The sequence below is a fragment of the Oncorhynchus kisutch genome, linkage group LG25 (genome assembly GCF_002021735.2).
Source record: "Oncorhynchus kisutch isolate 150728-3 linkage group LG25, Okis_V2, whole genome shotgun sequence".
In the NCBI taxonomy this organism is placed as follows: domain Eukaryota; kingdom Metazoa; phylum Chordata; class Actinopteri; order Salmoniformes; family Salmonidae; genus Oncorhynchus; species Oncorhynchus kisutch.
In genome coordinates, this window is record NC_034198.2 from 14,537,580 (window position 1) to 14,825,937 (window position 288,358).

Genomic DNA, 288,358 nt, shown 5'->3' on the forward strand with positions numbered 1-288,358 from the left:
GTGTGAGGCCATTCATGGTCTACCTACATAAAATTATTGATACAGTAATACAAAATTGGGAAAAAGGAAACTTGCCCTGCCAACTACAGTATTACCCCTCTCAACAACACCGCCCCACCCCATTCCACTATTAAACCCTATCTAATCCTATTCCAGACCAACGATCTGAGAGGACGGTACACTACCACTCAAGACCCCTTACTGTTCTGCAGTAACTGTTCTGCAGTAAATCCTCACAATCACAAGTACTTCTCTGCCACTGCCAACTCTATTTTCAGTGACTTCTGATCCATTTCTGCAGGACAATTGACAACCATGACTATAAATACAAAAAAGCCCACCTTATACTGAAGCACATACTCTTCCCATCACACTCTCTTGGTTTCTGCCTACTCAAAGGAATCCTCTCAGTATCCCTCACCCTGTAACCATCTTCCTCTACCACTCTCTTCACTGCTTCGGCATACGACACTTTCTGTACTACTCTAACCCTGGCAACCTTAACCTGCCTGTCTCTCACCGGACACCTCCGATCCCCACAGCTAACACACACAGCTTTCTCCACCGATACTACACATTCCTTCGTCTCATGCCATCTTTCCGGGCTCTCTAGCTTCCACCTATTCCTTCTCACAATTCGTTGAGATCGTCATGACATTTGTAGTTCTTTATGATAGCCACATTAGCAGCTAATTAGCATTTCTTTTTTGGGGGGGTAAATACAGGCAAATATATTGATAAGTCACCTTGTCCTAGAGAGATTTACACGGTTCTCAAAACGTCACGCCGGGGTACGCCTACATGAAATACAGCCCTTATTTTAAGTGTTTCTAAAATCCCCCTGGAACTCCCATCTCATATTGCTCAAATGAACAGCAAACCTGTTTTTTCTTAAATTATAAAAATGTATGTAGTTCGGGCCACTGCATCGCAGTGCTAGCTGTGCCACCAGAGACTCTGGGTTTGAGCTCTGTCGCAGCCGTCCGCGTTGACCGATAGGGATATCCTTGTCTCATCGGGCACTAGTGACTCCTGTGGCAGGCCAGGCGCAGGTGCACAGTGTTTCCTCTGACACATTGGCTTCCGGGTTGGATGCACGCTGTGTTAAGAAGCAGTGGTTGGGTTGTGTTTCGGAGGACGCATGGCTTTCGACCATACGGGAGTTGTAGCGATGAGACAAGATAGTAATTACTAAACAATTGGATACCATGAAATTGGGGAGAAAAGGGGGTAAAATTCAAAATAAAAAATGTATGTAGTTCTGCCCTTGTCTATTAATGTTCTGTATTATGTCATGTTTCATGTTTTGTGTGGACTCTAGGAAGAGTAGCTAATGTTTTCTCAACAGCTAATGGGGATCCTAATAAAATACCAAATAACCTACGGGAAAAATGAATGGTGGAAAAACGATTAGGTCCACTTCCATGTTTGATCACTAGGTTTTATGGGTCAAAACAAAAATTCGGGAGAGAAGACCAGACTTGGATGCAACACTTTAACTAGTTGCCTTGAATGCAGCTCCACAACAAGCATCAACTGCAACTCATTGCTAATCAGCCTCCACACCTGTCCTCACGCTTCTTAATCACCACTGTCACCTTACTTAAACCTGACCAAACTAACACTTCTCCTCTTTCGTTCTCCCCTTTTTGATTCTGTGTATTACTAGCCTTATCAAGTTTTGTGGCTCCCATCTGGTATCACTTAGGTTCTTCCAAGGACCTCCTTGGAGGAATGCCATCACCACAGCAGCCTAACTATCATGGCCTGACAATGAGGTCTACCTGGGACTCCAAACCAAACTCCACAGAGTCCACCCCCCTGGATCCTTCATCTGCAGCCCTTGGCTTCAACTGGTCCCTTCTTATTCCCTTCCTGAATCTTCATTCTCACACCAGTTACATTTCCTCAATGAATATTCTAAACTCATTTCAATGTCTGGTCCTTAAAACTCGAGAACTCAGGATTAAGACATCTGATAGCCCTGTTCTTGCCACTCAATAGGGGCACAGTCCAAGAGGATTGAGAACTCAAAAGCGTCTTTCTCAAAAGAATACTCTGTCGACATAGCCCCGACATATGCCTCGGACATGCGTTGTTGCACCCTGGAGTGCACATGACACGCATGCACCAGCATTTTTCACCTCTAAAGCACGCTTTCGTGTCTATCCAGACTGACTCCCAGGCTGGTAGAAGGGACAACCCTTTGGAAGTTTTTGAAAAACACACTACTAGGGGTGGAAGTGCTAGAATCTATGCCTGACACTCCATCCCTTATCTTAAAGCCTCTCGATGGGCAGGGAAGGAGATCACTCTCCTGCTTTTACAACCAGCCCCGGCAACTACTGTCATGTAAGGGATCTTTTGAGGCTAGCAAACAAGGAGATTTCCCACCCTCACCCAGGTACCGTGGGACTGGCCTTGAGAGGATGAACTTGACAGGTCTGCCACTCAAGGTCATTTAGACTATCCAAAGTGCCAGAGCCCCTTCTACACGCTCACTCTATGAAGAAGCAGAGAGTTTTTTTTTTTTAGAAGTGTTGTGACCTAAGGCAGATCATTCCTTACCTATTGCACGCGTTGCATCTGAGGTTCTATGCTTTTTTTTTTTTTGCAGGATCTTTTGGATAGAGGGAAGGTTTTCTCCACTGTAAAGGTCTATTTGGCCTCTATCTCAACCTGTCATATAGGTTTTGACAATACACAGTATTGTCTTTAGCCCTGTCTTGGGACCTGTCTATTGTGCTTGAGGCTTTTCAGCCTTTTGAGCTGCTGGAAAGCGTGGAGATGATATCTCTCTCCCTCAAAACAGCTTTATTTTTTGCCTGCAAAGCAAGTGAGCGACCTGCACGCACTGTCAGTCCACCATTTGCGCTCACAGTTTCCCCCCCGGGGTTACTGAGATCCCACTGTTACCTTTCCACCTTCTTTTAGCCTAAGGTCAGTGATAATTATCATTGCCTTGCCTTAGTTTGTGGCTTTCCACCCTCCGCCCTTCACTTCTACAGAAGAAGAGTGTCTCCATCGTTTATGTCCAGTATGCGCTTTGCACATTTACTTAGAACGAGAGCATTACGTAAGAGTGACCAACTCTTTGTACCTTGGGCACCTCGGCTGCTAGGGTAGACCACTCTCTTGTTTACACTTATCCCATTGGATATTGGAGGCTATTATATTGTCTTTAAATAGCAAGGATTTACAGCCCCCGGAGGGCATGAGGGGCTCTTTCCAGCAGAGGTATGGCCACCTATTCAAAGGCATCTCTTTGTTGAGATTTGGGATGCAGCGTGTTGGGCCACCCCTCAAACATTTGAGGTTTTTACCAACTTTCGCTGGAGCGTACTGCCTGTCCTCAGTGTGGGAGCCTCTGAGGGGTGATGCTGTTGGGACTATCCTGGGTTCAGAGAGTATGTCTGCTATACTAGAGTTGGCCATATCCCACTGTGATACATCAAGTATTTGAAAGAGAACTCAGTTACTTCCGTAACCCTGGATCTCTGATAATACGACTGAGTTGTGTCACCACATTTCCCCTGCTCGCAAGAGCACAAGGTAGGCATGCTTGAGAATAACCAGAGGGTGAGCGAGTGGCACCTTTTATAAAGAGGAGCTCGCTTAATTCGCCAGTCAACCTGTCTGTCTCTGACAGACGCTGTGGGTTTGATTCTTCCTAGTAGGGATCTGCCTGGAGCGAATCCCATAGTGATGCAATCGCGATTATTTTACCAGAGAACCGGGGGTTAGGAAAGTAACATCAAGTTCTCTGTTGGTGTGGCGAAGACAGGTAGTCTACAATGTTGTTTTCACCTGTGGGAAAACAGCATGTTTAAAACAGTATTTTCATTGTGTAAAGAGGACATTATTTGACCCAATGAGTGTAATTCTAATGTCTGAGCAGGAGACATGCATAAAGCACCCCCTCATTATCTTGGCCCGACTGTGCCGAGCTTATATTTTCCTATAGGCCTTGCGTTTTGAGATATAATAAAAATGCCTGGGTGTGATGCCATCCACATGATTTACTCTGGGTATGTTTGTGGGAGAAGGGAGATCAAGAACATCTCTCAAATGCTAACTTAGACTGCACACACAATACATCAATTATAAAGCAAGAAGAATCTACACTATATAGTTTAGAAAAATTCTATACTCGGTACAAAAAAATTGGCTCTATCGCGGGTGTCAATTTTCACATAGTCCTGCCATCATACAGTGTGACAGAAATTTGGAAAAATATGGGGATGAAATTGGGAAAATATACAAACTGTTAGATGTGGTTCATCTCTAGTGAGTTTAAACAAGTGAAACAGTAGAATATGCCCACGAGCTATTATCCACCTGCAGTCAACATCTCTGAAGCTACTGTGTGCTGTGTTTTGTCCGGTGTGTGTGTGTGTGTGTGTGTGTGCATGAGCGTGCATGCATCCTATTGCATGCATGAGTTCCAGTCAACACCAGCTCCCACTTCTGTATTGAACTTTACCGTAGCTCCAGGTTCTGTATTCTGACACTCGGAGCGTCTCCCTCTGATCTTCCTGCTAATTATAGAATTTAAAGGGACCATGATGATCTGTTATTCCAAATCTGCAAGCTTGTAATTATTCACTTCATTATTTATTTTGGATGTTTGTTTGAAATATTTCAATGGGGATCCATCATGTGAAGATCAAAGGGGATAATGTCATTAAAGTCATGAGGTAGGCAATCTTGTAATCATTTTTAAGTGTTAATTAGACTGCCTCTCCTTGTAAGTTCTCTCTCTCTCTCTCTCTCTCTCTTGGCGGGGGTTCAAGAGCAGTAATTCACTTGTTTTCTCCCACGACTGCACTTATGTGGAAGAAAACACACCGCTCAGTGTGAGAGCTTTGTCAGTGTGACGAAGCCTGCTGGTGAAAAGTCATCTTCAAGTAGATCAGGGCACGTTGAGAACAGTATGGCACTCTACCTGTGAAGTTAAGTGTTAATTAACAAAGATCTACACAAGTCATTCCTATGCAGAGGTGAACTGTTTTTTGTTGTTGTTGCAGGACGTGACTGTCATTATATCATGCAATTAAAAACAATTGTTATAATTGGCACTTAATTAAACATGTTTACTGCCTGTAATCAAACCAATTGATTCAACACCAGGGGTTGATGTAATGCAAACGTCATCACCTCCATCTACTGGTGAACAGCAGTTACTACAGTTACTTCACCAGCAGCATACCACCCTGCATACCACTGCTGGCTGGCTTCTGAAACTAAGCAGGGTTGGTCCTGATCAGTTCTTGGATGGGAGACCAGATGCTGCTGGAAGTGGTGTTGGAGGGCCACTAGGAGGCACTCTTTCCTCTGGTCTAAAAAAATATCCCAATGCCCCAGGTCAGTGATTGGGGACACTACCCTGTGTAGGGTGCCGTCTTTCAGATGGGATGTTAAACGGGTGTCCTGACTCTCTGAGGTCATTAAAGATCCCACTGCACTTTTTGTAAGAGTAGGGGTGTTAACCCCGGTGTCCTGGCTAAATTCCCAATCTGGCCCTCAAAACCATCACGGTCACCTAATAATCCCCAGTTTCCAATTGGCTCATTCATCCCCCTCCTCTCCCTTATAACTATTCCCCAGGTCATTGCTGCAAATGTGTTCTCAGTCAACTTACCTGGTAAAATAACGAATAAAAATACAGAAATCAGTATCACGACACATTAGTCCTTTCAATTCCTTTCTCTCTCAGGGCTCTCTCCACATAACCTAACATAGCAGGTGTAAAAGAAACACCTTTCTTTCTGGTCCTGCCGAGAGAGAAAAAAAACTTCTGCACAGTTCAACCAATACATTAAATGTGAAGGAGGAGTCAAAATGGAGTGTCGCTTCGTTAAAGTCCAAAAGCAGAAGTCAGTTCATGAGGAAATCAGTCAATTGAAATGTATTCATTAGGCACTAATCTATGGACTTCACATGAATTGGAATACAGATATGCATCTGTTGGTCACAGATACCTTTAAAAAAAAGAAAAGAAAAGCTAAGGTTGTGGATCAGAAAACCCGTCAGTATCTGTGGTGACCATCCTTTGGCTCATGCAGAGTGACAAACCTCCTTCGCATCGAGTTGATCAGGATGATGATTGTGGCCTGTGGAATGTTGTCCCATTCCTCTTCAATCGCTGTGCGAAGTTGCTGGATATTGGCCCCCTGTCGTGCATCAAAGCTGGGACCGAAAAACAGCTTCTATCTCAAGGCCATCAGACTGTTAAACAGCAGTCACTAACATTGAGTGGCTGCTGCCAACATACTGACTCAAATCTCTAGCCACTATAAACAATGCCACTTTATATAATGTTTATATACCCTACATTACTCATCTCATATGTATATACTGTACTCTATACCATCTACTGCATCTTGCCTATGCCGTATGGCCATGGTTCATCCATATATTTGTATGTACATATTCTTATTCATTCCTTTAGACTTGTGTGTTTAACGTAGTTGTTGTGAAATTGATAGATTACTTGTTAGATATTACTGCATGGTCGGAACTAGAAGCACAAGCATTTCGCTACACTTGCATTAACATCTGCTAACCATCTGTATGTGACAAATAAAATAAAATTGGATTTGATTGGATTTTTTGTCGTACATGTCGATCCAGAGCATCCCAAACATTCTCAATGGGTGACATGTCTGTTGAGTATGTAGGCCATGGAAGAACTGGGACATTTTCAGCTTCCAGGAATTGTGTACAGATCCATGCGACAATGGGGCTGTGCATTATCAAGCTGAAACATGAGGTGATGGCGGTGGATGAACGGCTCGACAATGGGCCTCATGTTATCGTCACTGTATCTCTGTGCATTAAAATTGCCATTGATAAAATGCAATTGTGTTTGTTGTCCGTAGCTTATGCCTGCCCATACCATAACCCCACTGCCACCATGGGGCACTCTGGTCACAACGATGACATCAGCAAACCGCTCACCCACACAACACCATACACGCTGTCTGCCATCTGCCTGGTACAGTTGAAACCAGGATTCATCCGGAAAGAGCACACTTCTCCAGCGTGCCAGTGCACATCGAAGGTGGGCATTTGCCCACTGAAGTTGGTTACAACGCAGAATCGCAGTCAGGTCAAGGCCCTGGTGAGCACGACGAGCATGTAGATAGATGAGCTTCCCTTAGACGGTTTCTGACAGTTTGTGCAGAGATTTTTTGGTTGTGCAAACCCACAGTTTCATCAGCTGTCCGGGTGGCTGGTCTCAGACGATCTCGCAGGTGAAGGAGCTGGATGAGGAGGTCCTGGGCTAGTATGGTTACACGTGGTCTGCGGCTGTGAGACCGGTTGGACGTACTGCCAAATTCTCTAAAAAGGATGTTGGAGGCGGTGTAGTAGTCAAAATGATCACTATTTAATGAAATATCTAGATTTGTAGCTAACTTTAAAATAATTCACCATGGGGAACGATTTTGATCATAATAAACACATTTCTGAGCCCAAAACAGCCATCTAAAATGTTTTTGGGGCCATTCTGCCCATTGTAATTGACTTTCTAAGGCAAACCAGGGCTTTTGGCACCGCTAGGTTGCTACGCAGTAGCTGACCAACAGAGCTTATAACTTCACATTCCAGACCGGACATTTGGGCCTGTGAAAACCAATTGCATCCAGTTGTTTCCGACCCGTTGAGGGTGCTCGCTACAAGTTGATCAAGTTAAATGTACAGTGTCAGATGCCATTTAGTGGATCACTTGAGAACACTGTGATTCTTCAAAAAGCCTGAAATAAACGGCTTAAACTGTCCAATGGTGTTGCTTAAAAATAACTGGTTTGAGGTTTCATGTTAGGTGTCAACACAACACAATTCAGTCAGATCCGTTTTAAGGCTTCAGCATGCATCAGTTCGGCTGGCGAACGAGTGTGCTGCATACTCCCTTAAAATAACTGTTTCGCATTTGGACGCCTTTAGCCAACTTCTGCATAGGGGTTGTTTTGACGTGTTGGAAGTGGAACTGCACTACCTCTGTCAAATCCACAAGTGGCTCCTTATATCTTAAAAGCGGACATTGCCATTGGCTGCACAGAGTCGCATGAACAGAAATCCCACGCAGCGTTGTTTACAAGTTGGAACAGTGGAATGTGAGATGTAATCTACACCTCCATTAGGATGATAGAAACACTCATTATTTAGTTGAGTCATTTTTCATTTTGAGTGCTATAGCACCCCCTGATAAATCGAAATGAAAGAAATAATAATAATTGCCTTACTCCTGTATGAACCTGAAACATTTGCATAATATTGCATCAGCCTGAAGTAAAAAGTGACTTAAATAAAAATAAAAGAGTTCACATACTCTCTGGCAAGAAGACTTAACATGAATCTATGGTAAACTCAGGAAAACTGTGAGATTCTCCCCTAGTATTTCTCACATTCAGGAGAATGTTGAAATGTTGAAATGGATTGGGCCTGAAAGCCTCCCTGGTTGTCAAGGAAACAAATTTGTCAACAAGCCAGAGAAAGAGAGAAGCGGTGATGGTGCTGGAGCAAAGAGCAGAGTCAATTTTGGAGATTGGTTTTTCTCTCCCCGTGGCTGGAAATCATAATCAGATGGGAGGACTCCGGCACCCAGAAGGCTTTGCCCTGCAGGAAAAATGCTCAACACCCCATTAGCATCATCAGCCCGTGGGAGCAAAGAGCACAGTGAGTCTGGTAGCAGCAGTTGGGATGTGTGTGTTGCATGAGTGTGTTTGTTTGTGTGTGTGTGTGTATGTCTGTGTGGGTGTATGTGTGAGTGAGTGCATGTGTTCTAAGGTGCAGAGAATCAGATTGAATGTTTAGCAGTATTTTAGATAGAAACTGTCTCTGAGCCTGTTGGTATCAGACCTCATGCTCCAATACCGTCTGCCCCGACAGTAAGGGAGTAAACAACTCATGGCTGGGGTGTGTGGGGCCTTTGATAATGCTACAGGCTTTGCTCAGGGCACCGAGTAGATATCCTGGATAGGTGGTTGCATGGTCCCAGTGATGTACTGGGCCATCTTCACCACCCGCCGGACGGCCTTACGGTTATTGACGGAGCAATTCCCGTACCAGGCCGTGACGCAATCGGTCAGGATGCAGTCGATGGTGCAGTGGTAGTGTTTGGAGATGTCTTCAGCCGCTTTAGGAAGTAGAGACGCTATTGTGCCCTCTTGACTAGAGTGGTGGTGTTGTTGGTCCATGACAAGTCCTCTGTGATGTAGACGCAGAGGAACTTAACTACTGACTCTCTTTACTGCAGTCCCATTGATGTGGATTGGGGCATGTTCCCTCTTTTGCTTCCTGAAGTCAACAATCAGCTCCTTTGTTTTGCTGACGTTGAGGGAGAGGTTGTTGTCCTGGCACAATGCCAGTTCACTTACCTCCTCCCTATAGGCTGACTCATCATTGTTGGTTAGCAGGCAGGGGGCTGAGGATACACCCCTGGGGGGGCCCTGTGTTAAGAGTCAGTTTGGAGGAGGTGTGGTTGCCAATCCTCACAGCCTGTGGTCTGCCTGTGAGGTAATCCAGGATCCAGTTGCATGGGCTGGTGTCCAGACCCAGATGCCTGAGAAGATGCCCGCTAGCTGGTCAGCACACACTCTGAGAACGCGGCCAGGGAGTCCATCTGTGCCGACGGCTTTGTGAGAGTATTCCCTCTTTTGAGAGTTTTCCTCAAGTCAGCCTTGGAGAGCGAAAGCACCTGGTCGTCCAGAACAGCGAAAGTCTTGCTGGATGGCTCGGAATTGTCTGCCTCAAAGATAGCATAGAATGTGTGAAGCTCGTCTGGGAGGGAGGCTTCGATGGGTACCACACAGCTGGAGTTCAAGTTTGGATTTGTAGAGCTCATACCTGCTTGCCCTGTGCGCGTCGCACACCCTCAAGTCATCAGGGTTCCTTCTGCTGACAGTGAATGCTTCAGTATGGGCTTTAAGCATGGTATGGATATCTCCGTTCTTCCTGGGTTTTTGGTTGGGGTATGTCCGGATTGTTATTGTAGGTACATCATCAACACATTCCTAAAGAGGCCTGTGACTGACAATGTACAGTCTTGGCCAAAGGTTTTGAGAATGTCTTTAGATATTATGGAATACTATGGATACTATGGAATACTGAAGTATAATTACAAGCCTTTCATAAGTGTCTAAGGCTTTTATTGACAATTACATGAAGTTGATGCAAAGAGTCAATATTTGCAGTGTTGACCCTTCTTTTTCAAGACCTCTGTAATCCGCCCTGGCATGCTGTCAATTAACTTCTGGGCCACATTGAAGGCAGTCCATTCTTGCATAATCAATGCTTGGAGTTTGTCATAATTTGTGGGTTTTTGTTTGTCCACCCACCTTTTGAGGATTGACCACAAGTTCTCAATGGGATTAAGGTCTGGGGAGTTTCCTGGCCATGGACCAAAAATATCGATGTTTTGTTCCCCGAGCCACTTAGTTATCACTTTTGCCTTATGGCAAGGTGCTCCATCATGCTGGAAAAGGCATTGTTCATCACCAAACTGTTCCTGGATGGTTGGGAGAAGTTGCTCTCGGAGGATGTGTTGGTACCATTCTTTATTCATGTTGTTGGTCCATGTGTTCCATTGGCTGAGAAGCAACCCCACACATGAATGGTCTCAGGAATCCTTACTGTTGACATGACACAGAACTGATGGTAGTGCTCACCTTGTCTTCTCTGGACAAGCATTTTTCCGAATGCCCCAAACAATCGGAAAGGGGATTCAATCGGAAAGAATATCAGTCTGTCCCTGATGTTTTTCCTGGAGAGAAGTGGCTTCTTTGCTGCCCTTCTTGACACCAGGCCATCCCTCCAAAAGTCTTTGCCTCACTGTGCGTGCAGATGCACTCACACCTGCCTGCTGCCATTCCAGAGCAAGCTCTGTACTGGTGGTGCCCCGATCCTGCAGCTGAATCAACTTTAGGAGACGGTCCTGGCGCTTGCTGGACTTTCTTGGGCGCCCTGAAGCCTGATTCACAACAATTGAACCGCTCTCCTTGAAGTTCTTGATGATTTAGGTGCAATTTTACTGGCAGCAATATCCTTGCCTGTGAAGCCCTTTTTTGTGCAAAGCAATGATGATGGCACGTGTTTCCTTGCAGGTAACCGTGTTTGACAGAGGAAGAACAGTGATTCCAAGCACCACCCTCCTTTTGAAGCTTCCAGTCTGTTATTCGAACTCAATCAGCATGACAGAGTGATCTCCAGCCTTGTCCTCGTCAACACTCACACCTGTGTTAATGAGAGAATCACTGACATGATGTCAGCTGGTCCTTTTTTGGCAGGGCTGAAATGCAGTGGAAATGTTTTTTGGGATTCAGTTCATTTGCATGGCAAAGAGGGACTCTGCAAGTTCATCTGATCTGCAGTTCATCTTCATAACATTCTGGAGTATATGCAAATTGCCATCATACAAACTGAGGCAGCAGACTTTGTGAAAATTAATATTTGTGTCATTCTCAAAACTTTTGGCCACGACTGTATATTCCTCAATGCTGATGGATGAGTCCTGACTGGATGAATCTTTGAACATTATCCAATCAGTATTCTCAAAACAATCCTACAGCATTGTCTGCCTCCTCTGTCCAGTGCATCACTATTCTCTGAGTTGGTCGCTCCCTTCTGAGTTGCTGCTTGTAGGCGGGGAGTAGGAACAGAGAGCCGTGATCTGATTGGCCAATGTGGGGGTGGGGGATGGCTTTGTAAGCGTCACGGATGTTTGTATATACAAGATCCTGCATGTAGGCTTCCGAGCAGGAACCGGCAAGACTACGAACCGCTATCTCTTTATCAATAGAGTTAAAGCAGCTGATTCAGACAGCACATTTCACAGGTTTGACACTTTGAACAATACTGTTACGGGATATTTCTGTTGCTATTGGCTAGGATTACACGTATGGTGAAATTAAATCACAATACAAACCAAATAGTATAACATGTTAGAAATATTGGCATTATTGATATGTGACAACAAGTCTGAGCTTTGAACAGACTTGATTCAATTCAAAGTTGACCATGTAGAAATAGATAAGCTTTGAGTATGTAGACATGATTCCAGAGCCAAAGCACACTACTTCTCAGTTTATATAATTCTCCTCCGGATTAATGAGGTGAACCATCCTCTGACTAACGCAGAGATAATAAGCCCAAATGAATTCACTGTGTACGCACTGGCATCGCCATAATCAGGCAATTTATTTAAATCAATAAAAATGGATGTTTGATATATTCTCCTTCCCGAAACGATTAAAAAGAAACACTTTCTTCTTAAGTTCTCTAGCTCTAGTGAATAGCAACCAAAGTACTTGAAATGTAATCGATATCACACTGCTGATTCTCAGAGCAAAAGCAAACACATGGAAATTTAACTGACTGCAATATCAAATTTTAACTATGCATAGAGTAGACTGGGTTTTTGAACTTGGCATACTTCTCGCTGCAAACAAATATGTTTGATTATTTCAGAGAGGGGGGAAAGGACTAGATGAATAAAACTAGCATCATTTTGGTGCGAAATGTTTATTTCTGTATCCATCATCAGGTCGGTAGCCAGACAGATGAAGATGTGTTTGACATATCAGCACTAGAACGAAGATTACTGCATTGCTTTATGTGCTTATAAACGTCACATGGCCAGTACGAATACCGATTCAAAACAAAGACCACAACCAGAATTGTTATTTCAAGACGTGTCAAATATGCAGTATGCAGCAAACAAGATAGTATTTCAATTCTCCCTAAAAAAATTTAACAGTCTGTATAAAAATGAAAAACAAACAAACAATGGATTCAAGTCTAAGTGACTTTTATGATTGGGGTGTCTCCAAAGCACACCTATAGGCCCAGGTGGACAGCAAGTGCATCCCTAATCAATACATCTTCATGTTTCCCAGCTAAATTGATCCAGTCTTCTATGGAACATTCTAGAAGTGGCTATATTAGGAAAATAGCATATAAACTCAACATTTTGAAGAACCTGTATTTAAAAGAAACATCATAACTTGCTGGTTGCAAAAACTCTTAAATGAATGTATCTACATTTAGATGTAGCATATTTTATAAGATTACGCCAATTACTTTGTACTGTAAAAGCAAACCAGTGGATTACTGATAAAGAAAGACATTATATTGAAATGAAGTGCAATTCAATTTAGCTTTATGCCATATAATTGGGGACAATACTAAAAAGTCCAATTTGTCACATACTGTAGCAAAGTGGAAATACAAAAGTCACAGTTTTGTCATTGGTATGTGCAGATTGTTCCAAGGCCCCATCCATAGCTCCTCCTCATCGGACTGTGTGCGATCGCTCTGAGATTCTAAAGGTTCTCTCACTTCCTCATTGTCCACTGGTGATTCCTGCTCCTCAGCGTTCCGGCTTCTCTCGCTCCTGGCCTTGGCGATGTTGGACTTTGACGCTATGCTCTCTGGGCCACTGGTGCTGGAGGCCAGGGAGCCGCTGGAGGGCTGGGTGTTGAGGGTCTTGTCGACCGAGGATGTGGTCGCCACGGGGCTGTTGAGGGGCAGTCTCTCCTCGTGAGTCACGGCCAGTTTGTCCAGTTTCTTAAAGTGCTTGCCCAGCCGCACTGGGGAGTTGACCTTGATGTTGTTTGAGTGGACACACCGGCGGGTGCGTATGACCGAGCCGTTCTGCGCCAGGTACACGCTGCCATTGATGTTGCTGTGGTTGGTCAGGTTAGACAGACGGTTTCTTTGGGGCTCCGGAGCGCTGTCCTCCCCCGTGGAACTAGTCTCATACTCCCTGTCCACCACCAGCTTAATCCGCTTCTTCCTCCCGTACTGAACAACACAAACAAACAAATAAACAGAAGGCAGATATGAGAGACATGAAGCCTAACATCACGACATCATTAGAGATGGGTTCACACCATTTGACGGGCAAGGCGAAGAGATGCCAGCAGCAAACACAATGTCACACTGTCATGCCGGAGAAGGAGCTGTTGAAGGAAATGATTATGTCTTCTGATGTGAATTAACCACAATCTGTTATGCTTCTTGACACAGACAGATGAGAAGCAATCATTAACCATTTACTACAGAGCCCTAAGAGCTTTAGAAGGAAGAATACGATTATCCCACCAAAGGACAATGCTTTCAGTATTCATGAAAGCAATGTAGAAAAGGGAGCGGCAGCGGCAGCTAGAGATTGGACCAAAAAGAGAACAAAGCAAGGAAGGGCATGCATTTTAGACTCTCTGTAATTTAAAAGCTTCCTAAAATGGCTTATATGACAATAATAAATTCCACTCAGATAATTGCACACGCAATCCAAGGCATTCAGTGATCTTACTTAATGGGATCGGAATTCACTTTAAGATGTTACGGCTTCATCAGCATCGGAATCAGCTGGTTTGTCATCTTCCGATTCCCCGTCTTCCTCCTCCTCTTCCTCTGTGCTCGGCTTCAAGCCTTTTCCATAAATGGCGCTGGACGGTCTCTTCATCGTGGCTTCCTCCTCCTCGTCCTCGGTGACAGGGGAATGGTCATCTGAGGTGTCCATCATGCCACCGCTGACCTCTGTAGAGTAGGACACGGCGGTCGGTCCTCGGCCATTTCCTGTTGAGGCTGTTGTCCGACTCCCACTGGACTTCCTGGACGACGACCCTTCACTATGCTCCTCTGGTGATTCACCGCTCTCAGCCTCCACTTCCTCCCCCCCCGAAGACTCCTCCTCTTCCTCGCTCTCCTCATCGATGGTGTCCTCGGACCCTAGAGTGTGGGAGGAGGACCTGGATCTAGCGCTTCTTGTCCTGGTAAATCTAGAGATCCTGGAGCTTGGGTCAGAGACACTTCCACTGTTGTCAGAGGATGCTCTCCTACTGGCTCTGCTACGGGCTCTGCTACTGGCTCTCCTACTGGGGCTCTGTGACCTGTCTGTGCCACCGCCACTGTCTCTGTCACTGCTCTGGCTGGTGACCACAGAGGATCTTCTACTGGATGGTGGCCTGGGTGAGGACTTCTCAGTCCCTGGTGCTGTGTCCTCAGTTTCTGCAGATGTCACACTCCTCTTGTTGTCCTCAGTCTCTGATCCCAAATCTTTATCTGTGTCTGAGTCTCTCTCTGTCTGCGACTCCTCCTCTGTCTCCAAATCCTTCTCTGTGTCCCCATCGGAGTCTCGCTCTGACATCCTTTCCTCCTCCTCAGAATCTCCCTGGCACTCCTCCTGCTCCTCGTCTGAATCTACAGCCCTCCCCTGGTCATCCTCTCCACCTATGTCTCCTCCAGGGTAGCCCGCGGTACCCAGTGTGGAGGATGAAGCAGCACTGCTCCTACTACTCCTGTCGGAGTAAGCCTCTTTACTAATGCTTTCTGCCTCAGAGCTGCTGCCCTCCTCTTGCTCTCTAATGTCCCAAGCCAGGGAGGCCTGCCACCTCCTCCTCTCCTCCCTCTTAGTGTCATTGGAGCTTTGGGACCCAGACCCAGACATCCTCTGCTCAGCTAGAGAGCTCACACTGAGGATTTCCATAGGGGATATCCTCCGCTCTTGAAGCCTGCTGGAGATGTTTATACAGCTCAGCGCTTTCCCCAACTGCTGTTTGACCGAGGGCTTGGCATCATCTGAAGCCTGGAAGTAGCTCCCATCTATGACCATGCCACTGTCCATGATCGACATGCTGTCGGACCGGTGGGCCTTAGTTAGTGTCAGGAAGTCCCCACCATCTCCTCCGTCCCTCCGATCCTTGGAGGAGAACTTCATGGGGAATATCCTGGCTTTGTTCCATGGGGGGTGGAGCGAGGGGGGGTTACCAGGTTCTTTGCTAACCGAGACAGGGAACTTGCAGAGTTTCATGACTGCCTTTAGTTTCTGCATGACCGTGGAGGAGTGGTGGGGCTTGGAGTCTGATGCAGCAGTGCCCTCTTCTGGCGGTGGCCGGTCCTGCTCTGTTCTAGAATAGGGGGGCTGCTGGTCTCTAAAGGCCTGTCTGGGGGGGCCACTGGGTGGGCCGTGAAGGGGTCCTTTGCCTTGCATAGGGGGTCTCCTCCCACCCCGCATGGCCACCTGTTACAGTCACATCAGCCCAAGCTACCATTAAAGACACTGTTAACCATTACTGAGCCATTCAACACGCAGTGTTTCCTCCAGGCACATAGTGTACTTTCCATTGAATTCAAAGTTGCATCATTTTGTATCATACATGTAGCTATTGAACAACGTAACAGTTGTAGATAAAATCAGCTACCTCTCCCTCCGACTCCTGCGGGCTGTAGTAATAGCTCCCATCGTCGTCAACGATCACCTCTCCGTACTCATCATACAGGCCTGTCGGAGATATCAACTTCCTGCGACTGCCATACTGAGGCAGTTCATACCTGGAGGGGAGATGGAACAGGTTAGTTACACACTGTACTGACACACACAGACAACACAAACCTAGCACACGCACACACTCACTAGCAGCCATCACTACATTTATTCAACCTAATTTCTCAGTAGAATTCTGTCTTTTTTTTTCCAGAAGTGAGTGTAAAACAGAATATGTGAATAAGCCCGGGTCCCCAGTGCCTCCAAACTGTGTATGGATATGTGAGTGAGTGAGTGAGTGAGTGAGTGAGTGAGTGAGTGAGTGAGTGAGTGAGTGAGTGAGTGAGTGAGTGAGTGAGTGAGTGAGTGAGTGAGTGAGTGAGAGAGAGAGAGAGAGAGAGAGAGAGAGAGAGAGAGCAAAGGAGCCTCTTTATTTAGGCGAAGGCCTCCTTATGAGATTTTACAGTCATTACCCCAAGGCAGTGTTTCCTTATCTTTGTTCAGCTGATCTTTAGTGCCAGAGGGGGGGCAGCCAAAGCGTACCATAAGGTCCAGGGCCCACTCACTACAGAGCGTAGAAGTAAGGTCACTATGCGCCCATATTAAAGGCTTTTAGTGCTCCCAGGGAGAAAGCGTCTTTTAAAATAGAAACAGACAGATCAGCTTAACAGGGCGCACTCTGCCATCACTGGATGGACCAACAGTACATGGTGTCAGTAATGGTTAAATAGCTCAAGCCTCCAGCCAGAAGACTATTACCCCACATCTCAACCCCACGGGAGCCAAACTCTAATTGTATTAATGGCGGTCGGTGTGACGGGAAACATGAGCATTTTGAGAGAGAGGCTACATAAGCAGAGAGAAAAATAACAGCCGGTATGGCTGGAATGAGAGCCCGGACGTTCTAATTAAAAGTTGAACATCTGTGTAGAGAGAGAGAGAGAGAGACTAGGAGGCAGGGAAAGGTAAATGTGCTGTATCTGCTGCTGTAGTGTCTGTAGAACCAAGTCTTTCATCCTCTAAAACTAATCGCCCTCTCACTTTGGTGCTGCAGGGAGAAAGTCTTAAGAGCCTAATTCCGTGCACAACATTCAATCTTAATCCACGCTCCATTCTGCTCTGTTATAAGACACCACATGGATGGTGCTCATTGGAACAGGTTAGGTGAGTGATTAGACTCGCTAATTATGGAATTCATCGCAGGTGGCAACACGTGACAATATGAGCCGTTTCGTCTGAAGCCATCGTTATGTATTCCGACCTGTATGCTCCACTTCAAGGCTGTTCGAAAAACTAATTCTGATGTTTCAGCGGGAGGGGAGGCAGTCTGGAGGCCTGTCGTGACGAGAGCCGTTTGGTATTGAACACTGAAGGAGTCTCTGGACTCTGCAGACTGACTGAGCTTCCCTGGTGTGAGGCAAGCTGTCGGCCCTTGTGTACACGCAGGATCAGAAAGGCCTCAGTAACACAAACACGCACATGCATGCACACAAACACACTACACACACACTGTGCACTGACACACCGTGCACACACACACTCTCTCTCTCTCTCCCTCTCTTACCCGTGGTCATAATTATAATAATCCTGGGTGTAATAGTCCTGGCCTGGGTCGATGCCAGACTCCATGGAGAGCTCCTGTCGTGGATAAAACAAAGCATTACTCAAAGACAATGAAGTTGAAGGAAAACATGAGAAGGCCAACAAATAGGCCTCTGTGCTTTATTAAAGACAAATATTTCACTACTTAGCCGAAGCCCAAAGGGGGGAAAGAGATTGTGTTCTGTACCTCTGGTCTCAGAAGAGAGGGCCTAAGCAACTGTTGTTGCTGCCAGAGAGAGCGCAAAGACAGAGGAGGAAAATACAGAAACAAGACGGAGAGAGAGAAATATACGGTTTCATTAAAGAGATTGTGGCTCAACGTAAATATGGATGGGGAAGGGGTAGCAAGCAAGGTCAGAGGGAGTTTGACGGGAAATAGAGAGAGAAAAAAACAGCCTGTGTCAGTGAAGTATAATAAGAGAATTTCATAACCAAAACCCAAGGTATATAATACCAAGGGATGACAGCTTCCGCCATCTGCAGAACTTTTCCAATATCTGTTCATCACATCGCCTCCCCCAAATATAAGGCGGGCGGCGCATTGGAACTTTTATTTCCTCATTCCCATTTTGTCATTCTATCAAGGCGGTGTCTATAGATAACATTATGTTAAATAAACTGACAAGTAGGACGACCATTCAAAAGCAGCAATGTCAATTTTAGGCGAGTGGAAACGCCAACGTACCTCATGATGTCCGTACCCACGCCTGTAGGGGAAGAAACATTGTGGAAATCAGTAAACAAGATTGTCAAGATAACGATTGCTTGAGCTTTCAGATATGAACATTGTTTTACTTACTGTAGCTGAATTTGGCTGCTTAAATCAAACGCCGAGAGTGGTCTCCCTTCACACATTTGAATTGTAAAGCATTTGTTCATTTCCTTTGGAAGGCAATAATCTGAAACATTCTTCAGTTCTCTTAAATCTATTCTACCCCCTGTCCCTTAACGAGAGAGAGAGAGAGAGAGAGAGAGAGAGAGAGAGAGAGAGAGAGAGAGAGAGAGAGAGAGAGAGAGAGAGAGAGAGAGAGAGAGAGAGAGAGAGAGAGAGAGAGAGCGAGAGAGAGAGAGAGAGAGAGAATTTCAAGACTTTCATAACTTTTAAAATAGCATATTCTAATATGATATATAGCCATGGCCGGATTTTTTTTTTTTTTAAGGTAGTGCTGCTGTTCATAAAAAAATGGAAGTTGTTGAGAAACTGTTTCTATTGGTTCTACAGACAGATTTGTTTTCTCTTTAAAACAGTAGGCATTTGTTTTCCAAACTACGTTTTCCCCTGCAATTAGATAATTTGCGAAAGGCAAACCAAGAGTCGCAACCAAGCATATAAATATAATCCATAGATGACAGTCAGGACTGGCAGCCATTGCTAGTGAACCCATGAGTTTAATAGTTAGACATTTTTGCTAATTTATAAAAAAATAAAAACAGAAATACCTTATTTACATAAATATTCAGACCCTTTGTTATGAGACTCGAAATTGAGCTCAGGTGCATCCTGTTCACATTGCTCAACCTTGAGATGTTTCTGCAACTTGATTGGAGTCCATGTGGTAAATTCAATTGATTGGACATGATTTGGAAAGGCACACACCTGTCAATATGAGGTCCCACAGTTGACAGTGCGTGTCAGAGCAAAAACCAAGCCATGAGGCCGAAGGAATTGTCCGTAGAGCTCCGAGCCAGGATTGTGTCGAAGCACAGATCTGGGGAAGGCTACCAAAACATGTCTGCAGCATTGAAGGTCCCCAAGAACACAGTGACCTCCATCATTCTTAAATGGAAGAAGTTTGGAACCACCAAGACTCTTCCTAGAGCTGGCAATCTGATCAAACTGAGAATTCGGGGGAGAAGGTCCTTGGTCAGAGAGGTGACCAAGAACCCGATGGTCACTCTGACAGAGCTCCAGAGTTCCTCTGAGGAGATGGGAGAACCTTCTAGAAGGACAACCATATCTGCAACACTCCACCAATCAGGCCTTTATGTAGGAGTGACCAGATGGAAGCCACTCCTCAGTAAAAGGCACATGACAGCCCGCTTGGAGTTTGCCAAAAGGCACCTAAAAGACTCTCAGACCATGAGAAACAACATTCTCTAGTCTGATGAAACCAAGATTGAACTCTTTGGCCTGAATGCCAAGCGTCACGTCTGGAGGAAACCAGACATGACTAATCACCTGGCCAACATCATCCCTATGGTTAAGCATCCTTGATGAAAACTTGCTTCAGAGTGCTCAGGGCCTCAGGCTGGAGCGAACGTTCACCTTCCAACAGGACAACGACCCTATGCACACACAGCAAAACAATGCAGGAGTACTTGAGCCCAATCGAACATCTCTGGAGAGACCTGAAAATAGCTGTGCAGTGAAGCTTGAGAGGATCTGCAGAGAAGAAGAGAAACTCCCCATATACAGGTGTGCCAAGCTTGTAGCGTCATACCCAAGAAGACTCGAGGCTGTAATTGCTACCAAAGGTGCTTCAACAAAGTAAAGGGTCTGAATACTTAAAAATGTGTCATCAGATTTCAATTTTTAGTACATTTGCAAAAATGTTTAAAAAAAATGTTTTTGCTTTGTAATTATTGGGTACTGTGTGTTAATTGATGAGGGTAAAAAATAAGGCTGTAACGTAACAAAATGTGGAAAAAGAAAAAGGGGTCTGAATACTTTCTGAATGCACCCTAAAACAATTTGGGAAATTTGATTTTTTTATACTAATACTCAGAGAAAGAGATTTTTAAAAATAATAAGTAATAAAAAGTAATAAAACAATTCAGAAAAAAGGTAGGGGGGGGGTCAACATTATTAACACGTCTGTATTCAATACAGATCTATTGACTGTCCTCTTCTATTCAAACCACAATGGATTTCCAATGGATGAGACTGAGATGGCCATTGCAGAATGTTGATTTTGTGGCCAATTAATCATTTATTTTAGTGGGCTTTTGATGTGTTCTTGGGGTTATTGTCTAGTTGGAAGATCCACTTGCACCCATGTTTCAGACTCCTGACAGAGGAAACCAGGTTTTTGGAAAAAATATCCTGGTACTGGGTAAAGTTCATGACTCCGTTGACCTTAACAAAGCCCCCCAGGACCAGTGGAAGCAAAATGGCTCCATAACATCAATGATCCAACACCATATATTACTGTAGGTGTGTTATTTTCCACTCATGCAACCCTCATTTCCGCTCCAAACACAGCACTGGTGTGCTCGGCCATCTGACCAAAGCACTGGTTCCAATCCAAGTGCCAATGTCGTTTAGCTAACTTGATGACCTGATAATAGAGCTCTTAGGCCACACACACACACCAGTGTTGTGTTTGGAGTTGAAATGAGAATGCATGAGCGGATGATAACCCAATACTTACTGTAAAATATGGTGGTGGACCGTTGATGTTATGGAGCCATTTTGTTTCCACTGGTCCCGGGGGGCCCTTGTTAAAGGTCAACGGCATCTCAGCGTATGAGTTCATATGAAAAGACAGGGAGTCTTCTCATTCACACTTTACACAGACTAGACTAACGACAGTTTGTTGACACTACACTAACCATTGACACTACAATAATCATCCAGAGACACTGGACAAAAGGGAAACGTTTAATTACACCGAGGATGGGAAAAAAAAGGATCGGGAGGAGAGCATCTCCATTCGTCAGCTGAACCACTTTGCGTTCAACACTAGTGATTAGAATTCAGCCCAGGACGCTGATCATCTGAAGCAAATGATTGCAATTGTTCCCCGATGAGAACGTAATGAGGAATCCCAAATGAACATTTCACGGCTAAACAATCATTGGTGACTTTGAGAGAGGAATTTCTCAGCCCCACTGCGCTGGTGATGTGGTGAGGCGGCTAATGTGCCCTGTGTGGTGGAGCTTGTCCAGTAGAAATACCCTTGCTCTTGTGTCGGGCTACAAAGGTCATGCCTCGTCCCCAGAGGAGGGTGTGTGGGACTGGTCCGGGTAGTGGATGCCTATGCTCCTTGGTCTAGGCCTGGATGTCATCACTGGCAGAGTTGATAAGCAGTTTGTGGTACTGGGTGGGAAAATAAGTCTCGCTAGTCAAGCTTATCATGGGTCACAATCAGGGTTAACACTCCCATAGACACAGTACTTTATTAGGTGACTCTGGCAGAAATCAGAGTCAAAGTGTATACAGTACATATAGAGTATGTACTATACATCTGTGATTGTGGAATACATCTGTAAAGTGTCCGGGTTGTCAGAAATGAGATTGTATAAACGTGTTAGCGCGATACTGTGAAACATTGTGGATGCTTACTTTGATCTCAGCACTAAATCTAGTGTCTTGACTTCATAGTGTGACTCGCCTGGCTTCATAGTGTGACTCGCCTGGCTTCATAGTGTGACTCGCCTGGCTTCATCTGCCTTCACAGAAAGGCAGTGTCCTAATCCTAGACAGGAAATCATGAACATTTCCCTAGGATTAACAGATTCTGGAGAACAGTGCGTCATCTGAGAGGTGCTACTACCTCCGTCTTCCTGCTGATTAACAACACCTAGTGTAACTAGGAGAAAACAGCCATGAGCACAGCATGAGTTAAGGATGAAAGGGAGGCATGACATGATACAGGGGGATGCTGAGGAATGATGTGTGGAGGAGAGGATACTCTTCCAAGGCAAGTAGTGGAAAGAAATTGTAATAGAGTGAGAAAGGGGTAGAACGAGAGAGGTAGAGAGAGGGGTTATAGAAAGAGAGAGAGAGGGAGGGAGAGAGAGCGGTGCAAAATCAAGAATCAAGGCTATAGAGAGATGACAGGCCAACCTTGAGTTTCTCTCTGCCAATTAAACTGCTATTTCTTCTACCGCTGACTACCTGAGGTCCTACGATCAAACTCACACTGGCGAACAGGACACAACAAGGAGAGCCGCAGCAGTGGATATTGATGAAAGTGAGTGAGAACCACATGTAATGACGCAGGATACAGTCTCCATTAGTTGCCAGCCTAATGAAAAGTGGGATTATGGAGGGAGTCGGAGGGACGTCGGGCTGAATAAATGTGGAAGAGTTACCGCCGGGGTACAGGCGGGAGGTGACAGGAGGCCGACCAGAAACACGATGGATTGGTTAGGTAATTAAAAGCACATGCATCCCAATTTGACAAGCAAGTTGTTCCACCCGCGCTCAGCTAAGATGTGCAGAGACACAGAAAAAGCCAAGTACCATAGAGAGGTACTCAGATCACTGACTGAGTCTCCGTGTCTGTATTTCATTCCACTGGCTGGCGTGTCTCCTCTTCAGATGAATAGTGATCCCTCTAGTGCTTTAGTTCTAGTAGGCTGGCCTTGCCTCTCTGTGTGAGACAGACTATCTTTCCAAAAGTATACTTGAATTCCATTCAATGAAACTGGTGGGTTTGTATTACACGATGTGTATAACACCACTATTGAAATAGAGAGTGTACACCTAACACGAGTGACAAATAGAAATGATTCTACAAGCCAAGACATGGCAGCCCCTCACACCTCAATCACTATCAAAGAGCAGAGCAGAGAACTCAAAGTTTCCCTCTGATTTCATACATGGTGTAACTTTATTTGAAAGTCATTTACGTAACGCAGTAGACTTCAAACCTGCAGAGTGTGTCTGCGTGTGTGTTTGTGTGTATGTGTGTGACTGCATGAGGGAAGATCTAGGCTAGTCAATAAGATGTAGAAGAAGGAGAAATGAGAGAGAGAGAGAGAACATGTGGTGTGCAAGCGAACAAAGCTTTATAGAACACATATACAGTGCATTCTGAAAGTATTCAGACCCCTTGACTACTCCACACTGTGTTACGTTACAGCCTTAACCTAAAATGGATTAAATAAATACAACTATTAAATAAAAATGAAAATCAGAAACAACTTATTTACATAAGTATTCAGACCCTTTGCTATGAGACTCGAATTTGAGCTCAGGTGCATCCTGTTTCCATTGTTCATCCTTGATGTTTCTGCAACTTGATTGGAGTCCACATGTGGTCAATTCAATTGATTGGACATGATTTCGAAAGGCACACACCTGTCAATGTAAGGTCCCACAGTTGACAGTGCATGTCAGAGCAAAAACCAAGCCATGAGTTCGAAGGAATTGTCTGTAGAGCTCAGAGACAGGATTGTGTCAAGGCACAGATCTGGGGGAAGGCTAAGTTCTGCAGCATTGAAGGCCCCCAGAACACAGTGGCCTCCATCATTCTTAAATGGAAGAAGTTTGGAACTACCAAGACTCTTCCTAGAGCTGTCCGCCTGGCTAAACTGCACATTTGGGGGAGAAGGGCCTTGGTCAGGGAGGTGACCAAGAACCCGATGGTCACCCTGACAGAGCTCCAGAGTTCCTCTGTGGAGATGGGAAAACCAGCCAGAAGGACAACCATCTCTGCAGCACTCCACCAATCAGGCCTTTATGGTAGAGTGGCCAGACGGAAGCCACTCCTCAGTAAAAGGCACATGACAGCCCACTTGGCGTTTGCCAAAAGGCACCTAAAGGACTCTCAGACCATGAGAAACAAGATTCTCTGGTCTGATGAAACCAAGATTGAACTCTTTGGCCTGAATGCCAAGAGTCACATCCGGAGGAAACCTGCCTCCATCCCTACGGTGAAGCATAGTGGTGGCAGCATCATGTTGTTTTTCAGCAGCAGGGACTGGGAGACTCGTTAGGATCGAGGGGAAGGTTAAAGGAGCAAATTACAGAGATCCGTGATGAAAATCTGCTTCAGAGCGCTCAGGACCACAGACTGGGGCGAAGGTCCACCTTCCAACAGGACAATGACCCTAAGCACACATTTAAGACAACTTAGCAGTGGCTTCGGGACAAGTCTCTGAATGTCCTTGAATGGCCCAGCCAGAGCCCAGACTTGAACCTGATCTAACATCTCTGGAGAGACCTGAAAATAGCTGTGCAGAAACACTCCCCAATCCAACCTGACAGAGCTTGAGAGGATCTGCAGAGAAGAACTGGAGAAACTTCCCAAATACAGGTCTGCCAAGCTTGTAGCGTCTTATCCAAAAACACTCAAGACTGAAATTGCTTCCAAAGGTACATCAACAAAGTACTGAGTAAAGGGTCTGAATACTTACGTAAATGTAATTTTTCAGTTTTGTATTTTGAATAAATTTGCAACAAAATCTGAACCTGTTTTTGCTGTGTCATTATGGGGTATTGTGTGTAGATTTATGAGGAAAATGGAATCCATTTTAGAATATGCCTGTAATGTAACAAAATGTGGAAAAAGTCAAGGGGTCTGAATACTTTCCGAATGCACTGTAGTTACTCTGTGGAGTCCCACCACAGAGTGGTGGTTTGGTGAAAGTTCCCGGAACATTCATTAGGTCGCTGCAAATGTTTTCATAACACAAAAACTGTTCAGTCAGGCTTATGATTATAGAATGTTTGTATAAAACATTAGCCTGATGTTGCAAGAACGTTCCTAGAAAACATTGAATCTGTTCTTCAAAAGGTTCCCAGAATGTTTCATTAGGTTGTGGGAACAGTCTGGAGAGAACATTGTGGGGACATAAAGATGATATATTTTCAAAACACAAAAACTGTCCAGTTGTGTTGATGATAATAAAAATTGTATTTTAGGGTCCAAAAAACCTTCACCAGATGCTGCAAGAACGTTCCTAGAACGTCGGTCCTTTAAAGGCTCTCAGAATGTTTCATGAGGTTGTGGGAACAGTCTGGTGGGAAAATTGATGGGACATCACAAAAGATATGTTCCCAAAACACAAAAACTTAATGTTCTGGCTACAGAGTTGAAGATTGCAGGTCCAATCCCACACTTTCTTAAACCACATTTCTTTAAAAAATAAAAATAAATGAAAAGAAATGTGAAATTGAGGCTCATATATAATCTACGAAAAGAGAGGATGTGTTTATTTCATCCAGATGTATAAATCTAGTAAGAAATGCAGAATTTAGCCTAACTGTAAAAAATAAAATGTGTAAAAATTGAATGTTCAACTTTTTTTTAAACGCACCTGATAAAATTCTACTACTACTTTGACATGCTTGACATGGTCCCCCATGTCTTATTTTTCATGATCTGAAAAGCAGAAGTGATCCGAGATCAGCACTCAGTCTTGGATACCTTGTAAATATGGGCCCAGAAGTATGCAACACATAAAGAGGATTGGTGAAGTAATGGTGAACAACCCAGTGACCAGTATATCCCTGGGTTAGTTACATCTAATAATGCTAAAAAGGAATTTAATTCCTGATTAACCTGGCTTGGGAACCAAACATTTCAGGTTCAAACCCCACATGTGCAGACTTTCAACATATAAAGTGTAAAAAATATGGTTGTGTTTTTATTATTAATTGAGATAGGGGGCAGCATTTTCACTTTTGGATAAATAGCATTTCCAATTTCAACTTCCTGCTACTCATGCAAAGAATATAAGATATGCATATCATTATTGATTTGGATAGAAAACACTCTGTGAGTATAACAGAACTTATGTAGCAGGCAAAACCCCGAGGACTAACCATTCAGAAAATAAAAAAAATTGAGGTCACTGTCTGTTCAGTGAGTTCTCATTGGGAAACTATATTTCTTAGGCACTTGTTTGCAGTTCCTACCGCTTCCACTGGATGTCACCAGTCTTTGGAATTTGGTTGAGGTTATTCCTTTGTGCAATGAAGAAGTACGGCCATCTTGGAACTGGGTAACGTTATGTGTACTGTTGAGAGTTGCGTAAGACTTGAAAAGTAGCGTTGGTTTGTGATCCTCCTGTAAACAGATAGACCCGTCTTCAATTTGATCGATTATTAACGTTTAAAAATACCTAAAATTGTATTACAAAAGAAGTTTGAAATGTTTTGGCAAAGTTTACAGGTAACTTTTGAGATATTTTGTAGTTGCGCAAATTGGTCAGTTTTTTTCTGGATCAAACGCGCCAAATAAATGGATATTTTGGATATATATAGATGGAATTAATCGAACAAAAGGACCATTTATGATGTTTTTGGGACATATTGAAGTGCCAACAAAAGAAGCTCGTCAAAGGTAAGGCATGATTTATATTTAATGTCTGCGTTGTTTGGTGCCTGCAGGGTTGAAATATGCTATCGTCTCTTTGTTTACTGTTGTGCTATCATCAGATAATATCTGACATTTTGGCTGGATTCACAACAAGTGTAGCTTTAATTTGGTATCATAAATATGTGATTTAATGAAAGTTTGAATTTTAGAGAATTTTTTATTTATTCTGCATTTTTCCTGGCAATTGGTCAGGTGAGACATTTGCGTCCCGCCTATCCCAGAGAGGTTAAATACTGTTCAAATGTCCTATAAATGTCTCTATATCACATACAATACAGTCCCTTAAATCGACTCGTCATTAAATCTGGAGAGAAACATAGCGGGAATGTATTCGAATCTGCTTTAAGGAGATACAAATTTGCAAGCTGAGAATGTTGTGGTAATATTAGGTAAAACTTAAAAATAAATTACCTCCAAGACAAGGTAGAATGTATATTGCGTGAACATCAATGGAATATTATGTTAAACCTAAAACAAATAGGCTATGAACGTGATAAAAATGGACATATTTGGAAATTGTGGAACATTGTGCAACAGTGTGGGAATGTTCTGTGCAACCTATGTGAATATCACAAGAATATTCTTGCAACATTCCAGACAACTCCCATAACTTCATAACATGTTATGGGAACCATTAAAGAACTTAGACCAGGTTTTCTGTCAACATTCTTACAACATTAGAGGAATGTCCTGTGCAACCTAATTTAAACATTATCTGAATGTCAGCACAACTGGACAGTCTTTGTGTCTTGACGAAACATTCTGGGAACCTTTTAAAGATCAGATGAAATGTGTTCTGGGAACGTTCTTGCAACATCAGGTGAATGTTTTTTTTGCACCCTAAAATAAACATTGTACAATCATCCACACAAATGTACAGTTTTTTGTGTTTTGGGAACATATCTGTTGTGGTGTCACCACAATGTTCCTACCAGACCGTTACCACAACCTAATGAAACATTCTGGGAACCTTAAAATAATCAATTAAATGTGTTCTGGGAAAACATTACTGGTAGATTGTGTTACTACATTACCTGGAAACCTAATGAGAACTTTTGGGGAATGTTCTGTGGTGGTTGTTGCAGATGTTAAGCACAATATTATAGTGAATGTTAGGAGAACATTTTAAGGATATTTCATTTACAACATAAAATAAGAAGAATACTTTGTTATCATCCTAACATTAGATAAAACCCTAACTAGAACTTATTGGGAATCTTAGCTAATGTTCTGGGAATGTTCACGTTTTGCTGGGGTGTGGCTTCAAGGTAATCCAATGTACTGGAGCACTTTTGTTATATATCTTTCAGGTTGGGAAAATTCTCATTTTGGGATTTTGACCATGAGACTCAAAATGGTTAAAATGACTTGAGTGCAATGAATATGATTTTTCCTTTTTATGAGACTGATGGGTAGAATTCTCTAGACTCTTTAATCTTTAGGTGACCATAGATTTAAACAGTTATAGGCTAACTATAGGCAAAACAACAAAACATCACTAACAATACGTATATCAATAAATAAATATTGATGTCTGATCGAGAACAACTCCCTTGAAAAAAAATACATAGATGACACACAAACAAAGAAAGAACACAAATGAAAACAAAGATAAAGAATGGAATTTCAAAATGAACAAAAAAATGAAGAAACAGTCAATGAAGAAAGAAAGAGAAGAAAGAAAGAGAGAGAAGAAAGAGAGAGTCACATTGCAGTGGACTGAGAAGGGAAGCGTTTCTCCAGCTCTTCCACTATAGAGTTCATGTTAACGTTTGGTTGGACCTGCACCTGATGTGGCTGTTCTGCAACCAGAGCCTCTGCCTGTACCTCTGGTATGGTGGGGGCTACAATCTCTGCAGTGTCTAGTATGCCATTTAAAGAGTCCATGGAATCCACAGACCCTCGTGGCCTCAGGGCGCTCCGTGGAAGCATCTGTTTTTTGTCTATTTGACTGTACATATTAGCGACAGATTTCTCGATGTCGGCGATGTTCTGTATGTTCTTCAGGATCCCCTTCAACTCCTTCCTGGGGGGCTGGGGATCGGTGGGGAGGGGCGGCGGGGGAGGGCGCAGGGACACGGGTCTCAGGGTGGTCACAGCGGGCAGTGGGGGGAGCACAAACGTAGATGGACGATTGAGGGAAGGGGACAGAGGAGGAGGGAGAGGCGGAGGAGGGGGCGGGGCAGGGTTTTTGCCGTAGTTAAGTGGGGGGGACGGATGGGAGGTGGGAGGAGGAGGCGTGGAGGGGGGAAGAGGGGAGTTGGGTGGGGGTGGAGGGGGCACGTCAGGGGGGTCAGGGATGACCTCCAGGTTGACCTCGTAGGGTTCGGCGGAGGCTGAGTTGTAGCTGGAGAAGCTGGAGCTGAACCTGCGCCGGACAGGTGGAGTGGGCTTGTGGGTGGGGGGTGGAGTTCCATCGCTCTGGGTGATAATGATGCAGGGTGGGCCCTCTCTGTCTTGGCCCAGGTGGCGTTCCTCTCTACCCAGGATGGAGCTCACAGAGTGGCGGTGGCGCTGGGGGCTGTCGCTACCCAGGATGGAGCCCAGAGACTGTCGGTCCTCTCTGGCCCGGTGCTGGGGGCTGTCGAACCCCAACCCCATCAGGAAGTCTGGAGAGAGAGACCCCCGGGAGTCCCGACTCTGCCTCTGCTTCATCTCCCTCATGGCCTGCTGCTCAAACTGCCTGGCCTGCTCCTTCACCGACAGGGGCTTGGGCTCCATGTAGGTGCCGCGCCCCAGGTTTCCCCAGTCCAGGCCGTCCAGCATGTCCTTACTGTCCTTCAGCTCAGTCTTCAGAATCTCCAGCTCCCATTGCACTGGGTCCATCACCACCTGTCTCCTCAGAGCATCATACATCTCCTTCCTGTGGAGTCTGGAAGGTAGGGTCCAGGAGTGGCCCGAGCCACCAGAGTTGAATCTCAGGAAGGAGTGTCTCAGGCCTCGAGGGGCCTGAGGAGGGGAGTAGGCCCCCAGGAGGTCCATCCTCCTCTGGTGCTTCCCCAGGGTCTCTGGGCTGCTGAGCGTGCCCGTGCCTTCGTCAAACAGGGGGTTCTTGGTGGTTAGGGGGTTCTCGTCCGAGAATAATGTGATGTTGCTCTCGGACTTGGGCATATTGTTGAGGAGGATCCCATTGGCACTGGACTGCTTGTGGGCAGTGATGGCCCGTGCGGCAAATGTGCTTATGAGCCTCTGGCGGTCACCTTCCTCTAGCACACAACGCTTACTCCTGCTTTCATGGAGACGGCAGAAAAGAAAAATACTTGAAATAAAAGAGGGAGATCAGGTGTGATGAGACAGAATGAGGGGATGCAAGAGGAAAGTCATCTATGGGATTCTAGCTAGACAAAATAAGGGCTAATTTCCAAAGAAAAAGGTTGTTTATCTGAGGCTACCATTTATACCTTATTGCCACCAAATAACGAAGCCAAATGAGACCACAACTGCCAGACTGACACAATCTACACTGACCAAAAATATAAATGCAACATGTAAAGTGTTTCATGAGCTGAAACAAAAGATCCCAGACATTTTCCATATGCACAAAAAGCTTATTTCTCTCAAATCTAGTGCACTATTTTTTTTACATCCCTGTTATTGGGCATTTTATCCATTGTCAAGATAATCAATCCACCTGACAGGTGTGGCAGATCAAGAATCTGATTAAACAGCATGACCATCACACATACGCAATTTGTGCTGGGGACAATTAAAGCCCACTTTAAGTTTTGTTATAAAATACAATGCCACAGATGTCTCAAGTTGCGGGAACATGTAATGTTCACCAGAGCTGTTGCCAGAGATTTGAATGTACATTTCTCTACCATAAGCCACCTTCAACATTGTTTTATAGAATTTGGCAGTACGTACAACCGGCCTCACAACCGCCGACCATGTATAACCACGCTAGCATCCAGCTTCTTCTCCCACATCCAGCTTCTTCACCTGCTGGATCATCAGAAAGAGGGGAGGGGGGGTTGTGGCGGGGGGTGGTGAAGAGTATTTCTGTCCATAATAATACCCGTTTGTAGGGAAAAACTCATTCTGATTGGCTGGGCCAGGCTCCTATGCCCTCTCAGGCCCACCAATGGCTGTGCCACCTGCCCAGTCATGTGAAATCCATAGATTAGGGCCTAAGGAATTTATTTTAATAGACTGATTTCCTTCCATGAACTGTAACTACAAAATCTTTGAAATTGTTGCATGTTGTGTTTATATTTTTGACAGTAACTGACGAGCAAAACATAGGGAATAGTTCACTCTGGGAAACTATCTACAAACAACTAAAGTCGGAAGTTTACATACACCTAGCCAAATACATTTAAACTCAGTTTTTCACAATTCCTGACATTTAATCCTAGTAAAACTTCCCTGTTTTAGGTCAGTTAAGATCACCACTTTATTTTAAGAATGTGAAATGTCAGAATAATAGTAGAGAGAATGATTTATTTCAGCTTTTATTTCTTTCATCACATTCCCAGTGGGTCAGAAGTTCACATACGCTCAATTAGTATTTGGTAGCATTGCCTTTAAATTGTTTAACTTGGGTCAAACATTTTGGGTAGCCTCCCACAAGCTTACCACAATAAGTTGAGTGAATTTTGGCCCATTCCTCCTGACAGAGCTGGTATAACTGAGTTAGGTTTGTAGGCCTCCTTGCTCGCGTACGCTTTTTCTGTTCTGCCCACACATTTTCTATGGGATTGAGGTCAGGGCTTTGTGATGGCCACTCTAATACCTTGACTTTGTTGTCCTTAAGCCATTTTGCCACAACTTTGGAAGTATGCTTGGGGTCATTGTCCCTTTGTAAGACCCATTTGCAACCAAGCTTTAACTTCCTGACTGATGTCTTGAGATCAATATATCCACCAAATTTTCTTTCCTCATGAAACCATCTATAAATGCACCAGCTCCTCCTGCAGCAAAGCACCCCCACAACATGATGCTGCCACCCCCGTGCTTCACGGTTGGGATGGTGTTCTTCAGCTTGCAAGCCTCCCCCTTTTTCCTCTAAACATAATGATGGTCATTATGGTCAAACGGTTCTATTTTTGTTTCATCAGACCAGAGGACATTTCTCCAAAAAGTACGACATTTGTCCCCGTGTGCAGTTGCAAACCGTAGTCTGGCTTTTTTATGGCGGTTTTGGAGCAGTGGCTTCTTCCTTGCTGAGCGGCCTTTCAGGTTATGTCGATATAGGACTTGTTTTACTGTGGATATAGATACTTTTGTACTCATTTCCTCCAGCGTCTTCACAAGGTCCTTTGCTGTTGTTCTGGGATTGATTTGCACTTTTCGCACCAAAGTACATTCATCTCCAGGAGACAGAACGCCTCTCCTTCCTGAGCGGTATGACAGCTGCGTGGTCCCATCATGTTTATACTTGCGTACTATTGTTTGTACAGATGAACGTGGTACCTTCAGGCGTTTGGAAATTGCTCCCAAGGATGAACCAGGTCTACAATTTTTTTTCCTGAGGTCTTGGCTGATTTCTTTTGATTTTCCCATGATGTCAAGCAAAGAGGCACTGAGTTTGAAGGTAGGCCTTGAAATACATCCACAGGTATCTCCAATTGACTCAAATGATGTCAATTAGCCTATCAGAAGCTTCTAGCCATGACATAATTTTCTGGATTTTTCCAAGCTGCTTAAAGGTACAGTCAACTTAGTGTATGTACATTTCTGACACACTGGAATTGTGATACAGTGAATTATAAGTGAAATAATCTGTCTGTAAACAATTGCTGGAAAAATGACTTGTGTCATGCACAAAGTAGATGTGCTAACCAACATGCCAAACCTATAGTTTGTTAACTAGAAATGTGTGGAGTGGTTGAAAAACGAGTTGTAATGACTCCAACCTTAGGGTATGTAAACTTCCGACTTCAACTGTACAAAACTTAAAAAGGGCCTCCTACATAAATAATAGCCAAAAGACACGAAGCGGAAACTAATACTCTAATAAGCAACTGTACAACTTTCACAGCTCACAGATTTTACCCCCCATTTACAACCTAGCGATACAACAGAAGTACTCACTTTAGTCTGGAGGCCAATGAAGGGAAAATGAGGGAATAAGATAGACAGATGAGTATAGCAGGAAATGCAGGGTGAATCAACTAAATGCTATAGGCTGTACAACCAATAATTGCAGAATTCATTATCTGGTAGATGGCTGACCATATCAAAAACAATTTGCCCTGCCATTGCATTGGTTTTGATCGGATAAGGAGGAAGCTACAACCCAAGAAAACAAAGTGAGCACTGAGGGCAACTTGAGCAGCGTACCACCCTCATAACCCTAGAATCCAGCCTATGCTCCATGTACTCAACAGCCTTAGCGATAAAATTAATTATGTTTCACCAAGGCCCATATAAATAGTGGCTGCATTTACTTTAATTATCTTAAATTGACATTCATTTCCCCCTATTTTTCAAAGAGTTACCCAGTCTGGTTGGATTTTCTTTACTGTCCATCTTGAACAGTAAAAAAATCTCAAATAATAAAGATTCCAGATTGTATTCTCCTTGCATATAAAATGATATCATGTTAATGGCAGCGAGCATATCTGGAAGGCAGGAAACTGCTGAGCCATGGAACCGTGATAACAGCTCTGCCCCAAATTACACTGAAACGCAGCATGTCTTTAACCTCCCAGATAAACTTAAAACAATGTCTACAGTAGTGCCTGTTTGACCAGGGAACCCAATTATGTCCAGGGAAATTGGTCCGATTCTAAATCAAAAAGAGAATTTGCAAGAACACTACAGGCCAGTCTAGGCCGCTCTGCCGCTCTAGGAGAGGCACACAAAAAATGCCACCATCATATACTCGCAAATCTAGAATAGTCCCAGTAAGCATAATTAAGTTTAAAGATACCTAGAATACATATTTTCCAGACGTTGAAGTTATGTACATTTTAGGTTCTGAAGGAAGGTGAAAATGCATATTTTCCAGATGTAATTATTATTTTTTTTTCTGGACATTGAAATCCGGTAAATTTTTGGTTCATAAAGAAAGTCATTTACAAAGGTCTATTTTTGGACCAAATCAAGGCCGGTCCAGACAGGACCAAATCTGAAATCAAACATAGACGTCTATGATTGGTTCAAGGCCCAACCTCCCCAAAAGAAAGATGCCCAAAAGAGTGGCGCAGCAGTCTAAGGCACTGCATCACCGTGTTAGAGGCATCACTACAGATCCGGGTTCGATCCCGCACATTGGTGCGGCTGGCTTCCGGGTTAAGTGAGCAGTGTGTCAAGAAGCAGTGTGGCTTGGCAGGGCCGTGTTTCGGAGTGACGAATGGCTCTCGATCTTAGCCTCTCCCGAGTCTGTACGGGAGTTGCAGCGATGGGACAAGACTGTAACTACCAATTGGGGAGAAAAAGGGGGAGGGGGCTGTAGCCCAAAATAAATTCTGATACAAACTGAAGACCACTGCCACTGATCATGACAATTTAGCCCATGGGGTGAAATAGACATCAGATGTGAGTAGCCTGATTGTCTATTTGTTGTATGGTGTTTGTTCAAATGTCAGCGCATTTTTTTAGATTTTTTTATTGGGACCCATTTTAGGTTGGGCTATTTAATCGGAGTATTGTGCATGATGTAAGAATTGTCCATCTCGTTGCATTGCACACGTTTTATCTTCAGCCTGTAGGCTACAGCAAAGGCTACATACTATTTCTACCATATTATATATCTGCTACATGATTTGTAAGATGATTTTTTGACGGAATGTTGATGGAGCACAGCAGTGATGAGACCAGCCACACATACAGCTGATGAAACTGTGGGTTTGCACAACCGAATCATTTCTGCAACAAACTGTCAGAAAGCATCTCAGGGAAGCTCATCTGCATGCTCGTCATCCTCATCAGGGTCTTGACCTGACTGCATTTTGGCGTCGCCACCGACTTCAGTGGACAAATGCTCACCTTCGATGGCAACTGGTATGCTGGAGTAGTATCCTCTTCACGGACCCCGGTTTCAACTGTACCGGGCAGATGGCAGAGAGCGTGTATGGGGTCATGTGGGAGAGCGGTTTGCTGATGTCAACCTTATGATGTCATTTACAAAATAGCCTCCAATACCGTACTCAATAAATTGGATGCAGTCTATCACAGTGCCATCCATTTTGTCACCAAAGCCCCATATACTACCTGCCACTGCGACCTGTACGCTCTCGTTGGCTGGCCCTCGCTTCATACTCGTCGCCAAACCCACTGGCTCCAGGTCATCTACAAGACCCTGCTAGGTAAAGTTCCCCCTTATCTCAGCTCGCTGGTCACCATAGCAGCACCCACCTGTAGCACGCGCTCCAGCAGGTATATCTTTGGTCACCCCCAAAACCAATTCCTCTTTGGCTGCCTCTCCTTCCAGTTCTCTGCTGCCAATGACTGGAACAAACTACAAAAAACTCTGAAACTGGAAACACTTATCTCCCTCACTAGCTTTAAGCACTAGCTGTCAGAGCAGCTCACAGAATACTGCACCTGTACATAGCCCATCTATAATTTAGCCCAAACAACTACCTCTTCCCCTACTGTATTTATTTATTTATTTTGCTCCTTTGCACCCCATTATTTATATTTCTACTTTGCACATTCTTCCACTGCAAATCTACCCTTCCAGTGTTTTGCTTGCTATTTGTATTTACTTCGCCACCATGGCCTTTTTTTGCCTTTACCTCCCTTATCGCACCTCATTTGCTCACATTGTATATAGAATAATTTTTCTATTGTATTATGGACTGTATGTTTGTTTTACTCCATGTGTAACTCTGTGTCGTTGTATGTGTCGAACTGCTTTGCTTCATCTCGGCCAGGTGATATATATATATTTTTAAATGAACAGCGTGCCCCATGGTAGTAGTGGAGTTAGGTATAAGCTACGGACATAATTGCATTTTATTGATTTTATTCATTGCATTTTAGTGATACAGTGACAAGATCCTGAGGCCCATTGTCGTGCCATTCATCCGCCGCCATCATCCAGTTTCAACATGATAATGAACGGCCCCATGTCACGAGGATCTGTACACAATTCCTGGAAGCTTCCATGGCCTGTATACTCATCAGACATGTCACCCATTGAGCACGTAAGGGATGCTCTGGATCAACGTGTATGACAGCGTGTTCCAGTTCACGACAATATCCAGCAACTTTGCACAGCCATTGAAGAGGAGCGAGAAAACATCCCACAGGCCACAATCAATCGCCTGATCAACTCTATCAGTAGGAGATGTGTCGCGCTGTATGAGGCAAATGGTGGTCACACCAGATACTGACTGGTTTTCTGATCCACGCCCCTACCTTTTTTAAGGTCTTTGTGACCAACAGATGCATATCTGTATCCCTGTCATGTTAAATCCATAGATTAGGGCCTATTGAATTTATTGAAAATGACTGATTTCCTTTTATGAACTGTAACTCAGTAAAATCTTCGAAATTGTTGCATGTCACGTAAAAAAAATTCTACAGTGTATGTTGTTGGAGGTGCGTCTTGGAAAATGCCTCCCTTGTCAATCTTCCGCCATAGGCTAACCGCATAATCCTGCCTGATGGGCGGGGCCCTGAGGACACACATGACGGAATTGGTTGGGATATATCATAACACTTACATGGCACTGTCCCCAAGCTCTTCGTAAAGGTTGTTGGTGGCGGCGCCCACTGATTTGCCTGTAGGGAGGGCCATTTGGATCCGGGCAGTTTTAGCACACTCTGCTTGTCTCCTTTAGTAGTACCATGGAGAGAAAGTCAACCAAGTTACGTTAAGTTACAGCATCAGCATATTCGAACAGGACACTGCTACATTATACATGCACATCACTTGGTAAGCAGTGTCACCATAATATGCTCAAATGAAATGTGCCGGCAAAATTGGTTTATTTATAGGCCTCTCCGACTGCAATTTAAGGGAGTGTATAAAAACAGGTTATGCACAATTTATTTGTTTTAGATTTCACTGACTTCCCTGGTCCCAAACATTTACTTAGAAAACAGTGGAATGTGAATGCAGGTGTGCAAATAAAAGGCCATAGAAATAAGTAATAACGACAATAATACTCACTCTTTGAATCTGTTGATAATGAAAGGAAATGAGAGAGAGAGAGGAAGAAAGAGAAGGGTGTTAGTAACGACGAAGGGCAAATTACAGAAAAAATGCTTCTTATAAATCATTGTCTTGATTACAAAAATAAAGAGAGAGAAAGAATTCACTGTAGGTTAAGCCAATCTCCTGAACTCCTGAGGATTCTCTTCTCATCTGTTTAACATCCATCCATCCCTTGAATTTGTGACAGCCTTCAGTCTAGCCTTCCCGGCTTAGTTCGCAGGCTCAGGGAGGGGGGAGAAAAACCTCCCCAAACGGCAACAATCAGTCTGCGGTGTTTGTCTGCTCTGACATTAATTCATGTGCTTTTACGCTGTATAAATAAACAATTATGCCGGCTCTCAAAGGCGTTTCCATGGTAAATTGTGGAGTGAACGCTAGCTTCCTCCTAAAATGATGGGTATTAAGGGAGAGCCTCTGGGGGCTGGAGAGCAGGTAGCTTGCTGTCTAAACCCTTGTGTCTACACTAATGTCTCTATCTGTACCAGTACTTGTGCCTGACGACCTATTCCCTATGTCCTGCCCTGTGTCCTAGTCATACTCAACTTTCTCACGACCAATTTCCATTTGACACAATGTACTTCCAATAAAGCAACTGAACTTCGAACTGTTCTTTTTACTCACTGCCTGTAGGTGATGATGACGATGAGGATGGCAGGGATGCAGCAGAGGATGATGATGATGGCTAGGGCGAGCAGCGCCCCCTCTGTGTAGCCCACGGTCTGCACGGCCTTCTTCACACTGGTCACCACATCCGGTGTGCGGATCTCTAGGATCCTCCCGCCTCGGCCCAGGTACGGCTGGAACTCCTTGTTGATGTCCAGCAGCTTCCCATCCAGAAACCTTGGATGTAAACAGACAATATATACAGTACAGTTACACACACACACACGGTCATCATCATCTTTATCACTACCCATCATCCTCATCGTCAGTCAAAGACGGCCTGGAGTTTTTCCTGATCACCTCATCTGAGCTGACCGGGCCTTCGTCAGGAAAGGTCTCATTGCAAAATGAAGCCCTTTGCCGAAACAAAGACACTTCTGACAAGTTATTCGCGGAAGGAAAGACAGGATTGCTTCTCATCACTCTTCACATCACTCTCTCACCTATATAATCTTACCTATATAATCGCAACATGTAAAGTGTTGGTCCCATGGTCTCATGAGATTAAATAAAAGATCCCAGAAATGTTCCATACGCACAAAAATCGTATTTCTGTCAAATGTGCACAAATTTGTTTACGTGGCTGTTAGTTAGCGTTTATCCTTTGCCAAGATAATCTATCCACCTGACAGGTGTGGAATAACAAGAAGCTGATTAAGCAGCATGATCATTACACAGGTGCTGGGGACGATAAAAGGCCACTCTAAAATGTGCAGTTTTGTCACAAAATACAATAACACAGATGTCTCAAGTTTTGAGGGAGCATGCAATTGGCATGCTGACTGCAGGAATATCCCCCCAGAGCTGTTGCCAGAGAACTGAATGTTCCATTTCTCTAACATTTCAAACATCGTTTTAGATCATTTGGTAGTACGTCCAACCGGACTCACAACCACAGACCACGTGTAACCACTCCAGCCCAGGACCTCCACATACAGCTTCTTCACCTGCGGATTCGTCTGAGACCAGCCACCCGGACAGATGATGAAACTGAGGAGGTATTTCTCTCTGTAATAAAGCCTTTTGTTGGGAAAAACTAATTTTGATTGGCTGGGCCAGGCTCCCCAGTGGGTGGGCCAGGCTCCCCAGTGGGTGGATCTGGCTCCCAAGGCCCACCCATGGCTGCGCCCCTGCATTTCATGTTAAATCCATAGATTAGGGCCTAATGAATTTATTTCAATTGACTGATTTCCTTATATGAACTGTAACTCCTTAAAATGGTTGAAATTATTGCATGTTGCGTTTATATTTTTGTTCAGTATATTTATTGTCAGATCTCATTTGGCTCTTTTGTAGCTTTGGCAACTCTGTGTTTTATATCCCAGTTCGCTCCTGTCACTGTAGGCTGTACAGACAATCCCCACCCCTTGGCTGCAACCCTTTTAATTTAGTGGACCATGAGCACACAACCCATGTGGAATTCCTGATCTCTGGCAGCGTTTGGAACTGGCGATCTATGGTGAAGAACACAGAGTTCATCTCAGCCTATGCTGCCCTTCAGTCCCCTTGACTTTTTGGCCCTGAGCCAAGTAAACCCCCCCGGTCAAACCCTCCCCTAACCTGCACGATGCTGGGCCAGTTGTGCGCCACCCTATGGGACTCCCGATCAAGGCCAGTAATGACGCAGCCTGGGACCGACCACCAGGCTGTAGTGATGCTGCAACACTGATATGCAGTGCCTTAGACTGGCAGTCTATCTCCTTGCCTCTTTTGACCTCACCCTTCCCCTGTCCCCTCCCACTCCCAAGGCTGACAATAAGCTTGACCTCATCTTTACTAGAGGCTGTTTGCCTACTAATCTCACTGCATCCCCCTCCAGCTCTTATTTGTTCCTCTTCTGTATCCCTTTCCTCCAACCCTAGCCACTCAGACCCTACCCAGATTGTCATGCGCTGTCGCAATCTTCGTTCTCTCTCTCCCCCACTACTCTCTTTTCATCTCTCCCTTCTGCTAAATCCTTTAACCCTACTCTCCTCCCTTTCTGCATACTACGACTCACACTGTCCCCATTCCACCTGGCCAGTCTCGGCTCTTACCTCCTGCTCTGTGGCTGAATAGCTCATTGCGAGCTTACAGAACAGGGCTGCGGGCAGTGAAAATGGAGGAAAACTAAACAATCATCCTTCCACTCCCTCCTCTCTACCTCTTTCTCTGTATGCGCTGCTAAAGCCACTTTCGATCACTCTAAAATAACCCCAGGAAACTCTTTTCCACCTTCTCCACCCTCCTTAATCCACCCCTCCCCCCTCCTCCCTCTCTGCGGACGACTTTGTCAGCCACTTTGAAAAGAAGGTTAACGACATCCGCTCCTCATTCACTCAGCCTATTGAGTCCACTGCTCCCACTCACACAGAGCTACCCTACTCCTTGACCTCTTTCTCCCCTCTCTCTCCAGACGAAATCCTGTGACTAGTGAGTTCCGGCCACCCGACAACATTCCCGCTCAATCCCATCCCCTCCACCAGACCATCTCTGACCAGACCTCGCATTCCTTACTTCCTCAACTCATCCCTGACCAGCCGCTGAGTCCCCACTAACTTCAAAATGTCAAAATGGCCAGAGTCGCTCCCGCCTCAAGAAACCAACACTCGACTCCTCTAACATCAAAACCTACAGACCAGTAATCCCTTCTTTCTTTTCTTTCCAAAACACTTGAGTGTGCTGCCTCTGACCAACTTTCCTGCCATCTCTCTCAGAACGATCTTATTGACCCTAACCAGTCAGGCTTCAAGACGGGTCACACCGTCTGGTGTTTCAACCTTCCCAAGTTCTCCCAAGTCACCCCACTCCTCTGCACACTTCACCTGTTTCCAGTCGAAGCTCGCATCCACTACAAGACCATGGTGCTTGCCTACGGAACAGTAAGAGGAGCTGGCCCTCCCTACCTTCAGGCTATGCTCAAACCCTACACCACAACCCGAGCACTCTGGTGTGCCATCTCTGGTCTCTTGGCCGTGGAGCTCCCGGTCAGGCCAGTCCAAGCCCTTCTCTGTTCTGGCACTCTGATCAGTTTCCCCCTGAAGCTAGAACAACATAGTCCCTGCCCATCTTCCGAAAACATCTGAAACCCTACCTCCTCAAAGAGGATCTTAAATAATCCCACAGCACCCCCCCCCCCCCCTGCAAAAAATATATTGCACTTTACTTTTCTGATAGCTACTTTAATGTAAGTCACTCTGGATAAGCACGTCTGCTAAATTACTAAAACGCAAAATGTAAAAACTAATGGCTCTAGTCATAACAATATGTATGAGAACAGCAGTAGTTGTGCATATCTGAATGTTGTTATATTTATTATCCGGGTCATTGAAATTACCGAATCGATAGAACATGGCTCAGAGATAAATATACAGTGGGGAGTACAAGTATTTGATACACTGCCGATTTTGCAAAGCATGTAGAGGTCTGTAATTTTTTTTCTTAGGTACACTTCAACTGTGAGAGGCGGAATCTAAAACATAAATCCAGAAAATCACATTGTATGATTTTTAAGTAATTCATTTGCATTTTATTGCATGACATAAGTATTTGATACATCAGAACAGCAGAACTTAATATTTGGTACAGATACCTTTGTTTGCAATTACAGAGATCATACATTTCCTGTAGTTCTTGACCAGGTTTGCACACACTGCAGCAGGGATTTTGGCCCACTCCTCCATACAGACCTTCTCCAGATCCTTCAGGATTCGTGGCTGTCGCTGGGCAATACGGACTTTCAGCTCCCTCCAAAGATTTTCTATTGGGTTCAGGTTTGGAGACTGGTTAGGCCACTCCAGGACCTTGAGATGCTTCTTATGGAGCCACTCCTTAGTTGCCCTGGCTGTGTGTTTTGGGTCGTTGTCATGCTGGAAGACCCAGCCACGACCCATCTTCAATGCTCTTACTGAGGGAAGGAGGTTGTTGGCCAAGATCTCGCGATACATGGCCCCATCCATCATCCCCTCAATACGGTGCAGTCGTCCTGTCCCCTTTGCAGAAAAGCATCCCCAAAGAATGATGTTTCCACCTCCATGCTTCACAGTTGGGATGGTGTTCTTGGGGTTGTACTCATCCTTCTGCTTCCTCCAAACACGGTGGGTGGAGTTTAGACCAAAAAGCTCTATTTTTGTCTCATCAGACCACATGACCTTCTCCTATTCCTCCTCTGGATCATCCAGATGGTCATTGGCAAACTTCAGACGGGCCTGGACATGCGCTGGCTTGAGCAGGGGGACCTTGCGTGCGCTGCACGATTTTAATCCATGATGGCGTAGTGTGTTACTAATGGTTTTCTTTGAGACTGTGGTCCCAGCTCTCGTCAAGTCATTGACCAGGTCCTGCCGTGTAGTTCTGGGCTGATCCCTCACCTTCCTCATGATCATTGATGCCCCACGAGGTGAGATCGTGCATGGAGCCCCAGACCGAGAGTGATTTACCATCATCTTGAACTTCTTCCATTTTCTAATATTTGCGCCAACAGTTGTTGCCTTCTCACCAATCTGCTTGCCTATTGTCCTGTAACCCATCCCAGCCTTGTGCAGGTCTACAATTTTATCCCTGATGTCCTTACACAGCTCTCTGGTCTTGGCCATTGTGGAGAGTTTGGAGTCTGTTTGATTGAGTGTGTGGACAGGTGTCTTTTATACAGGTAATGAGTTCAAACATGTGCAGTTAATACAGGTAATGAGTGGAGAACAGGAGGGCTTCTTAAAGAAAAACGAACAGGTCTGTGAGAGCTGGAATTCAAATACTTATGTCATGCAATAAAATGCAAATGAATTACTTAAAAATCATACAATGTGATTTTCTGGATTTTTGTTTTAGATTCAGTCTCTCACAGTTGAAGTGTACCTATGATAAAAATTACAGACCTCTACATGCTTTGTAAGTAGGGAAAACCTGCAAAATCGGCAGTGTATCAAATACTTGTTCTCCCCACTGTATATAACAATGGAACACTACAGAGTGTGCAACACCTTACTCCCTATAATGCCTGGAATCATAAATGACAGGTGTGGGGGGCACACTGCAACACAATCCTGTTGCCGTTGTTCACTAGGTCTATTAGACATGATCCCGAGCTGCAAGAGGCAGAGGGGTGGTTAGATGAACACTGAGCCTGCTGTGTAGAGTTGGTAGGAAGCAGTAGCGGGTTGACAGCCAGTTGAATGGCAGAACTAGAGCTGCTGTCGTACGAGGGCATGAGGAGGTTGGCACTCTAATGAGGGCCTGACTGCAGGGTGACGGGAAACAAAAGAACCCTGGTGAGTGGTGACATCCCCCCCTGCCACACACACACCTCTTGTCTGCCACTGGGTAAACACCTGCTCCACGGGGGAATGGTGTATCTAGATACTACAAGGGGTGGCTCTGTCTGCCACTGAGTAAACACCTGCTCCACGGGGGAATGGTGTATCTAGATACTACAAGGGGTGGCTCTGTCTGCCACTGGGTAAACACCTGCTCCACGGGGGAATGGTGTATCTAGATACTACAAGGGGTGGCTCTGTCTGCCACTGGGTAAACACCTGCTCCACGGTGGAATGGTGTATCTAGATACTACAAGGGGTGGCTCTGTCTGCCACTGGGTAAACACCTGCTCCACGGGGGAATGGTGTATCTAGATACTACAAGGGGTGGCCCTAAGGGGCAATCCCTTGTATTGTGACCTACTTTGTCCCTCAGGGCCACTGTAAGTGACCGGCTACTACTCACTTGAATAGCTCCTGGCGTGAGATGGCCCGGTTGGTCAGAGGGTCGATGGCGTAAACCATCAGGTCCGACTTAGAGTAGTCCTCCTGCTCGAAGCCGTCGCCGAACCGCTGTGGCCCGATGGATTCCACCACCACTTTGGCCCCGGGAATCTGGTCCTGCACATAGCGCTCCAGGATCCTGCAGAGGGAGTGGAAGGAATAATCAAGTGCTTTGTATAAGAACAAGGTGACAGCAGGATCTCTGGGAAAACGGTGATATGATATGTTAAACCCAAATGGTAAGAACGTACTGCAATTCATAGTTGCTACACCGACCTGTAGCTGTATTCTATTTCCCCACTTGACCCTGAGCTAACGCTGCCTCAACGGTTTAAAAAGAAGAGGCCTTGACTGAATGGATTCAGGCTCACTGAAAGGATTTCTCAGTCAGAGGATACGTCCTTGATCAGTACATGAATTAGGACAGTGGTTAGAATGAGGCTGTGCATTGCATTTGCAATGGAAAAACATGACAACCTATATCCTCCTTGGGACCGTCAGCAATTATAAAAGAGTCAATTCCCACACGTTTCCATGACCCTGTCAAAAATCACCTCTCGCTCCAAAATTCTTAATTGAAGCATCTACAATAGAATCAGTTCAAGGCGAATGCATCTTAAATGGCACGCTGTTCACTATAAAGTGCACGACCCACTGTACCAGCATAGGGCTCTGGTCAAAGGTAGTTCACTATATAGGAAAGAGTGGCCAGTTCAGACACAACCCTTGTTTGGTGGTGGGCGTCTGCAGCCGGGAGCTCTGATCTGAGCGGGACGGCAACGGCAAAATAGGTGTTGAAACAATTACCTGCTGTGCCCTGGATGTTCCCGCTCCCCTGGGAAACTCCGAAAAGAGGATGGCAGGACAGAATAGTAACCAGATGGATGTATTTCTGCTTGGGTGGGGAGAGCACTAATAAACTAGGTGGCTCCACAGCTGGGGCCAGAGCCCTTGGAGCTAAAGTGGAGACCTGGGATGAGACCAAGTCAGAGGAAGTCCATCATGGAGGACTGGTACTTTATGACTGTTTGTCAGTAAGAGGATAGGTTGAGTGATGGATAGGTGTACAGAAGCAATACAGCCAATACACACAAGCTCACAATACACGCAAGCTCACAGCTAATACACGCAAGCTCACAGCTAATACACGCAAGCTCACAGCTAATACACGCAAGCTCACAGCTAATACACGCAAGCTCACAGCTAATACACGCAAGCTGACAGCTAATACACGCAAGCTGACAGCTAATACACGCAAGCTGACAGCTAATACACGCAAGCTCACCCCCACCTCAAAGAAACAGACAGCCAGGGAGCCACTGACACTTTCTCTCTCTCCCTCATTTGCAACTTAGCTTCAGAGAGAAGCTGGACGCCTTTCTGATCACAATGCTAATAGCTAAGCAGTAAGCTCAAGACAAGGATGGAACCAGTGGCTGTGTGAAGTGTATGACAGAGCTTCTGACAGAGCTGTGGAGACAGGTGGTGAGCGGCTCTAACGGAAACTGAAGGAAGGCTCTAACGGAAACTGAAGGAAGGCTCTAACGGAAACTGAAGGAAGGCTCTAACGGAAACTGAAGGAAGGCTCTAACGGAAACTGAAGGAAGGCTCCTACAACATTAATTTGAGCAGACGTCAAACAGCGGGACGCCGTTTCATCTCGACAGAAGGCAGCGATAAAACCAACACTGCACACTGATTCATACAGCTCCCCCCTCCCCCCCCAAACACCTGCATGTCTGGGAAAGGGCCAAAGGTAAGTGTCTACATATCAAGTATAGGAGACGGCTATAAGCACAGTTGCGACTTGACTGTTAAAATATGGATTATAAGATCTCTTAGATATCTTCTACGTTACCCGAGGAGCTTGTCCTTGTTCTGTTCCACCACTGTAGGAGCAACGTTGGAGACCACCACCTGCATATCCAGCAGATTCACCACAGATACCTGGGAAACAGAGGTCAATCAAAAGGATCAATGGTACAGACACAAAACAAGCATCTATTTCCCTCCCCAACTTCTACAAACAAGCTTTAATGCTGGACAGCAGGCTAAATCACATGGAAAATCTCCCTGTAGTTTGTGCAGTGCCCATGAAATGAAGCTTCCCATTGGAATTAGATGACCTTAGCCACAGCGTGGTTCCTCTCGTTCAGGCAAGGCTCTGGCCCAGCCAGCCTCTTATTTCATTAAGAGCAAAGGGAGTCAAATAGGCTGCAATGTATAATCAATGGTCCCCATCTGCCCTGGGACAGTTCAATTTGCAACAAACTGGGAAGAGGCCAGCACAGAAGGAACACACATTCATCCTATCTACCACAAGGCTGGTGCAGGACATGGACCATTGATTAGCTGGAGTATCAACACCATGCTTTTTTTTACAAATGCAATTCCTATGGGAAGCTTTTGAGTGTGTATTTTGGGATGGCTGGGGTGTTTAGTGCCAATATACACCTGGGGAATGGAGATATTGATATTGTGGATATCGACACACTTAATGTTGGTCCCTCAGTTATTTTTAAAAGAGCCATAAGCTGGAATTGATCAAGGCTGGCAAGGCGGCTATGAACATTTAACTGGCACCGATAGTACCGATAGCATTGAACAAATAGAAATAGAACGGCTAGAACAGACATTCCCTTTCAATACTCTGGGAGCAGGACGAACTCACCACCACCTCTGCCTTGCTGCTCAGCCCCCCCTCGCCGTAATTGTCAGTGGCGACCACTTCAAACTTGAAGTAGGACCGTCGCATGTTCCTGTACATAATGGCAGTCTTGATGACGCCGGTGTAGGGCTCGATGACAAAGCCGTCCTTGCCGTCGGTGGTGGGGGGGATAATAATCCTGTATTGCATGGAGCTGTAATTCCCTGTGTCCTTGTCCAGGGCCTGAGACAGACAAAACACAGACAAACACAGACACAAAGGATTCAAGAGGTTCAGACACAGCAGCATCATCAACAACAACACAACATCAAGATACAGATCAACTCATCTGTCGAAAATGAAAGGGCACAGATAGATTTTTGGGGCAGTTGTAGTTCTCAATTCTTGCTGTAGGGGGAGTCTTTGAGCTGCGAGCCACTCTCTAACAGAGAAACTCCTGTCAATCTGCCCAGCTGATTTCACCATTTGCCACGTTGCTCTGCAGTGACATTGATTTATAATACCTTTCGACGACTGGGACTGAGTGTGACAGCACTGTGCCCTGCCCCGCCGGAGTCATTAATACAAATTAGATATTTTCTATATTCCGCAAGATTCATTCAACTCAAATCGTACACCACAGGCTAACACTATATATCTAAAGGTTCTTTGGTAACAGATTCCACCACCTGGGTTAGTTATTGGTGATACCAGACCAGACCAGACCAGGAAAGAACACATCAGTCTATGAATGCAGAGTGAAAATGTGGCACAGAGACAGCGCAAGCGGAGAAAGGAGAGCCTTTGACTGTGTTCTGAAAGAAATCCCAACCTGTTTGAAACTGTGGATCAGATTTGAGGCTGATTTGCTGTGAAACCCTCATGACATTGGATTTGTTCTTTGCAGAGATTCCTCTTTGTTCTCCTATATTTACAGAGACACAAATGCATTCCTCCAAAACGACTTATACTAACGATCAGATCAATGTGTCCTTCACAGACAACATGTGTCGCTCAGACGACGAGTCCTTATTTTTTTCTACATTGCCACTTCTCACTTCTGTCTCTCGCTCTCTCCCCACATGAAAAAAATACTATAATATACACTGTGGTGTTTTTGTGGACTTTACTGTAGTATTTACTGAAGTGTTTTTGCAGACATTACTGTAGTTTTTACTGAAGTGTTTTTGCAGACATTACTGTAGTTTTTACTGAAGTGTTTTTTCAGACATTACTGTAGTACTTACTGAAGTGTTTTTGCAGACATTACTGTAGTATTTACTGAAGTGTTTTTGCAGACATTACTGTAGTTTTTACTGAAGTGTTTTTGCAGACATTACTGTAGTACTTACTGAAGTGTTTTTGCAGACATTACTGTAGTACTTACTGAAGTGTTTTTGCAGACATTACTGTAGTTCTTACTATGGTGCTTTTGTTTTATTATCTTTGACATAGAAGTGGAGGCTTTTTTGTCTTTCAGGAAGCCTGTAGGAAAAATAGGAAGAGCAACATTTCCATAACCTGTAGGTTGGTCGTACTAAAGACTGTTCAGAGCTTCTGTTCTTTTCTATAAACTTTAGATCATTTGGTTTATACTTGGCATGTAGGTTTCTCACTTATGGGTGGCACAAAATGTGACATGCGGGAGGGGAATGGGCAGGGTACATGCAAATTAAATACTGTAATATTTACTATAGTTTTTTTTTAAAGTGTCGTGTTTTTGCGGACGTTACTGTAGTATTTACTACAGTGTTTTTTTTGTAGATAATACTGTAGCATGTACTGTGGTATTTACTGTAGTATTGTACAGTATACTGCAACATTCTATAGTAAGTACTACACATGATTGAGGGATACTACAGTGTATAGTATAGCATTCTACAGTATACTACAGTTTACTACATAATTATGTAGTAAGTACTGTAGTATTCCATAGTAAACTGTAGTATTTTTTCATGTGTGTCTATCTATCCCTTCTTCAGGTTATACACCACTCCACAGGGGGTTTAGATTCCTTCTTTCTCCCTAAAAAACTATTTAAAGAAGGATTTCAAAGTAGATTAGTCTAATCTTAGGGATACTGAGCGGCTTTTACAGAAATCTATATTCAGATCTGCTATGAATTTACGATTAGTTAAGCAACAGGGAATAGGTATGAATACTAAAGAGGAAGATATTGACCCGGACGATGAGTGAAACACCTGAGAAGTTGAATGATACCGTTAGGAGATGGAACCAGTGGGAGTCTCAGCTCAGTAAATCTTTGACCCAGTAATTCCATTACCTCCTGGTCGAAAGGATTATCTCTCTTTAGAGGCTCCTGGCAAACCCGTTTGCAACTGTGTGCTCTGCACTAACAGTCTTGCTGCCTACTCCAGTTGCACACAGACATGGTAGAGGCCGAGACAGACAGACAGACAGACAGACAGACGTCTACGGCTCATCATTCTGCAACAGAGCATGAGATGCAAATGACCATCCAGCGGGTAGTGATTAGGATTATAATGAAAGGTGCCCTTGTGTGGGCGCTGTATAGTCTGCCCTCATCACGCACGCGCACACACACACACACACACACACACACACACACACACACACACACACACACACACACACACACACACACACACACACACACACAAACAGGTGTCACAGTGGCTTTAGCTACAAAAGGTGCGAAAGATAAACACAAAAATAACACATTGGAAAATGTGAATGCACCCGCCCTGGTGCACACACAGAGAATAATTCCCTTTCACACAGGATGGTGCGGCATGCAATTGACAGGTGTGTGGACATTTGTATGTGAGAGCCTCTACGGTCTTAGCATTGTAAGTATTGCCAGGGGTGTCGGAAAGTCTCAGATGTTAGAGCCTCCAGCTGGTAATGCATTGTCAACACGGGCCAAAGATACCGGCAGGGAGAATAACAGTTATCCCAGGATTACAACTACAAAACTCTGCATTTCAAATGCAAGCACAGATAATCACTCAACCAGACACATTTTTTGGCTGGTTTCATTGTGAGGAGGAGTGATCGTGAAATGCGTCACGTATATTTGAGGATGTTTTGAAAGTTCCATTTGAGAAAATAATGGGTTGTTCTTTTAAGACACCAATTGCACTATCTAGAAGTGGTACACTTAGGCTGCGTTCAGACAGGCGGCCCAATTCTGAACTTTTTTTTCACTAATTGGTCTTTTGACCAATCAAATCAGCGCTGAAAAAGCTTTGGAAAAATAAAACAGAATTGGGCTGCCTGTCTAAACGCAGCCTTTGTGTTTGAAAAGAGCTGGTTGTACCTGAACTTGTAGTACAGAAGTGAATGTTTTGGCGTCCTCTGCCACTCCTCCCAGGTACAAGGGTTTGGTAAAGACAGGAGGGTGATCATTCTCATCCCAAACATCAATGAACACCCTCGCTGTGTTAGCTGCAAACAGAGGAGAAAGAAACAAAGGATTCAAAATGAACCCCCAGAGGAAAGGTGAATCTCATTTAGATTAAATAGAAATGTAAAAAACAAGAGGGCATGTCTAAACAGCCTAAATGTGCATCATATACAAAATAGGAGTCTACAATTCACTGCCAACACACTGATTTAGACGTTTGACTAATATAATACAACACTGCATTGCGGTTTGTCATTTCTCATAGTAAAAAGCCAAGCCACATCCTGAAGGGTTACAACTGCGCCGAGGGACCTTGCCAAATAAAATGCCATACATCATCTGACAAAACGCTCTGGGACCGACCAAGGGGACAGTAGAGTCGGCACATTTCTCGTTTATCCCTGCCAGGATGTCCAATGTTACAGCGGATGACAACAGTAAACGGACGACAACAGGAGAGTACTTGCTACTGCAATGCAACACATACAGACACACGCACGCGCGCAAATGTACTCACGCAGGCACACCAGCCACACACACACACACACACACGCCCCTGTTGAATCAGTGATGTGGCTCTAATCACTTGAACAAAGTGTCTTCATTATACAGTTGATGGTGGCCACCTTCATAGCCAAACGCAATGGGGAGTACCCATCCACACGCCGCTCGAGAGCAGCCATTTAACACTCCACCTCCTCCAGTGGAATGAATCAAACAACATCAATAGCCCCCCCCCCCCTCCCCCCCATGATGATACTCCCACCGCATCTCAACTCTAGCTGCCATGCCTGCTTCAGTGGAACGAGGTACTAATCTATTGCCATTGGGTGTCCTCGATCATGTTTACTGCTGCCCCCTCTCAGCTTGAATGACACATAGTGAGTGGCCGGGGTATATTAGTTAAACCATTACAAGAGGGGGAAATGCAACAATTCTCAGTCAATTGAGTTCGAGTAAAGAGAAACCTGCAAAATCTATTACAAAGCGCAATACAAAAATGATCTCTGTGTATAACATACAGCAGTGACTATATCCACAAGTGTTTCCTTGATTCTAGATGTAAAGTGGTTAACAAGCGCCATTGGAATCAAATTGATTTGAGTGATTGTTTCTGCATATTGAGGAGACATGATAAGATTGGCAAGAAATGAATGACTTGTTTAATCTGCCACACGAACCAGTAACTGCTTAATTAAAATGTATCCTCCGCAGCAACTCAGCATGATGTTGACTAATTAGAAAACTAAATAACGTGAAAGGACGAGGCGTGCTTTTAGTCTTTTGGAAAAAGCAAAGATGGGAAATCATTTATAGCCAAATGCCAGGCACATTTCTGTTACCAGAGAGAGAAAGACGGTAGAAACAAACATTCGAATTACTCAAATTAAGGCCGTAAGAAGCTATTTGGCCGACTATTGCCTTCAGTTTTTAAACCTCTCTGAAGCAAATACCCCACAAAAGGCTTTTACTACTATGGCTGACTGTGTAAAACAACACATTTCACTGCACCTATCCGGTATATGTGACAATAAAACATACAAAGAGAAGAAGACTTTTAGCCCTGGGCAAAAGCCGTGCACTATATCGGAAACAGGGTGCAATTTCCCAAGTGACAGTTTAAATGGCAGGCAGGCTTACTCTTGGAGGGCGCTCTGAGATTGGAACCGACCACTTCCATGGAGTCAGCCTCCACTTTGAGGATGTAGCTGGCATTGGTCTCGTAGTCCAGCTGCTTGGCCGTAGAGAACACCCCGGTGCTGTTGTTGAGCCTAAATACGCCTGGGAGATACATTCAGATCAACAGAGTAGCGCTAGAGTCCGCACCATATCATATCAGTCCCGGGGAGAGAGGGGGGAGACACGCATATGTACAGAGCAGAGCAGAGCTAGCACCATATCATACTGTATCCGTCCCCTAGGTAGAATGACAAGGGCATTCACCTCCCCAAATCCCACTGTGTGTGGTGTCAAGTGTTGAGGCACGACACCAGAGAGATCACACTGCCCTGGAGAATCACTGAGTCACTGATTGTTTTGTTGTGTAAGGCATAATTGATGACTTACACTGAAACGCATAGCTAGTACTCACTTTTCAGACCTAAAAATGAATTCCCCCAGCACGCCATAAACTTTGAAAGCCACAACGACGAAGGACACTGTCATTATCTTCCCGAGCTTCTTCATTGAATCTAATGAGAGTTAAAAGTGAAACCAATTCCATTTGTTTCCAAATGAATAAATGGTTCAGATGCAAGTTTAGTGCAAGGTTCAATATGGGGATGCAATTTCATATTTTCCCACTCTGAAAAGCATGAGCCCCGGTTTTAATCACGGTGAGGAATAGTGGGAGGACGGTAGGGTCTAATCATCCCTCAGGTACTTTTACATGGCAGAAACTGTCAGCAACAGGGGACACTGACTAGTGCACACAAACACACACACACACTTTTGGTAGACTTAGGGGCAAAAAAAAGAGTGCAGTCTCAGGACAGGTACTCTTTTAGGTCCTTTAGACCATGACTATGACGGTGTATAACTTACATTGAACATATTTTACATTACCCCTCGCTCAAGGCAAATGGTGAAATCATTCTGAGGTGCGGAGGATTCATAACTAAATGATGTGAAAGTAAGTGACTGACTAGAGCCACAGGTCCTAGGCCGTCATTGTAAATAAGAATGTTCTTAACTGACTTGCCTAGTTAAATAGAAATAGAGCTGTATAGAGCCATATAGAGCTGTAAAGAGCCACATAGAGCTGTATAGAGCCATATAGAGCTGTAAAGAGCCACATAGAGCTGTAAAGAGCCACATAGAGCTGTATAGAGCCATATAGAGCTGTATAGAGCCATATAGAGCTGTATAGAGCCACAGAGCTATACACAATCATATAGAGCTGTATAGAGCCACATCGAGCTGTAAAGAGCCATATAGAGCCATATAGAGCTGTATAGAGCCACATAGAGCTGTATAGTCACAGAGCTATACAGAATCATATAGAGCTGTATAGAGCTATATAGAGCAATATAGAGCTGTATAGAGCCATATAGAGCTGTATAGAGCCATATAGAGCTGTATAGTCACAGTGCTATATTGAGCTGTATAGAGCCACATAGAGCTGTATAGAGCCACATAGAGCTCCATGCATGGCTCTGTGAGTGACCTCATCACTACTTCATGTTGTTTATAGTGTGTCAGAATAAATGAGTGGTACTATCACTGCTGTATAGAAAATGATAACATGGCCTCTGGAACTAGGTCAAAGGTATAGTGTAGGTTACAGTATGCGACTCACCTTCCTCATTGCCCTCCACTATAGAGTAAATGATTGTTTGATTGATAGCAGCAGCCAGGATGACCCCGACCACCTTCCCCACCGTAGCCATCTCACTCACCGGGGGAAACCTGGAAGAAAACACACACACACACACACACACACACACACACACACACACACACACACACACACACACCAATGGGAACACAAATGGATAGTGAATAGAGCTCCCTTCCAACGGAATACAGAAATTACCCCATTTTTCCAGGCCACATGTTAGCTATTGATCTCTGCCAGCGCTATAATCTGCATTCCAATACCGCACTGCTGTTCATACTAATACCATAGTCACAACATCTTTAGGTCCTAAAGGGTATTTTTCATATTTGCCATTTAATCAGCGACTGACTTTCTGGACTAATTAGAGCTGTTAATTGACCAAAAAAGTGCCAGAGAGGAATAAGCAACTGCAGGACTACGGTCCTTGAGGCATAGAGGTGGGCACCCTTGCCCTAGGGCATGGGTTTTAGCCCACTTCCTCAGACCTAAAACTCTATGTGACGTACTGTAGTTGGAAAAGACAAGCCGCAAAAACACCCACTTATATACAGAGGAAAAGTAGACAAACTACCCACTTACTTTTACACAGAAGTGTCCTGCTAACCCAGGATATGACTGACTGTGGAGCAATCTTGTTTACAAATCGTTTCTGCATGATATGGCGTAATGACAACATTAATGGAAACACTGGCAGAGACACTGTAATTGCTTTGCCAAATAGCTTGATTATACATACTCCTACTTGGCACTGTGAAATCTCCCAGGTCAATTTCATTTAATTAAATAAACTCAATTCATGTGGTCTCTGATCACAGCTGGTTCACCTCGAAAATATTGGTAATTAAACTAGGTAAGTTATCACAATGTCATGAACGTTCCGTTGATTTGACTCATATCACAAACAAAATGTGCATGTTAAAAGCAACTGAATGGCAGATTAAATGGGCATAAGGAAAATTAAGGCAAACGTCAAAAAGCTGTGGTTGGACGCAGACACTCTACAGAGGGTCTTGAATGTCTCAATGAAAGACAGGGAAGGTTGTCCCAGTCTGTAATCCCAACATATTTCAAACTGACCACCATTGTCCCTGTTCCCAAGAAATGTACGGTAACCTGCCTTAGTGACTATCACCCTGTAGCAATCAGATCTGTAATTATGAAGTGTTTTGATAGGCTGGTCATGACACACATCAACATCATCATCCCAGATATCCTAGACCCACTCCAATTCATATACCGTACCAACAGATATACAGAGGACGCAATCTCAACTGCACTTCATACGCCATCTCCCACCTGCACAAGAGGGGAAATGTGAGAATGCTGAACATAAGACTACAGCTCAGCATTCAACACCATAGTCCCCAACAAGCTCATCAGCAAGCTGGAGACCCTGGGACTGAACAACTCCCTCTGCAACTGTATCCTGGACTTCCTGAGGGGCCGGCCCCAGGTGGTGAGGGTAGGCAACAACACCTCTGCTACACTGAGATGGTGAGGGGGTGTGTACTTAGTCCCCTCCTGGATTCCCTGTTCACCCACGGCCGCATGGCCACGTACAACTCCAACACCATCATCAGGTTTGCTGACGACATGACGGCGTTAGGCCTGATCACCGACGGCGATCAGACAGCCTACAGGAGGAGGTCAGAGACTTGGCAGTGTGTTGCCAGGACAACAACCTCTGCCTTAATGTCAGTAAGACCAAGGACCTGATCGTGGACTACAGAAGGGAGAGCGGGGCTGTAGTGGAGTGGGTCTAGTTCCTTGGCGCCCACATCACTAAGGACTTAACATGGTCCACACACACCAGCACAGTCATAAAGAGGGCACGACAGCACCTCTTCCCCCATAGGAAGCTGAAAAGATTAGATATTGGCCCTCAGACCCTCAAAAGGTTGTACAGCTGCACCATTGAGAGCCTCTTGACTGGCTGCGTCACCGCTTAGTATGGCAAATGACCGCAAAGCGCTACAGAGGGTGGTGCGGACAGCCCAATACATCACCGGGGCCGAGCTCCCTGCCGTCAAGGACCTTTATATCAGGCAGTGTCAGAAGAAGGCCTGGAAAATTGACATAGATTCCAGCCAAGTCATAGACTGTTCACTCTGCTACCGCCCGGCAAACAGTACCGGAGCATCGGCTCTCGGACCAACAGGTTCCAAAACAGCTTCTATCCCCAAGCCATAAGAGTGTTAACTAGCCATAAGGCTGTTAAATACTTAAATGGTTACCCTGATGATCTGCACTGACCCCATCTTGCACTGACTCTATGCACACTCCCAAGACTATATATAAACACTAGTACACTGACACTCTCACACAAACTCAACACACATTCACTACATACATACACCTGTACGTACACACATACACACACACACATCGATTAAACAAACACACAAAAACACTTTTACACTCATCATATGCTGCTGCTACTCTGTTCTTATTTTACATTCATTACTTTCTATCCTGATGCCTAGTCACTTTACACTGCCTTCCTGTACATATCTACCTCAAATACCTTTTTATTATTATTATTATTTATCCTGATGCCTAGTCACTTTACACTGCCTTCCTGTACATATCTACCTCAAATACCTTTTTATTATTATTATTATTATTATTATTATTATTTATCCTGATGCCTAGTCACTTTCCACTGGCTTCATGTACATACAGTGCATCATGTACATACAGACTCCTTCACTTTTTCCACATTTTGGTACGTTACAGCCTTATTCTAAAATTGATTCACTTGTTGAATTTTTCTCAATCTACACACAATACCCCATAATGACAAAGCACAAACAGGTTTTTGGCAGTGATTACAGCCTCAAGTCTTCTTGGGTATGACGCTACAAGCTTGGCACACCTGTATTTGGAGAGTTTTTCCCATTCTTCTCTGCGGATCCTCTCAAGCTCTGTCAGGTTGGATGGGGAGTGTCGCTGCACAACTATTTTCAGGTCTCTCCTGAGATGTTAGATCGGGTTCAAGTCCGGGCTCTGGCTGGGCCACTCAAGGACATTCCCAAAGCCACTCCTGCGTTGTCTTGGCTTTGTGCTTAGGGTCGTTGTCCTGTTAGAAGATAAACCTTCACCCCATTCTTAGGTCCTGAGTGCTCTGGAGCAGGATTTCATCATGGATCTCTCTGTACTTTGCTCCGTTAATCTTTCCCTCCATCCTGACTAGTCAGCTGAAAAACATCCCCACAGCATGATGCTGCCACCACCATGCTTCACCGTAGGGATGGTGCCAGGTTTCCTCCAGACTTGATGCTTGGCATTCAGGCCAAAGAGTTCAATCTTGGTTTCATCAGACCAGATAATCTTGTTTCTCATGGTCTGAGTCCTTCAGGTGCCTTTTGTCAAACTCCAAGTGGGCTGTCATGTGCCTTTTACTGAGGAGTGGCTTCCGTTTGGCCACTCTACCATAAAGGCCTGATTGGTGGAGTGCTGCAGAAATGGTTGTCCTTCTGGAAGGTATTCCCATCTCCACAGAGGAACTCTGGAGCTCTGTCAGAGTGACCATCGGGTTCTTGCTCACCTCCCTGACCAATGCCCTTATCCGCAGATTGCTCAGTTTGGACAAGCAGTCAGCTCTAGGAAGAGTCTTGGTGGTTCCAAACTTCTTCCATTTAAGATTGATGGAGGCCACTGTGTTCTTGGGGACCTTCAATGCTGCAGAAATGGTTGGTCCCCCTCCCCAGATCTGTGCTTCGATACAATCCTGTCTCTGAGCTCTACGGACAATTCCTTTGACCTCATGGCTTGGTTTTTCCTCTGACATGCACTGTCAACTGTGGGACCTTATATTGCCAGGTATGTGCCTTTCCAAATCATGTCCAATTAATTTAATTTACCACAGGTGGAAACAGGATGCACCTGAGCTCAATTTCAAGTCTCATAAGCAAAGCATCTGAATTCTTTTTTTAGATTCTACAAACCTGTTTTTGATTTTTCCTTATGGGTTATTGTGTGTAGATTGAAGAGGATATTTTTTTCATCCATTTGAGAATGAAGTTGTAACATCACACAATGTGGAAAAGGGGAAGAGGTCTGAATAATTTCCGAATGCACTGTATCTACCTCAAATACCTTGTACCCCTGCACATTGACTTGCCACTGGGAGACTTAGTATGAGAGGACAGTGTTTTGTCCTACAAGGTGAATGGTGTTACCTAAGGACATCTATGTAACCTGTTGTGGCATTTCATTGACAATGAAGAATATGACAAGAGATAGGAATATTCATGTGAATCTTCTTGCTTCATTGTGTACTGTTTTCACAAGCTATATTATCAATTGCAATACCATATGGAATTTACAAATTGCCATGCAATCTTAACCCTTGGAGACCCCAACCTAACAATATAAAATATGTTTTTATTAACACAATGGCAAACCACATCACCCAAGGACAGTTTATCACTGTATTTCTGTGGTTCTTTATTGGTAAGATGTAATGGCCTGAGATCCCCCTTCTGTGAATCTGAATCATTTCGTCAAGGCTTGGAATGTCATCAATTGCCAGAGTGACAATTACGCCTCTTGCACTTAATGGTATTCATAAAAAAAAAAAACTATCTTCTGTTTCTCTGGTCTCTTTGCTAACCACAAGCCGCATGATAAGAGTAACAATGTGTCAGAAGAACACAAACACCTCCTGCATGGTAATATGGCTGGGCTCAGGAATATTACTCTACCTGCATGCTAACCAATACCTTTCTATAGTCAGAAGCTGAGATTGTATTTCTGATGGGTTGTTGTTCTTAACTTTGGTAGCTGGGCTGACCGTTGGTTCACAGTGATACTGCCTCATCTCTACTCCCCACCCATCCCCATCCTCACACCTTCCTGTGTCTGCCTCCCTCAAGGTCTCCACAACAACACGGGAGCTTCCTGCCGGGAATCAGTCGCCACATATTTCATGACACGGTGGGCATGTCACAAACTCCCACCCACCCTTCCCTTACACAAACACTTATGACACACCAACACACACACACAAACTTCTATCACCCACACACCCTCCTGCAGCATGCGTGGAGGGAGAGTGCTCCACCTCACACATCCCCAAATCATTCCCACAGCACCAGCCTCTCTTGGAAGGAAGGAGGATATTACTGAGAGTTGAGCTGTAATGCCTTTCTCCTCCAGTTATGATGCAATTGGATGGCAGTGTGCGAGACGAGTCGCACTTAGACGACACACACACACACACAGACTCACGTTTTTTGTTATGCAAGACCATGCTGAGGCAATGGGCTCTCAGTAGCTCATTCGCCCCCAGTAATCCCCCCTGACATTTCCCAATCAGCCGCTCCTAGCTGCCAAGTGAGTGGCGAGTGCTGCTCTGTTTGCACAGATAACACAAGAGGATGCTCATCTCTTCCCCTGGCTCTGACACAGCTCTAATGGCCACTCCACATAAGCAGACGGTTAAGTGTGAGAGACTAATGAGGTCCACAGAGCAATGCCCATATCACAGCTAACCCTGTTCCCCCATCTCTGTATCGCCATGCTGTACCTACAATCTGGAGCATGGACTGCAGGCTATGGCACCTCGTAATAACTGGAAGGAAAGTTAAGCCTCCAAGCTTATGTAGCTTTCTGGAGGAATTTTAATGGAATGTTTGTGTTTTGAGTTGTTTTCCTCAGAGTGCTGTTAGTCGGTCTAGGAAATATGTAATAATGAATAAAAAAAATCTGCTTCACATTCACACCCCTTGACTTTTTCCAAATGTGTTGTGTTGCAGCCTGCATTTAAAATGGATTCAATGTAGATGTGTTTGTCACTGGCCTACACACAATACCCCATAATGTCAAACACAGACTCAACCACAATGACCGGGGATGTTTTCCAATGGCTCACAAAGAAGGGCACCTATTGGTAGGTGGGTCAAAATAAAAATAAAGACATTGACATTCAATATCCATTTGAGCAAATTTAAGTGATTAATTACACTTTGGATGGTGTATCAATACACCCAGTCACTACAAAGATACAGGCACCTTTCCTAACTCAGTTACCGAAGAGGAAGGAAATCGCTCAGGGATTTCATCGTGAGCCTTTAAAACAGTTAGTTTTTCCCTATCACAGCCATTAAACTCTAAGGTTGATCAACAACATTGTAGTTATTCTACAATATTAACCTAATTGACAGTGTGAAAAGGAAGACTGTGCAGAATGTTTGCAACAAGGCACTAAAGTAATACTGCAAAAAATGTGGCAAAGAAATTTACTTTTTGTCCTGAATACAAAGTGTTATGTTTGGATATCCAATACAACACGAGTACCACTCTCCATATTTTCAAGCACAGTGGTGGCTGTATAATGTATCCTGTATCATGTGTTGTGTATGCTGAGGCTGAATTTATTGTAGCTGGGGATTTTAACAAAGCAAATGAGAAAAACGCTCCCGAAATTCTATAAACATATTGATTGTTGTACTTGCGCTGCTAAAAATCTCGACCATTGTTATACTACCTTGCAGAATGCACATAAGCACCTCCCCCGCCATCCATTCGGCAAATCGGACCACGATTCCATCTTGCTCCTCCCCTCCTATAGGCTGGGCCTCAAACAGGAAGCACCCGTGGTGAGGACTTTTCAACGCTGGTCTGACCAATCGGAATCCACACTTCAAGATTGTTTTGATCACGCGGACTGGGATATGTTCAGAGTAGCTTCAGGAAATAATATCTACACATATACCGATACGGTGAATGAGTTAATCAGGAAGTGCGTATGAGAAGTTGTACCCACTGTGACTATTAAAACCTACCCCAACCAGAAACCGTGGATAGATGGGAGCATATGTGCAAAACTGAAAGTGCAAACCACTGCATTTAACCAGTGCAAAAAGACTGGGAATATGGAAAAATACAAACAGTGTAGTTATCCCCTCAGCATAGCAATCAAACAGGCTAAACGTCAGTATAGACACAGTTGAGTCCCAGTTAAACAAGACGTATGTGGCAGGGTCTACAGACAATCACGGACTATAAAAGAAAAACCAGCCACGTCGCGGACACAGACGTCTTGCTTCCAGACAGGCTGAACACCTTCTTAGCTCGCTTTGAGGATAATACTATCAGGAACCAAGGTAAGACCCAGACGCAGACTGTGTGAAGTAACAATGTTTATTGTAACAACAGGGGCAAGAAAACGACACGTCAAGGCAGGCAGGGGGCGATAATCCAGAGTAGGAGCAAAGGTACAGGATGGCAGGCAAGCTCAGGGACAGGCAGAGTTCAGTAATCCAAAGGTGGAGCAAAGGTACAGGATGGCAGGTAGGGTCAGGGAGAGTGGTCAGGCGGGCAGGTACAGGGTCTGGACAGGCAAGGGTCAAAAAACAGGGGGACAAGAAAAAGAAAGCCTGAGAAAAGACAGGAGGTGACAGGATAAACACAGGTAAGCTTGACAAACAAGACGAACTGGCACAGACAGAGAGAAAACCCAGGTAAACCCAGAGGATTAGTGGGAAAGATGGGCGACACCTAAAGGGAGTGGAGACAAGCACAGGTGAAACAGATCAGGGCGTGACAGTACCCCCCACCCCATGGGACCTAGAAACAGAAGACAAGGGGCAGTCAGAAATAGTTTTGACTCTAGACACAGAAAAGGTAGGAAAAATATGGAGGACAGAGGACAAACAGCAGAGGGGCTAATGATCTTGGAGCGGGGGGGAATGGTCTCGGCTTCTGGGGTGTAGCAGCGGTACTATAGCGGCGTGCCAGCGCCTCAGGCTTGACCTCCTTGGATACCGGTCGGTGCTGCAGAAGCGAAGTAGCCCGGGCCTTACTGAAGCCCTCCCGGAGGTTCTAGTACTCTGGGGAGCTGGCAGAGAGGTCCAGGGCAATTTCCAAGCCCCCAGGAAGATGTCCCGGGGCAGGCAGAGCTGAGTTCCGGCAATGAGTGTTGTGGGACGGGCTCCAACCCACAATGGCACCAGTAGCCCAGTCAATGGAGGGATTGTGTAGCTGGAGACAAGAGAACTCCAATACCACGGGGACCTGCGGAGACTCAACCAGCAGGAATTGGATCATCTCGCTGTGGTTCCCCGACACTCGTAGGGGGGTGGTATGGTGGGTGACCCTGCCTATAGAGCACCCCGTCCAGCGCTCTAACACCCGTGGGAATGGAGAGGGGTTGAGTGGGGATTCCCAGCTCGGACGCCAGGGTAACGTCCATGAGACTCACATCGGCCCCAGAGTCGATGAGTACCTGGAGAGATTTGGACTGGTCGCCCCACAGCAATGTGGCATGGAGAGGGGGGGTGAGTAAGTGGAGAAGAACAATTATCTTTAAGACCCACCAGTGTACTGACTCCAACAAATGAGCTACGTCTCTTGAAGGGACAGGTAGACACAAAATGACCGGCAGTACAGCAATACAGACAACTCAGGGTCTCAAGTCTGCGTACGCGTTTGCCTGGAGACAGCCTAGCCCTGCAGAGCTGCATCGGCTCGGGAAGAGTCGGACATCAGCGTAATAATGTACGCTATCTTCGAGTGGTCCGAGGAGAACTAAGAATACTGCAGCTCAAAAATGAGGGAGCACTGGGAGAGAAAGGCCCGGGCAGGTTCTGGAATCTCCATTGTAGCGCTCTGGGGGAGGTAAGTGGGGTTCCCGGGAGACCAGGGTGACGGCGCTGCTACCAGCCGGGTTACAGAGGGGCTGGGAGGTTACCGTTGTGGTAAACTGCCTAGTAGGCAACCCACAGAATTGCTCCCGCAATGCGTCCAAGGCTAGGTCATGACGTTCGGCCACGGCCTGGAACCCTTCCATCAGACCGCGAAGCAACTCCTCATGACTACTTGGGAGGAGATGGCGTTGCGGAGCTGGTCTAAGTCTGCTGGGTCAGTCATGGCCAGTTTGTACTATCAGGAACCAAGGTAAGACCCATATGCAGACTGTGTGACGTAACAATATTTATTGTAACAGGGGCAGGCAAATGACAGGTCAAGGCAGGCAGGGGTCAATAATCCAGAGTAGGCCTCATGGGTGGCGCAGTGGTCTAGGGCATTGCATCGCAGTGCCACCAGAGACTCTGGGTTCGAGCCCAGGCTCCGTCACAGCCGGCCGCGACCGGGAGGTCCATGGGGCGACACACAATTGGCCTAGCGTCGTCCGGGTTAGGGAGGGTTTGGCCGGTAGGGATATCCTTGTCTCATCGCGCACTAGCAGCTACTAAACCATTTGGGGAGAAAAGGGGGTAAAATTCCCAAAAATTTAAATTAATAATAATAATCCAGAGTAGGTACAGGATGGCAGGCAGGTTCAGGTTCAGGGACAAGCAGAGTTTAGTAATCCAGAGGTGGAGCAAGGGTATAGGACGGCAGGCAGGTTCAGGGACAAGCAGAGTTTAGTAATCCAGAGGTGGAGCAAGGGTATAGGACGGCGGGTAGGTTCAGGGTTGGGTGGGCGAGTACAGGGTCAGGACAGGGAAGGGTCAAAAACCAGGAGGCCGAGAAAAAGAGAGGCTGGGTAAAGACAGGCGCTGACAGGACAAACGTAAGCTTGACAAACAAGACGGAAGCTTGGCCCAAACAGACAGAAAACACATGTATAACTAGCCAGAGGATAAGTGGGAAAGATGGCCAACACCTGGAGGGGGTGGAGACAAGCACAAGGACAGGTGAAACAGATCAGGGTGAGAAATACAGTGCCACCGACAAGGCCCGCTATCAAGGACTGTGTGCTCTCCTTCTCCATGGCCGACGTGAGTAAGACGTTTAAGCGTGTTAACCCTAGAGAACTTTTAATTGATATATTTTTTTAAATAAAAAAATTAAAATAAAGCCTCACAAGGCTGCCGGCCCAGATGGTATCCCTAGCCGCGTCCTCAAAGCATGCGCAGACCAGCTGGCTGGTGTGTTTACAGATATATTCAATCTCTCCCTATCCCAAGGATTAAATCACCTCCACCTTACCTGCCACCCTAGACCCACTTCAATTTGCTTACCACCCTAATAGATCCACAGACGCCACCACACTGCCCTGTCCCATCTGGACAAGAGGAATACCTATGTAAGAATGCTGTTCATTGACTACAGATCAGCATTCAACACCATAGTACCCTGCAAGCTCATCATCAAGCTCAAGGCCCTGGGTCTGAACCCTGCCCTGTGCAACTGGGTCCTTGACTTCCGGACGGGCCACCACCAGGTGGTGAAGGTAGGAAACAACCTCTTTGCTGATCCTCAACACTGGGGTCAGCCCCCTCCTGTACTCCCTGTTCAACCATGACTGTGTGGCCAAGCATGCCGCCAACCCAATCATCAAGTTTGCAGACGACACAGTAGTGAGCTTGATTACCAACAACGATGAGACAGCCTACAGGGAGGAGTGGAGGGCTCTGGGAGTCTGGTGCCAGGAAAATAACCTCTCACTCAATGTCAACAAAACTAAGGAGATGATAGTGGACTTCAGGAAACAGCAGATGGGGCACCCCCCTATCTACATCGATGGGATCGCAGTGGAGAAGGTGGAAAGCTTCAAGTTCCTCAGCATACACATCACTGACAAACTGAAATGGTCCACCCACACAGACAGTGTGGTGAAAAAGGTGCAACAGCGCCTCTTCAACCTCAGGAGGCTAAAGAAAATTGGCTTAACACCTAAAACTCTCAAACTTTTACAGATGCACAATTGAGAGCATCCTGTAGGGGTGTCTCACTGCCTGGTACGGAAACTGCACCGCCCACAACCGCAAAGCTCTCCAAAGTGTGGTGCAGTCTTCCCGCCTTTCTGGACACCTACAGCACCTGATGCCATAGGAAGGCCAAAAAGATCATTAAGGACATCAACCACCCGAGCCACTGCCAGTTCACCCCGCTATCATTCAGAAGGCGAGGTCAGTACAGGTGCATCAAAGCTGGGACGAGAGACTGAAACACAGCTTCTATCTCAAGGTCATCAGACTGCTAAACAGCCATCACTAGCACATCAAAGGCGGCTGCCTATAGACACACGTAGATTAGGAATCACTGACCACTATTAGAAATGGATCACGAGCCACTTTAATAATGTTTCCGTATCTACAAAAAATATTAAATGCATGTGGCAGAGTGGCTACCTTTGGTTCATATATGATGTTACAGGGCCTGACTAACAAAAATGCAACAAATCGAGGCAAAGTTTAAAAAAAAAATATATATATATATATACTAACAATGTAACTGTTGTCATCTCTTAATCTGATCTTCGTAGCCTACTGTATCTCCTCCTTTGATCTTCTGGAGTGCAGTGGGAAGATAACATGGGGGGTGGAAGCACATCTGCCACACTGATTTGACAATTGTTCAAAACCCACTGCAAATATTGAACGGATGATAAAACTCACATTTAATCCAGGTCTTGAATAAAACATGTGGCTTTGTTTTTCAGGATAATCATATTAATCCACTTGAATACAAAATGAATCGGCGCAGTCTTTAAATCATCACAAAGCCAGGGTCAAGTGTGCTAAGACCATGTTGTACATCTACAAATGCAGTAAATACCTTCAGTGTGCTATTAGTAGGAAGAAAACTCATTTACTATGGTCCGAGTTATGCGTTTGTGTAAGGTCATGAACCCTGTTTCCGTTTTGTGTTCAAATCAAATGTATTTATATAGCCCTTTCGTACATCAGATGATATCTCAAAGTGCTGTACAGAAGCCCAGCCTAAAACCCCAAACAGCAAGCAATGCAGGTATAGAAACACGTGTTGAAGTGAGAGACAAATGCTCATAGGTTACCCATGCCGAGCTCTCTAGCAGACCATGTGAGAGTGTGAGTAGCGCAGTAAAGCATGCTGTCTGATGTGGACTATACACAGCATCAATCCCCCCCTGGAAAACAGCTGACCACGCCAATACACACCATGGCTTCATTCACTGCACACAACAGGACTCTCACTGACTCCCATTACTCAGAGCGGTATCAACACTCAACGAAGCCGAGTTAAACTAAAAACATTCATGTTTACTATTTGGCTATTTTCGACAAAGATACTTTTTATTTTTGCGACTGTTTTGCTATCTTGAGTGTTAGGCGCTCACCTTTTCAAAGAATAGGATCAGTGCAGTTAGGGACCAGTTGTCATACCACGGCTGTCCTTTTGCAAACAAGAGGTAAAAGGTCAACTCTTAGTCCTGCAAACTTTGGTGAAATATCAAGTCCATAAATACCAGTTAGCATGAGCACTTCAGTAGTGTTGTGAACTTGGGGAAAATATCTTTAGCCTTTCAAAACAAACCCATTCCTTCCCATTCAGATGGAATACATAAATATAAAGCAAGATTTATGGAAAATGAGTGGTTTTTTGCAAATGGAAATACTGTAGTGACAATGATCCATAAATACCAGTTAGCATTAGCAATTTAGTAGCTATGATAACTATTTGAGCAGTTCTCCGTTCAAGACTTAGACTAGGGATATATAATAATATTATTGGATAATATTATTAAGAGTCTTTAATGGGAAAAGGGGAAGAAAAGAGACGAGCATCAAGGAAACTCTTAAGTATCATATAAAGTTCTTAAATGTACTTTTAATTAAGCTGTAAAACATTTGAAAAAAAACATTTCTGGTTTCTAAACATCCGTCTCTGATGCTAGCTAGCTGTCTAGCCTAATACCAAGACTGGTAGCTAGCACATGAAACCCTGAGGCTGTTTCATCTAAAACACATTTGCATGATTCACCCATAGTGCAGCTTCACATTTTCCAATCATGCTCAGGAGAGTTAAAAAAAAAAATAAGATAAGCCGATACATGTGATAAATAATTTAACACCACAATGAATATTTAAACGATAGGCCCTTGTTGTACGGCTGCCAACAAAAGAGGGAGCAGATAAGGGCTCATGCTTGATTGAGACATTGTGGGATAAAAATGAAAAGGGCTCCATCGAGATGACTCATCAACGACAACCATTTGATTTCCTTATTCTCTGCGGGCCATTTGGCAAAGCTGTTAATCCATCTATCCAAATAAAGACACAAGAAACACACACACACACACACACACACACACACACACACACACACACACACACACACACACACACACACATATATTAATGAGCCCGGTAATGATCCAATAATATCACCGATATGCAACGCACACAGGTGACCCAAGAGAGTCCTGACGACATCTCAATGAACGCGTATCAAATCCCACTGTTCATCGGGATGTCTGTTGTTGCTAGGTTTACATGTTCGTTTCAGTGTCATTGCCTCTATGATACTCGGCTGCTAACACTATCTATAAATAAAACAACACATGATTTCAGTGCGATCAACACATAAAGTTGCCTGTAGCACTTCATGCTCTCTCGCTGTGATGCGGCAGCGAAGGTAACCTTGGATGTACTGTAAGTTGCTAGTCATATTTTTAGAACAATTGTTTCGGCACTTTTTACGACAGCACATTTATATCTTTGGCAATACTTGAGAGCTTCTGTGAGTCATGTGTTTGTTAGAGGCACATTTTTTTTTTATAGCTGGGTAGACTTCATAAAAGTCATAAAAGTCAAAAGAAAAATGTTTTGAGTACGGAGGACAGACGGGTGTAGAATTATTAAATATGTCAGACAATTTTGCAAACCACACACATGTACTGTACCAGATGGCAGTCACATTAAATATGGAGCAACTACCTCCAACTACCCCCAAGCCATAAGACTGCTAAATAGTTGGTTAAATAGTTAGTCCCTGTAGCTATTGGTTATCTGCATTGATCCTTTTTGCACACTTGACTCATCACCGCCACTGCTGCTACTGTTTATTATCGATCCCAGGGATGGGCAACTTTGATGGGGGTGGGGGACACAAAAGACCAGAACTCATTATGGGCCGCAGCGGCTGGTGGGGCTGCGTACCCACATCCCCCCCAACCCCACCTTGCGAGCTAAACATTTTAGCAGCTCCCCTCGTGACAGCGAAGAGGAAAAATGTACATTTTGAAGTAAATGTTCTGCAATTCTACACATTTTGCCATGGGTGGAGAGAACATTTAGCAATTAACTAATTTCATGCAATTTTACTCAATTGGCCATGTGGTGGAGGCAAATGTTTGCAGTTTTTAAACATGATAACTGATGATCAATGGGCCCAATCCCGGTCGATCATGCTTACTACAAGTTTAGATAGCAAGTAGAGAATAATTTACCAATCTAAAAATGTTTTGCTGACCTGGGCTAATTGAGTGACTACTGATGCACAACCACATTTCGAAATTGCATTTTGTGTATTATATTATTCTTTCTCTCAACAGTAAGTTGAGACCCAGACTGAGTTAAAAAAAATATATATATATACTTTTTTTGTTGTAGACCTGATCTTACCTGTTGCCTAATCACTTTATCCTTACCTATATGTACATATCTACCTCAATTACCTTGAACCCCTGCACATCGACTCAGTACTGGTACCCCGTGTATTTTAGCAGAAGCAAGTGCTTTGCTCAAGTGCACATCGAAAGATTTTTCACCTAGTCAGTCCGGAGAGTCGAACCGGCGACTTGTCGGTTACTGGCCCAATGCTCTCAACCGCTAGGCTACCTGTCGCCCTTATCTCGCTTTCAATGCACTGATGCAACTCACCTTAAAAAACATCTTAATTCTGTACTCTCTACTTTTAATTACATTCATTAACAAGGCAGTTGTCCATAGCGCCATGTCTATTTGACAGTGCACGGTGGTTAACTGAGCTGCTATCATTAGGACATGTTAATAAGCTATGTTATGCTAATGCAGTGTTTGTTTTTCTGCCCCCATGCTGGTAGTGGTGCGTGGTGACTGCCAACGGCTGCATGTTTATACTGCAGGTGCTGTCCTCCAAAGGAGGGAGGGAGGGAGTCCCACTACCCTAATCATGAGAGAGAGGGAGGGAGAGAGCGAGAAATATAAATTGTGTGAGAGAGAGAGAGGGAGGCGCGAGTGGAGAAATTAGGGCATGCCAGAGGGAGGGGGGGGGGAGGGGGGGTGGAGAGAGGGAGGGTGCGGAAGGAGGAGAAGAGGCTGGACTAAACAGCAGGACTCTGCCAGGCAGTTAATTGGACCTGACCGTTAGGAATGCATACACCCATGACAGATGACATTTAAAAGCACGCACCGCTCCACTACACACTGGAGTGTGACTCTGCACAACCCCCGTCTGTAGTATGAACACTCCAAATAATAGGACAGGCTGGCGACTGGTGGCCGCGAACCTACCCTGCTCTGCAGCTCTAAACACACACATTTAAGGGTGTTAACACTCTGAACCCGGTTAAACGCAGCATTGCAAAACAGAGTGTCAACCAACTCCAAATAGATCCTTCAGAGGGAGTTGTGCGCAGTCTAACGTGCGTGTGGGGTGGGCACATTTCATCTGACAGTGTTTATTATTCACCCACCCCCCCCCCCCACACACAGAGAGACTAATCACACGGCTGTGATGAGCTCCGGGGGGGTTAGGCTGGTCCAACCCATCCTTCCAGCCCTGCCTAGGACACAAGCACACACAGTCAGGCAGGCAGCACTCTGTCTCTCCCCTGCTGCAACCCAATGAGGGCCATGGAGAAAATAGAGCGTCCTCACTCTCTTACTGCGACTCACGGCGTGATTACCGTTCCGTACATAGCAGCTAGTTACACTCCTTGTCTTGTCTGGCGCTCCGTCTCAATAACCTGTATGTTAGGGACGGAGCACGGCGATTGCTTTCAACACCGCCACAGCTTAACAGGCAGACGGTGGCACAATTTTCGCAATCGTTAAGTCATCCTATTAAGATCTTTCAATCATCTACCTCTGCAGGTAATCTAATTATCATGATTCACAGGTACTGGCATGCAACTCCACAGCTGTTCTTGTTCTCAATCCTGTTGGTTCACTGTTCTTATTCACGAGGTGTATACACAAAGGTATCCCTGGTGTAAAAGTAAGCAAATGACATGTTTTTTCAATGCAATAGCCTTGTGTGTGTGTGTGTACTGCGTAATGACGAATAAACAATCAAATGCAGGGTTTTTCCGGTTTCAATTGGTTGCAGGGCGCAAGGGCGCTTACTTCAAAGCCATAGTGTAATAGCCCATGTTTCCAAGCTCCCCTCATACAATCTTGTCTTGGATGATATGTTTTCCCTCATGTTTATTCATGTCGTAGTCTTACTCAGGTGAAGGAGATGGGGGAAAAAAAGCTAATTCACACATCTACGGAGGTAAGCAGAAAATGAGACAGTGATTGCAGTGATCGTCAAAATGACAAACTCAGAAGTGGCAAGGTGGTGACGGTGGTGGGTGATTTAGTGAAACCCACTGCGGCTTCATTACGTGTTTCTATGAGATAACCGGTGTGGAAAACGCACAGGCGGCAGATTTGGGTGGCAAACTTCACAGTCAGTTCCACTCGGGGAGGGGGAATCTACTGGTGCCACTTGCCAGACAGCGCTTCTGCCAGCCAACCTGACATCACCTCACACACACTAAATCAAATCTCGGAAACAACACCAAACTCTTCGTCGGCCCTATGCAAATTTCGTGATCATTGATGTTCAAAATCAACCAACTTCACACACTAATTAAAATCTCCACAGATTCCAAATGTTCTTGGCCTATTAAGTTCAAAGACTGGGCTACAGATATCAGACAAAGGCTTCTATCATCCAATTAGGTGATCCAATAAACTTTCAACCCAGCTCAAGGATTTCAGACTCTTACATTGTAACACCATTAAACATTAGGCCACATCATATGCCAAGTTCTAAACTGAACCATTGATAAAATGCTGAATATACAGAACATCATATAAAAACACATACAATAAACAAACTCGTCTGCAACTCAAAAGTTTGGTTGAAATGGACATTATAACAGTTTGTGAATAGACAGTGTATTATTGATGTACATTGATTGGCATTGCACAAGGACTGCTGGCACTGAGTTAAAGGGCTTATTGGTTCCTGAGAGGCCCACAGACGGAAGAGGGAGGGAAGGGGGAGGGAGAGAAGGAGGGGGTCGACGGAGGAAGGGGGTGGCGTTATCCTGTGGACTGTAACTCGACTAGGGGAGTAGAGGGAGGGATGGATGAGAGATGGAGGGAAGCGGTATCCTCTGGACTGTAACTCGACTAGGTGAGTAGAGGGAGGGATGGATGAGAGATGGAGGGAAGCGGTATCCTCTGGACTGTAACTCGACTAGGGGAGTAGAGGGAGGGATGGATGAGAGATGGAGGGAAGCGGTATCCTCTGGACTGCTCAACTAGGGGAGCAGATGGAGGGAGGGAGGGATTTGAGGGAGAGATAGAGAATAGAGAAACAGATTGTGGAGGCCCTGGCTGTGGAGGGGGACATAACACCTGGCTAATGTCTCCACAGGCTCTAATTAACAACTGATCCAGGCAATGCTGCCTGCTAGGTGGCCTGTTACCAACAGCCATTGTTATTCCCCCACCTGCCAAAGAGCCACTATCACCGGCGACCTTCCACCACTGTGTAGGACATGTCATTCATTCAAACCCCCCCATTCAAGGCTTTTCATTGCCCATGTTCCTGGCTCTGTAGTCTTAATGAATCAGTAGATAAGGCTGGCTTGTTATAGAGCTGGCTTACACACATATCCCCCCCCCCACTAGATTACAACACAGCTCAACTCCTCTGCCAACAGAGAACTGGACCAAGTTAAGAGGCCTACATGGTGTGCGAGTGTGCATACAAAATATATATAAACGTAGAAGACACATTTCAGTTGAATGCAATCAGTTGTACAACTGGTATCCCCCCCTTTCCCTTTTTAAAGCATGTTGAGAACTTTAAACGCACTTCATATTCGGTATTGAAAATGATTCGATGTGGTGGGGTGAAAAATCATTGTTGCACAAGAGGCATTTCGCAATGCCCTCGCTAACTTTTTCAAAATTTCATTATGGAAATCAATAATAGCAATTTAGTAAGCCAGAGCTCCAGCATGCTGATCCATCTCGAGTCAATGCCAGGGGAGCTGAATTAATTAGGCCCTTATGTCACATATGTACAATACTTAATTCAATAAAAGAGCCATAATTTATGCAGAGCAAGTGCACTCTACCCTTTGAGAAAACAACACTGTGTAGTGGTGAAGTAGATTTGCTGTACTTACTACACACTCTAGCTATGAGCTATGATACATATTCATATAAACACTAGCAATAAAAGCTTCACTGACAGTTTCCATATCGCCTCTAACCCTTTCTGAAAATATATCTGCAGTTTAGTGTTCTCTTAAATACCTTGACATCTCCACAAAGGTGAATTAAATGTTGAGTGTTTAAACAGAGTTCCGTTGTAAATGAAAAAGCTGGAGATCTATCCCCTCTCTGACAGGGGAAGAGGAAATCCTGTGCCCGGACTATTATGAAAGCGCAGAGCACTGTCATAAGCAACATTGTGTGACGTGTCAACCTGTTGCCCGCGGCTCCACCTTGATCAAGCCCTGATATTTGACCACTGGGAATAATTGATGTTTTGTGATTTAGAAAGACAACACGAAAACACCTCAGGCAACAAGCTCTCATACAAATCCATATTGAAGGAGAATATCCAAGCTCTACAAATGTAGATTAGTGACCGTGCAAACCATATACATTATCATTTCAAGTTCTAGCCTGGTCCCAGATCATTTTGTGCCGTCTTGCTAACTGGTCTGGTTTACCATACCAGTTTCACACAAACAGATCTGGGACCAGGCTAACAGTGCACATGCTCAGGAAGAAGTGTACCTGTATTCCTCCTGGGTGAAGACTGGTATGACGGAGGGCTGCAGGACAGTGATAACCACCAGGGTCTTGTTGACTTTCACTGGCTCCCCGTCGTCATAGGCAACAACGATTAGCTGCAGGGAGGAAATAAAACAAGAATCGAACAAGAAAAAAGTGGAACACAGGGTGTCGCTCAATTTCTCCACTCAATGACGTTCTTAGAAAAAAAGGTCATTTTACACGACTGTTTATAACAAAATGTATGTACTCACACTAAACACTAGATTGGGCTCTTCATTGAGGTTGACACGTGTGATGACGCTGCCTGTGACTTCGTTCACGTCAAAGATGCTGCCACTGTAAGGGTCCTCATCGAGGTCCAGTCTGTAACGCACACGGCTGGCAGGGGTACCCTGTGAAATACACACACACACCTTATGTTCATTTATCTACAATGGCAGGGCAATCTCAACAAAATGCATCAGGAGAATTTCTAAATAAGCCCCCCCGCCCCACACACACACACACACACGCACACAGGATCAAGGGTCAGGGATCAACATTCACTGGCTCTGTGGCTCACGCATTTGAAACATCCCGTTTCCTTGCCACTGAGGCATACTCTACAACGTCTAGGTTTGTCTTTCATTACTCTCCAAAGGCTCCGGGTGGAACAGAATGGTGTTTCGCTCATTCTAAGACCTCTTTGTGAACTCATGTGTTGCCTTAGCAGGCAGGGAGGCAGACAGAGAGGCAGGAGGTGGCGACTCGGCTGGGTGTCTGGATCATTTGGGGTGGTGAAGTGAAGAGGAAGGAGAGACCCTACGGGGGCAGCGACGTCTCAAACAAATCCATCGTCCAACAGCATAAATGCAATAGCAAATGGAGCCTGATTCACAGGGGCTTAGCATGAAATCTGCCCAATATAGGATTTACTGATTTATTATGAAATCATTGAGAGAAAGTACATCAATATCGACGAGGAGCGAGCGTCTGAAAACACTGCTTAACCTTCCTGGGGATGTGTCCCAAATGGGACCCTGTTCCCTACATAGTGCACTACTTTTGACCAGGGCCCTGTATCCGCAAAGTGTCTCAGAGTAGGAGTTCTAATCAGGTCCCAACCTGTCCATATCCTGTAATCTTATTCCTTATGATCTACAAGGCAAAACTGATCCCTGATCAGCACTCCTACTCTGACAGATTTTTTGGCTTTGGCCAAAAGCAGTGCACAATATAGGGAATAGGGTGCCAATTGGGATGCACCCTGGCTGGAGTCATAGACAGGGAAATCTAGTCGGATATGTGTTCCACCGTGACTCAAACATAATCCTAAATCCTACTTTATCGTATCGCATTTCTGCAAACTTATCTCGTTCAACTCTAATATTCTCTCTGCACTAATACTTTTTAACACCGCCGAGACAACCTAATTGCACGCTGCCACAACTGTCACACCGTCACACCTTTTAACAGAGTTCTGAATCTTAAATATGCAGGTTAAATCTCTCTCTCTCTCTCACGCTCAGATATCGGGCCAAATTTGGCTGTAGTTTAGAATGAAGAAACATGTCTAAAGATGGCTCATGAATAAACAGAAGATCATAAATGCCCAACGCGAAGAGACAGCTGACAGATGTTAGGAGAATAGGGGCGCAAAGAAGCGAGGTTAGAGAGAGAGCAACAACATCATTGGACGCCATAACAACAAGCAGGTCAGAGCTGAGATGATAATGCTCGCTGACGAATTAAGGATCTGTCCTTTTGTTTGGCAAATGTCAAATGCACTTTCATGTTCTATGAATTTGGTAGATCACATGGCTTCACTTACAACACACTTTTTCAGTAGCAGTTTCATGATGCAAAAGATGCAGTTAAACAAAACAGCCGAACCAGCATTTGCGTAAACGCTTGTTCACTTCCTGTAATTACAGCGAGTTAAACTAGGATACATTTGTTTAAATCACACAGCTCTCCCTTGTAAAGCACAGATTTTTTTCTTTTAACTCCTGGGGATTTTCAAGCAAACATTTCCTTGATTAAACATACATTCTGAATTTAAGTCGTATTGTCCTGATAAACAAAACGACTCAAGTTGTGCTCGAGTTGAGTTGTCTCAATAGCTGCTCCTTTTCAATAAACCAACCTAGCACTGAGTCAGCAGAATCTACTATAAAGTACGGCCTGAGAACCCTTTCTCATATGACAGGAGAGAATCATGATCACAGTAAACAAATAATTCAAGTGTCAGTGTTTGACGGAGGACTATAACAATTCTGCCGAGCTTCTTGAGATGCTGAGAACAGCCCAGAGCCCAGTTTGTGCTCCGTAGCTTAGCTGGCAGCGAAGACAAACAAAGTTTCCCATCGAAGTTTCAGGCCTGTAACAAATAGTAAATTAGTCTTCCTAGTCAATAGCCAGTCATGAGTAGATTTGCAGTGCCTTCCCTTATGTACTGTAAATAGAGAGAAAGCTACACTTTCATCAACCGATTATTCTTCAGCCTCCACAACTTTCACGGTGAGAGTAACCCTTGCTGGAGTGCCTTGCAGGGGGGGGGGGGGAGATGTCAGGGGGGTAGGGAGTTACGGACAGGGAAAGGGGAGGGGGAGAGGGGGAAAGTAGACAGCTCTGACAGGAGTCTCTGACTGCTCCACCATCTGCTGCATAGGGGGTGAAGGACACAGGTCATATTGTAAAAATATGCACACAGACACACACACTCTGACAGGAGTCTCTGACTGCTCCAACATCTGCTGCAGAGGGGGTGAAGGACACAGGTCATATTGTACGAACGTGCACACAGACACACCCATATAGTTATGTGACTTCGCACAATTAGACACACATGCATGCAGACAGTGCACGGGCACGGTGCACAGACGCACGCACACACACAATCTCAGGCGGATCATATCATTTAGTGACTAAGCAACTACTCTGCTTATCAGATTGATTAAAAGGGGAGGAAAGTTTCCCTCTAGGGTGGGCTGTTTAATAATACCAGTATAATGAAGGCTGATCGTGTAGCTTGCTTTTGGATTGCGTCAATTGCGTATCACATTTAAAACTTTAGACAAGATGGGATATGAGAGGCGTAATTGAACTCTTGATATCAGAAGCCCAACACTGATCACCCCCCCCCCCCCCCCCCCCCCCAAAAAAAAAACATCCCTCCCTGCATGAATACTGAACATTGGGAAGAAGACAAACAGCTTGTAGAGTGCACTGAATTCACCTGTGAGATGTCAGATATAAGAAGAGAACAGAGCCAAAGAGGATTGACCTGAGTCTCATCCAGCTGTGGCTTGAGTTTTAAAATGTAATATCTCTTTGAAGGCCAACTCGGACATATGATAGATTTCACTACAGAAGCTTATTAAAAGCAGACCATTGCCTCTGAGATGCTAAAGACAGTGGAGGGTACAGTGACATAACATCTGCAGTGTGGACCCCCACCCTCCACAGCTTATCTGTCTGCAAACTTGGATATATATATATATATATATATATATATATATATAGATAGAGAGAGAGAGCGAGAGAGAGCGAGAGAGAGCGAGAGAGAGCGAGAGAGAGCGAGAGAGAGCAAGAGAGGATGGACTGACAGAGCGAGAAACAGAAAGAGGGAGAGAAGAGAAGAGGGGAGGAAGGTTCTCTGCTCAGTCTCCTCAACTGAATTTATGATCAGGAGTGAGCTGTGTGTGTGACTGGGGGGAGGGGGGGGGGGCTGCTTTGAGGTTCCAGCCAGGCAAGGTGCCAGGCAAGGTGCCAGGAAGGCTCTGTGGAGTCTCTCTCTCCCACCCTGTCTCTATCAGTGATTCATCTCACAGCTCAGCTTGAGAACTTGCCTCTCCTGTCATCTCAAAACTGCTTTACATACATCTGAGGGAGAGGAGTGATGCGGTGTGGGGCGCTGGTAGCCCCAGTCCAGCCAGCCAAGCCAGGGCCTCCCACTCATGCAGAGAGATATCACAAGGGCTCACCTCAGCCTGCCAATCCCGCCAGGCGGGAAGGGGTCTCCAGGGGGGCGAGGCTGGACCTCCGCTGGTGCTCTCTACTCTTCCCTTCCTCTCCTCCTTTCTCTTCGCCTTCTCTCTCCTTTTTTCTCTCTTCTCCTCTCCTTTTATCTTCTCCTCTAATCTACCGACTGCTGGGACCATTCAGAATGCCTTCAAGTTAAAAGGTTAATCTCCACATAGTCCTACAGTACCACTATGCTCTACATGTGTGAAAATGATTGCATATAATCTATGTTGTTGTTCCACTGCATGTGAATTGATGAATAATATTCGTTCATGAATAACATTTGCTCCGTGTCTTATTTGCCCTGAGAGACCTTAAGGCATCTACCTCTTTGCGCCAATGTGATGGGTGAGTTTGTGAAATCAAGTGTTTACTATAAAGGGAAATGTAATATCATTGTATATTCAGGAACTTGTTGCCGAAGCATGGCTGATTCGCCACGCCTTGGGACGCCGGCTTGGCAACACTGACATTATTTCCTCAGGCCACAGGGCAATGAAATCACACAACACAGTGAGCGTGTAGAATATGCTTCTATATGATATGCAGTGAGCATATTGCTTTCTGCCTGCAGGTCCACCCGAGGCTATAAGATATCAGAACATGTAGTGATATCAATCTCTCTCATAAATAACCATCCATAACTTATGGCTGAACGAACAAATCCACTAGCACAGAACATGATAAATAAATGAAAGCTCAAAACAATGAGACTTACCCTACCAACATAACAATAGCAAAACACACTACAACAACTCCGTCCGATGTATCTACATTATATCATTAAGCATTCCATCGACGGGACGACTCTGTGGAATACATAGAAACAAGACAAACAAACGCAATGACAATGTACGAGCGCAGTAGCGCAGACACATAGACACACACTATGTTTTCTGTTCTCTCCGCTAAATCGCCGGTCCGGGACGGAGCTGAGCCAATCATGCTTTCACACCCGCGTTGCCACGGGAGCAGCGACCTGGCAGGCATGTTGTAAAGTGACAGTCAGACCCAGAGCAGGGCTGTCACGTTGTTGTCTACTCACAGGGGGGTCTAGGTCCTCTGCATGTACCGTGGTGACCACAGTCCCCTTGACTGCGTTGGGAGCCACCATGCCCCTGTACAACACCTGGCTGAACACTGGAGAGTAGTCATTCATATCCTGGAGAAGGAAGAGAGAAACACACTCATGTAATTAGTGAGTTTCTGAATCAACAGCATTTTTACCCTAAAAGCCTACTACTACCACCACCACCACCATAATAAAGATACCCCTTATGGTAAATGCATCCAGTTGTCAGAATGACAGTCTCTGTGAGCTTGATTGAATCCAGCATTATTGTGAATTTGTGAAGTAGCTAGAGCTGTCACTGCTGACGGACATGGCAAGCCATTTTCCTCGGCTACTCCTTTGATTTCCTCTGAAGGACTGGCTGCATTTACAACTGTCAGCCTGGTCTAGAGAGGCTCACATTAACACTTAGGCAAAGCACTAAATCAAAATGGCAGATACTCAATAGGAGATCATGGGGCTTCATTAAGACTGACATGTGCGGCAGAGGGACTGTTTTAACTTCTGGCCTGAGAGAGATCATTAGACCCTGTGTGTGAACCACGGAGACGAAAGCTCTATATGAAGCTTAGCAAACCCCCTAGTACTGGTAGAGGACATCAGCACTCTATTTTCGCCAAAGAAGTGTTATTTTCCAAAAGACTGTCTGAAGACTGAAAGAGGTCCAATAATGAGTGCCGCTGGATCAGAATACAAAACATGTGTTAGCCTACAATCTGTCCAGCGGCTGCTCAGCTATTCGCCCTTAAGACAGAGCGGTATTGCAATGCATTCAAAAGAGCACGCCGCCTCACAAAATCCAAGGAGAGGCCAGGGCTAGTTCTGGTGTCCAAATTACACCTTCGTCTTCCGGCTACCTCCTGCTCTGAGAATTTACACTGAAAAGTCCTTGATACAGCGCCTAGGCTTGTTAATAAAACTTGGTGGTTGTCTGTCTGTCTAGACAGCAGCTTTCATCACAGTCCCCTTTTATAATCACATTTCCTCTGGATGCTGATTTTTGCTCTGGCTGTCTGGTATAGAATATATATATATATATGAATTGAAACGCAATAATCGACATCAACGTAGCACTAAAAACACCATAAGGTAGAACAAATAAATTAGTGCACAACATTCACTAAAATGTCGCACACAACAGCTGTAACACCCACCCACCACCAAACATCCCCCCCCCCCAAAAAATGTCTCATTAGGTTTCCAGGTATTGTAATAACAATGTACGAGTAATGTTTTTTTCCCTCGCATAACAGAAAAAAAACTGTTCAGTCATGCTGATGATTAGACAATATTGGTTTAAAACATTCGCCTGATGTTGCAAGACCGTTCCCAGAACACATTGTCTGTTAAAAGGTTCCCCAGAATGTTTCATTAGGTCGTGGGAACAGTCTGGTGGGAACATTGTGGGGACATCACAAAAGATACAGTGCCTTGAGAAGGTATTCACATCCCTTGACTTTTTTTCAAGACAAATTGTGTCACAGCCTGAAATTAAAATGGATTCAATTGAGATGCTTTTTTGTCATGTGCCTCCACACAATACTTCATAAAAGTCAGAGTGGAATTATTTTTTTCAACTTTTTTACAAATGAATAAAAAAATCTAAAGCTAAAATGGATTGAATCAATAAGTATTCAACCCCTTTGTTATGGCAAGCATGAAGAAGTTCAAGAGACTACCTTATCGCTGTACACCACACATACAATTATCTGTAAGGTCCCTCAGCCGAGCAGTCCATTTAAAACACAGATTCAAATCACAAAGACCAGGGAGGTTTTCCAATGCCTCGCAAAGAAGGGCACTTATTGGTAGATGAGTAAAAATTAAAAAAGCAGATATTGAATAAGTAAAACTGAAAAAAAATGTGGCAAAGTAATTCACTTTATGTCCTGAATGCAAAGTGCTTTGTTTGGGGCAAATCCAATACAACACATCACTGAGTACAACTCCCCATATCTTCAAGCATAGTGGTGGCTGCATCATGTTATGGGTATGCTTGTCATCGTTAGGGACTGGGTTTCTATGGGGAGAAAAAAATTAGGATAATAATAAGCAGGATAATAACCCAGAACACAAGGACAAATCTACACTGGAGTTGCTTACCAAGAAGACAATGAATATTCCTGAGTGGCTGAATTACAGTTTTGACTTAAATCTGCTCGACAATTTATGACAAGATCTAAAAATGTTTGTGTAGCAATGATCAACAACAAATTTGAAAGAGCTTGAATAATTTTGAAAAGAATAAACGGGCAAATGTTACACAATCCAGGTGTGGAAAGCTCTTAAAGACTTAAGGTACCCAGAAAGACTCACAGCTGTAATTGCTGCCAAAGGTGATTGTAACATGTATTGACTCACATACACTCAATTAGTATTTGGTAGCATTGCCTTTAAAATGTTTAACTTGGGTCAAACGTTTTGGGTAGCCTTCCACAAGCTTCCCACAATAAGTTGGGTTAATTTTGGCCCATTCCTCCTGACAGAGCTGGTGTAACTGAGTCAGGTTTGTAGGCCTCCTTGCTCGTACACACTTTTTCCAAAAACTTTTTTTTCAAGATCCAAGTTAAACAATTTAAAGGCAATGCTACCAAATACTAATTGAGTGTATGTAAACTTCTGACCCACTGGGAATGTGATGACAGAAATGAAAGCTAAAATATATAATTCTCTCTACTATTATTCTGACATTTCACATTCTTAAAATAAAGTTGTGATCCTAACTGAGCTAAGACAGGGAATTATTACTAGGATTAAATGTCAGGAATTGTGAAAAACTGAGTTTAAATGTATTTGGCTAAGGTGTATGTAAACATCCGACTTCAACTGTATTTGGAATTGATGCTTGAAAAGGTTAACCCCTTATCTGGCACTAAACTATATCTATATACACATTACTTCCATTCATTTTTCAAACTGGTACTGGGGGACATTCAGACGAGTCTGGTGAGGCTTGTGGGCGTCCTAGAGCAAAACAACCAGACAACGACGTGTTCGCGAGAGTCTCATCTTTTTATCGGGGGGTGTCAGAGTAGGTTGCCGTCCCAAACTGTTCGGACGCTGAAGCCTATTTAGTGAGAATACTGATTTTGGGATGTCTCATGGTCTGACAAACACCACTCTAACTCTGCCATCATTCACCGCAGATGCAGAAGTGCGACAACAGCGGATGAGGTGGATTGAGACACATCCAATGCAAAAAACAGATCTCTATACCTTAAACGGATGGGTTTTGGTGGGGATTTTTTCATTCTGCTAATTGGGGCCGCAGAAATCTATTCTAGAGGGTTAAAGTCATCATTGGCCTCATGGTGAAATCCCTGAGTGGTTTCCTTCCTCTGCGGCAACTGAGTTAGGAAGTTAGACCTGTGTCTTTGTAATGACTGGCTGTATTGATACACCATCCAAAGTGTAATTAATAACTTTACCATGCTGAAAGTCAGCATGGTAAAGTCAGTTTTTGCCTATCTACCAATGGGTGCCCTTTTTTGCAAGGCATTGGAAAACCTACCTGGTCTTTGTGGTTGAATCTGTGTTTGAAATTCTCTGGGACTTTACAGATCATTGTATGCGTTGGGTTGATGTTATACTCTATCATTGCACACAGAGTGAGTCCATGCAACTTATTGTTAAGAACATTCTTTACTCCTGAACTTATTTAGGCTTGCCTTGACAAAGGGATTGAACACTTGAATACTTCAAAAAATATATAAAAAAATCTGTAAAGATTTCTAAAAACATAATTCCACTTTGACATTATGGGGTATTGTGTGTAGGCCAGTGACACAAAAATCTAAATGGAATACATTTTAAATTCAGGCTATAACAAAATGTGGAAAAAGTCAAGGGGCGTGAATACTTTCTGAAGGCACCGTAGCAGATAGAGCTAAGTAATTACATTAATGGACACTGACTGAGTAATACAGCCTCGTTTAATGTGTAAAACCACATCACAAGCCTGATCAGTGCCCACTCTTCTACTGGTCTAGGAGTGTCACGCAGAGGCCAACGGCGGGCTAATCTCCATACAGCTCGTGTCTGGTGCTTAATCGCCTGAATCATAATACATCAGATGGCCACGATACTGACAAAATAGAGCCCTCACAAACCTAATGATCATCCAGACATCAAATATCCCAGCACTGTACTACAATATCAATCTGTCTTTCATTGGGCAAGGAGAAATGAGAGGTAGCTGAGGATCATCCATCTCTCTTTTACTCCGTGGTGGTGAGAATGGCTAGTGGTTTTAGACCAGAGAGAGCGAGCAAGCGAGCGCGAGAGAGCGAGAGAGGAGCCATGTATTCATGAAAAATTTGATTCACAGGTCTTCTGCTACACTTCTGCATTTTTCCTTTTGAATGATAAAGATGGCTTGTGAGTGATAAACAGCCCGGTCGCCTACTGATGGGTCCCTGCTATGGAGGCAGCAGAGGGAAGGTACAGTCGTTTCCTTACCGTTATCTTTACAGTGACAGTGGCCAGGCCTGGGGGCATGCTCCCTCCACTGTCCAGGGCTTCCACCACAAAGGTGTGGTCCGTGGCTGCCAGGGTCTCAAAGTCCAGCGTCTGCAGCACAGAGAGCTCTCCAGTCACTGGGTTGACAGCAAACAATTGCCTGGCCTCCGGGGTCCGTATACGGAAGGTGACGTTGGAGTCCAGGTCAGAGTCTTTGGCCTAGAGGAGAGGAGATGAAGAGATGGAGGAGGAAGGAGTACTGCGGGTAAGAAACAGTTTAGTGTCCTGTATTAGTGGATCTCTGGTCTATGGGACTTGAAGTAACTTGTACTGTAGTTATAAATAGGTGTATGTAAGAAACAGTTTCCCTATTAGCTAAGAACACAACAGCCAGAAAATTACACAACGTTACAGCATGAATCTTAAGTCTCTTATTCAATAGGCAATCATAAAAACAAAAGAATCGAGCAATTCTAGTTTCTGGCACTCGTCAGTCAAATCACAGTGACAAGCAGTAATAACTACTCAAATCCATTGTTAGGAGAGATCTCTCTCCTGACAATGGATTCACCCCTGCGTCTGTGTGGGTTGTGCATGTCGTTTTTTCAAGTGGAGGTGTGTGTTTTCACGTGGAGTGTGTAGGGGGAAGAATAGCTGTGGGCCTACACACAGACAACCCCCCCCTGACCATGCTAGTTCAGCCATTAGTGGCTCCACTAATCTGTCTACAATATCAGCCTATCAGCAGGCTCGGTGTGGCATGGGGAGCGACGGGAGGCCACGGTGATGAGAGGTTTGACACTGCTAGGGGATCAGTGCACTAGGACCAGACAGACACTGTCACTGTCAAGTAAAACTATCAATCAACCAACCCAACCTGAAAATGTCCATGATTAGCCTCACACAGGGAGATGTGACTGGTCTCCTCAAAAAGGTATTCTCTGGGCTGACTAACAACAAATAACCACAATTCTAGATAGTCCAGACGATATACTCAACTTTTGGATCAAAGAAGAAGCATGTTCTTGGAAAATACAAATAACCACAATTCTAAAGTCAGGTTCTTGGAAAACAAGCAGGATTCCAATTAACATAATTTCACCTCAGAGAATAATGGGGGTAAAAAAAGATCCTACTCCACTCAGCTCCTGTTTGACCTTTCCTGAGTGCACTTGACTGAATAGTGGGCCATGTAAAAATGTCCAAGTCTGAGGTTTTGATATCCTCTGTCAATATGCTCTAGGCTATCCATATGCCTCCTGACCTTGTGTGCTTTGATGTACTAGAGGATGCATTTGGACTGTGGAGCGTTTGAAGTAGTAAATACACCCCTGCCTTGTGGCTCCTGAGTGTCCATGGAACATGCTGTGCACTCTTGGACACACACATGCACACACGCACAGGCTGGCAATCACACATACGCACATACATCATGCACAAACACACACACAAACTCACAGTAAGCTGCAGGATGACTGTGTTCTTAGGACTATTCTCCGGTAGATTGACCATATAGGATGGTTGTGAGAACACCGGGCTGTTATCATCCACATCCAGCACGGTCACCGACAGAGTCAGCGTGGTCCTCCTGGGGTCCTCCACCGCTCCGTCCTCCGCCTCCACCATGAGGTCATACTGACCCCTGACCTCTCGGTCCAGAGGCACGGCGGTGGAGATGGTGCCATTGGAGTTGACCCTGAAGAGGTCGGCGTGGTTGACTAGTCGGTAGCGCACCTGGCCATTAACCCCCGCGTCTGGATCTGTGGCCTGGGTGGATGGATGGGTGGGTGGGTGGGTGGGAGGGAAGGAAGGAGACAGGGGGTTAGACCCTCCATATCAAATCAAATGTTATTTGTCACAAGCACCGAATACAACAACTGTAAGGTGTTCACCTTACAGTGAAATGCTTACTTACAAGCCCTTAAACAACAATAACGTTTTCGGGAAATATCCCCACCCACAAAAAGTAAGAGATAAGATTAACAAATAATTAAAGAGCAACAGTAAATAACAATAGCGGGGCTACATACAGGGGGTACCGGTCCAGAGTCAATGTGCGGGGGCACTGCTGTCGAGGTAATTGCGGTTATATGTACAAGTAGGTAGAGTTATTAAAGTGACTTTGCATAGATAATAACAGAGAGTAGCAGCAGCGTAGAAGGGTGGGGGGGGTCAATGCAAGTCCGGGTTGCCATTTGATTAGATGTTCAGGAGTCTTCTGGCCTGGCTTGGCGGGTAGAAGCTGTTTAGAAGCCTCTTGCACCTAGACGTTCCGGTACTGCTTTCCGTGCGGTAGCAGAGAGAACAGTCTATGACTGGGGTGGCTGAAGTCTTATACAATTTTTAGGGCCTTCCTCTGACACCGCCTGGTATAGAGGTCCTGGATGGCAGGAAGCTTGGCCCCGGTGATGTACTGGGCCATATGCTCTACCCTCTGTAGTGCCTTGTAGTTGGAGGCCGAGCAGCTGCCATACCAGGCAGTGATGCAACCAGATGCTCTCGATGGTGCAGCTGAAGAACCTTTTTGAGGATCTGAGGACCCATGACAAATCTTTTCAGTCTCCTGAGGGGTAATAGGTTTTGTCGTGCCCTCTTCACAACTGTCTTGGTGTGCTTGGACCATGTTAGTTTGTTGGTGATGTGGACACCATATGGCAGGCATCATGCATACGTAAATAGGGAGGAACTCTCACGCACACATGCAGACATATACACAATACACACAAGCACGCAGGTAAGTGCACACCCCCCCTTCACACACACACATACAAACAAACACACACAGATGCACACACGCACACGATGAGACACCTCTTTCAACAGCAGGGAGAGAGCAGTACACAGATCACAAGCAGACAGCCTTACACAGGTACACAGTGGTACAGTTGAACCGTCTCTTCAAACAGCCTGTTGTGTCCTCTCTGTAATGCAAATGGAGGATTTTTTTGTGCCACAAGTTAAGCAGTTCTGTCTATATATCGTAGGGATTGTATTGTATCCATACAGCATTAATCCTACCATTTCACTCTGGATTTGTTCGAGATAGAAGACAGTGGTTTTCCAATGCACTCTAATGAGCTAATGGAACATATTGCTCATGGTGAAACGGTGTTGTGTGTTTAGAATTGTACTATGCTGTTCCATTGTAGTATATCCTGCATCTACAGTGGGGAGAACAAGTATTTGATACACTGCCGATTTTGCGGGTTTTCCTACTTACAAAGCATGTAGAGGTCTGTAATTTCTATCATATGTACACTTCAACTGTGAGAGATGGAATCTAAAACAAAAATCCAGAAAATCACATTATCTGATTTTTAAGTAATTAATTTGCATCTTATTGTATGACATAAGTATTTGATACATCAGAAAAGCAGAACTTAATATTTGGTACTGAAACCTTTGTTTGCAATTACAGAGATCATATGTTTCCTGTAGTTCTTGACCAGGTTTGCACACACTGCAGCAGGGATTTTGGCCCACTCCTCCATATAGACCTTCTCCAGATCCTTCAGGTTGCTGTTGCTGTTGCTGGGCAATACGGACTTTCAGCTCTCTCCAAAGATTTTCTATTGGGTTCAGGTCTGGAGACTAGCTAGGCCACTCCAGGACCTTGAGATGCTTCTTACGGAGCCACTCCTTAGTTGCCCTGGCTGTGTGTTTCGTGGTTGTTGTCATGCTGGAAAGACCCAGCCACGACCCATCTTCAATGCTCTTACTGAGGGAAGGAGGTTGTTGGCCAAGATCTCGCGATACATGGCCCCATCCATCCTCCCCTCAATACGGTGCAGTCGTCCTGTCCCCTTTGCAGAAAAGCATCCCCAAAGAATGATGTTTCCACCACCATGCTTCACAGTTGGGATGGTGTTCTTGGGTGTTCTCATCCTTCTTCTTCCTCCAAACACGGCGAATGGAGTTTAGACCAAAAAGCTATATTTTTGTCTCATCAGACCACATGACCTTCTCCCATTCCTCCTCTGGATCATCCAGATGGTCATTGGCAAACTTCAGACGGGCCTGGACATGCGCTGGCTTGAGCAGGGGGACCTTGCGTGCGCTGCAGGATTTTAATCCATGACGGCGTGGTGTGTTACTAATGGTTTTCTTTGAGACTGTGGTCCCAGCTCTCTTCAGGTCATTGACCAGATCCTGCCATGTAGTTCTGGGCTGATCCCTCACCTTCCTCATGATCATTGATGCCGCACGAGGTGAGATCTTGCATGGAGCCCCAGACCGAGGGTGATTGACCGTCATCTTGAACTTCTTCCATTTTCTAATAATTGCGCCAACTGTTGTTGCCTTCTCACCAAGCTGCTTTCCTATTGTCCTGTAGCCCATCCCAGTCTTGTGCAGGTCTACAATTTTACCCATGATATTCTTTCACAGCTCGCTGGTCTTGGCCATTGTGGAGAGGTTGGAGTCTGTTTGATTGAGTGTGTGGACAGGTGTCTTTTATACAGGTAAGGGAGGGAGGGCTTCTTAAAGAAGAACTAACAGGTCTGTGAGAGCCGGAATTCTTACTGGTTGGTAGGTGATCAAATACTTATGTCATGCAATAAAATGCAAATTAATTACTTAAAAATCATACAATGTGATTTTCCGTCTCTCACAGTTGAAGTGTACCTATGATAAAAATGACAGACCTCTACATGCTTTGTAAGTTGGAAAACCTGCAAAATCAGCAGTGTATCAAATTCTTGTTCACCCCACTGTGTGTTCTGTTACTGTAGTATAGGCCTACACTGCACGTATCTCTGCATTTGTTGCTAGAAGTGCATCATTATCCAGGTCCTGTGCTCTGCTCTACCCTGATAGCTCTCTTATCTGGCTCTGATCACAGAGGTTCCCTGCATTAATCATCAAGGTGGTAATAGGGAGGCTGACTCTGCACCCATTGACTCCAGACTTGAAGGCTGGAGCCAGATGACATGAGAAGCCAGGATCACACAGAATTATCATATCATCCCTCTGATGACTTTGTAGGAACACGACTCCGTGATCCCATTGAACAAAGGAAGAGAGTAACTTAACATCTCACCTCCGGATTGGGAGCTAAAAGTAATTGAAAAATGGAAAGAAATTTGATGTTGAAAATGTCATTTATTCTACTAAAAGGCAAGTGATAATTGACTTTGGAGGGCGTAAAGGTGTCACACCCTGATCTGTTTCACCTGTCTTTGTGCTTGTTTCCACCCCCCTCCAGGTGTCACCCATCTTCCTATTATCCCCTGAGTATTTATACCTGCGTTCTCTGTTTTTTTGTTGTCAGTTCATCTTGTCAGGTCTTACCAGCATTCTTTCCCGCCTTCCTGTTTCTCTAGTTCTGTTTCTCTAGTTCTGTTTCCTAGTTTTTCCCGATTCCGACCATTCTGCCTTCCCTGACCCTGAGTGCCGTCCTGTGCCTGTCTGACTCTGACCTGATTACAAACCTCTGCCTGCCCTCGACCTGCCCTTTGCCTGCCCCGTGTTTCTAATAAATAATCTTGAGAACTGTACTATCCGCCTCCCGTGTCTGCATCTGGGTCATATCATTATTGTGATAAAAGGGAGAGTGGACACAAAATGTTTATTTTCAGAGACATTGTTTGAGTCGTACAGAACATTTATTTTCCACCAGAGAATGAAATACATTGAGGAAATGTAAATGAATCAATCTTGGTGGTAATACTGAGACAGGATCAGTTTGTAATTTTCATTAAAAAAAAAATGGAGATTGCCTTCACTCATAGCATATTGCAATGCGGTGCAAAAAATTTAAAACAATACGGAAATGATGCCCCTGCAGGAGATCAGTAAGATCCCACGAGAATAATAAGGAACATGTTGACTCGACTGAAGTCTGAAAACCCAATCGTCAAGCCAAAATAATGAAGATAACTCTCCAGTCAGTGATGGCATGAGTTCAATACATCTCTATCAGCTGCTAAAGCAACCAGGACCTGCTTATGAAAGCATTCACCTTCTCAGCAATGGTCGACTTTGGGCATAAATGCTAAATAACGGCTTTTACCTGTATAACTTATCAATGCACCATCATACCAGTTCATTTAAAGCATGTTTAAAAAAAAAATGGATAATGGATCAATAAGATATTTGGCCACAGAAGTGCCATTTCTTACCGATCTCTACAGCTTCCGTCCAAAAACAAAATCCTGCGAAATGACGTCAACACTACAAGTGGCTAACTTAGCTAACGAACCAGAATGTCACATCGATGACGCACCAAATGCACACCACAATAAATTGAGAAAGAGGAGGAGTTGAACCATTTTTCGTGCCCAAAGTCGACCTTTAAAAGTGAATGATTTGATCACCCTGCTACAGGGTAACATTTCTGCAATGCAGGAAATAAAATAAAAATATAGTGCATTTCAAATTTCAGACTTGATTTTTCCAATACATTTCCAATACTTACAGTTGAAGTCAGAAGTTTACATACACTTAGGTTGGAGTCATTAAAACTCGTTTTTCAACCACTCCACAAATGTCAACGTTTTTTCTCCACATCCTATCTGAATGACGTGCCCAAAGTAAACAGCCTGTAGACTACGGTTTGCAACTGCACATGGGGACAAAGATCGTACTTTTTGGAGAAATGTTCTCTGGTCTGATGAAACAAAAATAGAACTGTTTGGACATAATGACCATCGTTATGTTTGGAGGAAAAAGGGGGATGCTTGCAAGCTGAAGAACACCATCCCAACCGTGAAGAACGGGAGTGGCAGCATCATGTTGTGGGGGTGCTTTGCTGCAGGAGGGACTGGTGCACTTCACAAAATAGATTGTATCATGATGAAGATAAATTATGTGGATATATTGAAGCAACATCTCAAGACATCAGTCAGGAAGTTAAAGCTTGGTCGCAAATGGGTCTTCCCAAGTGACCAATGACCCCAAGCATACTCCCAAAGTTGACAAAATTCACCCAACGTATTGTGGGAAGCTTGTGGAAAGCTACCCAAAATGTTTGACCCAAGTTAAACAATTTAAAGGCAATGCTACCAAATACGAACTTCTGACCCACTGTTGAAAAAAATAAAAGCTGAAATAAATCTCTACTATTATCCTGACATTTCACATTCTTAAAATAAAAGTGGTGATACTAACTGACCTAAGACAAGGAATTTTTACTAGGACTAAATGTCAGGAATTGTGAAAAACTGAGTTTAAATGTATTTTGTATGCAAACTTCTGACTTCAACTGTAATAATCCACATAATAATTAACATTTCATGTTCCTGCAGGATTCTTTTCCAGCTGCAGCAAACTGGCTAAAATTAAGATTCTACATCGGTGAAACCTGTATCTATGCCCTCCGACGAACCATCAAACAGGCAAAGCGTCAATACAGGAAACATGCATGAAACATGCATGAGAGCATCAGCTGTACCGGACGACTGTGTGTTCACGCTCTCCGCAGCCGATGTGAGTAAGACCTTTAAACAGGTCAACATTCACAAGGCCGCAGGGCCAGACGGATTACCAGGACGTGTACTGAGCATGCACTGACGAACTGGCAAGTGTCTTCACTGACATTTTCAAACTCTCCCATGTCGGAGTCTGTAATACCAACATGTTTCAAGCAGACCACCATAGTCCCTGTGCCCAGGATTACTAAGGTAACCTGCCTAAATGACTACCGACCCGTAGCACTCACGTCTGTAGTGCCCTCAAAGCTCATCACTAAGCTAAGGACCCTGGGATTAAACACCTCCCTCTGCAACTCGATCCTGGACTTCCTAACAGGCCACCCCCAGATGGTAAGGGTAAATAACAACACATTTGCCATGCTGTTCCTCAACACGGGGGCCCCTCAGGGGTGCGTGCTCAGTCCCTCCTGTACTCCCTGTTCCCTCATGACTGTACGTCCGGGCACGACTCCAACACCATCATTAAGATTTCTGATGACAACAGTGGTAGGCCTGATCACCGACAACAACGAGACAGCCTATAGGGAGGAAGTCAGAAACCTGTCCATGTGGCGCCAGGACATCTACCTCTCTCAACGTGATCAAGACAAAGGAGATGATTGTGGACTACAGGAAAAGAAAGACTGAGCAACATTCTCTGAGACAGGGCTGTAGTGGAGCAGGTTGAGAGCTTCAAGTCCCTTAGTTTGTTAGTGATGTGGACACCAACATGGTCCAAGCACACCAAGACAGTTGTGAAGAGGGCACGACAAAACCTACTCCCCTTCAAGAGACTGAAAGTATTTGGCATGGGTCCTCAGATCCTCAAAAGGTTCTAAAGCTGCACCATCGAGAGCATCTTGACTGGTTGCATCATTGCCTTGTAGGGCAAATGCTCGGCCTCCGACCGCAAGGCACTACAGAGGGTAATGTGTCCGGCCCAGTACATCACTGGGGCCAAGCTTCCTGCCATCCAGGCACTCTATACCAGGTGGAGTCAGAGGCAAGGCCCTAAAAATGGTCAATGACTCCAGCCACCCTAGTCATAGACTGTTCTCTCTGCTACCGCATGGCAAGTGGTACCGGAGCACCAAGTCTAAGTCCAAGATGCTTCTAAAGAGTTTCTACCCCCCAAGCCATAAGACTCCTGAACATTTAATCAAATGGCTAGCCAGACTATTTGCATTGCCCTCCCCCCTCTCTTTTACACTGCTGCTATTCTCTGTTTATTATCTATGCATAGCCACTTTACATCTACTTACATGTACATATTACCTCAACTAACCGGTGTCCCCTGCACATTGACTCTGTACCGGTACCCCTTGTATATCGCCTCGCTATTGTTATTTTACTGCTGCTCTTTAATTATTTGTTACTTTTATTTCTTTCCTTTTTTCTTTTTTGTTGTTGTAGGTATTTAAAAAAAACTGCATTGTTGGTTAAGGGCTTGTAAGTAAGCATTTCACTGGAAGTTGTGTTGTGTTCCACACCTGTGACAAATACAATTAGCTCAGCGTCTCTGCAAAGCAAATCAAATCTATGTCTTACACCGTTCATCACACCAGAGCCCAACTGGTAAACACTACAATATGGGGATAGTTTCATTATCTAGTGAGGAAGAGAGGGCATGCTGAGCCAGAAAGAGTACAGTGATTTCTGCTTCACTTGTCTGTGAATCTCTCGCTCTCTTTCGTTAAGTGAAAACAGTAATGTGTCTTGATGGCTTGATAAGCAGAGCAAAAGGCCTCTCAGGAGCACAACACTGAATGTGCCAAGTCAACTCATTTGTCTTGCAGACAGTACCTTGGATCACATGGATCAACTTTACTAATATTATTATTATTATTGTTGACAGGACATGGAGATAAATCAGAAATGTTGCATAAATAACACCATAACACACATGGTGGTAACCCACCACCTCTACTAATATCCATTTCAGATAGGAAACGCCACACGTATTCGTTTAACCATTTGTTAGTCTTGGCTTCGTCGTGGTGGCTGGCTGCCAGAGCATACACAATAATTACAAGCAGAGTCCAAACAGGTGGAGGCCGGGGTGGGAAAACAGAAAACAGACTGGCATGGCGAGTCGCGCATGTTACAACAATAGCGTGCCACCGAGAACGCCAGCGCACAGCGTGCGCGTGGCAGCCATCGGGGAATGTGGGAGCAGAAACCTGGTCCACTAAATAGACTGCCACATCGGGGTAGAGTGATGAATCTAACTGGTGCAATATCAGCCGATGCAAACAATCGGGATTCCTGTATGAACCTGCTGTGCTCGATGCGTTCCCAGATTGAGGAAGAACTTGTATTCAACAGATGGATTAGCGTTTAGTGTTCCATAAAGGCTTACTCTTTTCGATGCACATATTGTTGCAAATCCCACTTGGCTGATCATATACTGAGACAGTATGGGTGAAGTGCTGATCACACATACACACCAGAGTGTGTGCATCGATCATCAATTATTCCCAGCAGTCAATGCAGCTCCAGCCACTTTCCCTCCAACTCTTCACCCAGGTAAACATTCATCTTATGATCCACAACACAGCGGTGCGCAGTACTGCGCCGCGCAACACCACACAAAGCCGCACGACTCCCTCCAAAGATGTCTGCCTGCATTATCCTCCGCTTATTCCACTAACAATCCCCGGCCCTATTAAACTACACCACTAATTACAACTCCTCGCAGCTTAACAGAGCCCAACAAAGCTACTCATTATAGAATGTCCCTGAAGGTGACAAATTATTTAAATTACATTTATTAAATTGGAAAATGATTAACAGTGGAGCGGGCAGGGAGCTCGCGGGGAGCCATCAGCCGCCTGGGCCCGCTCTGCTCTGGGCCTCCTGGCAGCTGGGCACACATGCTGGGGGGGATCGTCAGGCAGAGCATAGAGTGGGGCCATTGGCACTCGGCCATCACCTCCCTGCGGGCCTCTGATTACAATTAGCCAAATGGGACAGGGAGAGTCAGCGGGAGAGAGCCACCAGAGCCACAAAGGAACAGTAGGGTGTACTGCTGCAGGTCAGGTACAGATAAGTTAAATCGCATGGGACAGACTATTTCAATGTCAAAGGCCCCATGGACAGTATGCCTGCTTATACAAGCTGCAATTTACAAGTTGATAGATTCAGTGCAACAGAAACATTACTCTACAGGGCAAGCCAGCAACAGTACACTGACTTACTCATCAGACAGATCTTAACATGAGTGCATTATACAAGGGGCTATGTATGAGCCAGCAATGTGGACAATACAGTAAAGGCCACACAGTAAACAGTGTGGCATACATAAACGCAGACTTACCTTTACTTGGCCCACAAAAGAGTTGGCCTCCTCCTCTGTAACTGTTACGTTTTGGGGCACGAGTGGATCGAAGACGGGGTCATTGTCGTTGACATCAGTGACCACAACATTCACAGTAGCCGTGGAGGTCTGGAAGCGCAGGATAAAAACAACACAGTTATTGATCTCTGCTTCGAACAAAGCCTCTGGCAAGAGCAAATCAGCAGGAGTTCTTTCTCTGAAATAGTAGCTTAAAAGCACCGCAGACTTCTCCGTATGTCTTGCCTGACCCAATCAGCATGTGCGTGAATACATTCTATGTCATTCTTAAACTCTCTAATCAAATAATACATTTGGTTTCATTATTCAGGGCCTGGGTGGGTTTTCATCAACAAATCCACTTGTTTCCTGATTAACTGCTATAGCTCTTGCAATAACGCTGATGTATTTGCATTCGCCATCGTGTGATGAATGACAAATCTCCTCAGCTTTAGGTGAATTAGCATTTTTGTATTTGATATAACAACGAGATGCTCCCAAACCCAACACATTTAGTTGTAGGTTCTTTCAGACGGTGCATCATGTCGAAATTTTCACTTGATTAACAAGACTACTGAGCCGTGTAGATATAGCACATTAAATCTCTTCAGAAACCAGGATATATCATGACACAGGGACGGCAATCGCAGTACCCGGCTCCGGATAATCTTGAGCTGGCTACGAGAGCATCCTGTGACCATAGTGACTTGCAGTCTATTATAGAAAATAAAACATGGAGTTCAAGGCTTTTATAAAACTGAATTAATCAAATCAATGCCCTTTTGACTTCTAGCTACACGTTTCCCCCGATAGAAGAACAGAATCCAGGAAGCTCATCCAGGTCAACAGGTGCAGGTAATCACATTCGATTTTTTTTGTCATTTAGCAGACGCTCTTATCCCAGAGCAATTTACAGTTAGCGCATCCATCTTAAGATAGCTAGGTGGGACAACCACATATCACAGTCATAGGAAGTACATTTTTCCTCAATAAAAGTAGCAATCAGCAAAGTCTGTGCTAGTAAGAAAAGACAAGTGCGAGTGTTAGTGCAAAGAAGGCAAGTTAATTAATCAAGATACTCCATCACACTACTTAAAGTGGAACTGACACATATTTAGTACCATCAAATCTTATTCAAATATGCTCATATAATGTACAACCTAGGGAAGAATAAGACAACATTTTTCATTGTGTGAGAAGCGAGCACATAGAATGTCACGTTTTCATACATTTCATAGAACGTTTGGAAATGACGTAGAGTCAGGAATTGGTGAGCTTTCTAATAGTAATATTAATGGGAAAGCAGCCATGCGCGTCGGGCCATTAATAGAAATGTAGTAAATATAAACGAATACAAACTTGTCGGTCTTGTCCTGGGCCAGAATCTACACAGACCGGTGTGCCATAACCAATCACTGCTAGATTAGGCAAATAAGCCATGCCAACAGCACTTTGATGTTGCACTCCACTGGACAGGCAGCGGAACAGCGCAACATCTCTCCTTCAGTTGCCTATCCAGAACAACAACAACGTTAGCCTGAACCATACGAGTTCAAATCTAGCACGGAGGACAGTAAAACTTCTCAGATGGGGAATAGTAGCCTGCTCGGCCTCCTGCAGTGCCCCCCAGCCCAATAACAACATGACATCCTGCCAGCTAGCTACAAGGCTGCTAGTTCGAAGGAGGGTTGCTAGTTCGAATCCTGCGTCCAGACAGAAAATAAAATCTGGTAACAACAGCTCCCCAGGCACACAGTGGCAGCCCCCTGCACCTTTCCAAATTCTGTATGTGTTTTGGAGCGGAAGTCAAATTTTGGTTGGACCTTGTGTGCAATTGAACAATAAAGTGATCTGAAATGTTATGAAATTGGTTTTAAAGCACAAACTGCAAACGTGATATTTTAGACCAATATACTGATTATCTGTTTAGTTAAACGGTGTCAGATCCACTTTAAGCCTGCTTTCTATAGAGGTGTGGTATTTAAAAGCCAACATTTCAGTGTGGAAAGTTAATCTGTACATAACCCATCACCGTGACTTCTCTTGAATTTAAAGTGATCCTGAACCATTTCCAGACCGTTTCCAGGAAGGAAGAGTGATCACTGCCGGTCATCTAACATCTCAGCCCTTAAAGGTTTCATCCGTGGTCTGTGACGCTACAGACTGACTGGGTGTGTTCTTACTGACGGACTGTTTCACAAATATGATGGATTCTCCAATTAGCTCGTTTTTAGGCTGGTGGTATCAGAGCAGAACATTTAATAAGGCTCTGGGCCATCATGTTGATGCTGATTAATGAGGTCTGTGATGGATCACAAAGACCAAAGCCCCCAATCTCCTCCTTTGTGAAGAAACTGCGGCCATCAAACAAAACACAATATCCAAACAGGTCAATTCCTCATTGAATGACCAGATAATACAGTAATTGTCAGAGCCAGACAGATGGTTGCATCATTCAGAGGTTCTCTGTCTTTTATCTAACAACCCAACGATTCAACATTTTTTTTTAAACAACCAATTACAGCACAGAATAAATTAGCAACCAGTGGGTCGTTAGGCAGATAGAGCTATAGCTAATTCCTTAGCGGTGGCTCTTGTATTCACACCGGTAACCCAAATCAGGCCGTACGTTAGAGCACCAGCCTACGGGAAAGACTAAACTGCTTAGCCCAGAACATATGGCTTCCCTTCGTCAGCGGAAGAATGGAGGGGAGAAAAGTGTGTAGGTGTGCCCTCATAGCAGGTCGATCCCTTCACTTTGCATCATCCCCTCCTAATGTCTCACTTCCTCATTCTCTTCTCCGCATGTAGCTTTGAAAGAACATCAAAAGATATTCCTTCCCACGACACACCCAGAGGAATGAAAAAGTGAGGAATAATCCAAAAAGAAGGTGTGTGTTATTTTCCACTGTTTTGTCATGTCAGAAAGAGCATTTGAGAGAGGCTGGGATTATTCATGAGGTGTAACTTCATGATGCAAAACATCTCTGCGCTACAGGAAACATTTACTCGGAGCGAGGAGGGGTAGTAATGAGTGAACTGGACAAATACATAGGAAATTCAGGACTATTGTTTGACATGAAAACAATGGTGCACAGCATGTGCACTTTGAAAAAGGTAAACACTCATGCTTTGTTTAGGACCAAAACTGCATTTTTCTCTTCAAAGTGGTAATCAGCAGTAAAAACAATAACAAGGCATACTCCCCGCCCCCCATTTAGTAAAATGCTAAGGGATGGGGTTGGAGAGTGTGACCACCCTCAAATTCATAGACCAAGTAAAGGATACAAAAACTGGACCATCCATGATATCAAAATGACAGCTTTACTTTGTTTAAAAACATTGGAGGAAAAAAGGTTTTGATGGGTTACGACAGTTGAACTAAGCTCACGAGGCATTTATAAGTCAAATTCTTCAAGAATCAATGAATCAATGAACATCCATATGATTAAATGGATGTTCAAAGATGGATGTAAGAACTGATGATTGCCCCTTTAAGACCAAACAGTACAACCAGTATTTATCATCTGTAACAGAGTGTTATCTGACACCTCTGATATGACTCTATAATAGATACTGTCGGTCTCCCTCTCATGTGGTCCTCATCAGATAATATTGGCTAGCCCCGGGCCCTCCAGGCCCCTCTGGCACACCTGCAGGTGACTAGAGAAATACACGCCCCATCCAGTAGGAAACATCACCAGGAAGGGAGGTCAAACAGTTCTGGAGAGTCAGTGACAGTGGTGTGTGTGTGTGTGTGTGTGTGTGTGTGTGCGTCTGTGTGTGTACGTATGTTGTGTGTGTGTGTGTGTGTGTCTCCTAAGCCAGAGAGCCTTCCCTAGTCCCTACAGGACTGTTTATTAGCTTGGCTAATGACCAGCTGATTTGGAAAGGTCAATGAATTTTAAAGGCCTCAGTCTCTGCCTTTACCCTACCCGCTCAGGCTGCAGTTTAAACTTTGCTCAATGTCTTATAGAATAAGTGGAAACGTGGAGGGCACAGAGGGGAGGAGAATGCTGGCGAGCGCAGAGGAGGGAGGTTTTACTGGTACTCACTGTCCGCTGTCTCATTTTACTTGCATGAGACAACCAACCACACTGGACTACTCCACTAGTCCACTAGGTGAGAGAGACCAGCTCTGAGAATATTGGCCAATTAAGTGATTCAATCTAGGGGGAGGTGCTTCAGGTATCAGAGTGTGCCAGAAGAGAGACGTTTGTATTCATTTCCATAAAGGTCAGCCGCGGTAACGTGTCACACCTGCATTAAATATGCAGCCGCTGGCATCAAAGAGAATAATGCCACATGAATTGGTCTGCTGGCTTCCTCGTTAAGTGTGATATCGAAAGAGATGTTTTGGACATCGGGATATGCAACGACAAGGCAATATCTTTAGCCGTCATTAGAGTGATGTAGGTGGATGCGTCAAAGGTTTTTGAGATTCACATTTTCTCAACACTGGATACAACCATTAAAGGGGGCCATGATTGATGACAAATACCGCTATTGCATTATTAGACTGATTTGAAATCAACCCCGATTTTCACCTAACAACCCCCGTTACTGTTATGCAACATCTTATTCCTTGTTATTATCATTTACAGTACATAAATCACTGCTACTCCAGTTTGGCCAGGATCCTATCAAAACAATGGACTGCAGACCTCCAACACAGTAAAAAAGGCTAGCTACACAACCTGCCATGCACTTAACTGAATGGATCGAATAGATTCATGAACACAATAAATTGATTGATGGTGAGACAGCACACAGATTAATGGATAAATGAAATCATTTATGACGGAGAATAGATGAACGAATAGATGGATAGAAGGTCAATTGACGCAGGCTTACCCCTTCCGGATGGCCATCTGAGGCTGTTACAACGAGAGTGTAGTGATCCTCTGTCTCCCTGTCCAGCGGTTTGCCCAGGACCAAAAGCCCTGACCTGGGGAGAAGAGACAGAGACACGGTGGTTCTTTTTCACTAAACCACCACCAGAACACGACACACTCACATCATTCAATACAGTCCATTTGCAGCTTTCGTGAAACTTTCCCACTGACTCTGCTTCCCGCTGAGCCAGAAGCTTTCAGGGTTCCTAAATCAAACAGATCTCACGTAGTGATAAACAATACCCACACAAAAACAAGAAGACGTGAAGTAGACAGAAATTCTTGCATCAAAGTCTGCATTCAGACATTGTGAATGTGAACATTTCAACAAATGATTGAATCACAATAGAGACAGGTTTCAATTGGCCCAAAATCACAACTTTGTCAGTGTAAGCAGATTATTTTTTCCTTCTAATGCAAAACCACCGTTTATTTTTGTTGCTTGTATGTGGTTTATAATGGGGGTTTATGTAAATCTGGCTATTCAATTACATGCACGTCGCATACTGTGGGGCATGTGGACCCGCCAGCACATTAGAATGAAACGGAAGCTCCTTCTCTCGTTCTGCCGACAGAGGAGAGTTATATGTTGGCACTTTGACAAGCTACTGTAGCCTAACACACACACACACTTTGTAGAATTTACAGTGCACGGTCATTCGGTGTGGGGCACTCTTGGCATGCATACAGCAGTGGTTTCAGCCCTCTCACAGAGCGATCCCTGAGTGTTTAAATACATGGGATGATTATCTGCTGTCAGCTCTACACTCGTAGAAAAAAAAAAGGATCCAAAAGGGTTATTCGGCTGTCCCCATAAGAGAACCCTTTTTGGTTCCAGGTAGAACCACTTTATTTCCAGGTAGAGCCCTTTTGGGTTCCACCCCGGAATCCAAAGTGTTCTACCTATAACCAAAAAGGGTTCTCCAAAGGGTACTCCTACGGGGACAGCCAAATAACCCTTTAATGTTCTCGACAGCACTTTTTGATATATAAGAGTGTACACCTGTTAGCTGTCTGTCTGCTACAGCTCTCAGAGATGAGCCCAAACTAGAGGGCAATGTACAGCCACCTAAGGAAACGCGTCTGCGACCACGCATCTCGATTTTCCCTCTACTTGTAGTTTTCTGATGGCTACTCACCAGCAGTCATTTAGACACGCATTAATCAGATATTAGAGGTACTTTTTAACTCAGCATTTTTAACGGTTCATAATCAGACGATTCTAAGAGACCGGGTGCACACATCCTAAGAGGGATACGAGCTCCGTGAGGACCATAGTGGAATGATATGCCCCTGTTAAAATGAATTAGACAAACGCAAAGCGGCACCTCAAATGCTGCCGCCACGGCTCTCATGTATATTTATAAGCTATTCATAGAGAGCATTGTCTCTACACGCACACACACACACACACACACACACACACACACAATCATCCTCCCATTCGAAAATATCAAGGATGATGATAATGCCAAGCTGAATGAAATATCATGATTATTAGCAGCTGGAAAAGCAAACTGGATCAGATCCAGCATGTGAGAGAACCGCATTCACAAGGGTGTTGTTTTGAAGTGCTGAATAACTAAGAGAGTATTAAAGATATCATCTGAGGCCCACTAAGAGGCAACACAGAGCAGAGGTTATTCAACAGATTGTGATCTGTAAGGCCTGCCCGTTTCTGGCATTAAGCTGGCGATGAGACGCAGGCAGGTCTCTGATCACAATCACCTCTACAGCGGACTTAAAAGTCTTGACACGCTGACGTTTTAAGTCTAATACAAAGCAATCAAATGGGTAACTTGTAAAACTGTCTTGTAAACAATCAACTCATTAGCTGTACCAGTTGGATAAAAAGAGCTTTCTTTCGAAAGAAACAGATAAATATGCAAGAACTGGCTCCGTGGTATGACAATGGGGATACAATGTGTTGTGATAGGTACGTGAATCTATCGGGATGTATCCGTAAATAGGGGCTATATAATGGGATAAACGTTAGCTCATCCCCTCTAGGACTGGGGAGCTTGTCCCCTACTGTTTTCATTTGCCTCTTCATTGAGGAGACGGAGACAGGCGCAGGGCTTATTAACATTTTGGAGTTGTGGTGTATGCAATTTCTTGAACCTGACAGTCTGCAACAGGAGAGGCACAATGACAATTTGAGTTTGGAGCTTTGATTGAAGTGGCCTCCGGTAGCACAGTTATGACTGCATGGCAATGTGCTGGTTATTGCAGAGAAAAATGGAGAGAGAGAGAGAGAGGGTGGGGGGGGGTCAGAGTGAGAGAGATAGAGAGAGAGCAGAGGGATAGCTCTTAGAGGTCTACCTGAGACCCGACCCAAGACCGAGTGGGTTCGGGTCCAAAATTCAAACTTGCCCATCAGGTGCGGGTCGAGTCCTGTTTGATTGCTATCGGTTATCGGGTCTATGTAACTAGAGCTGATAGACCCGAGTGGATCTGAATGGACCCAACGACGGCCTAGAGCATATTTATTGATTTGTAGAAGGCCTAGCAAAGATATAAAGAAATATTTGTTAACAAAAATAGCTGCTTGGGTCTGATTGTTCTCGGGTCCGGGTCCCCATATTATTATACCTTTTTGTATTTTACCCCCTTTTTCTCCCCAATTTTGTGATATAGCCTAGTGGTTTGAGCGTTGCGCCAGTAACCTAAAGGTTGTTGGATCAAATCCCTGAGCTGACAAGGTAATAATCTGTCGTTCTGCCCCTGAACAAGGAGGTTAACCCACTGTTCCTAGTCCGTCATTGTAAATAACAATTTGTTCTTAACTGACTTGCCTAGTTAAATAAAGGTTCAAATAATACAAAATGTTCAATTACGGTCTTGTCTCATCGCTCCCCAACGAGCTCGGGAGAGGTGAAGGTCGAGTTATGCTTCCTCCGAAACATGACCTGCCAAACCGCACTTCTTAACACTTAACCTGGAAGCCAGCTGCACCAATGTGTCGGAGGAAACACCATTCAACTGACGACTGAAGTCAGCCTGCAGGCGTCCGGCCCACCACAAGGAGTCGCTAGAGCGCAATGAACCAAGTAAAGCCCCCCTGGCCAACCCCTCCCCTAACCTGGATGGCGCAGGGCCAATCGTGTGTCACCCTATGGGACTCCCGGTCACGGCCGGTTGTGACACAGCCTGGGATCAAACCCAGGTCTGTAGTGACACCACAAGCACTGCGATGCAGTGCCTTAGACCGCTGTGCCACTAGGGAGGGCAGGGTACCATTTTTTATAAATAAATCAGGGCCATTCAGCTCTGGGTCTAATTGTACGAGTAATAGCTCTACTCCAAAGCCCCAGGGGGAGAAGGCTTCCTTCGCCGCTAAACATAGAACAGTGCTCCCTAAAAAGCAAATCTTATTGCAGGCTTGGATTAAATCTATGAAATTGTAAGAGGAAATATTTACTCCAAGCCAAGGCACCAATACTTTTCCCGCCAATACCAAAAGTGAAGCTCAGAGTAACCTTGGGACGACTACTGTATAATCTGATATTTGGTCTGTTTTTCAAACTGGGAGAGAATTGTTTTGGTTTTTATTCATTTATCAGTGATTAATTATGTATTTGAGATGCTAGGGAGAATTGTATCTACATTTTCAGCCCCTCGTGTCTCGCGGAGAGCTTCTGAGAGAGCAATTCAGTTTACTACAGATCACACATCATGGCAAAACACAATCCAAAACCCTTTCCCCTAAATCGACTCCTCTGTAACAGGGTAACACTACCGTCGGCAAAGTTTCATGAATAAATCCTCCACGATAATACAGGTAGGTGTTGTTGATGACTAAAATAAGCTTACGCACGTTCGGGAGAGCTCGAAGAGGTGGTGGGAATCTCCGCTCTGGATGCTATAGGTAATAGGATCTCTTTCACGGTCCTTCGCCTGTAGAGACACAGAGACAGAGAGCCTCGTTCATGTCAAATAAAACCCAATTTCACAACAGACAATGAAGAATTCTAAATGACTTTACTCAGCAGTATCCGGGTCCATTTCTACTTGATGCATTACAAACAATAGTTTGGTAGTATTAGCGGACAACAACACAGTAGCGACGTCTACCGTCTGAGTGGTCTACATAAACAACTCGAACCATTTCTTCTCAAACAGAATAGACAGTAACATTGGTCTCAGTCCCTTCTGGTACAGACTAAAAAAGAAGCCATTGTTAAGAGCTCATCAGCTGTATACACGAAATGTTCCGAAGGGGATCCCACCGATGTCACCCTCTAGATAAGAGTTCAGAGTTCATCACGCTAGGTCTGAACTAAAGAACAGTGTGGTATTGTGAAGAAGCCTCGTCCCCAGGCTCACCTGCAGGTGGAGGAGAGTGGCGCCGGTCCTCATGGCCTCGCTGACCTCCAGGCTGTAGAGGAGGCGGGGAAAGCGTGGGGGGCTCTGGTTATTGGGTGGGAGCACCTCAATGTACACAGTGGTGATGGAGCTCCTGGGAGGGGAGATAAGGATGGGAGATGGGTGTTAAATTAATTCTGGTGGAAAAAACCCAGATGTACGCGGGTTAAATTCGTTGGTATACATTTTTACAATCAAGAAGCACTTTTATCAACTTTAACTGTCCTCCAAGAGCTTCGATTCTGAAAGACCGAGACTGTGGGAGGGTTTTGTTTACAGTACGACAATTGTTGTGTGGGATGTAGGGTACACACAGATGCAATGTTATTGGCTGTGGGTGTTTGTTAGGGTGTGTTTTGCAAGAAGATCCATATGACTGTAGATCAAACAGCTGCTGGGTACTGTACGTAGGCTGAAATTCAGAGTTGGCTGAAAGAACAACGTCCATTTGCGACATTACAAAAACGTTATTTCAAACAACCAACACTGTTTCTTCACTCAGACATCATTGTACGCGCGAAACGAACAGCAGAGTGTGTACTGTTACTTTGTTTTACCACGCCGCAGGATGCTGTTCTCACCTGGTTCATCACCAAACAAAAGTGAAATGACATTTGTGTACAGAACATTAAGCCCCAAGTGTCCGAGTCGGATCTATACATAAACATCATTGAATGATTACAGCCACTTTTACAAGTCAATTTCAAAAAAGACAATATGGGGGACTTCTTGAGACCTGTTATTTGAAGACTTTTTCCCAATGGGGCATGAATCAAAACCTGCTAAACAGGAATCAAATGGTTTTAATGGATCGGCAGCATGTTCTGATCCTAGACATGCTACAAACAGTGCCCTGTAAGTCAGGGCCAACTCTCCCTCTCGTAAAACTTTGAAACTGAGCAGTGAAATGTTTGGGGTTTTTTTCTCTGGGTTTTCAACCGTCCATGGTTGAAGCTCCATCTGGCCAATGCAAATAATTACACACCTGCTTGCTATTATCAGCATTTATTTCCCTGCTCGACAAGATGGCACTCCAGACTTTTTACGTATTCACACCCCTAATAATCATCATCACAGTTTTATTTTGCGTCTCTGTCCTTTACTTCTCAAAAGAAAGGCTTCCAAGGTGCGATGAAACTTTTACCTGGCCTTGTTTCGGGGAAGACGAAATTCCAAAAACTGCTGCCACAGAACCCCCCCAGTGAACTGAGACCACCGAACTCCCCCAGTGGACTGGGGCCACAGAACCCCCCCCAGTGGACTGAGGCCACAGAAACCCCCCAGTGGACTGAGGCCACAGAAACCCCCCAGTGGACTGAGGCCACAGAAACCCACCAGTGAACTGAGGCCACAGAAACCCCCCCAGTGAACTGAGGCCACAGAAACCCCCCAGTGGGTGCCTTAATGTTTTTCCTATTGAACTCAGGCACTAGTTAGTTCCCAATTCACTACATTTCCTGCAAAAAAATCTCTTTCTATGTTAGTCTATTGAGCTATATTGATTCTGTGGCCACCAAGCATTACAGAGGGCACAAAGGCGACACAGATTGAATTGAGTTGGGAGGGTGGGCATTGCCAATTATTGTGAAAAGCCTCTCATTTCCGCTTTGGGTACCAGATGGGTCAGTCCTGAGAGTAATATCTATCAGCACATTGTTACAGGGATATTTCCACAGCAGAATGTGTTATCCTGCAGAACACTATCGATTTAAGAGAGCAAGAGAGAGGGGCAGAGAGAGAGAGATACATAAAAAAAGGAGAGGGGGGGGGTGACAGAGGGAAAGAGGGTGAACGGCAGCAAGGGAGGGAGGCTGTGGCTGCTGCAAACGGAATGGAAAGTACCTGGTCCTCTGTGGCTCTCAGCCTTTACAGTCCCCACCAGTTTCCAGCCACCACCACCACTCTAACTCTCCACGGCCCTGCTCAGTCTCCCCAACACCCAGCCCTCCCCATCCTCCCCTCCAGCCTCCCATCCCTCGGGCCCCCCCAGGGCTCCCTAATAGCCTCACCTCCTCTGGGACTCTGGGCCGTTATCCATGGCCTTCACGGTCAGGGAATAGGAGCGTCCCACGGCCAGGGAGATGCCAGGCATCACAGTGATCACTCCCGAGCGGTTATTGATGGCGAAGTGGCCTTGATTCCCCGCCAGGATCTTGTAGGTCACCAGCCCGTTGGGGCCCTCGTCAGCATCCAGGGCCGTCAGCTGAAAGGGATACAGGAGAGGAGGCACATCATTTCCCCGTAAGTCTCCATCGACAGTGTCCGCAGTCATCCTAGGCCCAGGGACATCACTAGGGGAAGGCAATCTATACCAATTTTCCCCCCACATTTCAAGGAACATGCAAATTCAGCGCTGATATTATTCTTAAACATATCTAATGCGTAATTAAACGTCTCGTGTTCGGGGTGTATTACAAATCAATAGCATATATGGTCAGCAAATTTGAAATAAGGTAGAGACTACTATCAAAATCAAACGCAGAAATACCTTTTAACAGTAGCATCATCTCTGTACAACATATAGGACTTCATATTCAACACACTGTGATGTGTAAAGAAGTGGCCACACTTGAATAGAAACCTCAAAACATGAATGTGTTTAAAACAAACAGAAAGCTACAGTATGTGACTAAACAAAAGCATGACTGCAACATCTTTAGTGTAATTTTCCCCATATGCCATTCTAAGACTTTACGTACTGTACCTCAAAGATGTCTCTGACTCATTAAGTCATTCAGCAGACAAAGAGTTAACTCATAACTGTCCTTATTAACGCATGTTTCTGAAGCCTAACCAGCCTAACCTGGCTTGCTATGAGAGGAAGTATTCTGATCGGAAACAGAGATTTAACTGCCTGGACTTGACCTTTTCTGTCAGTCTTTTGTTCCCTGCGACTGAACTGGGCTCATGCTCAGACTGCAAAACAGGGGTTATAACAAATTACCCACAATCTTCCCTGGGCACAGAGGGGAACAGCCTATGGCAGCAGCCTGCTGAGAGCTAAGCCAAACAGTCTGCTGCCACAATTATTCCAGCTATAATTCATTAATAAATTAGGTTTACTAACGCTATTACTCTAAGTGGGTGGTTTGTTTGGGAAAACAGCGAGTGAGTATAGCGTATTGATTACCTGTAATACTGTTTCCCCTGGCTGAATGTCTGTGTAAACATTAACACTGTAGGAGGAGTTGAGGAAGGTTGGTGTGTTGTCGTTGGCATCAATCACTGTGATATGAACGGTCACTGTAGGGCTCTCCTGAACTCCGTCTGAAGCCATCATCTATAGAGAAGAGAGAGAGGGGTGGGGGGGGGGGCAGGAGGGAGAGAGAGACAGACAGAGATAGATAGAAAAGGAAGGAAAGAATGAGAGAGAAGGGGAGACGGGGAGCGAGAGAGAAATTATCAAACACCTTCAGAGAAACCATTGAGGAATGAACTTTTGAACAGCCTGTTGAGAATATCTAGGAAACAGTCAAACAATGCTAATGCATGATATACTGTATGTATACAGTAGAGACACTATATAACCCATGACATGTTCTGTCATGTCACGAACAACGGGTTAGACCAGGAGAGTCACAGTCACAGGACAGAAAAGGAAGACAAGGATGGTGACCAATGGTAAAAAGAAAATTTGAAGATTGAGAGCAATAACCTTACTAAAAATCCATTTACACAGAGATATTAATTCATCACACTGACTAAACAGGGCCTATTGGCTTAAAAACGACTTACAGTAATGAAGACTACACTGCTCTTACAACTCTAATCATGATTGGCATACCAATGTTGTTTTTTCATTAGATAAAGTGAACAGACCCTTTAATGTGCCTTTGCTAATTAATACTCTTAAGCTTCACTAATGTGTGTGTGTGCGTGAAGCAGTATCTGACTGTGAACTTCCACATAGAACACAACCGATCACATGGATAAAACAAGACTAAGATTGGTTAAAAAAGAAAGAAAAAAAGAACATGCTAACAAGCATCAAACAGCGAGAAAAGCACAACGATCCTCAGTTGAGCCGGAGATAAAACACCATTTGTCCCACTGGGATGTTCAAAGCTCTCCCCCATTAACTTTTCGAATTAAAGCTACTTATTTTGCCACCATTGTGATCTTGCCCACAAAACAATGGCGGAAGCAGCTAAAAAAAGCCCACAGGTAAACACAGTGGTAAGTGCTAGCGAAAACCGGAATCCAGAGACATCCCTTAAGTATTTCTTAATGTCTATAGTGCTTAGCAACACCACACTTCAAAGTCTTGACAGGATAGCGCTGCGGGCTCCTCCACTGTTCCAGGCAGGATGTGGTGGTGGGGAGAGAAAACGTCAAAGTGTTGTTTTCTCCTCTGAGTTTCCGGTGCAATGCTCTACCCTTGACATTATGAGGCTCTTGTCTCCGTTTTAGTCTGAGACAAGTTAGCACTATAAAAACCTCTACCAGCTCCCAACAACATAACAGTACAAATCCTCTAGGCAAGACAGAGGCAAAATGATTATTTTAAGCACTAAGCCATCATTAGGTGGGTAGTGGTTGTTGTAGCTGTGGTTGTATTCTGACTGGCAGGAAGGGTGTCTTTCAGGGTGGGTAGCATAACAGATTCAGTGCCATTTGTCATTTGAATGAAATCAAGTAAACATACGCTGACTGAATATGTATCGGAATTAAAACCCATCGAGACACATCCACATGGATATCTTCATGGTAATGATGGAGAGGGGAAACACATTGAGGCGCTGACTGACTGGGAAGCATTCGTATGTGAGACGAATCCATAATTTAACTCAGCATAGTAACTCCCAGACAAGCGTGCTTGTTCTCAGTGTTTTAATCATTCGGTGACTGCCAGGACAAGGCCAACTCCAAGTGATCGAAATGCTAACAGAATGCTAAAACCACGTCCCACAGAATTAGGGCTGAAGGGAGCAGCACACCAATATTTGCATTCAGAGAAGTCTTCTGGATCTTCTTTGCACCATTATTTCATATTCTGATGGTTTTTGACGAAAACAGAGTTGATCCTGCTGTATTAACATACAGTCAGACAGGCACAGTCAACCTATAAGACATTGCCTTATCAATAAGAATGGCCGCCAGAGGGGATGGCTGCTATTTTACAGGCTCCAAAACAAATGTGCTATTTTGTGTGTTTTTTCACATTTGTTTGTAACTTATTTAGTACATAATGTTGATGCTACCGTCTCTTATGACCGAAAAGAGCTTCTGGATATCAGAACCGAGATTACTCACCTCGAACTGGGCAAAGATTATATAATGTTGCTCCCAGACAAATCCCTGTCATTTGCATAAAGAAAATAAGGAAATACAGGGGGCGGAGATCAGGGTGCCTTGTGAGAATTCAGGGTAACCTGGCTCTACCATCCGTTCTATTGGCCAACGTGCAATCACTGGTGAATAAACAGGATGAGCTCCGTTCGAGACTATCCTACCAACGGGACATTAAAAACTGTATTATCTTATGTTTCACCGAGTCGTGGCTGAACGACGACACAGATAATATACAGTTGGCTGGCTTTTCTGTGCATCGGCAGGACAAAACAGCTACGTCCGGTAAGACGAGGGGTGGGGGTATGTGTCTATTTGTCAATAATAATTGGTGAGTGATGTCTAATATTAAGGTAGTCTCGAGGTATTGCTCGCTTGAGGTAGAGTACTTCTTGATAAGCTGTAGACTACACTATCTACCAAGAGAGTTTTCATCTATATTTTATGTAGCCGTCTATTTACCAACACAAACCAATGCTGGCAGCAAGACCGCACTCAATGAGCTGTATAAGGCCATAAGCAAACAAGAAAATGCTCATCCAGAAGCAGCTCCTAGTGGCCGGGGACTTTAACGCAGGCAAACTTAAATCCGTTTGACCTCATTTCTACTAGCATGTCACATGTGCAACCAGAGGGAAAAAAATCTCTAGACCACCTTTACTCCACACACAGAGACACGTATAAACCTTCCCCTCACCCTCCATTTGGAAAATCTGACCATAATTCTATCCTCCTGATTCCTGCTTGCTTGCAAAAACTATAGCGGGAAGTACCAGTGACTCGCTCAATACGGAAGTGGTCAGACGACGAGGATACTACGCTACAGGACTGTTTTGCTAGCACAGACTAGAATATGTTCCGGGATTCATCCAATGGCATTGAGGAGTATAGCACCTCAGTCAATGGCTTCATCAATAAGTGCATCAACTACATTGTTCCAAAAGTGACCATACGTACATATTCCAACCAGAAGCCATGGATTACAGGCAACATCATAACCGAGCTAAAGGCTAGAGCTGCTGCTTTCAAGGAGCGGGACACAAACCTGGAGGCTTATAAAATATCCTGCTATGCCCCCGCAATGCCTTCAGACGAACCATCAAGCAGGCAAAGCGTCAATACAGGATTAAGATTGAATCATACTACACCCTGCCACATCCAACGCCGGTCGGATGTGGAAGGGTTTGAAAAATATTAGACTACAAAGGGAAACCCAGCCGCGAGCTGCCCAGTGATGCGAGCATAGCCGACGAGCTAAATGCCTTTTCTACTTGCTTCGAGGCAAGCAACACTGAAGCATGCATGAGAGCACCAGGTGTTCCGGGCAACTGTGCGATCACGCTCTCAGTAGGTGATGTGAGCAAGACTTTTAAACAGGTCAACATTCACAAGGCTGCAGGGCCAGACAGATTGCCAGGATGTGTACCCAGAGCATGTGCCGGACCAACTGGCAAGTGTCTTCACTGACATGTTCAACCTCTCCCTGACCGAGTCTGTAATACCTACATTATTCAAGCAGACCACCATAGTACCTGTGCCCAAGAAAGCGAAGGTAACCTGCCTAAATTACTACCGCCCCCTGGCACTCATGTCAGTAGCAATGAAGTGCTTTGAAAGGCTGGTCATGGCTCATATCAACCAAATCATCACGGAAACCCTAGACACACTCCAATTCGCATACCGTCTTAACAGATCCACAGATGATGCAATCTCAATCGCACTTCACACTGCCCTTTCCCACCTGGACAAAAGGAACACCTATGTGAGAATGCTGTTCATTGACTACAGTTCAGCATGCAACACGATAGTGCCCACAAAGCTCATTACTAAGCCAAGGACCCTTGGCCTAACCACCTCCCTCTCCAACTGTATCTTGGACCTCCTGACAGGCCACCCGCAGGTGGTAAGGGTAGGCAACAGCACATCTGCCACGCTGATCCTCACACAGGGCCCCTCAGGGGTGTGTGCTTAGTCCCCTCCTCTACTCCCTGTTCTCCCACGACTGTGTGGCCAAGCACGACTCCAACACCATCATTAAGATTGCTGACAACACAGTGATCACTGACAACGATGAGACAGCAATTTGGGAGGAGGTCAGAGAACTGGCAGTGTGGTACCAGAAAAACAATATCTCCCTCAACGTGAGCAAGACAAAGGGGAGGATCGTGGACTACAGGAAAAGGAAGGCCGAACACGTAGTGGAGCGGGTTGAGAGTTTCAAGTTCCTTGGTGTCCACATCACCAACAAACTATCATGGTCCAGACACACCAAGAAAGTTGTGAAGAGGGCACGACAACGCCTTTTCCCCCTCAAGAGACTGAAAAGATTTGGCATGGGTCCCAAGATCCTCAAAAAGTTATACAGCTGCACCATCGAGAGCATCACCGCCTGGTATTGCAACTGCTCAGCATCTGACAGTACAGCCCAGTATATCGCTGGGGCCAAGCTTCCGCCATCCAGGACCTATATACTAGGCGGTGTCAGAGGAAGGCCCAAAAAATTGTCATAGTCAATTGTCAAAGTGGCAAGCGATACCAGAGCGCCAAGTCTAGGTCTACAAAGCTCCTTAACATCTTCTACCCTCAAGCCATTAAACTGGTCAACAATTAATCAAATGGCCACCCGGAGTATTTGCATTGACATTTGTTTTTACACTGCTACTACTCACTGTTTATTATCAATGCAGTCACTTTACCCATGTGCAAATGATTTTGACTAACCTGTACCCCCGCACATTGACTTGGTACTGTACCCCCTGTATATAGCCTCCTTGTTGTTATTTTATTGTGTTACTTAAAACATTTTTATAATAAAATATATATTCTAAACTCAATTTTCTTAACTGCATTGTTGGTTAAGGGCTTGCAGTAAAGTCGACACCTGTTGTATTCTGCGGATGTGACAAATAATAATGGATTTGATTTCATTTGGATTTGATCAGATTGCTAAAAAAAAAGAACGTCTCTCAATTCTTCAAACAGAGTGGTAAAGGTGAGCAGGAAAAATGGAACTCCAAAACCTCCAAAGTTCTTAGGACAAATTCCAATTATGGTTTCTGATGACATGGCACTTGGCAATTTCAAAGCCTGACAAGACTACGGCTCTCAGGCTGAATGATACAGCTGTTAGGTGACACTTCCTCAAATAAACAGGTCTATCTGATCCAGAGGGAACAGCGAATAACCCGGTGCCAGTTTGAGCTGAAGGAAGAATACATCATCAAACATACTGAGGAATAGTACTGAGGTTAGCAGTGTGCTGTGCTGTGCTGACCTGTGTGTTGCTGTGCTGTTCTCTGCTGAGCTGAACTATTCTGTTCTGAGCTGTGCTACGGCTTAACTGTTTTGTGCTGAACTCCGCTGCGCTGTGCTGTTCCGTGTCATGCAGCGAACTATACTGAGCTGTTCTGTGCTGAACTATGCTGTTCTGAGCTGTGCTATGCTGTACTTAACAGCTCTGTGCTGAACTCTGCTGTTCGGTGCTTTATCATGGACTTCCAGCTGGTAACAGTGCACTAGCCAGCCGCAGAGGGTTTTACTCTTGCATGAAAGCTCAGTTATTGGTGAGTATTGGTTTCATTATTGAAACTTTGTAGGCGCTGGCTCAGGGGATTGCACAAATACTTAATGAGAGGCTACCGCATCACATTATATTAATCATTCCATTTTATCTTTTAGCACAGTAACATTTTTCAATGAGTGCTTTTACAGTGATTGCTTTCACTTTTTACTTACATATTGGAGTATGTTAGCCTACACAAAAACACTCAGACACACACACACACACTACATCAAATACAGGCCCTGTGCCAACTGGTTGTCTGGGCAGAGGGAAGCGGGAGACTTGTGTGAGCAGCAATAGAGGATTATTACATGAAGACGAACACCATTGTTCTATCCCAATGGTCATAAAGTTTGGGGAAAGATTGTGATGCACTCCATCATTACCAGATAAAAACTAAAATAACCCTGCATGCTGTTGGCTGAGGATACGATGTGGAAGACATTTTTACAAAGGATAGGACTATCTCGTACATTTTTTTCAAAAAAAGAACAAATTGGCCAGACATTTCAGAAGCATTGGCAAACTAGTTACTATGGGTATAAAAATCCCAGCTATGAATTTCAAGGAGCAAGAAAACAAGTATTTTGCTGATTCAATAGTGTATATGTAATAGTACTGTACTGACATACCTATTGCCATTCTAGCAGTGTTCATGAGCTTGCTACAAGACATACTGTATATGGGCATTAAAGGACAAGTGACTGAATTCCAGTTTATGATGTACTATTTCGTTTGACAGGTGCTAACTTAATTGTGGGGGGAGAAGAAGAGAGAGAGAGAGAGAGTAGTGTTCAGCTAGAGCTAGCCTTACCGTGAACGTGTAGCTGTCCTGCTCTTCACGGTCCACGGGCTTCAGCAGCGTCAGGTAGCGAGTAATCCCCGAAGGTGTCAACATGAAGATTGTGTTGTAGTTGTCCAAGGATATCTGCACCATGGGATCTTTCATCTTCAAGGGAAGGAAAATAAATCACAGAATTTTTTTTATTGGCAACAACAAGTCCACAAACAACAACTGACGGACTGGAGTCCCATTGATGAAAGCAAGGTGATGAAACCTAGTCAGTCAGTTTCAAATACACGTTTCGGAGACAAAGGAAATATATGTGAGGATAAACACTCATAACAGTTGAACTATGAAGTCATCTCAGTTTTTTATTTCTTTGCCTATCAAACCATTTTGTTTCCATGAAATCCACCGTGGTGTTGAATGACAATGAAAAACAATTACACAGCTCTTTGTATGATATTACCATGGCACTGATGTTGGTATCCGTATCATATTTGCATGACAAAGTATACTAAGGATTTGTTGTTATCAATGCACTTTCTCTCCACGGTATCTGTATGGCTGTGTTGCGGGGTCTGTTGTGCCAAACTAAACGGGCTTTCGAATGTTAAACCCCATACCTTTCCCTAATTCATCTGAAGTCCTGCAAGGCTTTGTAGTCCTTGTGTTCTGCACACACAGCAACACCTGGATACATTTGTGTATGAATACAGACCAATAATGAAAAGTCCAACCTCATCCACTGCCTACCCCTGCAATAATAGTGTCCGCATCCGAAATGGCACCCTATTCACTATATAGTGCACTATTTTTGAACAGATCCCTATAGGAATCTCTATGGACCCTGGTTGAAAGTAGGGCACTAAAGTGAATCGTTTGCCATTTGATAAGCAAGCCAGTCCTTTTAATACAGGCCCATTCCAGACAGGCGACAGCCTTCATTACTAATATGCACCCCTCAGCACTGTGGATATTGTTGATGCTGCTTTAGAGGATATTGAACTTACACCGCTGCCCCTCTGGGCGGAGGGAGACATAAATAAATTGAGCTGCGGCAAATAAAAGTAATTTGAATAATAATCACCACAGACACTTAACAAATGTCTGGGTGAAAGTAAAGGTCCCCTCTCCCAATGCCCCCGCACAGCAGGAGATGACACAGCTTCCATCAGCATGAGGTTTCCCAAAATAATCCAACTCACATGGACTTTAGCCTGCTCCAGATCGGCATGTGAGAAACAACTCCACTAGACCAGGCTAAACCCAGAGTGTATACGTATATACAGCACATATGGCACTAGTAACAACTATACACAACTATATGCCTTATCACTGTAATACAGACATCCATGTACTGTGGGAAACAAGTTCCTCGGGTCAGAGAAAAACAGATAATTGCACTTCAAAGTCTAACCAAGCTAGCTACAAATTGAAACAAAAATCTATAAAACGAGGTGTGAAGCGGAAATCATGTAAATAGAAGAATTGGAGGGTTTGAAAAAAAGAGGCTAATCAGCAGAAAAAGCGAGAAAGAGAACTTCACACTAGTAATCCCTAATCACTAATGCATTGGCTAATAGCTACAGGTTCATCACCAGGGAGGAGCTGAATTAAGAACAAACCAAAAAGTGTGATTGGGACAACCTGCTCAACCAATGAGAACTTGGAGATGGTGTTACCAATCACGTTAAAATGAAAGTCGTGTGTTTTTTGCTGATTAATTCCTATAGTATCATCTTGAAAGCCAAATATCTTATTTGCAACTGACATAAATGGATCCTGGAACTCTACCTAGACAGTCACTTGATTCTATGTACTGTAACAAGGTTAGCTCGTAACCTCTCTGATCTCTTATCAAGATCTACAGCACTATTCCATAGAGAGAGTGAGTGCGATGTTTTAATTTTTATTTCACCTATATTTAACCAGGTAGGCTAGTTGAGAACAAGTTCTCATTTACAACTGCGACCTGGCCAAGATAAAGCAAAGCAGTACGACACAAACAACACAGAGTTACACATGGAATAAACAAACATACAGTCAATAACACAATAGAGAAAGTCTATATACAGTGTGTGCAAATGAGGCAGGATAAGGAGGGTGAGGCAATAAATATAGATAGTTGGATGGGCTATTTACAGATGGGCTATGTACAGGTGCAGTGATCTGTGAGCTGCTCTGACAGATGGTGCTTAAAGCTTGTGAGGGAGATATGAGTCTCCAGCTTCAGTGATTTTTGCAGTTTGTTCCAGTCACTGGCAGCAGAGAACTGGAAGGAAAGGCGGCCGAAGGAGGAATTGGCTTTGGGGGTGACCAGTGAAATATACCTGCTGGAGCGCATGCTGCGGGTGGGTGCTGCTATGGTGACCAGTGAGCTGAGATAAGGCGGGGCTTTACCAACGATGTATAGATGACCTGGAGCCAGTGGGTTTGGCGACGGATATGAAGCGAGGGCCAGCCAACGAGAGCATACAGGTCGCAGTGGTGGGTAGTATATGGGGCTTTGGTGACAAAACGGATGGCACTATGACAGACTGCATACAATTTGCTGAGTAGAGTGTTGGAGGCTATTTTGTAAATTGCATTGTTAAAGTCAAGGATCGGTAGGATAGTCAGTTTTACTAGGGTATGTTTGGCAGCATGAGCGAAGGAAGCTTTGTTGCGAAATAGGAAGCCGATTTTAGATTTAATTGTGGATTGGAGATGCTTAATGTGAGTCTGAAAGGAGAGTTTACAGTCTAACCAGACACCTAGGTATTTGTAGTTGTCCACACATTCTAAGTTAGAACCCTCCAGAGTAGTGATGCTGGATGGGTGGGTAGGTGTGGGCAGCGATCGGTTGAAGAGCATGCATTTAGTTTTGCTTGCATTTAAGAGCAGTTGGAGGCCACGGAAGGAGAGTTGTATGGCATTGAAGCTTGTCTGGAGGTTGGTAACTCCAGTGTCCAAAGAAGGGCCAGAAGTAAACAGAACGGTGTCGTCTGCGTAGAGGTGGATCAGAGAATCACCAGCAGCAAGAGCGACATCATTGATGTATACAGAGAAAAGTGTCGGCGTGAGGATTGAACCCTGTGGCACCACCACAGAGACTGCCAGAGGTCCGGACAACAGGCCCTCTGATTTGACACACTGAACTCTATCTGAGAAGTAGTTGGTGAACCAGGCGAGGCAGTCATTTGAGAAACCAAGGCTGTTGAGTCTGCCGATAAGAATATGGTGACTGACAGAGTCGAAAGCCTTGGCCAGGTCGATGAATACAGCTGCACAGTATTGTCTCTTATCGATGGCGGTTATGATGTAATTTAGGACCTGGAGCGTGGCTGAGGTGCACCCATGACCAGCTCGGAAACCAGATTGCATAGCGGAGAAGGTACGGTGGGATTCGAAATGGTCGGTGATCTGTTTGTTAACTTGGCTTTCGAAGACATTAGAAAGGCAGGGTAGGATAGATATAGGTCTGTAGCAGAGTCTGAGTCTAGAGTGTCTCCCCCTTTGAAGAGGGGGATGACCACGGCAGCTTTCCAATCTTTGGGGATCTCAGACGATACGAAAGAGAGGTTAACAAGCTACTAATAGGGTTTGCAACAACTTCAGAGGAAGAGAGGGTCCAGATTGTCTAGCCCTGCTGATTTGTAGGGGTACAGATATTGCAGCTCTTTCAGAAAATCAGCTATCTGGATTTGTGTAAAGGAGAAATGGGGGAGGCCTGGGCAAGTTACAGTGAGGGGTGCAGGGCTGTTGACCGTGGTAGCGGTAGCCAGGTGGCCAGCCATACAAAAATCTTACAATGTGATTTTCTGGATTTTTTTTCTCATTTTGTCTGTCATAGTTGAAGTGTACCTATGATGAAAATTACAGGCCTCTCTCATCTTTTTAAGTGGGAGAACTTGCACAATTGGTGGCTGACTAAATGCTTTTTTGCCCCACTGTATATACTGTACTCTATACAATCTACTGCATCTTGCCTATGCCGTTTGGCCATCGCTCATCCATATATTTTTATGTACATATTCTTATTCATTTGTTTACATTTGTGTGTATAAGGTAGTTGTTGTGAAATTGTTAGATATTATTGCATGTTCGGAACAAGATGCGCAAGCATTTCGCTACACTCACATTAACATCTGCTAAGCATGTGTATGTGACATAAAGTTAGTGTTAGTGCACAGGATGCAAATTCCTGTTTAAAAAAGCTAGCCTTTCCTAACTGCCTATGTATATTGGTTCCTAACTTCGTGGGGGCTATTCGATGCTAATGCAGTACGCCACAGGATGTTTTTGTGATGGTCAAGGGCAGTCAGTTCTGGAGTGAACCAAGGGCTATATCTGTTCCTGGTTCTAGATGGTGAGGAAAGCCCTTTTAAAGAATAACCAGGCATCCCCTACGTGTTTTAGGGAGTGTTTGACAGTGACGAGGGGTGGTCGCTTGACCGCAGTCCCATTACGGATGCAGGCAATGAGGCAGTGATCACTGAGATCCTGGTTGAAGACAGCAGAGGTGTATTTGGAGGGCAGGATGGTTAGGATGATATCTATGAGGGTGCCTGTGTTTACAGATTTGGGGTTGTACCTGGTGGGTTCATTGATAATTTGTGTGAGATTGAGAGCATCAAGCTTAGATTGTAGGATGGCCGGGGTGTTAAGCAGGTCCCAGTTTAGGTCACCTAACAGCACGAGCTCTGATGATAGATGGGGGGCCAATCAGTTCGCATATGGTGTCCAGGGCACAGATAGGCACAGAAGGTAGTCTATAGCAAGCTGCAATGGAAAGAGACTTGTTCCTGGAGAGGTGGATTTTTAAAATAGAAGCTCAAATTGTTTGGCTACACACCTGGATAGAATGACAGAACTCTGCAGGCTATCCCTGAAGTAGATTGCAACTCTGCCCTATTTGGCAGTTCTATCTTGTCGGAAAATGTTATAGTTAGGGATGGAAATTCAGGGTTTTTGGTGGTCTTCCTAAGCCAGGATTCAGACACGGCTAGGACATCCGGGTTGGCAGAGTGTGCTAGGGCAGTGAATAAAACAAACTTAGGGAGGAGGCTTCTGATGTTAACATGCATGAAACCAAGGCTTTTACGGTTACAGAAGTCAACAAATGAGAGCGCCTGGAGAATGGGAGTGGAGCTAGGCACTGCAGGGCCTGGATTAACCTCCACATCACCAGAGGAACAGAGGAGGAGTAGGATAAGGGTACGGCTAAAGGCTAAAAGAACTGGCCGTTTGGTACGTTCAGAACAGAGAGTAAAAGGAGCAGATTTCTGGGCACGGTAGAAAAGATTCAAGGCATAATGTACAGACAAAGGTATGGTAGGATGTGAATACAGTGGGGGTAAACCTGTGCATAGATTAACGATGAAAGAGATATTGTCGCTAGAAATATAATTTAAACCAGGTGATGTCACCGCATGTGTGGGGGGTGGAACTAAAATGTTAACTACGGCATATTGAGCAGGGCTAGAGGCTCTACAGTGAAATGAGGCAATAATTACTAACCAAAACAGCAATGGACAAGGCATATTGACGTTAGGGAGAGGCATGCGTAGCCAAGTGATCATAGGAGTCCAGTGAGTGGCTTCAGGCAGCTGGTGGGCCTTTGAGGGACGTCGTGATGGAAGGAAGTCTGTTGTGGCCCCAACGTGCTGTGACGTCGGCAGACGGATCAGCAGGGCTCCGTGTGGTAAACCAGAGCAATTGGCAAAATAGGTGTAGTGGCCAAAGAATTTGTCCGATGGGCCTCTTAAGCTAAGAGTCCGATGTGCTCTAGACAGCTAGCGGGCTGTCTAGAGCACATCGCGACGGAGGAGTCAGTTGAAAAAAACCCTTGGGCGGAATTAGGTCGGTGAATGAATGACTGAAATAATGAATACATTAATGAATAAACAAACGAGTGAATGAATGAACAAAGAGACTGGTCAGCTATGGGGTCTTACCTCCTCAATGTCGTTGTCCAGAACCTTGATGCCCAGGGGGGTGGTGAGGCTGACGTCAGCGAACAATGTGGTGCCCACTGGCGCTGACTCGATGATGAAGCCCTGGTATGTTGTGTCTTGAAAGTATGGTGCCTGGTTGTTCTCATCCAGAACCTCGATCTGGAGGTTAGCAAACGCAGGCAGGGGGTGGCCGTTGTCCTGCTCTGCCTGGAAAACAGAAAACGTAAATCTGTGTTCTTATTGGACACATTCAGGTGGCACCTTCCAGATTCACTTCACCTTAATGAACATGACTGAGAACTACTCAATAAGGGCATGTATGCAGCACTGAGGGTTTCAAAACTCTTTCTTTACAGCACAAGTAATGCTGGGTTCATGGACTAAGCTTTCCAAAGACAACTGATATAAAATAGGGTTGAATCCAACACAAGGATACAGAAAATAACCAATTAATTAATAACATTTGATGATTTCGACAGCGATCTTTGCGAATGATACTTATTATTCCTTTGTAATCATATTCCTCTCCAACAAACATGGAAGTACACTGGAAACTCATTAATCCTAGCAGGGCTGTTTGTTCTCTCCATCAGTGATGTTGATCTAATCTATGGCCAATTTATTTTTTATTTTTTTACTAGGCAAGTCAGTTAAGAACAAATTCTTATTTTCAATGACTGCCTAGGAACAGTGGGTTAAGTACCTGTTCAAGGGCAGAACGACAGATTTTGTACCTTGTCAGCTCGGGGATTTGAACTTGCAACCTTTCGGTTACTAGTCCAATGCTCTAAACACTAGGCTACCCTGCCGCCCAATCAGCACGGTTGTGTCAATACAGAGGAATGAAACTGCCTTTACAATTATTGATCATAACAACATAGAGAGGGGAGGGTGACCCTGGGCCCCTCACAAAAAATACCCACTTTATATGACTGATGACCAAATTAATTCCTTCATTTTTCAGCCTTTTCAGCCGGTTTTGTCATTATCCCTCCTCCATAATTGATTACTAATGCTTGACCCGTGTCTATAAATTCACCTGTTTTACGTGAACTAATTGAGATGGTGGTCACCTGTCCTAGAATAGCCTAAACCACGTCCTGTTGAACTCCGTATGATGTCTCGTGTCCAGTCTTATTTTTCAAATAGCTGATTGTCCACAATAAACGACGCATTACATCGGTGGCACCTGTGCTCTTTTTTTGTGCTTTTTTTATGACCGTGGAACCGAATATCTGCTGACACGTGGCTAAATGCTAGCTAATGTACCGAAGCAGCATCGGACAAATGTTATTCTCATTTGCAGTGCACCATCATCTCCCTCACTGCTAGCTGTCGGACAAGTGAAGCATGAGTATTGGACAGTATTGGGGAAGCTACTCTGAAAATACAGTTTATCAAGCTACAAATTACTTCACACTGGAAGATATTTAGAGTTAATTAAATTAAAGTTACTTTGAAAAAGTAGTTCACTACATACAAAGTATATACTTTGTGAAAAATGATCATATCTAAATCTGAAATGTCATATTCTACAAAATGCAAGAATAGATCACTCTGGAGTCAGACATTAACAGAATGTGTCATTTTGCCTATTAAACACAAAAAGTTGTGTGTAGTTTCATTAGTTAGCTAATTGCTTGTTGGCAGAGAATATATTATGCGGTTTAAAGCTTATTTCTTGCAAGTCTACACATTTTGTCAAGGGATGCAAGTACATTTGTGCAGTTTTAAATCAAATTTTCATGCAATTCTAAACATTTTGTCATGTCTAATGTGCATTCATGTGCTATTTAAATTACTTGAATATTACTACAAAATATATGGCCTAAAAAAACGGGCTAAAAAACATTAGCTGACATAGACTAGATGACATCACCGACAAGTTATATGGGGCGGCAGGGTAGCCTAGTGGTTAGAGCGTTGGACTAGTAACCAAAAGGTTGCAAGTTCATATCCCTGAGCTGACAAGGTACAAATCTGTTGTTCTGCCCCTGAACAGGCAGTTAACCCACTGTTCCTAGGCTGTCATTGAAAATAAGAATTTGTTCTTAACTGACTTGCCTAGTTAAATAAAGGTAAATAAAAAGCTCTCTAAGGCACATGTGTCAAACTCATTCCATGGAGGGTCAAGTAGCTGAGAGTTTTTGCTCAACCCTTGTACTTGATTGATGAATTAAGGTCACTAATTATTAAGGAACAACCTCACCTGGTTGTCTAGGTCTTAATTGGAGAGACAAAAACTTTAAAAATGCAGACACTCTGCCCTCCGTGGAATGAGTTTGACACCACTGCTCTAAGATATGCAATGACTGACGTGACAAAAGTAACTGATGATGCACTACCCTATTTTTGAAATTGCACCTTGTGTATTTTACTAGTAGTGTAGCTCAGTGATTCCCAAACTGTGGCATGCAGACCTCTCGCGCACCCTACCCACAGTTTGGGAATCACTGAGCTACACCACTACATGGCAAGAAAGTTATTAACTACCTGAAAACACTACTACATGTTAGTTCACTACTCCCCACCATTGGTATTGGACTGTCCACCTGTCTACAACGGCATTACCAACTAAATATTTGTTTTACCGAGGCTTTTACACATCTTGGAAATGTACTTTTGCTTAGTGGACGTAAATGGGCCTTCTCCCACCACTCTTTGCAGGCCTGAGCCTTGGATTCTACAACTTGGATCAGAGAACGATTCTAGCTACGTGGCTGCATGGGGGCGCACTCGAGCGGGATGACTCTGCTCTCCGACTGCTGGTTATCCATAAATGATGGATGAAGTTGCCTATCTGTGTGCTGCATGGGAGAACTGTTCTACCAGCTTTTGTTTGTGTGTGTGTGTGTGTGTGTGTGACTTTTTGTGTCAGTATGAAAATGGAAATTATGGAGGCCTTGAGGTCACCACTGCACAGCTGGGCCTGCTGCGTGCATATGGACGATGCATGGGACAGCAAGTCGGTGGTTACACCAAGTTTGGACACACCTACTCATTGGAAAAGCATTCCAGGTGAAGCTGGTTGAGAGAATGCCAAACGTGTGCAAAGCTGTCATCAATGCAAAGGGTGGCTACTTTGAAGAATCTCAAATATAAAATATATTTTGATTTGTTTAACACTTGTTTGGTTACTATGTGATTCCATATGTGTTATTTCATAGTTTTGATGTCTTCGCTATTATCCTACCATGTAGAAAATAGTAAAAATAAAGAAAAACCCTGGAATGAGTTGGTGTGGGCAAACTTTTGACTGGTACTTGTATAATTTTCAGAACTATTTTCAATAAAATATCCAGTTTACTGCATCAAACACCATCCTCCGCTCTGTGCCCATGTCTTGCGATGACTCAACATGGAATTTAAAGTGTTGTGAGTAACAGCATGGTCCCCATTATCGGCTAGAGGAGTGTGTAACTGTTTAAATATGAAGAGCAACCACTTGTGTCAAAAGCACTTCATAATTCCCTGGTAGGGGAATATCAGTCGATTCGCCCCCCCATAAGATCTGATTCTAAGACTATACTGACACCTCGTACAGAAAAAAACCCACATGATTTCACATGAAATTTCACACGTGAAATCATGTGAAAACCTGGTTTTGGGAAACGTTTGCATGTAATCACACGTTTTCAAGTGTCATTTCATATTATCACGTGTTGCTTTACATGTTGTCTGAATGTTATCACATTCATTTCACATAGATCACATGTGATTCACGTGCTTTTGGAACATGTGGAATGCATGTGTTTCTTCCGTAAGGGACCTGCGAAAAGCGATCATATCAAAACGGAATGAGAAGCAAATCCAAACTTGCAAAAAAGGCAATTATTGAAATGATTACATCTTCAAAGTGTTCTTCATGGTGCAGAACCAAACGCATACTCCGCAGCTTAATTGAATTACAACGGTGGGATGGTTGACTCCAAATTGGATGGTTGACTCCAAATGCTCAATTACGGGTGATTCACATGTACGTCATCATCTCTCAAACCACTCCAATAGTCAAATCACATACACTTATCAGTCAAATCTAATGAAAATATGATAGTCATTAAAGTACATGATTCTGTCCACCAGACAACCACAGCGCCCTCCCTCCATTCTCTGAGACTATTCCTATTCCTGTACAGTATCTGGATCATACTGTGTATCTATATTTAACACAGCCCCAGGGCAGTATAGAGTACCACAGTATGAGCCATAATACCCATAAAACCTAGTGGTCAAATAGGGAAATGGTTCCAATCATTTTTTCACTATTCATTTTTCCCATAGGCGATTTTAGAAACACATAAAATAAGGGCTGGGTTTCGTGTAGGCTTACTCTGGCGTGAGGTAAATCTCTCTAGGACAAGGTGACTTTTATGAATATATTCACCTGTATTTACCCCCCAAAAATGTAACGCTAATTAGCTGCTAATGTGGCTATCATAAAGAACTGATGCCATGATGAGACAAGACTGCCGAATCGAGGCATAGGTAAGAATCTCGGGATTAACTGTAACGGTTTTTTTCATCTGAAGGAGAGGCGGACCAAAATGCAGCGTGGTGGTTATTCATGTTTTTAATATAGACGACTATACCTTGAACAGACTATACAAAACAAGAAAAGTGAAAACCTAAACAGTCCTATCTGGTGCAAACACAGAGACAGGAACAAGGACATAAGGACAATCACCCACCAAAACCCAACACCAAACAGGCTACCTAAATATGGTTCCCAATCAGAGACAATGACGAACACCTGCCTCTGATTGAGAACCATATCAGGCCAAACATAGAACTAGACAAACTAGACATGTAACATAGAATGCCCACTCAGCTCACACCCTGACCAACCAAAACATAGAAACATACAAAGCAAACTATGGTCAGGGTGTGACAGTTTGCTTTGTATGTTTCTATGCAAGTTTTGATTTGAAACAATACCTGTTAGCAAAGGTGTCAGCTAGAGATGACGTGCAGGAGCTTGCAGGGATTTGTAGTCTTGCATGATGTCTACTTTGATGTTAAATAGAATTTTCGAATCTGAGAGTAAATAGAGCTGAATATTTTTGTAAAAGTCACCTTGTCCGAGAGAGATTTACATGGTTATCAAAACATCCCTCCAGGATAGGCCTACACAAAATATAACGTATTTTACGTTTCTAAAATCCTTTATCGGAAGAATAAATGGTGGAAAAATGATTGGAACCATTTTCCCGTTTGACCGCTAGGTTTTATGGGTATTATGACACCTCCACTGTGGGGCTCTGCACAAGCTGTATTTGCAGTATGGCAAGTTCCAACTCCATGAAGCCTACAAAAAACTTTCCCTAGTTTCCAACACACACAGATGCCTGTAGAAAGTACCTGTTTATTTTTATTTTTTGCCTTTCTCCCCAATAAGGATTTGCACTCTACACAGTACCTGTCCTTGGACAGGGCAGACTGTAAATGGGGTAACTGCTGAGCTGATCTCTTCCTGTGGTCGGCCACCTTTCTCACTGTTAACACAGTCGTTGTGCAGGAGTCACTTCTCATTCACCCAGCCCAGTCTACCTGTCATGTGAGAGGGATCTGTCCAATATCTGGGGGGTAGCTGCCTGCTCCTGAGCTCAGGCTAGGACGGAGGGAGAGGGGAGGGCACTCACCGCTCACCTTCCCCTCACCGACTCCTGAAGCAGAAAATCTCTCAAGCTCGTTGCTGGTTGATACCGCTACCAATCTGTCCGTCAGCATGCAGCAGCGCGAGCATGACACTGCACACACACACACACGGTATACACATCTAATTCAAACACTACACACTGCCTGACTTATTTAATTCACACATTTCACACACACACTGCATGCATATCTATGTCACACATGCTAGGTTGAACTGAAGCCCCCTACGTATGAACACAGTGTCATATAGCCCATAGCTTGCACTGGGCTCTTTCCTCTTTGATCTGGAGTCTGAGACACCTGTAGTACAGGAGTTTCCCCCTGTGCCGATAAGGGAGCTTTATCTATATAAGCTCATGTCCATACTCCCCCCTCGGAGTGTGAGGATCCTTGTAGCATGCAGAATGTTCCTAACGGATCACCGCCCTCTGGAGTTTAAAGCAACAAGCCTCGTCGGCAGCTGTGTGTGTGTGTGATACCTGACTCATCCTGATGGGGGTTTTAGCACCGCTCACTGCCTAACCTGCTCTCTCGCACACACACACACGCGCACACACACACACACACACACACACACACACACGCACACACACGCACACACACACACGCACACACAGCCAGTCCATCCCCAGTCTCTGCCTCTCTCTCTAGCTGTGAATTATTGGATCATTCCCCCTCTTAATCAGAATGAAAGACCATGATTTTGTCACGAAGGCAGCATGCCGGGCTACAGAGCTTTATTCTTATTACCTTGATTACCAAGTCAAATCTTTGATACAGGTCCCTGTTGAGTGGTTTGAGGAGCTTCAGCTTGGCAGTGGTTCGGTTGAGAGAGAAGAAGTCGGCGTACTTCTCAGGCTTACCTAAACAGGGTACAGGGAAATAATTGACCGTCATGTTGAAGGTCAGGGGAGAAGTTGGAGGCTTTATGGAAGTAAGTGCCTCTATGTTTCACAATTTTTTTTAATGCCCCTTCCATTACACGAATGTGAATGTAATTCTAATGAGAAGTCTTGAAAAGACTCATAATCTTTAGATATAATTTCATATTGTCAATGTATGTCAGAAAATAGAAAAATATCAGGCATCTCCTTACTGGCCTCCCAGAGAGCCCGGGGAGCGAGATGGGAGCATTGCACAGTAGCATAGTTCCCTACAGCCCTGCACTGTCAGTTCTCATCTCAGCTCTCCACAGGTGGCCCCCTGCTCCCCTTCGCCAGAAACGCATCCCATCCTCACCCGTCTCCTTCTCGTCCCTCCATTGTATACTCTCTCCCTCCCTGCCACCACCACCAGCCTTTCGGTTAGAGCTGCACTGCCGAGCCCCCACAACCACCACTCCTTACACTGGAGATAGCTATCCCCTCTGCATGACCTGGCATGGGAGCGGTACGGTGGTGACGGAATATAGATGACAGCAGTGTTGACAGGTACCTACCAATGAGGATGGAGTAGAGTATTCCTGGCCTCTCAGAGGGAGGCTGGATGTTCCTGTCCTGGTCCACGGCCTGAATGATGGGCGTCACGTTGACAGGGTTCACTTTGCTCTGAAAGGAAAGAGTAATGGTTAGTTCTATCTGTCAATACTCAGAAATGAGTCATTTACACAGTGTGGGATGCGGGGGCTTCCATTCTTAATGGGATAAAAGGCTGGCGAAAAGAAAAGTTGGAGAATTAATGCATGGTGTGCAATCTTCACCAATTAGTTACCTTTGGGTTTCACAGCAGCGACAGCAACATAATTGCCGTGTTTCAGTTGTACCTTTAAACATCATGGTCAAAGCAGAAATGATGTAGATTGTGCTGGCTTGCTTTGCAGTAAAATGTCTATTCATAAAACAGTGAAAACTCATAAACTGGATGATGTGAGGAAGGAAATTATTATATATAATGTGGACCTATTTATCACAGCACCCGTCACAAAAAGCAATAAACTGCAGACATTTGTTTCCTCCTGAAGCAACATTTATTTGAGTAATTTAAGAGGTTGAAACCACAAGAGAGAGAGTTGGGAGAGACCGAGACCGAGAGAGAGAGAGAGAGAGAGTGTGTTTGCGAGAGAGAGAACTGGAAGAGAGAAATAACGATATGGAGTGAGTAACTGGTCCTTCACTCCAAGTTTCCCCAGCCTAGGGGGAGGAGTAAATTGTCTACTCCCTGTCAGCTCGTCTGCATAGATGTGCAGAAGCACAAGCACCACGCCGGCCTAGTCTCAGTCCCAGTAAATAAGCAGCTCATTTATAATTCAACTCTACTCAGAGAAACCAAGTGAAACTGCTAAAAGTGAAGATGTTAGCTGCCTGGATGCCTCTGCAATAAGGCTCCGGGATAATATGTGTGCGCCTGTGTGTGTGCACGCCTGTGTGTCAGCATTAGCCGTACAGAGACCCTATTGGGTAATTGTGATCCCTGTGTGCTGGGAAGAAGTCTCGAGCAGCTGCTGTAAACACACACACAGGTAGGACCATATGCTCTGGGGGCTGGTTGGCAGAAAACTGCAATTTGTGACAAACATTGACGACAAATCTGTGGCGAGCTGGAGGAGTAGACGCTGTTTGTATGAAAAGTAATTACAGACATCTTGGTTTCATTACCTGGTAGAGTATCAAGATAACAAGGAGGCAAGACATTCATACCAGCAAATGTAATATAGCCACCTGGAATAAAGCATTGGATTTAAAAGTCAAGCTCTGCATCTCCAAATGGAACTAAAGCCATTTCCTCCTATCACTGTTACCCATTGTCCTTGATCATCATGCTTCACACAGCCCTATGAGTAGTCATTAAGTAGCGGTGAACATGGTCTCCTCTCTGCTCTGTACATCTCCCGCCTGACTCATCATGGACCGCTGGTAACAGTCTGAGCATGGACCTTTGGCAATGATTTATCTCTGTGGGGCCCATTGTAATCTCAGCACCTGCAATTACAATGGCTCCAGTATGACTGCAGTAAATCTAATGACTCTGTGGGGCCCTCTCCTCGGTGGACAGACAAGCTATGATGATACTCCCTAAGTCAGCCCTTAGTCACTAGCAGTATGATAAGGAACTACCCCAGTTGGCAAATAACGTTCCGAGAACCATATGTTTCTTAGAGCTTGGTGAGAGTTTGGTTGTACTTTGGTTATTTTGCATACAACCGTTCCAAAACTGTCTGAGAATGGTGCAGGCTAGTTGCTTGGCTTTGAAACATTCTTAGAACATTGAAGGAACTTGACCCCCCAAAAAACTTTTGTTGGGTAATTTCATTAATACAGGGCTGGGCAGTATACTGTGTTTTACTATACCACTATGAATGCAACGACCGGTTTGGGTTTTTACTTGACCTTCTATAACTGTATTTCAATGTCTGGTTTGTTCAATTTGATACGCTATTCTGCCATGTGTAGCACGTTTTTATAGTTTACTCCACTACTTGAGTCATCTCTCTCCTCTCCCCCTCTCTCTCTCTCTCTCTCTCTCTCCATGCCGCTTTCCACACAGACCAAGCCCTGGCCCCTGTCACTCAAGGAGCACAGTTGTTGTTGCTTGACTATGAGACCACCTGCGGTCAATCTGCATGGTCAATGCAGCACATACCACATGATGCTGATGATCAGCTTCTTAATATACACTGTGTACAAAACATTAGAAACGCCATCCTAGTATTGAGTTGCACACCCCTTTGCCCTCAGAACAGCCTCAATTCATCGGGGTATGGACATTTAGGTGTCGAAAGTGTTCCACGGGGATGCCGGCCCATGTAGACTCCAATGCTTCCCACAGTTGTGTCAAGGTGGCTGGATGTCCTTTGGGTGTTTGAACCGTTCTTGATACACACGGAAAACTGTTGAGTGTGAAAAACCCAGAAGCGTTGCAGTTCTTGACACACTCAAACTGATGAGCCAGGCACCTACTACCATACCCCGTTCAAAAGGTACTTAAATATTTTGTCTTCACCATTCACCCTCTGAATGGCACACATACACAATCCATGTGTCAATTGTCCCAAGCCTTAAAAATCCTTCTTTAACCTGATTAATCTACACTGATTGAAGTGGATTTAACAAGTGACATCAATAAAGGTTCATAGCTTTCATCTTGATTTACCTGGTCAGTTAATGTCATGGAAAGAGCAGGTGTTCCTAATGTTTTGTAAGTCCACAGGTGTTCTATAATTACACTATTCGTTTGTGTATCTTACTCTCTGTAAACAGTTAGTCTTTTCTTAGCAAAACCGCTAAAGCTAATCAGCTGGCTAGCGAGATAATAAATGCACTGAGTCAGAGCAAACGTAGCTAGCTAATGCAGCCTGATACCAGTGATGGTGTAGGCCCAAATCAGCATGTGCAACAGTTTCTTCTAAATCAAAGAGGAATAGGTGAAGCATGAATATGTTAGCTACATCAAGTAGCTAAGAGAGAAAACATTTAACGTAGCCAAAGATTATAGGGTCCCCTAGGAAACCACGACCAACAGTTTGATTCCTACCCTGTCACAATAACTCCTCCCTAGCTTTTTCATTGGTTATCATGTCAAACCACACTGTATTCATAGTGCCCACTCTAATAATCGAACTATATAATTAGAACATGATCCATTCGTTTTTTACACTGCTGCTACGCTGTTTTTCAGTCACCTCACCCCTACCTACATGTAGAAATGACCTCGACTAACCTGTACCCCCGCACATTGACTCGGTACCGGTACCCCCTGTATATAGCCTCGTTATTGTTATTTTGTGTTACTTTTCATAATTCTTTACTTTCGTTTATTTGGTAAATATTTGGTAAGCATTTCATGGTAAGGTCTATATTTTTGGTCTACATGTTGTATTCGTCGCATGTGACAAATAAAGTTGTGTTTATTCTTCAATCAAGTTGAATTTTGGTTTGAATTGAGTTGATTCAAGGCAAGGGATTATAATTTTGATGATGCATGATACTTAATTTAGAAGCCTGTATTAAAAAAGTAGAATGTCTAGTCTAGGTCTGTCCTTTTCTTTAAATGGGACTGCAGCAGGCAGAAAATATTTGTGTCCGACTGACTATACACTAAGAAATGAGAATCCCTCAATGGTTCTTTGGGAAGAGTGGTGGTTATTTGTGGAACTATACTGACCCAAAGAACCCTTGCACCCTTCAATGGTTCTTTACAGGTCAAAAGTATTTCCTATTTTAATGATAATTAAAATGTAGGGGTGGTGGCTCATTAGAATATTTTGGGGTGTGGTTTGTTCACAACTCTTTTTGTACAACCGTGAGTGAGAGTGTCATTCCAGTTTCTCTCATCTGTTGTGCTAAGCAGTTTGTTCTGTATTACTATGGACAGTGACAGTGTCTTATAAAAGACTGGTGTATGGCCTTGTGTAAATTGAGAATGCTTGATTAAGTCAGTAGTCCTAAATTCTCAGGGACCCCCAGCCATTATCTAAATAATATTAACAATATGGCTAATAAACCCAAATAAAAATATACATATGGTTCTACAAAGATCATTTGAGATTGAGAAGGGTTCTTTATAGAACCATTCTCCTTAAAGGTTCCAGAAAGAACCATCAAAAATAGTTCAATATAGCCCCACACTAAAGACAAATGGTTCTATATAACAGGTTATTAGGCATGTAACCATAGCAGAACCCTTTTTTGGCCCCACATAGAACCTTAGGAAAGAGTTCTTTATAGCACCATGCAAGTTCCATTTAGAACCTGATGAGCGTGGTTCTTTATAGAACCTTCGAAAAAAGGTTCCATATAGCACCAAAAAGGGTTCTGCTATGGTTAAAAGCTAAATAACCAGTTATATAGAACCCTTCGTCATAACAATGTATATTTCATGGGACTGCGATACACAACTAGGCATGATGCCAAATGAATGTGTTTACTTTGATCTGATCGACAACGTAACGATGACTCCTCGGCAGACCGGACAGAGTCCTCCGCTCCGTGGTCCATAAATCAACGATTGACTGAACGTTAGCTGGCCGTTTTAAAGGCTGAACTTGAGGAAGATTGGCTTTTGGAGGGATCGGTTGAAAAGCACGGGAAGATTTTGTTTGTGTAATTAACCGAGGACGGATTCTCTGGAGGCGTGTGATCTGTGATGGCATAACGAACGAATAGCAGCCCTGTGCTCACACCTCGACTCCCACTCAACCACAGGAGGACACGCCAAAAGACTGCTCTACTCTACTCTGATGAACCCAACCTTCCAATTAAACAGCTTCCAGACTCCTGTATGATACATGGTGAACACTGACAAACAACTTACATCAAAAGGCGATCTGGCATATTTTGACATGATTTGCAATTTCAGCACCTGTGTTCAAAAACAGGCTAATTACCCATGGTGAAGCACAGTTTAGCAAAACAAACGACTTGCATTATAGATTTGAATCACTTGTCTGTTCACATCTTTATTATTAGCCACATCTTATTCCATCTTTACATTTCAGCCTTGGAATAAATGAGCCAGTGAATGAATATATTGCATGCAGCCGACTTTCCTTTCCATTTTATGCACACCCGTCACAAACAAAACAATTACGCTCCACTCAACACTGGGGTACAACACTTTCCAAGCCCCCTGTTGTAATTGTCAACAGACACCAGCAGTAGCTTTGCCCACAGTTCCCTCGGTGCCATTTCCAATCTGATATCTGGGCTCTGATGGTATGTTAGATCCTACCGACACCAGCTACAGAGGATGTCCAGAGTGCTGCTGTGTATGGATGGGGGGAGAAAAAAATGGTAGAATTCACAGAGGACACAGCATTGGAGAGCCACTCCAGCCTCACCACGGATGTTCTTACTGCTCCGGAGAGGCTCACTGGCTCTCTGCTATGGAGGGATATAAAAAGGCGGAGTGATCAGTTTGTCTTGGGGAAAGTACCTCCACTCCAATGGAGGCTGGTGGGAGGAGTCATAGCAGGGCGGGTCATTGTAATGGCTGGAATGGAATAAAAGGAACGGTATCAAATGCATCACACATATGGAAACCACATTGGACTCCGTTCCATTAATTCCATTACAATGAGCCAGTTCCTCCTATATAGCTCCTCCCACCGGCCTTCACTCCTCCACTCTCCTATCCTCTACTTATGAGCATTCTTCCTGGGACAAGAGGGCCGGCCCATGGCACCTGCTCCCCAGAATGTCTCACTGTGTCCTGGAACCTCGGCGGAGAAGTGTAACTTTGGGACAAACAGCTAAAGGAGTTTTTACAATCTGGCCTATCAGCTGTTTCGCCATCTCTCCCTCCTCCTCTCCAATCACAAGCTTAGATTTACTTGAGTGGTACTGAGAAGAAATAAATAAGTTGAAGCCTTTATTTAAATGTTTCATCAAGCACCGACGAAGGAGATACGAGAGGCACATTTAGGAGATAGCAGTTGAGCTCCCTGACACAATTGAGAGGATGTCTGAGAGAGACAAGAGGAATATAACAGGACTTCATCATTACAGTGTGAATCTGAAATAGCCCCCTGGGAGTGATGGGATTGATGGGGATGGCATTCTTGGAAGAATGAGGATGAGGTGGGGGTGTTTTGAAGACCTGATAAGAGGTTATGTTGGCCTTGTCACTGCATACATAGTCAGAATCAGGGCCCCTCACATAATGTCATCTCTCACAGCACTAAACCATGTCCTTGAGTGCGTTCTAGCTGGCGTAAAAGTCCAGCCCCCACTTGGGTTCAAGTGACCTCTGTTCCTTTTTTCCCTTTTTTTCATGTATGTATGTATGTATGTATGTATGTATGTATGTATGTATGTATGTATAGTGGGGCAAAAAAGTATTTAGTCAGCCACCAATCGTGCAAGTTCTCCCACTTAAAAAGATGAGAGAGACCTGTAATTTTCATATAAGGTACACTTGGCAGAAAAACAGCCCCAAAGCATGATGTTTCCACCCCCATGTTTCACAGTAGGTATGGTGTTCTTTGGATGCAACTCAGCATTCTTTATCCTCCAAACACGACGAATTCAGTTTTTACCAAAAAGTTATATTTTGGTTTCATCTGACCATGACATTCTCCCAATCTTTTTCTGGATCATCCAAATTCTCTGTAGCAAACTTCAGACGGGCCTGGACATGTACTGGCTTAAGCAGGGGGACACGTCTGGCACTGCAGGATTTGAGTCCCTGGCAGCGTATTGTGTTACTGATGGTAGGCTTTGTTACTTTGGTCCCAGCTCTCTGCAGGTCATTCACTAGGTCCCCCCGTGTGGTTCTGGGATTTTTGCTCACCGTTCATTTTGTGATCATTTTGACCCCACGGGGTGAGATCTTGTGTGGAGCCCCAGATCGAGGGAGATTCAGTGGTCTTGTATGTCTTCCATTTCCTAATAATTGCTCCCACAGTTGATTTCTTCAAACCAAGCTGCTTACCTATTGCAGATTCAGTCTTCCCAGCCTGGTACAGGTCTACAATTTTGTTTCTGGTGTCCTTTGACAGCTCTTTGGTCTTGGCCATAGTGGAGTTTGGAGTGTGACTGTTTGAGGTTGTGGACAGGTGTATTTTATACTGATAACAAGTTCAAACAGGTGCCATTAATACAGGTAACGAGTGGAGGACAGAGGAGCCTCTTAAAGAAGAAGTTACAGGTCTGTGAGAGCCAGAAATCTTGCTTGTTTGTAGGTGACCAAATACTTATTTTCCACCATAATTTGCAAATACATTCATTAAAAAAATGTTTTCCTAATTTTGTCTGTTGAAGTGTACCTATGATGAAAATTACAGGCCTCTCATCTTTTTAAGTGGGAGAACTTGCACAATTGGTGGCTGACTGAATACTTTTTTGCCCCACTGTATGTATGTATGTATCTGTGTTTGTATGTATGTATGTATGCATGTATGTATGTACAGTATGTATGTGATGCACAATGCAGAGAACACTGGAAGAATTATTATTATTTAATTTCCATAGTGAGTTATTGTAATGTTTGTTTGTCTGTCAATTAATCCCATAAGGGATGGGTCGCCAATTGACGATGTGACACAAAAATTTGGTGAGGCTCTTAGTGTACCACTGCCGTCTCAAGGTCATAGTTTGACCTGTAACTCTATCTTTCTTAGGATATTGCCTGATGTTTGGAAAGAATGTCATTTTAAAAACTTTTCAGCAAAAATGTTGCTTGGTAGTATCAATGGAATGGACTGACAATAGCATTGGCCTGTATTGCAGTACTACTCAATGTCTTTGTTTTTGTGCAGTCTGGGATTCAATCGCCGAGTGTTTTCAAGTCATGAGTGATAATAACTAGACTTTTCTAGATTCATTGAAGGCATTTTAATGGGGTTGCCTGGAAAAACAATTGTCCTTGTTTCTGTCAGTATCCATTTTACATTTGGATTAGTAATACTTGAAAGGAATCACTGATTCTACTCAAGGTAAGAGAGCCCAAAGTGTAAAACGAATTACCTGTGAATTATCTGTCCTGTAATTATAGCATTTCCATGCTTCCATGACTCAGCCATTTACTTCTGGTAGACTTTGATCAAGAGAGACTGCCTACCTAGATCAGTGAACACAAATCAATAGAACTGACAAGGAGATATGTTGATAATCATTCTACATGAGAAAACACGTGTCACGCTGTTTGGAGTTTAAATCTAATCTAGTCGAAAATACTTCCATACACAGTAGCCCTGACAAGTCAACACGATTCCTCCAATCATAAGAAGTGTCTGTCATCTGTATAGAACGCCACAATGCATTCACAATAGCAAACCATTACTGCTATTGCGAAAGACTAATCTAACGCTGGGTTGGGGAAGTTCTGTTGGATGGGGGTCAAAGGAGAAATGTTTGTCTTGTTCGGTCCTGTCACTTGTTTCTTTGTCCATGTGTACCTGTCTTACCAATAACAATAAAATAAAAAATGGGATCACGGAAAAAACAAAAACAATAGCGCATCAGTGGTCGCTAATGTTCATAGTCATTCTCATCATTTGAACTTGCATCATCATGATGATTATCCTTGAACAACATGAAATATATCACTGCCCATGAATCTAGCATAAATCTATCGCTATCATAAATCGAATAGCCCTGCGTATTCAAAGCCATAATCTTGGAAAGGAGCTTAAAAACAGATGAAATCACACTGAGCCTCGTGTTTAATATTAATATGAGCGCACCCATGCTGCTGACATAAATGGCTCCTGAGGCTGATATACAAACAGAGGCCCAGAGAAGCCAAGCTGTCTCTTAGCTACCTCTCTCCCCAGCGCTGGGAGGAGTGAGCTGCTTCTCAAGCAGCCCTGTTTGAATAGAGGGACATGTCAAATGTTTCTACTCAGCAGGGGTTCTAGAGCTGGGGCTGGTCTGCAGTAACACTTACTGGGTCAGTGAGCTCCAGGATGTGGGCCCGGTAGGTGAGGGGGCTGCAGTCACGCGTGTTGTCAACCAGGGAGCAGGGCAGGAACATAGGCCCCAGGTCATCCCCATCCAACACGTCTACGGTCAGGGTGGTGGTGGCGGTGCGTCGTTCGTTGGGGTACGGGGCACGGTCCTACAGGGGGAGATTATTATTTACAAAATTTTATTTATCCTTTATTTAACCACATTGAGATTGAAATACATTTTCAATCCAGAAAGCTGCATACATTCACAGTGGGGCAAAAAACGTATTTAGTCAGCCACCAATTGTGCAAGTTCTCCCACTTAAAAAGATGAGAGGCCTGTAATTGAAAAAAAATCCAGAAAATCACATTGTAGGATTTTTTATGAATTTATTTACAAATTATGGTGGAAAATAAGTATTTGGTCAATAACAAAAGTTTCTCAATACTTTGTTATATACCCTTTGTTGGCAATGACAGAGGTCAAACGTTTTCTGTAAGTCTTCACAAGGTTTTCACACACTGTTGCTGGTATTTTGGCCCATTCCTCCATGCAGATCTACTCTAGAGCAGTGATGTTTTGGGGCTGTTGCTGGGCAACACGGACGTTCAACCCCCTCCAAAGATTTTCTATGGGGTTGAGATCTGGAGACTGGCTAGGCCACTCCAGGACATTGAAATGCTTCTTAAGAAGCCACTCCTTCGTTGCCCGGGCGGTGTGTTTGGGATCATCGTCATGCTGAACGACCCAGCCACGTTTCATCTTCAATGCCTTTGCTGATGGAAGGAGGTTTTCACTCAAAATCTCACGATACATGGCCCCATTCATTCTTTCCTTTACACGGATCAGTCGTACTGGTCCCTTTGCAGAAAAACAGCCCCAAAGCATGATGTTTCCACCCCCATGCTTCACAGTAGGTATGGTGTTCTTTGGATGCAACTCAGCATTCTTTGTCCTCCAAACACGACGAGTTTAGTTTTTACCAAAAAGTTATATTTTGGTTTCATCTGACCATATGACATTCTCCCAATCTTCTTCTGAATCATCCAAATGCGCTCTAGCGAACTTCAGACGGGCCTGGACATGTACTGACTTAAGCAGGGGGACACGTCTGGCACTGCAGGATTTGAGTCCCTGGCGGCGTAGTGTGTTACTGATGGTAGGCTTTGTTACTTTGGTCCCAGCTCTTGCAGGTCATTCACTACGTCCCCCCGTGTGGTTCTGGGATTTTTGCTCAACGTTCTTGTGATCATTTTGACCCCACGGGGTGAGATCTTGCGTGGAGCCCCAGATCGAGGGAGATTATCAGTGGTCTTGTATGTCTTCCATTTCCTAATAATTGCTCCCACAGTTGATTTCTTCAAACCAAGCTGCTTACCTATTGCAGATTCAGTCTTCCCAGCCTGGTGCAGGTTTACAATTTTGTTTCTGGTGACCTTTGACAGCTCTTTGGTCTTGGCTATAGTGGAGTTTGGAGTGTGACTGTTTGAGGTTTTGGACAGGTGTCTTTTATACTGATAACAAGTTCAAACAGGTGCCATTTATACAGGTAACGAGTGGAGGACAGAGGAGCCTCTTAAAGAAGAAGTTACAGGTCTGTGAGAGCCAGAAATCTTGCTTGTTTGTAGGTGACCAAATACTTATTTTCCACCATAATTTGCAAATAAATTCATAAAAAATCCTATGTGATTTTCTGGATTTTTCTCTCGTTTTGTCTGTCATAGTTGAAGTGTACCTATGATGAAAATGAAAGTCTCTCTCATCTTTTTAAGTGGGAGAACTTGCACAATTGGTGGCTAACTAAATACTTTTTTGCCCCACTGTAGTTTCACATGAAACACAACCTGGAGTGTAGTGGAGTGGGCTCACTTTTTTCAATTTGAGAATGCACGGAGCTGGTAAAACTATTTCTGGAAAATGTATTTGGATACATTTGAAATAAATGATATTTATTTACCACTACCATTCCATGAAAAACAATAGGTTGACAAACCAAATAAATATGTACAGAAGCCTAGAGGTAGGTATATGAAGATTTCTTCCCCTTCTTCTTTCTGGCAGCGGTGAGAATGATGAAGAACTATAGGCGTGTATGCACTGAAGAGGCCATTCGGAGGCTTGACCACTGTGGCCAGTCAGAACGTTGAATAAAAAAAATCTAAAAATCACTGTGCGTCTGCCTTGATGTTCATAAAAATCAACGGACCCCCTCTTGCGAAGTGGAACCCAGAACGATATGTGCCCACTTAGTTTTGGCAACATTGTTCCGCCGAGGACACCCAAACCAGAGTGGTCACCGCAAAACCCAAGGAGCCTGCCCCTCTCTGGACGTTGCTGTAGCCCTGCTTGGGATATTTAGCCCACACTGGTTAGTTGTTGAGACACAGGGCCTGTTTTAGCTTGGTGTGTCGGGGTGAGCAATTGGAAATGTCAATTGGGGGAAGTTGGAAGTAATAATGCATTTAGGTTATAGTTTATTGAGATGCATAAATACACCACATCAAAAGTTTGATTTTATGGCTGTTTTCAAATTAATTTCCTACAATTCTATGCAGTAATTATTTATGTTCACTACCCGGTCAATTGATATTGATAGCATGTTTAATCTATGCAAATAAATTATATGAATTGATAGTTCACTTTTTATTCTGTATTAGGGTATATTGTAGCCATGTGTCAAGCTAATCAAATCAAACTATATTTATGATACAGCGGGTAAGCTACACAATACAATGAAATGCCTACTTGCAAATAAAGCTATCCTAGCAATCTATATGTATTTGTATTCATATTAGGCTATAGTCTACAAATGGCTATACCACAGTCTTAGGTCCTATTAGGCTGTCCTTCAGCGCCACAAGTTGGTTCAACATCTTTAACATCATTCCGTGATCCTGGCGCTGTCCCTTTCAGCACCAACGAAGGCCGCTTCAATCGCTTGAAATGACATCTCATCCATACGGATCACTTATTATTATTATTATTATTATTATTATTATTATTATTATTACAAATAGAAGATGATCACTTCTCACAATGGTGCTCGTTTAGTAAAGTTAGATCAAAGCTGAATCAAATGTCTCACAAGATCACATAATGAGGAATTTGCATTTTACATAACAGAACCAAATAGAATATCATAGTAAGAGTATCATAGTATATTCTATAATTGACTGATCTAAAAGAATAGCACCACACTACAACATAAAACAACTATGAATGGAAGTTAAAACAGTGCAAAGTGCATCAGAGAACTTTGATTGCACGCTCTTAAACCTGATCTAAAATGGTCAACAGCCCTCCTATCTGGGATGTATAATCATCAATGAGAATAAAATGATCTTGTTTTAAGTCCTTTTGCGAAGTGTTCCTAGATGATGGGGCAGCAATCCTAAAAGCACTCTTACCAAACTCTGTTCTTGTGTTCGGAACAGTCCTGTGAAAATATTGGCAGCTGCCCTAAAATGGACTTCTAGATAAACATTAAGGCCTACTGTACCAATGAGCCTGTCGCCTTACAGTTCAGGATGGCCATCCTGCTAACTGATATAAGGTACGGTGATGTGTAAAAGAGCTTTTGTGTTGGTTCCAAATCTTAAAGCAGTGTGGTAAAGTATATCTAGTGTGTGCAGGTAAGACCCCAGGGCATTCGTGTACAGAATACCACCACAGTCCAACAAAGGCAAAAAAAAAGAGTTGCTGTCTTTTCTAGCTTGAAATGAAAAACAAGACTTGTTTCTATAGAAGAATGTCAGCTTAAGTTTAGGCTTTATAGTGAGCTGTTGAACGCGGAGCTTTACAAAGACAGCGTTTCATCGATGTGAAATCCCAAGTATTTGCATGATGACACCACCTCTACTGGCATGTTTTGCAAAGGGACTCTCTGAGGCAGAGTAGAGGATTGCTTTCTTGTTCTTGAGAACAATATTTGTATTAATATTTGAATTTATTTATTTATGACCAATTTGAGCTGAAAGAGGTTATGTTGGACAACATTAAATGCTTTCTGCAATTTGAGAAATGCCACATCTAGTGTGGGAGCCGTGCTATAGATGATGGTTTCATTTGCATATAGATGACAGGGGTGGATATTAGTAACTGAGAATTTAAAGCAGGGTAGGCAACTAGATTCAGCCGCAGTCCGATTTTTGTCGGAGCAGATGGTTGGAGGGGCGGAACATAATTATAATAATTTGTACACTGCAAATTGACCACAACTAAGCCCAAAGAGAGATTTTATTTGAAAATAACAATAATTTCACATTGATACACATATGTATTATTTTATTTGTGGGAATACTTGAGATCAGATTTCCTAAATTAAACACATTTTTAGCTAAATTCCTGGTGATTTAACAATTACTATTATTATATATATCTTCTTACAAAAATCTTAAGGGGGCCAAAATAAATAACTCACGGGCCAGTTTTGGATGTTGCCAACCAATGATTTAAAGTATATTTTTGTCTGTCTACCTTCATTCCGCAGCTGGGTTCCCCAAAAAGAGTGCCTGTTGCATCCCTTTGATATTGTAAGTACAAATTGTGCATTTTAAAAGCCTGCTATATCAGATGAAGTGCCCTTTAATACAGACCACATGGAAAATTCTATAAAATCAGATGTTTCATAGGAATAAAGTTAAACATTTTGACATGTTCCTCCTGTGCATCCTCTCTGGCTTCTAAGAAGATTTGAACCCATTACCACAACATTTCTCCAAGTTTTCACCATCATTGTAAAGACCAAGATAGTTATTTTGTCCTTTCTGAAGATTATCATTTATTTAACGTGATTAGAGATTCATTTTAAGGTCGACCCTGGTACCTGAGCTGAATTCCGTTTCAATATGGCGAAACCTTTTTTTAAATGATACTTTTTTGAAAGAAATATTGAACATCTAACAGTCAAATCATAGTGTAAAAGTAGGTGAGCTGGTTCTACTCCTTTTAGCCTTTTTCTGGTGTTTTGTGGTGGAAAACTGAGCGGGTCGGCAGAACACGTCAACAATGTTACCCATACTGTAGCTAGACAGGCTAGAAATGCTTTCACAATACACAAGGGGATTTACGGCTTCCTTAAGATGAAAATGTCCACCCTGTTACGGTCAACGCTGTTGCTTTACTTGGCACTTAATAGGCTTTTATTTCAATTTTTTATGTTTACTTAATAACCTCCTGAGATGGGAAAACATGTTTTCTATTAAGTTGAACATGTGCTCTTTATGACTGAATGTTAAAATTAGGGGAAATAAATATAAACATAAAAATACAATTATTTTATTGCTCGTGGCCAATCCTCAAAAAGGGGTTTTAGTTTTTGAGATACCCCTACCCGAGGTAAAACAAAACCACAACCATGTTTTTTCACATCTCTAATATTCATGAAATGGATGATTGTGTAAAAATATTTTACTGCAAAAGTGGTTAAATTGATAGATATTGTGACACCCCCTAAATTCAAACGTTGCAGAATAATATCTGGCTGGAGGGGGGAGTGACCACATAAACTCATGGAACACAAACTGTCAAGCTCTGATATTGCTCAAATTAAGTAGTCGGTTATCTACACTACAAAACAAACAGCATTAGGATATCTTAATGAATCTTGAAAATATAGACCTGTAAACACTGAGATAGAAGAGGTAGAAATATCAACTATGAATATTTATGATGAATGTTTTTTGTTGTTGTGGCTATTGAAATCTAAATCGGCTCTGGGCAGAGACCGCGAACACTGTCATTTATTTTCAATCAAAAAGGTACCTCTGTGGATTGGATGTTCCAGCCTCTTTCAATTACGTTAGGGGGCCAAATCCATTATGGCGTCCAGAATCCAATATGTCTGCCACAATACCATTAAATGGTGTTTTAAATCACCTGTACATGTTTTAGATCTTTTAGATTTGTGTACTTACTTACTTAGTGTACTATGTCAGTGTAATTCAACCATGGTTGGGAATCCAATAGGCCTCCCACAATTACACTCAAATAGCTTGGTCTGGATATAAAAAAGGAAGCAGACTTCTTGGCATGCATGGCAACACCAAGTATTCCAAGTCACAAGCCTCTGAGGATCAAGGAGGCAACTCAAGAGGCTCCAACGAAAGAAAAAGAGGGCATCCTCTCCCTAGCTCTACAACTTGCTGTATAACAGCTATGGGTTAACTTGTGCTTCCAGGAATGGGCTCTTAAATCACTAAGTAATCGTATCATTTAGAAGTAAGCTTTGATTCATTGCAAGTCCAATACGTCTGACTGAATCCCAGTCGATGACCTACACATGACCTTCCGCTGGCTCACTGCATTTATGATGCGCATTGGGGATGTTCCGGTGCACTCCTATGCTGTTTGGGCTGAGCTGGCATATTTATTTTTTGTCCACCCTCCTGGCCATCTGCTTGGAGTTGCCGTATATGTTGACTTGGTGATATTATGGATGCAACCACAGATGACGACAAGCGCATTAGGCAGATGTTCACTACAATGAATCAACACAATCTGAAACTCATTGAAAAGAAATGCCATCAACTTAGTGGGCCTTCACATCATGGGAATTGTGCCTAGCCAATGTCAATGCCATCTTGAATCTCCTAGTCTGCCCTGGAGTTGCCCGTACATGTTGACTTCGTGACATTGGGATGCAACCACATAAGGCAGCTTGTTCACCACATTGAACCAACACACCTCTCCAATGTCAATGCCCTCCTGAATCTCCCAGAAGTGTCCTCGATAGGCCCACTCCACCATCAGTTCCCCCTCTGGCAGTTAATAAAGACAGAGACACAATGCAACTGGACTGCCACATGTCAGGAGGCCATTCAACAGCCAAAACGCCATCTGGAAAGTGCTGATGTGCATATTGCCCTCATATGCACCTATTTTGCTAACACCCAGGGCTGGCAAGCCCATGTGACACCTGGACTGTACTAGAATGTGAAGAATGAGCTCTCATGCTGTGGTGACTAATGCATTGGCGTGGGAAACTGTACAGTAATCCCAACATATAAGGGCATAATGCCATCTATGGCAAACAATAGGTCCTTTGGGAGGGACAAACTTAAATAAAGATGCTGTATATGATTGTGTATGGTGGCTGGGGATTGACTGTGAGATAGTGGTCTCTGCTTGATCAGTTCCACCACCTCTGCAACACTTACTTTCCATCAAAGCCCAGGGATAATCTTCGAATGTATATGTGTGTGGAGCTGTGCTATGTCCCTCATCACCAACGCCTCATAGTCCCAGTCGATGACCTACACTCTAAGTAACCTCTAGGTAACCTGATATCACGCTCAAAGTTTTTTTAAACCTTTTTTTAACTAGGCAAGTTAGTTAAGAACAAATTCTTATTTACAATGACGGCCTACCAGAAGGCAAAAGGACTCCTGTGGGGACGGGGCCCGGGATTAAAATAAAAAAAAAAAATATATATATAGGACAAAACACACATCACAACAAGAGAGACACCACAACACTACATAAAGAGAGACCTAAGACGACAACATAACATGGCTGCAACACATGAAAACACAGCATGGTAGCAACTAAGGTTGCACATTTTGGGGAATATTCAAAGGTGGAAACTTTCTGTGGGAATTAACGGGAATATATGGGAATTAACGGGAATATATGCAAATTAATATTAATACCATTGTAGATGTAGATGTTTTTTTGCATTGAATATATTTACCATATCATATGGAGACAGAAACAGAAACCTTTTGCCTTATCATAAGTAGACATAATTGCAAATGATTAAGTCCTTCCAATAGAACAAAATAGAATTGTTATGAATTTAACTTGAATTAAATGTGTTTACTCTTCACATGGGATGATTTCACTGAACAATAAAAGAAAGGGAATATTGAATGATCCACAATGATCCATCGCATCTCCCAAAAGCATTTTCAACAAACATCTGTAAAATAATAGTATAGAAACTAAGGCTTTGGTTGTCTTCCTCTCAGGCTTCCATGTCTTCTCTCTGGACCTCCTCAATGTCCACCTCTTGTATATCAGACTCTGAGGCCTCATCTTCACTGTCACCATCCAACCTTGTTGAGGATGGCTTGTCGTCAGGCTCAAAAAGCCTCAAATTTGCCCGGATGGCCACCAATTGCTCAACCCTTGTATTGGTCAGCTGGTTGCGTGCTTTAGTGTGTGTGTTCCCAAACAAGGACCAGTTGCACACTGAGGCAGCTGATGTTGGTGGGATTTGGAGGATGACGGAGGCAACAGGGAAAAGAGCCTCAGATCCACTTTGTCCCTTCCACCAGGTGGCTGATGAGATATGTTGGCACGACTGCCATATTGCATCTCCATCCCAAAGCCCTTGCTTGGAAGTGTACTTCGCCAAACTGACAAGAACCTTGCCCTCATCCAGGCCAAGGTGGCGAGACACGATAGTGAGGACACCATAGGCCTTGTTGATCTGTGCACCAGACAGGATGCACTGTGCACTGTGACAAGGATATCCCTGCCGGTCAAACCCTCCCTAACCCCGGACGACGCTGGGCCAATTGTGCGTCGCCCCATGAGCCTCCCGGTCGCGTCCGACTGCGGCAGAGCCTGGGCTCGAACCCAGAATCTCTGGTGGCACAGCTAGCACTGCGATGCAGTGCCTTAGACCACTGCGCCACCAGGGAGGCCGTCTTCACACTTTTTGATGCATTTCAGAACTGCAGTTTCCTCTGCTTGGAGCAACAGTGAAGTGGGCAGGGCAGTACTGATTTCTTCTCTTACATCTACAAGCGGTGTCTGAACATCAGACAGGATGGCATTGTCTCCCTCAATCTGTGCAATGGCTACTGCTATCGGTTTCAGGAGTTTCAGACAGCTTACCACTTTCTCCCAAAATTCATCATCCAGGAGGATCCTCTTGATGGGGCTGTCCATAATCGGCAGCCCCATCAAGTGATATGGCCATTTCTTGGAGACTCCTTCCCCTCCAGGAGACTGTCAAACATGATGACAACACCACCCCAACGGGTGTTGCTGGGCAGCTTCAATGTGGTGCTCTCGTTATATGCTATAACTTGATGACCCTTCACATACCTAACCATTTCCTTGGCTCTCTTGTAGAGTGTATCCATTGTTTTCAGTGCCATGATGTCCTTGAGGAGCAGAGTCAATCCATGAGCAGCACAGCCAATGGGTGTGATGTGAGCTCCTCAACTTTAGACCAAGCGACATTCATGTTCGCAGCATTGTCTGTCACCAGTGCAAATACCTTCTGTGGTCCGAGGTCATTGATGACTGCCTTCAGCTCATCTGCAATGTAGAGGCCGGTGTGCTGTTGACATACCATTGAGCTGTTGCTATCGATAAGGTGTTAGAGTCATCATTTTCACTTCGAATAGAAGTAGAGGGACTTTTGTCAGAGGCTGCTTGTTGTGAGTGTTGAGGGAACTTTATGTACTTGGCTAGATTCTGCATCTTTGTTGCATTCTTCACATATGATTTAGCACAGTATTTGCTACCCGATACATTAGCTGCAGTGATATGTCTCCAGACATCATATAGTGCACGTGGCATTTTCCTGTAAAGATTAGAAAAAAATTGTAATACAAACCCAAATACAATTCCATGTATAAAGACATAGTTAAGCAGTTAGATTAAACAACTCCTTTGTAAGACAAATGTTTTAACATGAAACAGGTGAATTAGGTGAAAGACTTAACACTCCTCATTGAGCAGGCTCAAGCAAGCTAAAAACCACATGGTAGCAAAAACTAACTAGCAGAACTTGTTAACAAGTTAGCAATGATTTAAAACACACTTTGATGTAGGTTACTATTTACTAGTTAACAACATGTATGTCATATAAAATATATTCACCCCATCCAGTATTGTAATCAAAACTTACCAGAAAGCATGTAGTCCTAGGCTCAGACAGTGTAGTAGTGTGGGCTCAATAGCATCTCCATCGTGTGCAAGATCTTGAGAATCAGCTGTACATGTGATGGAAGAGTGCACTGTGCATACAGAGGGTTGCAATTCCATTGAATTGTGGATAATTTAACCAAAATATGTCACAAGACCTAGATTTGCCTTATGCGTATCCCACAAAAAAGGTTCACTGTTATAAGCTAACTTTTTTTAATGAATTTAAGCAAAATTCCCACATTTCCCGGGCTTAACGTCCCATGGAAATTTTCCGGAAGGTTTCCAACCCTTTATAACCCTAGTAGCAACACAACATGGTAGCAACACAACATGGTACAAACATTATTGGGCACACTGTAGACAACAGCACAACGGGCAAGAAGGTAGAGACAACAATGCATCACATGAAGCAGCCACAACTGTCAGTAAGAGTGTCCATGATTGAGTGTTTGAATGAAAAGATGGAGACAAAACGGTCCAGTTTCAGTGGGGTTTTTTTCAGCTCGTTCCAGTCGCTAGCTGCAGCCAACTGAAAAGAGGAGCGATCCAGGGATGTGTGTGCTTTGGGGACCTTTAACAGAATCTTACTGGCAGAACGGGTATTTTATGTGGAGGATGAGGGCTGCAGTAGGTAGCTCAGATAGGGGGGAGTGAGACCTAAGAGAGTTTTATAAATAAGCATCAATCAGTGGGTCTTGCAACTGGTATACAGAGATGACCAGTTGACAGAAGAGCATAGAGTGCAGTGATCTGTCCTATAAGGAGCAAATCTGATGGCTGAATGGTAAAGAACATCTAGCCGCTCAAGAGCGTAATCACAGCCAACTACGCATAGTAAATATCGGCCAAATAAATCTCTCTACCTGACTTCCAAAGGAATATAAAGAAATATGCCACATTCAGGTCTGTTTGTGACATCAATCTCACACTCTCACACACAACCAGACAACTAACCATTCCACTGCTGGAGTATCCCCTGCATCAATTAGGCTGAGATAACATTCCAGTTAGTCAATGATTCTCGATGGCATGCAGACTGCATGTGCGGAGTGCCTCGACCCAACTGTTGTATAAATGGAAACGTTATACCCTGACAGTCAAACAGGAAGGATACTTACTGCCCTTGTCGCTGCAGCATTGCCAGAATGACCAGTTAGCTGTGTGACCTGGTCAGGCCCCAGAACTAAAACCAATACTGGCTACTTTCTCTCCTCACCCTGTTAGGACACACTCATGTCCTGGTCACCTCAAAGACTTTGAATCAACGTTGCACACTTCGTTTCAGTAGGCTAAATAGGGATACCATTAAAGCCGTACATATACGCTGCTAGAGTGGCTGACTGTTGTATAACAGGTTGCTTTCCTGTAACTTGGTTACACTACTGTGTGCTTGTGTTGCGAAAAACATGAACACACATTTAAAAGCTAGTTGGCTTCAGCTATTCAAAACAGAGGCATGGCAGTGCCACTCATAGTTATACCAAGAGCCGTATGAAACCCTTTCAACACTAGAACCGCTAAAGCAGTTATTTTTGACCACTCGTGATTTATTTATTCACAAACAGAACGGGAGTTATAACCCTTTTTTGGGGGGCATGACATTTTTTGATGGTTTTCCCATGTTGCCCCTGACTTCTCCCGAGAGTTGGGCCTGCTCCGCTCCTTCTGCTGATAGTTGATAATCACTCTGATAATTACCTCGAAACTGAACCTAAACTATACCGATTTCACACACATAACAACAAATGAAGTAAAGTATGATGGGGAGAAAGGGGGAGAAAGGGGGAGAATGGATGAGTTGATGAGTGAGGGGAAGCGGACGATGCATAACTATGTAAATCACCAATTGTGAATGAAGAACAGGGCGGCCATTCTATTGTATTCATCTATTCTAACTATCACCTCAAAACGGTGTACCCCACATCAGTCCACTGAATCCAAGCAGTTTTGTCAGTCTACTCTCCAACTAGGCTACACAGTAAGAGTACATGCTGAATGGCTTTCAATATCTGGGAAAATATCCCCATGGGGCAGCAGGTGAGAGGGAGTCAGAATGTGGTGATGAGTCTTGTGGAACCTTAGGTTGGCAAGGGGAGAAGAGATGTCACCATGTAACATTTCTTCCCTTTACTGTCATCGCTGAACAGGTTGCTTGCAAAGAAAACAAGTCTGGCCGGGCAGCATGAACAAAATGAGACGGGAGCTCCCTCCCTCCGCACAGAATAAGGCACCTGCACAGCCATTGTACTCCACAGCGGTGCTGAAGAATGATAAGACAACGGGACACAATAACGAGAGAACCGGAGACCATTACGGACTACAACCAAACAAAGGTATGTCAAAGTGTGTCAAGCCAGTGAACGTTACGAAAATGGTGGCAACTGTTGCGACAAGGGATAACAGCTAAATGAAATCCAACTGACGCACAAAAACAGCAGATAAGTGCAATTGGCTATTTGCGACTGCTGTCCTATTGACACTTATATTCATTATAATGCCATACTTGTTTTTGTGCCGATATTCACTATTTACCAAGGCCATTATACAATGTTTAGCCTACTGCTGTTTCCATCATTTGACTGGTGGTTGAGGTATTTTATTTGTATCTTGTTTATAGAAAAAGAAGCTGTTTACCGTCTTCCAACACATCTGCTTTCCGTCTCATAGTTATAACAAAAGCACTCCACAAATAAAATGGATTGATTGAACACTTGAATTGAATGTTTGTACAGTAACAAACTAATGTAAATGCTATTGTGTTACTTAAAATATATATTTTGAAGTATTCTAATGTTACCCAAGGCCTTCATAAACACAACCAAGCAATTATGTTGCGATAGAATGAATGAAATGTATTAATTACACTGTTAGAATGTTTTAGTCAGAGGCCCAGCAGCTCCAGTGTTCAAGACAGAATAACACAATACAAAATAAACCAGGGCAATTTATATGCAGGCAAAGGTGTTTGAGCTTAATTATGTTGGCCATATTGGATTCATAATAAAAATGTATTTACACCGACACAGTCTTTCATCATTTGGTTCTTTGAGTCATCATGTTTCCACCAGTGGAGGCTGCTGAGGGGAGACCGGCTCATAATAATGGCTGGAACGGGGCAAATGGAATGGCATCAAGCACATGGGAACCATGTGTTTGATGTATTTGATACCATTCCACGGATTCCACTGAATCAGTGGAATGGTATCAAATACATCAAAGACATGGTTCCCATGTGCTTGATGCCATTCCATTTCCCCCGTTCCGGCCATTACCATGAGCCCATCCTTCCCAATTAAGGTGCCACCAACCTCCTGTGGTTTCCACATAGAACCTTCACCCTTCAGGAGCCCTCTGTCGTTTAGTGTGTATGTATTTTTGTCAGGCAGGACCATATAGCACTGAGTGAGAGACCATTTGACTTGTAAAGTTGTCTATTAACCAGCTACCAAAAAGTAAAGCTTACATTCATCAGAAATATTCCGCCGAAACTCTCTGTGTTTACAGGTCTATATTCCCAAGATCCATTACGATACCCTGTTTGTTTGTGTGTGTAGTGTAGACAAACTGACTACTTGCATTCCACATTTGAGGAAATGTCAGAGCTTGCAATATTAGATTACATGAGATTATGCAACCCATCCACCTTCTAGCCAGACATTATTCTGCACTTTTCGAGTTTAGGGGGTGTGTCACAATATCTATCAAATTGAACCACTTTGGCAGCAATATTTTTTTTACACAACCATCCATTTCATAAATGGGATACATTAGAGGAGAAAAAAAAACATGCTTGTGTTTTGTTCTACCTCGGGTAGGAGTATCTAAAAAAATGCGTAGGCCTCGCCACTCACCTAAAAGGCACCTAATTGGTGGAACACCGCGGTTCCATCTTAAGTGCAACATCCTGTCTGTATTTTCCAAAAGATTAAAGTTTTCAAAAACATTCTGCATTGCATTCATTTCAGCCTGGAAAGCACTTGCATTGAAAATACACGCCACGTCGGTTCAAGTATCTGTTCATTCAAATGTTCCAGTATCAAAAGACATTCCAAAACATTTTGGTACAATCCTGGAAATGAATGACACCTTTGGTGAATGTTCCATTCTAGAGTCATACCTTGACTGAGGAATAATTTAATGGATTATTCTGTACTCTCTTTTACCATTCTTGCCTTGGACATCTAGTATGTCCTTCTTTTCAAAAGAACATCCAACAATCATTTAACTTCCACACAACAGAAATATGATTTTGCATTTACAAAGTGGTATAAAGTTTCACTTCAAGTTTTTCTTAGTGCTACAGCCTACCCTATTAAAAAAAAACACATTGTACAGTACTGTACCCATGTACAGTACAGTATGCTCCAGTGTTTGGTTTGTCCATCGCTTACCCTAGACAGGCAGGCCCTGGTCAAAAGTAGTGTACTATACAGGGAATAGGGTACATCCCCAGACATGACCACAGACTTTGATGACTAGATAGCCATGCAGACAGACAGACAGACTTACATTAGCCTGGATGATGACCAGGTAGCGGGTGATCTCCTCGTAGTTGAGCCTCTCCCTCAGGACCATCGAGCCAGAAAGGGTGAGAGGGATGTCAAACGTCCTGTTGGCCATCTGTGACACAAAGAGATACACTACCCTGGGTTAAGAGTGCACTCCACTCAGAAAAGCTCCTCCTTGCCTCATTCATTGTCTGCCAGAGCGAGTGCAGAGATCTCCGGTGTAGAGATTGCCTCAACAGGACATTTGTGGCTTTGTGACACCTACCTAGTGATATGAGTAATACGGTCATAATCTAATATCTCTAGCAATCTTTTGAGGCTGTGCAGTGTGATTGCCATCAGTCGTGGGTTTAAAGAGAATCAGATTGGATGGGTCAGTCAGTAAGTGTTGAGATGTGACATACCGGGTCAGTTGGGTTGTACTGGATGATGTATTCGATCTGTCCGTTTGGGCCGTCATCAATGTCCAGAGCTCCATTATTCCCAGTGAAGCCGGAGAAGATGGTGGTGCCAACTGGGGTCAACTGTGAGACATTATTACATCGTTATGACAATACTAACGATCCAAACTATAAAAATGAAGTCTCCACACACTTGAATCAGATGTAAGTGTCAGTTTTCCTGTGCTAAGCATTCGGTCGACAACAACCTTCATTAAAACACTAACGATCCAGCCATTCTGAGTGAAACAGACAGTAAGGGCTAAACCAACATTAGGGCTGGGAATTGCCAGGGACCTTACTATACTATATTATCACGAGACTTAGGTGCCCATTCGACTATTAAGATTCTCTGGATTCTATATGTTTTGTGATTTGATACTGCAATTTTATTGCGATTTGACATTCCTGACATATTCTGCTGCAGAGGGACAAGAGAGCGCATGAGAAAATGAGTTTTGATCAGTCATGGAAACAAAAGTTCTGAAAACAATATTGGATCGCTATTTTTTTTAAAGATGGAGAACAAGCTATAGGATGAAAAATACTGCAGTTTTGGTGCAGGCACAGTCGACAATAGAGCTAGCTTACGCTACCTAGCAACAAAAAAAGTAGCTATATAATATCGTCAAAAATAGCATTGCGATACGCAACTGTAACAATTATTTCCCGCGTCACAACATGCCGTTGATTTGTTTACAGACAACAGGATTAGTTAGGTTTTGAAGTGACTGGTTGCACAACAACATAATCCCTGTTGGATTCTGAGGTGGCTAGCTCAGCCAGTCACCTACAAAGCCTTGCTCTTGGTCTTCTGAGAGGGGCGAGTGATTCACAGCACCAGAATGCTTCCTTTCAGCTGTCATACCTGAGCCCCACAGTGGACCGCTATCAGATGTGAGAAGAGAAGGTAATAGTCTAGTGCCTGTTGGCAGCACCAAGGAAACCTGGGTATTTTAGCTCCTGAAATGCTACTCTGCTGCTCTTGTATCTGACTTTTCAGGAACATGAACACACAAAAGAAGTCAGATACAAGAGGAAGAGAGGAGAGAGTTCAGTGAAACACGACTGTAGAAATGTTTTCACTGAGCTGAATAGGAAAAACCTCATAGAAACCCACAGCAGGGACCCCAAGTGTAATTTCTAAAGAGGTGCTGTAATGAAAAGTAGAGGCACGATTTCCATGTTTCCCATTCGCAAAAATTGAAATCTACTCTGTCGTCTTCGACAGGATAGGGACAGCCATACATCCCATCCACTCTGCAATTTTGTTAACCGCAGAAATACATAAGCACGCATTATTTAGGAGCTAACATTATTTAGGACAGGCACCACGATTCCTCATTGGGATGCAAGGCTCTCCCAGCGCCAACCGGTCACAGACACGCCTCTGGGAGCACATCACTCCTCCACGTCCCTTAGTCTGCACATTAGCGCCTCAGTGATAAACATTGCGGAACAGACTGTATGCATGAAGGCCGCCGTAACGAATGAATTAATGTGGCATAAAGAAGTGTACAGTGCATTTAATAACCAAGGTGTTACATACACCATTTAGCACATCTTAGTAGTGTATTTATTGGGATACACAAGGAGAGGCCAAAAGATGCTCCCCATATGAGATAACAAGGTGTTGAAAGGTTAAGGTGCATCTAGAGCTGTCTAAAGACTAAGTGCCTGATAAACACGTGTGAGTGATTCAGCCTCAACTATAACTCTTGATGCCAGTCTCAGGTGAAGGTGTAGTTAATGGAATTTTTAAACAGGGTCAAGGTCTCACAAGAGCATACAGAGCTAGCACGCATGATTGGCATTCACTAACTCCTCCATCCTCCGGGCTTGCAACTTCAGCGGAAAGTTGGAATGCGTGCAAGTAAGGCTCTCCAGATACTCTATGACACACAGTAGCGTCATGCCAAGTATGTCCACGTGTGCAGTCAAGATCTCCCATTAGCAGATGTCTTCAGCTCCACAACATACTTCGTTCAGCAGCGAATACCTCTAGCTGTTGTTATATCGCTCTCTGCTCTGACAGCCCTGTAGCTCTCCACTACATGGGCTTCAAAAGCTGACTGATGGACAGGAGACTCTGCATTCTATTGGACCCCCTATCTCCGTGTCAGTCGAACTCCGTGTAAGTCACACTTTGTTTGGATAGTCCGGTTTCTCCCATCTGTAGTTGCTCTACAGGTCAACTATCTGTCGATAAGCAACTATTTGGGTTACGGTTAGGTTTAGAATTAGGGTCAGGGTAAGGGTTACGTTTAGGGTTAGGATGAGGGTCAGGGTAAGGGTTACGTTTAGGGTTAGGATAAGGGTTACGTTTAGGGTTAGAATAAGTGTCAGGGTAAGGGTTACGTTTAGGGTTAGAATAAGGGTCAGGGTAAGGGTTACGTTTAGGGTTAGGATAAGGGTCAGGGTAAGGGTTACGTTTAGGGTTAGGATAAGGGTCAGGGTAATGGTTACGTTTAGGGTTAGAATAAGGGTCAGGGTAAGGGTTACGTTTAGGGTTAGGATAAGGGTCAGGGTAAGGGTTACGTTTAGGGTTAGAATAAGGGTCAGGGTAAGGGTTACGTTTAGGGTTAGAATAAGGGTCAGGGTAAGGGTTACGTTTAGGGTTAGAATAAGGGTCAGGGTAAGGGTTACGTTTAGGGTTAGGATAAGGGTCAGGGTAAGGGTTACGTTTAGGGTTAGGATAAGGGTCAGGGTAAGGGTTATGTTTAGGGTTAGAATAAGGGTCAGGGTAAGGGTTACGTTTAGGGTTAGGATAAGGGTCAGGGTAAGGGTTACGTTTAGGGTTAGAATAAGGGTCAGGGTAAGGGTTACGTTTAGGGTTAGGATAAGGGTCAGGGTAAGGGTTACGTTTAGGGTGAGGATGAGGGTTAAGGTGAGGGTTAGAGCTAGAGCTAGGGTTAGGGTTAGTAGATAGTTGAAAATGTTGCTGATAGTGTGTAGAGCATCTACAGATGAACTATCCAAGTAAAGTTTTACCAACATTTCAAACTGTGTGAAAATAAATCTGTAGAGCAGAATAACGAAAGCAAACCATTTCCAATAGTTTGAGAACAGAAGCCTCTGCAGGGGCTGTCTTCTCTGTCTGCTACTCCAAAAAGGCTGCTCGCTAATGAGCTCAATCTAACACAGAAACACTCAGGGGACCCTTTTTCTATTAGGGAAAAGCTGCAAAATCACCATGTAGCTAATTTGTCCCCTGGTGGGACACCTCAGTGAGATACCAGCTGCTCTGTGGCCCTCTATGCCCAGAGCCCATGGAGAATGTACTGTTAAACCACATAGACCCATGGAGGTCCCAAAGTTAAGCCACATAGAGACCCATGGAGGTCCCACTGTTAAACCACATAGAGACCCATGGTGGTCCCACTGTTAAACCACATAGAGACCCATGGAGGTCCCACTGTTAAGCCACATAGAGACCCATGGAGGTCCCACTGTTAAGCGACATAGAGACCCATGGAGGTCCCACTGTTAAACCACAGACCCAAGACCCAAGCAGTCCCAGGGGTTGGATGGGCCATCAATGTTAAACCACACAAAAAAATCAGGAGGTCTCCAGAATAAAATGTGGGAAGATCCTACAGTAGCTATAGTTACAGTAATTTTAATGACCACAGTCTTAGTCTCTTTAACAGTCAAAAAAGCTTCATGGGAATAAATGTAATTAGATTTGAATTCATTACCGTACCTACCAGTCCACAGTCACTGAGCAATGGCTAATATTTCACATTTTTACAGCCTTTCCCAAATTGTATGGCCCTATTCAGGTTGAACGGACTGAAATATTCAATACTAAGTAAATGAGATACTGCTCAATGGTGGCCTATGAACTCGGAGCGAGAGTCAGACACATCGTCTTGGATTGTAAAAAATATTTAACTAGGTTGTCCTGGGGGTCTCACCTCGTTTATGGCAACATAGTAGCGAGGCTTCTGGAACTGGGGCGTGTTGTCATTGCGATCCCTCACAACGATGCGCACCTCGTGTCGAATGATGCTCCCGACCAGCTCGTTGGTGCACTGGACCTGGACCACGATGGAATGGATGTAGGAGGGGGGCTAAGATGGGGGGGGAGCATAGTTTCAGAAGGAACCAAGGACAGCAGGGGACAGAGAGTCATTTGTCTCCTTTCAACTGGTTCACACTGAACAAAATGACTGGGATTGATGTGTAGAACATGTAAAGAAAGTTATGCTTCAGATCAGACGTATGCTTTGCTTTTCTATTTGCATAAACTACGCTAACACCGGTACATAACATATACCATTTAGCCAACGTTTCTATCCGGTGCACTGTTCAAAGTGTACAGTTCAGTGCATGTGCAGGACTTTTCTTTCAAGAATGGATAGGTTTGTTGCTTGCACACTGTACATGTTTAATAGGAGAATGCAAAGAAACAGAATGCAAAGAAACACAACGTGGCTACAGTATGCTGTGGAGCTTATTTTACCTCAGGATGTATTTGAAGGGAATGTAAATGTGTCGCTAACTTGCGGTGAACTGTTTTTTTCTGCTTTAGAGTAACCCAAACCCCACAGCAAAAACATTGGAATACTCGTAGCGTGTTTGAATGCTTACATCTCGGTCGAGGGCCCTGCCGGTGCTGTTCAGGTAGAGCCTCTGTCTGACGGGGTCCAGTATTACCCAGTGGTTGTAGTTGTCTCGGAGGGAGAGAGAGATGGTTCTACCTGGGTCTTCCGCTCGGCCTTGGATTTGCATATTCTCAACCAAAAGCGTTCCTTATGAGACAAAAGAAAAAAAGTGGTTCATTTGAAATGCAGCCAGGAGTTGATTGACAGAGCTGTGATAAATATACCTGCTGGGAGAAGGTTTTCCCTAGGCAACATTCCCTTGTGTTGTTAATCTCACTCTTCTCGAGTGCTCTTTTACGAGCTATTGTTACGATCTTTCAGAAAAACAGGAGTAGAGAGCAGTGTGCCCAGGAAAACAACGCTTCACACTCATGGAACTTATTTTCTGACAATGAAAACATTCTTATAGAAAAACCTCAGACAACTGCCTGACTGAAATGTTTTCAAATCAAAGGAGACCATTTGAATGCTACAAAACGTCGGAAAATATGTCTTAAACTATCGGTCTATAAAAACCAGGGAGGCGGCCAAGCTAAAATTACATTTGGGCTCTTGACGACCTTGTCTGAAACATGCTATGCCTGCTTTCCCACACACACTTTGCTGCTGCAGTCCAGATAAGGACTAAGTGCCTGCCTGGTACCAAGCTTTGATGAAGCCCAAGGCTGAAGGTACTGCAGTCCATGTACATTCATTCTAATTCAGATAAGCACTGGCCAGTTCAGCCTCTGCTAATTACACAGTACCTGTATACATAAACATTTTTACATTTGAGCCATTTAGCAAACGCTCTTATCCAGAGTGAGTTACAGGAGAAATTAGGGTTAAGTGCCTCAAGGGCACCAGCAGATTTTTCACCTAGTCGGCTCGGTGGATTCAAAGCAGTGACCTTCCGGTTACTGGCCCAACGCTCTTAACCACAAGGCTACACACACACACACACACACACACACCTTTTCTGACATCAACTGTTGTGCAGTTGGAAAGGCAATCAAACCCATGTCTAGCCTACATCCAGTATGCAGCTAGGCTGGAAGTCAGGGGAAGGGCAGACAGGCCCACGTATCTCTTTCTCCTTTGCTAGCCACGTCATGGCTGCTCCAGCCTGCTGTGATGCGTCTCACACTAACGCCCATGGACAGTTGGAGCCCACTCACTGATACAGAACCAGTCAAAAGTTTGGACACACCTACTCATTCATGTTTTTGTAGAATGTAGAAAACTATGAAATGGAATCATGTAGAAAGCAACAAAAAAATTCAACAAATCAAAAATATATTTTATATTTGAGATACTTCAAAGTAGCCACCCTTTGCCTTGATGACAGCTTTGCACACTCTTGGCATTTTCTCAACCAGCTTCATGAATAATTATTTTCCAACAGTCTTAAAGGAGTTCCCACATATGCTGAGCACTTGTTGGCTGCTTCCAAACTCATCCCAAATCATTTCAATTGGGTTGAGGTTGGGTAATTGTGGAGGCCAGGTCATCTGATGCAGAACTCCATCACTCTCCTTCTTGGTCTTGGTGTTTCGGGTCATTGTCCTGTTGAAAAACAAATGATAGTCCCACTAAGCGCAAACCAGATGGGATGGCATATGGCTGTAGAATGCTGTGGTAGCCATGCTGTTTAAGTGTGCTTTGAATTCTAAATAAATCACTGACAGTGTCACCAGCAAAGCACCCCCACACCTCCTCCTCCATGCTTCACGGTGGGAACCACACATGCAGAGATCATCCATTCACCTACTCTGCGTCTCACAAAGACACGGCGGTTGGAACCAAAAATTGCACATTTGGACTAATCAGATCAAAGAACAGATTTCACAGGTCTAATGTCCAACGTGCTTCATGGCACAAGCAAGTCTCTTCTTTTTATTGGTGTCCTTTAGTAGTGGTTTCTTTGCGGTCACAACTTGCAGACTTGTTTACGTGCTGCTGTACGTTTTGTTGCCAACCTTACTTTGCTACCAACTTTACGGTTTTTACTTTTTAATTACAGTTTGTATTTTTAGTTTTTCCCCTCACTCAACTTTTTTTCATTCAACTTTTTCACTCCGGACGTTTTGTCTGGATATGGTTTGTCAGGACTTCCAACAGCCGAAGCTAAGTAGCAACATTAACATGATGCCTTCTGTACTCATAACATACAGGAGAACAATCGCCTTACGGCGAGGATAGCTGTGCTGCAAGCCCAGCTTCAGACGCAATCGTTAGGAAAGGGTGATTTCAGTGTAGGAAAGGATGAAACAGCGTCTGTGCCACCAGTAAGTACAGATAGTAACGTTAGTATAAATCCCCTCGCACGGTCCATGCAGCCGGACAACTTTCTCATGGCTTCTGGAGGGAAATGCTGTAGGAATGCTCAACCGGTGTCGCTCATTCAGCCAACAGAAACTTTCAACCGGTTCTCCCCATTAAGCAGCGAGTCGGAGTCAGAGGCTGAGCCTTCTCTGGTCTCTACTCCACCCATTACGGGGTCTGAGACACCGAAGCTTCCCACCCTTAGCTCTGACAAATTGAAAACCCTAGTCATTGGCGACTCCATTACCCGCAGTATTAGACTTCAAACGAATCCTCCAGCGATCATACACTATTTACCAGGCGGCAGGGCTACCGACGTTAAGGCTAATCTGAAGATGGTGCTGGCTAAAGCTAAAACTGCCGAGTGTAGAGAATATATAGATATTGTTATCCACGTCGGCACCAACGTTAGGATGAAACAGTCAGAGGACACCAAGCGCAATATAGCTTCAGCGTGTAAATTGCCTAGAAAGATGTGTCGGCATCGAGTAATTGTTGATGAGCTCTACAGCAGTCACACAATTCAATCGCTGGTTGAAACTGTTTTCTCCCCCTCCCAAAATATAGAATTTGTAGATAATTGGCCCTCTTTCTGGGACTCACCCACAAACAGGACCAAGCCTAGCCTGTTGAGGAGTGATGGACTCCATCCTAGCTGGAGGGGTGCTCTCATAGACAGGACTCTAACTCCCCTAGCTCCACAATGAAATGGGTTGCAGGCCAGGCAGCAGGTTGTTAGCCAGCCTGCCAGCTTAGTGGAGTCTGCCACTAGCACAGTCAGTTTAGTCAGCTCAGCTATCCCCATTGAGACCGTGTCTGTGCCTCGACCTGGGTTGGGCAAAACTAAACACGGCAGTGTTCGCCTTAGCAATCTCCTCCTCCATTCCTGCCATTATTGAAAGAGATCGTGATACCTCACATCTCAAAATAGGGCTACTTAACATTAGATCCCTCACTTCAAAGGCAGTTATAGTCAATGAACTAATACCTTATCATAATCTTGATGTGATTGGCCTGACTGAAACATGGTTTAAGCCTGATGAATTGACTGTGTTATGAGGCCTCACCTCCTGGTTACACTAGTAACCATATCCCCCGTGCATCCCGCAAAGGCAGAGGTGTTGCTAACATTTACGATTGCACATGTCAATTTACAAAAAACGACGTTTTCATCTTTTGAGCTTCTAGTCATGAAATCTATGCAGCCTACTCAATCACTTTTTATAGCTAACGTTTACAGGCCTCCTGGGCCATTTACAGCGTTCCTCACTGAGTTCCCTGAATTCCTATCAGACCTTGTAGTCATAGCAGATAATATTCTATTTTTTGGTGACTTTAATATTCACATGGAAAAGTCCACAGACCCACTCCAAAGGGCTTTCGGAGCCATCATCGACTCAGTGGGTTTTGTCCAACATGTCTCTGGACGTACTCACTGCCACAGTCATACTCTGGACCTATTTTTGTCCCATGGAATAAATGTTGTGGATCTTAATGTTTTTCCTCATAATCCTGGAATATCGGACCACCATTTTATTACGTTTGCAATCGCAACAAATAATCTGCTCAGACCCCAACCAAGGAGCATCAAAAGTCGTGCTATAAATTCTCAGACAACACAAAGATTCCTTGATGCCCTTCCAGACTCCCTATGCCTACCCAAGGACGTCAGATGACAAAAATCAGTTAACCACCTAACCGAGGAACTCAATTTAACCTTGAGCAATACCCTAGATGAAGTTGGACCCCTAAAAACATTTTTCATTATAAACTAGCTCCCTGTTATACAGAAAATACCCGAGCTCTGAAGCAAGCTTCCAGAAAATTGGAACGGAATTGGCGCCACACCAAACTGGAACTCTTCTGACTAGCTTGGAAAGACAGTACCGTGCAGTATCGAAGAGCCCTCACTGCTGCTCGATCATCCTATTTTTCCAACTTAATTGAGGAAAATAAGAACAATCCAAAATGTATTTTTGATACTGTCGCAAACTAAAAAGCAGCATTCCCCAAGAGAGGATGGCTTTCACTTCAGCAGTAATAATTTCATGAACTTCTTTGAGTAAAAGATCATAATCATTAGAAAGCAAATTATGGACTCCTCTTTAAATCTGCGTATTCCTCCAAAGCTCAGTTGTACTGAGACTGCACAACTCTGCCAGGACCTAGGATCAAGGGAGACACTAGTGTTTTAGTACTATATCTCTTGACACAATGACGAAAATAATCATGGCCTCTAAACCTTCAAGCTGCATACTGGACCCTATTCCAACTAAACTACTGAAAGAGCTGCTTCCTGTGTTTGGCCCTACTATGTTGAACTGCACTTGTGAAGGTGGTAAATTACCTTTTAATGGCGTCAGACCGAGGCTCTGCATCTGTCCTCGGGCTCCTAAACCTTAGTGCTGCTTTTGATACCGTCGTTCACCACATTCTTTTGGAGAGATTGGAAACCCAAATTGGTCTACACGGACAAGTTCTGGCCTGGTTTAGATCTTATCTGTCGGAAAGATATCCGTTTGTCTCTGTGAATGGTTTGTCCTCTGACAAATCAACTGTAAATGTCGGTGTTCCTCAAGGTTCCGTTTTAGGACCACTATTGTTTTCACTATATATTTTACCTCTTGGGGATGTCATTCGAAAACATAATGTTCACTTTCACTGCTATGCGGATGACACACAGCTGTACATTTTGATGAAACATGGTGAAGCCCCAAAATTGCCCTCGCTAGAAGCCTGTGTTTCAGACATAAGGAAGTGGATGGCTGCAAACGTTCTACTTTGAAACTCGGACCAAACAGAGATGCTTGTTCTATGTCCCAAGAAACAAAAGAGATCTTCTGTTGAATCTGACAATTAATCTTAATGGTTGTACAGTCGTCTCAAATAAAGCTGTGAAGGACCTCAGCGTTACTCTGGACCCTGATGGCTCTTTTGACAAACATATCAAGACTGTTTCAAGGACTATTTCTTTCCATCTACGTAACATTGCAAAAATCAGAAACTTTGTCCAAAAATGATGCAGAAAAATTAATCCATGCTTTTGTTACTTCTAGGTTAGACTACTGCAATGCTCTACCTTCCGGCTACCCGGATAAAGCACTAAATAAACTTCAGTTAGTGCTAAATACTGCTGCTAGAATCCTGACTAGAACCAAAAAATGTGATCATATTACTCCAGTGCTAGCCTCACTACACTAGCTACCTGTTAAGGCTATGGCTGATTTCAATGTTTTATTGCTAACCTACTAAGCATTACATGGGCTTGCTCCTACCTATCTTTCCGATTTGGTCCTGCCGTACATACCTACACGTACGCTACGGTCACAAGACGCAGGCCTCCTAATTGTCCCTAGAATTTCTAAGAAAACAGCTGGAGGCAGGGCTTTCTCCTATAGAGCTAAATTGTTATGGAATGGTCTGCCTACCCATGTGAGAGATGCAGACTCGGTCTCAACCTTTAAGTCTTTACTGAAGACTCATCTCTTCAGTAGGTCATATGATTGAGTGTAGTCTGGCCCAGGAGTGTGAAGGTGAACGGAAAGGCTCTGGAGCAACGAACCGCCCTTGCTGTCTCTGCCTAGCCGGTTCCCCTCGCTCCACTGGGATTCTCTGCCTCTAACCCTATTACAGGGGCTGAGTCACGGGCTTACTGGTGCTCTTCCATGACGTCCCTAGGAGGGGTGCGTCACTTGAGTGGGTTGAGTCAATGATGTGGTCTTCCTGTCTGGGTTGGCGCCACCCCTTGGGTTGTGCCGTGGGGGAGATATTCGTGGGCTATACTCAGCCTTGTCTCAGGGTAGTAAGTTGGTGGTTGAAGATATCCTTCTGGTGGTATGCTTTGGCAAAGTGGGTGGGGTTATATCCTGCCTGTTTGGCCCTGTCTGGGGGTATCATCGGATGGGGCCACAGTGTCTCCTGACCCCTCCTGTCTCAGCCTCCAGTATTTATGCTGCAGTAGTTTATGTGTCGGGGGGCTAGGGTCATTCTGTTATATCTGGAGTACTTCTCCTGTCTTATCCGGTGTCCTGTGTGAATTTAAGTATGCTCTCTCTAATTCTCTCTTTCTTTCTCTCGGAGGACCTGAGCCCTAGGACCATGCCTCAGGACTACCTGGCATGATGACTCCTTGCTCTGCCCAGTCCACCTGGCCGTGCTGCTGCTCCATTTTCAACTGTTCTGCCTGTGGCTATGGAGCCCTGACCTGTTCACCGGACGTGCTACCGGTCCCAGGACTGCTGTTTTCAACTCTCTACAGACAGCAGGAGCGGTAGAGATACTCTCAATGATTGGCTATGAAAAGCCAACTGACATTTACTCCGGAGGTGCTGACTTGTTGCACCCTCGACAACTACTGTGATTATTATTATTTGACCATGCTGGTCATTGATGAACATTTGAACATCTTGGCCATGTTCTGTCATAATCTCTATCCGGCACAGCCAGAAGAATACTGGCCACCCCTCATAGCCTGGTTCCTCTCTAGGTTTCTTCCTAGGTTTTGGCCTTCCTAGGGAGTTTTTCCGAGTCACCGTGCTTCTACACCTGCATTGCTTGCTGTTTGGGGTTTTAGGCTGGGTTTCTGTACAGCACTGATATATTAGCTGATGCAAGAAGGCCTATATAAATACAATTCGACCATGAAGGCCTGATTCACGTCTCCTCTGAACAGTTGATGTTGAGATGTGTCTGTTACTTGAACTCTGAAGCATTTCTTTGGGCTGCAATTTCTGAGGCTGTTAACTCTAATGAACTTATCCCCTGTAGCAGAGGTAACTTGGGTCTTCCATTCCTTTGGCGGTTCTCATGAGAGCCAGTTTCATCACAGCGCTTGATGGTTTTTGCGACCGCACTTGAAGAAACCTTCAAATTTCTTGACATTTTCCAGATTGACTGACCTTCATGTCTTAAAGTAATGATGGACTGTCGTTTCTCTTTGTTTATTTAAGCTGTTCTTGCCATAATATGGACTTGGTCTTTTATCAAATAGGGCTATCTTCTATCTTCTAATTCTACAAGGCACACCTGTTCATTTAAATGGATTCCAGGTGACTACCAAATGAAGCTGGTTGAGTGAATGCCAAGAGTGTGCAAAGCTGTCATCGAGGCAAAGGGTGGCTACTTTGAGGAATCTACATTTTTTTTAACAAATAATTAGTTCAACACTTTTTTGGTTACTACATGATTCCATGTGTTATTTCATAGTGTCTTCACTATTATTCTACAATGTAGAAAACAGTCCAAATAAAGAAAAACCCTTGAATGAGTAGGTGTGTTCAAACTTTGGACTGGTACTGTTCTTACAATGACACTCCAACACACACATACGCTCACAACACAAAACACACACATGCATATTGACGCCAAACACACATGTTCACACTCTTCACATACGGTGATGCTACTGCTTATTATGTAACCTGATTGCCTAGTCACTCTTACCCCTACCTACATGTACATATTACCTCAACTACCTCATACTCCTGCACATTGACTCAGTACCTGTACTCCTTGTACACTGAACAAAAATATAAAATGCAACATGTAAAGTGTTGGTCCCATGTTTCATGAGCTGAAATAAAAGATCCCAGAAATGTTCCATACACACAAAAAGTGTATTTCCCACAGATGTTGTTTACATATCTGTTAGTGAGCATTCCTACTTTGCCAAGATAATCCATCCACCAGACAGGTGTGGCATATCAAGAAGCTGATTAAACAGCACAATCATTGCACATGTGCACCTTGTGCTGGGGACAAGAAAAGGCCACTCTAAAATATGCAGTATTGTCACACTAAACAATGCCAGATGTCTCAAGTTTTGAGGGTGTGTGGAATTGGCATGCTGACTGCATGAATGTCCGTCAGAGCTGTTGCTAGAGTATTTAATGCTAATTTATCTACCATAAGCCAACCCCAACGTCGTTTTAGAGGATTTGGCAGTACGTCCAACTGGCCTCACAATCTCAGACCACGTACATGTATGGTGTCGTGTGGGCGAGCCATTTGCCGAAGTCAACATTGTGAACAGAGTGCCCCATGGTGGCAGTATGGTTAAGCATAAGCTATGCACAATGAACACGATTGCATTTTATCAATGGCAATTGGAATGCATATCTGTATTCCCAGTCATGTGAAACCCATAGATTAAGGCCTAATTCATTAATTTACTCATATTAAATGTAACTCAGTAAAATCAAATAAATGGTGTTTATATTTTTGTTCAGTATACATAGCTTTGTTATTGTTATTTATTCTGTTACTATTTTCTATTTTCATTCTCACATTCTCTTACCTTTTAACTCTGCCTTGTTGGGAAAGGCCTCGTAATTAAGCATTTCATAGTAAAGTCTACACCTGTTGTATTCTCCGCATTTGACAAATACATTTTGACTTGAGTAGTTAACCTCAGGCTGGCTCCAGCCTCTAGCAGCGCTGGCTGAGTGACCTGGAGTAGCTCTGCTTAGCTAGCAGAACTTTGCAAGAAAGACAGATGAAATGTACAGAGGAACACGACTCTCCAACCTCACGACTCTCCTTGACTGTTTGACTGTTCTTAGTGCACAGTAAAAACAGCTGGGGTTTTTTCTACATTAAGTGTCATAGAGTCAGAAGTTTTCCTATCAAGGCACAGCAGGCTACAAGGACTGATAAATAACCTGCCATTTTTACACTGAGGCGCAGTTTAATGCAAACACATATTTGAGGATTACCGTTGCTGTATGTTGACAGTATATGGGAATGTGAAAGCCACAACTTGTGCTTGAAGCAGTTTACTATCGTGTTTGAAGCATGTTTCTGACAACAGACTAGAATGCTTGGCTATGTAGAATTTGAATAAGAACGAGTGTGTGTACGGCGTACGATCAAGATTGGATTTACATTAGTGTGCGTGCTACCAAAACCCTGTCACCTTCAGTACTTCTTTCATTTACATTTTCCATGCCTCTTTTTTCTTTTCTTTTACTATAGTTGGTTCCTACCTAAATTCCTTAATACAATTTTTATGTTGCCTGATTGGAAAACCAGGGTCCCTGCAGACAGAGATCCTCAAAGATCTGCATGTTCAATCAACAGATGACTACACACACACACACACACACACACACACACACACACACACACACAGCCTTAGGTTTGCAACTGTCTCTTAAAGTTGAACTCACCGCCCCTTTGCTTTTGTTTTGGCGTGATGTGCTGTATGTTGCTGTTGAGGTAACTAGGTCCAATGTACTTCTCCACCAATACAATAGTAACTGTTTACCAGTGAAGACTCTGGGAAGTGGGAACAATGCATGTAACTAAGCCAATATCTACAGGGATAAAAACTAAAGAGAATTACAAGCTGAGCTGAAAAAGGTTAATAGGTTTTGTTTTTACATTTACTAGATGAGAGCGTAAGGAATCCGCACAGGTAAACATCGCAAATTTCTATGAGAAACTGGGGTGAGACTTGGTTCACTGGCTGCATCATTCCTCTAATGTGCTAAGGGACTCTTCTTCCTTGTGATGGCGTTCATTTAAATGTTTGATGACAGACAATATGTTTCACTTGTTCATTTGCTTGGACAGAATAAGTAGAAATATCTGCAATTTCCCAACTGTGATGCACGTGTCAGACAGACACACCAATGGGCAAAATGTCAATCTCCACTGGAATCCTCGTCAGATCAAGTCATCAATCTGAAAGATATCAAAAGCAGAAGTGTCGGGCTTTCCCGGAAGTTCAGCTATTGGTGCTGGAACATTTCCATTCGTTACACATTTGTTTTTACCATCTACACATTATTCATGTCTTCCTTATCACTCTCTAATCGTAGCTCCTTCCCTACTATGTTTGTGTACAGCAGCCAGATGGTTGTTATTCTACACTGATGGTTAAAGAACACATTAGTGGTTGATGCCGACGGTGTTGGAGTTAGAGCACAGGTACAGACTCCACTCCACTCCCTGTTCTCCGGCAGCTGTAGGCTGACATTTGACTAGCAGTGAGCGGAGTCGTGCAGGTCCCTCAGCAGCTGGCAAATGGGATGGCATCTTGGCAGCCTGACATGGTCCCGCAAGCTGGCAGAGCACCTGTGACTGGTGACGTAGATGGAGGGGGGGGGGGGGCTTGGCTTGGCTCTCTGTCTGATCATACTGGGCTCCAGCCTCCAGGACACAGGGAGAAGGTTGCTGCTGGGTCAGGCTGGCTGTTTACACATTAACACAATGTTCCCATTCACCCCATGCAGAGAAAGCATATACAGTAGGACAGGCAGCAGAGAGACTGATGTTGGTCCATTATCTCTTCTGGAATTGCCTAGACAGAGTAGAGTACCCTCATTGGCAGGGATATTTTGTTAGTAGGCATACTGCTATTGGGCATATTGTTGGGGGATGTAAATAACTGCACATCACCCGATGTCAATTTCAAGCTTTTTATATGGAATAACTGAGACCACAAAATCCTGACGGTTATTGAATAAATTCCTTACATCTGAGCTATAGAGTGCCTGTCTAAGGTATATTATTTTATTCTTATAAATACCAGAGACCATGGCATGGAATGTAAGCATTTACATTCGCCTATCATTGTCAGTGGGGTTTTAGTCACACACAGTATAGAAGGCCTTGCAGTTTGAGAGAAAAGCCGATCGGAGTGATCAACTAGTTTGTCATAACTGTCATAACTGATCAAGTACTAGACGTCTGATCTGCTCGGCTGCTCTCTCTATAGATGGGTTGGATGACAACGTCACGAAAACGATGTGCGCGCCTCCATGGGGCAGAAGGCAGCCTGTTGTCATGATTCTGGTTGGCCAGATTGCTGGCAAGAATGACAAGAAACTGCCATGTGGGGAATCGCAAGTGGCTCATCTCAGCTTGTTTTATCATGTTGTTGATACCATGTCTTGTATAGCTTACAAGTTGTCAACAATCTAAGCCAACCTCATCTGTTTTGCCCCGTTGTTGCTAAACAACCAACCCCGTCTACAGCTCCATAAAAAAAAGCCCCTACAGCATACACAGTCTTTCAATCTCACTCTCACTCGGCAAAACCTGATCCAATGACCTGCAATCTATTTTCCTTCTGTGAGGGTTATCCCACTCCCCGACGTACCAAAATCACAAACGTTGTTTTGCCTGTTGACGCACATCAGCATTTGTTGTGATACCATCAAGGCGAAGACAAACGGGCACGTGTTGTTCGTTTCTACATACACCGTGGTGATGAACAGTACTTAAAAGAAGAACACGGTGCAGCAGATTCCCAGTCTGTTGCACGTGGCAAAAGCAAAATACATACAAATACATTGTTTCAGTGTGTAAATGTATTTTATGTTGAGTGTGACGTCTGGGGATCATTGATGAGATATCAGTGTTATACATAGGCTTAATACCGTATGACAATTATAAATCAAGGTTATTGAATCGAAGGAAATATATGTTTTTGGCCATTGACAATGATAATAGTCTATTTCGCCATGACATTACTTGACAAGTCAGCAACTCTGGTCCTGAGGAGTCCGAAGATTAATATTACATGAGTATAAAATCAAATGGGCGTATCAGGGGTGAGGGTAGATTTCCTGCAGGATGTACTGGTAGATTAAATAAGCTCTACACAAAACATTAGGGAGGGAGCGAGTCAACGTGACCAATGGTGACCGACACAGTACAGCCTTGTACATCGTCTTCATCTCCAAGGCTCCATCTGCTTCTAGAAATAATAATGCTGCTTTGTGGGATGTGGGACCAGACACGCTAGAGTACATGTGAGTCTGGGGGCAATGTCCGTTTGTGATATTTTCTACCATCACCATGAAGCCTAAAGACATTTTTCACTTTTAAAACCCCTAACCTGAGAACAATTGGACATGGTCCCCATAAACTGGCTCTCTGCTGCAACTGCAAGTACTACAGTCCTTAAAGGACCTGACCACTACCATTCCACGAGCATGGGACTACTTTGGTCTAATCAAGAAACATAGTCCAAGGCTCTAGCTAAATAAAACTGTGAGCACAATGCCGATCTGCCGGTCTACCTTTCCAGAATGAAATAGAGCAGTGGTTGGCAGAGAGTCCTAATGCAAACTACCACGCAGTCTGGGAAGAAAGGGGACACAGGCAGCAACAACACAGGTTCTCAATCACTGAATGATAGCACTTCTCATAAACAGTACAGACCTGGGTAAAGATGCTTATCCTCCCAGAGTGGCAGGTGATCGGGACAAAAGGGTTTTAGGGTAATGTTTCATGTTATGCATTACTGTAAAGATATGTATTGCTCGAATCTGACTGGAACGGCATAACTGGTACTGCGTAACCAAATGTAAAATATTTCCAAAATGTTACAGTTGCCACATTATAGGGATAATTAAATACGAGTTGAGTTAAGAGGTGAGGAAGTAACCAGGAGAAGAAGGAAGTGTAAAAAATAGCTAACCAGGACTGGATGTCCACCATTCCATCTCCTCCTTCCCCATTTCAATAGTCCAGTCCTGGTCATCTTTTCTGCCTGATACCTATCCCTTAGCATGGTGTACTGTATGTAATCGCATGGAGTTTTAAAAATGGCATCGAGATCTGGTACCAGACTACCTATGCCCTGCCTCCTTTGACTCTGTCCCTCTTAGAAGCTCCCCTTCACACTCAGTACTGTCCTATTAGATCAATGACCCCTGTCCTTCCTCGTGATGTCACAATTGATTCCTAGCCCTCTCGTTACCTGACCCCGCCCCCTTCTCGTCACCTTTGTCTCCTGTGCTATTGGGTGTACACCCAGGGTTGCTGATCTGCTAACCACCTCTCTCCTGCCTCATAGGCCATAGTGTGTGTGTGTGTGTGTGTGTGTGTGTGTGTGTGTGTGTGTGTGTGTGTGTGTGTGTGTGTGTGTGGGAGGGAGGGAGGGAATACCTCACTACTGCATGACCCTCGGGTGCACCTCCATCACACTCACTTGCCCCACACCTCAGATTCCATCATCCACACCTGACACTCGCCACTGTGCCTCGACATTAAAAGACCATAGGAGAGCAAAATTCATCTAGCAATGAACCCCATGTCACAGTGTCTATTGTTTTTATCCCAGTTGAATTTGCAGAGAAATACAGAACAATTGTCAAAGCCGGCTAAGGTTATATCTTCAAATGACACTTTAGGTTTATATGACTTGGCAATCATACATAAAATTGTCCCTTTATAATAAAAAGTTGTCAGGGCTATAACTTTATTCATTTCCTATTAAATGACTTTCCAGCTGTCGGAACAGAGTGAAGTACACCTGAACAAAAACTCATGAATTTGCTGAGACAAGCCGAAGTTTTAAGGAAATGGGTTCACAAATTTACAGCTGACCTGATTTGCTTTCATTTTAGAGCGAAATCTTTACGGTGTCTGCAGAAAGGTCTATTCTCCAAATTCATCTCACAGAACAGTGATTTTGGCAACACTCCCTCTCGGTCTCTAGCTGGAAAAGGATGATTGAATTCAACTTCGGGGAGAATGATAATATTGCTATGTTAATCTGTGTGATACACAGCACTTGGTTTGTGGTCCGTCACTGTTTTTCCAAAGCTTAGGCGTGTTTCTTTATGCCTGCACAAGGAAGCAAACTCTGAAATTCAAAAGGGGGGCCCATGAAATCAATGTTATTGAATAAATAAATTGACTGTGGATCAGTGAACAACTACAAACATACTATATGAGAAATATCCTGGTGCCAATCTAAAATATATTCTCGACAGCAATTGCTTCGGATAGGGCATGGCTTAAATTACATAACATGTGATTTCTTATGCTGAGGCATGGTTCATTCATTAAGTGAGGAGTTAAAGGTGCTTTCACGCAGTATGGGGTGAAAACAGGTAAATGACTGTTTCACGAGGAACAAATTCCCTTAAATCCTCTGACCTTGGAAAATATACAGTTGAACTAAAGAGCTTTTCAATGCAAACATTCTGACTCCTGCACAAAACCTCTCTCCCAAAAATAATTATGCTCGATTAAATGCATACTTTACAATGGAAAGAAATTCATGCTCTACGAATACAAATTAGCACTGGCTTTGATACTGCAAGTCAAATTAGAAAATTATTGTTGTCAATCAATAATGTGAAACCAGATGGAAAACTACTTAGGATGGTAGCGGACTACATTGCCACTCCTGTTATCTTTCATCTGTGCCTGGAAAAAGTGTTTGTCCTCAGACCTGGAGGGAAAATAGAGTAATTCCGCTACCCAAGAATGGTAAAGCGCCCTTTACTGGTTCGAACAGCCAACCAATCAGCAAACTTTGGGATTTTTGTTGTTGTTGATACAGTGCTGTTCCATGTGAACAAATTAACAAATGTACTTTGCTTATAGAGAAGGGCATTCAACATGTACTGCACTGACACAAATTACTGATGATTGGCTAAAATACATTTATAATAAAGAGGATTGTGGGAGTTGTATGGTTTTAGTTAACGCAGAATTAAATATTATTGACCATAATCTGTTACTGGATAAACCTATGTGAAATGGCTTTACATCCTCTACCATAATCATGGGTTGAGAGCAATCTATCCAACAGAACACAGAGGGTTCTCTTTCATGGAAGCTTCTCCAATGTAAAACATTAGTGTGGTGTTCCGCAAGGAAGCTGTCTCGGTCATTTACTGTTCTCTATTTTTACTAATGATCTACCACTAGCCTTTAACAAAGCCTGTATGTCTATGTACGCTGATGATTCAACATTATACCCATCAGCAACCATAGCAAGTGAAATCACAGCAACCCTAAACAAATAGTTGCAGTCAGTTTTAGAATGGGTGGCTAGTAATGAACTAGTCCTGAATATATCTAAAACTAAAAGCAGAGGTATGGAAGGGCTGTGTGTTGTAATGAGATACTCAGCATTTTTAAAACAACAGTCAACCAAACAGGTCTTGCAGGCTCTAGTTTGATCTAATCTTGAATATTGCCCGGTGCTGCAAAAAAGGACCTAGAAAAGCTGCATCTGGCCCAGAACAGAGCAGCACATCTAGCCCGTCAATGCACACAGAGGACTAATGTCAACAGTATGTCAGTCGCACTTGGCTCAAAGTAGAAGAGAGATTGATTGCATCAATTCTTGTTTTTATGAGAATGTGCTGAAAATTCCAAATTGTCTGTGTAATCAACTTACATATAGCTCTGACAGGAAACATACAGTATTATATAGAGCCATGATTGAATGGAACTCCCATCTCATGTAGACAAGGGGCGGCAGGTAGCCTAGTGGTTCGAGCGGTAGTAGTGGTTTCTTTGCAGAAATTCGACCACGAAGGTCGGTTTCACGCAGTCTCCTCTGAATAGCTGATGTTGAGATGTGTCTGTTACTTGAACTCTATGAAGCCTTTATTTGGGCTGCACACCTGTTAATTGAAATGCCTTCCAGGTGATGAAGCTGGTTGAGAGAATACCAAGAGTGTGCAAAGCAGTCATCAAGGGCAAAGGATGGCTATTTGAAGAATCTCAAATAGAAAATATATTTTGATTTGTTTAACACTTTTTTGTAAACTACATGATTCCATGTGTTATTTCTTAGTTATGTCATCACAATGTAGAAAATAGTACAAAAATAAAGAATAACCCTTGAATGAGTAGGTGTTCTAAAACCTTTAACCGGTATTGTGTAAATAAATATATATATAAATAAATATATAAATATATATACAACTCAGCAAAAAAAGAAACTTCCCTTTTTCAGGACCCTGTCATTCAAAGATCATTCGTAAAAATCCAAATAAACTTCACAGATCTTCATTGTAAAGGGTTTAAACACTTTTTCCCATGCTTGTTCAATGAACCATAAAGAATTAATGAACATGCACCTGTGGAACGGTTGTTAAGACACTAACAGCTAACAGACGGTAGGCAATTAAGGTCACAGTTATGAAAACTTAGGACACTAAAGAGGCCTTTCTACGGACTCTGAAAAACACCAAAAGAAAGATGCCCAGGGTCCCTGCTCATCTGCATGAACATACCTTAGGCATGCTGCAAGGAGGCATGAGGACTGCAGATGTGGCCAGGTCAATAAATTGCAATGTCCATACTGTGAGATGCCTAAGACAGCGCTACAGGGAGACAGGACGGACAGCTGATCTTCCTCACAGTGGCAGACCACGTGTAACAGCACAGGATCGGTACATCCGAACATCACACCTGCGGCACAGGTACAGGATGGCAACAACTGCCCGAGTTACACCAGGAACGCACAATCCCTCTATCGCTCAGATTGTCCGCAATAGGCTGAGAGAGGCTGGACTGAGGGCTTGTAGGCCTGTTGTAAGGTAGGTCCTCACCAGACATCACCGGAAACAATGTTGCCTATGGACACAAAGCCACCGTCATTGGACCAGACAGGACTGGCAAAAAGTGCTCTTCACTGACGAGTCACGGTTTTGTCTCACCAGGGGTGATGGTTGAGTTTATGGTCAAAGGAATGAGTGCTACACCGAGGCCTGTACTCTGGAGCGGGATCAATTTGGAGGTGGAGGGTCCGTCATGGTCTGGGGGGGGTATGTCACAGCATCATCGGACTGAGCTTGTCATTGCAGGCAATCTCAATGCTGTGTGTTACAGGGAAGACATCCTCCTCCCTCATGTGGTACCCTTCCTGCAGGCTCATCCTGACATGACCCACCAGCATGCCATGGAGATCCCTGTTGCCTAAATTATTTTGTGTGTTGAAATAGCGCGCCTTGTTTGCACTTCTGGTAATACCGTATACCCTGGTATAGTATAGAAACGGTATGATTGTACGAAAATCCGGATACCGCCCAACTCTACTGCTAATGTCCATTGCCAAGAAGCAGCAGTGTGGAAAAGCCTTGATGCTCATTAGGCAGTTGGTAGCTAAAACAACAGCCAGCCACTGACTTCCGCTTATACCTGTCAAAATGCATCAGTAATGTTCAAACGGAATTAAAGGTAACAACGAAGCCCAGCCCAGGCCACCACACCGAATAGTGAGTCTGGAGAAAGAAGGGAAACAGGGGAAGAAGGAGGGAGAACAGAGAGATCTATTACAGCGAGGGGCCCCTGGCTGTGCAGCATGCTGAACACCATCTGTGATGTGGCTGCCAGGGACCGGCCCAGCGTGTAACCATCAAGGGAGGTTTTAAGAGGGAGAGAAATATGGCCACAACAACGAACAGAAACAGCAGCTCCACTCATTAGTGCCTCCCTCCCTGGTGGGCACATTTAAATTCACCCATAAACTGGTAATGGCTTAGCCCTCAACTGAGGAAAACAATTAGGAAGTGGAGAATGTGGAGTTTAAGTGGTAAACACACACATGGTGAAAAACCTCCAGAACAAGAATTTTGTGAACTATCCATTTGTCTGTTTTATTACATGGGAAAAGGCAATGCTCTTTGAGGTGTGAGGAGCTTTTCATTCCCTGCGACTCAACCAGGGTTTGTGATTATTTATGATCCCAGCTTCCGTTACATTTTGATTATTTAGAAGACGCTCTTAGGCAGAGCGACTAACAGGAGCAATTAGGGTTAAGTGCATTGCTCAAGGGCACATCGGCAGATTTGTCACTTCGTCGGCTCAGGGATTCGAACCAGCAACCTTTCGGTTACTGGCCCAACGCTCTTAACCATTAGGTTAACTGCCACCTCTGACATTGGTGCATTGTTTCAACAATGCTGCATGTAAAGAATACATACCATTTGGGCTCTCTTCATCTATGGCAACAATTGTGGCAGGTGGTCCAGTCCTGGAGAGTTTGCATTCTGAAAAAAAATAAGAAATTACATTAACCTGTAATCTCCTGTTACGCACCATTACAATTTACAGTCGTACTATGACTAGAAGCCACACAGGACGGAACATTGAATGGAACTAAGCTATATAGATGTACTGCCATGGGGGAGAATAGAGGGAGAATATGAGCAAAGTGCACAGTGGTAATGACATATGACTTCTTTATGAGCAGTATGAGGCTATTACCGGAGGGTTGTGGTGGGGGTAAATACACTTTTAGAAAAAAGGGTTTCAAAAGGGTTCTTTGTGGAGGGATAGCGTTCTACCAAGAACCAATTTGATCTGAAGAACCTTTTTTGGAAGACAAGGGTTCTTTGTAAGGCAATGGGTTCTACCTAGAATCTTTAACATCCTAAGAACTGTTTTTGTAAGAAAGGGTTCTTTGATGATTCTTTGGAAGGCAAGAAGGGTTCTACATACAGTATAACCATATATCATATTTCCCAGCATGCTCTATTTCAGGGGGATTTCCTGAATTGTTTGTTTGAATAGCTGTGTTTTGGCATGTTACATTGATTGATTGATTGATACATTTTATGCCACACAAAGTTAAATAGCATAGATTTTGCTAAACTAATCCAATCTGTTAGTAGTTGTACTCATTACTGAGATGGTTGTTCCAGTTTACATCATCGAGGTAGTTTCAGTATTCAATCTTCCCTAACTTGGCAGTCATTCTGAGTGCCGGTTGCGGGTGATATAAAATCCCACGTGTTGGATATCCTAACTCTGGCTAGATTCTAATAGGAAGGAATTAAACACCACTTTGCAAGCCAGCATAATGTGACTTGCAGGCTTGATGTTGCCTGTAAACCAGGAGTTTCTTAACACCACTGTGTTATAACTAGGCCCTCAAACAAAGGCCTTTTGATATATGTAGTGTAATGTAAATCATTTAACTTGAAAGGCTAATAAGGCTGAGGAAGAACCCTCCAAAGATACGTGTATTTTTAGAACCCTTCGTAGATGGTTCTAGGAAGAACCTTTAGATGATAAAATTGTTCTTGGTAGAACCCTTCATAGACGGGTCTATAGGAAGAACCTTTCATAAAGTGTTCTAGATAGAACCATATACAGGGGGTTCTATGAAGAACACTACATAAAGGGTTCTAGGGAGAACACTCTTCAAAGGGTTCTACCTAGCACCGAAAAGGGTTCCCCTATGGGGAGTAACCGAAGAACCCTATATGGTTCTACTGAGCACTTTTTTCCCCCTGAGAGTGACTGCTAGAGTCAGATCACAGAGAGACACAGAGAGAGACAGGGAAAAGATCCATCGTCTTACCATCATACTGCCAGTCTGGAGTCAAAGACAGTGTCATCAGCCAGAGAGCAGAATGAAGGAAAGAAAAAGACGAGCAGGGAGTCAGAGTTCCATAAGATACTTGAAAGAGAACAATAAAATAGGTAAAAGTGATGGAAGAAAAAGTATCAAAAGAAAAGTACATAAACTTTGTAACTTTGAAACAGAGATGTGAAAGTTCACATTATAGCACATTATAATCCACCACTTGCACCTCAAAACACAATCTCCACCGTCCTTCCTTTCCTTGCCAAGAGCTACAGAATCAGTTATAAATCAATTTATGATATAAGTGCAGGTGGACTTGAGCAAGTAAACATAAATATCTCACCATCAAGCCCACTTTGACACCAGCCAGGCGACTAATTAAGCTATTACCTCAAAAACATTTCACCCCCTTAAATTTTTCCCCTTCGCAGATCAGTATACACAAACATTACCCACAACCCACTATGGTAGATTTACAGTCTAGCACAGAGCAGTGGGACGAGGCTGTGGTGGTGGAGAGGCATCTGAATAAAGTGCATCAGTGAGAAATTTGATGAACACCGTTCCTGGGTGGCAGGCTGGGAGAGATCTATTGCATCATGGGACTGCATTTGTTACCGGGGGAGGGGGGGGGGTATCAGTCTCACCCCATCACTCCCAACCTCCCGGTTTAAGACACACACCTTTACAAAATATGAATGGCTAGTTATGAGACGACCGACAGCTCGGTATAAATCACACCGCGTCAACACAGTGTTGAATTCCCCCTGAAAGAAAGGGATGTGGTCACGGGGGAAATGGTTTCCTCAGGGAGGGTGCACTTGCTAGATTATTACTTTAAAGAATACAACTATTCATCTTCCCAACACAATAGCCGTTCGCAGACGGCAGTGGTAGTGGGTGAGCAGTGCCGCCAGTACGTTAAACACTAGGAAACCATTGCTAACTGACAGGACATCAAAACGCTCCAGCCCCCATATAGACAGCACCAAAACGGTCTGGGACTTGAGTTTGCTCGATTATGTCGGTTTGTCGTATCTGGAGAATGGATGTATGGACAAGCAAGGGGCAGCAACAGATGAGAGATAGAGTCCTTATGCTTTTAGGTCCTCGGTGTGGCTGGCCTTCATAAATGACTAATTACCCACTAGCTGACTAGAGTTAAATGAGTCACATGACATCAGAAAGGCTGTAACCCAACAACCCCCTGGCAACTGTGGCCCTCATATCAACGCCAGCTACTGTAATGCAACAACAAAAAGATAGTGTGACGTTGAAATATTCATGGAGGGGTGTTACTTCTATATACTAGTACGCAAGAACAGAGGGACTCCTGTCTGTGATCGACTTTCCAGATTCCAAACAGGCACAAAGAATGTTTTGATCAATTGTCTGGGACTGTTCAATAGCCAACCGCCGCCTATAGACACAGTATCCAATTTCACCTACTGTTTGAAAGAAAATGTAACCAATATACCAGTTTCCACAAAGGCATGTATATTTTGTATGCGTACGAACATCCTGATGCACACCGTGTACAATATCCAACGTCATGTTATTGCATATTGTAATATGATTGCTATTCATTAATACCAGAAAGTATATTTAAGTAGTGAGTAACAGGCGGACATTTTGAAACATCTCCTCAAATGCCATAGTGGGTAGCAAATGCCTCAATAAGCAGACATTCAGTAAGCACATTATCTATCCAATCATCCAATAACAAATCCACGACTTTGTACGGATGCCCAAAACTGTAAAAGTCAAAAGGAACAGTCCCCTAAAACCTGCTCCAGCCAAAAAAGCAATCTCCAATAAACTGATAAGTGTACCTAAATCTAACAGTGAGAAATATACTTGTATTTGATTTGCTGGATTCAGCCTTATTTGAAGCAACACCAGTTTGGACTTGAGGTTGGTGTTATTATAGCCATTTGGGTCACTACCTGACCAATGACACTCTGCATTCAGGGGTTCTCTCTCCACAGATCATTGGTTCAAAGGAGACCACTAGGATTAGTATTCTATTTCAGAATAATGAGGGTGATGAGATCATTGGCTAACATCTGACCCTCTAATTGGTTAAACGGTTAACTGTTTCTTTGACCCTGCAGGTGTATCATTCCTCCCATAGAAATATAATTGACTAAAACAGATATCCCCATTTGAGTCAATGCACTGCAATTCTATTTCTATGCCCCCCCCCCGCCCTGATATGGCACCAGAACATTGGCTGATAACAAAGTGGAGCGACGACGTGTGACAGTGAACTTTTGATGTTGAAAGAAAATCCCTGCATGTGCCCGCTCCTCTAACTGTGATAACCTGTATGAGAGATGCTGCTATGAGATTGGACCGACACCATCCAGAGTAATCGCCACAGAAATCAATAGCCAGCTATAAGGAAGCTACCTGCACAAACTCCAGGTCAGCGATGTTAGATTTACTCCCAGGACGAGAGGCCATTCTAACCACGTTATTTGTCCTCAGCCCATTCAAGAGAAATACAATGTAAAGGGGAGTGGGTTGGTAATGAGTTGGGGTTTTTGTATGTGAGGTGAATTGGATACGAACAGAGTGTATGTGAAATTGATAAATAATGATAAAACACAGAATGTGATGTCCATATATATATATATATATACATATTTCTTTTTTTAAACACGCGTAATAGAATCAGTAACAAAAACAATTGCGGAGAGAACTTCACCAAACAATAAGTGCTTCTACCATAGCATATGATTTTCTAATCAAAAACATAATGCAAAATATTAATGGATACAAAGAAATATTCAATATTCATTCCAGAATCCACTTACAGTCCACCGTTCCTGTACCATGAATAATTTCATACTTCACTAATGTTTCAGTTTGACTTTGAATTAAAACTCTCAATGTGGATAAACACATCAGGATATGATATTCAGAGTTTGTCAAACCACCTTTTGAAGTCAAAGCGTCATGAGCACAACAGGTGGCAGTGCCTGACTTATTTTGGGCATTCATTTAGCCCGTGCACACCCACACCACCACCCATCCCATTATCCATTTCCATTATCTCTAATGAAGCAGATAAAAACAATCATGCAAATCCATTGATGAAAACATCAGGAGTCTCTCTCTCTCTCTCTCTCTCTCTAAAAAAGGAAACACACTGGGGGGGTTACAGTCAGTGTGGTGTCTGGATAAGAAAGAGAAACATACAGTCTGGGGCCCCAGTCTGAGCCAAACGGAGGCTGGCAATGCATGCTCCCCTGATAAAATGAGTTCTGGAAGTTCTGTCAATAATCTGATCTCCACCATCAAATAGTGTGCTACTGTGCTTGGCCTGAATAGTAAACTGGTGGGAACTCTGACAAACAAACCAAAATACAGGAATTGAAATAGATTTTGTTTTAACTCATGAACCTCAAAAAGAACTGAGGGGAGACACAACTAAAATATTGATGAGAGTAGTGCTAATAAAACAAGTGAATGTCCTTGATAGTTTGCTGTGAAGTCAGTTTGTTTTTCTCATGCGATTTTAAATATGTAACTAGCTAAAGTATGTCTATAGAACGATATATTATTCCTATGCAAAGATTAGCTATACACTTATATTGATATGTACAGTATAGCCCAGAGGGGCGTGTGGCACATAACAGAGAGATAACTATCTGGATAAGTGTGTAGGTGTGAGTGGGACACTTTGCATGCCTGGGCACCTGAGTGGTGCTGCTTAGTGCTCAAGGGGAACCAACCTCCAGTCCCATTAATACACAGCGCTGGATCCACGGGATGAGCCCCATACTGAGACACATCCATACATAATGCAATGGAGAGGAATCCCACTCTGTCACCTAAGAGGGGAAATTCAACTTTCTAACAGGAGAAATAGAAGAAGAGAGAGAGAGAGACAGAGAAGTAGGTAGAGAAAGAGAGAAAGAGGTAGGTAGAGAGAGAGAGGTAGATAGAGGAAGAGAGAGCGAGAGAGAGCGAGAGAGCAAAGAAGACAGCACGGGCCAAAATTAGGACTGTCTTGTAGGTGACACTGATCACTGGCTTAAGATGGTATCTATTGCTCCATGGCAACCACAGGATGAGGATGCACTCATTTGTTTCTGCATTAGAGTTGCTTTGCCAGAACACACTTTTTTCTTGCATCCATCCCCTACAGTGACAAAGTGATATTTTGAAATTGGAATAGGAAGTACTTGACCATGAGTAGTAATGTTAGGTCACAATCTAGGCGTTCTGTTTGTCCCTACATGAATAGACAGACCAGGAACTATTTTCCATCACTGATATGCAGCTTGATGATCATTCTAGGTAGAACAATACTAACTACAGCCTCAAAACCTTATGCCCTAATTAAATCTAAATTGCACTGTACATCAGAAAGTGACTGATTTCTGAAGCAGAGGTGAAATTCACATTGGGCCATGGTGAGAACAATTCATTAAAGTGTCAGTCATTCAATTTGATTGATTAAAAGTGTCCAACATTGGTGGCCCAACACGATAAATCAGTTAGAAATAGACATTTCCCTTTTTTGTTTTTTAAAAGGTCTCATTTTGAGCGGATTCAGACAGACGGATGAAGGAGCGTCAATAAATCAATAGTACATTTCTGAATATTCAACTCCATTCAGGCACTGGTCAAATGTGGAGGCAGTAGCATCCGTGACTTCACTGACATCAACGTAAAATATGCTTCCATGAATCAAGTATCGCCACGTAAATCCAGAGGAATCTGTCAGGTTGAAAGTGAATCAACGAGCAAACGGCTGCAACTGAGCAGGAGTATAGAATCAGAGCTTATCAACTGGGTGGAGGCAGTTTGAACATATCAGTTACGTTGAATCGGAGACCATTAATCAAATACAGTGGTACAAATGGTATAGAAATACAAAATGTTCATCAAGATAAACCCATTCAGTGTATTTTAGCATCTGGGTATTCTGAAACAAAAACAAACAGGCATATGTGGTTGTATATTCACCTTGTTTGCATAGAATATAGGTACTTGAGGTGTGGAGGACTTACCATCTGTGTCTTGTGACAGGCAACACGTGGCTAACAGCAGAAGTCCTATCCATATTCCTAACCATTTGAAGTGCCATGACCTCATTTGCATTTTCGTCAAGCGTTACTGCGTGCCCACCTGGAGGGAGAGAGAGAAAAGAGAGGGATGAGAATGACCTTTTCTGTCGTGTATATCATAAGGGCCAGGGGTTGAGTTCAACAGCAAAAAACGACCCTTGGCCCTATTCACTAGATCTAAAACGCTACATAGCCAGGTGATAATTAATAGGTGAACTCTTGTAGATCCAAACCTTGACATGAACATCCACAACACAAAGCAAACAGAAAATGTCATGGTATCTTTGTCATGGTATATAAAAAAAAATATTAAAAAGTTACTTTTTCATCATTTTATCTCCTTACAACTCTCTACAACATTTGCCACAGTCTCTCAAGAATTCGGAAAAACCGAACCCGAACAGGTGAATTACAGGTATTCTGAAAGGAATCCGACACCGGGGCTTTATGAGTCAGTCCATTTCAAAGGAAATTTCCCATCCAATTTTACCTTTGGGAAACAGTCTTTTATCGAAGAGCTATGGGTGTCTTCTGTCAAATTCAAGTTCTCTCGTGTAATACCACCGGGGAGGAACTACATTTAACCTTGCCCTTTGAAGTAGACAGTGAAGTTGATAGGTGTTTTCCACCTGAGAGACACAGTCCACAATACAGTATAGCTTTGATGTTTCCTCCATCATGGATGCTCCGTGTCTTCAGTGGTAAACTTATTTTACTGTATGAAAACCAGGCTTTGCCAGTTATCTCTGCACTACTGATAATATACCACAAAACAAAAATGTTTTTGGGAAATATATTGAGAGGATAGTGAGAGGATAATCATGTGGTCGAAAATACATGAAATTGCTAAGATGCAGGAACTGTGAACTTATGACCTTGTGGATCTCACAGACGGTGCAGAATGCAAGGTTTTGCATTATACTTCACGGAAAAGAATTTCACTGATATTAAAAGACACAAAGCAATGAACAACGGAGAAACGCACTGGATTGAAACACTGATACTTTGGCAGAAAGTTTGAGTCCTGAGCTAAGGAAGAGATACCAGACAGACGGAGACAGATCGTGACGGAGGCTTTCAAGCCAACCGATTCCGTTAACGTAAAGGCCCTCCTCCTTTTGAACTGATCGCTCCACAGTCATGCAGGCTCACTGATCATTATGCATGGTCTTTGTTCCTCTCGTCCAAGAACTTCTTTGGGAGAGACAAATACAAATGTAATCCACTCTATTGTCAGAGTGGATGCATCTCTTTCCCCGCTGTAGTTCTTTCCTCAGATTAAAAAGAGAAAAGACCACGGACAACCAAGACTCAAAAGCAAAATGAACACTAGGTGTTTCAAAGCCTTAACGCCAAAATGTGCCTGGTTTTGTCACGTTTTCAGAGCTTTTAATCTACAAAAAGTTAAGACCATAGAGACAACGTTTTGAAAAACATACAGTAACCAGTCAAAAATTTGGACACACCTTTGAATGAGTAGGTGGATCCTAACTTTTGACTGGTGCTGTACATCCACACACACATACACTGAACAAGCGCACACATGCACACACGTACGCCTACACACACACAAGCATGCACATACGCCGACACACAAACGGCAAACATCTTTCCCAGTATTGATAGGTCTCAATAAACTAATGGCCCAAAACAGTACCTTTCACTTCAGCATTAATCCCGGAGAGTAACCATGTGATTGGCTCAACCTTCCAGCAGAACAATCTCACAAAAAGGCTCAACATCTACTCTAACAACAACTACCTTTTTCTTAATATTCTTTGAGAGGGAAAGCTAGTATATTTTTGTAGATTAAAATGATTTCCCAATATTTTATAAATGTGGAAAAAGTTGGCATCGGAAAAGAAAAAAACCCTTATTATTTGCTCCCTGCTGGGGTTTCTCTTGAATAGGCTGTTGGTTCGTCCTGTAATATAAATGTCTATAAATTGGAGGAGGCCGGATAGTAACATGATACTAAAGTCACCAACGTGTATTGCCTCTCTAACAACAGTACTCAGAGGAGGAAGCTGAGAAAGCAGACAATGATCAGCTAGGTAATGGACCACGTTGAACTTGTTAACACTGTTAATCCATTTCTGTCACCGGCGTTTCACTAGCTACGTGAGGAGACACGCCATTAGCCTGGCGCGCTACCTAACGGGAAACTACTCATTGGGAATAATGAAGCGGATAGGTTATGTGATGTGGCGGAACTGGAAATAACACTGAAGGATTACTCTTACCGGTAATTACTCCATCAGTAAAAATCGGCCATATTTACCTTACATGTCAGTAAAAACTTGATAAACCTTTAAACATATTAGTCTGCCCAATAGCGCTCTGCTGTCTTGGAAAAGAAAATATGAAATATTTTGTCAACAAAAAGTTACATCTCATTACTGTATTGGGACACTGTGTAATGGTCTTGTAATGGTCTTGCCCAGGGAACTGATATCTATTAGGATGGTGACAGTTTCCCTCCATTATCCACAGTGAGAGGTGATCAGGCAGGCCTGGGTTGTAGTGGAGCTGCAGCCAGAGGAGATTGGCTGCAGGCTGCAGTCCTCAGTTGGCACTAATGCCCGTCACTAACACTAACACCGGAGCACCTTGATTTACTTCTGCTCATTACTCATGCAAGAGGGCATCTCTGAATCATCCACAACCCTCTGTTTGTCCTCCAATAAAGATCTCCAAGCTCTGCTAAAGCTACTGAAGCCTAAGTGATAAGACAAAGAATGCAAAATGAAGGCAAGTAAAAATATGAATAATTGATTCGATTCGGGTATATTATTTGTTAAATTCTTTGAGTGTTTTTCCCTTATCAAAAAAGCTGTGAATGACTCATGTAGTTGTTCAGGGATGAATAAGGGAAACAAATTAATATAATTAAGTGCATTATAATCCAGATTGCCACAAATGAATGCTCTGACTGGAGTGCTTTGTGTTAATCATAATGAAAAAAAAATGTATGATGCAAAGTAAAGTGGGCCTGCGTGCCCTGTGCATCCCCAAAACATCCATACAGTACCTCTCTAGGCTTATTCTCATACTTGCAAGTGTTGTTGAGCATAATGTCCTCGACAATGTGCTTGTGCTATTTGTTCTACACCACATGTAAGTAAACTAAAGTATGCCAATGGATATCATTAGACTACCCTTTTGGGTAGGGGGCAGTATTTTCATGTCCGGATGAAAAGTGTGCCCAAAGTAAACTGCCTGTTACTCAGGCCCAGAAGCTAGGATATGCATATAATTGGTAGATTTGGATAGAAAACACTCTAAAATGATGTCTGTGAGTATAACAGAACTGATGGCAGGCAAAACCCAGAGGACAAACCATCCAGGGAAAACAAATATTCAGCCTACCACTGTTTTCAATGGCAATCACTTTTATTATAAGGCAAAATCCTCCCAGATTGCAGTTCCTAGGGCTTGCACTAGATGTCAACAGTCTTTAGAAAGAGTTTCATGCTGGTTTTTGGAAAAATGAGCCAGAAATTGTAGTTTTTCTAGGTGGCTCCAATTTTGGCTGTAGTGTTTCCAAGCGCATGGAAGAGAGCACGTTCTTTGGTATTTTTCTCCGGTAAAGACAATAACGATTCTCCGTCTTAAATTGTATCGTTCATTTACATATAAGGATACATAAGGTTAGATTGTAAACATTGTTTGACTTGCTTGGAAAAGTTTATTAGTAACGTTTGGGATTCATTTTGTATGCATTTTGATGGAGGGAAACTGGGTGGATTATTGACTGAAGCACGCCAGCTAAATTGAGTTTTTATGGACATAAAGGACATTATCGAACAAAAGGACCATTTGTGATGGATCTGGGACATTTTGGAGTGCCAACAGAAGAAGATCAAAAGGTAAGGCATTTTTTATAATCGCTATTTCTGACTTCCGTGGCGCACCTGCCTGGTTGAAATGTGTTTTTCATGCTTTTGTACGCGGGGCGCTGTCCTCAGATAACCGCATGGTGTGCTTTCGCCGTAAAGCCTTTTTGAAATCTGACACAGCGGCTGGATTAACAAGAAGTTAAGCTTTATTTTGATGTATTACACTTGGGATTTAATGAAAGTTAAATATTTATAATTCTAAAGTTTGAATTTCGCACTCTGCAATTTCACCGGATGTTGATCAGGTGGGACACTACTGTCCATAAGAAGTTAATGTAGCACTGCAGAGGGCTGCAGAACAATAAATGGCAGCCCTGAAGGTATCCCAGTACTATTCAGCACCATGGACCGCAATCCTAATAGCACCAGTACTATTCAGCACCAAGGACCGCAGTCCCAATATTACCAGTAATGTTCAGAGCCATGGACAGCAGCCCCAAAAGCATCAGTACTATTCAGCACCATGGACAGCCGCCACATTAGCACCAGTGCAATTCAGCTACATGGACAGGAGCCCCAAAATAACTAGTAATATTCAGTGCCATGGACAGCAGCCCCAAAAGCACCAGTAACTATTCAGCACCATGGACAGCAGCCACAATATCACCAATATAATTTATAGAGATCTCTTTGTATCTGTGCCATTATAGCTCTATTTGTCACATGCTTTGTAAACATCAGGTGTGGACTAAAAGTGAAATGTTTACTTGTGGGTCCTTTTCCAACAATGCAGAGTTAAAGATAAGCATATTTTGTTGACTTGCAGCCAGTCAAGATGCTCTCAATGGTGCTGCTGTAAAACTTTTTGAGGATCCGAGGGACCATGCCAAATCTTTTCAGCCTCCTGAAGGAGAAGAGGTGCTGTCGTGCCCTCTTAAAAACTGTGTGGGTGTGTGTGGACCATGTTCATTTCTAGGTGAGAAATTTGAAGCTCTCAACCCGCTCCACTAAAGCCCCATTGATCTGGATGGGGACATCCTCGCCCCTCCGTTTCTTGTAATCCACGATCAGCTCCTTTGTCTTGCTGATGTTGAGGGAGAGGTTGTTGTCCTCTGACCTTCTCCCTATAGGCATCCTCATTGTCGTTGGTAATCAGTCCTACCGGTCGTGTCGTCAAACTTGCAAAAGTTGATGATTGTGAGTCATGGGTGAACAAGGAGTACAAGAAGGGACTAAGCACACACCCCTGAGGGGCCCCGTGTTGATGGTCAGTGTGGTGGATGTGTTGTTGCCTACCCTCAAAAGTCAGTGAAGACACTTGCCAGCTGGTCAGCACATGCTCCGAGGACGTGCCCTGGTATTCCATCTTGCCCCACGGCCTTGCGAATGTTAACTTCTTTAACCTTTTCACACGTACCAACAAATGGGTGTGATCATTCTATAGTGGTCCCTGTTGCGTACGATCAAACCAGTGTGATTAGGACACTTGATTAGAATGCTTATTTAGAAAGTACATTTTCGATTGACCCAACAGTCAGCATTTGAGCTAGCCACACTGTTTTTTATTCACAGAAACACTGCGGTGCAGTGCCTTAGAACGCTGCACAACTCGGGGGTCACCACAAATAGATTTTAACAAACAATTGGTCCCCCCAAAAATGCGGCCCTCCGCTGAATTTCAAAATCCCGATGTGGCCCCTGAGCCAAAAACTTTGCCCACCCCTGATCTATATGATAGCACCATTACTAGTCAACACCATGTACCATAATAGCAGCCTCAGTAGCACCAGTATATCTCCAGTACTGTTCAGCACCATGGAAGGCAGCACTAATTGCACCAGTGCTATTCAGCACCATGGACGGCAGCCCTAATTGCACCAGTGCTATTCAGCACCATGGACGGCAGCCCCATTAGCACCAGTCTATTCAGCACCTTGGACAGCTGTCCCATTACCGCCATCCCTTTAGGCACCATTGACAGTACCCTCCACTATGTTTTCAGCATCACGTGCAGAGTAGGCTGGTCAGACAAAGTTTGGCAGCTTGAGCACTTAAAAAATATAGATTGTTTTAGATGGGTGTCCCCCTAACAGACTTTTTCTAAGCAGAGGAAGAAAAAATCTGTGAGCCCGCCATCGTATAAAACAACTTTCAAAGCTGACTGCTTCCAGAGGAACATTTGGTTATTTTGGTGTGTTTTAAGAAAAGGGGCTCTCAATAATAAAGTCAAAGAAAAACTCATAAAGTGAGGAGGAGACAAAGACAAAAGCCTCGACTGAGTTTTAGGAGAACATTAAAACAGAAACATACTCTCATTCACATGCTCTGTTTGAAGGTCTAGCGTTCAACCTCCATGATAGAGGTCAAACCTCTCCGTCAAGTGTTCTGTTCTTCCCTTCTGTCCTCTGGATGGAAGTGAACTGACTCCATGCAGGTTTGGGGAGAATGGAGACAGCAAAGACTATTTGTTTTAAATGACAAGCTTATTCAATGAATACCCGCTTTCATTCTTTTCTCCCTGTTCTGTTCACTGCTACTGGCTACAGATTGGTCTAGGTGGCAATGATGGATGGATGCGACAAACATCCCTGGACAGCTAATTAAAGAAACCTCATTTGATAAGGGGGCTCCAGACTTAAAGAGCATTAAATGCAGGGCCTGAAAGCAGGCTGAATCCAATTACCCATTGTCCTTAATGGCAGAGAGAGAGAGCTTATAACAAGCCATTGGCAACCAGTCTGACTGTGTATGATCCAAAAATGAATTTTAAGGCTTTTAAAAAGATATAGTAATTTCATCTAAAATGAAAAATGGATACAGTCAAGTGCTGAACTGCTCTACAATTCACTCTCTCTCTATAGTACTGGATACAAACATACAACTGAATGAGAGACAGAAATGCAATTCAACGAGTATCAGGAAACAGTTAAATGCTAAGAGCGGCTTGTTGACCCTGACCAGGAAGTGTCCCGACTTTTTGACTCACTGAGATCAGTGATGAGCCCATGGCAATGTGTACACATCTGAAATGGTAAACACGATGTGGCTAAACATCAGAAGTGAATTTGATGTTACCATTTTTATCTTACACTTGGAGAAGGTTACCATCACTAACAGCCCAGAGGTTAGGCTTAAGAAACTGGAGAACTCTTGTAGTTCAGCATGTGGGCCATTGATAACAGAAGTTTGAACCCAATTGTTTTTGTACCTCAATGGATGAGGTCTACTACTGGGCTGTGTGTGCAGGCTGACACTTGAGGTCATATGAGCTAATATGACACTGATATATCCATAATATACAGTTAGGTACACAACTTATTTAGGCTAATCATGAGTTCACTCATATTAATACTGACATTATGCATACAGTAGCTAGAGGGTGTTATGGATTGGAAAATGAGGCTAGTCTAAAAAAAAAAACTCATAAGTGTTCATGTAAATCCAGGTACTGTGAGCCTAAAGAGAAAGTCTTCCTTGTCCACAGGGCTTGGCTTAACCGGATATGGTAGATATTGCAGATGGTACGGCGGGAAGGGTCACTGCACCCATTCGGTTTGAACTGCTTTTGACGAAAGTCTGACATAATGCTACATAATAAGGCATCGGCGCCGAATATTTGATTCTTTCTATGAACACTGGGAAAATGCTGCAGGGAGAATATTCATATTCCTCATAAGACATCCAAATGTGAGTGTCTTTATTATTTTGCTCCTGCTAAAAACAGACACCGAATTCGGGAAGCATTGGCAATTAAACGTTGCCTTTTTTCTTCTTTTTTTAACGCTGTAGGCTACCCCTATTTTTCAAATATCAGTTTGGGACACTTTCATTTGCAGTTAGGCTACTTTTATCTTACATCTACAAAGACAAGGCAACAGATTGTTAAGAATGTTCACAGTAATTGGATGACCCGTTGCATAATCCTGCGTGCTCGATGTACGACGGGATAGTGTAAATGTAAGCTTGATATAGAGAACTACAGTATTGTAAAGCTTTCATTCACGCGAGTGCTGTTGAAAAGAAATGTCAGATTAAACGAATTCCATATAGTTCTGCAGGTATGGGATAACTACATTCACGTAGCATAAGTGGTGTCGTGTCGAGGATAACCGGCTACACGTTTGTATGTGTTCTATAACGCGCTAACAGTATCCCCAGCAAGTAATAACTAGGTCATATCGCAAAGAATCGTTCACCCAGGATGACCAATCTATGAATTTGACAAATAGTGACAACCAGTCTGTGAGATAAAATACACTGACTTCAGTAGGACGGTGCAATAGACGACTGGCACATCATTCCGTAAGTTCCTAAGAACGCATGTTTTTCAAAACATGTTTTTCTTCTCAAACAGTAATTGGCAGAAAAGGTCTTACCATATTAGCTCTAAAGCCATGTACATCCCGTTCAGATAGTGCTTCTTAGGGCAAAGCGCATCCCTGAACATCATCAGGAATTCTGCCACCCTCTTCTTTGCTTTCCCGTTCCCCGTTCTAGAGTGACATTCAGAACCAGAAATCACATACGCCTCCTACGAGAAATGGCAAAGTAGCCAGTGTGGAATTTGCTCGTATGAATTGATGACTTCGACTATTTGAGCGCCTAAACAGTATTCCCCTTGCGGTGCTCTATGTATTAATCTGAGCGTCGCTGCTAAGAGAGCAAATGTCCCTTGGGGCCATGCATTCACACCAGCACTAGAACGCCGTAATCTAATTAGCACACAAAAGGCACACTTAGATTATATGCGCAGAAGACGGTACATGCGCCCCGCTGCGGACAGCGCACTATGGGCAGACCAGACAGAGAATTCCACACAGGCTACAACCAAGCATGGGCTGTGTTGTAAACCCTATTAAATGAACTAATGACTCCTCAACGTGTTTCATGTTTTTGTAATGCCAAGAGACGGTTGACTATTGTGTGGGTGCAATACTGTAGCCTACACCTATGGGCTACGCTTGCCAAGTTGCGTGGAGAGGGGGGGGGTGCAGTGCAATTATAGCTCAGTGGCTTTACCTATCTGTCCATCTGTTCAGTGAGTAGGATTACTTCAAATTCTGTTACGCCAGGGTATTCAGACATACATGGACCAGTAGTAGTAGTAAGCGGCCCTCAAATCGACTGTGATAAAGTCGAGCAATGACAAAGGTGATGTATTTCCTTTGTGTGAATGATGTAGAAACTGATGGACAGGATTGGGGGGGGGGGGGGGCATGGTTGGTATTCATTTCAAATGACACTTAAAATGTAGGATGTCTCAGTCACAAGGCAATTAAAAAAAAGATAATGCAGTCTGTGGTGCAATAGTAGTCCCAATGATTAGGAGGGAACTGACATCATAGATATTACAGATTGAATGATAAGCATTTTACAATTTGGTAAGCTCCACACTTTGCTGATTCCATTTGGAAAGCAGATGTTTGTTTCCTACAGTGTCAGATTGTTATTTAATTCATCCTTATATAGGATTTATTGTACACACCTGGGAAGATCAATTCAACCATTTATTTTAAAAACTCTCGGACTTGAAAATTAGCCTCTGGAGCATGACAACATGAATTTACAACTTCAGATGTTTACTGTAGTATTAACAAAACCAAAGGAGTTTTGTGAGGGTAATTTCAATCTAAGATGCAGGTGCCTCTATTACCTTAGCAAATCAGCAGACCGGAACCATATAACATACACATCCACATCAATAAAAGGTCAAGCAAAAAATAAACAACCTTCCAGTCTTATTTATGGGAACTTGACACATTACAATTCTATCCCGATGGCAATGTGCCAACAATAAGAGAGCCTTCAAAACACAGACAGAGAGAGAGACAGAGAGAGAGACAGAGACAGAGAGAGAGAGAGACAGAGCGAGCGAGCAAGAGAGAGAGAGAGAGCAAGAGAGAGCAAGAGAGAGAGAAAAGAGAGCAAGAGAGAGCAAGAGAGAGCAAGAGAGAGCGAGAGAGAGAAAGTGAGAGAGCGAGAGAGAGAGAGAGATAGCGAGAGACATAGAAAGCAAGAGAGCGAGAGAGAGCAAGCGAGAGAGCAAGCAAGAGAGAGAGCAAGCGAGAGAGCAAGCAAGAGAGAGAGCAAGCGAGAGAGCAAGCGAGAGAGAGAGCAAGCGAGAGAGAGCAAGCAAGAGAGCAAGCGAGAGAGCAAGCAAGAGAGCAAGATCGAGCGAGAGAAAGCAAGAGCGAGCGAGAGAAAGCAAGAGAGAGAGATAGAAAGCAAGAGAGCGAGAGAGCAAGCAAGAGAGCAAGCAAGCGAGAGAGCAAGCAAGAGAGCAAGCAAGCGAGAGAGCAAGCAAGAGAGCAAGCAAGCAAGAGAGAGAGAGCAAGCAAGAGAGAGAGCAAGCAAGAGAGCAAGAGCGAGCGAGAGAAAGCAAGAGAGAGAGAGAGAGCGAGAGAAAGCAAGAGAGAGAGAGAGAGCGAGAGAAAGCAAGAGAGAGAGAGAGAGCGAGAGAAAGCAAGAGAGAGAGAGAGAGCAAGCGAGAGAGAGAGAGAGCGAGAGAGAGATCGAGAGAGAGAGAGTGAGAGCGAGAGAGCAAGAAAGCAAGCGAGAGAGAGCAAGAGAGAGAGAGCGAGCGAGAGAGCAAGCGAGTGAGTGCGCATGAGAGAGAGCGCACAAGAGAGAGGGAGAGAGAGAGAGAGCAAGAGAGAGACTATAGGAGCCAATCTACAGACAGGCAATAAAGATTTGACAGACTCTGCCCAACGCAGAGACTAAATGTACTCTTCTCATGGTTACTGAAATTATACAGGCCTCAATGACGTCTTCAATTGGACTGCCTGGTTTTGTTGTGCCAGCAATAATGAATGTGTTATTTGGAAAGCAAGAATGGCAATAATGGTACACTACTAGGTCATTTGTACCAGTGGCTTTCACCCTTGCAGATGAACACAGGGTTTTGGATGCACTGTTGCCTCACATTATAATAAGGCAATGTGTGGACCTAATATGCAAATATCCCTGTAAGTAATGGATATATGTACACATTTCTAATGTATGATGTAGTTACTGACTGAAATTAAAATGTCACATTTTCAATTAACACAGAAACCAATCCACCCTCATAAGCTAGTGGATTCATGCTCGAAAGGTGTAAAACCCTGATATGAATATATTCTATATGATCACACAGCCCCTGTATCACAGCCTGAAGCTAATGAAATACATATGTTCAGGCCTTTTGCGCTATATGTTTAGCCCTCAACTCTCCATTTCAAAGACCCACAGCAAAAAAAATGGCAGCTGTTCAACAATATGTCATTTTGCTTCACAAAGGATTTAGTCCATCTCAAGTTCAATGGACACAGAATACAATTCAATGTGCGTAGCTACTGTACAGAACCACCAGCATGTAACCGCTGCCATTTATTTTGACCTATGTTGTTAGCTGAGACTTTCCATCGGGCGGGAGCAAAGAGTGTGTGTTGGAGCTCTCCATGGTGCTGACAATGCTTTGGCTCAAAGACAGACCTCAAGGAAAACCGCTCAGTATGTTAAGTGCTGACAAATATGCTACTACTGTGTCATTGGATAATAACACATCCCAATAAAAGGGTATTTAGCCCAATGACAGTATGTAGACACAATGCTGTGTGCAAAGCTATTATGCTGTTGGAGGGACAATAGTGATTGAACACTGTCTATACGAAGTTGACACCCATATACGGTAGAGTATTTAAGACTGCAAATCTCCACAGGGGTCCGAAGACATCAAGGTCTTGAAATCCCATCACGGTATCAGGGTCTGATCAGGGCTTAGGGTCCCTCATCGGTATCAGGGTCCCTCATCGCCGGCCACCTGTCCACAGGTTCCTGTATCTCTCTCGCTCAATGTGCTCGCTATCTCTGAGCTACTCAACAACTCTTGTAGTTCAAATTTCACCCATCCTGGAGCTTCAACCTGTGTCTTAGTTAGTGTAGGTCTGCTGGAGAGACATGACGCATGTGGAGGATTGTGAGGCGGGTTCTGGCTCTGTGGTCCATTATAACAGTGCTAATTGCTCCTTCTCCAGTGGCAGTTAGGTGCCCTTGGGGCAGGAGCTGGCTACAGCAGGCACACACACACACAGCTTCCAAATGTCACTATAAAGTTCCTGTGGAGTTGTGTGTAAGTTGTGAATTATTTTTGCCTTGGTCTCCACTGACATTGTGTGAGGAGTTCATATGTAACGTATGTGTCACGCCCTGACCTTAGAGAGCCTTTTTATTTCTCTATTTGGTTAGGTCAGGGTGTGATTTGGGTGGGCATTCTATGTTTTCTATTTCTTTGTTTTTGCCGAGTGTGGTTCCCAATAAGAGGCAGCTGTCTATCGTTGTCTCTGATTGGGGATCATATATAAGTTGTCATTTCCGTTTGGTTTTTGTGGGATCTTGTTTTCTGTATAGTTTCATAGCCTTAAAGAACTGTGCAGTTTTGTTTTTTGTCGTTGTTGTTTTGCTTTTGGTGTCATAAATAAAAAGACGATGTATACCTAGTCCAGTTATTCTACCAACGAGAGCCATAACAGTATGTTATGAAATTTGTGTACATTCAGTGACAGCCTACAGTAAATCTATACTTAGAGCATGATTCGTGGCTGCCTGTCAAGCATAATAAAAAAGGGACAAAGGAAATTTCACAATGGATATGAAGATGAGGGTAGTTGTGAGTACAGATGTAGAATCTTCATTTGATCACTCTTTTGTTGCTGAGAATTTTCCTGCACAGCAGGAAATGTAAACTTCTGGTGCATTCGAGTTTTAAAAAGACTTCTGAAGTTTGTAATTTCCACTTTAAAATGTTAGACTTGATTTACCCTAACAAAACATTTATCAAGCCCTACATTACCACTAATTATAATCCACATAACCATTTCCTGGTGTAGCAAACTGCCTCAAATTAAGATCCTATATCTGTAAGTGTCATTCATCTGTTATGTTATATTGTGTTCCGTCCTTTTCGGGGTTGGGGGAATATTTTTTAAACCTGCTTCTTTACACGTTCCTCAGGAGAGATCATTTGGAAAGATCCACATTTATTTACAGTGTCTTTAAAATACCACCAGCCAACAGGACTCTCAGTCTGAGCCTTGGAATCCTCAGATAAGAGCACTAGTACACCAAAAACCAGACGACTATTCACTTTAGTCATGGCAACGCTGGATCGAGTGTATAGAGAAAAAAAAATGTGTCTGAAGTTATGAAAAGCCCAAAGTCATTATATCTGCTGTTTCCAGAGAAACTGTGAGAGGGTGATTACTGGAGATTACTACCACCTGCCTGTGCTGCCAGTCAGTGGTACCTGAGAGACCCAAGGCATACAGGGCCAGGAGCCGTTCCAGGGAACTTGCACTAATATAACTAATTACAAGTGAAGTGGAAGGACACCCAAGGTCCCCCATTACAAGGCAGCAGCACCTCTATAAATGCAGTGGTGGCAGCTGACAGATTTTGTGGATTTTTTTAAGCAATATATTTACGACCTGCTTACTTAGACACCTTTACGGCCCCACTCAATCTAAATGGCAAAGCCCATCAATTCACCATGAATATTAATGTGTGTTAAAAAGGAGCAATCTACATCGTTTTATGTTGTATACCAGCCCTGCCCACACTGTATAGAATGGTGCTGCGAACAGCTCTGGGCACAGTATTATTCCTCCCATAGCTAGTATCTAAATCTTCAGTGAACTTTGACCCTGTGAAGGGTTAGATAGGGCTCACGGTGGTTGGTCTGTGCTAATGTTATATCTTTTTTCTATGTTTTCAGAATATACAGCGGGGAGAACAAGTATTCGATACACTGCTGATTTTCCAGTGACATAAGTATTTGATACATCAGAAAAGCAGAACTTAATATTTGGTACAGAAACCTTTGTTCGCAATTACAGAGATCATACGTTTCCTGTAGTTCTTGACCAGGTTTGCACACACCTTGCAGCAAGGATTTTGGCCCACTCCTCCATACAGACCTTCTCCAGATCCTTCAGGTTTCGGGGCTGTCGCTGGGCAATACAGACTTTCAGCTCCCTCCAAAGATTTTCTATTGGGTTCAGGTCTGGAGACTGGCTAGGCCACTCCAGGACCTTGAGATGCTTCTTACGGAGCCACTCCTTAGTTTCCCTGGCTGTGTGTTTCGGGTCGTTGTCATGCTGGAAGACCCAGCCACGACCCATCTTCAATGCTCTTACTGGGGTAAGGAGGTTGTTGGCCAAGATCTCGCGATACATGGCCCCATCCATCCTCCCCTCAATACAGTGCAGTTGTTCTGTCCACTTTGCAGAAAAGCATCCCCAAAGAATGATGTTTCCACCTCCATGCTTCACGGTTGGGATGGTGTTCTTGGGGTTGTACTCATCCTTCTTCCTCCAAACACAGCGAGTGGAGTTCAAACCAAAACGCTCTATTTGTGTCTCATCAGACCACATGACCTTCTCCCATTCCTCCTCTGGATCATCCAGATGGTCATTGGAAAACTTCAGACGGACCTGGACATGTGCTGGCTTGAGCAGGGGGACCTTGCGTGCGCTGCAGGTTTTTAATCCATGACGGCGTAGTGTGTTACTAATGGTTTTCTTTGAGACTGTGGTCCCAGCTCTCTTCAGGTCATTGCCCAGGTCCTGCCATGTAGTTCTGGGCTGATCCCTCACCTTCCTCATGATCATTGATGCCCCACAAGGTGAGATCTTGCATGGAGCCCCAGACCGAGGGTGATTGACCGTCATCTTGAACTTCTTCAATTTTCTAATAATTGCGCCAACAGTTGTTGCCTTCTCACCGAGCTGCTTGCCTATTGTTCTGTAGCCCATCCCAGCCTTGTGCAAGTCTACAATTTTATCCCTGATGTCCTTACACAGCTCTCTGGTCTTGGCCATTGTGGAGAGGTTGGAGTCTGTTTGATTGAGTGTGTGGACAGGTGTCTTTTATACAGGTAACGAGTTCAAACATGTGCAGTTAATACAGGTAATGAGTGGAGAACAGGAGGGCTTCTTAAAGAAAAACGAACAGGTCTGTGAGAGACGGAATTCTTACTGGTTGGTAAAATACTTGATCAAATACTTATGTCATGCAATAAAATGCAAATGAATTACTTAAAAATCACACAATGTGATTTTTTTTATTTTTAGATTCCGTCTCTCACAGTTGAAGTGTACCTATGATAACAATTACAGACCTCTACATGCTTTGTAAGTAGGAAAACCTGCATAGTCGGCAGTGTATCAAATTCTTGTTCTCCCCACTGTACCTGTATGTGTGTTTTCAGTATATCTTCCCAGAACATGAGTTTTCAGGATAACGTCTACATCATGTTCATAGGCGTTTCCGTGACACTTGAGCATTCAATTAAAGGCCTTTTCACACTACATTGTAGTTAGCCAGAGGCTAGACTGGCCCTAGGCTAGCTTAGCCTGTGTTCACACAAGCATTTGTTAACCCTGGGCTAAGTTTAGCACTTGGCAAAAAATGCACACTTGTATGCCACAGATATAAGCAATACGACATCATTACCACAGGTCCAACAAAGTGCTCTGAGTGCTCCAAACCGCCAGAGAAGTAGAGGTGGTCTGCTGTTGTACTATATCTGAATTCACACTCTCCTCAGCGTCCCCTCTTCCAGTCCACTTGTCTCATGCCTGGCCACCCGCCCTCACCTTTCAAGGTCACTTGTCCTCTGTGATGAGGGACGAACCTATCACTCCATTTTCTTTCACAGGGAAAACAACAGGTTGGTGCTGGATCAAATCAAATGGGTGCTGGATGTCCATTATTGTTGTCTATTATTGCTGACAATTGAAGTCTTAACATGTATAGTAGACAGATTCTGAGAGGCCTGGCTCTTGATTCGCTCCACCAGTGGTCACATACATAAGGATTTATAAAATATGATACAAAAGACATTTCGCGATAAACAATGAGACATCCTGGATGAGTTCAAACAATGACATGAGCATAACCCTGCAGTTCTGAAACGAGGAATCTGGGTGGTGGAAGAATTTCCCAAATCCTGGTAAAAAAAAAAGATATATTAAAATATAGTCTTTGTCTCTCAAAATCATTGTAATGTGGTTCACCGCAATGAAAATGATTAAAATCTAAACGTAAAAATTCAACCAGAGTGCCCTTAGGCCACACTTGACCGTTGCACTTGAATCATTCCCATGGTGAATGGCTCGGCTCACTATGATATGAAACCACACACTATTGCAGAGACCTTGATATTACTGGCCTCCATTGATATTACTGGCCGCAATTGATATGGTGAAAACCATGTGTGGAGAGGCAGGCAGAGGTACAGAAACTCATGTCAATACCTTTGTCAAATAACACTATGAAACTAAGAAGTTAGGCTATAACTAGAAATGAAGAGGAAATTCCTACTAAACGACTCAAACTCCCCACCATATGTTCTCCAAATGGACTTAGCTGTGAGGGCCTAGATGCCCATGCATTGACGTTTGTTCGCTACACGTCGGGGTATGCTATTCACGAGGACAAATTGTTCTGTCTCACGATTCTTAAGCATTAATCGGCACAGGGGATTTTCAGTGTGCTGCGTGGCTGTATTCACGAATTGAATGGTGGGCTTTTACACAGATGGGGCTCCATCTATGGCGGAACGGCGGACAGGCCTCTGCATTCTAGTTAAGAACGTGTCTATCTCTGCCATATGGACGCTTTTTATGACACACCCACTGAGCTATAATGACACACCCACTGAGCTATAATGGACACACCCACTGAGCTATAATGGACACACCAAGAGCAACTGGTGGCAAAAGAGCTGAGTGCAGAACTCTGAGAAAAGCAGCAGGTAACTTTGATTGTAAACTACATTGCTCACACACCTGTTCGCAAAACTATGTGGAGCTATGTGATCAGACATATGAGGCTTGGTGATTATCGAGGGGGAGTTTTGGAAAGATTTTTATTTTTAAATTGAGAGAGGAACTTTTGTCATTCGCAATGGATGTAAAAAAAGAGACTCTGTTGACTTTCTGTGTAAAAAAATTAATGCGTCTCCTTGCCTATGTAACAGACTTACTGAACTGAATGCGGGCATGCAGCAGAAATACCCAAGAATGTGACAGATGATTGACCAAATCTGTTTGACTGTGATCCTGGCTTAGTTGACATGGCGGTTAAGTGAAATCGAACAGCTGATCGAGCTGTCAAGTGACTGAATGCTGCAGCCAACGCATTTACGGGTCACTACGGAGGAGTTCCTGACTCAAAGGGAATACTGTGCCGTCTCCCTCCAAGTATTCAAACTCATCGTACGCTGATTCAGTGCTCCCGTCTGCATTACAAAAAAAAAAAGTATTGATCGATGGTTGGATGTGACAGGAGAGATGAGGTGCGCACTGACTCTGAGAAGCTCCGACGTGACAGGCATCAAGCACACCCATCTCTTAGCGGTGGTGAGTATAAGATCAATTCTGTCAGACTAATTTGCAATTGACTGTCATAGGCCCACATTAAAAGAATACAGTATGATTGGCTGTTAAAAAAAAAGTTTAAAAAAGTTAAAGAAAGCATGGGCTGTTAATTACATCTTTTTTTTCACATGTTTTGGGTCGCGAGAATTTTCAGATACAAACTGGGGTTGTGGGCCAAAAAAAGTTTGGGGACCCCTGGCAAGGCTGGCATCAAGAATGATATTCAGTTGGTAAAACAAGAAACAAGGAAGATCAAGACTTACCTAGGTTGTTTCTTCTTGATCAAAAAGCATGTCTTTCCTCTTGGGCACAATGCCAGCACCTGCAAGAGAGAAGTTTATTATGGTTTTGAGCAACATTTTAATGAAAAGGTTCTCTGTCGATTTTAATAGGTTCACAGATGATAAAACATTTTTAAAATAATAATAATATTGTTCAGAATTCTGAGCTACAAATAATCCTGCAACAAATGGAAATGTGAATTTTTATGTGGATTATAATTAATGGGCCATTTTTGTAGGGGTTGATACATTTTTTGCAAGTGAATCAAGTTAAAAATGTCAAAGTGGAAATTACAAACAGCTTTTTTAAACTGCAAATACACTACACGTTTTAAAATTCCTTGCATTGCAGGAACATTCTCCTGCACCAGGCTGATCAAATTAAGACCCTACATCTGTAGTGATGGCTGGTTCGAGGATTGTTGGTTGAGTGATGCTCAATGTGTTTGTTAATCAAACATCTAGAGGCCAAAACTGACAGCTGATTAAAAGCTCTGTATGCATTCTCTATGTGAAGACAACGTCCTATAGATAAAGACAAACATATAAGTTCCACGGATGAATCATTGCTGTTTTGAACATTACAGGGTAATGTCACCCATGACAACCGCCTCAACCGTCCCAAGCAATGATTGATGAGAAATGTGACTTTTCACTGTTTTCTCAAAGGTCACACCTCCATCCTATTAAGAAGGATATATCTTTTATGTCAGAAGAAATGAGCGGGAAAGCAGCTGACAACGATGGGCATTGGGCAACAATTTCTCCTCCCCTTCAGGGTTAATGCCTGCTGTGGGGAGATAATGAAGAATTATAGGCTGTATGAACCTGAAACCCATGTTTGCCTTAGTTTTAATTAGCTGTCAAGCACTGTGTTTATACAGGCAGCCTAACTCATATCTTTTTTATAAAATATATATATTTTTAAAAACCTTTATTTAACTGGGCAAGTCAGTTAAAAACAAACTCTTATTTACAATGACGGCCTACATAGGCCAAACCCTAACAACGCTGGGCCAATTGTGCGTCGCCCTGAGACTCCAAATCACGTCCGGTTGTGGTACAGCCTGAGACGCAGTGCCTTCGAACGCAGCACCACTCGGAAGATAATTGGCCCATCTACCAATCACATCGGATCTTTTCAGAGCTGATCTGTATGGTCAAAAGGACAATTAGTGAAAAAAAAGATCAGAATTGGGTAGGGCTGGGTGGTATACCATATTTTATGATATAATGGTATTGATGCATGGACCGGTTTGGGTTTTTACTTTACCTTCTATAATGGTATTTGATCGTTTGGTTTGTTATATGTAATACGCTGTGTGTAACATGGATTTTTATAGTTTACCTCGCTACCGGAGTCATCTCTCTCCGCTCGATCTCTCACAATGCTGCTTTCCACACAGACCTAGCACCACTCCCTGTCAATCAAGGAGTGCATTTGTTGTTCCTCGACCAGAGACACTTGTGCTGTCTGCATGGTCAATGTAGCGCATGCAACAATGTTGATGACAACGATACTTTTCTTCTTAATATAAACCCACTAGCGTTCTATAATAACACTAGTATTTTGTGTTTCTTACATCTGCAAACAGGTAGTTTGTCTTTTCTTAGCAAGTTGGGCCTAAAGCTTGTTAGCCGCTAATGCTAATTGCTAGTTAGCTGGCTAGCTAGCTAATAAATGTACTGAGTGAGAGCAAACATAATTAGCTATACAGCCTCATAACACCAGTGATGGTGTAGACCTAAATCAGCATGTTGTTTGTGCAACAGTATCTTCTAAATCAAAGAGGAATATACGAAGCATGAATATGTTAGTTAAGTAGCTAAAAGAAAACATTCAATGTAGCCAAACATTATAGGGTTCCCTAGGAGACACTTGTCAACTCTTTGGTTCCTACCCTGTCACAACTCCTCCCTGGCAACACTGCATTTAAAGTGCTCACTATTATATCCCAACTATAGAATTTGAATAATCATTCTATTTCCATGATTCCAACTGTTCACCCAAGTGTTTTGCTCTAAATCACAAGTCAAATCGCACCTGCAACATTTCGTTCAAAATAAGGTCCAGGTTGTTTGCCCATATCGTGCGACACTACGTGGCAGTACGGAAATGATCTCAAATTAGTGCAAGAAATGCATTAATGTATGAAAATGCTGAATAGTATTTGTGGTTGGGGTTTGATTGACCAGTATAAAACAATCAGAATGGAGAAAGGGCCATTGAAATCACTTAGAATGTATCCGTTGTCACTTTAGGGTTATGCAGTACTCATGAAGCAAATATAGGACTTTTATTATTAAAAAACATCAAATATCATCAAATACCATCCATTTTTAAACATTTTAAATACCCTGATATGATATGTGTAAACACAGGCAATGAGTGGCAGCTGGAACTGAAACATAAGTCAGAAAGGGGGAAGACATTTGGGCTGGGTAGATATACTGTAGATATTAATGACAATACGTATTTTATTTTCATGACATGCTTGGCTTTAGTGTTAAGTTAGCGTGGGGATACGCTAGACATCTCATTGATTAACTCCAATTGGAAAGCTACAGATATCCACTGGGATCTCATTTGGAGCTCATTTTACTACAGTACAGTAAACAAAAGCTACAGTGTACAGATCATTATTACAGGAGCTGGCAAAATCATTAAAAAATTCACATACAGTGCCTTCAGAAAGCATTCACACCCCTTGACTTTTTCCACATTTTCTTGTGTTACAGCCTGAATTGAAAATGTATTCAATTGAAAAATGTTGTCACTAGCCTACACATACATCATAATTCCAAATTGGAATTGTCTTTTTTGAAATGTTTACAAATTAATTAAACATGAAAAGCTGAAATGTCTTGAGTCATTATGTATTCAACCCCTAAATAAGCCTAAATAAGTTCAGGAGTGAAGAGTTGCTTAACAAGTCACAAGATAAGTTGCATGGGCTGACTCTGTGTGCAATAATAGTGTTTAACATAGTCATTAAATAATTATCTCATCTCTGTACACCACACAAACAATTATCTGTAAGGTCCCTCAGTCGAGCAGTCCAGGGAGGTTTTCCAATGCCTTGCAAAGGAAGGGCACCTATTGCTAGACGGGTAAACCTTTTAAAAAGCAGACATTGAATATGATGGCGCATGGTGCAGTTACTAATTACACTTTAGATGGTGTATCAACACACTCAGTCACTACAAAGATACAGGTGTCCTTGCTAACTCAGTTGTCCGAAAGGAAGGAAACTGGTCAGGGATTTCACCATGAGGCCAATGTTGACCTTAAAACAGTTACAGAGTTTAATGGGTGTGATAGGAGAAAACTGCAACAAGGCACTAAAGTAATGCTGCAAAAACCGTGGTAAAGCAATTAACTTTTTGTCCTGAATACAAAGTGTTATATTTGAGGCAAATTCAAGGACTAGGGAGTTTTCAGGATGAAAGGGAAACGGAATGGAGCTAAGCACAGGCAAAATCCTAGAGGAAAATGTTGTTCAGTCTGCTTTCCACCAGACACTGGGAGATTAATTCACCTTTCAGCAGGACAATAACCTAAAACACAAGGCCAAATCTACACTGGAGTTGCTTACCAAGAAGACAGTGCATGTTCCAATTTGACAGAGCTTGAAGGATTTTGAAAATAATAATGGGCAAATGGTGCACAATCCAGGTTTGGAAAGCTCTTAGAAGACTCACAGCTGTAATCGCTGCCAAAGGTGCTTCCACAAAGTATTGACTCAGGGGTGTGAATAATTATGTAAATGAGATATTTCTGTATTTCATTTTCAATACATTTGCTAAAATATCTGAAAACATGTTTTCACTTTGTTGTTATGTGGTATTTATTGTGTGTAGATGGCTGAGGTAAAAAATCTATTTAATGCATTTTGAATTCAGGTTGTAACACAACAAAATGTGGAATAAGTCAAGGGGTATGAATACTTTCTGAAGGCACTCTACACCTGATAGGTGCAGTGAAATGTGTTGTTTTACAGGGTCAGCCATAGTAGTACGTCGCCCCTGGAGCAAATCAGGGCAAGAGCCTTGCTCAAGAGCATATCGATAGAGGGTTCAAATACCCGAGCCGACAAGGTGAACAAACTACTTTTCGGTTACTGGCCAAACACTTGGCAACCTGCTGCCCATTATTTGGGGTCAAGATTTCAAGGTCATAGCTAATCATCAACATGTTACTATATAAAAGTGTGGACAAGTCCTGTCCCAGCATATGCATGACATTATCAACCCTCTGAGACAAGACCACTCTTAACCGAACAAGATAAGCAATATCGCGATCCAGATATTAAACCAAACATTAGATTCTCTTGACTACTTCCCCTCTATGACATTTGCAGACATTAACAATATAGTTTAAAACTGACTGGGACATACAATTCTAATAATTTGACTCAAATGAGAAGGGGAAAATCAATGATCAATTTAAAGGTTAAGCCTTCTTAGCTTTCTTGCAGGGGCATAATTCTATTGATCTGTCTCTGTTTATACGGAGACCTGATAGTCGGGACGACAGAGACTTAATCTTTCATACTCATCTACAACACAGAGTTAACCATTAAGCAGTACAGGGACCAATAGAAAAATGGTATTGTCAAAGTGCAACTAATTCTCTACAAACAACTTCGACAATGCATGGGCTTTCACCTCAGAACAAGTCATTCAACATGCCACCTTGTTGCCATCCATCATCAGCCAATTGTTAACACTTCTAATATTCAGAACTACATTTTGCTCATCTTCATCTTTTTGGGGAACAAACCTATTTAAAAGCTACAACACTTATACCAAAACTCTCAATTCTTCATTTCTGGAAAGATACCTTCTACTTTTAGACTGTGAGCGAACAAAATTGAACTGAGCGTGCGAAAAACTTGCTCATCCTTCAAAAAGACAACAGCAATCTCCCCCTCTCTCTGGAGACTGCAGCCATTCATCTAACGTGCACCATGGGCCCTTCACTTTGTGTTCTGCTACCATCTCCCTTCGACTACTCAACAAGACTGAGCTAATACCAACACCACAGTCTACAAAATGCCATTCAGCCTTCTGAGGCATGAGCTGACTGTTTTCTTTTTATATTAAAAAGTGGAAATACGTCACATGGCAACCATTCAAAATGTAAAGGCTTTTAATAGCAGTCTTACTAAACTCACCAACTCACCAACTGCGTTTATTTTCAGCAAACTTAGCATGTGTAAATAGTTGTATGAACATAAGTTTTAACAACAGACATAAATTGAACAAGTTCAAAATCAAAAGTAACTGTCCGAATCTGGTGTGGCCACTAGCTGCATTAAATACTGCAGTGCATCTCCTCCTCATGGACTGCACCAGATTTGACATTTCTTGCTGTGAGATGTTCTCACTCTTCCAAGGCACCTGCAAGTTCCCGGACTTCTGGGGGGGGGGGGGGGGAAAATAGCCCTAGTCCTCACCCTTCAATACAACAGGTCCCAGATGTGCTCAATGGGATCCGGGCTCTTTGCTGGCCATGGTAGAACACTGACATTCCTGTTTTGCATGAAATCACGCACAGAACGAGCAGTATGGCTGGTGGCATTGTCAAGCTGGGGGTTCATGTCAGGATGAGCCTGCAGGAAGGGTACCACATGAGGGAGGAGGATGTCTTCCGTGTAAAGCACAGCGGTGAGATTGCCTGCAATGACAACAAGCTCAGTCCGATGATGCTGTGACACACTGCCCCAGACCATGACAGACCCTCCACCTCCAAATTGATCCCGCTCCAGAGTACAGGTCTCTGTGGAATGCTCATTCCTTTGACCATAAACGTGAATCCGACCATCCCCCTGGAGAGACAAAACCGCGACTCGTCAGTGAAGAGCACTTTTTGCCAGTCCTGTCTGATCCAGCGATGGTGGGTTTGTGCCCATAGGCGACATTGTTGCCGGTGATTTCTGGTGAGGACCTGCCTTTACAACATGCCTACAAGCCCTCAGTCCAGCCTCTGTCAGCCTATTGCAGACAGTCTGAGCACTGATGGAGGGATTGTGCGTTCCTGGTGTAACTCGGGCAGTTGTTGTTGCCATCCTGTACCTGTCCCGCAGGTGTGATGTTCGGATGTACCAATCCTGTGCAGGTGTTGTTACACGTCGTCTGCCACTGCGAGGATGGTCAGCTGTCCGTCCTGTCTCCCTGTAGCGCTGTCTTAGGCATCTCACAGTATGGACATCGCAATTTATTGCCCTGGCCACATCTACAGTGCTCATGCCTCCTTGCAGCTTGCCTAAGGCACGTTCACGCAGATGAGCAGGGACCCTGTGCATCTTTCTTTTGGTGTTTTTCAGAGTCAGTAGAAAGGCCTCTTTAGTGTCCGACATTTTCATAACCGTGACCTTAATTGCAACCGTCTGTAATGTGTTAGTGTCTTAATGACCGTTCCACAGGTGCATGTTCATTAATTGTTTATGGATCATTGAACAAGCATGGGAAACAGTGTCTGAACCCGTTACAATGAAGATCTGTGAAGTTATTTGGATTTTTTAGGAATTATCTGTGAAAGACAGGGTCCTGAAAAAGGAACGTTTCTTTTTTTTGCTGAATTGGCATATTTAGTACAGATCAAAATCGCTCTTCATGGTCCAAGTGGGTGGTTACTATAGATGGAAGATATAAAAAGGGGCAGTTGCTGGCTTCTGAAAACAAAAAGTCAACTGACGATTTGACAGGTGTGTGGTGTTACAGAGTACTGAGTGAATTTACACTAAAATATAAAACTGCCTCCTGTGGCACATGGACCACCTGCTTTTTGACCGTCACTGAAAATAAAACTTGAATTGGCAAAATTATGTGCTCTCTCAAAATGTCTCAATAGGTTTTCAAAAGAGCAGAGATTCCCACTATGAGCCACACCAACTGAGTTGAAGTGAACTCTTGGATTCCACCGAAGTGCATCTCCACACTTACTCCCAATATAACTAACATGAAAATACATTTGTTTATTTTTTCAGATGGAGGGGGGGGGGGGGGGGGGAATGCTATTACATTCTAGGGGGGGGATTATATGTAGGTTTCTTAGGGCAGAAAATAATGTTGTGGCATTACCCAGTGCACTCGGAGAAGATACTGCAGTGAGAGAGAGGACAGTGTTGCAGACTGGTTCCCATTCAGGGGAAATCAAGCGTTACCAGCAATTCACAGATCAAAAGAAGGAAGTCGCTGGAGGTTCTCTGTAAATAAGAAAAGCCTTCACATCCAGCATGAGTACTTGTCCTCAGATATATCTGATTAATGAAACCAATTACATGGTGTTTGCATAGCTTCTGCTCTGATCTACATAGCCTGATTGACAGCTACCTGTCTTGTGGTTCTAAATCAGAAAGCTGGGGAACAGACAAGGGCCAATAATGAGGGACCTTATGAGAAGCACCTGATATGGAGTAGGTGCACATTCATATGGGAAAACGTTTTTATATTTATTTATTTATTTAACCTTCATGAGTTCAAGTCCTACTGAATAGAATAAGAAAATGCCCTGTTAATTTCAGAATACTTATTTTTAAGCAGAGTGATCGTATGTTTGTTAACTGAAATAATGTAGTACATCTGCAGTTTACAACAGCATAACAATTCTGAAGGTGTTATACCACTTAATTGTAATTGAGACGGTATTATACTCCGAGACAATGTATTGATTGAGATAACGTTCCGAAAGCAGTTTCACATTCAGACAAAGGCGACGAGATTCTAAAACAATATTCTACTCCCTTCGTTGTCAGCTTGACCTCGTTTCCTTGTGATATACAGACAGTACCAGACTGTGGGACTCAAAGTTGCCCTTCAGAAGTGCAAAGACAGAGATATGTCTTCAATTGCGGGTCATGATTCATCGAGTGGTCGTCATTCATGCTGCTTTCCGCTGGGACTTCGCAGACCCACTGCCGAGGTGCAAAGCCAGATAAGTTACTGATGACCCTGGAGATAAAGCATCCTCACCTCAACCAAACACCTTTCTAAAAGAGGCATTAGAAGAGAAAGCCACATGAATAAAACACGGGTGATTATATTTTCCTTCTTGCTGAGACAGATAGCTCTATTTAACATGGAAGTGTATGCAACTTAGACATGGCAAAGAGACATGCTTTAAAATAACGGATAACAGTAAAGCAAAGATCGGGGGTAATTATGTAAAGCAACAATATCCAAAAAAGGTCTACTGTTTGGTTCTGATATCGACTCTCAACGGCTCATGCTGGAGGCAATATTTTCCTATCCAATACAAGGTCCTAAGCTTGGCAAACTATGGGAACTCGACTTATTATTTATCTCCTCTGATTGACAGTGCATGTTTACACTGAGCAGAGGACAGTGTTTGTGTGGATGACTGCCGGGCCTTTTTTCGCTGAATATTGGAATACTTTCACTCCAGGCAGCACAGTATCATCCTCCACAGAAGCATGGCCAAAGATACTAGTCTCGGAAACGGGGACATGAGGGATTGTCTTGGCAACTTTGAAAAAAATCTTCCAGGGACAGTGCTCTTCCAACAGACAACTCTCCCAATAAATCACAAATTTGGGCAGGTGAGGCTTACAAATGTGAGCAGGAATTGTGCTCTTGAAAAAGGAATCCCCTCAAAAAACATGGACAGAGGACACAATTTCAGACGCAGGTTGTTCAACTAATTATAGCTACAGCCATTCAGTGGGTGAAAGCTTCTAACACCAATGTTAGTTGTCATGGCTCATGCCATCTACTCAAACAAGCTAAATACACTCAATTTTGTGTCCAGTGGGGATATGTACATCAGTGCACAAACGGATAAGCCAGATTTTGCTCATCCAGTTCCACCTATGCCAACCGATGCTTTGTGTCTGTGCAGACGTGCATGTCGGAACATTGTTAGCGTGGGAGGCAACCCGTCTGCCCGATAGAGACTACAAAGACAACGAACCATTAAATGGTTCAAATAATAGAAGGCTGGGTCCATTCTGAAAATGTTTCACATTCCAAGAAACGAAAACTGCTTTCTCTCCAGGTTGCTATGGCAGATGTATATATATTCTCGCCGAGACAGAGTGAATGTGCTTTGTTCATAGCCTATAGTTGCATTTCTATGTCTACCTGATCAATTCTAACAATCGCACACAAAAAGGATGAAGTAAAAGTGATGACATCATGTCCAACCACATGTTGCTGTATACAGACAGACCCCTAAAAACACAGAAATCTAACAAACAACACTTCAAGGTTCGCGTGATTCCAGGTGGCAACGACAAGGATCAAAAGGTAACTATTTGACTGAGGCACAGTAAATACATATTTTTCACCAAAAATAAAGGACTAAATCCAGGAATTGAAAATGTGACATCTCTTATTTTATCAACGGAGGGTAAAGATGACATCAAATTCTGTGTGTGTGTTCATGTCAGACGGTTAGGAGTGGATCTGCAGTAGTAGTGCTGTACACACAGCAGGCTATAAAACAAAGCCAGTCTAACATTGTCAAGCTAGCTTGTCACCTCACTTAGCACAGTCAACTTCTCTGTCGAGCTATAAACGCTAGCCATTTGTGAGACGAGGGGGAGTTCCAAGCACTGAATTGTCCCATCATTTCCAGCCAGTGACAAATAATGTATGGTATTATTTTAACTTCCTTTGTCACACTTATGCCAGGCCTGTCATAGCGTTTCATACGTCATTTGCGGTATTCAAACAAGCATGTATCCTATTTAGGTTGAATAAAATCAGCCGGTGCACTTCCCGATGGACTGTACTAACGCACACGGGTCAGTCGGTGCACTTCCCGATGGAATGTAGTAACGCACACGGGTCAGTCAGTGCACCTCCCGATGGACTGTACTAACGCACACGGGTCAGTCAGTGCACCTCCCGATGGACTGTACTAACGCACACGGGTCAGTCGGTGCACCTCCCGATGGAATGTACTAACGCACACGGGTCAGTCGGTGCACTTCCCGATGGAATGTACTAACGCACACGGGTCAGTCAGTGCACCTCCCGATGGACTCTACTCACGCACACGGGTCAGTCGGTGCACCTCCCGATGGAATGTACTAACGCATATGGGTCAGTCGGTGCACTTCCTGATGGAATGTACTAACGCACACGGGTCAGTCAGTGCACCTCCCGATGGACTGTACTAACGCACACGGGTCAGTCGGTGCACTTCCCGATGGAATGTACTAACGCACACGGGTCAGTCAGTGCACCTCCCGATGGACTGTACTCACGCACACGGGTCAGTCGGTGCACCTCCCGATGGAATGTACTAACGCATATGGGTCAGTCGGTGCACTTCCTGATGGAATGTACTAACGCACACGGGTCAGTCAGTGCACCTCCCGATGGACTGTACTAACGCACACGGGTCAGTCGGTGCACTTCCCGATGGAATGTACTAACGCACACGGGTCAGTCGGTGCACTTCCCGATGGAATGTACTAACGCACACGGGTCAGTCGGTGCACCTCCCGATGGACTGTACTCACGCACACGGGTCAGTCGGTGCACCTCCCGATGGAATGTACTAACGCATATGGGTCAGTCGGTGCACTTCCTGATGGAATGTACTAACGCACACGGGTCAGTCAGTGCACCTCCCGATGGACTGTACTAACGCACACGGGTCAGTCGGTGCACGCTCATCGTACTACTCCATCAGAGGTCTTTATGCTCAAAGCCTTGGCACTTGAACTACCGACAATGTTGTTTTTGTCAATTAAAATGTCACTCTAGAGAAGGAGGAGAGCTAAAGTCTATGAGCAGATTTGTGCTTTAAAAATGTTTTTTTTTAAATGCAATCTTCTTTTCTTGCACTGAATGTGCTTTGAGATACGACTGAATTGTTCTTAGCAACGGAATTGTTCTTAGCAACTGAATTGTTCTTAGCAACTGAATTGTTCTTAGCAACTGAATTGTTCTTAGCAACTGAATTGTTCTTAGCAACTGAATTGTTCTTAGCAACTGAATTGTTCTTAGCAACTGAATTGTTACCATGCTGAGGACGTCCCTCGAGGACCACTAAATAAGAGAGGGTGGTGGAATATCTCCCTCCTGACTAATGATGGCGCACAGCAATCCCAGGGCAATAAAAAGGAGGGCCTTATTTTCGAAAATGTGATGCAACGAGGACAAAGAAAGGAGGACACAGCCCAGTAGTTTATAGTGAGTAATTACCAAACAAATCATGTTCAATAGTAACCTTCATGTGCCCAAGGAGTACCACAGGCTGATGAAACATTACATAGGGGGAGTTTATCTCTCTATAGATGAATTCAACTGTATGTTAATATTCTTAAATAAACATCTCTATAACCAGTGGGATGAGGACAGATTCCCGGAGGGCAAGGATCTAATGCTATTCGGTGGAGAGCAACGCTAGAGCAATGTCTTTAGAGACAGAAGCATGTCTCAGTGAGAGCTGTTTGGGAGATGTGAGAAGTGCTTAGAGAGATGTTAGTCCCTCCTACTCTGTATCTACTGTAGCTGGAATAATAGCCTCACACCACCCCCATGTTTAAATTGGTTGTCAGGACCCAACCTGGCAACTCTCCCAGATGGCTATTCCAAACCCCAAACTGTTACGCTGAACACTAACAGTCAAATGTATCCAGCCACTAGCCGTAAATGTAGTCTCTCTACACTGGCCCCTGAGTTCAAACGGATAATATTTCCAACAGACCGTGGAGCCTCGGGCAGTTGTTTAAGAGAGCTTGTCTTAAATCCACGATTAGGTACAGGTATTCAACCCAGCCATTTCCTCATGAAGAAGGTATATGAATGCTGCTTTCCTCAAATTAAGTCAAATTTAAAAAAGGCAGTCAGAAGAGTGCATTTCTACCTATAAATATACACTAATTCTCGACAATCCTGTGTGGACTTTTAGGGAAAGGCATGGTCTTATCGGAGGGTAAAAAAAATTAATCCTGCATCCACAGATTCCCTACTCAAATGGATTAGATTGGATTTTTAGCCCAGACTTCTTAATTGCATGTCATCCATTAACTTCAAAGTGGCGTTGACAAGAGTTCCAAGACTTTGCCGAATCCGTAAGCCCCCCCCCCCCCCTCACAGCCTCATGCCTTGTACTCATTAGACACTCGGTTGCCTTATCCTGCTCTCTCCTCTTTCTCCTGTAGCCTAGTACTGCCCATCACATTTCTCCCTCGATGTTTCTTGCTTTGAGAAGAATTAGAACTGAAATGTTAAAGACTGCTTGTAGGGATCAACCCAAATTAGGTACGATGCCATCTCCACCTCTGATCCTGTATTCACCATGAGGCCTTGTGCTGCAACTATCTGTGTGGTATCATTTTTGTTAAGGTGTCAATTTTATATGTTGTCACCTTGACGCTAGAGAGTGGCCAAAAACCTTGACTAATCCTGAGTCTATTTCCCAGCTTGGTTTCATGAAACAGGATGTACAAGTGTACAGAACACCCACAGAGAAATATCACAACAAAAATGCCAGAGAGGACTGATTTTAGAAGGGGAAAAAAGTATGAATCTGAAGGAGTTATCTTAAATGTTCGACTACAATATGTTGGCTGTTTCCAAAAGACTAGCCTGTTTGCACTGCCTCTGACAGTTGGATGCCATGGTGAGAGATAAGGCATCAACCAGTAGATAAACGCTATCTACCTCGCTTTGGCTCAACTCCTCGGTCTTCGGTATTTTACTCTTGCTCAGCTGAAGAAGGGATATGAGGAGTCTGAAGATATATTTCTGGAGAAGTGATTCACACTTATTAATATTTTAGTATTATTAAATGATAGACATGAATGATTGGTATCCTACTGTATTATTAACACCATGTTAAAGATAGTAAATCGCCAGATAAATATGTTTGGTACCGTCAGCTTGACCGCATCGTAATTCTTCATGTGCCCACTGAACACATTTCAAAACGGTCATCAGTCATTCATATAGTCCTAGAGCTTGTCGACTGGGGCCCTAAACTGGTCTGATAGACACCTTTCATGTTACAGTTTGAGTCAGAGTACTGGTAGCTGTAGGGGTAGTGGAAGTAACAGTAGCAATGGTATTAGTGGTAATATAATGGTGGTGGTGGTGGTGGTGGTAGCAGAAGTAGTAGAAGTCAGAGTGAGTAAGCTAAGGAGGCCTTGCACTAAACGTCAGTGGAAAACACACTTCCTGAAAGAGCAGGTAAGACGCTTTTTCCCCTCAAAGATGCAATAAAATAAGGGCGATCTTCTCAGTCAAGCCTCCCTGCACTTGAATTGGAACACAGTGACAATGCCTTGACATTAGTAATATTACAGCACCACCCACCCCTACACACTTTTCCATTTCACAATTTATACATTAAAGCACTCTGATTTTGTGCTTACACCCTGAGTTCCTCCCACGGCCATTACTGAACTTAATCATGCTATTTAATATGGTGCACATAAGAAAAACACAACCTCTGTCTTGCACATTTATTATCCACGCTGGAGGGGGAAAAAGAAAGCACAGTTGTAGGATCTTAATTTGACCCGTATTGTTGCAGCAGAATAATCCTGCAGCAACAGGATATGAACAATTAGTACATAACGTTGCTTGATCGGTGGTTAGGCTATTAGCTGGACAAAATTACACTACGTGAAAAGTGCAATACTGCTCATAGAACTGTGCGTTAGGGCAGGGTTTCAGTGAATTTATCAAAATCACGAAGCACATCTGCATTTCCTGGGCTGCTGGAAAACTCTCAGCAACAACAGAGTGGTCAAATTAAGATCCTATGTATGTAATGAAAAACAGAAACGTGGCTCTAGATCTGGGAGCGACAAGACAATAAAAGCCTCTATCTTCATGGCCCTAATGTTGAGATACAGAATGATGTCTTCATCGTTACAGGTGTATGTGTTCTCTTATGGTCATCTAGTAGTCAAACCAGCAGCATTTATGGATTAAGCATTGATCTGTTATGGATATCAGCATCGTCCTTTGAGCCTTAAACAATGAGTGTATGATTGTAATGAGATGCATTTATCTTGCATTGCTCATGTTCAAAGCCTCCAAATAATTGCAAGTCCAAATGCATCCACATAAAACTCAAGACGGGAAACAAAACAGAAGTATAGGGCACATCTTAAACGTTATCGGGGATGCTGCCAGCCCTGGAGAGCGAGATTCAACACGTGAGCAACTTTGAGGACCAGTTTTTTTTTTAAAGGTCAAGAACGTAGCTAACTAGAATGGTTAGTGAGCCGAGTCCGGGTGCAGCAGAGATGGGATACAGTATCACCTGGCGAGATTGAACTACATTGCAGTGAGTGGATTAGCCTACCAGAAGGTGCCTGCGGAGACACAGTCGCGTGGCACAACATGCTTATGGAGAATTCCATTCTCCAGTAGATTGCCTTCCACATCCCTCCTGGGCAGTGGAAAGGAACCGGCGAGCGACAGGGAGGGGAAACTAGGGTGACGATTGTGCTTTGTTTGCATACCCTGGACATGTTGATTAAATCCATGGGTGATTTGTGACTGAGAGACACCAAATTCAGCAACAACATTAATTGCCTTGACTCTCGGTAATTAAATCTATATTTTAATTCTGACGATGTCAAACAATGAAATAATTGAAAACTAATGAATTAACATAAGGACGTAATTCCCCTCGTTCAATCTGTGCACATTTGTTTTCCAATTAAAACATTTCCTAAACACCTTCTGTGTGCAATTAGAGCCAACGCAAAGTTTGATAATCACATAATCATGGAGCCAAGAAAGATGTCCACCTCACGCATGTTTAACAAATGGCCATATCTAAGGTCATTGTATGGCCAAGTAAGGTAGACGATGGAGAGAACGAGATAGGAATTACAACAAGCACAGATCCTATCTCGTCTCTATGATTGAGTAGCAGTCAATACATTTCTGCACCATACATTAGAAGTCAAAAGGTTCCAGGCCGCAGTTTGAGATAAAACGGACATACGTTACAGCTTTCCTGTCTCTCCTTTGACACATTCACCATGGCAAGCTGTAAGAAGACAAATTCATTCAATATTTACATTCACCATCGCAAGCTGTAAGAAGACAAATTCATTCAATATTTACATTCACCATCGCAAGCTGTAAGAAGACAAATTCATTCAATATTTACATTCACCATGGCAAGCTGTAAGAAGACAAATTCATTCAATATTTACATTCACCATGGCAAGCTGTAAGAAGACAAATTCATTCAATATTTACATTCACCATGGCAAGCTGTAAGAAGACAAATTCATTCAATATTTACATTCACCATGGCAAGCTGTAAGAAGACAAATTCATTCAATATTTACATTCACCATCGCAAGCTGTAAGAAGACAAATTCATTCAATATTTACATTCACCATCACAAGCTGTAAGAAGACAAATTCATTCAATATTTACATTCACCATCGCAAGCTGTAAGAAGACAAATTCATTCAATATTTACATTCACCATCACAAGCTGTAAGAAGACAAATTCATTCAATATTTACATTCACCATCACAAGCTGTAAGAAGACAAATTCATTCAATATTTACATTCAACATCCACAAAAATCTCTATTACAAATCCTCAACAGAGATCACATCAGTAGATTCAACAATGTTGATGGAAGAACAGTGTGTGTGTGTGTGTGTGTGTGTGTGAGAGAGAGAAAGAGTATTTGCAGGCTACAGTATGTAGGGTCCTATGAAATCTGTTTCCGTTTTGTTTTTTCACAAATTTTGTCTCCGTTTTGTTTTTCCAGGCTTCCTCCCCCCCCCCCCCCCCCCCGATTTTTATCAGGTTCACGCTCTAAATCAAACTTTTTAATAGAAACAACAACAACAACATTGGATGTTCAGTCCACAACAACGCTTAAACCACATCAGGAGACCACTTCTGAGGTCTCGGAAAAATGTAAAAAATTAGAATTTTGGGGTGTAGTTACCCTTTAATGCACCAGCAAGAGACCATTGTTTGGTTGGAGATGTTTCTGTAGCGCTCATGTGACTGTAGAGTTTGCAAAACAAAATGGCCACTGGATAGATACAAGTAATCATGATAATGGATCACTCTGCCAGGTAGGCATAGGTTACTTTGTAGTGAACATTTCATTTAAAAGGTGTTTGGGAAAGCCGTTCCATCATTAACATCCTCTCTAATGGCTACGCAAAGTGTAGACATGCGCACGCCTCGCACACACAGACAGGGGCATTCCTGTGCCATTTCAGAAAGATGCAGGAAGTGAATCACTGACACCTTTTGTTCATGTCATGTGATTAACTTGAGCAAATTGAGCAAAAAAGACATTTCTAATAAAGTTCAATACATTTAGTTGATATCCTAAATCAAAAATATATAGATATTTTACCCCTTTTTCTTCCCAATTTCATGATATCCTACTGCAATCCAATTACGATCTTGTCTCATCGCTGCAACTCCCCAATGGGCTCGGGAGAGGTGAAGGTCAAGTCACACTTCATATACTTGACCCATCAAACTGCGTCACTCGCCAGCTTAACCCGAAAGCCAACTGCACCAATGGGTCAGAGCAAACACCATTCAACTGACGGCCAAGTCAGCTTGCAGGCGACCGGTATGGCACAAGGAGTCACTAGAGCCAAGTAAAGCCTAGTTCCTTGGTTTGCAGAGTCTTCTAGAGATTACGCAGCACAGTATGGTACCTTGTGAGCAGAGCAATATGGGAGCAGATTTTTAGACTTCATACTAACAAGATATTCATCAGTCAGACTTTGCAGATGGGACCTCCTTTGCTATGCAGAATATTCTCTCTCTTTGCCTCTCAACCACCTAGACTGACACATACTCCATGGTACTCAAGGAATAATCCGTCCCAAATCAACGTCTCTTGACAGTATAGCTTACCTCAAAAAGAGGTCTAAAGTAGAACTGAGTCCCCCATTTGGATCTCAAATCCCCGAAGACCTGGAAAGATTGGCAGCAGCTAATTGTATAAAATAACACGGTGCCAGTCTTTCCAAATCATGTGGGATTAAGATGAAATGCATAACGCATATAATAGGATCTACACAACAGATGGCGTGGACCACAGACTCAGATTGGGGAGGTAAAATGTCTGACAAACTTTTATTCGGAGGGCAAAGTATTACTTCGCCTGCCATATGGACATGCGGTATTGAGTTTGTCTATGTGGTCTCTTGGCTAGTTGTGTATATACTGTACATCTTGCCCACTACACACCACACATGCCAACCTATTTGAAGACAAAAACATAAAGCAGGGACCAATGCTTCTTCTTACAATGAACAATGCACCTGTTCTAACTGTAAATATAGAGTTGGCTAATCAATTTACATTCATGAGCATTGATTACTAAAAAGATAAACTTCACAATGTTTCGACTTCATATTCATCATCTCCAGCACCACCCAAACATCAACATATGTGAAAATGGTGTTTTTCTATGTTTTGTAGTAAAAAAAGATAGAGGAAGATAAGTGCTTCCAATGACATCATTGGTGTGCATCATATGAATTTGACCAATTGTGAGTAGACATTGTCTACTAATTGGTTGATGATGTCAGTGGAAACACTATTCTTTCTCTATCTTTTTTTTTACTACAAATCATAAAAACACACAATTTTCACATATGTAGATGTTGGGGGTGGTGCTGGAGATTATGAATATGAAATCTAAAAATGTTGAGACCTTCTTAGATACATTGCAATGGATTTTCCAGGGCTCTCAGAACAGAGCAATTTGTTTCTAAATCCAAGAGCGAGCGTAGAAGTGAATTAAGCTATAGCCATGTTGGGGCATACAACAGTACATATTGGATAAATACATATACAGTGGGGCAAAAAAGTATTCACTCAGCCACCAATTGTGCAAGTTCTCCCACTTAAAAATATGAGAGAGGCCTGTAATCTTCATCATAGGTACACTTCAACTATGACAGACAAAATGAGAAAAAAATCCAGAAAATCACATTGTAGGATTTTTAATGAATTTATTTGCAAATTATGGTGGAAAATAAGTATTTGGTCACCTACAAACAAGCAAGATTTCTGGCTCTCACAGACCTGTAACATCTTCTTTAAGAGGCTCCTCTGTCCTCCACTCATTACCTGTATTAATGGCACCTGTTTGAACTTGTCATCAGTATAAAAGACACCTGTCCACAACCTCAAACAGTCACACTCCAAACTCCACTATGGCCAAGACCAAAGAGCTGTCAAAGGACACCAGAAACAAAATTGTAGACCTGCACCAGGCTGGGAAGAATGAATCTGCAATAGGTAAACAGCTTGGTTTGAAGAAATCAACTGTGGGAGCAATTATTAGGAAATGGAAGACATACAAGACCACTGAATCTCCCTCGATCTGGGGCTCCACGCAAGATCTCACCCAGTGGGGTCAAAATGATCACAAGAACGGTGAGCAAAAATCCCAGAACCACACGGGGGGGACCTAGTGAATGACCTGCAGAGAGCTGGGACCAAAGTAACAACGCCTACCATCAGTAACACACTATGCCGCCAGGGACTCAAATCCTGCAGTGCCAGACATGTCCCCCTGCTTAAGCCAGTACATGTCCAGGCCCGTCTGAAGTTTGCTACAGAGAATTTGGATGATTCAGAAGAAGATTGGGAGAATGTCATATGGTCAGATGAAACCAAAATAGAACTTTTTGGTAAAAACTCAACTCGTCATGTTTGGAGGACAAAGAATGCTGAGTTGCATCCAAAGAACACCATACCTACTGTGAAGCATGGGGGTGGAAACATCATGCTTTGGGGCTTTGGGGTTTTTCTGCAAAGGGACCAGGACGACTGATCCGTGTAAAGGAAAGAATGAATGGGGCCATGTATCGTGAGATTTTGAGTGAAAACCTCCTTCCATCAGCAAGGGAATTGAAGATGAAACGTGGCTGGATCTTTCAGCATGACAATGATCCCAAACACACCACCCGGGCAACGAAGGAGTGGCTTCGTAAGAAGCATTTCAAGGTCCTGGAGTGGCCTAGCCAGTCTCCAGATCTCAACCCCATAGAACATCTTTGGAGGGAGTTGAAAGTCTGTGTTGCCCAGCAACAGCCCCAAAACATCACTGCTCTAGAGGAGATCTGCAAGGAGGAATGGGCCAAAATACCAGCAACAGTGTGTGAAAACCTTGTGAAGACTTACAGAAAACGTTTGACCTCTGTCATTACCAACAAAGGCTATATAACAAAGTATTGAGATAAACTTTTGTTATTGACCAAATACTTATTTTCCACCATTTGCAAATAAATTCATAAAAAATCCTACAATTTTTTTTCTCATTTTGTCTGTCATAGTTGAAGTGTACCTATGATGAAAATTACAGGCCTCTCATCTTTTTAAGTGGGAGAACTTGCACAATTGGTGGCTGACTAAATATATTTTTGCCCCACTATATATATATTTTTTTATTGCCATGGATTTTAAAAAGGCCCAATGCAGCTGTTTTCATCTCAATATAAAATACATTTTAGTAGTAATTAAGTACCTACCTGTGATTGTTTTCAATTAAAATGGTCAAAAAGAAACATAAATTGCCTCTTAGCAAGAACAATTTATCAATCAAGAATCGTCTGGGAGTGACCTGAGGAAAACTGAAAACTAGCTTTTATTACATTTTTTTTTTATCCTTATTTACCAGGTAAGTTGACTGAGAACACATTCTTACTTACAGCAATGACCTGGGGAATAGTTACAGGGGAGAGGAATGAGGCAATTGGAAAATAAGTATGATTACTGTAGGTGGCCATGAACTTAGCACCAATGTTCCCACAACAAATGTTTGGCACTCAGAAAATTTCAGCTCTGCTGAGCGCAAACTTGAACATTGTGAAAATTCTGTGCAACTTCCAGTGTGCATTTACTGTGAACAATGAAGCTGTACCCACTTTAAGTTACACTTGTAACAGTGGCCAAGTAGGCTATTGTGGCTATTTGATCATAATGTAGGCCTACCAAAAACAATGGAGAGAAATGCATACCATAACATTTCAAATTGAAATAGCTGTCACTTAGTCTACAGTAGCAGCCAATCACTGCATGAGACTTTTGAAAAAAAAAATGTTGTTTGATGCAAGAAACCACTTTATAAAATAAAATGTATTATTATTCCCACACCATTATTACAGAGAATCAGACAAGCTATGCTACCCTGTGCCTATTGGCTACTTAGCTTATTCACTGCCCCTTTAAGACATAAAAAAAGCTCTTTACCTGACTCGCATTTCAAAGATGGCTAGAAATGCACACATTTGTGCTGTTGTAGGAAGCAACCACTCCCCCATTGTTGACTAGAAATTAGCTATAACTGGGCTAATACCTCGCAAAGAATATGAACACGTGCACCGGCGGCTACACGCAGCTCTTGCTCTGATCTCAAAACAAGCGCATCTACTTGCGACCGCTCATGGTGTAAACAACGTCCAATTCAAAGTGAATGGCACATATCCAAATATGGCAATGGCTATTTGCATATAGGTCTACTGCAGCTCTGATTGGTTATGGTGCACCGGTCTGAGTCGTGCATGTCAATGAAATAGAATCCTACTCCATTGCGCTGTTCCTATAAGAAAATCTCTTGCAGTTAGATTTGTTTCTGTATGTTAAATTGAAAGTGGCTAATATTGAGTTGATTCAATCACAATTTCCACAGAGCAAAATGTTGATAGTGTTAACTAAAGGAGAATACTCTTAAAGTTGAGTGATGTTCAATCTTGTGCATCTCTGCACAGGCTGATATTTCTTCTGCATGGCAGACCAAGGGGAGCTTAGACAGAACATTGGTTAACACCCCTACTCTTATGATAAGTGCCATAGGATCTTCACTGGCCACAGAGAATCGGAACACCTCATTAACGTCCCATCCAAAAGACAGCACCCTACACAGGGCAATGTCCCCAATCACTGCCCTGGGGCATTGGGAGGAAAAAGTGCCTCCTACTGGCCGTCCCAAACCCCTTCTAGCAGCATCTGGTCTCCCATCCAGAACCAACACTGCTTAGCTTCAGAGGCAAGGCAACAATTGGATGCAGGTTAGTATACTTCTGGCAGAGAGGTTTGGAACTATCTTTCTTATTGGCCTATTAACTAATTTACCACCTTGTGATGTCACCAGTCAGGCCAAAATTCCATCCCACCAAAACAGGCTGAAAGTTCAGGCTGTCTTTTCAAAGAGCTCTTACACTAAAAAGGCATTATCATCATTTTCTAAATTTCACAGTATTATTCCAACTTCATAGCGTGGAAGTATATATAAAACACAGGAAAATCTAGTTTTTGACTGCTCTGGGTATTTCAATGTTTTATGATGACATCGAAATGAAGCACTGTATCGTAAATGTCACCTCAATGTAGCTTTGACATGTTATACCTGGATATAGTGCCTTCATAAAGTATTCACACCCCTTGACTTTTTCCACATTTTGTTGTGTTACAGCCTGAATTTTAAATGGGTTCAATTTATATGTTGCAACACTGGTCTACTCACAATACTCCATAATGTCAAAGTGGAATTATGTTTTTAAAAAGGTTGACTAATGAATTAAAAATTTAAATCTGAAAACCCTTTGCTATGGCAAGCCTAAATAAGTTCAGCAGTAAAAATGTGCTTAACAAGTCACATAATAAGTTGCATGGACTAACTCTGTGTGCAATAATAGTGGTTAACGTGATTTTTGAATGACTACCTAATCTCTGTACCCCACATATACAATTATCTGTAAGGTCCCTCAGTCGAGCAGTGCATTTCAAACACAGATTCAACAACAAAGACGAGGGAGGTTTTCCAATGCCTCGCGAAGAAGGGTACCTATTGGTAGATGGATTTTTTAAAAAGCTGACATTAAATCAAAGTCATATTTAATTGGTCACATACTCGTGGTTAACAGATGTTAATACAAGTGTAGCAAAATTCTTGTGCTTCTAGTTCAGCCTATGCAGTAAAATCTAACAAATTCACAACTACCTTATACACACAAATAGATGAGTAATGTAGGATATGTAAACATTATTATAGTGGCGTTATTAAAAGTGACTAATGATACCTTTATTAAGTCAGTTTATTTAAGTGGCCAGAGATTTGAGGCTGTATGTTGGCAGCAGCCTCTCTATCTTAGTGATGGCTGATTAACAGTCTGATTGCCTTGGGATAGAAGCTGTTTTTCAGACTCTCGGTCCCAGCTTTGATGCACCTGTACTGACCTCTCCTTCTAGATGATAGCTGGGTGAACAGTCAGTGGCTCAGGTGGTTGTTGTCCTTGATGATCTTTATGGCCTTCCTTTGACACCGGGTGCTATAGGTGTCCTGGAGGGCAGGTAGTTTGTCCCTGGTGATGCGTTGTGCAGACTGCACTACCCTCTGGAGAGCCTTGTGGTTGAGGGCGGTGTAATTGCCGTACCAGGTAGTGATACAACCCAACAGGACCCTCTGGATTGTGCATCTCTAAACGTTTGTGAGTGTTTTTGATGAAAAGCCACATTTCTTCAGCCTCCTGAGGTTGAAGAGGTGCTGCTGCGCCTTCTTCACCATGTTGTCTGTGATGTGTATGCCGAGGAACTTAAAACTATCCACCTTCTCTACCACTGTCCCGTCGAGGTGGGTGCTCCCCTTGCTGTTTCCTGAAGTCCGCAATCATCTCCTTTGTTTTGTTGACATTTTAGTGAGAGGTTATTTTTCTGATACCACACTCCGAGGGCCCTCACCTCCTCCCTTTAGGCTGTCGTTGGTAATCACTGTTGTGTCGTCTGCAAACTCGATGATTGAGTTGGAAGAGTGCCTGGCCACGCAGTCATGGGTGAACAGGGAGTACAGGAGAGGGCTGAGAACGCACCCTTGTGGGGCCCCAGTGTTGAGGATCAGCGGGGTGGAGGTGTTGTTTCCTACCTTCACCACCTGGGGGCGGTACATCAGAAAGTCCAGGACCCAGTTGCTCGGGGCGGGGTCGAGACTCAGGGTCTCGAACTTAATGAGTCGAGGGTACTATGGTGTTAAATGCTGCGCAGTAGTCAATGAACAGCATTCTTACATAGGTATTCCTCTTGTTCAGATCGGATAGGGCAGTGTGCAGTGTGACGGCGATTACATAGTCAGTGGACCTATTTGGGCGGTAAGCTAATTGGAGTGGGTCTAGGATATCAGGTAGGGTGAAGGTGATATGATCCTTGACTAGCCTCTCAATGAAACTCTTGATGACAGAAGTGAGTGCAATGGGGCGATAGTCATTTAGTTAAGTTACCTTAGCATTCTTGGGAACAGAAACAATGGTGGCCATCTTGTAACATGTGGGGACAACAGCCTGGGATAGGGATTGGCCAGCTGGTCTGCACATGCTCTGAGGACGCGGCTAGGAATGCCGCCTGGGCCGGCAGCCGTGCGAGGGTTAACACGTTTAAATGTTTTACTCACGTTGAAGGAGAGCCCACAGGCTTTAGTAGTGGGCCGTGTCAGTGGCACTGTATTGTTCCCAAAGCAAGCAAAGAAGTTCTTTAAATTGTCTGGGAGCATGACGTCAATGTCTGCGACAGGGCTGGTTTTCTTTTCATAATCCGTGATTGACTGTAGACCCTGCCACATACGTCTCGTGGTTGAGCCGTTGAAAAGTGACTCTACTTTGTCTCTATACTGACGCTTTGCTTGTTTGAATGCCTTGCGGAGGGAATAGCTGCACTGTTTGTATTCCGTCGTGTTCCCGGTTGCCTTGCCATGATTAAAAGCGGTGGTTCGCGCTTTCAGTTTCGTGCGAATGCTGCCATCAATCCACGGTTTCTGGTTAGGGAAGGTTATAATGGTAACAGAGGGAACGACATCGCCGATGCATTTGCTAATAAACACGCTCACCAAGTCAGCGTATACATCAATGTTATTGTCTGAGGCTATCCGGAACATATCCCAGTCTACGTGATCAAAGCCATCTTGAATCATGGAATCCGATTGGTCAGACCAGCGCTGTATTGACCTGAGCACGGGCGTTTCCTGTTTTAGTTTCTGTCTATAGGCTGGGAGCAACAAAATGGAGTCATGGTCAGATTTGCCGAAGGCAGGGGGGGGGGCTTTGTATGCAACACGGAAGCTTGAGTAGCAATGATCCAGAAAGCTACCAGCTCTTGTCGCGCATTCGATATGCTGAGAGAATTTAGAAAGTATGGTTCTTAGGTTTGCTTTGTTTAAATTCCCAGCTACAATAAATGCAGCCTCAGGATGTATGGTTTTCAGTTTACATAGAGTCCAGTGAAGTTCTTTCAGGGCCGATGAGGAATCTGCTTAGGGGGGATATGCATGGCTGTGACTATAATCAACAAGATATCCCTTTGAGCAGAATGAAGTTATTAATTACATTTTGGATGGTGTATGATTACACCCAGTCACTACAAAGATACAGGTGTCCTTCCCAACTCAGTTGCCAGATAGGAAGGAAACCACCCAGGGATTTCACCATGAGGCCAATGTTGACATTAAAACAGTTACAGAGTTTAATGGCTGTGGTAGGTTAAAACTGAGGATGGATCAACAACATTGTAGTTCCTCCTCAATACTAACCTAAATGACATATTGAAAAGAAGGAAGCCTCTACACAATAAAAAATATTCCAAAACCTGCATCCTGTTTGCAATAAGGCACTAAAGTAAAACAGCAAAAAATGTGGCAAAGAAATGAACTTGTAATTGCTGCCAAAGGTGATTCTAACAGGGGTGTGAATACTTATTGAAATGAGATATCTGTATTTCGTTTTCAATAAATTTGCTACAAATTCTAAAAACATGTTTTCACTTTGTCATTATTGGGTATTGTGTGTAGTTGGGTGAGATTAAAAAAATATATATATTGAATTCATTTTGAATTCAGGCTGTAACACAACAAAATGTGGAATAGGTCAAGGCGTGTGAACACTTTCTGAAGGCACTGTATATTGACGACAACGATTTGAGTGGTTGATAGGACAGATTCATTTGCTAGGATGCATAAGCCTTGAGATGTTTTACTTTGTACACTGAACAAAAATATAAACACAACATGCAACAATTTCAAAGATTTTACTGAGTTTACAGTTCATATAAGGAAATCAGTCAATTGAAATTAATTCATTAGGCCCTAATCTATGGATTTCGCATGACTGGGAATACAGATATGAATCTATTGGATCGAAAAAACAGTCAGCATCTGTTGTGACCACCATTTGCCTCATGCAGCGAGGCACATTTAAATTGCATAGAGTTGATCAGGCTGTTGATTGTGGCAGGTGGAATGTTGTCCCACTCTTCTTCAATGGCTGTGCAAATTTGCTGGATATTTGCGGGAACTGGAACACGATGTCGTACACGTTGATCCAGGTCCGTAGCTTATGCCTGCCCAAACCATTACTCCACCACCACCATGGGGCACTCTGTTCACAACGTTTCATCATCAAACCGCTCGCCCAAATGGTGCCATATACGCTGTCTGCCATCTGCCCTGTACAGTTGAGACCAGGATTCATCTGTGAAGTGCACACTTCTCCAGCATGCCAGTGGGCATCGAAGGTAAGCACTTGCCCCACTGAAGTCGTTTACGACGCCAAACTGCAGTCAGGTCAAGAACCTGGTGAGGACGACGAGCATGCAGATGAGCTTCCCTGAGACGTTTTCTGACAGTTTGTGCAGAAATTCTTTGATTGTGCAAACCCACAGTTTCAGCAGCAGTCTGGGTGGCTGGTCTCAGGCAATCTTGCAGTTGAAAGTCCTGGGCTGACGGGGTTACACATGGTCTGCGGTTGTTAGGCTGGTTAGACGTACAGCCAAATTCTCTAAAACAAAGTTGGACGTGGCTTATGGTAGAGAAATTAACATGAAATTATCTGGCAACAGCTCTGATGGACATTCCCGCAGTCAGCGTGCCAACTGCACACTGCTTCAAAACTTGAGATATCTGTGGCATTGTGTTGTTTGACAAAACTGCATATTTTAGAGTGGCCTTTTATTGTCCCCAGCACAAGGTGCAGCTGTGTACTGATCATGCTGTTTAATCAGCTTCTTAATATGCCAAACCTATCAGGTGGATGGACTATCTTGGCAAAGGAGAAATGCTCACTAACAGGGATGTAAATACATTTGTGCACAATATTTTAGAGAAATAAGCTTTTGTGCATATGGAACCTTTCTGGGATCTTTTATTTCAGCTCATGAAACATGGGACCAACACTTTACATGTTGCGTTTATATTTTTGATCATTATATATACAGTATGTCAAACTTCACGCACTCTGCATTGCATGGCTGCTGTGCCCTGGAAAATCAAAATTGGTCACACAAGCCCACATCTCCTCCACAGAGGGAGTAGATTAGTGACACACACACACACATTTTTGAAAAGGGGCTAGATGAAAACATTTAATTTATTTCCTTTCTAGATTATCTAGATTTGATCTAACATGTGCTTTGGCATAAAAATATGTTTAAATGTTGTGGGCAACAGACTGTTTTAATTTAGCTGACCATATGATAACCTATTTGTATACTGTACAGTACCATGGGGCCATGGCTATGTAAAACATCTGCAACATTGTGCTTGTTCAAATAAAGGTTTAGATGTGACATGTGCGAGACCCCCTTAGCTTCTTGAATCTCAATAATACTGTTATGTGTCAAACAATGGCAACCTTGCTCCCACAAGTGAAAGGCTTTTGACCTCTGTAATCAGCCTTGCCTCCATCCAGGTCAGGCTCAGCGTACTGTGGTATTTGTGATGCAGATACCTGTTTGCCATTCATTTACCAAACCATAATCAGAAGCAGAGACAAGCCAATGCAATTAATATTTCAGAACAAACCAGAGAATCCCTAGCCTAGGTACCAGTCTGCTTAGCTGACATTCCACTCTTGTATGACGCCAAGCACAATACAATAGTCACGCAGTGACTGTGTGTGTGGGTGTGTGTTTTAGAATCTAAATCATCTGAACCCTGTTGAACAAAAATACATTCAATCAATGACCCACTTTAGTCTCTTTGGCAGTGTGTTGGATGGCCTTTCCATTTCAGGAAAAGGCTACTTGTGGAGTGGTTGTATCAATGTAAAGCCCATTCGATATCAAATTCACAAAATATTAAAGCAAACTATAAACAGGCTATAACTTGATACCAAAGTAGAAGACTAGGACTCAGGCTAAAGTATCCTCAATGGGGTTCACAACACACTACACTTCATGAGATATCTGAAGATTCAAGTGGACCTTAAAATGAGCAAAGTCACTGAGGGGGGAAAAAAGAGAGAGGGAGAAAATAGGTATCTTTAGGTTTCATAAGGGCTGACAACCTCTCACTAGGCTTATCTATGCACATTGCTCTCCTTGTTCGCCTACTGTGATCAAAATAATATATTAGCCGAGGGATGAATCAAATCAAATGCATTGCATGAAATGACATATGCCTATATAGCCTACTGAATATTACATTTCAACAGGCTGCATCGCCACCGATGTCGCTAAAAAATAAGGAAAGGAAACGAACTTACCTTCCTACAGTGCTTTCAAAATAGAATATAAGTTTCCTCCGTTAAACCAAGTAACGCCTGTGACGGACTCGGGCAAAATTAGGGAAAGCATGAATGGATTGATATTCCTACACTTTTGACGCTCCGACAATTTCTTAAAATGCTGTGCCGGGAGACGAGATGAAACGCCCGTCCACCGCACTGGGCGAATCTCGCTTCCTCCAGAGCACTTGCAAAGTTTTCCCTCTGCGTCTACCAGCGAGCAGTGACCGCCTTCTCTGCTTTTACACCGAAGGTTTCAGTCCTCATGGAGACAGAAAAGAGGTGAATGATACCTGATGTTGTTCTCTATTCCTGACAGTTGACCGAAAGACGGAGCTAGTACTAAATGCGCCGGTATGGGAGAGAGAAGAGAGAGAGAGAGACCCAAAGGATATCTTGCCACTAAATAATTTCCTTGAACTCCAGCGCCACCCTCAGAGGTAAGAATTTTAACAAGTCAAGTGGAGTAAAAATGAAAACAACCAATACACATAGGTGGGGGGATTCTGTGAGATATTAATGAGTGTGTTATTCCAAATCTCTGATAATAAATCTATCTATCACAATCTGGGATAGAATGCTAACTAAACCTTCAGAATACCAAAATGTCATTATTTTAAACCAGTGGTGTAAAGTACTTTTAAGTAAAAAATACTTTCAAGTACTATACTTAAGTCATTTTGGGGGGTATCTGAGCTTTACTATTTATATTTTTGACAACTTTACTTTGACTTCACTACATTCCTTTTACCTTGTGCATTTTCCTTGACACCCAAAAGTACTCATTGCATTTTGAATACTTCACAGGACAGGAAAATAGTCAAATTCAAGTGCTTATCAACCAAACATCCCTGGTCATCCCTACTGCCTCTGATCTGGCGGACTCACTAAACACACGTGCTCCGTTTGTAAATTATGTCTGAATGTTGGAGTGTGCCTGTGGCTTTCCGTAAATAAAATGTAAAAAACAACAATCTGGTTTGTTTAATATAAGGAATTTGAAACTATTTATACTTTTACTTTTCATACTTTAGTATATTTTAAACCAAATACTTTTAGACTTTCACTCAAGTAGAATTTTACTGGGTGACTTTTACTTTTACTTGAGTCACTGTCTAAAACGGAGGAAATTAGCCTAGAAAGTATTTGTGAACAAATGTCATGGCACGCAAAACGGTATTTGTTTTTTAGTCAATGACAACCTTCTGCTCCATGTATTAGATGTCAAGGGTGCATGAGGTAAACCGCTATCTGAAACCTTCCATCTGTCAGGCATTAGCGGGTGGCATGTCTAATGACATGATCCAAGGCTGAGGAGGAGGGGTCGCAGGATGCCGAGACAGTAAATTGGCTCAGACGTGGGAGGATAAACACATTTTAGCTTTACAGTTTACAATCTACACCTCAAGCTATTTGATCTAAGGTTACTATGTTTTGATGATGACGAGGATCCTGATGATTATGATGATGATGAAGAATCTTAGTGAGCGGGCCTTATGTCCTAGTCATATCTTTATCCCGCAAGTTCAACAAACCCTGAAATCAGTTTCACCAGAAAGCATTTACTTTGAATGTTGCAGTGCCATGGACAACAGCCAGCTGATAAATGGTTAGTCCTTGGAGACAAGGGACATGTAAGGTTAACCATAGAGAACCATCAGTTTTTCAAGGCATTCCTTGGTGAAAATGCCTTAGTATAACGCACAAATGCTGGGTAATAAGCTCATGATAGTGCACAGCTTCTCCTCAAACCAATAATCAAGAAGAACAATAGGTACGACCCTGTAAAGATGTCAAGGGTGCCGAAGGTGTGACCATTCCACAAACAAAACACATTGTCGCAAATGTTACAGTGCGTCATGTTTGAGCCAAGCTCAAGAAAAGTGAAAATGAAACCTCTGAAATCCTATTGGGAAAGAGTTTGTTATAATTCTCCTTGTAAGGCGGTGGCAGTCTCCCACAACAGATGGCACAAATGGCCTCTAGCATTATCCCGTCTGTAGCTCCACACCAAATTGGATGACGAGATTGCCCAACGTTTCCAGTCCACAACTGTATGTCAAGAGCTGAACTAATGTGATTGTCCTTTATGCAACAAGTAAATATCCCCAAGCTTGCTCTTTCCATTTGAATATGAGTAACAATAAGAAAAGATATAGATACAGACACAACAGGGACGCTATATAGACGTCTGATGACGCAAGGTGTCCCACCCTCGGTCATAAGTAATGAGTGATTAATAGTGCTTATACAACTATTACGATGTCATCCGCTGATCAATGATCTGCATGCCAATCGATGGCTGGGGGGGTCTATGGTTTTACAGAGGAGGGGTAAGAATGATGTACTGTATGATGAAGGGGTTTGAAGCCCCTTATACAGAACCAGTCAAAAGTTTGGACACTTACTCTTTCAATATTTTTCTTTATTTGTACTATTTTCTACATTGTAAGATAATAGTGAAGACATAAAAACTATGAAATGACACATATGGAATCACGTAGTAACCCAAAAAGTGTTTAACAAATCAAAATATATTTTAGATTCTTCAACGTAGCCACCCTTTGCCTTGACTAGAGAGACTAAAAAGCTTGTGACAGTGACGCACGGCCTAGGTTTATTTGAAACACCGTCATCTCCTGGCAGCATTTACAGGCCAGATTCAGAATCTTGAAAACCCATTAGGAAAAAAAAGCTCAAAAAAAGCTCTATTCGATTATATTTTTTGTACAATGTTTTTTTATATTTTTCTATTTGAGTTGCTTTTGGAGTCAAAGATAATAGTTTCAGTATAGTTTTAGTTTTTCAAAAAGTGTTTCTTAATTATTTTATTTCAGTTTAGTTTATTTCATTTTATTCATGATTAGTTTTTAGTTTACTATAATAACTTTGGTGCTCATACACCCACTAGATCTCTCGCTAAAATTGTGCTGGTTTTGTATTCAACAGGAAGAGTCTACTTGGCAGTTTATAAAAATATTTTTGGGGGACAGGTGGCATACACAAGAATGTGCCAAAAGCTCGAGCGTTTGTTCCCACACCCTGCTCCTTGCTATCATGAGCCTACAAATGACTAAACAAATGCATATGTGAAAAGAGTAACATTTCTTCTTCATTATAGTTAGATTCAAGACCACACTTTTAGTATGACTGCTGTCAACAATGGTTTGTTAAGCTTGTTGTTTTCTGAAACTGAGATGAATGCAAATTGCTTAGTATGTACCCTATGTTGGAAGGCTATTCTGTCCGTTCTCTGTTGACTGATTGACCTCAAGAGAGACATGGTCTTTCTAAAAAATGGTTTCAGCCATGCACAGTCTGGCATTTAAAATGCACTAAGATTTGATTTCCCATGACCCCAGTCTCAACCTATTGTGGAAGACATTTATTATCTCCATCACTACTCAACTATACAGGAGTCCCATTTTAGAAATTCCATACCCACAGTCACCTTTTAAAGTTCACACAAACCCCCATTGCTTTTCTATTGCATTACCATTCCGTTGCATTGCAAGTTCCGCACTAGCCTTCAAGAACAGTAGGCCTCCAACTTAAAGGGCAAGTCATGCCATAATTATTTTTCATCAGTGACATTGTAAATTCGACTGCGATTAACAGGCGATTAACAATTCGCACAAATTCAAGGGCTTCTGAAACCAACTCAGGTATAGAATACACATTTATCTTGATCTATATATCGAAGCAGAGCATGGAATATCTAATGTAAAGGATCCACTCACTGAGGAGTTGAATATAATGAGGTAATGTACACTCAGTGGCCAGTTTATTAAGCACACCACCCCGTTCACGAAAATGGTTCACTCCTGCAGACAGTAATTTGCGTGGCAGGCAGGCATTGAGGCATTAAGTTACTGTTCAATGGAACGTTAGAATGGGCAAGACGAGTGACCTAAGCCACTTTGAACGGTATGGTTGTGGTATGATTGTCGGTGCCAGGCGCGCCGGTTCCAGGATCTCAGAAACGGTCGGCCTCCTAGGCCTTTCACGCACTGCAGTGTCTCGGGTTATACAGAGAATGGTGCAACAAATATACAGTTAGCGGCAGTGGGCGAAAACAGCTTGTTGTTGGAGAATGTCAAGAATCATGCAAGGTAACAGGTGGGCCACAAAAACAGGCAAATAACGGCACAGTACACAACAGTGGTGTGCAGAACGGCATCTCGGAACGCACAACCCGTCAGTCCTTGTCACGGAGGGGCTATTGCTGCAGACGACCACACCGGGTTCCACTCCTATCAACTAAAAACAAGGACGAGCAGCTCCAGTGAGCGCGCGATCACCAACACTGGACAATTGAGAAATAGAAAACATTGCCGGGTCCGGCTTCCATCAGTACTACGGACCCAGAGGATTCTTTTGGTTTTCCACAGCCACCTCACAGAGGGGCCTTGTCTCCCAACAATTTGGAGAGTCTGAAATGTAATTGGTAAAATTCCAGTTACGACAGACTAATCAGCTGAAGCAATTGCGTGTTTCCAAAGCATTGTACTTTTACGCCCTTTTTGTCTCAGCCACCGAACTCAAGTTATATCTTCAACAGTCATTTCCTTCTCATTTCTTCAAAAGGACATCCAGACATTGGACATACAGCATACGCATGCTTGTGTCCTCAGCCGTCAGGGACTAAATAAGCTAGACTCTCCTACATCTAAATAGTTGAGTCTTTTTGGTCCCAATTCATCCTTCTCAGTTTTTTTAGTGTCGGATTTACACTGTCATTATGCCAGTCTGTCCTCTATGGGACAGCCCCTTAACCCTCAATGACAGGAGGGGAAACCTGTCACTATACCATCTGATTGTTTTATATATATATATATATATATATATATATATATATATATTATTTTTTTACCATTGGGCAGAGAAACATTTGCAGTTTTATAGCTAATCTCATGCAATTTGACACATTTTGCTGTTCTGCCATGCTCCTGTACATTTATGACTACGTGAAAAGTGACTACGTGAAAAGTGACTACGTGAAAAGTGACTACGTGAAAAGTTACTACGTGAAAAGTTACTACGTGAAAAGTGACTATGTGAAAAGTGACTACGTGAAAAGTGACTACTTTGCACCCAAACTTACCTGTCTGAGCCCCTTTAAAGACTCAAGGATTGTACTGTAAGTTCAATAGGCACACAATTCCTAAAATATCAACCCGGAATACCAGAGGTCAAATTCGAAAGACATTGATTCAACGTCTAAGATTTGAGATATTATGGGTTGTCACTTCCCTTCTGCCCTGTATTCAGTGCATATCAATGATTTAGTGGTTTTTTAAAAAAGTGGGTTTCTCTAAAGACACCTATCCATATTGTAGCTACAGAAAGTAAAAAGAATATGAAAAAATCATGCTGTTTACTTACAGTTACAGTCAGTTGGAGATGGACAGCCAGCATAATTTCTCTGTGCCCTGAGGTAACCAGCTGTCTGATGAGAGGCTGTCTGAGGGAGAGGCTGTGCCTGTGGCCACCTGCAGCAGTGCTGAAAGCCAATCCTGCAGGATGGAATTACAGCTAAAATAGGTTTACTTTCTTATGGGCCACAAAGGACTGTTTGATGTCTTGGCAACTGAACAGACACTCACCTAGTGATAAATGCTTTTGAGATTCCATTAAAAATACATGGTGCAAGTGATCAATGCCGATTTGAGATTCTGCGCAGATTATTACAGCAATTGTGAGGATCTCCACAGACCTGTGGCAAGACGAAATGTATCTTTACAGTAACCTCAACATGTGGCCATAGATGTGTTACTCATTGTAAGGTTGAATGTTATATTCGTTTGTGAGATAGTCTCAACATTAGTCCATTTACTGCATTACAAAAGTCATATTGAATTGTGTTTAGATGCCAATGCTACCAAATGTCAACATTTAAAGGAGACGTACCTACTGCTTGGATAGGTCCATCTGAGCTACTACTGGCTTGACTACGTACTCTCATTCTTTAACTTTAATTTTTGGTTGAGTTGGAGATGTGAATCCAACATATCGCTTGTTAACTTTTCATCAAGTTAATAGGCTATTTATTGTATTTCAAATGCAACCAAATATACAAATTTGAAGAAGATTTATCTTCTGCTTGGATAGATCCATCTGTGTCACTGACTAAGTCTGGCTATAATTCCAGTGTGTCTACAAATTAATAATTGATATGTTGGATTCACATCTCCATCTCAACCAAAAATCATAATCTGAAATACTCTGTTAAACCTACCCTTTGGAATGACTTCGATAGCAACAGTGAATCTATTTCATTTTTAAGTGGCAATCTCATAACAATCATTCTCACAATAGCACATTGGTAATAGTCAGTGTCAAATATCATAGCTGGGCTTGATTAAAACCCTGGATGGGAGACCAAAGAGTAGCTTTAGATAGATCAGTTAGGAGGTGCTGTCCAGCCTATAGTTTTTCTCTGATAGTGGATATAACGTTGACGATCTGCTCTTTCTGTGACAGACTGACTAGGTAAATCCAGGTGAAAGCTATGATCCCTTATCGATCTCAACTGATAAATCCACTTCAGTCAGTGTAGATGAAAGGGGCGTAGACAGGTTAAAGAAGGATTTTTAAGCCTTGAGACAATTGAGACATGGATTGTGTATGTGTGACATTCAGAGGGTGAATTGACATGACAAAATATTTAAGTGCCTTTGAAAAGGGTATGGTTGTGCAGTAGGTCAAATCAAATTTTATTTGTCACAATCACATTTTTATTGCAGGTGTAGCGAAATGCCAGGCGCAATGCTTTGAGTGTGTCAAGAACTGCACAGCTGCTGGGTTTTTCGCACTCAACAGTTTTCCGTGTGTATTAAGAATGGTCCACCACCCAAAGGACAACCAGCCAACGGCAAGCCAGTAGTCAAAAACGGGTCATTGATGAAAGAGGACAGAGGAGGCTGACACGAATTGTGCAGAGCGACAGACGGGTTACAATTAGTCGACTGACAGTCCAGTTCAACATTGGTGCCCACAGACCCATGAAAGAACTGGTCATAGCTTGACACAAAAGGTTTATGGCAGCCGACAACCTTACAGAGTTCCACTTCTTTCAACAACAAAAAATAAGAAACTGTGGCTGCAGTGGGCTAATGAATGAAAACACTGAACACTGGGGAATTGGTAAAACATTGCCTGGTCTGATCAATCCCAGTTCCTGCGGTTTCACACTGATGGGAGGACTAGGGTATGGAGAAAACCACGAGTACATGCATCCATCATGCTGTGTGTCAACATTGCAGGTTGGTGCTGGTGATGTGAGTTGTGTTTTCATGGCACACATTGTGCCCCTTGATAAAAGTGGAGCAATTTTTGAATGCCACAGGATATCTGAACATCATTGCCAATCAGGTGCATGCATCTCTTCATGTCAGCAGTGTATCCATCTGGGAATGGATTTTTTTCAACAGGATAATACCCCATGCCACAAGGCTAGGATTGTCCATTAATGGTTCCAGGACATGACAGTGAATTCAGCTTAGGGAGTGGGTCGAAATGTATTAACATTTTACCTGGAAGAAAATGGGGGATTTTTCCATTTCAGTCAGCTGGAGGGTTTACTATTTTTTATTTAGTCCAGGGGAGGGTCATGTCATTTGTAATTGATTAACAAACCACACGCAATGGTAAATCTAAGCGCTGACGGTAGCGCTATAGGTTCGGGGGTGTGCAGAAATATTTGAGCTATTTTCACAACCAAACATGATTGGCACAGTGCTGGTGGTGGCGTGAAAGGGCTGGGTTTTGCTGAATAAACCAGTTGTGGGTGTGTTGAAGCTTGGCCCCGCACTGGCCAATCAGAATGTGCTCCATGGCTAAATGTGGCTGCTTCAAATTGTGTATTCCAATGTTAGTCCGTTATAGTTTGTTAAATAGCTTACAGAAACTAAATAACAAATCGTAGACCCATTCCATCTTCGCTAAATATGTTCACTTGAATCTGTTTGTAGTCATTGTTCTAAGACATTGTATGGGTTCAAAGTGGAAATATATACAGTGCCTTCAGAAAGTATTCAGACCCCTTGACTTTTCTACATTTTGTTACGTTACAGCCTTATTCTAAAAAGGATGAAGTAAAAATCCCCAGCAATTTACACACAATACCCCATAATGACAAAGTGAATTTAAAATGATTTTTTAGAAACATTTATAAAAAATACAAAAACAGGAATACCTTATTTACATAAGTATTCAAACTCTTTGCTATGAGCTCAGGTACATCCTGTTTCCATTGGTCATCCATGAGATGTTTCTACAACTTGATTAGACTCCAGCTGTGGTAAATTCAATTGATTGGACATGATTTGGAAAGGCACACACCTGTCTATATAAGGTCCCACAGTTGACAGTGCATGTCAGAGCAAAAACCATGCAATGAGGTGGAAGGAATTGTCCGTAGAGCTCTGACACAGGATCGTGTCGAGGCACAGATCTGGGGAAGGGTACCAAAACATTTATGCAGCATTGAAGGTCCCCAAGAACACAGTGGCCTCCATCATTCTTAAATGGAAGACGTTTGGAACCACCAAGACTCTTCTAGAGCTGGCCGCCCAGCAAAACTGAGCAATCGGGGGATAAGGGCCTTGGTTAGGGAGGTGAACAAGAACCCAATGGTCACTCTGATGGAGCTTTAGAGTTCCTCTGTGGAGATGGGAGAACTTTCCACAAGGACAACCATTTCTGCAGCGCTCCACCAATCAGGCCTTTATGGTAGAGTGGCCAGACTGAAGCCACTCTTCAGTGAAAGGCACATGACATCCCACTTGGACTTTGCCAAAAGGCACATAAAATACTCTCAGACCATGAGAAACAAGATTCTCTGGTCTAATGAAACCAAGATTAAACTCTTTGGACAAGTCTCTGAATTTCCATGAGTGGCCCAGCCAGAGCCCGGACTTGAACCCGATGGAACATCTCTGGAGAGACCTGAAAATGTATGTGCAGCGACGCTCCCCATCCAACCTAACAGAGCTTGAGAGGATCTGCAGAGAAGAATGGGAGAAACTCCCCAAATACAGGTGTGCCAAGCTGGTAGCTTTACACCCAAGAAGACTCGAGGCTGTAAATGCTGCCAAAGGTGCTTCAACAAAGTACTGAGTGAAGGGTCTGAATACTTATGTAAATGTGATATTTCGGTTTTTATTTTTAATATATTAGCAAACATTTCTAAAACCAGAGAGGGAGGTGAGCAACTTTTCCAACTCCAGCAGGGTGCCCCATTCGGCTGCAGAGTATGACAGCGGATGAAATGAATAGGCGATCCGCACTCTATTCCTTAGTGGACTGCGCGATGATGTCCAGACGGATTTGGAATGTTGGGATGACAACATAATCTTGGACACTCTCATCATGATGGCCATCCATCTGGATAACCTTCTTTGGGGTGCCGGTGTTCACCTTTGGCTGTCCTGAGGCAGTGCCTGAACCCATGGTAGGGGCCCCACACCTCTCCGCGGCAGAGCGGCGTCGCCGGAGACAGCTGGGGCTCTGTCCCTCTTGCGGCCAGGAGGGGCACCAGCTTCAGTGGTGTCCAGTGTGTCCCAACCTGGGGCCCACTGGAGCAGAAGCCAGCCCATTGGCCTTCTGTCTCCCAGGGTAGGCGTGAGTATTCCGTTATCATCGTTTTCCAACAAACCCTTTCTGGTTCCTATTTCACTGGCTGGCTGGCCCTCAAATGTTGTCTCTACAGCTCTAGTGGACTCCGGTGCCACTGGGAACTTAATCGACCAGGCCCTCACCTCCTCCCTGAACTTAACTTCATACCCACTCTCCTCTCCTTTTCCTGTCCAAGCCCTGGAAACGCAACCTATCAAACTGTCCTCCCGAATCGTTGGACCTGTGTGTTGGGACGTAGATGTGGACATCCAGGCTCTGGAGAGGGAACCCGCTCCTTCTACCTGACCTCCAGAGTGCATCTACATCACCACGGGATGAGAGATCAGCTGTGACCTGGGTACACACATCCCTCGCCGCTGGACACTCCAGTATCACCTGCACCATTCAATCCCTCTCCGATAAATACTGATGGTCCACCTTGGCGTAGGACGTCGCCCACTATGTCAACTTATGTATGTATCCAATCCAAATCTCCCCGGCACGCTCCAGCAGGGAAACTACTTCCCCTTCCTGTGCCTCAGCGGCCTTGGTCACATCTGTCCATAGACTTTGTTAATGATCTCCCCCTTTCTGCTGGATTTTACCACTATTATGGTCGTTGTTGATAGACTCTCCAAATCCTTCCGTTTTATCCCTCTCTCTGGTCTACCTACAGCTCTCCAAGTTGCGGAGGCACTATTCCAGCAGGTCTTCCGACCCTATGGCTTTCTGTGGGACATCGTTTCTGACCATGGCCCCCAATTCACGTTGCGGGTCTGGAAAGCCTTTATGGAGAAGCTGGGGGCCACGGTCAGCCTCACATCTGGGTACATCTGGGTACCACAGTCCAACAGGCAGGTGGAGAGAACCAACCAGGAGCTGGGGAGGTTCGTAAGGAGTCACTGCCAGGACCGACAGGGGAGTGAGTCCGGTTCCTTCCCTGGGTAGAATACACTCAGAACTCACTTCGTCACCACTCCACCGGGCTGACTCCCTTCCAGTGCGTCCTGGGATATCAGCCAGCCCTGGCTCCATGGACTCCGAGCCAGACCGAGGCCCCTGCAGTGGATGAGTGGTTCCGACGAGCAGAAGAGGTGTGGAATGCCTCCCACATGAAGGATCAGGCAGACCGCCACCGCAGTGAGGCTCCCCGTGTTCCATCCTGGTTATCACGTCTGTCTCTCTACCAGGAACCTCCTGCTCTGCCTGCCCTGAAGGTTTGTGGGTTTGTGGGGCCCTTCAAGGTCCTCCGGAGGGTTAAGGATGTCACTTACCGTTTAACAACTCCCCACCAACTGTGTGGCATGGAATTTGTTGATTGTTACATCTCAATGTGTGCCCGATGCTGCCCCTCATCCCTGATTCTCTGCTGGGGGCGCACAATATCAAGTGCGCCTAGTGTGGTCTCAATCAAATGATCCATAGCCTATATTATAGGCTATAGGCCTAGGCTATAGGAAGAGCATTCTTGAAGAAGCACAGGGCAAAGTTATATTTCTAAGAAAATGTACTTCCTTCCCAATTTGTTGCACTGCTGGCTACACTACGTTACACACTGCAATGGATAGGCTACCTCGATCATGAGCTGTGGACAAAATAATTGAATATCTGTGTGCTCGGACTAGGCCAACTGATGTCCTGTTCAGTTTGAAAGGGAGACAGTGAAGATTTTTTATAAAAACAATATGTTTTGTTGCCCATAATGAAGCTAATAATCAGAGTTATTGACCTCACAATAAGCCATATTCAAGTCATTGACATAACTTACATTACTATGAAGTGGCATCACGGAGATGGACAGTGCATGGGTGGTGAAAGTACGCTAATTCTAGAAGTCCTAATTCAGTTAAACAGTCTTCATTTTAATTTGACTTTAGGCTACTAACAACGAGGACTTTGTGTTGGAGCCTATTTCTTCCTATTCAAGAAATGTTGTCTGCTTGACAGATTAAATTATAGTCTACTATCCATAGATTTTTTTTGTCAGACGATTCCTTCAGTCACCGAACACCATGCACCCCTTAAATATCTGTGTCAGTGGTGTGTTAAGTTAAAAACAGGGCTCGAATTGAAGGGGTGTGTGAGGGTATTATGGCTTTTGTTAAATAAAATCGCTAAAAGCATAGTCCTACCCCTTGTTAGCTTTATTTATTTTGTATTTTTTAATGGAGTTGATTTTATAAAGTGGTCTATAACAACGCTTTAGTCCGCAATGCTTGAAGATAAAAACAAGCTGTTAAAATGCAGGGGAAATATTCCGATGCATATGGGATATCTTTGGTTTGTATCTATGACATTCAGAGGCTGTGCTAGAACCTTCTATATCCGAGGAGACAAAATGCGCACTTGGGAAGTAATGTGTGTTTCTGTCAATTGTCATTCAACATTTCAAAATGCCGTTTAAGCAACATACTTACTCTAAATCAGTCAGGAGCAAGCCAGGCAGCATAAGAAGGAACAAAAATGAATGATTATATTATTATTTCAAGGCTATAGCCTGCCATTTAAGAAATCAATTGTGAAGAATTTGTGACATGCTACAGGCTAGCAGGAGGCTGGCATTGTAACAACATGCCTATACATTTAACATTTAGGCTGTATAAAATAAATGTTTTTAAAAATAAGGACTTAGAAATAAATAATAATGGAACGAAAAATTACTTATTAGGCTGTACAGACATTCCACAGTGCCTTTGAATTCACTTTTAGAAACATGAGTTTGGCCAGTCTTTGGTTTGAGGAATATGCAATGAGCTATGCATGCCTAGTTTGTTAACTTAGCCTAGCAGATGCTTTTATCTTCGCATGCCCTAATCACAGTCAACACAAATGTATTTTGTAACAACAATATCATGGAATAAATTAGAAAATGATAGTTTCCTGAATGGAAAATAAGTAACAAACGAATATAGGCCTACCTGATGTCACTATCAACGGACTGCTGAGTTAAACAAGGAATGGCTTTTTCTCAAATTCATTGATCATCAGATACTTCAGTTGTAACTGGTTCTGTTGCGATACATTTTTGATAGACAACTTTAGCAGTGCTCCAAACATAGACTATCCTCTTTTTTTTAACAACAGCCTGTATAGAGATCAAAACCTCTCTGGTGACGCAGCATGCGCTCGTTCATTATCATGCTCTGTTGTGGTACTCAAAGATGCTGCTCGTCTCCGGTCATGTAAAATAATGTAGAATTGCATGAAAACGCCTTTTATGAAAGGCCATTTGTTTTCTTCCTAGGACTGCAAATGAGGTGATGGATTCATGCAGTGATTTTATTATAATGGATATCTAAAGTCTCACGGATGGCGTATTCTCTGCTATCCACTTTATGTTTTACTTATTCTTTATGTTATAGTGGAGGGTTACTCGTTTATTTTTTTTTCAAGGGTTCAGGGAGGGCTGGGTAAAAAATATATTTTACTGAAGGTAGGGCCATCCATTTTCATTTCAGAGAGGTGCGATTTGATCCAGGTATCCTTCGTTACAAAGAATGTACAGTACCTTACTGCAGTGGCCTGCTCAGTCACCAGATCTCAATCCAATTGAGCATCTGTGGGATGAGATGGAATGAGCTATCCAGAGTAGAGATCCACGACCACTACCAGCCTGGGCGCCCAAGTGGCGCAGTGGTCTAAGGCACTGCATCTCAGTGCAAGAGGGCCACCACAGTCCCTGGTTCGGATCCAGACTGCATCACACACGGCCGTGATTGGGAGTCCCATAGGGCGGCGCACAATTGGCCCAGTGTCGTCCAGCTTTGTTATTAACTGACTTGTCTAGTTAAATAAATATATCAAGAACAACTTGACACAACTGTGGGAGGCATTGGGGTCAACATGGGCCAGCATCCCTGTGGAATGCATTCGACAGCTTGCCCTGATGATGCCCTGACGATGCCCTGACGAATTGAGGCTGTTCTGAGGGCAAAAGGGGGTGCAACTCAATATTAGTGTTTTGTACACTCAGTGTATTTTATACACTTTGTCTATGTTGAAATTTGGTTACCATCATGACATAATCCTGTGGTTGAAATTTCACAGTCAAAACAACGTTGATTACTTTTTTCAAACCAAATGTATATTCCATGTAACAATATGTTGACAAATTACGTTGAAACAGTGTTGGTCCAACCAGTTTGTGCCCAATGAGTGGGCTCTTCATTTACATACATCCAGAGGTCTGGAATAAATAACATCACCCATTCTGGAAGGGTTTTTAGAGTGTTATTGAAAAATATCATTTTAATTGCTGCTTGAAGGTGTTTGTAGACCTCTGTGTGTCTATCCAGATGCTATCACATTTATCACACACAGAAAACACTACACACTGTCACAGCTGTTGGTATGTCTGTCTGGCTGTCACTTAATCAATCTATACTCCCGGGGTCTAGATTCAACAGAAATCACTGAAATTGAATTATCTGACCGGGTGGGTAATTGGACAACATTTGTATTAATTCCTCAGTGCTCTGACCGCATTGACACAGGTTCATTAGCCTCTTAGCAACAACTGACACTGACAATTTCACAATCAGGCATGCATAACTGACCACAGACGAGGGATTATGGATACACTTGTGTAATAAATGGACTTCAAAGCATGTTCTCAAACTCAAGTAATACCTCACTGTGAAATACATGTTTTAATGGAGTTTGTTTGTAGTATTTCATCATGTGTACCAAATATAATTTGTCCTGGAGTGGATGGTCATAGAGTTAAAGAAAACTGAACACCAATTTCTTCTTGACTTTCATGTTTTAGAAATAACTATATTTTCTTCCTATACTCTTTTTTGGGGGGGCGAGACTACACTGCTGCTGGCCACTTCCAGCGGCCAACCTCCCATCAGCAGCATCACAGTGAAAGGCACAATATATAGAAATCAATTTGCAATGGATGGCTAGTTCTAAATTAGTTGATTCCCCCGGAGATTCCTCTTCCACAGTCATCTCACATATCACAAGGTCAGAGCAACAGAGATATTACATTTTTCTCTCTCCCTCTACTTGGAAGTCTGGGAAGTCTTGCAGGAGAACCACATGTATTCGCATGTGGACAAATCACATGCTTTCACATGAAATGTCGCATGGAATCATATGAAAACTTGTTTTTTTTGGAACACTCGCAGGTGATCACGTTTTCACATGTGTAGTTTCGTGTGATCACATGTTTTCCATGTGATCACATGAAAACAAGTATTGGAACAATTCACATGTGATCACTGAAATTAATGTAGTTTTACTATAAGGGATGTGACTTATATATTAGGTTATGATTTTAAACAGCATTACACAACCCTTAGAAATATTTTCTGCTAATTATCGTCTGAGCATCCATAATATCATACATGACAAGATAATATTTTGAAACGGCCTCTGTGGCTGGCACATATGTTTATCTATATGAAAATGTACTGTATGCATGCAATGTGTTGGAACACAGTGGAGGTTTGAGATGGCTTGTTTGACACGTGCCACTGCAGATGTGTGAGTGACAATGGTTTTCTGCTCCTCTTTCCATTTTGAAAGAATGGCAGAATCTCTCTACGTGTGTGTTGCAAATTCCCACCTAAATGAACACTTTTATTAGAGCTGATGCTTTTACACTTCGCCAGTGTTTAGACTAGATTAGTTTGTTCGTCACATGCACAGGGTCGCAGATGTAATTGCAGGGTACAGTGGAATTCTTCTGGCGGTGTCAATTCCAATCCCACTGGTGTTAACTCTTGTAGAATTAACACTCAGATATAACACTCACACTTTACTTCAACACCGAGATTTTAATACCCGCAAATTTGCTGTGTGTATTTGTTTACTATTTCCCTATGCTGATAGTAAAGCATCTCATTAACAGCACTTAAGCTGAGAAACGGAAGTGGCTACGTCTCTAATGAGAAAAAGAAAAGCTGAGTCCCTTCAGACCAATGGACAATAAGCTCGTTCTAAGATGAGAGAAATGAATGCACGGCTCACAGGCTATTAGTGCCAAATTGTTTGGGCCTTTGAAAATAATCCAGCTGTTTCATCTGGCTATACAAACACAAACAAACAATTGGGCATAGATGGTTTTGAACATGAAAAGGACCTCATACACATGCCCACTTAATGAGGGCCAATTGGAAGTGTGCCTTGAATACACTCAGCACTCTCCTAGCTCCTGTGCACCTGCTGCAGGTGGAAATAGACTGCTGAAAAGGAAAAAGCAGAACATTATCTGCCTGACATTGATTGTTTCTGTTTGCTTTCAGGTTTCCCGCCTCCCCTCAAACTACCAATTAGATGGTATTTTATGGACCAAGTAGGCAGTTTGCATATGCAGTGCATTTTCCGACCCACACTAATGCATTAAAAGCTAGTTTGCATAGAGCCCTCGGCCGTGTAATAAGCTCCTATAGGCCAGGCTGAGGGGCCAGGCTGAGGGGCCAGGCTAAGTGGGTTGCTAATGAGTGGAGAGTTAAGCTACAGCCATGCAATGGTAGACATACAGTACAGCAGGAGCGAGGGAGTGTACATGATGTGTGATATATAGAAACTGTGGGCCTAAGCCCTGAGTCCCAGTGGAGCTCTGCTGCCAGATCCTCACAGATGGTTTGGGTTGGATGAGACAGGGGTGACACTTTGCTGCTCACACTACTACAGTCTTCCTTTTACTGCAGTGAGATACATCAATGTAATAGTTTTAAGAAGGTCATACCGAGGATTATTTATCTTTTTGATAAAAAAAAATTCAATACCAGTCAAACGTTTAGACACACCTACTCATTCAAGGCCTTTTCTTTATTTTTTACTATTTTCTACATTGTAGAATAAGTGTAGACAAATCTATGAAATAGCACATATGGAATCACGTAGTAACCAAAAGAAGTGTTCAACCAGCTTCATGAGGAATGCTTTTCCAACAGTCTTGAAGGAGTTCCCACATATGCTGAGCACTTGTTGGTTGCTTTTCCTTCACTCTGCGGTCCAACTCATCCCAAACCATCTCAATTGAGTTGAGGTCAGGTGATGGTGGAGGCCAGGTCATCTGATGCGGCACTCCATCACTCTCCTTATTGGTCAAATAGCACTTACACATCCTAGAGGTGTGTTTTGGGTCATTGTCCTGTTGAAAAACAAATGATAGTCCCAATAAACACAAACCAGATGGGATGGCGTATCGCTACAGAATGCTGTGGTTTCCATGTGTGCCACCAGCCCAACACCCCACACTATCACACCTCCTCCTCCATGCTTCATGGTGAGAACCATACATGCGGAGATCATCCGTTCACCTACTCTGCGTCTCACAAAGACACAGCGATTGGAACAAAAATCGCAAATTTGAACTCATCAGACAAAAGGACATATTTCCACCGGTCTAATGTCCATAGCTTGTGTTTCTTGGTTCAAGCAAGTCTCTTCTTATTATTGGTGGCCTTTAGTAGTGGTTTCTTTGCAGCAATTCGACCATGAAGGCCTGATTCACGCAGTCTCCTCTGAACAGTTGATGTTGAGATGTGTCTGTTACTTGAACTCTGTGAAACATTTATTTGGGCTGCAATTTGAGGTACAGTTGACTCAAATTAACTTATCCTCTGCAGCAGCGGTAACTCTGGGTCTTTTTTTCCTGTGGCGGGCCTCAAGAGAGCCAGATTCATAATAGCTCGATGGTTTTTGCAACTGCACTTGAAGAAACTATCACATTTCTTGAAATTTTCTAGGATTGACTGACCTTTATGTCTTAAGGTAATGATGGACTGTCATTTCTCTTTGCTTTTAAACTCAGCAGAAAAAGAAACGTCCCTTTTTCCGGACCTTGTCTTTCAAAGATAATTCGTAAAAATCCAAATAACAGAAATCACAGATTTTCATTGTAAAGGGTTTAAACATTGCTTGCCATGCTTGTTCAATGAACCATAAACAGTTCATGAACATGCATCTGTGGAACGGTCGTTAAGACACTAGCAGCTTACAGACGGTAGGCAATTAAGGTCAAAGTTATGAAAACTTAGGTCACTAAAGAGGCCTTTCTACTGAAAAACACCAAAAGAAAGATGCCCAGAGTCCCTGTTCATCTGCGTGAACGTGCCTTGGGCATGCTGCAAGGAGGCATGAGGACTGCAGATGTGGCCAAGGCAATAAATTGCAATGTCCGTACTGTGAGGCGACAAAGACAACGTTACAGGGAGACAGGACAGACAGTTGATCATCTTCGCAGTGGCAGACCACGTGTAACAACACCTGCACAGGATCGGTACATCCGAACATCACACCTGCGGGACAGGTAAGGGATCCCAACAACAACTACCCGAGTTACATCAGGAACACACAATCCCTCCATCAGTGCTCAGACAGTCCGCAATAGGCTGAGAGAGGCTGGACTGAGGACTTGTAGGCCTGTTGTAACGCAGGTCCTCACCAAACATCACCATCAACAAATGTATGGGCACAAACCCACCGTAGCTGGACCAGACAGGACTGGCAAAAATTGCTCTTCACTGACGAGTCACGGTTTTGTCTCACCAGGGGTGATGGTTGGATTCGGGTTTATTGTCAAAGGAATGAGCATTACACTGAGGCCTGTACTCTGGAGCGGGATCAATTTGGAGGTCATGGTCTGGGGCGGTGTGTCACAGCATCATCGGACTGAGCTTGTTGTCATTGCAGGCAATCTCAACGCTGTGCGTTACAGAGTAGACATCCTCCTCCCTCACGTGGTACCCTTCCTGCAGGCTCATCCTGACATGACCCTCCAGCATGACAATGCCACCAGCCATGCTGCTCGTTCTGTGTGTGATTTTTTCCAAGACAGGAATGTCAGTGTTCTGCCATGGCCAGCGAAGAGCCCAGATCTCAATCCCATTGAGCATGTCTGGGACCTGTTTGATCGGAGGGAGAGGGCTAGGTCCATTCCCCCCAGAAATGTACGGGAACTTGCAGGTTCCTTGGTGGAAGAGTGGGATAACATCTCACAGCGAGAACGGGCAAATCTGGTGCAGTCCATGAGGAGGAGATGCACTGCAGTACTTAATGCAGCTGGTGGCCACACTAGATACTGACTGTTACTTTTAATTTTTACTGACCCTTTGTTCAGGGACACATTATTCAATTTCTTTTAGTCACATGTCTGCGGGTCTTGTTCAGTATATATCTCAGTTGTTGAATCTTGTTATGTTCATACAAATCATTACAGATGTTAAGTTTGCTAAAAATAAATGCAGTTGACAGTGAGAGGATGTTTTTTTCTGAGTTTATTTGTTCTTGCCATAATATGGACTTTGTCTTTTACCAAATAGACCTATCTATACCTTGTCAAAACACAACTGATTGGCTCAAACGCATTAAGAGCAAAAGGCATTCCACATATGAACTTTTAACAAGGCACACCTGTTACTTGAAATGCATTCCAGGTGACTACTTTATGGTTGAGAGAATGACAACAGTGTGCAAAGCTGTCATCAAGGCAAGGGGGGTGGCTACTTTGAAGAATGTAAATAATAAAACAGATTCTGATTTGTTGAACACTTTTTTGGTTACTACATGATTCCATATATGTTATTTCATAGTTTTGATGTCTTCACAATTATTCTACAATGTACAAAACAGTACAAATAAAGAAAAACTCTTGACTGAGTAGTAGTGTCCAAATTTTAAAATGGTAGGGGTACAGTGACTATGTATAGATAATAAACAGAGAGTAGCAGCAGCGTAAAGAAGGTGGGGATGGTCTATGTAAATAGTCTGTGTAGCCATTTGATTAACTGTTTAACATCCTTGGGCGTATAAACTGTTGAGGAGCCTTTTGGACCTAGACTTGGTGCTCCGGTACTGCTTGCAGTGCAGTAGCAGAGAGAACAGTTAATGACTAGGGTGGCTGGAGTTTATTTTTAGGGCCTTCCTCTGACACCACCTGGTATAAAGGTCCTAGAAGGCAGGAAGCTTCAGCCCCAGTGATGTACTGGGCTGTATGCACTACCCTCTGTAGCGCCTTGGGGTCGGCTGCCGAGTAGTTGCCATACCAAGCGGTGATGCAACCAGTCAAGATGCTCTCGTTGGTGCAGCTGTAGAACTTTTTGAGGATCTGGGGACCCATGCCAAATCTTTTCAGTATTCTGAGAGGGAAAAGGCATTGTCGTGCCCTCTTCACAACTGTCTTGGTGTGTTTGGACGATGATAGTTTATTAGCAATGTGGACGTCAAGGAACTTAAATTCTCAACTCGCTTCACTGCAGCCCTGTCGATGTGAATGGGGGCATGCTTGGCCTCCCCTTTCGGCTCTTTTGTCTTGCTCACGTTGAGGGAGAGGTTGTTGTCTTGGCACTGCACTGCTAGGTCTCTGACCTCCTCCCTGTAGACTGTCTCATCGGTGTCGGTGATCAGGCCTACCACTGTTGTGTCATCAGCAAACTTAATGATGGTGTTAGAGTGGGTGAACAGAGAGTACAGGAGGGGACTAAGCACATGCCCCTGAGGAACGCCAGTGTTGAGATGTGTTCTTGCCTACTCTTACCACCTGGGGGTGGCCTGTTAGGAAGCCTAGGATCCAGTTGGAGACGGAGGTGTTTAGGCACAGGGTCCTTATCTTATTGATCAGCTTTGATGGCACTATGGTTTTGAAGGCTGAGCTGTAGTCAACAAACAGCATTCTCACGTAGGTGTTTCTTCTGTCCAGGTGGGTAAGGGCAGTGTGCAGTGCAATGAAAATTGTGCGTCATCTCTGGATCTGTTGGGGCGGTATGAGAATTGGAGTGGGTCTAGGGTTTCTGGGATGATGGTGTTGATTTGAGCCATGACCAGCCTTTCAAAGCACTTCATAGCTACAGACATGAGTGACTACTGGGCGGTAGTCATTTTGGAAGGTTACCTTTGTGTTCTTGGGCACATGGACTAAGGTGGTCTGCTTGAAACATGTAGGTATTACAAACTCAGTCAGGGAGAGGTTGAAAATGTCAGTGAAGACCCTTGCCAGTTAGTCAGCGCATGCTCTGAGTACGCGTCCTGGTAATCCGTCTGGCCCTGCGACTTTGTGAATGTTGATCTGTTCAAAGGTCTTACTCACATCCGCTACTGAGTGCGTGATCACAGTTGTCCGGGATAGCTGGTGCTCTCATGCATGGTTCAGTGTTGCTTGCATCGAAGCGAGCATAGAAGGCATTTAGCTCATCTAGTAAGCTAAACCTAGCTTGCGGCTAGGTTTCCCTTTGCAATCCGTAATAGTTTGAAAGCCCTGCCACATCCGACGAGCGTCAGAGCCAATATAGTAGGATTTGATCTTAGTCCTGTATTGCCACTTTGCCTGTTTGATGGTTAATCGGAGGGCATAGCGGGATTTCTTGTTAGCATCTGGATTAGTGTCCCGCTCCTTGAAAGCGGCAGCTCTAGCCTTTAGCTCAGTACAGATGCTGCCTGTAATCCAGGGCTTCTGATGGGGATATGTACATGTATATGGTCACTGTGGGGACGACGTTGTCAATGCACTTATTGATGAACACAGTGACTGATGTGGTATACTCCTCAATGCAATTGGATGTGCTAGCAATACATTCCTGTAGCTTAGCATCCGCTTCTTCAGACCACTGGTACTTCCTGCTTGAGTTTTTGTAAGCAGGAATCAGGAGGATAGAATTATGGTCAGATTTTCCAAATGGAGGGCGAGTTAGAGCTTTGTATGCATCTCCATGTGTTGAGTAACAGCAGTCTAGAGTTGTTTCCCTCTGGTTGCACGGGACATGCTGGTAGAAATGAGGTAAAACGGATTTCAGTTTTTCTGCATTAAAGTCCCCGGCCACTAGGTGCGCCGCTTCTGGGTAAGCATTCTCTTGTTTGCTTATGGCCTTATACAACTCGTTGAGTGCGGTGTTAGTGCCTGCATCGGTTTGTGGTGGTAAATAGACAGCCAAGAAAAATATAGATGAAAACTCTCTTGGTAAATAGTGTTGTCTACAACTTATCATTAGGTACTCTACCTCAGGCGAACAAAACCTCGAGACTTACCTAATATTAGAACTTGCGCACCAGCTATTGTTTTTTACAAATAGCCACAAACCACCACCCCTCGTCTTACTGGAGGTTGCTGTTCGGTCTTGTCGATGCACGGGAAAACCCAGCCAACTGTATATTATCCATATACTCGTTCAGCCACGACTCCGTGAAACACAAGATAATACAGTTTTTAATGTTCCCACAACATTAGGACGTATGGTAAAGGCGGATTATCCACTCGCTGACAAATTCTCACAAGGAATCTGGATCTACAGCCCCTGTATCGGCGTCTCCTCATCTCCTCATCTTTGTCCAGTCCGATGTGAGTAATTGCTATTCTGATGTCTAGTAGCTCTTTTTGGTCATAAGTGACGGTGGCAGAAACATTATGTACAAAAAAAGTTACAAGCAACACAAAAAAACACACAGAATTGCACGATTGGTTAGGTACCTGTAAAACAGCAGATATCCCCTCGGCGCAATCTCAGTGTTTCTTTTTCCATAATAGAGAGGTCATAGTTTGTAGGCCAAACTGTTCTTACGCTACAGACGATTTTGTGAGAAGGCTGATTTTCGGGATGTCTCATGGTCTGACAAACACAGCTCTACAGTGCCTTGCGAAAGTATTCGGCCCCCTTGAACTTTGCGACCTTTTGCCACATTTCAGGCTTCAAACATAAAGATATAAAACTGTATTTTTTTGTGAAGAATCAACATCAACTGGGACACAATCATGAAGTGGAATGACATTTATTGGATATTTCAAACTTTTTTAACAAATCAAAAACTGAAAAATTGGGCGTGCAAAATTATTCAGCCCCCTTAAAACCTGTTAAGGCTATGGCAGAATACTGCCCCCGTTGGAGGAATGCGTGCCCATAGTAAACTGACAAAAAATCTGTCAAAAATTGCTAATATATGCATATAATAAATATTATTGAATAGAAAACACTCTAAAGCTTCTAAAACCGTTCAAATTATGTCTCTATGTAAAGCAGAACTCACAGGGCAGCCATTCTTCCAAACTCTTTCTGTCAGCAGAAAAGTTGGCCCAACTTTGACGTCATCGCCCCCACCCTTCCCAACCAGCTACAGATCTGGGAACAGTTCCTATCTCTTCAGCGCGATGTCCTCTTTCAATGGGGCGCTTCATTGTGAAGATTGCGCCCTCACCCTTTGGCGGGAAGAAACCCTCGGGTCACGCAATAATACGTGCGCGCCTCGGCCTTTTTCTCTCTCTGTTCCAAGATCCACCAAACGATATAGGCTTGTCCTTTGGGCTAAGGATTTTTATGTATGTTTATAACATGTTTTAGCTCGAATCTGAACTTAGTTTGACCAGTTTAGTCGACATATAATATGTAATTTTGAAGTTTTGATGCGCAACCCATAGAATTTTGAGTGCATTTCAGCCGAAATTAGTCGCGTTTGATAACCCAAAGACACACATTTGAAAGGCAAACGCTGGTTTTGGTAAGTATGACTTCTTCCACGACTTCTGATCGAACAACGGCAAAGGTAAGGGAATATTTATGTGGTTATTATGTGTTTCTGTGGACTCCGAAATAGCGAAGCCATATTGCTAATCTATGAGCGCCGTCTCATATTATTGACAAGTGAACGAATTCTGTAACGTTAAAAATAAATGTAACACAGCTGTTTTATTAAGAAGAAGTGTATCTTTCTAACTATATGTAGAACATGTATATTTAGTCAACATTTATGATGTGTATTTCTGTTATCTGGCAGAGTTATCATAATTTCTCCGGACATTGTAGTAGCATTTTTTGAACATGACGTTCAATGTAAACAGTGATTTATGGATATAAATTGCATATTATTGAAAAAAACATAAATGTACTGTATAACATGTCCTATTCCTGTCATCTGATGAAGATTTTCAAAAGGTTAGTGAATTATTTTTCTTTTAATCCTGCTTTTGTGATTGCATCTATTGTTCCACAAATATGGCTATGTAAATTAGTATATCTTTTGGTGGTGGTTTGACATAAATATGTGCTATGTTTTCGCCGTAAAACATTTTAGAAATCTGACTTGCTGGCTAGATGAACAAGGTGTTTATCTTTCATTTGAGCTATTGGACTTGTTAATGTGTGGAGGTTAAATATTTCTAAGAATATTTTTGCGTTCTGTGCGCCACTGTGTCAGTTGAGCAGGGGGGGATGGTACCCCTAGAGGTACATGTGGCGTTAATACTTTGTAGCGCCACAAGTCGCTTGGGGTATGTCTCTATCAGTTTTGCACATCGAGAGACTGAAATTTTTTCCCATTCCTCCTTGCAAAACAGCTCGAGCTCAGTGAGGTTGGATGCAGAGCATTTGTGAACAGCAGTTTTCAGTTCTTTCCACAGATTCTCGATTGGATTCAGGTCTGGACTTTGACTTGGCCATTCTAACACCTGGATATGTTTATTTTTGAACCATTCCATTGTAGATTTTGCTTTATGTTTTGGATCATTGTCTTGATGGAAGACAAATCTCCGTCCCAGTCTCAGGTCTTTTGCAGACTGGTTTTCTTCCAGAATGGTCCTGTATTTGGCTCCATCCATCTTCCCATCAATTTTAACCATCTTCCCTGTCCCTGCCGAAGAAAAGCAGGCCCAAACCATGATGCTGCCACCACCATGTTTGACAGTGGGGATGGTGTGGTCAGGGTGATGAGCTGTGTTGCTTTTACACCAAACATAATGTTTTGCATTGTTGCCAAAAAGTTCAATTTTGGTTTCATGTTTGGTGTGTCTCCCAGGTGGCTTGTGGCAAACTTTAAACAACACTTTTTATGGATATCTTTAAGAAATGGCTTTCTTCTTGCCACTCTTCCATAAAGGCCAGATTTGTGCAATATACGACTGATTGTTGTCCTATGGACAGAGTCTCCCACCTCAGCTGTAGATCTCTGCAGTTCATCCAGAGTGATCATGGGCCTCTTGGCTGCATCTCTGATCAGTCTTCTCCTTGTATGAGCTGAAAGTTTAGAGGGACGGCCAGGTCTTGGTAGATTTGCAGTGGTCTGATACTCCTTCCATTTCAATATTATCGCTTGCACAGTGCTCCTTGGGATGTTTAAAGCTTGGGAAATCTTTTTGTATCCAAATCCGGCTTTAAACTTCTTCACAACAGTATCTCGGACCTGCCTGGTGTGTTCCTTGTTCTTCATGATGCTCTCTGCGCTTTTAACGGACCTCTGAGACTATCACAGTGCAGGTGCATTTATACGGAGACTTCATTACACACAGGTGGATTGTATTTATCATCATTAGTCATTTAGGTCGACATTGGATCATTCAGAGATCCTCACTGAACTTCTGGAGAGAGTTTGCTGCACTGAAAGTAAAGGGGCTGAATAATTTTGCACGCCCAATTTTTCAGTTTTTGATTTGTTAAAAAAAGTTTGAAATATCCAATAAATGTCGTTCCACTTCATGATTGTGTCCCACTTGTTGTTGATTCTTCACAAAAAAATACAGTTTTATATCTTTATGTTTGAAGCCTGAAATGTGGCAAAAGGTCGCAAAGTTCAAGGGGGCCGAATACTTTCGCAAGGCACTGTAGCTCTGTCACCTTTCACCACGGATGCAGAAGTGCAACATTGGCAGATGTGGTAAATGGTTGATTAAAACGCATCCAATACAAAAAAACAGATATCTCAATTGTAAACCGACAGATTTGTATGGCTATTTTGTTATTATGCTAATTATATTTATGCGGGGCGCAGGCATCGAATCTAGTTTTTTTTAAATACGTTTCGTAATTTCATTTTTATTTTTTATTTTATAATTCAACTGTGTTTTTATGTCAAACAGTTTTGTTTTATTTGAGTCTTCTGTGATGTATATAAAGTGTAACATTGGGATGCAAACTCATAATTAAATTAATTTAAACTCTATATCTGACATGGTACAGTTGTCTTCTTTTTGTAATCCATAACCACGTGTGTGAGGTGTATACATTTGTTTCAAATTAGATTTGTTTAAGACTACCAAGAAACACTCTGTGTGACCCTGATTTTGCCCACTGCAGTATTAAACTTCTGCCGTGCTTCATTTCTTCCTCATCACCCCAAAGATAGATTTGGAATGAGGTTCCTGTGATTAAGCGCTTGATTTGTCCGCTCTTAAATTTTTCATCCACTCCAACCTCAGAAGCACATGATTAAAAGACTCTTTCAGACCATTAGTGCAAGGCCAAGCATTATTTAATTCACTTCTCCGTAGTTTACTCTGAGTGAACTGCACTCCAATGGGGGAGTATTGATTTTGATTTGGCATTATAGCAGACACCCCGCCACCGTTTTGGTAAACAACTGACGGATAGGGCTGAAGAAACGTAACTACTCTCTAATTCATAGACAGAGTTCTGGATGCAAGGACTGACCATCATTGATATAAAAATATATTTTTTTTTTAACCATGTTTTGAGGCTATACAGTGTTTGTTCACACTTACATTGTTTTACCCAATGTTTATAAACAATCTTATATTTTGATTTCTGATGGAGGACGACAGTTGAGCTCATGAGGAATTTACAAGTTATATTTTTCAAGAATCAGTGAGTATACACCATTCATTTAAAAGTCAAAAAATGCATGTAGCCATCTCACAGATTGCCCCTTTAAAGGTTTGACGTTTGGAATGCCTTTCTCTCAATGTATACCCTGAATAATTGGGGTGCAGAAGGCATTTGGGTAAGCAGCCCTGTGGCATCACTCTAAAAGTTCAGACATCACAGGACACTCACAAAGTTTATCATAAAGCAATCTCTTTTCAACTTTATCCCTCTCTCTGGTTCACCCACATTCTGAGCCTCTTCATTGCACTTAAGTTTGAGTCATAATGATTACATTGATTACATGTTTTTTTGTGCCACCAAGTGATTCAGATATCGTATGCTGAGAAAATACAGCCAGACAAGAACATCAGTGATTGTTAGACCACTATGCATACAATAACTCCATTCAGAGACATAAAATGTGTTTCTGGTTTTGGCCTCCGAACATTTTATTGACAATCATTGAATATCAAAAAGGCCATGCAGCTTTCAGTCACCAACGCATGTTTTTTTTGTCTCCTTCTCTCAATAATGTCTTTATTGCAATCTAAAGAAATCAGTAACACACCACCAAACGATAGAGTTAGCAACACACAGTAGGGATTAATTTTTTTCACAAAAATCTAGCAAATTTCAAAACCGGGATAATTCACATTTGTCCTGGGAAGTGCCCATTTAAAGCATTTAAAACCAAGATATGGTCACTATGCCAAGGTTGTCCCCAAACAAGAGGGGCACTGCTCCACCTTGTTAGCTTGGCTGTGCAACTATGTCAGGGGCAGGCAAACCTGTTTCTGGAGTGCCGCAGGTACTGCAGGATTTATTCTAACTAGGCACCACACCTGACCAACTGAGTTAATTTATCAGTTCAGTGATTGCCTAAATTCAATACACCTGGTCTTCCAGGTCAGTTACACGAAAAACATGAAGTGCCTGCGGCACTCCAGGGCCAGGGTTGCCTACCCCAGCACTAACTAAAGATTTCAGAGTAAATTAAACTGATATTTACTAATGATAGAGTAACTACAGTACCTGTATCTTTGATCGCCTGTGCATGTCAGTAGCAGGCCATCTTGAGTGTGCTCAGGACACACAGAGCACATTCTGAATATAGCATTGTAGAATCATTCTAACTTTGTAATGGCAGCCAAACAAAAGTCAAGTGACGAAAGTTGCTATCTTGCTACAGATGTTAGATTTTAATTTGATCACTCTTTTTTTGTTGCTGAGAATGTTCCTGCACAGCAGGAAATGAAAACTTGTAGTGTATTTGAGTTTTAAAAAGGCTTCTAAAATGTATCATTTCCAGACTTGATTTGCCCTAACAAAAAAACGTATCAACACCTACCTAATTATAATCCACATTATAATTCACATTTCCTGTTGCTGCCGAATAATTTTCCAGCTGTAGCCAACTGGCTCAAATTAAGATCCTACATCTGTCGATAACCTCCAACGAATGACAGAATGTCTCCTATATTTGTCAAAATCAAGTTGATGATCATACAGATAGCAGATCATCTCAGGAATAATGGGGACATCGAGGAGATCAGGAGTATAAATAGTTTAAATATCAAGGTACTGTATTTTAACAGGGTCCAATTCTGTTAAAGAAAATATCCATATCTATTCTCATACCGTTTCTTGATCACACATTCTCTACCGAAGCTGTCATATGGGCAGCAAGTAGGCTACGAGAAATGTTATAGGCCTAGAGGTATTTTGACATGCATAGGGGAGAGACAAGCTTTAATAATGCAACCTGTGGAGGGATTACAGAAGTTAAGAATTTGCATGCAAGACAGGAGTCAGGATTTGGGGTTTCAGTTGGATTGGGATTGGACAGGAAAATAGCCTAGGATCTAGGACAGAATAAGATAGGAAGTTCTCTCATGCCTCTGAATTGTTAAGAGACTTTGTCTGTAACCACGTTTCCATCCACAGTTTTTACGCAAGTAAATTCATACCGTATAATGAAAAAGAAATCATGACCGCTGCAATGGAAACAGAACGTTTCAGTAAAATGTTATAAATATGGATTGATCATTTGTTTGTTCGACATGGTGGGATTTTTTTGTGTTTGTAAAATTAATTGTGTGAGAAATGGGCGTGGAAATGCCTTCATGCACAAATATTGATATAACAACTGATGATCAGTGGGCCCCACCCCGGTTGGTAATTCGACCACTCTCTTTTTTTTTTAAAGGGGTGGATCAGCTTAATATTGCGGAAAGAATATTGGTTCCATCAATGTAATTGTCTGCATCATTTCCAATCTCCCATATATTTTTGGGTAAATATATATTTACTTCGACCACTCTTACTATAAGTTTAGATAGCTGGCCGTTAGACACTTACCAATCTAAAACATTTTTGCTGACATGGGCTAATTGAGTGACTGCTGATTCACAACCAAATTTTAAAAATGCACCTTGTGTATTCTATTATTCTAATGTTCAACATTAAGTTGAGAACCTGACTGAGCTCCTAAAAAAATGACTGAGTTCCTAAGTGCGTTCGGAAAATATTTAGACCCCTTGACTTTTTCCACATTTTGTTATGTTACATCCTTAGTTTAGTAACATGGATTAAATCGTTTTCTTCCCCTCATCAATCTACATACCATGCCCCACAATGACAAAGCGAAAATAGTTTTTTAGAAATGTTTGAAAATTATAATTTTTTAAATTATAATAATATCAAAATTACATAAGAATTCAGACCCTTTAATCAGTACTTTGTTGAAGCACCTTTGGCAGTGATTACAGCCTCAAGTCTTCTTGGGTATGATGCTACATGCTTGGCACACCTGTATTTGGGGAGTTTCTCCCATTCTTCTATTCAGATCCTCTCAAGCTCTGTCAGGTTGGATGGGGAGCATTGCTGCACAGCTATTTTTAGGTCTCTCCAGAGATGTTCGATCAGGTTCAAGTCCTTCACCCCAGTCTGAGGTCCTGAGCACTCTGGAACAGGTTTTCATCAAGGATCTCTGTACCCTGCCCTGTTAATCTTTGCCTCGATCCTGACTAGTCTCCCAGTCCCTGCCGCTGAAAAACATTCCCACAACATGATTCTGCCACTACCATGCTTCACCGTAGGGATGGTGCCAGGTATCCTCAGGACGTGAAGCTTGGCATTCAGGCCAAATAGTTCAATATTGGTTTCATCAGACCAGAGAATCTTGTTTCTCATGGTCTGAGAGTCTTTAGGTGCCTTTTGGAAAATTCCAAGCGGGCTGTCATGTGCCTTTAACTGAGGAGAGGCTTCCATCTGGCTACTCTTCCATAGAAGTCTGATTGGCGGAGTGCTGCAGAGATGGTTGTCCTTCTGGAAGGGTCTCCCATCTCCACAGCAGAACTCTAGAGCTCTGTCAGAGTGAAAATCGAGTTCTTGGCCACCTCCCTAACCAAGGCCCTTCTCCCTCAATTGCTCAGTTTGGCCAAGCGGACAGATCTAGGAAGTGTCTTGGTGGTTCCAAACTTCTTCCATGTAAGAAAAATGGAGGCCTCTGTGTTCTTGGGGACCTTCAATGCTGCATACAGTGCCTTGCGAAAGTATTCGGCCCCCTTGAACTTTGCGACCTTTTGCCACATTTTAGCGGACCTCTGAGACTATCACACTGCAGGTGCATTTATACGGAGACTTCATTACACACAGTTGAATTTTATTTATCATCATTAGTCATTTAGGTCAACATTGGATCATTCATAGATCCTCACTGAACTTCTGGAGAGAGTTTGCTGCACTGAAAGTAAAGGGGCTGAATAATTTTGCACGCCCAATTTTTCAGTTTTTGATTTGTTAAAAAAGTTTGAAATATCCAATAAATGTCGTTCCACTTCATGATTGTGTCCCACTTGTTGTTGATTCTTCACAAAAAAATACAGTTTTATATCTTTATGTTTGAAGCCTGAAATGTGGCAAAAGTTTGCAAAGTTCAAGGGGGCCGAATACTTTCGCAAGGCACTGTAAATATTTTGGTACCCTTCCCCAGATCTGTACCTAGGGACAATCCTATCTCAGAGCTCTACGGACAATTCCTTCGACCTTGGTTTTTGCTCTGACATGCACTGTCAACTGTGGGGCCTTATATAGACACGCGTGTGCCTTTCCAAATCATGTCCAATCAATTGCATTTACCACAGCTGGACTCTAATCAAGTTGTAGAAACATCTCAAGGGTGATCAATGGAAACAGGATGCACCTGAGCTCAATTTCGAGTCTCATAGCAAAGGGTATGAATACTTATGTAAATACGTCAACTGTTTTTATTTGTAATACATTTTCAATAATGTATAAAAACTTGTTTTCACTTTGTCATTATGGGGTGTTGTGTGTAGATTGATGAGAAAAAAACATTCATTTGATCAATTTTAGAATAAGTGTCACGGCTGTCGAAAGAAGCGGACCAAGGTGTAGCGTGGTGAGCGTACATTTTCCTTTTATTTAAGATAAATGACGCCAACAAATGAGAAAACGACTGTGAAGCTTACAGGGCACAATGCCTCAAACCAAGTTAACTACCCACAAACACAGGTGGGAAAAAGGGCTGCCTAAGTATGGTTCCCAATCAGAGACAACAATAGACAGCTGTCCCTGATTGAGAACCATACCCGGCCAAAACAAAGAAATACAAAAACATAGAAAATGGAACATAGAATGCCCACCCAAATCACACCCTGACCAAACCAAAATAGAGACATAAAAAGCTCTAAGGTCAGAGCGTGACAATAAAGCTGTAACATAACACAGTTTTGAAAACGGGAAGGGGTCTGAATACTTTCCAAATGCACTCTATATATAATTTTTTGTTGTGTAAAATTGATCCTCAGGCCTACAAAAGTAGGGGCCAGTTGCCCGTCCCTGATGTAGGCTATACATGTGCTACTGATGTAGGCTATACAAGCTGTTGGCTACTATATAATGCAAACATTTTTTGTGAGAAAACGATCAGTGGATTTGTAAATATGATGGAAACCCATTTAACTATAGTACTTTTTATTTGGTACATGGGAACTTAACCGCAAAATGTTGTTTTATGTGCACTACATCATCATGCACAGCCTTTAATCTGCAACAATTAAATTACGGAAACACATCTCTGGTTGGAAAATTTGCATATTGTTTTTATGCAGATTTTTGAATATTCGCATGAGAATCTGTCCCCAATTAGACGGAAACCTAGTGAATGACCGCTCGAATAGGTACATACTACTTTTATAGTTTCAAGGCCTACTATAGGGGTTTCCTGTAGGGTTTAATAACTGCATTTGGGTTGCGTGTGCCGTACGGCAGTGTCAATTATGCATGCGCTTTGAATTTATTGTGACCTTGTGTGAAGTAAATATGCTAGGCTAAAAGCTTCCATGTGACAACGTGTTTGGATACTGTGCTATTTTAGGGCCTGCATTGGTGCCGACATTGGGGAGAAAATATGATTTCCCAGGTCTTGACATTACATTTTTGGGGGGGAAACACAGAGGTGCAGTGGTATTTCCACCAAAATGATTTGCTGCATACAAAAATCTGTGCTTTATGACATAGTTTCCATCCTGTTTTTGTCACAAAAACTGTTGCATTAAATAGCAAAGGTGCCTACTCTGGTCTTGGCATGGGCAGTCTAACCAACAACTGGCAGACACAGTGTGGGTAGGCAGTGCGGGCAGGCTAGACTACATGATGAGATTATTATTATTGTTATTATTATGGAGCGAGAATATATTTTTTGTGTCAAAAGGCAGTCAAGCTTTGATCATCGTGTCACCATACTAAGACACTCAATATTTATTGGAAAGGAGCATCAAGATCACCTTGCACTTTCACAAAACTGTGAAATTCATCATCATTTATTTAATCTGTAGCCTATAAAACGGCATGGTTTCCTGAGTCATAGTGGGAGGACCACACACCATGTCGCCGTGTGACTCCAAGTTTACTTCGATATGATGGTTGTTATATCAATATTTGCACATAGAAGTGTTTCCATTGCCCTTTCTTGCATAACACAATAAGATCCCACCGGGCTGCCGAGTTGTGCAGCTGTCTAAGGCACTGCATCTCAGCGCTAGAGGTGTCACTACAAATACCCTGGTTCGAATCCAGGCTGTATCACAACCGACCGTGATTGGGAGTCTCATAGGGACTCATAGGCAACTCATAGCCACTACTTGGGATCTGATTTGGTCATTTGGTAAAATTCAATATAATCGCTAGTGTAACATGGCTTGCTATTGTCAACGACCACTAAAAAACAACAAATTATCTCTGGGTAAAAGTTAGGGTAAGAGCTTGGTTCATGCTTAGCCTACATGATAACATTGAGGATAGGATTTTGACTGAAGTCCAAGGCATTTACTTCAACTGCAGTCAAGACAAGTCAAGACGGGTGTTAGATACAGTATATTTGGGTTACATGGAAAAGGAATGAGCCAAATCTATTCAGAATTCTCTGTGCTTCCGTGATGTGCATGGTTCCACCTTTGGCACTGTCCTCCTACATGATGTTACTTTAGCTTATCTATCTGTGAAGGGCGTCTACAGTCCTGAGCCAATCAGAACATAGCATGGCCAGAACCAGAGAACCTGGATATCACAAAGACACAGTTATCTAATGCACTGTATATAATGCCCAGCCAGGCTGCTCCCATTATCAGAGGTTACAAATGACATGTAGTTAGATGGACACATACAGTTGACCTTGCCGACCTTCACTAGCCTTAGTAATCATGGCGAAAACATGATCAAAATGCCTCAACCTCAGAGTCAAGCACGTGTGAAATCATTGTGGCACAAATCAGTGGTACAATAGAACACTGCAGACGCTTGTGTCCACCAGTAAATTATCACTGGGGTTTTAGATAGTGCACACACTTAGAAAAGAGGTCTCCTCAATGGTTCTCTGGTAAGGGTGATGGGTCTACAGTATGTGGAACTGTAATTATTCAAGGAACCCTTTGAGCCCTTCATTGGTTCTTTTCAGTTCAGAAAATGGTTCTTTAATCTTTTAGTGATAATTCAAACGTATAGGCGAATATTTTGAGGCATGTTTTCCGCACAGCTCTTTCTGTGCAACAGTGAGTGAGAGTATCAATTCCAGTTAATTTCATCTGTTGTGTTATATCATTACATATTAAACAGGACTATGGCCAGTAACAGGGTCTTGTGAAAGTCTCATGTAAGGCCTTGCGTCAACTGAGAAATCTTGACTAAACCAGTGGTTCTCAAGTCTCTCCTCAGGGAGCCCCAGCCATGCCAGATCTATCACACCTGATTCAACTTGTAAATTAGCATAATAATAACACTGAAGAAATGTAGGTTATTTGTAGAACCTTTGCAATTTAGAAAAGGTCCTTTATAGAACCATTCTCCATAAAGGTTCTCAGGGCTATACACACAGATTTGATTGTCTAAATAGTATAGGGGCTCTTTGGCTTTGTAACCATAGTGGAACCCTTTTTGGTGCTATAGTATATAAACTGTATAGTATATAAACTGTTGTTCGTGGTTACATGGCAGTGCTCCGAGAATAAATACTATTTGATAATTTTGATAAGACTGGTCTCTGTCTATTTTATGCAAATAAGAATCTTACAAATTCTCATAAAATAAACTAAGTGAATTCAATTAATGAAAACATATTGGAATTACGAAATTACATTAACAGTCGTATACCCCATCAGTCACTGGCTTCATCAATAAGTCCATCGATGATGTCATCCCCACAGTAACAGTACGTACATACCCCAACTGGAAGCCATGGATTGCAACATCTGCAGTGAGCTAAAGGGTAGAGCTTCCGCTTTCAAGGAGCGTGACTCTGATCCAAACGCTTAGAAGAAATCCTGCAGTGCCCTCTGATGAAACCATCAAACAGGCAAAGCGTAAATACAGGACTACGACTGTGTGATCACGCTCTCCGTAGCTGATGTGAGTAAACATGTTAGTATTCACAAGGCCGCAGGGCCAGACGGATTACCAGGATGTGTACTCTGAGCATGCGCTTTCCAACTAGCAAGTGTCTTCACTGATGTTTTTAACCTGTCCCTGACTGAGTCTGTAATACCAACATGTTTCAAGCAGACCACCATAGTCTATGTGCCCAAGAACAGCAAGGTAAACTGTCTAAATGACTACCGACACGTAGCATTCACGCCTGTAGCCATGAAGTGCTTTGAAAGGCTGGTCATGGCTGACATCAACACCATCATCCGAGAAACCATAGATCCACTCCAATTTGCATACCGTCCCAACAGATCCACAGATGACGCAATCTCTATTGCAGTCCACACTGCCCTTTCCCACCTGGACAAAAGGAACACTTACGTGAGAATGCCTTTAATTGACTACAGCTCAGCGTTCAACACCATAGTGCCCTAAAAACTCATCCCTAAGTGGGGACTAAACATCTCCCTCTGCACCTGGATCCTGGACTTCCTGACGGGCTTCCCCCAGGTGGTAAGGGTAGGTAACAACACATCTGCCACGCTCCTGATCCTCAACAAGGGGGTCCCTCAGGGGTGCATGCTTAGTCCCCTCCTGTACTCCCTGTTCATGCACGACTGGAAAAGGAGAGCCGAGCACGCCCCCATCGACGGGGCTGTAGAGGAGACGGTTGAGAGTTACAAGTTCCTTGGTGTCCACATCACCAACAAACTATCATGATCCAAACAAACGAAGACAGTTGTGAAGAGGGCACAACAACGCCTATTCCGCCTTAGGAGACAGAACAGATTTGACATGGGTCCTCAGATCCTCAAGAAGTTCTACAGCTGCACCATAGAGAGCATTCTGACTGGTTTTATCACCGCTTGGTATGGCAACTGCTCGGCCTCCGACCGCAAGGCGCTACAGAGGGTAGTGCGTACGGCCCAGTACATCACTGTGGCCAAGCTCCTGCCATCTAGGACCTCTATACCAGGTGGTGTCAGAGGAAGGTCCCAAAAATTGCCAGACTCCAGCTACCATAGTCATAGACTGTTCTCTCTGCTACCACATGGCAAGCAGTACCAGAGCACTAAGTCTAGGTCCAAGAGGCTTGATTACAGCTTCTACCCCCAAGCCATAAGACTGCTTAACAGCTAATAAAATGGCTACCTGGACTATTTGCATTGACACCCCCCTTTTTTACTCTGCTGCTACTTGCTGCATAATCACTTTACCCCCCCGCACATTGACTCGGTACCAGTACCCCCTGTATATATCCTTATTATTGTTATTGCTATTAACCTTTCTGAATCTGAAAGGTTCTTTGTACTCTAGATCCTTTTCAAGAACCATACAGGTGTCATGAGTCTCTCTCCTTTGTGAGGATCAAAAGGACCCATCAACTAGGCAAATGTTTGAGGATAGCCAGACCCCACCCCCTTCCCACAGGAGAGGAGAGAGGTGGAGTTTGACTTAAATACTTAGCAGAAAATCTCCCTTTGGGTTTGCAGGGCTGAATATCCTTTGTTACACAGAGAGATGTTGCTGCCAAACCTGCAACATCCAAAAGTGGATAATGAAACAATATTTCTAACATAAAGAATGTGGGAAATGGCCGGTAGAGATTTAAAGAACAATCCTGTCAAAGTGTTTGTTTTGTGATTTCATTAAGGATGGTATAACTAAATAACTGTATCTCTGAAGGTGTACACATTCTAGTTGTCAGGTTTGCATCTTAATGTTGTATAAAATATATGATTAAGTATGACAATGTTTTTGAAAAGATAGAAATGTGATTTCAGCCTTATAAATGAGATGGCTTGTAAATGAGAGGCTTGTCATATAAACCTGGGCCCAGTCAGTAACCACACCCACATGAGAACAGACATTGTGTCGGTGTGTTGAAATGCCCCTAAGACCAGAGTGCTTAAAAGGACTTGCTAAAGAAATTTACATTCGACCAAAATATGCCGGGTTGCTGCCAGCATGGAATGTGGTCCTAGCTGTACCCTGAGTAATCAACCATTGAGACCAGAGAACGTGAGGCTGTGGTCCACACATTGAAATGGTGAGAAACGTTGTATTCTAACGAACAATCCAGAACAAAAGAAGCCTACAACTAAGAAGGACATTGTGTCCTCTGGTGGACAACCAGAGTCTTACAATGAACCACTTCCCATAGACGGATCGAGTGGTTTCAACAGAGAGACAACATAGAAAGCATATTTGTGTAAATCTATATTGCATTTTTAATCCGAATGAGTGGTGGTAAGGTGCTAAGTATTCTGGTTACGGTGAGCGTAGTTTCCAAATGAATGTCCGATTTAAATTGGCTCTCTTTGTCTCTCCCTCTACTTATATCCCTCACCTTCCATTGCGTAACCAAACAGTCATCAAATCAAATCAAATGTATTTATAAAGCCCTTCATAAATCAGCTGATACTGTATCTCAAAGTGCTGTACAGAAACCCATCCTAAAACCCCAAACAGCAAGCAATGCAGGTGTAGAAGATCTCTTTGTTTCTTGAGGCCTAAAACAAGCATCTCTGTTTTGTCTGAGTTTAAAAGTAGAATATTTGCAGCCATCCACTTCCTTATGTCTGAAACACAGGCATCCAGCGAGGGCAATTTTGGGTCTTCACCATGTCATGCTTTTGTTAGTCCACTAGGGACCTGTTTTCATTGTATTATGTATGCAATCAATAACCTAGCTGTGTGTGTTTACGTATTATGTGTGATCATTTAGTTAGTTAGTAAATAAATAGATAGGGCAATTTGTGTATTGCTGGTTCATCACTTAGGTTAGGGTTCATGCAAATATCCAAGGATTATGAGACGTTCAGAATGAGAATGGGGAGGTCATAATTAATAATTACTGTTATTGATGTAAGAGATATTTAGATCATCTTTAGAGTTTAAGTTGGGAGATTTTAACTCGGTAAACAACTCTTCCCGTGGTGCCCCAAATTCCTAATGAGTTAATTGTTACATTATTAATTTAATTGAGTAATAATTCAAAGTAGTAGGTAATTATTCAATAAATTAGCGTTATCACATTAATGATAGTCACATCACGACACAGGGTTTATTATTCTGGTCAGCCATTACATTGTTAAAATTCTATAGGTGTTAAAGTTCAATCAAGTGAGCTACCTCTGTAACAGCCCGAGGAGTCCCTGATGAGAGAATTCAGAACCACTGACTGAGTTAGTCAACAGGTACATTTTCTTCTCATGTTGTGTAAATTAGTCTAGTTTGTCTAGACAGCTATCTTAATTTGTATTAATCATGGCCAAATTACCGACCAGGCACGTAGGGCACCTGCCCAGTGGGCCCCCCATTGATTTATTTAGTCACTCTCAAGCATATCAACATGGCATTAGTCATGGCAAAATGAGTAAAACAGCAGGCAATTATCCCCTACCCATGGCAAAATGTATGGAATTGCATTCAACAACAAAAAAAGTTATATAAAGGAAACTTATTTGTTTACCTTGTGTTAATAAAAAAAAAATTCTGCTAACAGATCGCTGTACATAGTTTTTAATCCCGGGGTGAGTTAATGTGAGTTACTGTGTAGCGGCGAATTGTATGTGTTTGTCGATCGACTGAGGTGAATGAAGTTACATCAAATAATGGGACAATGGCTGGGGTAATTTTTGCTTGTTTTTGCTGTTCTCCAAATAGTATTTTAAAGTTTTTCAATTGTATCGAAATGCAGTAAATGTGCTTGAAAATGTATTTTTTTAAATTTTTTATGGAAATTGCCATAGATTTAAGTCAAAACTGTAACTCGGCCACTCAGGAACATTCACTGTCTTCTTGGTAAGCAACTCCAGTGTAGATTTGGCCTTCTGTTTTAGGTTATTGTCCTGCTGAAAGGTGAATTCCTCTCCCAGTGTCACGCCCTGACCTTAGAGAGACTTTTTTATTCTCTATTTGGTTAGGTCAGGGTGTGACTTGTGTGGGCAAATCTATGTTTCTATTTCTTTGTTGGCCTAGTATGGTTCACAATCAGAGGCAGCTGTTTATCGTTGTCTCTGATTGGGGATCTTACTTAGGCAGCCCTTTTTCCCACCTTCAGTTGTGGGATCTTGATTTTGTTAGCTGCTGTATAGCCTGCAGAACTTTACAGTCATTTATCTTTTGTTGTTTTTTTTGTTGGTGTTTTTCAAAATAAAGAAAGATGTACGCTTACCATGCTGCACCTTGGTCTCATTCCAACAACGGACTTAACACCCAGTGTCTGATGGAAAGCTGAACCAGGATTTCCTCCAGGATTTTTCCTGTGTTTAGCTCATTCTGTTTCCTTTTTATCATGAAAAACTTCCCAGTCCTTGGTGATTACAATGGGCTCCGGAGTGGCGCAGCAGTCTAAGACACGCAAGAGGCTTCACTAGAGTCCCTGGTTCGAATCCAGGCTGTATCACATCTGTCTAAGATTCTGGCTGTGATTGGGAGTCCCATAGGACGGCGCACAATTGGCCCAGCATCGTTCGGGTTTGGCCAGGGTAGGCCGTCATTGTAAATAAGAATTTGTTCTTAACTGACTTGCCTAGTTAAATAAAAGTTAGATTTAAAAAAAATAAAAACAAACATATTCATAACATGATGCAGCCATTACTATGCTAAATATGGAGATTAATGTCTTGCATTGGATTTGCCCCAAACATAACACTGTATTCAGGACAAAAAGTTGATTGCTTTGCCACATTTTTTACAGTAGTACTTTAGTGCCTTGTTAGAAACAGGAAAAATGTTTTGGAATACATTTATTCTGTACAGGCTTCGTTCTTTTCACTCTGTCAATTGGGTTAACATTGTGAAGTAACTACAATGTTGTTGATCCATCCTCAGTTTTCCCCTATCACAACCATTAAACTCTGTAACTGTTTTAAAGTCACAATTGGCCTCATGGTGAAATCCCTGAGCGGTTTCCTTCCTGTCCAGCAACTGAGTTAGGAAGGATGCCTGTATCTTTGTAGTGACTGTGTGTATTGATTCACCATCTAAAGTGTAATTAATGCACTTAATACACTTCACCGTGCTCAAAGGGATATTGAATGTCTGCTTTTTATTTTTTTACCCATCAAGCAATAGGTGCCCTTCATTGCGAGGCATTGGAAAACCTCCCTGTTCTTTGTAATTTAATGTGTTTGAAATTCATTGCTCGATTTAAGGCACTTTCAAATAATTGTATGTGTGGGGTACAGAGATGACATAGTCATTCAATAAACACTATTATTGCACACAGAGTGAGTCCAAGCAACTTATTATGTGACTTGTTAAGCAAATGTTTACTACAAAAAATGATTTAGGCTTGCCATAACAACAAAGTTGAATACTTATTGACTCAAGACATTTCAGCTTTTCATTTGTCATTAATTTGTCTAAATTTTGCTGTACATAATTCCACTTTGATATTTCGGGGTATTGTGTGCAGGCCAGTGACAAAATAAATCTAAATTGACTCCATTTTAAATTTAGGCTTTACACAACAAAATGTGGAAAAAGTCAAGGAGTGTCAATACTTTCTGATGGCATTGTGGAACCTTTAATGGTTCTTTGTAGAACCTTAGGAAATGGTTCTTTATAACACCATACAGGTTACATTTAGAACTTTCTTTATAGAACCTTTAAAAAAGGGTTCTACTGTATATAGTACCAAAAAGGGATCTGCCATGGTTACAAGCCAAAGAACCCTTATTTGGCACTATATATACACTACCGTTCAAAAGTTTGGGGTCACTTAGAAATGTCCTTGTTTTTGAAAGAAAAGCACATTTTTTGTCCATTAAAATCACATCAAATTGTTCAGAAATACAGTGTAGACATTGTTAATGTTCTAAATGACTATTGTAGCTGGAAACGGCCAATTTGTTTATTGAATATCTACATTAGACACATTATCAGCAACCATCACTCCTGTGTTCCAATGCCACGTTGTGTTAAGCTGTGCTAACGTAATTGCAAAAGGGTTTTCTAACGATCAATTAGCCTTTTAAAATGATACATTTGGATTAGCTAACACAAGGTGCCATTGGAACACAGGAGTAATGTTTGCTGACAATGGGTCTCTGTACGCCTATGTAGATATTCCTTAAAAAATCTGCCATTCCCAGCTACAATAGTCATTTACAACTTTAACAATGTCTACACTGTATTTCTGAACAATTTGATGTTATTTTAATGGACCCAAAAAAAAAAATCTTTCAAAAACAAGGACATTTCTAAGTGACCCCAAACTTTTGAACGGTTGTGTATATTGAACAATTGTGTGTGTATAAGGAGACTTCTAGTGTTTTCTTCAAAGCACCTGTTCTTTGGCATACAAATGCACCTCGGCTTGTGAGTGTGTGCTTACAGTGCTTTGATATACCGTGAACTGTACTGCCTGAAACGCAACATGACTTTTCCTTGACTTTGAAGATCAATCATGTGTAATTACTGTACTTTTGTCTGCCATACAAAAGTACCATAAATTAAATTCAGAATGTAATCATAACATCATTTTCACAGACAATTCAACCAATTTCTTTTTTCCTCTCTATTAAAGTCATCATACATCTTCTAAACTCAGCAAAAAAAGAAACGTCCTCACTGTCAACTGCATTTATTTTCATCAAACTTAACACGTTAAAATATTTGTATGAAGATTCAACAACAGAGACATAAACTGAACAATTTCCACAGACATGTTACTAACAAAAATGGAATAATGTGTCCCTGAACAAAGGGGGTGGGGGTGTAGCCACCAGCTGCATTAAGTACTGCAGTGCATCTCCTCCTCATGGACTGCACCAGATTTGACAGTTCTTTTTATTTATTTAAATTTTAGCCCTTTTTCTCCCCAATTTCGTGGAATCCAATTGTTTAGTAACTACTATCTTGTCTCATTGCTACAACTCCCGTACGGGCTCGGGAGAGACGAAGGTTGAAAGTCATGCGTCCTCCGATACACAACCCAACCAAGCCGCACTGCTTCTTAACACACAATGTGTCGGAGGAAACACAGAGCACCTGGCAACCTTTGGTTAGCGTGCACTGCGCCCGGCCCACCATAGGAGTTGCTGGTGCACGATGAGACAAGGATTTCCCTACCGGCCAGACCGTCCCTAACCCGGTCGACGCTAGGCCAATTGTGCGTCGCCCCGCGGACCTCCCGGTCGCGGCCGGTTACGACAGAGCCTGGTCGCGAACCCAGAGTCTCGGGTGGAGCAGCTGGCGCTGCAGTACAGCGCCCTTAACCACTGCACCACCCGGGAGGCCCCGATTTGCCAGTTCTTGCTGTGAGATGTTACCCCACTCTTCCACCAAGGCACCTGCAAGTTCACGGACATTTCACCCTCCGATCCAACAGGTCCCAGACGTGCTCAATGGGTTTGAGATCCGGGCTGGCCATGGCAGAACACTGACATTCTTGTATTGCAGGAAATCACGCACAGAACGAGCAGTATGGCTGGTGGCATTGTCATGCTCGAGGGTCATATCAGGATGAGCCTGCAGGAAGGGTAATACATGAGGGAGGAGGATGTCTTCCCTGTAAAGCACTGTGTTGAGATTGCCTGGAATGACAACAAGCTCAGTCCAATGATGCTGTGACACACTGCCCCAGACCATGACGGACCCTCCACCTCGAAATCGATCTCACTCCAGAGTACATGCCTCGGTGTAATGCTCATTGTTACACGTGGCCTGCACTGTGAGGACGATCAGCTGTCCGTCCTGTCTCCCTGTAGTGCTGTCTTAGGCGTCTCACAGTACGGACATTGTAATATATTGACCTGGACACATCTGCATTCCTCATGCCTCCTTGCAGCATGCCTAAGGCACGTTCACGCAGATGAGCAGGGACCCTGGGCATCATTATTTTGGTGTTTTTCAGAGTCAGTAGAAAGGCCTCTTTAGTGTCCTAAGTTTTCGTAACTGTGACATTAATTTCCTACCGTCTGTAAGCTGTTAGTGTCTTAATGACCGTTCCACAGGTGCATGTTCATTAATTGTTTATGGTTCATTGAACAAGCATGAGAAACAGTGTTTAAACCCCTTACAATGAAGATCTGTGAAGTTATTTGGATTTTTACGAATTATCTTTGAAAGACAGGGTCCTGAAGAAGGGACGTTTCTGGTTTTGCTGAGTTTATATGCAGCAGGGTTCATCCAAGGCCAACATTGGCAGTGGTTAGAGCATTGGACTAGTAACCGAAAGGTTGCAAGTTCAAATCCCCGAGCTGACAAGGTACAAATCTGTCGTTCTGCCCCTGAACAGGCAGTTAACCCACTGTTCCTAGGCCATCATTGAAAATAAGAATTTGTTCTTAACTGACTTGCCTAGTTAATTTTATTTTTAAATATATAAAAAAACATGTGGTTCAGAACATTTTGACATTTCCCATACATTATTCATAAATTTAAGTTGTGTTTTTCCCATTGTACATGGCAATTCAATACTGACAAAAACAAACTCAGATTACCCTGCACACACATACAGTATACTGTAATTCTCTCAACTATACTGGATATACTGTAAGTGTGCCTGTAACTGCTTGATCACATTACTACTGGATGTGTTGTTTTCTGTGTCATTTTCAGTGTAATGATACCAAGGTAGGTATCCGCGCTGTCCAACTTCTCCAGAACTAGGAGTCTGGCAGAGCTGTGGGTGGAAGTGGACCCAGACCGGCATGGGCACTGGGAACTGGCAGGATGTCTTCTGAATCCTCCCCCACCTAAGCCCCTACACCTGCCCACCTCGACTGGCTCAGTGTGGGTGCTCGTCTCCCTCCATTTCACTTTCTATTTAACTGCTTCTGGAGCATGTCCTGCTCACGTGACACGCCCTGTATCCCATCATGGCAAATCCAATACTGTCTGGTTCCTTCCCTGGTTTGACATTGGAATCACCGTAATAGGATTTTGAGTATACTGAATAAAATATTCAATGTCAATGTAATTGTATTTCGGTTACATGGGGAGGATATGAGGTATTTATTATGGAATAGAATACACACTTTGAAATATTTTGTAATTGTAATATGTAAATGATAAATGTGTTTGCCAGTTACAATGTAATTAATGTGCCTTTTTTGTGAATTATTGAAATTAATAAATCAATATTTGAATTGAGAACATTGTCTGGGCAGATTTATGTATATTGTAAAGGGAAAGATTTGAAATGTGTTGACTCTGTTCTAGCTTACATGGTACAGTAGCAATGTCCACCTCACAATATCTTAAGTATCAGAACTGTACTGTGTTGAAGTAGAAAAATACCAACATGGCAAAACCCACTGTCTTTGCAGATGTAGGATCTTCATTTGATCACCCTGTCTCAGGAGAATTTCCCAGCAATGCGAAGTGTATTTGAGGTTTAAAAAGGCTTGTGGAGTTTCTAATTTCCACTTAGAAATTTCAGATCAGATTTTCCCAGATGAAAAATGCATCTACCCCTACAAGAATGTCCATTCATTATAATCCACATAATAATTCACATTTCCTGTTATTTTCCCACTGTAGCAAACTGGTTCAAATGAATATCCTACACCTGTATCTGAGCCCATGGGCCATTTTAATTAGCTCAACAATGATTTTACAGATGTACCTGTAATACCAAAACAATCTGCATGGAATCGCTATACAATTATAAAAGTCTTAATTGGAATGCATTTAAATTACTCTTTTGAATCTGAATCAGTATGCTTTTAACCCCACACTGAACCCTGAATCGTAACTAAGAATGTGATTAATGTGACTGATTACTGGTTTATGTGCATCCCCATATGTCAGCCCTTGCCTTCGGAAATGTACTGTAAGTGTGATGAGCGGTGTAGTGAAAGATGGAGAATCCATCAAATAGAGCCTGCTGTCGAGATAACCAGCACTGTACAGTGCATTCAGAAATGTACAGTGTATTCAGACCCCTTGACTTTTTACACATTTGGTTAGGTTACAGCCTTATTCTAAAATGGATTTAAAAAATCATCATCAATCTACACACAACACCCCACAATGACGAAGCATTGTAAAAAAAATGAAAAAATGAAATACCACATTTACATAAGAATTCAGACCCTTTACTCAGTACTTTGTTTAAGCACATTTGGCAGTGATTACAGCCTTGAGTCTTCTTGGGTATGACGCTACAAGCTTGGCACACCTGTATTTGGGGAGTTTCTCCCATTCTTCTCTCTGTCGGGTTGGATGGGGAGCGTTGCTGTACAGCTATTGTCAGGTCTCCAGAGATGTTCGAATGGGTTCAAGTCCGGGCTCTGGTTGGACCACTCAAGGACATTCAGAGACTTGTCCCAAAGCCACTCTTGTGTTGTGTTGGCTGTGTGCATAGGGTCATTGTCCTGTTGGAAGATAAACCTACGCCCCAGTCTGAGGTCCTGAGCAGCAGGTTTTCATCAAGGATCTCTCTATACTTTGTTCCTTCGATCCTGACTAGTCTCCCAGTCCCTGCCACTGAAAAACATCCCCACAGCATGATGCTGCCACCACCATCCTTCACTGTAGGGATGGGACCAGGTTTCCTCCAGACGTGACACTTGGGATCAAGGCCAAAGAGTTCAATCTTGGTTTCATCAGACCAGAGAATCTTGTTTCCCATGGTCTGAGAGTCCTTTAGGTGCCTTTTGGCAAACTCCAATCAGACTGTCATGTGCCTTTTACTGAGGAGTGGCTTCCGTCTGAACACTCTACCATAAAGGCCTGATTGGTGGAATTCTGCAGAGATTCCTATCCTTCTGATCTCCACAGAGGAACTCTGGAGCTTTGTCAGAGTTACCATCGGGTTCTTGGCCACCTCCCTGACAAAGGCCCTTCTCCCCCAATTGCTCAGTTTGGCCAATCAATTTAATTTACCGCAGGTGGACTCCAATCAAGTTGTACAAACATTCTCAAGGATGATCAATGGAAACAGGATGCACCTGAGCTCAATTTCGAGTCTCATAGCAAAAGGTCTGAGTACTTAAGGGAGGTTTTTTAATTCATTTGAAAACATTTCTAATAACCTGTTTTTGCTTTGACATTATGGGGTATTGTGTGAAGATTTATGAGGGAAAAAAGACTTGAATCTATTTTAGAATAAGGCTGTAACGTAACTAAATTTGGAAAAAGTCAAGGGGTCTGAATAATTTCCGAATTCTCCATTGTGAGTGAGTAGTTGAGATAGATCTGAGGGCTTACAGGCTGGGAGGAGATACAGAGATTAGCAGAGCATCAGGACAGTATAATGGTAGATAAGGCCTCAGTATGGTGGAGAGGAGAGGGCATTGTTGCTGGTCCTGGATAAAACTGATGGAACTACATAGAGGAAGGAGTCTGACGGGGCAGAACTGAGAGAGTGGCACAGCAAGACCTGCATGACAAAGCAGTTGATCCCTTTTACAGTTTACAATGCTGTTTGAGGGAAAGTTGAAACTATAAACTAAAAAATAAACGGGCTAGATTCATGATCAAGTAGTCAAACACGAGCAAACTTCTCATAAATCAAACTATTCAATATGTATCAAAAATAATTCTCTATCATTTAGCCATAATAAAGATGGGGCTTCTTTATAGCAACTGACATACATTTCACATGACAGACGGTCTTCTTTTCTACTTACTCTTAGTTAAAAGCCTTAACACTTTACATTTTCTGTCTTAATAATACCCCAGCTTGATTTGGCGTTTATTGCCAGTAATAGCTGGGTTGTATTATTGCCAGTACTCACAGCAAATGTGGAAATCCCCACTGGAGTCTCAAATGCTTCCTTCCACATACTTCACCGGGTTCTGTAAAGAACAAAAAGCACATTGGGTGTTACTAAATGAATCAATAAATCATCCTATTTTATGGCACTGTTAGCATACTACCTCCATATGGCATCATCAATATTGTACACAGTGTTTGGATGTGTAAAGCAGGGAGAGTGCACAGAGAAAAAACGTTTGGGGCTGACTAGGGGGATCGCCAGGGATGGTGTGGATTTGACTCTACACTGGCCAAGGTACACGGGTAAGAACTCCCAAATGTTTTGCTTTGTGCACAGAAGGTAACCAACGGGAACACATGCCACTGGGCACCGACGTCAGTTCAGCATCTATTCCACTTTGGTTCAATGTAATTTCATCGGAATGACACAAAAAGAACGTTGATTCAACCAGTGTGTGCCCAGTGGGATGCCTGTGTCACAATCCATTTGATTCTCTTGCAAGGATACGTAACAATCTGTTGTTTTAATTCTTCCTACGTCGAGACCGAAGAATGACCTGCTCCTTGGCATGCCGGATTTCATCTTAATTGTTCAGTCAAGGGAAATTTAAAAAAAATTGCCTATGGTATTTTTCATGAGATATTCCTCCAGGACAGAATCCACCCAGACAAGTGCCTTCTTTGATCAAGCCTGAAACCACCAGCCTCCCCTGAATAGACAGCCAGGGATGGTTTACTGAATCTGGCCTTGGATATCTTGAATGGGAGCAACAGGTCTCGTAGCCCAGAGTGCAGCAGACGAGTGCTTGTTAGCATATGGTGGCCTGGATGGTCCAACAGTTTGAGTCGGCTCCAGCTAGTCGGTGCAGCTAAACTCAAGGCCATCTGACACAGTGGCCTCAGTGCAACAGATCTCTGCCTGCTAGACGTGATGCTGTCTGACAGCTGAGTCAGGGAGCAGAACTGGAACACATGGGAACCACAGCTGAGATGACGATTGGACTATTTGTCACAAGAATACACACAGTACTTACTGGTTATAGATTGCATTTATACAGAGATCAGTATATATTTCCCATCTTAAGTCCTATAATGTACCTGTACTGTATGAGTAGCATAGTATATTCCTTGAACAGGATGAAACGTAGCTTAATAATAAGATAACACAAAACATCTGAGGTGTCATACATGACCAGCCTGATAATCCTCATTTCCTGATACAGTACACTCACCAGACCAATCATTCAGTACTATTCCTGGTTGTGTCTCCTCTCTCATGGCAGCTGGTTTTCCAAAAGCCAGCATATTCGCGGACGAGGAAAGGGAAATGGCATCCTTACTTAAATACATCTGCTATGGCATATATGCAGGCTATTTCAAAAGGTGGATACATAATTGGGAGCACTGGAATTCAAACACATTAGTCACCCCCAGTACCATTCACCCGTCTCCCTCTTGGCTCGGAGTGAGACGCCAGCTCTAATTCAGGGTTGGGGCTGTAATCAGAATCAAACATATTGTTTCCAAACACTATTTTCCAGCATTAGATGCATAACACATCATTTAAAAAAAATCGACGTAATTGAATCCGTTGTTTGTTATTGTTGCCGTTGCTGCTTTGATTCCTTTTTTTAATCCAAAACATGAATGAGAATCAATCAAAACATTCAACATTTGCGCTGCCGGGGATGGTTTAAATTTACACCAAAGGGTGGATGAGGACAAATTAGGAAATTGCAAGACATCTTCGGCATATGATACTTCTCCCTTCTTTTTAAGTCTAACAAAATGATGATGCATGTGCTGACTGTTAGCCTTCTGACATGGCTCAATTCAATTCATTAGCATTTAACATTTCCAATACTAACCATATTACATTATACCTTCATTCAAACTAGGGGATTGATGCTAAATCAAATAATAGATAAGGTTCAGTCCAGGCAGGGGAGTTGTGCACACCCAAAATATGAGGGGGCACAAAGTTTGTGAGGATTGTTGGGGGGTGGTCAGGAGGGGGGCTATGCCCCCCGAGAATACATTTAAAAAAGCCATAATCATTATGCTTAATTCTATGTATAAAAACAAGAAGTCTATTTTCAAGCTGTGTCCACCTGATAAGTAGTTATAGAAACTAAATTTGCTCCAGGCATCTCTACTAAAATCTGGGTGAAGTATTGAAAGGAATCGTATGACATTTTATTGGTCACATACACATATAGCAGATGTTATTGCGAGTGTAGCGACATGCTTGTGTTCCTCGCTCCAACAGTGCAGTAGTATCTAACAATTCACAACAATACACACAAATCAAAAAGTGCTCCATTATTAAAGTGGCCTATGTTTATATTCACATGTATATGTGTATATGTTTATAGGGCAGCAGACTCTAAGTTGCAGGGTTGCGTAACCGGGTAGAAAACAGCTAGTGATGGCTATTTAACAGTCTGATGGCCTTGAGATAAAAGCTGTTTTTCAGTCTCTCGGTCCCAGCTTTTGGTCCCAGCTGACCTCGCCTTCTGGATAATAGTGGGGTGAACAGGCTGTGGCTCGTGTGGTTGAAGAGGCGCTCTAGCACCTTATTCACCACATTGTCTGTGTGGGTGGACCATTTCAGATCATTAGTGATGTGTATGCCGAAGAACTTGAAGCTTTCCACCTTGTCCACTCCAGTCCCGTCGATGTGGATAGGGGCATGTTCCTTCTGCTGTTTCCTGAAGTCCATGATCAGCTTCTTTGTTTTGTTGACGTTGAATGAGAGGTTATTTTCCTGGCCCTCACCTCCTCACTGTAGGCTGTCTCATCATTGTTGGTAATCTGCAAACTTGATGATTGAGTTGGAGGCGTGCGAGGACACGCAGTCATGGGTGAACAGGGAATACAGGAGAGGGCTGAGTACGCACCCTTGTGGGGCCACTGTGTTGAGGATCAGCGAAGTGGAGGTGTTGTTTCCTACCTTCACCACTTGAGGGCAGCCTGTCAGGAAGTCCAGCACCCAGTTGCAGAGGGCGCGGTTCAGACCCAGGGCCCCGAGCTTAATGATGAGCTTGGAGGGTACTATGGTGTTGAATGCTGAGCTATAGTTAATGAACATCGTTCTTACATAGGTATTCCTCTTGTCCAGAAGGGTTAGGGCAGTGTGCAGTGGGATGGCGATTGCATTGTCTGTGGATCTATTGGAGCGGTAAGCAAATTGAAGTGGGTCTAGGGTGTCAGGTAAGGTAGAGGTGATATAATCCTTAACCAGCCTCTCAAAGCATTTCATGATGACAGAAGTGAGAGCTACGGGGCGATAGTTATTTAGTTCAGCTACCTTTGCTTTCTTGGATACAGGAACAATAGTGGACATCTTGAAGCAAGTGGGGACAGCAGACTGGAATAGGGAGAGATTGAATATGTCCGTAAACACTCCAGCCATCTGGTCTGCACATGTTCTGAGGACAAGTCTAGGGATGCCATCTGGGCCGGCAGCTTTGCAAGGGTTGATACGCTTAAATGTCTTGCCCACGTCGGGGGAGATGAACGAGGGGAGGCTGTGGCACCTGATATCAGTGAAGCAGAAATGGACTGGCAAAGGAGGTCGCAGAGTTCATAGATCCGTTACTCCTGTTGGGTCAGACGTAGCTGCAGCTCCGCTGAATCGGTCTGTCATTTTGGGTGAGGTATTCTGTAATGATCACGAGGGGAGACAGAGAGCTGGATTCAAGTGCAGGGCACAGCAGATGTTTATTGCTAAGGACCACAGAAGGAGGCAGGTAGCTGGGTTCAGGGGCAGGCAGAAGGTCGTACACAGGGGGAGTAAATCACGGGAAAAACAGCGATCAGCAAGACAGGTGTCACAAAACAAACAATACCTCACAGTGATGGGGTGCAAAGAACTGAACTAAATAGTGTGGGATAATGACACACAAGTGTGTGAACAAGTAATTAGAATTCAGGTGATTGTGATCTGGAGAGTGAGCTGCGTTCAGGGGATCTAGGTGTTTGAGAGTGTGAGCTGGAAAGTGGGCTGGAAAGTGAGCTGCGTTCAGGGTATCTCCGTGTTTAAGGGTGTGAGTTGGAAGCAGACATTACACCAACATCTAGTGGAATGCCTTGCAAGAGGAGTGGAGGCTGTTATAGCAGCACAGGGGGGGGATCAAATCCATATCAATGCACATGATTTGGGAATGAGATATTCGACGAGCACTAGTCCACATACTTTTGTGTAGCCATTAGTGTAGTTCTCACTCATGTTCTAGGGATTCAGTGTTGCTAGTCTGGTTGTTAGCTAGACATTTACAATTTTATAGGTAAAATGTTATATCATATTGTATCATTGCTAACATGTGCATAATGACATTCAATTAAATCTAGCATAGGGTCCCCAGACACCGTTTTAGGATTTGTGTTCCATCTCTTCTAAATTAAAACAATGCTAACCACTTCGATTTTTTTACTGCCTTTAAATTAGTCAGTTGAGACAGTGTTTCAATGTCCTGAAGTATGGCTATAAATTAGAATGTGTGTCCAATAAATAGTCATATATAAAATTGCTCCATACTTTGTGATAATGCTGTCACATGTCTGAGTCCATTGATTATGCTAGATTCCTTGTGGAGTCTACAGGTTAATTGTGTGTTCCAATTCTCCTAAACTGGTTGGCAGGTGAAGAGGTGTCATAGTGGTAGTGCAACAAGATGAGACAGTCTTTATTGATAACTTTAAGTTTGTAATACACAATTAATATGTACATTTCATTGACTCGACACACAACATGCACGTATCAAGACAAGAAAGACAACTCATTATATTGATTCATCTACTGGATTAAATTACATGGTCACTAATCACCAGAATAAAGATGATTATTTAAAAACATGGAGTCCGGTCAAACGATTTAGAAGGGAATCTTGTTATTCTATCAAACAGGATTATAATGAACTGATTAAAGGACTTAAAGGAGAATTTTCCTATTTCTGAAGAAATGTTTTGATGTAAATGGCATGTTACAGAAGGGTCCAGACATGTTTTGGGGGATTTGGCTTGTTCAAGAAACTTAGTCCAGCCGCGTGACACTTCCTCATTGTGAAGTGTCAGGGAAAGCATTTTCCGTGTTTAGTTTTAGCTTTTGTTCATGTTTTTTGCTTGCTCTGATACTGTACAACGGGCAATGAGGAAGTGTATCAAAAACAAACTAAATCACAAATAAAGTCTGTGGACCCTTCTATAACATACCATTTACATTTAAAAAAAATAGAGCTTTATATCAGAAATAGGATAATTCTCCTTCAAAAACGTCTTAAGCCTAGGCATCCCGCTAGCGGGACAACTTCCAGTGAAACTGGAGGGCGCGCAATTCAAATAAATAATCATAAAAATGTAGGTACATACAAGTGTCTTATATCGGTTGAAAGCTGAAATTCGTGTTAATCTAACTGCACTGTCTGATTTACAGTAGCTATTACAGCGAAAACATGCCATGCGTTTGTTTGAGGACGGCGCCCCACATCAAAATATTTTTCCACCGGCACAGGTTTAATAAATTCATAAATAGCGATTAAATATTCACTTACCTTTTGAGAATCTTCCTGATTTGTCATCCAAAGGGTCCCAGCTATAACATGTAGTGTTGTTTTGTTAGATAAAATCCTTCTTTATATCCCAAAATGTCAGTTTAGTTGGCGCCATCGATTTGAGTATATACACTCGTTCAACGTGCAGAGAACGGAATCCAAAAATCTACCCCTAAACTTTGTTTCAACAAGTCAAAATACGTTTCTATTAACCCATCAGATACCCTAAAATGTAATCAAACTATAATATTTCTTACGGAAAGAAGTATGTTCAATAGGAAACTGGTGTGTCCTTTCTCCATGGCGCACGCAAACACGAATTTCCAAGACTGTGTCCCTGTACTAAAACTGATATTTCTTATTCCTTTTGGAAGTTACAAGCCTGAAACCTTGAACATAGACTGCTGACTCCCTGTGGAAGCCATAGGAATTGCATCCTGGGAGCTAGAATTGAGAATGCCCTTATACTTGCCATTGTAAGAGCATGGTCTCTCCAAAAATAAATTCTGGTTGGTTTTTCTTTGGATTTTCTCCTACATTATTTTAACATTTCTACAAACTTCAAAGTGTTTTCTTTCCAATGGTACCAATTATATGCATATCCTGGCTTCAAGGCCTGAGCAACATGCAGTTTACTTTGGGCATGTCATTCAGGTGGAAATTGAGAAAAAAGGGGCTTAGCTCTAAGTTAAAAGTGAATCATGTAGGCTAATCTATAAAAGGAAGGAACTGATTCCAACATCAAAATCAAAGGCACCTAGGACATTGGAGTTCATCAAGATGCCCTGAGTGACAGTTAAGGGTGCTCAGGCTGGCTATGGGTATTGGGTGGCTGCCTAGGGGGTTGTGGGCTCACTTCTCCTTTGCCCAGGCTTTGACCAGAGGTCCATTCTGGTAGTCAACCAGTAAACATGCAACCGAGTACATCTGTTTGATTCTAGCTATGATTGAGAGCAGGATGACGGTGTCGAACAGTTCTTCTCCTTCACCCTCCTGATACATCTCTCCATATGAACTCTCAATCGAGCGATTGACTGGGTCTGACGCACATCTAAGGCTGGCATCTGGGTCCTCCTTGAGAGGAAAGCTGGTCATGTACTTTACACTGCCTCCATTTCTTTCTCTGACATCCAGAGACACTTGACACCAAGCAAAGCGTAGAGGAAGTTGGCCCATGTGAGGATGATCCGACTCACAGTCGGACTGGTTGATGTTAAATCTGTGATCCAAATCCCTCAAAGAGAGGTGTGTCATGAAGAAGAATGATTCATCTATGGGCTGCAGGACTGTCTGTTGAAGAAAGTAAAATAAAAAATAAAAATGTAAGCATAATGTACATGAACATCCAATATAATGACAAAAAAAGTTTAGCCCTTAGAGAAGTGGCATTCAAAGTCTGGGTCAGAACAAAAAATTAAGATTACAGATTATTGTATGTGACAGAATACAATCGTTTTGGTGAAAGATAAATTGATAAGACAGATGAAAATGTAACGAATTGAAGGTTATTTGCTGATGTAAAAATGGAAAAGTACCGATTTTAAGATTTGGAGAGGGGCGGGGTCACCAGAAATTCTGGCCAACAAAATGGGTTCCCCAGAAATTCTGGCAAAGGAAATGGCGTCCCCGCTGTAAAGGTTTGAATACCACTGCCTCAGAGGGAAGAGAAATCATGCCTCAATAACAATTCCAGGAACCATTCACAGTATTATCTCTCCTTAACCCAGGAATTAATATCATTAGTCCAGTTGGCTTTGAATGAAAGATGGAACCGGGCTACTGATAGTGATATTGCTCAGTAGGGAACTGTAACATTTGCAATGTATAGACTGATGCTGCGGTGTTTCTTTTAAAAAGACAGACACTTTGACAAAAACAGTTTTAAAAAAAGATTGTATTTACCTTTTGCATTGCTTGTGAATGTGACCTTTGCCGCTGCTCTTGCTCTCGTTACACTAATCATCTTGTGTGTGTCAGGTTCGATGAGCATTCAGAAGGCCATTAGGTGGGCATGAGTTGCAAACCTATGTGAAAGTTGCAACATAATATGTTTAGAAATGAATTAGAAATAACATAATATTACATAATATAACCCTTATTGTGGCATAACATACAGAGTCAAGGATGGAGAATGCGAGACAGAGATTCTGTTTATTTATTTTCCCTTTTGTGCTTAAAAGCTATTTGCAGATTGTTACAACACAGTACATATCCATAGTATAATGTGAAAGGTCTCTATTCTTTTGAAACTTGTGTTACTTTCTACTTTTGTTTATGATCTATTTCACTTGCTTTGGCAATGTAAACACGCTTCCCATGCCAATTAAGCCCTTGAAATGCTATTTTAAAGAAAGAAAGAAAGAAAAAAAGAAAAAAAGAAAGAGAGAGAAAGAGAAAGAGAAAGAAAGAGAAAGAGAAAGAAAAAAAGAAAGAAAGAAAGAAAGAAAGAAAGAGAGAGAGAGAGACCAGTGATGGAAAAAGTACAGATTTGTCAAAGTAAAGACACATTTACAAGTAAAAGTCACCCAGAAAAATACTACTTCAGTAAAATGATTTGGTTTTTACATATACTTAAGTATCATAAGTAAATGCAATTGCTGAAATATACTTACTTATCAAAATTTAAGGTATAAATCATTTCAAATTCCTTTATATTAAGCAAATCAGACAGCACCATTTTATCGTTTTTTTAATTTGCGGCTATCCAAGGGCACACTCCAACACTTGGACATCATTTACAAGCGAAGCATTTGTGTTCAGTGAGTCCGCCAGATCAGAGGCATTGGGGATGATGAGAGATGTTCTCTTGTGCAGAGAGTAAAAATAACATTATTTTCTTTAGGAATATGGTGTCGTAAAAGTTGTCAAAAACATAATTATTAAAGTAAAGTACAGATACCTCAAAAAAACTCCTTAGGTATTCCTTAAAGTATGTTTACTTAAGTACTTTACATCATTGAGATAAACAAGCCTACAGCAGGGCCTGAGTGTGTTCCCTTCTGGGCTTTTCCCCAGAGTAGCCCACAGAGACAACAGTTGTAATATTAGTGTAATATGAGGAGCATGCATCAGGTCGCTAACGAAACTACAGCTGCCATGCTCATTGCAAAATGATGGTAGCGCTCACCTTGTCTTCTCCGGACAAGCTTTTTCCTGATGCCCCAAACAATCGGAAAGGGGATTCATCAGAGGAAATTACTTTACCCCAGTCCTCAGCAGTCCAATTGCTGTAGCTTTTGCAGAATATCAGTCTGTCCCTGATGTTTTTCCTGGAGAGAAGTGGCTTCTTTGCTGCCCTTCTTGACACCAGGCCATCCTCCAAAAGTCTTCGCCTCACTGTGCGTGCAGATGCACTCACACCTGCCTGCTGCCATTCCTGAGTAAGCTCTGTATTGGTGGTGCCCCGATCCCGCAGCTGAATCAACTTTAGGAGACGGTCCTGGCGCTTGCTGTACTTTCTTGGGTTCCCTGAAGCCTTCTTCACAACAATTGAACCGCTCTCCTTGAAGTTCTTCATGATCCGATAAATGGTTGATATAGGTGCAATCTTACTGGGAGCAATATCCTTGCCTGTGAAGCCCTTTTTGTGCAAGGCAATGACGACGGCACGTGTTTCCTTGCAGGTAACCATGGTTGGCAGGGGAAGAACAATGATTCCAAGCACCACCGTCCTTTTGAAGCTTCCAGTCTGTTATTTGAACTCATATCAGCATGAGACAGTGATCTCCAGCCTTGTCCTCGTCAACACTGACGCCTGTGTTAATGAGAGAATCACTGACATGATGTCAGCTGGTCCTTTTGTGGCAGGGCTGAAATGCAGTGGAAATGTTTCAGGGGGATTCAGTTCATTTGCATGGCAAAGAGAGACTTTGCAATTAATTGCAATTAATCTGATCACTCTTCATAACATTCTGGAGTATATGCAAATTGCCATCATACAAACTGAGGCAGCAGACTTTGTGAAAATGTATATTTGTGTCATTCTCAAAACCTTTGACCACGACTGTAGATACATAAAGTGTTTTCATTGCTAAACGGTAATACTAATATGTCAAATATTACATTCTGTACTTTCGCTTCATATAAAACATTTGATCTCAAATTCAAAATGCTAGAGTATAGAGCCAAATTCTAAGTTTTAGCTTCACTGTCCAAATAAAGTAACAATGTCAATACTGGCCAACATACCTGGTTATTTACATAGATTTTCCTATATTTCTTTCTGTAATGGGTATCAAACTTACTTGAATGCTTGCTTCCAAGTGTCTAGCAAGTCGATGCGGTTGTTCTGTGCTCAACTTTCATGCCACAAAGAGAGAATAACGGACCCTTTGATCTGCCATGGAACCCGTCCCTCCTCTGGGACACAATCTTGTGACTGTCCGATCTCATTCTTGTCAGCACAGCTCTAAGAGTACAAGAATGTGACCTGGCACTGTGCTTTTTGAGGAATAACAAGCATCAGCTTTACAGTGCAGAGCCCCATGTTACATCTTCAAACAACAGAAAGGGCTGAACTGATTTATAGTATGAATTTTGGTTCTCTAAAAAAGTATGAAAAGGGAATTAGAGACCCAATTTGAAGAGCACAATTACTGTATGTTCAATTTTTGTATTTTATTTCAGCTTTATTTAACCAAGTAGGCCAGTTGAGAACAAGTTTTCATTTACAACTGTGACCTAGCCAAGATAAAGCAAAGCAGTGCGACAAAAACAATACAGAGTTACACATAAGATAACTTCACTAGGGTAGGGAGCAGCATTCGGAATTTTGGATGAAAAGCGTGCCCAAATTAAACTGCCTGCTACTCAGGCCCGGAAGCTAGGATATGCATATAATTAGTAGATTTAGATAGAAAACTCTAACATTTCCAAAACTGTTTAAACAATGTCTGTGTGAGTATAACAGAACTGATATGGCAGGCGAAAACCCAAGGAAAATCCAACCCGGAAGTACTATTATTTTGAAAGGCTGTTTTTCCATTGTAAGCCTATCCAACATACAGACTTATGACCCAGTTCACAAGCTCTATGGCTTCCTCTACATGTGGCCAGTCTTAGGCATTGTTTCAGGCTTTTACTCTGAAAAATGAGGGAGATACACCACTTTCAATCAGTGGACAGTGGAAATTTCCAGACATCAGCCATGCGCCTGATCGGGAACATGCATTTCTTGTTTCTCCTTTCTATTGACGAAGCTTTGGTCCGGTTGAAATATTATTGATTATTTATGACAAAAAGGATTGATTGATTTTAAACATCGTTTGGCATGTTTCTACAAACTTTTATTGTACTTTTTAAAAACTTTTCATCTGGACTCAGTGCCCGCGCCTTGTTTATTCGGATTACTGGAGGTTTTTGGTCATAAAGAGGGACATTATCGAACAAAACAAACATTTATTGTCTAACATGGAGACCTGGGAGCGCCACCAGATGAAGATCATCAAAGGTAAGTGATTAATTTTAATGCTATTTCTGACATTTGTGAGCCCTCTCCTTGGCTGGAAAATGGCTGTATGGGTTTCTGTGACTAGGCACTGACTTAACATAATCGCATGGTGTGATTTCGCAGTAAAGCCTTTTTGAAATCGGACACTGTGATTGGATTTACAAGAAGTTTATCTTTAAAATGGTGTGTAATACTTGTATGCTTGAGGTATTTTAATTATGGGATTTCTGTTGTTTTGAACTTGGCGCCCTGCAATTTCACTGGCTGTTGTCGAGGTGGGACGCTACCGTCCTACTTGTACCAGAGAGGATAAAGAAACGTACAGTCAATAACACAATAGAAAAATATGTATACAGTGTGTGCAAATGTTGTAAGGAGGTAAGGCAATAAATAGGCCATAGTTGTGAAGTAATTACACTTTAGCAATTAACACTGGAGTGATAGATGTGCAGATGAGGATGTGAAAGTAGAAATAATGGTGTGCAAAAGAGCAGAAAAACAAAAACAAATATGGGGATGAGGTAGTGGTCTTAGTATTTTGTGTTTATATATTTATTTGGTCAGGCCAGGGTGTGACATGGGTTTATTTTGTGTTGTGTTTTTGTATTGGGGTTTTAGTAGGTATTGGGATTGTGGCTGAGTAGGGGTGTCTAGCATAGTCTATGGCTGCCTGAGGGTCTCAATCAGAGTCAGGTGATTCTCGTTGTCTCTGATTGGGAACCATATTTAGGTAGCCTGGGTTTCACTGTGTGTTTGTGGGTGATTGTTCCTGTCTCAGTGTGTTTGTATTTCACCAGACAGGCTGTATTAGGTTTTCACATTTCCGTTTGTTGTTTTTGTATTTGTTTGTATTTTCGTTCATTAAACATGTATCGAACTAACCACGCTGCATTTTGGTCCGATCCTTGTTCTACCTCTTTTTCAGAGGAGGAGATAACAGTAGGTAGTTGGTTGGATGGGCTATTTACAGATGGGCTGTGTACAGCTACAGTGATCGATAAGGGACATGGAACCATTTACTCTTGGAGCTCCTTCCCTGACTGCGATCATAGAGGGATCTACTTTGCAGCTGATTGTATGTATTAAAGATTCCCTGTTATAAAATGTAATTAGTCTCTGACTAATCTTTGGAACTAATTTTCCACAACATTTGGTGCCGTGACCCAGATGAGAGCGACTTGATTTTTTGACCCGTTTCGCTAGTCTTGAGCCCAGACATCCCTCTGGCTACAACTTTAAAAAGTTAAGAGACCCTTTAAAAAAAAATCTTTGTGAGGGACTGTCTGTTTTCCAGCCGAGTCTTAATGGTTAGTGGTGCAAAATCTCTTGTCCTCCTCATCCACAACATTTTGGGGTTCGATTTGGCAGAACTATTTTCCTATAATACTGAATCTGTCTGGTGTCTCCAATAGTGGGAATCGGTTTGCCCACATGTTGGGATCGGTTTACCTACAATCACGTGATAGCAGGAATCAGATAACCTGCCAGTAGGAATCGGATAGCCTACATCTGGGAAAATAGCTTTATAGCTGGAATCAGAAAAATAGATTCGTTATATAATATATATCTGTTTGCACACATGAGAGGAAAGTTGATAAAAGTGACTGTAATTTTTTTGGGTATCCTCCAATGAAAATAGGAGCCATAACTGCAGCAGTGTTACACCGCTACCCTACTCGAGTTGATTGGACCAAAACTACATCCTGTGTTATGACTGAGGGGGAAGATGCCCACGGTTTTAGAACAGAATGAGACATCTTTTTCAAACACTCTGGAATGATGTCTGATGTGGAGGGGCTTAACGGCCGCCTGGTATCAGCATATGTGTGTGGGTTACCTAAGATGGTCTCTGGTACTTCAGGTTGGCAGGCAAAAACCCTACTGGAAATTACACTCCTAGCTCAGAATTGCAAACTATTAAACATAAATCCACCAAAACTGTCCGTCACTTACAGGCAGCTCAGCTACCGTTTTACATGGCAGGAGCTGGGGGCCGCGGTCGCAGCAGGGGATGGGGTTGCAGCCGTGGGGGTGGTAACAATGGAGCAGCTAGGGAGATAAAGGAGAGGGATAGGAATAGAGATAAAGGCAGCTTCTATTGTCGCGACCCCAATCACTTAAGAATACTAGAAAGGAAAAATAGTACAATTTGAAACAAAACCCATGCCCTGTTGTATAGGACCAGTAAACGTTGAAGATGATTATATATGTATTCATCCACTCAACCATTTACTGGGAAGAGACTTGCCGACCACACTAAACGCTCAAATGTATTGTACTCCCGTTTTCGCTGTTTTCTGTCTCAGTCGATTCTGTCTCAAGTTCCAGACTCATAATGGACAGAGCACTCCAATGACAGTGGACTGGTAGGCAGTGCTAGCCCAGGAATAATAAATGTTGAACTTAGAAAGACACTCTTGTCTCGAGAGCTACCTTAACCTTTTCACATGTGAAGTTCCAAATATCTCTAACGGTCACGGTCGCCCCCCCCAGCGTGAGTTGTTTGATGCATGTGATGTCAGAATGCACTCACTGTTTGAACATTTGATTTATACGCAATAGGACAGTTAACACATGCTGCCTGCTAATTATCTACAGGCTATGTTTCAACTTGTCAATTTCAAATGATTTTCTGACAAGTTGTATTTTCTAACAACAGTTTGAATTGAGGTGTGTTCCGCCTCCTCATTAATTGACATAGAAGTAGCCCATTTCAGTGTTGAGGACAATTTATGTTTCAGGCGTTACTGAGCCGGACAAACGTTCTTCTTTCTTTGGACATGTGTAAGTTCCTATCAAAGTGCCTTGTTTTCTCTCTATCATGTTGTTGTTTCTACTGTAGAAAACAGTATGTATGTATGTATGTATGGATGGATGGAGCATAATGTATTTACAGTTTTATTCATGTTTTCAAGTACTGGTGACAAATAATGAATTCCGATTATTGCATATATTATAATGGACACCTATGATGTGTGTAAAATACTTTTTTGAAGGTTGTACTGATTGTAATGAGCTAATGCAAAGCTATTTGCCAGCTATGTGTGGCGCCATATTTGTTGACATTATACAATGCATTCTGGGTGTCTCATAAACGTCTGTCAAACCAAAGCTGTTATAATGAGGTGAAGGAATGGTTCACTCATCTTTCGAATAAACTTCCGGAAGTGAATGATCATAGACGACACACCCTCTTCGACATACATACTGCAAACAGACCAAACTCCTCTTGTCTCCTCTTATTATCTTTGGTTCTGTTCTGTCTGGTGTAGACACCCAAAGACTGAAAACAACCACCCACAAAACACAATCGAAAACAGGCTACCTAAATATGGTTCTCAATCAGGGACAACGATTAACAGCTGCCTCTGATTGAGAACCATACCAGGCCAAACACAGAAATAGAAAAAAATAGAAAATCTAACATAGACAACCCACCTAACTCACGCCCTGACCATACTAAAACAAAAGACAAAACAAAGGAACTAAGGTCAGAACGTGACACACTCACTGAATACAAACAGGCTGTGTGAAACAAAGTGGGAAAATTTGTAACAGAGGTATGAATAATTGAGTAGGCTACGGTTTTGTTAATCTGACATGACAATTTACAATTATTATTTCTCAATTCAAATGAGGTTGAATAACACCAGTGATTTAAGTAAGAAGGTAATGTCATCCAAAACAATCATTTGTTTCCATTATGTGGAACACTGTCCAAAATTGAAGTAGATCCAAATAAATGTTTTTAGTACCAGGGCTGTGAGGAAAAAAAAGAAGCTGATAAGCCAGCTCCAACTTTTTTGAAGGCCCTAGCAGCTGTGTTTAACAACAGGTTTCATATTCTGCCTAGTTGATGTCCTGGGGACAGAATGTACAGAACACAAGCCATACGTCAATGCAACAGGTGTAGATGATAAGATAACAAGAAAGGGACTCTGGGATTGTTCATTTTAGAAGGTGCCTAAATTAAGTCATGCCTGGCCATTTGTTTGTTTTTGCCCTACGTTTTATCACACACACACACCTGCACGCACACACAACCCACTCGTCTATACTTATAAATAATACCCTTTATAATTTGTCAATAGTTCCAATTCTAATTCAGATGGGCGAGAAAGAGAGAGACAGAGCGCTGTCCCTGAACTGTGAAGAAAGCACAAAGGGAGGGGGAAAAGGGAGGGGGCGGGTGTGCTACTCACACACAACAAGTGCATGAGTGGTGTGAGATGTATTATGATTGCCGCACAAATCTGTGCCCAATGTCTAATTTGCCAAGAACACAACATAACTGACCTCTTTGTCAAGCCTACCAGTCCCCTGGGGCCCTTTGGTAAATATGCAAATTGAGTTTGTTCACATGCCTGCCTGTAAAATAAATAATATATGTTGGTAATAGTTGACAGATACTCCAAATGGATTGAAGTCTTCCCCACATCTAATGAGGAAGCAAACAAAGACTGTGGCTAAATGCCTTTTATATGATATAATTCCACAATTCCACAATAGCGATAGGGGTACACATTTCAACTCAAAGATAATGAAAGAGCTGTGTGATATGATGCAAGTTTAAAAGAACGCTACATTGGCATTCTAAAAAATAAACTGGCAAAAAGGTGTGCTCAAACAGGACTTACCTGGGTGGATGCGCTATCCATCGCCTTGTTTTCAATGCGTTCCACCCCAGTCCGGAAAACTGGCCTCAGTCCAGGTACTGATGGCCCGTCCCATGAGGACCCCTGTGTCACCACCAGCTGCAGTCCCAGATCTGCAGCTGTTGGATGACACTATGATGAAGTACTGTATAGCTCTGAGTAACTGTTTTCAAGCTGTTCACTCACAGGTCCCTGCTGCCAAAACTCCCCCAGACAACTGTCCCCATCACGATCTCCAGCCCTGGGGTTGGGTCAATGGTCAGGAGGCACGACAAAGGTAAAAAACCTTTGAAACCCAGGTGGAAAGGACACATCAGATAGCCCTCAAGCAAAGTGCTTAGGGAAAGACACCTGCATCTACGCATCCCACTGTAAGAAAATAGCAGAGACAGAAGATGTTACTCCTGTTACAACCCAGTAGGGGCACTCTGCTTACCCTAGGACTCACAGCTGTAGTGGCTGTGGGCATCTTCTGGGTGGTAGCAGACTTCGAGCCAGAGTAGGGTGAACGTGCTAGTAACCTCTCCCCGACCTCTCCGCTCCAACGAGGCCCGGCTTCCACGGGGGGAAGCCCAGAAGTAGATTACCCTCACCCCCTGAACCTGGACTCTGATAACCCTGCCAACCTGAACCTGGGCGCTGATGACCCAGCGGACCTGAAAAGAAGAAAAAGAGGACATGAACATCATAGGGTTTTCCCCCAGGTCAAACACTTTCTTACAATTAGCTAGTAATGTTTCTGTGCTACAGAATGTATCCGATGGGTTTGTGGACCCATGCTGGGTTTGTAGACTGTTCCCAGACAGTGCTGAGACAATAACATCATTAGCTATAACCCTTAAAGCTTATGAAATATAGATCTGGACCAAAGCAGGTAACCTTACAGACCGAGAGCTTGAATAGGTGGAGGATGAGGTGTTTTATTTGAGAAGGTTTGATTTTAATAATCCCACCTCTCTGCCCAAGCAATCCATCACCGTGGCTGACTCTCCCTCAGGGTATTTGTGTTATAGAAAATGGAACCGGTCACCAGTTGGGGTAAAGTCACTGTAAATATAACCTTTCTGTCTACAATGACTTTTTCCCTACCCTTCCCATTGAGAAATGGAACATGCCACCCTAACATGTGCTTGGGAATACATTATAGACTCAAGAATACCACTGTGTGTATGCAAAACCGACTTCCTCAGTAACTCAGAACTACATGTACAGTACCAGTCAAAAGTTTAGACATACCTACTCATTCAAGGGTTTTTATTTTTTACATTGTAGAATAATAGTGAAGACAGGTAGTCACCTGGAATGCATTTCAATTAACAGGTGTGCCTTGTTAAAAGTTCATTTGTGGGACATCTTTCCTTCTTAATGTGTTTGAGCCAATCAGTTGTGTTGTGACAAGGTAGGGGTGGTCTACAGAAGATGGCCCTATTTGGTAAAAGACCAAGTCCATATCAAGAACAGCTCAAATAAGCAAAGAGAAACGACAGACACGAAGCTCAGTCAATTCGGAAAACTTCAAGAACTTTGCAAGTGCAGTCGCAAAAACCATCAAGCGCTGTGATGAAACTGTCTCTCATGAGGACCGCCACAGGAATAGAAGACCCAGAGTTACCTCTGCTGCAGAGGATAAGTTCATTAGACTTACCAGCCTCAGAAATTGCAGCCCAAATAAATGCTTCACAGAGTTCAAATAACAGACACATCTCAACATCAACTGTTCAGAGGAGACTGTGTGAATCAGGTCAAATTTCTGCAAAGAAACCACTACTAAAGGACAACAATAATAAGAAGAGACTTGCCTGGGCCAAGAAATGCTTGCAATGGACATTAGACCTGTGGAAATATGTCCTTTGGTCTGATGAGTCCAAATTTTAGATTTTTGGTTCCAACGCAGAGTAGGTGAACGGATGATTTCGGCATGTGTGATTCCCACCGTGAAGTATGAAGGAGGAGGAGGTGTGATGTTGTGGGGGTGCTTTGCTGGTGACACTGTCAGTGATTTATTTAGAATTCAAGGCACACTTAATCTACTACCACAGCATTCTGCAGCGATACACCATCCCACCTGGTTTGCGCTTAGTGGGACCATAATTTGTTTTTCAACAGGACAATGACCCAACACACCTCCAGGCTGTGTAAGGGCTATTTGACCAAGATGGAGAGTGATGGAGTGCTGCATTAGATGACCTTGCCTCCACAATCACCCGATCTCAACCCAATTGAGATGGTTTCTGATGAGTTGGACCGCAGAGTGAAGGAAAAGCAGCCAACAAGTTCTAAGCATAAGCATTCCAGGTGAAGCTGGTTGGGAGAATGTGCAAAGGTGTTCAAAGCTGTTGTAAAGGCAAAGGGTGGCTACTTTGAAGTATCTTAAATGTAAAATATATTTAGATTTGTTGAACACTTTTTGTCTACTACATGGTTCCATATGTGTTGTTTCATAGATTTTATGTCTTCACTATTATTCTACAATATAGAAAATAGTAAAAATAAATCAAAACCATTGAACCATTGACTGGTAGTGTATACAGTTGAAGTCGGAAGATAACATACACCTAGGTTGGAGTCATTAAAACTCATTTTTTCAACCACTCCACACATTTCTTGTTAACTAGTCAAGTCAGTTAAGAACACTTTCTTATTTACAATGACGGCCTAGGAACAGCGGGTTAACTGCCTTGTTCAGGGGCAGAACGACAGATTTTTACCTTATCAGCTCAGGGGATTTGATCCAGCAACCTTGTTGAGGCCATGTGCTAAACAGAATAGTAAGGTAGTGTAGTAAACAACCAAAGATTTCAAGACAAAAAAATTGTTAAGTAGTAGCAAAAATACACTTCAGCTCATCCTTGGCACTTCATCTAGTCCTCCTAATCTGACTTTGGTGCAGGTCATGTTGTTCTTCACATTACCGTCTCTGGTAAACACACACTATTTCAAATTAAATCAACATTTATTTGTCACATGCACAGGATACAGAAGGTGTAAACAGTACAGTGAAATGGTTACATGCATAATCGCATTGTAGCAATATCAAAAACAGAAAGTGTCCAGATAAATACTGTATAAATATTTTTGAATTATTAGAGGATTCTTACCTAGACACACTTGTCATGTGGGGCGGCAGTTAGCCTAGTGGTTTGAGCGTTGAACGAGTAACCGAAAGGTTGCAAGATCGAATCCCTGAGCTGACAAGGTAAAAACCTGTTCTTCTGCCCCTGAACAAGGCATGTAACCTGCTGTTCCTAGGCCATTATTGAAAATAAGATTTTGTTCTTAACTGACTTGCCTGGTAAAATAAATGTGAAATAAACTCTATAACCACCTCCCAGTCACATCAAACTAAGTGGATGGGTCATTATCGTCTAGACATGTACACATGTTCATGAAATACAATAGATGACAGTAGATCACCTCCAGACACACCTGGCTAACATGATGGTGAAGTGGAGTCTTTTGTTAAGACATGTAAACAATTGTGCTTTCAAGCCAACTAACTGGGAACTTGGAAAAATACGAGGTCAAATCATGAAGTCAGTGATCTTCAGTTCAGAAATTCGGGGCTCTAGAAAGAGGCTAGAGTTCCCGAGTTGGAATTCTGAGTGTTCTGACTGTTGAAAACGCTTTATTCCAGTTGAAGCTATTTTTCCCCCTGAGTTCCCAGTTGTCTTGAACGCACTGATGTCAGAAGATTTGTGAGTTCCCAGTTCTTTTGAACACGGTAATAATTCCAACCCATACTACTAGCAATACAAACGGAATGTCATAGCTAAGCCAACATGCATGAATCTGCAGGTAGCTAAAGCTAACCAACTAGGTTCAATGTCATACCTAGCTAGCGTTCAAATGCCTCTCCTGTGAAGTACAGTAGTGACATGTGACATACGCCTAGTTTCCTGAAATGAGTCAGCAAATGGCACCGGAGGAGATGGATGCCGTTTTACAGTCCCTTGACCAATTGTGCTATTGTGTGTGTTTTTTCAAGTTATTCATTTTGTTCATAATGTTTCTCCCACCATCTCTTATGAATGTAAAAAAGTGCTTCTAGACGTCAGGACAGCGATTACTCACCCCATACTGGAAAAATAATATTTTTTCTTTAACAAGTCAGACACGAAGAATTTACTCCAGACACCTGACAAGGCCCTCATCCCAGTCATTCGCAGGAGAAAGAGACAGTTATATCGGGGACGTAGGTCTAGGTGCCTTGTAAGAAACCAACGGCGAGTGGGTAATCTGCCTTTGCCATCCATCCTATTAGCTAACGTACAATCACTGGGTAATAAAATAGATGAACTACAGGCACGTATATCCTACCAACAGGACATTAAAACCTGTCATATTTTATGTTTCACCGAGTCGTGGCTGAACGACGACATGAATAACATACAGCTGGCGGGTTTTACACTTTTTCGGCAGGATAGAACAGCCGCCTATGGTAAGACAAGGGGTGGTGGTCTATGTATATTTGTAAACAGCAGCTGGTGCACGAAATATAAGGAAGTCTCGAGGTTTTGCTCGCCTGAGGTAGAGTAACTCACGATTAGATGTGGACCACACTATTTACCAAAAGAGTTTTCATCGATATTACTTGTAGCTGTCTATTTACCACCACAACCTGATGCTGGCACTAAGACCACACTCAATGAGCTGTATACGGTATTAAGCAAACAGGAAGACACTCATTGAGAGGCGGTGCTCCTAGTGACTGGGGACTTTAATGCAGGGAAAATTAAATTAAATTAAATAACTTAAATTAAATAACTTCTACTAGCATGTTAAATGTGCAACCAGAGGGAAAAAACTTTAGACCGCCTTTACTCCACACACAGAGTACAGAGTACAAAGCTCTCCCTCTCCCTCCGTTTGGCAAATCTGACCATAATTATATCCTCCTGATTCCTGCGTACATACAAAAAATTAAAGCAGGAAGCACCAGTGACTTGGTCAATAAAAAAGTGGTTAGATGCTAAGCCACAGGACTGTTTTGCTAGCACAGACTGGAATATGTTCCAGGATTCTTCCGATGGCATTGAGGAGTACACATCAGTTACTGGCTTCATCAATAAGTGCATCGATTACATCGTCCCCACAGTGACTGTACGTACATACCCCAACCAGACGCCATGGATTACAGGCAACATCCGTACTGAACTAAAGGGTAGAGCTGCCTCTTTCAAGGAGCGGGACTCAAATCCGGAAGCTTATAAGAAATCCCACTATGCCCTCCAAAGAGTCAATACAGGACTAAGATTGAATCATACTACACTGGCCCTGACGCTCGTCGAATGTGGGGCTTGGGCTTGCAAGCTATTACAGAGTACAAAGGGAAGCACAGCCGCTAGCTGCCCAGTGACACG

General features: G+C 43.1%; 2 protein-coding genes across 4 annotated transcripts; both read right to left on the reverse strand.

Annotated features, from left to right (window-relative positions):
* Positions 1-12,508: 12,508 nt before the first annotated feature.
* pcdh15b (protocadherin-related 15b) lies at positions 12,509-221,987 on the reverse strand. Of its 3 annotated transcripts, XM_020460822.2 has the most exons (39): positions 221,548-221,987; positions 194,052-194,110; positions 176,472-176,589; positions 171,442-171,456; positions 170,060-170,125; positions 152,056-152,216; positions 151,380-151,535; positions 147,427-147,546; positions 147,024-147,134; positions 132,628-132,798; positions 123,743-123,851; positions 123,055-123,167; positions 116,650-116,856; positions 110,741-110,875; positions 104,206-104,355; positions 103,085-103,278; positions 101,037-101,169; positions 100,528-100,607; positions 96,670-96,763; positions 91,798-91,926; positions 82,531-82,839; positions 81,073-81,291; positions 76,588-76,704; positions 71,789-71,929; positions 71,538-71,650; positions 52,768-52,877; positions 51,111-51,251; positions 49,383-49,510; positions 46,106-46,324; positions 45,293-45,381; positions 43,397-43,573; positions 37,658-37,876; positions 36,992-37,000; positions 36,543-36,653; positions 18,555-18,576; positions 18,057-18,095; positions 17,832-17,905; positions 16,206-16,335; positions 12,509-13,803 (listed from the first exon to the last, which is right to left on the reverse strand). In XM_020460822.2, the coding sequence occupies exons 3-39, from the start codon at positions 176,560-176,562 to the stop codon at positions 13,234-13,236; spliced, it is 5,172 nt and encodes a 1,723-aa protein (XP_020316411.1). In that variant the 5' UTR covers positions 176,563-176,589; positions 194,052-194,110; positions 221,548-221,987; the 3' UTR covers positions 12,509-13,233. The 3 variants fall into 3 exon arrangements, with proteins under 3 accessions (XP_020316411.1, XP_031661057.1, XP_031661056.1); XM_031805197.1 differs by lacking the exon at positions 18,057-18,095; XM_031805196.1 differs by lacking the exons at positions 194,052-194,110; positions 221,548-221,987 and adding an exon at positions 184,744-184,984.
* LOC116357491 (protocadherin-15-like) lies at positions 28,199-30,215 on the reverse strand. The gene has a single exon (XM_031805198.1). It carries the CDS (start codon positions 30,031-30,033, stop codon positions 28,627-28,629), a length of 1,407 nt encoding a protein of 468 aa, XP_031661058.1. The 5' UTR covers positions 30,034-30,215; the 3' UTR covers positions 28,199-28,626.
* Positions 221,988-288,358: the final 66,371 nt, after the last annotated feature.

Coding starts and splice junctions, on each gene's coding strand:
- LOC116357491 (XM_031805198.1), bottom strand. CDS start 30,033: ATGCCCAAGTCCGAGAGCAACATCACATTATTCTCGGACGAGAACCCC.
- pcdh15b (XM_020460822.2), bottom strand. CDS start 176,562: ATGCAAATGAGGTCATGGCACTTCAAATGGTTAGGAATATGGATAGGA. Junction 101,170..103,084: donor GGCCCAGAGTCCCAGAGGAG/GTGAGGCTATTA, acceptor CTCCCCTCCCAG/GAGCTCCATCACCACTGTGT. Junction 13,804..16,205: donor CGCAGGAGTCGGAGGGAGAG/GTAGCTGATTTT, acceptor TGTGTTGTTCAG/TACGGGAGGAAGAAGCGGAT.